Genomic DNA, 288,358 nt, shown 5'->3' on the forward strand with positions numbered 1-288,358 from the left:
TAATAGTTTCACAGCCTTCCATCCTTCCGAGGTCGGTCAAATGAGTTCCCAGCTTGCTGGGGGTAAAGGGAAGATGACTGGGGAAGGCATCGGCAAACCATCCCATAAACAAAAAGTCTGCCTTGGAAACGTCGGGATGTGACGTCACCCCATGGTTCAGGAATGATCCGGTGCTTGCACAGGGGACCTTTACCTTTACCTTTGCTGCTGATATGTACGAATGTATTTTGCTCTGTTGGTGATGGGAATGAATGTTTAAGGATGGGAAAATGGGAGCAACCTGTGGGTGAGGTTAGGGAGCAGAGAAATGGAAATGCATTATCAGTGTAAGGCCCACAAGTCTTCAAATGTGTTTCCACCCCAGTCCTTGGAGGGCAAGGAATGAGACTTGCTTCATGGCTGTCACCAGCGTCTGAACCTCCTCAGATGCACGGCACCGGCCCCTCTGCGGAAAGGCGGCCAGAGCTATTTGACGGGAACGCTCAAAGACTCCGCGCCACCAACAGCTTTCTGTGCGACGCCGACGAATCCTGCTGAGAGCTCCCCTCTGAGGAATAATCCTCCTTAACTAACAGTAGGCTGATAATTAAGTTCTACTTTTTGCAAAAGCGAGCCTTTTCAGAGCAGATAATCTCGTAGGCAAATACGGCCGATAGAGGAACTAGACTGGAAAGGCCTGTTTAGTGCGCAATGGCACCAAATCTTGCTTCTGTGCATGATTCTCTCTCTCTCTCTCTCTCTCTCTGGAGGGAAGGTGCAACATGCCTCAGCCAGATGTTAACTCAGCTGGAGCCAGAGATTGTCCTCTGGTTGAGCTGGGGGATTCTGGGGAGGTGCCAGGGCTCTTTGTGTTTTAAAGCCTATGAAGTGGTTTGGTCGGGACATCAAGGTGGTCCCGGAACTGGTTGGGAGAGGGCGATAAAGCAGTATAACAGCCTCATGTAAAATAACGACTTTGTTAGCTTTGCTCGTGTCCAAATTTGCTGCCTCCTTAGCGCAAGGAAAACCCGGATCAGCCACGTGTGCGTGCGGGACCTGAAACATGGGATGGGACAGGCCGCCATAGAATACCTTTTGTTACATCCAACCCAAGTGACTCAATAGTGCAGCTTTCTCCAGAACTCTTCATCAGGATGGATATTAACACAGAGAGGGGTCTGGAGACCAAGTCCTATGAGGAAAGGTTGAAGGAGCAGGGTATGAGTAGCCTGAAGAGGAGAAGGCTGAGAGGGGGTATGATAACCATCTTCAAGTACGTGAAGGGCTGTCACATGGAGGAGGGTGCCAAGTTGTTTTCTGTTGTCCCAGAAGGTTGGACCAGAACCAGCGGGTTAAAATTAAATCAGAAGAGTTTCCATCTAGGCATTAGGAAGAATTTTCTAACCGTTAGAGCGGTTCCTCAGTGGAACAGGCTTCCTTGGGAGGTGGTAAGTGCTCCTTCCCTGGAGGTTTTTAAGCAGAGGCTAGATGGCCATCTGTCAGCAATGCTGATTCTATGAGCTTAGGCAGATGATGAGAGGGAGGGCACCTTGGCCATCTTCTGGGCGTGGAGTAGGGGTCACTGGGGTGTGTGTGTGGGGGGGAGGTAGTTGTGAGATTCCTGCATTGTGCAGGGGGTTGGACTAGATGACCCTGGTGGTCCCTTCCAACTCTGTGATGCTATGATTCTATGAGAGACCCCCAAAAAGGAGAGAAAAAAAGAAGCCAAGGACTTAAGGCCTTTTCATCAGCATTGTGTATAGCTCTGCTGACTTCGTTGGGCACAGAGTGTGGCTGCAGTATAAGGACGCATCCTCGGCACGCTGGGAAGAAGCAGCGGAAAGCAGCCGCCGCCGCCATCCAGTTGAAAACGACGCTTTTCGATCCACGTGTGAATTAGCCCCGCAAATAGGCTTTTTAAATCCAAGGCTTCTCGAGGCGGTCCTGAAGCTCGGCGAAAGAGGCGTGCTCGATTCTTGCCGGATAGAAAGAGTAAGCGGGCAGATTATAGGGCGGCTTACTGGACGAAACGTGGACAATGGAACGGGGGGCTCCGTGCAAACGCTTCTGCTATTGACATGTGGAGCCTGGCTGGCGGCCTCTATTCAGCTCTAGGAGGGCAACTTTTTAAAAACCTCGGCAGGGAGCTCCCAGAGAGCTTCAGCCTCAAACGCAGACCGGCCACCCGCCGGCCTGGCCCAAACTGCCGACGAGTCTGCATCCTTCCTTTCTCGAGGATTTGCGAGACTTACGTGAAAGCCCCTGTAATGAAGCCCTTCAAAAAGAGGGATTCCTTACCGGCCATGTCTTTTGGTCTTGGGTAACAGATACATTTGCTTTAAACGGGACTTCACAGGCTGTCGTCGCGGCCCCAGTAGAGCAGGGAAGAGCGTACTCCGGCAATCACGCTTAGGCTCTTGTATCTTTCACAAGCTGTGCAAAAGAGGATATTTTTGAGAGAGCCAGCTTTTCATAGATTCATAGAGTTGGAAGGGACCACCAGGGTCATCTAGTCCAGCCCCCTGCACAATACAGGAAACTCACAAGTACGTCCCCCACACACACACACCAAGTGACCAGAAGATGGCCAAGATGCCCTCCCTCTCATCATCTGCTTAAGGTTATAGAATCAGCATTGCTGACAGATGGCCATCTAGCCTCTTCTTAAAAACCTCCAGGGAAGGAGAGCTCGCCACCTCCCGAGGAAGCCTGTTCCACTGAGGAACCGCTCTAACTGTTAGAAAATCCTTCCTAATGTTTAGACAGAAAATCTTTTGATTTAATTTCAACTTGTTGGTTCTGGTCCGACCTTCTGGGACAACAGAAAACAACTTGGCACCCTCCTCTATATGACAGCCCTTCAAGTACTTGAACATGGTTATCATCTCCCCTCTCTTCTCCTCTCCAGGCTAAACATACCCAGCTCCTTTGACCTTTCCTTATAGGACTCGGTCTCCAGACCCCCTCACCATCTTTGTGGCCCTCCTCTAGACACATTCCAGCTTGTCTACATCTTTCTTAAAGTGCGGTGCCCAAAACTGAACACAGTACTCTAGTTGAGGTCTAACCAGAGTAAAGCGATACCATCACTGCACATGATCTGGACACTATACTTCTGTTGATGCAGCCCAAGACCGCATTTGCCTTTTTAGCTACCGCATCACACTGCTGACTCATGTTCAGTGTTTGGTCTACTAAGACCCCAAGATCCTTTTCACACACACTGCTGCTCAGACAAGTCTCCCCCATCCTATAATTATGCCTTTGATTTTTTTCCTATGTATCTTGTATCTTTTGCAAGCTGTGAAGAAGAGATTTTGGGGAGAGGCAGCTTTTCTCACCCATGCAAGAAGAGCCGCAGGAAACAAAAGTTGGCCGGCAGGTGCTTTCCTCTGGGGCAGGACGGCGGGAGAAGCATTTAATGATGTCTTTAAAACGGTTACGACTGGTTGTCTGCCTCTCACGCGTGTCCCTTCTGCTGCACGCTGGCGACGTCTCCCCAGGCTGGTGCCTGGGATGGGACCCTTTTCGCCCGCCGAGCAGGTCAGGGAGATGAAAGCATGCCTCGGCGGCTCTGCCCCCGGTTCCTAGGCGACGGACATCACCTCACACTGGCACGGGACAATAGCCGGCCCTGGTCCCTCCGAGTCGTCTCTAGCTGATGTCACATCTATCATGACCATCATACTTAGGGGAGGGGAGCAAACACTCCCCCCCCCAATGAGGCCGGCTTTGAAGTCCCCCTGAAGGAGTGTGCCTGCCGCCTCCATCCACCACCTACCTCCCACTGTCAGCAGAGGAGGGGGGTAATGTGTGTGAACAGGGCTCAGGGGAGGATGGTAGCGCCAACTGCTCGGCTCGGAAGGGCCAAGGCTGAATTTGAGTCCATGGGTGGAAACGCATGGCCGCTTGACCCTCCTTTATGCCCTGTTTCAGCCAGGATTCAGCCAGGATCGGACGCATGCGTTTCCACCGAACGTGGGTTCGATCCTGGCTGAATCCTGGCTGAAACAGGGAATAAAGGAGGCTAAAGTGGCCGTGCATTTTCGCCCATAGAATCATAGGTCTTTTGCAAGCACAGAAATGCCCCAAATCCACAACATTTATCCTGTAGCTATTTAGTACAGTCCAGACCACAGACCGTAGCCCCTTCTGTTAGGGTTGCCAGGTCCCTCTTCACCATCGGTGGGAGGTTTTGGGGGGTGGAGCCTGAGGAGGGTGGGGTTTGGGGAGGGGAGGGACTTCAATGCCATAGAGTTCAATTGCCCAAGCGGCCCTTTTCTCCAGGGGAACTGATCGTGGTCACCTGGACATCACTTGTAATGGTGGGAGATCTCCAGCCACAACCTGGAGTAGGGTTGCCAGGTCACCCTTCACCATCGGCGGGAGGTTTTTTGGGGGGTGGAGCCTGAGGAGGGTAGGGTTTGGGAGGGGAGGGATTTCAACGCCATAGAGTCCAATTGCCCAAGCGGCCCTTTTCTCCAGGGGAACTGATCGTGGTCACCTAGATATCACTTGTAATGGTGGGATATCTCCCGCCACGACCTGGAGTAGGGTTGCCAGGTCGCCCTTCACCATTGGCGGGAGGTTTTGGGGGGCGGAGCCTGAGGAGGGCGGGATTTGGGGAGGGACTTCAATGCCATAGAGTCCAATGGCCAAAGCGGCCATTTTCTCCAGGGGAACTGGTCTCTATCGGCTGGAGATCAGTTGTAATAGCAGGAGATCTCCAGCTGGTACCTGGAGGTTGGCAACCCTACCTTCTGTATCTGTTTGGTCCTTGGGTTCTCCATATATATGGGGGAAAGTTTTTCTGTTCTGTGTTCTTGGGGCAGCTCACTGAACACCCCCCCTGGTTTCAGCTCCTGAGGGGGAAACATGGGAAGGAAAGCCGCCTTAAAACCCTACGCGAATTTGCAAGCCTCTCGCTGCTAATCCAGGCTGAGGAGCAGGAAAGCCGGGGGGAACAACCTGTCGGCCCGTTTTGTTATTTTTATTTTTGCAAGTGCCTGGGTAAATTTAGTTCCCATAAAAGCGAGGCGTTGTCAGCACCGACTTTAAAGGCAATTGTGGCGCAAGCAGCTGTTGCCCGGAGCCTGAGAAACAAAGGCCCGCTTGATGCCCCCTCAATCCTGCCCTAAACCCCTCCAATATTCCTATTCCACCCCCCCTTTCATTCGCTATAGCCACGATAGTGTCGCACTTCCCCCTAGGGTTGGCAACCTCCAGGTAAAAAGAGCACCTCCGTGCTAATACCGTCAGGTATGGAAACTGGCACGGGAAGAAATCAGTACAATAATACAAAATGTGTATATTGTGTTTCAAAACATTTCAACAAGCACAATGGACTACAACAAGTGACAATAATGAAGATTTTGTGATCATTTATACATGTACCGGATGGACTTTTTAAAATACTGTTCTATATACTAAGAAGATTCCATTATTTATAGACTGTACTATTCTTAGACTACATCAAACACGTTTTGTATATTTTGTATATATCGTTTATTGTCACTTGTTGTAGTCCATTGTACTTGTTGAAATGTTTTGAAACACAATATACACATTTTGTATTATTGTACTGATTTCTTCCCATGCCAGTTTCCAAACCTCCAGGTACTAGCTGGAGATCTCCCGCTATTACAACTGATCTCCAGCCGATAGAGATCGGTTCCCCCGGAGCAAATGGCCGCTTTGGCCATTGGACTCTATGGCATTGAAGTCCCCCCCCTCCCCAAACCCAAGAAACTGACGTACCTCTTCCTGCCTGTCTTCTGCCAGGAGACAGAAAGCCGGTGTGGCGCGGCGGTTAAGAGCGTCGGGGGCGACCCGGGATCGAATCCCCACTCGTGCCGTGGAAGCTTGCTGGGTGACCTTGGGCCAGTCACGCCCTCGCAGCCTAACCTACCTCACAGGGTTGTCGTGAGGATAAAATAGAGGAGAGGAGAATAACGTAAGCTGCCTTGGGTCCTCAGTTGGGGAGAAAGGAGGGGTATAAAAGAATTAAACAAATTAAAACCAACTTCTTTATGAAACATTCCTCTGAACATCAGCGCCCATGCAAGACCGTTAACCCACCTTGTTACTGTCTCTTTTCTAACCTACCTTGTGTCATTCAGAGGCTGACGGATGCCACAAATCCCTTTTATTGCCTGCCAATGATTTCCTTAGAATGGCTCATTCTGTTTGACCTCAGGTGGACTCTTGTTATCCCCCGATTAATCGATTTGGAGTCCTTATCCCAGTTCCTCAAAACCAGAAGCGACTTGAGAAAAATTAGTTTTGGGGAACAAAGGCTAACATTAGAGCAGCAAGGATTCTGCTATGCCGGTATGTCACAGAAATGAAGGCGAATAATGTTAATGATATGAGGAAAGGCTGAAGGAGCTGGGTATGTTTAGCCTGCAGAGGAGAAGACTGAGAGGGGACATGAGAACCATCTGCAAGGACTTGAAGGGCTGTCGTATGGAGGAGGGTGCCGAGTTGTTTTCTGTTGCCCCAGAAGGTCGGACCAGAACCAACGGGTTGAAATTAAATCAAAAGAGTTTCCATCTAGACATTAGGAAGGACTTTCTAACAGTTAGAGCGGTTCCTCGGTGGAAAAGGCTTCCTTGGGAGGTGGTGAGCTCTCCTTCCCTGGAGGTTTTTAAGCAGAGGCTAGATGGCCATCTGTCAGCAGTGCTGATTCTATGACCTTGGGCAGTTCATGGGAGGAAGGGCATCTTGGCCATCTTCTGGGCATGGAGTAGGGGTCACTGTGTGTGTGTGTGTGGGGAGGTAGTTGTGAATTTCCTGCATTGTGCAGGGGGCTGGACTAGATGACCCTGGTGGTCCCTTCCAACTCTACGATTCTATGACCTTCTTAATGAACCTGGAGTTGTGGGAAGCAACAAACCATGTTTACCATTCTCTTTAGATCAAGAGGCTTTAACATTAGATTACCGGCAAAAAGTTACCGGCTGGATATTAGGATTTTTATTTTTTTTATTTTTTTTACAATAAGAGTCGTTCAGCAGTGGAATCGGCCAGCAGCCCGGAAGTGGTATAATCTATTCTCCTATGTCAGGACTCTACCACCTCAGTTCTGCATGTGTAAACCAGGTCTCAGGTCCCATTAGGGAGTTCTCAGTAACAAGTGTTAGTAGGGTTCCCTGGCCACTGGTTCCGGGATGGGGTGTGTGTCAGGTAGCCAGATCCTAGTTGGGAAGCTCCTGGAAATTTGGGGAAAGAGGTCGGCAATAGTCTTCTCCAACCTTTCAGTCCTCCTGCTAGAGCACCACCCTGTGGTAAGTAATATAAAACCACAAGAACTGACGTTACAAAAGGGTGCATTGATTTTTCTACCCTATGAATCAAAGTCCTCCAAAACATCCTATCTTTGACAGCCGTGCTCAGGTCTTGCAAATTGAGGGCCTGGCTTCCTTTATGGAGTCCGTCCATCTCTTGTTGGGTCTTCCTCTTTTCCTGTTGCCCTCAATTTTTTCCTAGCACTATGGCCATAGTGGCTGCGAACTGCGAATAACAACCTGGAGTTTGGCAACCCTACCAGGCAAATGTTCACTGTATATAGCTTACAGTAGCAGAAGCCAGAAGTCAAGCAAGCCTCTAGGAACTCCGCGGAGTGACATATCACATGACACCGAAGCTTCCTTAGAGAAGCTGGTTTTAATACCCTGCAAAGGGGGCTTTTTTTCTTTTTTGGCTGCTGCTATAAATAGAAAAGCTCAGATCTTTCTCATCGAAGCTCATTCGTCAGACTCTTGGGCAGGAAGACGAAGATGCGTCTGGTGAAGTGGGCTCCGGCCCGCCAAAGAGTACGCCGGGATACTTTAATCTCCCAGGTGCCACAAGACTGCGTCAATTTGGTGGCTGTTGCTGCAACAGGCAGACGCAGCCACCCGCCTGGAACGCCCCATCGGCGACACCTCCCCACGCCGAGGGCGAGAATCGAGGGGTAGGGCCCCGGGCCATCTCCCAAAAATTAATTGGAACCATTCCAGCCCAAATCAACTTCCCAGAGACTGTCGCTTTAGCTGGAGCGCTCTGTGGGGAACAGCTGCTGTCTGCTCCCACCCTTCACTGGCTCTTCCTGGCTCTTCCAGTTGAGGAAGTCTTCCCCCCTCCCTGTCTCTCTTAATTAGAAGGGTAGCTTTCATAGGCTATGTTGTTGTCGTCCCAGTTGTAATAGCAGATCTCCAGGTAGTACCTGGAGGTTGGCAACCCTAAGCATGAAGTCTAGCTAGGGTTGCCAGGATCTCTCTTCTCAACTGGCGGGAGATTTTGGGGGCGGAGCCTGAAGAGGGTGGGGTTTGGGGAGGGGAGGGACTTCAGTGCCATAGAGTCCAATTGCCAAAGCGGCCATTTTTCTCCAGGTGATCTGATCTCTATCGGCTGGAGATCAGTTGAATTAGCAGGAGATCTCCTGTTAACCTGGCAGTTAAATCAAAGATCTCCCTGACAGTTGGCAACCCTAAGTCTAGCCCTTTATCAGTTTTAGATTGAGACGTTGCACATCTCTGTCCATGCAGCACATCTCTGGCCTCATCCTTGACTGTGCTGTTGAAATTTTTTCCGATTCTTATAACGTTATATAACGTACCTATAAAGGCACAAGGCCTGAGAAAAAGAAAAACCCATTTCCCAATCATGAAACTCAATCTGTCCCCTGGCGGAGGGATTGCTCTCGTTCTTTTACTGCTGGAGCCACTCGCCTCGGTCCAGAAATACATAACTGAAGAGCCGCGCAACACACTCTCGCCTATAAAAACGGGTACCGCACTGCAAGCGGCAAACGGTGCTATATACTACTTTAGGGGGGGGGGGAAGCCTCCTTCTAGATCTTGTCAATATGGACAAACCTTGACTTGAGCACAATTTCCGTGTGTGCATTAAGAAGAGTTGGTTTTTATATGCCGACTTTCTCTACCACTTAAGGGAGACTCAAACTGGCTTATAATCAATCACCTTCCCTTCCCCTCCCCACAACAGACACCCTGTGAGGTAGGTGGGGCTAAAAGAGCTCAAAGAGAGCTGTGACTAGCCCAAGGTCACCCAGCTGGCTTCGTGTGTAGGAGTGGAGAAACGAATCCAGTTCACCAGATTAGCCTCCGCCGCTTAAAAACCTCCAGGGAAGGAGCGCTTACCACCTCCCGAGGAAGCCTGTTCCACCGAGGAACCGCTCTAACTGCTAGAAAATTCTTCCTAATGTCTAGATGGAAACTCTTTTGATTTAATTTCAACCCGTTGGTTCTGGTCCGACCTTCTGGGGCAACAGAAAACAACTCGGCACCCTCCAACATAAAGCACTTGCCTGGTTTGAGCCCAGCGATCCTCTCTGGACTACAGCCAAAAACTATTCTCATTGGAAGTCTTCCTTTAGGCCTCACGACCACGCCGAAATGATGTTCAAAGCTGTGTGCGTACGTGTGTGGGAAGAACAGAGAAACGATCGGTTTTCAGAGCACGACGTTATATACAAACCGAGCTTTGGCAAGCCCGCTTTGGGCCAGGTGATTGGGCAGGTGACTCGGTGCTGCCCGGTGTTGGTTTAAAAGAAGGATGCCAGAATGCACTGGGGCCACTCCAAAGCCTGGTAAAAAAGACGTTCAAAGGTGGCAGATCTAAAGCAGCCACCCGTTTGCTGGAAGAAAGCTTCGTGTTGATCTGAGAGCCCAACGTTCCTTCAGAACTCAACTGCATCTTGGAGGAACAGAGAGACTCTTTGCGGGGAGCTGGTTCCAATTTACTCACGTCTTGGAGAAGACAATAATCGGGAGGGGGGGGAAAGATAAATAATCTTCAGATGGAACAATTAAATTTAATTGTCTGAAGACTATTTGTCTCCTTCCCTGACTATGGTCTCCGTTGCACGCCTTATAAATTGGATCCAGCTATCAGGAATATTGAGCCTCGCTTCCCTTGGAGATTCGCGTGGCTGCCCGTGCCGAGGAGCTTGGGGTTGGATGATACGATCACTGTTGATCTCGATGCCGTTTGGGGTCATTTTTAATTGTTCGCTCATGGAAATGCTTGCTATGCAGACTTGAAGTCTCTGTTCTAGAGACTCAGAGGCTCTCGTTGCCTGCAGGATGCTGGCATGACTAAGTTGAAGTCACTGAGCCTCTACGTCCGCGCCAAATAAAAGTCTGGCTCCAGAAGTGTTACCAGCGGAGGCAGACGCAGATAGGGTGGTTCGGAAGAAGCCGCTTGTTCCAGTGGATATCATTTTGGGTTTGGCCCCGTTCGTATTCAGGTTTCGTCAAGAGGCTTCCCGGTTGGACTTCAGACAAGTCTTGCAAAACCCCAATTCCCTGCGAGTGAAACGGAATAAAAGTGATCTCACAGTGTGCTTTAAGAACGGCCGGGAAGAAAATAGTAAAGCGTGTTGCATGTGAAATGGTAGGGTGGACGTGAGCAGTACTCTCAAGATTTTTTTTTTAAATCATTCATAAACAGCTTATGGAATCAATCACCACCGAATATTGCGATGGCCGCTAGCCTAGGAAGTTTCTTTTTTAAAGGGGTAGACTAATACATAAAGTATAGGCCTGCTGTTGCGATTAGCCATAATAGCTAAGAACTGGACTTCTGTGTTTAGAGTATACAGATTTCACAAATCAGATTTTGTAATGTGTGTATGCGGCTAGTTTGGTGAGAGAGAGGGCATCTTGGACTTCTTCTGGCCATGGAGTAGGGGTTGCTGGGGGTGTGGGAGGGAGGTCGTTGTGAAATTCCTGCATTGTGCAGGGGGTTGGACTAGATGACCCTGGTGGGTCCCTTCCAACTCTATGATTCTGTGATTCTAAGAATAGCATGGGATATCTGAAGAGAAGGGATGTCTCCCACATGGGGCTTTCAAGGCAAGAGACAGTCAGAGGTGGGTTTGCCATGGGGTTGCCAGGTCCCTCTTCGCCACCGGCGGGAGGTTTTTGGGGCAAAGCCTGAGGAGGGCGGGGTCTGGGGAGGGGAGGGACTTCAATGCCATAGAGTCCAATTGCCAAAGCGGCCATTTTCCCCAGGGAAACTGATCTCTATCAGCTGGAGATCAGTTGTAATAGCAGGAGATCTCCAGCTAGTACCTAGAGGTTGGCAACCCTAGATTGCCATTACCTGCCTCTGCATCCCGACCCTGGTATTCCTCGGCAGTTGCCCATCCAAACGCTAACCAGGGCCGACCCTGGTTAGCTTCTGAGATGCGACGAGATCAGGCTAGCTTGGAGCTGTCCAGGTCAGGGCCATGTTGGGTAGCCTTTAAGATTAATCCCTTCCGTGCATTTTGATCCACGATCACCTGTGGTTCATTAACCATATCCCATGGAAGGGAGTCCCAAAGATTAATCTACACAACTTGTGTTATGCGAGCAATGGTTGCAATGCGATCTTAATTTTCTCTATATGCACAAATTTATGTATACACTCATAGACGAGTCTACACAAACTCAATTTGTTTCTTAATAATTCTGATCCAATTTGTCTCTCTCTCTCTGTACCCCCCCCCCTTAAGACTCCAGGAATTCAGACAGCTCGAGAGACAGTGTGAATTCCTCTTGCAGGTGCTATCAATTAATGACTTCATTAAACCCGAAGATCAAAGCCATCCACAGATGGAAAATGATGGAACGGGAGTCTGTCGAGCCCCATAATGTCAACCCCCCAATGCTCCCGATTTCAAAAGGATCTGGCTGGTGGGGCAGCACCAACATGCAGAAGATGCAGGACTATCTACAGATGGAACCAAGGGAAGGGGGGGAACGAAAGAGGTAGAGAATATTCTTCCAGGGCTTCCCTGTTTTGCACTGAGACCCTTTTAAGTCCTGTTTCCCAAGCTGCTTTTCGCTTTTTTGACTTATGGTGACAGTGTAGGAGGGCTAGACGTTTTGCGAGGATGATCACGTGTGATCCAAGCCACCCTGCTGCCCTCCCTGGGCATTAGTACCCAACACATAAGACACGGTCTTGGGTACTGGGCATTAGTACCCAACACGGTCATCTTACGTTCCAAAGTACGACAGCCTCAGTTTAGCAACTTTGGACATATCGTACTTTGGACATATTATGAGAAGACAAGAGTCACTGGAAAAGACAGTCATGCTAGGAAAAGTTGAGGGCAGCAGGAAAAGAGGAAGACCCAACAAGAGACGGATTGACTCAGTAAAGGAAGCCACGGCCCTCAATTTGCAAGATCTGTCAAAGATAGGACATTTTGGAGGACGTTGATTCATAGGGTCGCCATGAGTTGGAAATGACTTGACGGCACTTAACACACACACCTTACATTCAGCATCACCTTCCTTTTGACTGAATAGTACAGTACCTTCGTTCATTTGGTGGAAAGAGTCAGGTATTAATTCCTACCTCATCTGCTGAGAGTTTACGGCATCCACGTAATCCCAATCGGAGGTTGGGACAGAAGGGCCCTGTCATTGGGGTACAACGGCTGGCTGCCTAGCAAATACGTTACGACATTGTTAAATATATAAACTGAAACGGGACTGAGTCAGCGAGCCAAACGCGTCTCGAGGCAGGAATTAGGCGAGATAAATGTCATCATCACCATCTGGTCTCCTCTAACATATTTGCTTTGGTGTCAAGCTTGAATAAGGGGGAATGACCAGGGTGGTCTATATTCGTCCGCTCCGATTTAAATTATAGGTGTCCCCTCTGCTTATCAAGTTGCTTGCTCATGGCAAATCAATCGAAAAGGGGGCAAAAAGTGTTTCCTTTGAATGTTGCATTTGCTGGCCAAATGAGAGACTATTAAGCAGGTAGTGCGGCGGTAGTACAACCTCCTCCTCATGTTTAGAACTGTTCCTTTTGTTATAAGAAAGTTCAGAGTCCCACATTTTCCATTTTCTGCATGTCCACTCAACAAACAGCATGAGGAACTAAAGCCGCCCACCTTAAAGCAGCTGTAAAGTCAGTTCACACACCTAAAAGGTGTCCTTAGGGCATGTTTCCCCAGTGGCCTGCCAATTATTCTTTGTAATGTGACCTTAGAAATAAAGCTAACTCTGGGCATTGCAGAACCATATCTTTAAACATATGGAGAAAAGGGGCACGATAGCACAAGGCACACAACTCACTCCCGTATCTGGCAGATGTAACAGCAGTGGTAAAGAACAAAAGGCAGGAAGAAGAAGAAGAAGAAGAAGAAGAAGAAGAAGAAGAAGAAGAAGAAGAAGAAGAAGAAGAGTTGGTTTCTACATGCCGACTTTCTCTACCACTTAAGGGACATTCAAACCGGCTTACAATCATCTTTCCTTCCCCTCCCCACAACAGACACCCTGTGAGGTAGGTGGGGCTGAGAGAGCTCTAACAGAGCTGTGACTAGCCCAAGGTCACCCAGCTGGCTTCATGTGTAGGAGCAGGGAAGCAAATCCAGTTCACCAGATTAGCCTCCGCCGCTCATGTGGAGGAGAGGGGAATCCAACCCGGTTCTCCAGATCAGAATCCACCGCTCCAAACCAAACCACCGTTGGTGCAAATGGCTTGGTGCAAATGCCGTTGGTGCAAATGGCTTGAACGCGAAGACAACGAAGGAAAAGATTCCTAGACGGGGTAGGGTGTCTTCACATATGACTGTAAGTTCTGAAGGCTTTTTCAGAAGCAGTCCACAAAGTGAAGAGAAACAACAAAGCTTTTTTTCAGTGAAAAACAGACACCGCTGCCACGCATACCCACAGGAAAGGAGGTGTCAAGCCTGACCTCTTGAGATCCGGAAGATGTTCAATCTGGAACGGCGTCGTGTTCGATTGATGATTTTTTAAAAAGCAATGCATGAAATCAACAAAGCAAGTTTTTCAGGTTGAATTGTTTTTTTCCCCAGACATAGCAGAATGCCCTTGAATGCTTGTGACGCCCCTAGAAATAGAAGGTTTGCAGGAACCACGCCTGGAAAGGGCACATGTGAACATCTGCACCATCTACGACAAAAGATAAGAGGAAGTATTTCTTCACGCAACGCATAGTTCAATTGTGGAACTCCCTGCCCCAGGATGTGCTGATGGCTGCCAACTTGGAAGGCTTGAAGAGGGGAGTGGACGTGTTCACGGAGGAGAGGGCTATCCATGGCTAGTAGTCAAAATGGGTACTATTCACGTAGTTTTTCCAGTCTGAGGTCTGTGTATGGACCAAGCACCTTGCCTATTATATTAGGTGCTGTGGAACACAGGCAGGATGCTGCTGCATTCATCTTGTTTGTCGGTTTGAACACATGAAGCTGCCTTATACTGAACCAGACCCTTGGTCCATCAAAGTCAGTATTGTTTACTCAGACCAGCAGCGGTTCTCCAGGGTCTCAGGCAGGGGTCTTTCACATCACCTACCTGCCTGGTCCCTTTAACTGGAGATGCCGGGGGTTGAACCTGGGACCTTCTGCATGCCAAGCAGATGCTCTACCACTGAGCCACAGCCCCTCCCTTCCTAGAGGCACCTGGTTGGCCGCTGTGTGAACAGACTGCTGGACTTGATGGGCCTTGGTCTGATCCAGCAGGGCTTTTCTTATGGCTTTTCTTAATGTGCCAAGCCCACAGAACACCAGAGCACAGCTCCAACAGGCTTGTACATTTTAAACAATGTGGCTTACAAGCTCACCCCGTGCTCCTCTCCAAGGGAAAGCGAGCACGGACTGCGGCTGTTTAACAGTTGGGAATCTAGCCCCACTTCTCCCGCCGATCCTTGAAGCGTGCTGAGCCTGGGGGACACAGACAAGAGGAAACGAACGAAAACACAAAACTGGTAACAGCTTGGAAGAAAAAGCTCCCACCGCTCAGCTCTTACCGAGGAGGTTTGGAGCGATGTGCAAAATTATGCGCTCTTCCGAAGATGACGCCGGGTGGCCTGGGCACTAGAGAAGGAGTCAGCCACCACAGCCCCATAAACAGTTTAGTCCTGTGTGGCACCTGTCTTGGTCACGTTTTATTTTGATACAATATCAGCTCTCGGTAAAAATCAAAGTTAGGTTAAAATGATAAAATAAAATAATAAAAGTTGATTCTGGAAGGATGATTTGAAGAAGAGGAGGAAAGATCTTCTAGGGGGAAGGGTTTCCAATTAGCCGTTTACGAATCCCACTAGACCAGAGTCAGAATTTGGCTACTTGAGTGGTTATCTCCCGAGAGGTGTCTGCTAAGAGAAGGGAAACTTTCGCTTCTTCCGATCTCCCAGGAAAGGACGACAATATGGGGAGAATGGACTGCAATCTTATGCCGTTGTAGAAGGGACATTGCGGCAGAGCATGTTCTATTGTGCCCACTTTCTCTGTTTTGCACGGACATACTTGTTGGTGAAAGGGAGTACGGAGATACCCGCCTTCCAGGAGAGCTGAAGGTAAGGCGTCGAAACGCGCAAGAGGTAAAGGCCCTTCGATATTTGGATGCTTCCAGGAATCCGAGGTGGTCTGCAGGGTGGAAAGGTTTGATAGATTGCAAGATGGTTGAATATTTATGAATCTGATATACTGCAAGATGGTTGAATATTTATGAATCTGAGCCCTATCTGATTGAAGGGCATGGTTCCTGTCTTGGTAGAAGAAAGAGACGGAAGAGGTATTATCTTTTTCTTTCTTTTTTAAAAGTGTTGCAAATGCTATATCATATAGATGCACACCTGACGGCTTGTTTGGTGCAAATAAGGCCTGTAAGGTTCAAGCAGAATCAACCACCCTCCCTCCCTCCCCTAGGAATGTTTTAAGATCCAGGGGTCTATTATTAGTTAGCCTGTTCCCAGACCCTTTCAGATAAATTTAGTTAATACTAGAATCTGGTTTCAACTTACTGGTTCTCACTACAGGGTAAACAACCCGGGAAGTGAAGCAACTCCGGGTTATGTGAAAAGGGCAGCCCCGCTCTGAGGAGAAGCCTGCCCCGAGGCCCACGGAGCTCTGCCTTTGGGCACACCGGCTCCCTTTTATTCCTTAGGAATGCTGATGCACGGCCAAGAGCCAGAGACAGTGCAAAAAAGGTTCAGCAGCTGCCGTTGCCGTTACCATCTTGACAATATCCCGTGCTGGGACGGGAAAACCAGCAGCACCATTTGCTTTAAGAACATAAGAACAGCCCTGCTGGATCAGACCCAGGCCCATCAAGTCCAGCAGTCTGTTCACACGGTGGCAAACCAGGTGCCTTAAAGAGGTAAAGGTCCCCTGTGCAAGCATCGTGTCATTCCTGACCCATGGGGTGACGTCACACCCTGGCATTTACTAGGCAGACTTTGTTTGCGGGGTGGTTTGCTGTCTTCCCCAGTCATCTTCCCTTTTTACCCCCGGCAAGCTGGGTCCTCATTTGACCGACCTCGGAAGGGTGGAAGGCGGAGTCCACCTTGAGCCGGCGACCTGAAACCGACTTCCGTCGGGACCGAACTCAGGTCGTGAGCAGAGCTTGGACTGCAGGACTGCAGCTTACCCCCTCTGCACCACGGGGCTCCTACGCAGTAACACCTTACAGACCAACAAATTCCAGGGTATAGGCTTCTGAGAGTCAAACCTCCCTTCATCGGATTAAAAATTGTTCTCTCAGGCTAATTTGGGATTTTAAAAAGTAATCCAGAAAAGTCAGCTTTTGTTTACCCAGTATAAGTCTCATGCTCCACAGCTCCTTCATTCCGGGTGTTTCCCTGGGGAACTCCTCCCACCCCAGGAAAGAACTGCGGTTAAGAGCCATTGATTTATCTCAGAGTTTAAGTGTTCACCGGCAGCCGCTGCTGAATGGCCTTTGGGTTAATAACCAAAATGAACTTTTAAGGGGCTGTTACTTCAAGATAAGATCTCACGTAAAAGATGCCCTTGGAGAGAAAGAGGGACTTATGCCAACTGCCCGGTGGTGTCTCCGAACGGCATCCCGGCTCCTCCCTGTACTCGTCTTTTGCTTCTTACCATTGGGGGAATGTATGCTACTCAACCCACGGCCTTCCCAAATTGTCCTCCCACGAAGCACCGTCTTTCTCCATGCGCCTGAATTTTTTGTGTGTGTGCATATCGATAGATGGAGTAGATTACCCGTTTAGTAGGTTACCCATTTAGCGCCCAAGGGGACATTTTCCCTTTGCCAAAGTGCTGTCACCAGCGTTATTAAGCAATGGAGGGTGACGAAATCCAACAGGGTGGGGAGGGTTGTTAATCCTCTTGCTGATGATGGAGCCTGGCCTTCCCTCTCCTGCGGCCCCACTTGGACAACATCACCTGGCAGCTGCCGTAACTGACTTGAAGTTCTGTTGAAGACGAGAGGGTCTTCTGTTGAAGACCTCCCTACAACCCAGGAGATCACAGCCCAAACGTGACATGAAACCATCCAGGTGCGCTGCGATAGAGCGCACAAATTGGGGATGCTCAGATTGCCGGCCACCCTGATGACAAATCAGCAGGCTTCCTTCTGGTTCTCGTTGAGGAGGAGCCGTGGCTCAGTGGTAGAGCATCTGCTTGGTATGCAGAAGGTCCCAGGTTCAATCCCCGGCATCTCCAGTTAATGGAATCAGGCAAGTAGGTGATGTGAAAGACCTCAGCCTGAGACCCTGGAGAGCCCTTGCTGGTCTGAGTAGACAGTACTACTGACTTTGATGGGCCGAGGGTCTGGTTCAGTAGAAGGCAGCTTCATGTGTTCATGTGGCTTAGCTATGCAAACAACCATTGCCAATGTCTATGCGAACGAAGGTGCGAAGGGGCAGGCGAGTGAGGTGGTGGTGGTGGAATGTCTCCTTTTGCATCGGGACCGTCAACAGGCATTTTAAAGGTTGCATTTAAAAGAAGAATTTTGAGCGAGCATCAAAATCGACTGCATAAATGGCCCCTGTGTCCCGTGGAAGGGAATAGATTCCTTCCCACCTGCATCCAATACAGCCGGAGCTGCCATGACTTCCTTTTTTTTTGTGCTAAGGTAGAACTGCATCTACCACAGACCTGCAGTGCTTTTTTTTACAGCCTTGCTTACTCTGGAAGCAGCCGCCTTCGCCTACTAGGGGAGATCAGTTGCTCTGAAGATAAGGCACGACTATTAAACGTCTTGTAGTGAACACCCCTCCCTGCCCCCCCAAGCTATTGCCTGGGTAGGGGCATGTCGGGGCAGGGGGGAGACTCACATGCCTTTTCTGGCCTGTCAGCACACTGGCTTGTAACGAGAGGGCATTCAGATCACGGCAGGGAGAGACTAATGGGTTAGAAGCCCAGAATGTGGAAACTCCCTGATCGTAATCCTGACTCCGCCACTGCCTGGCTCTGTCACTTTAGGCAGCTTGTTTAATGGATCTTTGCCTTAACCTGTTTTCCTTTGAGAGCTGAGAGTGAATTGGCGGATGGTGAGCGCCATTGCGAGATCCCGTACGGCGCAGGGGCTGGAATTTGGATGCGGGCAAGTCACCCTCTCTCTGCACAACCTATCTCACGGGGTTGGTGGGAAGCTACATTGCCAAACTAAGCTCCCTTGATGAAGAACAGGAAGAGAATGTAACGCACAAGCGCCGCACGTATTTCGATACAGCCATTTCAATGTACGGAGTTTTCCTGCAAAGTCCCATCTACTTCCTGTCCATTGTTCGCCCGGGGTTTGTGCCGATTTAAGATTCTGTCCTTCCCGCAGTAAGCCTAGAAAGCAAAGCCATGTTTCATCTGGCCCAAATCTAGAGAGAACTGAGGTTCCCATCAACATAGGAACAAGCAACTTGGCTGTCAAAGTTGATCCTGAAGAAGACGGTGTCGAAACAGGGCCATATCCGGATCCCTGTAGCAGCTTGATCGGAGGGCTCCTCGCTCCCTCGATAAGCCGCTCTTCCGTGGAGCTGTATACTACGTGAATCCAGCTCACGCATCTTGTTCCCACAGTTTGTCCCCAGGGATGCCAGCTCATAGGACGGTGGGAGCTCTATGCAGGTTGTAACATTTGGAAGTCTCATTGAAGACAGAAGGAAAATTACCTTGGTCTAAATCTTATTCTTAAATTTGGAAGACCTAGTGCTTGGACTTTAATTTTTATTAAGCTGATGATAGTAAGATCAAATTGTTGTTATCCTCCCGAAATTCTGAGACTATTGAATCTGTGGCTAAATTTTTTGATGAAATTGTTAAGAGGCGGAGGTTAAATGGTGTTTAGAGGGTTGGTTTTATTTGATCGACTGCTTGATGGTATGCCAGTAAAGGTATTGAAACTGACTTTAATTTTTGACCTACTTTGAGAATGGAATCAGCCAAAAATAGACATTGTGAGAAACTGCAGTAGAAGTAGAGAATTTCATTAGGGCTTTGTTTGTCTTCACAATAGGGGTGTTTTGTATTTTTGTGATTTTTGCATTTCACTTACTACTTGTCAGCACAATTGTATGTTTGAGAACTGAATACATGTGATTGCATATACTGTAGTGGCTTTGATTTTGCTGTTTGATTTTTGCCAAATCCAGGTTACAGCATTTTGGCGACAGGAGCAGGGATATACCAGCTCTTCACAGCTGATGCTCTTCGGTGACCGGGGGCGGGGGGGGGGGAACACTGTTGCGGCACTCTGCTCTTCTTTGCGCCGCAATAAAGTGTTATTGGAGTCAGTCAGCAATGCTATTTAAAAGAACACTTAAAATGCAGATGGCTCCAGGCAACCCTCAAAATGGCAGCGGGTGCAGACATCACGGCACCAATCCTGCAGGGAGTTGTGCACAGAGGAAAACTTCCAGCAGAGAATTTCAGGGTTGTTGCATGAACTACGAATAAACAGAACTCGAGCAATTAAAGGGGATACGATCAATGTTATTTATGTATATATATATATATATATACACAGAGAGACACACACACACACACGCATGAAAAGGGCTCCATTTGTAGGGCTGAGTTCATTTTAATAAAAATGTTCATTCATCTCGCTCGGGGAGGGGAGGGTCCAAAAGTTTCCCTCCACTTTTACGGTCAATTTCATTTCCCCGATCGTTCCGCTTCGAATCCCGAAACGGCAGAAGGCAATTCGGCTCCCTCTCCCTAAACCGTTTTTAGGGATTTAAGTACAGCCAACTAGCGACATTTCTGTAAAGGGTTTTCTTTTGTCCACGAACTGCAAACTTTTTCAAGGGAGTCGACAACGTCATCTGAAACCCAGGATCTAAGCTTGGAACAATCGTCCCTGCGACACGGGGAGGGAAGAGGCGTTAGCCAAAAAGGGCATTGTGGCACGAGAAGGAAAGATGGGTTCATTCTCAGCTGCACGGCCATCTTTACTGCGGACCACAGTTATGATAATAAGTTGCGGCGAACAAAGAGACCCAGCGGCTTTAACAAAACATCATGCTTATTGGATGTACAAGAGCAACTAATCACAATCACGGAAACAAAAAACAACAACCGAGAGAGGAAAGGAAAAAATCAGTAAATTCAAGTGTTGTCCGTAGCACACCTATGACGGCAAAGTCAACATCCGCACTCTTATGGTTTCTTTTTTTTTCTTTTCAAACAAAGAGAAAGGGTTTTTATTTTAAACCTTACCATAAAAACTGTTCTTTGAAGAGGCCGGTCTCTACAGCTATCACCTCCTCCTGATAGGAAGACAGGTTTAACCTCTGAGCTCGCCAGGGGATGGAGCTTCCTGCCTCCCCGATCCAGAACGGCCGGAGTAGGAAACGCTCCCCCCCAGTTAGGAATAAACTAGGAAAAAAGTATAACCCCATCGCTGAAAACTAGCAAGCTACAAACACAAAATAAATGATAACGCACGGTCCCATCTCCCAGCCATGAAGAAGAAGAAGAGTTGGGTTTTATATGCCGACTTCCTCTACCACTTAAGGGACATTCAAACCGGCTTACAATCACCTTCTCTTCCCCTCCCCACAGCAGACGCCTCGTGAGGTAGGTGGGAATGAGACAGCTCTAAGAGAGCTGTGACTAGCCCAAGGTCACCCAGCTGGCTTCGTGTGGAAGAGTGGGGAAACAAATCCAGTTCACCAGATTAGTGTCCGCTGCTCATGTGGAGGAGTGGGGAATCAAACCTGGTTCTCCAGATTAGACTCCACCGCTCCAAAGCACCACTCTTAACCACTACACCACGCTGGCTCTCATGCGCCTATGGTCCGCATTCAGTTCACTAGATTGACCTCTCTGTTTCTAGAGGAATGGGAACTTGTGGTAAGTAGAGCGTCCTTCTTTCTCTCAGAAGTAAAGCCACCAGCTTCTGTATCAGGGATAATCAAAGCATTACTCTCCTCCAGGTGGGCTGCGCTCACTACCGCTGGACGTCCTGAGGTCGTAGTTTCCATTCAGACCGCAGAACTGTTCAGTCGGTCAACTCTTGGCCGAGGCTATTGGCTATCTGCGAGGCAATGCTGATAGAATAAAGGTAAAGGTAGTCCCCTGCGCGAAGCACCGGGTCATTCCTGTCCTATGGGGTGACGTCACATCCTGATGTTTACTAGGCAGACTGTGTTTATGGGGTGGTTTGCCAGTGCCTTCCCCAGTCATCTTCCCTTTACCCCCAGCAAGCTGGGTAATTGTACTGACCCCGGAAGGATGGAAGGCAGAATCAACCTTGAGCTGTCTACCTGAAACCAACTTCCGTTGGGATCGAACTCAGGTCGTGAGCAGAGCTTGGACTGCAGTACTGCAGCTTACCCCCTCTGCGCCATGGGGCTCTTACTGATGGAATACTTGCTTGTTTCTTTGGGGGGGTTGTTTTCAGTGTGTAGAAACACTTGGCATTTCTGTATTTCGAGCGCGAAAGCCTGTAGCACCAGTCTAATCTTCGCAGTTCTACCAGGCTGACGTTCCACAGGCTATGATTTGCCGTATAACCAAGAAGTTTGATGTTTCGTCTGGGCTTCCGAACCTTGAGGACTCTATGAAACAATCCTCGGGGCCTTTTGAGGAACTTGAAAGAACGCCCTTCCATGACTACTCTTAGTACACCGGAATCTGATGCAGGCTTGGCCCACCCTATGTGCTACAATGGAAAGAGGGGATTGGGGCTAAACTGGTGTCAAGCAGAATGAGACTTCTTTGTTCCCCGGAACAAGAAAAGACAGACAAACTAGATGTCAGACTTCCTTTGCAGGTGTGACAGGGGAGCGGGACACGAGTTGCTAGGAGAGCATTATTTTCTACGTTTGTGCTTGGAGTGAACATGAGGATCGGATTTATGGGGGCGCGTACATACATCTAGTCCCATGGTTCCTCCACAAAGTTGTTCTAGTCCCACGGTTCCTCTACAAAGTTTAATCGCTCTTAAGAAACGGGCCTCATGATTTTCTTGGCCAGTAATTATTTTCCCCAACCCCAATAATTCAGGCGCAACCTGACTTACTCTAAGAGACTGGGTACAGCTTACCTCTGTATTCTCCCACAGTGAATCTTACGATCCTCAAGAGTATCTTCTCTACCTTAGAGGTCCTCAGCAGGCTTCCATGGGATTAGGCAGGAGAGTCCGAACTGAGAATCTCTCGGTTATCTAGGGTGCAACCGCCCTCACATCATAGCCAGCAAGATCTGGCAAAAGGAAGATGGGATGGATTAATAGTAGTCCCTTTGGAGAGGTACACCAGGTGAATATGATTATTGCTTTGTTCCTCATTTTCAAATGCCGACTAGGAAAAGGGGAAAAAACGCTTGTGGCTTCCCTACACAGCCTGGGTTCCGGGGAAGCAGATAATCTTCCTGGGGGCACAACTGGTCTTAGGGATGTCCCCAAATACTTTCCCCCCTTTGTCTCTTTTCTGATCCCTGACTAGGATAGGTGGAAGGGGAAGACCAAAGGCTGGAGGAAAAGTGGAAGGAGGAAAAAAAATAGATTTTGAATGCAGAGTCCTTAGGAGCTCTGCCTTCCGACCACAAGGACGTAGCTGACCTGGGAAAGTTAGGGTTAGGATTCCTGCCGACGTGATAGATTGACCTGATTTTCCTACTAGGAGGAGGTTCTGCCCCAGATGTAGAGTATGGCTTCCACATTATGAGGAAAGAAAGGACTTCCTATTCCCATACAATTTCAACATCTCTTACCCTTTTCTGTGGTGTGTATATCTTTGATGCAAGCAAACAAAAATAGTATGCTCAAAAAATTATGTGCAATTTCCCATTTCTCTAGTTACAGCGAAACAAGAACAGATAACAGGACATGAAGGTTTTTTTTTTGTGAGCTCAACCGCCTCCCCAGATTTTTGGGGCCACCCTGGCCACAATCTCAGTAGCTTTTCCTCCAACGACTCGTCCCTTCTCTCCGCCTTTCAGAACGGAAAATATAATTATGTATTGCTTCTTTGATCCCCGCCAGCTCGTCTCCTCGCTAGAAGTCTTCCCGCCATCCAGAAGGCCCCTTGTTCGCCACCGTGCAGTCGTAACGTCCAAGTCTTGTTGTCTCTTTGGTTAAAAATAAACCCACACATACACACACAACCAACGCACCGCTCAGTATGCTCCTATTTTTGCCCGTGGTGTGTGGCACGATAGTGTCTTTTCAAGAAGGAAGCATTGGTGATAAGCTGTCCGCTCGCTGGAAGTTAGATGCTTCTCACTTTCTCTCCCCCCACCCCACTCCCCCCTGCTCCCCTCCTCTCATACAGTTGTTGCCGGCCCATACTGAAACACGAGAGGGGAAGTCTCTCTGATCCGGACGTAGAACCGCCCGTCGGGCCAGGCCTTTTGGAGCGAGAGGGGAAGGAAGTCGCCGGGGAGCCACTGCTCCACTTCATCCGACACGAACACCAGTCCAAAGTGGCCCAGCTGCTCCTCGCCATAGCAAAAAGCGTCGGCGTCGCCCAGGAAACTGCGCGAGACCTCGTTCATCTCCTCCACCACGCGCTTCACCACCTCTTCCGCCGACATCTTGTTGGTGACGTGCAGCTGCGCAAAGACAAAGGTGGGTAACATTACGAGAGGGCTGACGAAATCGGCCGGGCTCTCCAGAGCCTTCTTTCGAGCCAGATCAAACGCTAACCCTTCTATGGTAATGCAAGGCAGAATTTTGAATTTACCATATTCGGAAAGGACTCGTCCCTGTGCTTCTGGCTCTATCGACTCATTAGCTTCAGTGCTCTTGGAATGTCGTTTCTAGGAGGGTCTTAGATCACGACATATTTATCCTCTTTTAATACACAGATCCAATGCCTCTGCGTCTGACATAATGCTTTTTTTAATTAAGTGATAGGGACCCCAAGGCTACATCGTCAGTGGCAAGATTTATCTCGGTCCTTCTATCCCTCAAACATTAGATTTAAAATTACACTGCTCACGATCAATGGATCAAGGAGCTTCTAAGGGATAAAGGAATAAAGGAAAGGAAAATTGGCCGGGAGGGGGGGAATACCCCCTCAAGAACATAACTACCTGCATGGGGGGTCAACAATTGGGAAACCCAGCCTCCCCAACCTCTAACCCCTCTAGGATTCCAGAGGAGGTCAACTTCCTCCATCGCCCAGTCTCCTCCCCTCAACACATGTAGATAGATTCCCAACTTTTAGTGCCTCACATGAAGCTGCCTTTATCTGAATCAGACCACTGATACATCAAGGTCAGTATTGACTACCTTGACTTGCAGCAGCTTTCCCAACCCCTGCTCCCTGATCCTTTTAATTGGAGATGCTGAGGATTGAACCTGGGACCTTCTGCAGGCCAACCATGTGCTCTACCGCCGAGCCACAGCCCCTCCTGCTGCACACACAGCGATCAGACCATTTCGGCTTTTCTTCCCTTCCCTGTTTGTCGCTATACGAAGTCATATTTTTCTGCATACTCAGGTATGCAGTACAGAAAAACCCATACTGTGTGTTTCGTTGCTTTGGTTTCGCAATTAGCACAAATGCTAAATCTTTACTACATGTGTTTGTGTGTTTGTGTGTGCGAAGTGCTGTCAAGTTGCTTCCGATTCATGGCAACCCTATGAATCAATGTCCTCCAAAACGTCCTATCCTTAACAGCTCAGGTCTTGCAAACTGAGGGCCATGGCTTCCTCTATAGAGTCAATCCATCTCATGTTGGGTCTTCCTCTCTTCCTGCTGCCTTCCACTTTTCCTAGAGTAAAATAAAGTGATTATGTGTGAGATAAGACCGCGACCCTTTTGGGCTTTAGGGGGGGAAATCCCCCAATCCACTTGGCCTCCTCGCTGCTCGATCGTTTTGTCTAATTACCCCAAAACCCAGTTTGGAGAAACTCTGTGGAAGGAGGTGGTGGTGTCACATACTCAGATCTGGGGAAAGGCAGCCGTTTTCTTCCTGCAACCCCTGCCTTCACCCTTCCCAGGACAGAGCAATGTCAGATTACACAGGACCAGGATTTCAGCAATACCTTAATGTTTGTCTCTTTGGAGAGTCCCGTTTCGTACTGTGGGCACACGCATAATGCAGCGGCGCCTGGCAGCTTGCCCCGGTTCACTACGTGCCCCGGCTCAGGTACCTCTTGGAAGGTACGAGTCCACTCCACCGAGCGTGCCCGAAAGACAGGCTCAAAGCTCTCCGAGGGCCAGCCGTGCTTGGGGCTGAAGGCCGAGCCTGTCCCGAATCTGACCGGGCTGCATCGGCCCGCAGTCCTGCTTTCCGTCGGGGAGCTGTCGACCGAACCAGGGCAGGACTTCCTGGCCCCGTGGCAAAGGGGCTTGGGGAAATCCAGGCTGCTGGTGCGGACGCAGTACGCCTGCCGCTTCTCCGTGATGCGCAGCAGCTCGATTTGCCGGCTGGGAAGCACGAAGTCACTGTCGTAGAGCTCGGGGGGAGGCCGCGGCTCCTCTGCCAGGATCGGGGCCGTTTTCAGCTCGTGGCTCTGTAGGACGTCGGGGGCGCTGTCCCTCAAAGGGCGGGGGTTTCTTCTGTGGCAGAATTCGGGCCCCGAAGAGGAGTACACAAGGTCCAGCTCCCTGGGGCTTTGAGCCCTGCTGGAGTCGTAGTCGCTGTCCGTGGCCAAAAACACCTCCGACGAGCCCTCCTCATCCGATATCCCATGTGAATCTGCAGGAAGAAGATGATAAGAAGTTACTCTGGTACCTAGGGATGGTCTTAGCACAGGACCAAGAGTACCAAGAAAATTTATTGTATATGGCCGTTGGCTGTCACAAATAACTAAAACACAGTAATACAACAAAGTAGTACGTACATACATACGGTTGGCTAAAACATGGTAATACAGCAATATAAATAAAACAAATCGGCGATTGAAGTAGTATAACAGATACCACAATGTACTCACTCACTGTTTTAAACTTAATTAATAACTCCTTCAGAAACCTTGGATCTTATTTTCTTTGCTGCTAGGGCAAACAAAGAAACCCTGCGCGTTACATGAGCATCGATGTCAGACAGCAGAAATTTGATTTTTATCCTCATCTACCATAATAACTGATGATATTCCTGCTAAAAAAAAAATGGCCCTAGGACCATCTTCCAGGGGGCAAAAAGAAGGTCGTACATACCGAAGGTCGGACCAGAAACAATGGGTTGAAATTAAATCAAAAGAGTTTCCGCATCTTGAGAGGGAGCGCAACTTGGTCATCTTCTGGGCATGTAGTGGGGGTCACTGGGGGGAGGTAGTTGTAAATGTACTGTATTGTGCAGGGGGTTGGACTAGATGACCCTGGTGGTCTCTTCCAACTCTATGATTCTATGATCCGTCTAGACATTAGGAAGAATTTTCTAACAGAGCAGTTCCTCAGTGGAACAGGCTTCCTCGGGAGGTGCTGAGCTCTCCTTCCCTGGAGGTTTTTAAGGTTAGATGGCCATCTGTCAGCAATGCTGATTCTATGACCTTAGGCAGATGATGAGAGGGAGGGCACCTTGGCCATCTCCTGGGGATGGAGTAGGGGGTCACTGGGGGTTTGAGGGGGGAGGTCGTTGTGAATTTCCTGCATTGTGCAGGGGGGTTGGACTAGATGACCCTGATGGTCCCTTCCAACTCTATGATGCTAAAAAGGATATAATGAGGTAAGTCTCACGGTTTTGAGGATCCACAAATGCTCACGCATTGGCACAGAGAAAAGACTTGAAACTGGACAATAACTGTAACAGCAGCAAGGGGAAACTGCAGGATGAACCAAGTAAGCCTACTTCACTCTGTAATACTGACCGGCTCACTGGCCCACATTCAAGAAACAGGGACTCAAAATGACCGAGAGATAGAAACCCCAAGCACCGATGCGCATTAAAGCTTTCCACAGGATACCATTCCTCTTGGCAAAATCTACTGTGCCCATTTCTCTCCAATGCCCTTCCTTCAACTCTATGTGCCTCCGGTGTGGTTTTTTATCCTACATAAATCTGCTGCACCAGACAATGCAAATATCATTTCTGGAGAAGAAAGGGTACGAAGAAAATATTTACGGTCTGCGCAATATTCCTAACAGCATCTGCCAAGAGGTATCTGAGATAATTTTAAAGATTACAGTGTATTAAATCCCAACAGATTCTCCACTTGCGCTGTCAGGATATCTGGGAGGCCTCATTAAGGTTAATGATATAAGTTTTCTTATTAAAATGTTGGTAGCGGCAAAGACAACTTAATCTAGATAATAAATACTGCGACGGCACCTACAGCTTTACGTGAAATGGCTGAGAAAATATGGGATATTCCCTTCACGGGGAGGGGAAAAAAAAAAAACCTCCCGACGTTGATAACATTCAAGGGAAGAGGATGCTCGGTTAGACTGCTTCAAAACAACTACAGTGATATTGAATTATTGCAACGAGGATTCAGAATCGGCCACGAGGGGACTTTTTTTTATTTCCCAGTCAGTAAAAAGAGTAGCAGAGATCAGGAGATGAGGGGGTGAGAAACAGAGCATGCAAAGCAATAAGGAAGACGAGAGGAGTTGGGCGGGGGGACATAACAGAGGGTCCCCAGAGTGTGCCGCGCTCTGTGCCGAGTGTGCCGAGGCACAAATGCAATCCTGCTCTTGGCAGAGCAGCGTGGCCATTCGAATGGATGACTATGGAGTCCAGAGAGCTGCTGGGCTTGCACGAGGGAGAAGGGAGGCCTGCCTCAGAGCAGGGAAGTATATCGTTCAACAGACGTATAGTGTCCAGATCATGTGAAGTGATGGTATCGCTTTACTCTGCTCTGGTTAGACCTCATCTGGAGCACTGCGTTCAGTTTTGGGCACCGCAATTTAAGAAGGATGTAGACGAGCTGGAACGGGTCCAGAGGAGGGCAACAAAGATGGCGAGGGGGTCTGGAGACCAAGTCCTGTGAGGAATGGTTGAAGGAGCTGAGTATGCTTAGCCTGGAGAGAAGACTGAGAGGGGATATGAGAACCATCTTCAAGTACTTGAAGGGCTGTCATAGAGAGGAGGGTGCCGATTTGTTTTCTGTTGCCCTGGAAGGTCGGACCAGAACCAAAGGGTTGAAATTAAATCAATTAAATCTAGACATTAGGAAGGATTTTCTAACAGTCAGTGGAACAAGCTTCCTCGGGAGGTGGTGAGCGCTCCTTCCCTGGAGGTTTTTAAGAAGAGGTTAGATGGCCATCTGTCAGCAATGCTGATTCTATGACCTTAGGCAGTTCATGAGAGGGAGGGCACCTTGGCCATCTTATGGGCATGGAGTAGGGGTCACTGGGGGTTGTGTGGGGGAGGTAGTTGTGAATTTCCTGCATTGTGCAGGGGGTTGGACTAGATGACCCTGGTGGTCCCTTCCAACTCTATGATTCTACGATCCAGAGAGTTGGTGTTGAGGCCCCGGGGCCGCTAGCATCCCTCACCCGAGTTGAGCTTGCGGCTGGTCTCGGGAGATGGGGTCGGCGAGGGAAGGAAGTCCAAGTGAGAAGAGGTCGACTGAGTTTTCTCCTTCAGCGCCATGGCAGACTCCTCGAGGAACCACACGAGCGGGATGCCCCCCGACGGCTGCTTGTACCGGGCATGCTGCAGGGCGTCCATCATCCAGCGCATCTCCCGCCATATCTCCTCCATTTGCTGTCCGGCACAAAGAAACAGAATCATTGTGTTTTATTTACCTTGGGGTGGGGGAGAGAAAGAAACAGAGATATTAAAAAAGCCTCCTCTCCCAATGCCGCTTGTAGCTTCGAGACCCAATTAATGAGAGTCACGACCCACGGTCAGAGAACCACCGGTATGAGCAAATCGAGACCTACTCTGGCACACCATCATGCAAACTTCCCACAAACAAAGCAAGCTGCCTTAGAATGAGTCTCGCCATTGCTCTATCAAGAGCCAGCGTGGTGTAGTGGTTAAGAGCGGTGGTTTGGAGCGGTGGACTCTGAACCGGAGAACCGGGTTCGATCCCCCACTTCTCCACGTGAGCGGCGGAGGCTCATCTGGTGAACTGGATTTGCTTCCCCCACTCCTACACGTGAAGCCAGCTGGGTGACCTCGGGCAAGTCACATTCGCTCAGCCCCACCTACCTCACAGGGTGTCTGTTCTGGGGAAGGGAAGGTGATGGTAAGCCGGGTTGATTCTTCCTTAAGTGGTAGAGAAAGTCGGCATGTAAAAACCAACTCTTCTTCTTCTTCTAGAAGGGCGGTACACCAACAAGGGTGCAAACATATTTGCTTTCTTTGTTTCGAAAGATGCTGCAATTCAGGTTACTTGGCCAAGAGAGCCAGTGTGGTGTAGTGGTTAAAAGAGGTGGTTTGGAGCGGAGGCTAATCTGATCTGGAGTGGCAGAGAAAGTCGACCTATAAAAACCAACTCCTCCTCCTCCTCCTCTTCTTCTCCTCCTTCTTCTTGTCTGTTCTGATCAGTGAGTCTACAAGGTCTCAGGTGGAGGGGCCATTCACCACCTGCTCGTTTTAATTGGAGATGTGGGGGATCGAACCGGGCGCGTAATGCATGCGAAGCAGACACCCTGGCACTAAACCACAGCCCTCCCGCCACCACATACCTGTATATAGTCCTGAACCTGCTGATGCCTCTGCTTGGCGGTGGTCAGCTCTGAGTCGGAGAAAGCCTCCCTGAGGCTCTGCTGGGAGAGAAGGGACTCCAGCTCCAGTAGGGCAGACACCTGGCAGTACTGAGTAATGAACTCGCGGTCGTAAGTGAAAAAATGCACTGGAAAAGAAAGAGTGGGGAGAAGGGCTTAGTGGCACCGCAGAAGGAAAATTTCATCGTCGACAGAAGCGATATGTGGAAAGGAAAGAAGCTTACTAAAGCCGCCCCGCCCCACGGCACACCCTGAGCCTAGGGTTGCCAACTGCCAGGGAGTACAAAATAGACACCGCTGTACAAGTATCAAGGGATTCGGAAATCAGTACAGGAGCGAAACCAATTTAAGCAAAGTGCAAAATTCTTAATAAGCTACCGCATATAGTTCAAAACAATACAAGACAAAATGTACATCAAAGCCCACAAAATTCCATGTATACATATGTACAAAAGTTATTTAACAAAGTTGTCTCAATAGTGAGTACAAAACCTTCTTATTGAAGGCAAATATCAGGTGGTAAGTTAGAGATCATCAGTTTGTGGAGGTTCTTCTGCCTATCCAGAAGGACATACAAATCTAATGCCTCTGTGTCTGACATAATGCCTTTTTTTTACTAAGCGACAGGGATCCCAAGGCTACATTGTCAGTGGCAAGATTTGTCTCAGTCCTTATATCCCTCAAACGTTAGATATATGCTGCTCAAGATCAATGGATCGAGGCGCTTCTAAGGGATAAAGGAAAGGAAAGGTATCCAGAAGGGGCTGATAAACGGTGGCAACACCATGTTGCCACTCTCAGCTTGACATTATGAGAGGGAGAGCATCTTGGCCATCTTCTGGGCATGGAGTAGGGGGTCACTGGGGGTGTAGGGGGGAGGCTGGACAGGCACTTGTCAGGGATGCTCTAGGCTGATCCTGCATTAAGCAGGGGGTTGGACTAGATGGCCTCTATGGCCCCTTCCAAAGCTAAGATTCTACGATTATAAACATATTTTCCCTCCTGATTTTGTTCTTGGAAAACAGTAGCTCTCCTTCTCCCTCTTTCATCCTGGGCAGAGTCACCAGGAGGTAAAATACATTGCGCCCTATGCAAACTCGAGCAGGCCAGACCCTTCACCCTTTCTGGCCCTTTCAAGAAACTCAGGAGGCCCAAGGATGATTCGGCGGGGGGGGGGGAGTATTCCTTGTAGAGGAATCAGAAGTGGAGGACGCAGAAAGCGGTTTACACACCTCACCTGGCACCCACGGCGGCCACGCTTACCTAGCTCAAAGATCTGAAGGGGGAGTGTGAAAAAGCCGGACCGAGGGGTGTAAGGGTTGTTCTGACCAGGAGCGGTGCACACGTCGTCCGAGGGAGGCAGCAGCAAGAGAAAGGAGACCTGCCCTCCAAAGTCCAGCACTTCCTGACTGTACAGACGGAAATCCTTGGCCTAAGAGGAGTCAAACACAACAAAACATTGAATGTGTTGATGCGGGGTGGGGGCCTTCTAGGCAACCCTACATCTTCATCCCAGCAGTGCAGTTTAACACGGAGAGGTAGACTCTTGCCTGTCCGCACAGAACAGAGTCAGGCAACTACCTGATCAGTTTGTGTTGCAAAATTTGCGCTTACTATACGGTAGGAAGGAAAAGCGATAAGACAAGGGTCCGAAAAGCATCATGTACTTCAGGCATTTCTCTTTGGATGAGTTGCCAAGACCTAGGCTGACAACGGATCATATAATAGACTCTTCCAGGCAACCAAATTCCACTGAATTTCCACCCCAAAAGCTAACATTTACAAGGGGACGGCACTCTTTCTGCAACCTTTTAGATACGGCTTCCTTCTAGACAACCCAACTGCTCCGGAGACCTTTTTTGGACCTCTTCGTGAGTTGCATAGAAACCTTACTCCTGGGCTCTAGCACAGAATCACTGAACACAAAGGCTGCTTGCCCTTGACGAATGTTTTTTGCTGGCTTTAATATGCGTCACTGAGTTCGTTATCTTTTATTATTATTATTATTGCTTTTCTTTGTAATGGTATGCAATTTTGATTGATATATTTTGTTTCTATTTCTTTCCCCAATTTTATGCATGTATGTAATTTTTATGTGTGTAATATATCAACCAAAAGGGAGACTGCAGCCAAGAAATCAGAAGGAGATTGAGACTGGGAAGGGCAGCCATGAAGGAGCTAGAAAAGATTCTGAAGTGTAAGGATGTGTCACTGGCCACCAAGATCAAGTTAATTCATGCCATTGTATTCCCTATTACTATGTATGGGTGTGAAAGCTGGACATTGAAGAAAGCTGATAGGAAGAAAGTAGATTCCTTTGAAATGTGGTGTTGGAGGAGAGGGTTACGGATCCCGTGGACGGCCAAAAAAACAAACCAGTGGGTTTTAGATCAAATCAAGCCTGAACTGACCCTAGAAGCTAAAATGACTAAACTGAGGCTCCTGTATTTTGGTCACATTATGAGAAGACAAAGAGTCACTGGAAAAGACAGTCATGCTAGGAAAAGTTGAGGGCAGCAGGAAAAGAGGAAGACCCAACAAGAGATGGACGGACTCAATAAAGGAAGCCACGGCCCTCAGTTTGCAAGACCTGAGCAAGGCTGTTAAGGATAGGACACTTTGGAGGACGTTGATTCATAGGGTCGCCATGAGTCGGAAGCGACTTGACGGCAGTTAACACCCACACACAAAATGAAGTTTATTAAAAACAATACACCGAAATTATTTATTAAAAATAATACACCGAAAACAAAGGCTGCTGGCCCTAGAAGACAGGGTCCCGAAAGCATCATGTCCTTCAGCCCTTTCTCGTTGGCTGAGTTGCCAAGACCTAGGCTGACAATGGATCATACAGTGGACTCTTCCATGTATGGACTCTTCCACCCTGCCTGTGCAGCCCCACCCCCAACCTACCTCATGCAAGGGGATGTTCAGCAGCTGCATCAGCTCTCTGACCGCCCCTCGGAGCTCCTGGAGCAAGAGGTTCTGGGAGGTGGTCTCGAGATCCTGTTCCGGGGGAAGGGGCTCCTCCATCTCGGCCAGGTTCTGCAGCCACTCCCACTCCTCCCTGGAAGAGGAGACAAGAAGGGATGAAACCGTAGAAGAGCAAGAACATGAAAAACCAGACTGACCCCGGTGCGTGCATACGGCCGGCTCTCTTTGACTTTGCTCTCTTTGCTATAGCCGGCTTTAAGCACAGTCATCCTGAGCTCCTGGCAATTCCACAGCAAGCAGTGGGGCACTGAGGTTAAAGAAGTTACCTTGGGCAATTCACAGCTCTCTTAGAGCTCTCTCAGCCCCACCTACCTCACAGGGTGTCTGTTGAGGGGAGGGGAAGGGAAGGTGATTGTAAGCGGGTTGGAGTCTCCCTTAAGTGGTAGAGAAAGTCGGCATATAAAAACCAACTCTTCTTCTTCATCATCCTGATGGCCTACAAGGCCCCAAAGCCCTACCTGGAGATGTTTGGGTTGCTCCGTATCTTCACGTGGCACAGGATGTTAGGTAAGCGTTCGGGCACCAGCACGCGGATCTGGTCCACGGCACTGCAGAGCTTCAGATAACCCAAGTAGAGGCCAGGGGGGAGAGCTTGGCTGCTCTTCTGGTGGTAAGCCAGCTTCTCCTGAGGACAGAAAGGAGACGTCTTTGAACACATGAAGCTGCCTTGTACTGAATCAGACCCTCGGTCCATCAAAGTCTGAACTGTTTAGCCTGAAGAGGAGAAGACTGAGAGGGGATATGAGAACTATCTTAAAGTACATGAAGGGCTGTCATATGGAGGAGGGTGCCGAGTGGTTTTCTGTTGCCCCAGAAGGTCGGACCAGAACCAACAGGTTGAAATTAAATCAAAAGAGTTTCCGTCTAGACGTTAGGAAGAACTTTCTGACAGTTGGAGCTGTTCCTCAGCGGAACAGGCTTCTTCGGGAGGTGGTGAGCTCTCCTTCCCTGGAGGTTTTTAAGAAGAGGCTAGATGGCCATCTGTCAGCAATGCTGATTCTATGACCATAGGCAGATGATGAGAAGGAGGGCACCTTGGCCATCTCCTGGGGATGGACTAGGGGGTCACTGGGTGTGTGTGGGGGAGGTAGTTTGGAATTTCCTGCATTGTGCAGGGGGTTGGACTAGATGACCCTGGTGGGTCCCTTCCCACTCTATGATTCTATGATTCTAAGTCAGTATTGTCTACTCAGACCGGCAGCAGCTCTCCAGGGTCTCAGGTTGAGGTCTTTCACGCCCACTTACTTGCCTAGCCCCTTTAACTGGAGATGCCGGGGATTGAACCCGGGACCTTCTGCATGCCAAGCAGATGCTCTTCCACTGAGCCACAGCCCCTCTTTCTGTAAACCCTGCTGCAAAAACCTCCACCACCACCACCCCTCAAATTCGGAACACAACAGCGAGGCTGTGTGGCTCGAATCGAAAAAGCCCCCGTGTAGCTATTTTATCTCCAGCTTCCAGGTTGAAACCAGGGCCAAAACCCCCCGGAAACAGACTGGCATGGGGCGGGAGGCACCGGAAACCTGACAAAGGAGCCCGTTGTTGTCAGATATCCAGACCGGTGCCGCAATCTCCAGGAACAGAGACAGCCTTGAACTGGCCCTTGAGTGGTCTGGCCTCTCGCTAATCCTGCCAAAGGCTCTGAATGAGCGGCTTCAATAGCCCCCTTGTACAGGTGCTCGAGTGGCTTTTGTTGCCGGAGACACTCGGTCCGAGCGCAAGGAAGTGAAAGGAGAGAGAAAGCAACCGGAGGGGTCACAGCCAGAGAAGGAAAGGGCCGGGGCACTCGGGGAAAGGGAGTCTTCGCTAAGACGGGCTCGCTGGCTGGGAACACGGCGGCGGCGCAAGGAGAAAGGGGAGCGAAGCCCCAGAAAAGAGCAAATGCAGCTTGCAGTGAGAAAAAAAGCATGCCCGTTATATCGGGTACTGTGGAGCCCAGTACAATGCAGGATGGTGCTGCTGCAGTCGTCTTGTTGGTGGCTTCCTAGAGGCACCTGGTTGGCCACTGTGTGAACAGATGGCTGGACTTGATGGGCCTGGGTCTGATCCAGCAGGGCCTTTCTTATGACAGCCAAAGAACCCTATCAAGGCCGGGCACATATTGCTCCGCCACAAATGTGAAGCCACGAAAGCTAGATGGCCATGCTGTCAGCAATGCTGATTCTATGACCTTAAGCAGATGATGAGAGGGAACGCATCTTGGTCATCTTCTGGGCATGGAGTGGGGGTCACTTGGGGTGTGGGGGGGGGGAAAGGTAGTTGTGAATTTCCTGCATTGTGCAGAAGGGTTGGACTAGATGACCCTGGAGGTCCCTTCCCCAACTTTATGATTCTAAGGGGCTCACCACCAGGGCCTGGCTGTAAGAAGCTGGACAAACACTTGTCAGGGATGCTTTAGGCTGATCCTTCAGTAAGCCGGGGGTTGGACTAGATGGCCTTGTCTGGCCCCTTCCAGCTCTGTGATTCTGCGATTCTTCCCTACTCATGCCAGTGAACATAAGGATGTGAGTGTGCCTTGAAATGAGCAGGAACATTGACCTCACAAGCCTTTCTCTGACCGAGATCCCTTTGAACTAGACTTTGAACCTGGGATCTTTCCACATTTCACCGGCGCCCTTTCATTGACCTCACATGAACACATGAAGCTGCCTTCTACTGAATCAGACCCTTGGTCCATCAAAGTCAGTGTTGTCTACTCAGACCGGCAGCGGCTCTCCAGGGTCTCAGGCAGGGGTCTTTCCCATCACCTACTTGCCTAGTCCCTTTAACTGGAGATGCCAGGGATTGAACCTTGGGACCTTCTGCATGCCAAACAGATGCTCTACCACTGAGCCACAGCCCCTCCCCAGAACACATGATGCTGCCCTATACTGAATCAGACCCTTGATCCATCAAAGTCAGTATGGTCTACTCAGACTGGCAGCAGCTCTCCAGAGGCCTTTCACATCACCTACTTGCCTAGTCCCTTTAAGTGGAGATGCCAGGGATTGAACCTGGGACCTTCTGCATGCCAAGCAGATGATCTGCCACGGAGCCACGGCCCCCTCCCCAACGAGGACCCGTCACCTGCATGGTCACCAGCAGCATGTCCAGAGCGGTGGGCTCTTCCGGAGAGGAGACGGACTTGCGGCTCGTCTGCAGCTTGGAAAGGGGGATCCAGCGGACGCTCTCGAAGGTCTGGTTGGACTTCACCTCCTTCAAGGTCACCACCAGAATGTTGCCCTGCTTGTCCTTGATGGGCTCGAAAAAGACCTGCCCCAGGTCCTGGATGCCCAGCAGGCCCTTCGCAGATATCGGAGGGGGGAAAAAGAGACACGTTTAGGACAATGGCAGTCCGGTTAGAGATGGCAGCCCAAGAATAATAGAATCATAGAGTTGGAAGGGACCACCAGGGTCATCTAGTCCAACCCCCTGCACAATGCAGGAAACTCACAACTACCTCCCACACACACACACATGCAGTGACTCCTAATCCATGCCCAGAAGATGGCCTAAGGTCATAGAATCAGCATTGCTGACAGATGGCCATCTTGCCTCTTCTTAAAAACCTCCAGGGAAGGAGCGCTCACCACCTCCCGAGGAAGCCTGGTTCCACTGAGGAACCGCTCTAACTTGTTAGAAAATCATTCCTAATGTCTAGACGGAAAATCTTTTGATTTAATTTCAACCCGTTGGTTCTGGTCCGACCTTCTGGGACAACAGAAAACAACTCGGCACCCTCCTCTATATGACAGCCCTTCAAGTCCTTGAAGATGGTTATCATATCCCCTCTCAGTCTTCTCAGGTAGAGCCGCTAAAGAGGTGTGGGGCATGCAGGCATCTAGGCAGGAGCGCTTCTTTGCTCTGAGGGTCACTTAGAGGAGAAAGCGTATCTACAAGGCACAGCTCTTTCCTTGTAAAAGAGCCAGCGTGGGGTAGTGGTTAAGAGTGGTGGTTTAGAGAGGTGGAGTCTGATCCGGAGAACCGGGTATGGTTCCCCGCTCCTCCACACGAGCGGAGGAAGCTAATCTGGGCGAACTGGATTTGTTTCCGCATTCCTCCACATGAAGCCAGTTGGGTGACCTTGGGCCAGTCACAGCTCTCTTAGAGCTCTCTCAGCCCCACCCACCTCACAGGGTGTCTGTTGTGGGGAGGGGAAGGCGATTGTCAACCACTTTGAGACTCCTTAATGCTAGAGAAAGTCGGCATATAAAAACCAACTCTTCTTCTTCTTAAAGGGCCACCCCCAAAATGGCTACAGATCTTCTAATAACTATTTGTTTAGAAAAATGTATATCCCCAATTCCCTCCCCTCCAGAGACCTGCTTGAGGCAGTCTTCAATTGGATCCTGAATGAATGCAACCATTTTTCTTCAACGTGGTGGCTGATTACCGTGGCCGTCAGGCGCACGGCGGCCGTTCGAAAGTGCCGTTTTGCGCGGCATGTTAACACAAGCGCACGTTTGGGCTCGCGGACAGCTCAACCGCGTGGGAAGGTGGACGCGCAACAGGAGAGAGATCCCACCAGCGCAGGCATTTGAAAGGGGGCTACCAGGATTCACAACACCCAGCCGTGCCAAGCATCCTTTGACAAGGGAAGCGCCGTCCCTCGTGGGCATGCTTTCCCCTCCCCTCCGGGACCCGTAGCTCTTTGGCTCAATCGCGGATACTTTCCGAGCATAAAAGGAGGCTGTTTCTGAAGGCGACTGACTTCCCTGAGTAGCTGGTTCTGCTTCATACGTTTGCAAACTTGACGTTTTAATTAATCGTGCCGGCTAATCAAAGTAACGTTTGCCAGCCCCGCTACTGGAAAAGTCAGGTATTCAGGGGCGGGCGGGAGGGGAGCGTAGGCAATCGAACGTCAAAGATTACACAGAAAACGATTCTGTTCTGAGATCAAGTGAGATCAGTGCTGGCCTCCCTACTCCCCCCCCCCCGAGTCTACAATCAACTTATTGGTGGGGGGGTACCCAACCTGGTTTTAATTATTAATTTATGGTTGGCATCGTCTGTGACAGTGGGCACTTTATATATATGGCGGCCATCGTTTTATAATTAATAGAATGGTTTTATATGTTTGAAAGTTATATTGTAAGATTTTAATGTTGTAACCCGCCCTGTGCCTGGCCTTGGCTTGGGGAGGATGGGCTAGAAGTATGAAAATAAATAAAATTTTAAAAAATATACTAAAAGCTAGATAGAAGAAGAAGAGTTGGTTTTTATATGCCAACTTTCTCTACCACTTAAGGGAGACTCAACCGGCTTACAATCACCGTTCCCTTCCCCTCTCCGCAACAGACACCCTGTGAGGTAGGTGGGGCTGAGAGAGCTGTGGCTAGCCCAAGGTCACCCAGCTGGCTTTGTGTGTAGGAGCAGGGAAACAAATCCAGTTCACCAGATTAGTCTCTGCCGCTCATGTGGAGGAGTGGGGGAATCGAACCCGGTTCTCCAGAGCAGAGTCCACCGCTCCAAACCACCGCTTTTAACCACTACACCATGCTGGCTTCTTCTTCTTCTCTAGGCTGAGGGGGGGGGAAGCAACAAAGGAACGAACATCTAGCCAAGTCCACATCTGGGAAATTTCATCCTCTCATATTTTAGCTATCAATCACTACCAATTCCAGCTGTAACCGTCCTGCTGCTTTCTTTTATGAATACCTCCTCTTACATTTCCAATCCCATGGCAGCCCAATCGACTCAGTGGACGGAGAGCAACTAGCTGTCCCTCCGGGTGAGGTCCTATATCCAATTATCTCTACGACCTCCATCGGCTATGTCCACAGATTCAGGGCACCGATGGAGACGCTCCTGCCCAGATGAACCAGGTGTCCGGGGAAGTCCTTTTCTTCAGAGGCTCTTTCTACGAGGAAGCAAGACTGAAGCTAATTTCCCCTCTCCTTAATCTAACAAAGGACAGCTCTGAGGAAGGGAGGCTGGGGGATCTCCTATGGGAAGGGTCAGCCCAGACGATGAAGCAAGTAGCCAAATTCTGGGCTGCAGTACACAAGATCCGCCGGACAAAGCAGGGGGCTTGGCAATCTAGCCTAAAATGGAAAAAAGTTCTTATTAATTTGAGGTTTTTAGCGAATAGTAACTTGTTCGTTTTATTTAGGAATTATATATCCCATAGTTTTAGATACTGTCTCTTTTAATTCTTACTATGTATGGGAGTGAAAGCTGGACATTGAAGAAAGCTGATAGGAAGAAAGTAGATTCTTTTGAAATGTGGTGTTGGAGGAGAGGGTTACGGATACCCTGGATGGCCAAAAAAACAAATCAGTGGGTTCTAGATTAAATCAAGCCTCAACTGACCCTAGAAGCTAAAATAACTAAACTGAGGCTGTCGTATTTTGGTCACCTTATGAGAAGACAAGAGTCACTGGAAAAGACAATAAGGCTAGGAAAAGTGGAGGGCAGCAGGAAAAGAGGAAGACCCAACAAGAGATGGATGGACTCCCTAAAGGAAGCCACGGCCCTCAATTTGCAAGAGCTGAACAAGTTTGTCAAAGACAGGACATGTTGGAGGACTTTGATTCATAGAGTCGCATTGAGTAGGAAGCAACTTGATGGCACTTCACACACACACACACACACACACACATCTTTTAATTCTGTTTTGTAATTGAGATGAATATTTTAATGGCCTTGCCGTATTAATAAATCTAAATTTTAAAAAAACCAGACGCACAAGTGACTTCGGCTCGTGACCGGCAGCAACTTGAGATCGTCCCCTGTCCTAGGTGGGCTGCGCAGGTCCCTGGAAGAGGCCGGGGCTCCCAAGACGATGACACATCTCCATCTATACAGCCAGTAACTGGAGAAGGTCCCCTATTGCACCACAAAGGCAACTCTAGGGACATTCCCACAAAAGGCCTTTTTTTCCTCCCTTACCTGCATCTGTGAGATGGCCAGCAGCATCTTGAAGCGTGTTTGCAGGATACAGGAGCAGGACGATTGGGAAACGGTGACGCACTGGCGCAGCCAGAGGATTTCGTCCCACATGCAAGAGACCTGCGCCAAACACAGCAGTTGGGCCAGTTAGGTCACTCTAGGACTCCCGTGACTACTAGTTCAGAAGAAGAAGAAGTTGGTTTTTCGATGCCGACTTCCTCTGCCACTTAAGGGAGAATCAAACCGGATTACGATCGCCTTCCCCTCCCCCTCCCCCACAACAGACACCCTGTGAGGGAGGTGGGGCTGAGAGAGCTGTGAATAGCCCAAGGCCACCCAGCTGGCTTCGTATGGAGGAGTGGGGGAAACCAACTTGGTTCACCAGACCAGCCTCCGCCTCTCATGTGGAGGAGTGGGGGAATCAAACCCGGTTCTCCGGATCAGAGTCCACTGCTCCAAACCACCTCTTTTAACCAGAGAGCTGGGTTTTTTTTCCTCTCCCATAATATTAGGATTCAGAATCGCCCAGTGATATCAGTTGGTAATAGATTCAGGACAGACAACAGGAAGTACTTCTTCACACTAACAGAATTCACCAGTTCACAGGATATAGTGATGGCCAATGGCTTTGACGGAGAACGAGACAGATTCATGGAAGATAGACTGGCCATAGTTAATGCAACCACCGGACTCAGAGGCGGTGTGCTTTTGACTAAGCCTGCTGTGGTGGTGGTGTGGGGGGGGAAATAAACAAAACTGTGTGTCGGTGTGTTGCTTGCGGGTTTCCTGGGAGGCATCTGGTTGTCTACATAAGAACATAAGAAATGCCCTGCTGGATCAGACCCGGGCCCATCAAGTCCAGAAGTCTGTTCACACAATGGCCAACCAGGTGCCTCTATGTAGCCCCCAAACAAGACGACAGCAGCAGCACTGCCTGCCTGTGTTCCACAGCACCTAAGATAATAGGGCATGCTCCTCTGATACTAGAGAGAATAGGTATGCAGCATGACTAGTATCCATTTTAACTAGTAGCCATGGATACCCCTTTCCTCCATGAACATGCCCACTCCCCTCTTAAAGCCTTCCAAGTTGGCAGCCATCGCCACATCCTGGGGCAGGGAGTTCCACCATTTAACTAGGCGTTGTGTGAAGAAATACTTCCTTTTATCAGTTTTGAATCTCTCGCCTTCCAGCTTCAACAGATGACCCCGCGTTCTAGTATTATGAGAGGGAGAAAAGCTTCTCCCTGTCCACTCTCTCCAAACCATAACATCATTTTATAGACCTCTCTCATGTCTCCCCTCAGCCGCCTTCTTTCCAAGCTAAACAGTCTAGGATGATGACAGCATGCACCTTGGTCCCAGCAGAAGTCTACTTCTGCTTTTGAAGCCCCCGCTACTTAAGGGGTCACCTTGGTGAACCACAGGTAGTCCTGCATGAGCAGGCAAGAGTAGGAGTCGTCTATCTCCACCACGGGGATCTGGTCCTCATGCGTCACCAGAACGTTGTCATCCTTGTAGAATATGGATGCCAGGTAGAGACCCCTGGGAGGAAAGGGAAGAAAACACAGCTTGGGAAGGGTCCTGTCCACCTGGGACCTGGTGGGAAGTCCAAGGAAACGTAGAGGAGCTTATCTTCCGTAGCAGTGTCTGAGAAACTCTTGAGTGGAAAGGTAGGAAAGGGTTCACCTCCCCCCTGCTACCTGGGACACTCAACAAGTCCGTAGGGTACGTGCGCACAAATTGCATGTGCGCCAATGCAAGTTTGCAATCGTCCTTTATTGGCATAAAATCACTATATATATGGCAGCACGTAAAAATATAAATATTTGAGATATAACCCTACAATATGGTTAAAAGACACTTTAAGTTGTGAGTTAATACATCCATCTACTTAACTGATCTGTGGCGTTCTATAGCAATCTTTGCCCTGACCTGGATGGCCCAGCCTAGCCTGATCTCGCCAGATCTCAGAAGCTAAGCAGGGTCAGCCCTGGTTAGTATTTGGATGGGAGACCACCAAGGAAGTCCAGGGTTGCTGTGCAGAGGAAGGCGCTGGCAAACCACCGCTGTTAGTCTCTTGCCATGAAAACCCCAAAAAGGGGTCGCCATAAGTCGGCTGCGACTTGACGGCACTTGACACACACACACATAGCAATCTTTAAAAAGTGTGCTACCTTCTCCAGAACATGGGGCGAACGATTGTTCAACAGAAAGAAATTACGGGAATCGAAAGTATTCAGCCTATTTGTCTGCAAAGGGATTAGTAGTTCATTACGGATTTCTGTGTAGAAACTACAATAAAATAAAACACGGACAAGTGTTTCAACCCCATTACTGGCACAGGGACAACGTCGGTCTAATGGGGGGGGGGGGATTTGCTAAATCTTCAATTGAGTAACGCGGGTGGCATAACATTAAACCTAGCTAGGGAGATGGCTCTGAGATAGGATGGATCGTACATGTGAGATAAAATATGGGGAAGGCTGGTAGACGTCCAAAGGTATCCGTAAGTTTAGTGGCAACTTTTATTAGCAGCCCAATATAGATCTTGAAGGCCTATGTCTAGAAGTGTGCGTTTCATCATCTGGAAAGCTTCTATGTCAGAAAGCATGAGTAGGGGATCAAAATTAAGGCCAACAGATTTGATTGTACTTTCAATGTGTGGGCCAATGTTTTTCGCTGCCTGCTTACCCCTCAGCCCTCTTACCTTTTCAGTGTCTTTAAGAATTTGCTCCCAGGATGGAAGAGATACTTCAGGCTCTTGGAGACCGAATGCTTCCTGCTCTGTGGCTGATTCTTGCAGGGCTCTGAGAAGCAAAGACAGCTCTCAGAAGCTGTGGGGCATACCGCTTCCACCACCCCCTCCACCCCACCCCATTCATTAAACCACCCTTCCACAAAATGTGCAGGACTTCATAACCCAGATGGATATTGGAGAAGCCTGAAGAAAACGCACGGTCGCTTTAGCCTCCTTTATTCCCTGTTTTAGCCAGGATTCAGCCAGGATCGAACGCATGCATTTTTGCTGAACATGTGCTCTTCAAAGGATGGCATTTTGAGCATGACACTTTTGGGTGATTTATATCCATTTTTTAGCCCTCAAATTATTTGTATGCTAGAATCATAGGGCGAAAACGCATGGTCGCTTTAGCCTCCTTCATTCCCTGTTTTAGCCAGGATTCAGCCAGGATCGAATGCACGTCCGGCGGAAATGCATGCGTTCGATCCTGGCTGAATCCTGGCTGAAACAGGGAACAAAGGAGGCTAAAGCGACCGTGCGTTTTCGCCCATTGTCTCTCTGCCTACTACATGGAGACCCTGCAATTCCTGGGTTTTGTATGCATTCCCTCCCCTTCCTTCTTGACGTTGCTTCGCTTCAATTTCCGGCACTTCAGCTCCTCTTTCCTCTCAAGCCTCTAGTTTCTCCGTACGTTCTTTCCCGAGAGAGCCTGCGATTTCTCTCCCTATGGCCTGGTTTGCTTTCAGTACTGGCCATTTACGCACGGGAGGTTTTGCCTTGGAGTTGCTGCTCCGTAGATGCCCATTTCCCCCATCCGGATCCTCAAAATTCAAAATTCAAAAATAAGAGTTCTGAGAATCCAGATGGGGAAAATGTGCCTCTAGAAAGCAGCAATTGCAAGGCAAAACCTCCCATGAGTAAGTGGCCACTGTTTCAGCCGTGCTACCTTCGCAACTCCTGCAGCTGGTCATTCACAAACTCCTGGAGCTGGTTTCCCATTTGACCCTGTCGATTTGGCAACGAACAGGGCAACAACTAAGCAGAGTCGCGCCCGTTCGCCTGAATTAGAAGGGTGTAACTCCGCTTAGGACCGCGATGTCAACTCGGCCCCCCCCTCCAAAGATAAGGGTTACCAAGGCACCACGTCTAGCAGACGGCAAACAAGCAGCGACGGGTTTTGAACCCATTACGGCGATGTGTTTGTTTCTAAAGATAAGAATGATAAAGCACAATTAAATAGATTGCTTTAATTGTGCTTTACGTTTCTGTAATTACGTTAATCTTAATAACCCTGTGAGGGGCGGCACTCTTATTCTAATTTAGTAGACGGAGAACATCCCAAAAGAGGTGGCAACCTGACCATTTCCCCCCCACCCCCAAGGAGATTCAAACAGAAGTAAAAAAGCTGGGGCTGGACTCGCGCCCTTATCATGTGTAAATCCTCCCTCCCAAATAGGGTTGCCAACCTCCTTTGCATTCTATATTTTGATTCCCATTTTGGGAATATGTTTATATGAGTCAATATTCTGTGCGTCGTTGGGTTGAACTTGTTTGGACACAGAAGTGTCTATTTCGATATAACCTCCGGACAGTCGCAGGAGATCTCCTGCTATTTCAACGGATCTCCAGCCGATAGAGATCGGTTCCCCTGGAGAAAAATGGCCGCTTGGGCCACTGGACTCTATGGCATTGAAGTCAACGGCATTGGTAGCCAACGCTCAGATTTTATTAGACAAGCCAACATTATTATCAGCCAATTTAGGGAGAGGGGTTACTCATCTAAGATCCTAAAACAAGCTTTTCACAAAGCATCACATACTCCCAGATCCTCCCTTCTAAGGCCCAAAGCCAAGAATAATAATAATGAGAGAATGGACATTACTCTGACCTACAACAGCATCTATAACAAACTAAAGAGCATTATACAAAAACACTGGCATGTAATATCTAACATCCCTAGATGCAGCTCTTTTCCCCTCTTTTCATACAAAAGACCCAGAAATCTCCAGGACATTTTAGTGAGTAGCTCATTAAAAGGCCAATCCACTAAAAATAATACCATAGATGGGAAGGGAATGCCACACATGGGAATTTTCCCGGAAGTGACTGCGAAGCCGGCGCATACCTGCTTCGCATTACTTAAGAGCCCCTTCAATGCAAACTTTGGTGTTTGCTCCGGCCCCGCCGCGAAGAATCCCCCTGAAGGAACCGTGCAAAATAACAGCGGAGCGTTAGCGATGCACGTGCCAACGGCTATGCAAACAGGAACGGAGGAGCAGGTGAGTGTGTGGGGGGTGGAATTTCTCCTTTTGCGTCGGGACCGGGGATAGGCATTTTTAAAGTCGCCTTTTCCACAGCGAAACTATTGGGCCACTGCTGGAAGGGTTCCCTGGGAGAGCTAATAAAATTAGCCAAGAATTGTCAACCAACTCGGCTGGTTGCTCGATTTTGTATCCAAGTTTGCAATTTTAGAAAAAGTAAAAAAGGGCCTTTTGACATAAAGAGTGGCAGAGTTTTAAAGTTTCTGGGTAGGATTTAAATTTTTAGCATTTGTCAAGAAGAATTTCAAACTGTAATTTGGTTTGTCGGTTTATCGGTTATTTTTATCCTGCGGTTTGCGTTTGGTATATACCATGTTGGTTGGGAGTTGCTACATGAGTTCGGTTGTATACTGATTTTATTCCTTTTGTTCAGTCCCTGTACCTGTTTTTGTGCAGGTCGTGGACCGTAATAAAGTTTTAACTAACAGTGAAAGTCGCGTTTAAAAAAAAAGAGCTTGGAGCGAGCATCGAAATTGACCGTGCATAAACGGCCCGGGAGAAGAAATGTGCGGGTTTTACGGCTGCCGGACATGGGGCCGATTTCAGAGCCGCTTCCCATTCTGTCGCTCTTGGAACCAGTCAGCCAACGCCACCCATCCTAGCCCACGCCGAGAAAACTGCAGCGCCCAAACACTTCGCGTTTCTCCTTCCCGCGGATTCGATTTTCTCCCTCGGCAGCGCCGTGACGGACCTGACGGCGTCTGGTGCCCCCGCCTGCCTTGGCAGCCGCCGCCGCGACTCACCGTGGCACACACAGTGCTGGTGGGCGGTCTTCACCTGGGTTAGCAGGTGGTCCAACGCTTCGGCCTGTCCCCTCCGCCGCGGCGCCCGCCCGTCGTACTCCCTCCAGTCTGAAACGGGAAGGCGATGAGCAAAGGAAATAAGAGACGCGGTGGCACAACGCCATCAGGAGACCCCCTTTCAATCCATCACGGCACCATCGCGGGGAGGGGGTCATCCTCGTCGGTTCATAGCCCGGCCAAATCTCTGGCGAGTGATCAAGCCGTTCCACATTTCTCAGGCCAAGCCCTTCCTCAAACCCAAGCAACTGATTGGTAATAAAGCTACAGGTCTTCCAAGCTGGTAGGAGGAGGAGGAGGAGGAGGAAGAAGAGGAAGAAGGAGAAGAAGGAGAAGAAGGAGGAGGAGGAGGAGAAGGAGAAGGACAAGGAGAAGAAGGAGGAGGAGGAGGAGGAGAAGAAGAAGGAGAAGGAGAAGAAGGAGAAGGAGGAGGAGAAGGAGAGTTGGTTTTTAAATGCCAACTTTCTCCACCGCTTAAGGGAGAATCAAACCAGCTAACAATCACCTTCCCCTCCCCACCACAGACGCCCTGTGAGGTAGGTGGGGCTGAGAGAGCTGTGACTAGCCCAAGGTCACCCAGCTGGCTTCGTGTGGAGGAGTGGGGGATCAATCCAGTCCACCAGATTAGCCTCCGCTGCTCATGCGGAGGAGCGGGGAATCAAACCCGGTTCTCCAGATCACTGCTGGTGGTGACCGTCCTCCAGGATAATGGAACTGAGCAGCTGCCAACAGCAGGGGATGACAAATCACAACCAACACACAAGGTCCAGTCTGTTGGCGCTCTCTTCAGTCTTTCCACAGCCTCATGGTGTAGTGGTTAAGAGTGGTGGTTTGGAGCGGTGGACTCTGATCTGGAGAACCGGGTTCGATTCCCCACTCCTCCACATGAGCAGCGGACACTAATCTGGTGAACTGGGTTGGTTCCCCCACTCCTACGCACAAAGCCAGCTGGGTGACCTTAGGCTAGTCACACTCTCTCAGCCCCACCTACCTCCCAGGTTGCCTGTTGTGGGGAGGGGAAGGGAGGTGATTGTAAGCTAGTTTGAGTCTCCCTTAAGTGGTAGAGAAAGTTGGCCTATAAAAACCAACTCTTCTTCTCCTTCTCATCCCTTGACTGGGAAGAAGTTGTTTGGGACACCTAGTGAGAATCATACTCACCTTGACAAATAAACAGAACCTCTTCCCCAGGCGCCTTAGTTATGGGGTGGCAGAGCTACTGAACAGCACCGGCGCGCGGGCGTGTATGTGGGAGAGCAGCTCTTTTACATTAACTTTACATTAATTGGTTTGTACGCTCCCCCGTGCTGCTGTTTTCCATGGAAAGATCAGCTCTGTTAACTTTGGCCGAGGCCCGGTGCTATTTTTAGGTGCTTTTTAAAACACCCAGGGAGGCCCTGCACACTTTTACGTGACAAAAGTTGGTAATTTTTAAAAATTTAATTTGGGGGAGAAATATTTTCTTTAATACGTGCAAGCGAGCCACCATGCATGTTCTAATGTGGGCCTAAACGTTAACAGTTTGCATTCGATGCTACGCAGCTCCAAGATTCGGTGTAGTCTGACCTGCACAGCCCCAGGCTAGCCTGATCTCATCAGATCAAAGAAGCTAAGCAGGGTCAGCCCTGGCTAGTATTTGGATGGGAGGGGCTGTGGCTCAGTGGTAGAGCATCTGCTTGGCATGCAGAAAGTCCCAGGTTCAGTCCCTGGCATCTCCAGTTAAAGGGACTAATGTGCAGGTGACAATGTCCTAAATGGACGCAGCCGTAGAGCTACTTTTTAATGTATTCCCCCCCCCCAAATAAAAAGTACATTGGGGGAGAATTTTCACCCCAGAACGTGCTAAAAGTGAATTTTCTCACCATGATACTCAAGCTAAATACCCAAGCTTCTAACTATTCAGATATCCCTGAAGACAGCTCTCTCTTGACCAGGCCATTCTCACAAAAGAAAGTCACAAAAGTTTAGACATTAGGAAGAACTTTCTAACAGTTAAAGCGGTTCCTCAGTGGAACAGGCTTCCTCGGGAGGTGGTGAGCCCTCCTTCCCTGGAGGCTTTTAAAAAGAGGTTAGACGGCCATCTGTCAGCCATGCTGATTCTATGACCTTAGGCAGATGATGAGAGGGAGGGCATCTTGGCCATCTTCTGGGCATGGAGTAGGGGGTCACTGTGTGTGTGTGTGGGGAGGAGGTAGTTGTGGATTTCCTGCATTGTGCAGGGGGTTGGACTAGATGACCCTGGTGGTCACTTCCAACTCTATGATTCATTTTTCATGTATGCGATTGCAATTCTGCCGGATCCAGATGCCACGGATCCAGATGCCACAGAGCTCAAGAAGGCACCCCTGACCTTGAGGCCTGTCAAGTCGCATCCCAGTACGAACACTGAGACACATATAACGCCTCTCAGTATGCACACTTACTTGAGGGAATAGCACAGGGTGGTGTCGACGTCTGAGGAGGTCCCCAGCCCTTCATGTTGTAGGCAGAAACTCGGACATAGTAAGCAGTACCCTGTGTGGAGAAAGGGCAAGGGAGAAACAGTCATCAGGGGGTAGAGGACAACCTGGCAGGCAAAGGGTTGCTTTTCTCTGCTCGCAAAGAGATGGGAGAGCTGTGGAAATGAAGCCAACCTAAGGTCCGCTTGTGTCAAAATGGGTTTTGCTGCCGTTTGTGCTCTCGGGAGCCATCCTCCGCATAATGGGGGAGGGACAGCTGACCGGCAGCGTGGGTCCTGCCGTTCCCAGGGAAATAAAACGGCAGAGGTAGGGGGCGTCCCCCACCCCCACCCCGGCAGCCCGTGACTTCCATACACTTGCGGGCTGCAGCGGAGCCCCCTGGTTCTCATCCCCAATTAGCCATGGAGCTGGTGGAGAGGGTTTGATCTTTGCAGGTGGCGGCAGTGGGGGAGAACCGGCTTCTGATTTATAGGCTGAGGGTGGGGGTGAGAAAGAGCGCCCGATGGGGGGGGGAGATGGTGCAGAGAACAAAACCCATAGGACACATGGCTTAGTGAACCCTTCTCCACTTTCTTCATGGCACGGAGATTTCGGCCTCAAGATACCTCCTCTTTACCATCCAAAGGAGTTCCTATCATACACGGTAGCCACACGGATGTGGAAGACCTCCGCCTGAGACCCTGGAGAGCCGCTGCCGGTCTGAGCAGGCAATACTGACTTGGATGGATCGAGGGTCTGATTCAGTAGAAGGCAGCTTCATGTGTTCGTGTGTATTTGCTTGGGGAGGAGCTGTGGCTCAGTGGTAGAGCATCTGCTTGGCATGCAGAAGGTCCCAGGTTCAATCCCTGGCATCTCCATTTAAAGGGACTAGGCAAATAGGTGATGTGAAAGATCCCTGCCTGAGACCCTGGAGAGCCGCTGCTGGTCTGAGTAGACAATACTGACTTTGAGGGACCAAGGGTCTGGTTCAGTACAAGGCAGCTTCATGTGTATTTGCTTGGGGAGGAGCCGTGGCTCAGTGGAAGAGCCTCTGCTTGGCATGCAGAAGGGTCCCAGGTTCAATCCCCGGCATCTCCAGTTAAAGGGACCAGGCAAGTAGGTGATGTGAAAGACCTCTGCCTGAGACCCTGGAGAGCCATGGAGAGGGGCCGTGGCTCAGTGGTACAGCATCTGCTTGGCATGCAGAAGGGTCCCAGGTTCAATCCCCAGCATCTCCAGTTAAAGGGACCGGGCAGGTAGGTGGTGTGAAAGATCCCTGCCTGAGACCCTGGAGAGCCGCTGCCGGTCTGAGTAGACAACACTGACTTCGATGGACCAAGGGTCTGGTTCAGTAGAAGGCAGCTTCATGGGTTCATGTGAAAGCAAACTGGAAATCGCCTTTGAATGTCTGGCTGTGACCTGACGTGACACGGGCACAATGGGTCATGGCAGCCTGGCGTCACATTTTGGCAACTCAGGACAAGTCCACGGGAGGGGTGTGGAGGGGGGGGGAGCCGCTCACTCACCGAGATGAGGCCCCGGATGGTGACACGGAGGTCTTTCAACTTGTCGGTCACCAGCTCGCCCAGTGGCGGGGAGAAGGCGGGGGAGCAGCTCCACTCGACTGCAAACAAAAGAGAGAAGGCACAGCCACGCTGTCAGTAACCGGGGGTCTTTCATCGGCGAGGGGAAGGAGGTAGCGCTTGGCAGGCGGACAGGGCGAGATTAGGGAGCCTGGGCTGCCAGCGATGGACCAGCTGCTGCGAGGGGATTGACTGTGAAACTGAAGAACCAGCGATGGCCAGGCCAGCTGTGTGGGCTGGGAAAATGTCTGAGAAAAAAAAACAAGGAACGGAAGAGCTGGGTGGGGGGAGGCACATAAACTGCAAGAGGGGGCAACAACGGGGCACGCCTTTCCCATATTCATTGCCCCCCCCAACAAGCAGAACCTAGAAGAATAGAATCATAGAGTTGGAAGGGACCACCAGGGTCATCTAGTCCAACCCCCTGCGCAATGCCGGAAATTCAAAACTACCTCCCCCCCCAGTGACCCCCACTACATGCCCAGAAGGTGGCCAAGGTGCCCTCCCTTCTCATGATCTGCCTAAGGTCATAGAATCATAGAGTTGGAAGGGACCACCAGGGTCATCTAGTCCAACCCCCTGCACAATGCAGGAAACTCACAACTACCTCCCCCCCGCACCCCCAGTGACCCCTACTCCATGCCCAGAAGATGGCCAAGGTGCCCTCCCTCTCATCATCTGCTTAAGGTTATCGAATCAGCGTTGCTGACAGATGGCCATCCAACCTCCAGGGGAAGGAGAGCTCACCACCTCCCGAGGAAGCCTGTTCCACTGAGGAATCACAGAATCAATGATTCTACGCAAAACTTGCAAAGCTATTAGCTATAGCTGCATGTCTCCCGACCGTCTCTAGACAGGGCTGCTTCCGCTGCCCCTTCTCCATCGGCCGCTCGAGGAAGGCGAAAGGCTGCCCAGCGAGATGGATGAACAGACGGGCCGATGAACCCGCAGATAAAAGACGGCACAGAACAGGTGGACCGAACAAAAGCCGTTGAGAGGGGGGGGGGCGGGTCGGTGGGAAATAGACAAAGTAGATTAAGGGGCAGGATTTGGTGGTGACTGGAAAAAGGAACATTCTTCCGAAAGCCAACATTATGACAGGATGCACAGGGTTTAAACGGAGGGGGAATCTATGCTGAGGGGAGCAGGTGATGAAACCAAAAAGGGACATGTTTGTACGGGATCCAAACAGCAACCAGAAGATGTTAAAACAGAATTAAATCAGAAGAGTTTCCATCTCGACACTATTTCCTAACTGTGAGAGCAGTTCCTCAGTAGAACAGGCTTCCTTGGGAGGTGGTGAGCTCTCCTTCCCTGGAGGTTTTGAAGCAGAGGCTAGTAGGCCATCTGTCAGCAATGCTGATTCTATGAACTTAGGCAGTTCTTGGGAGGGGGGCCATCTTGGCCATCTTCTGGGCGTGTGTGTGGGGGGGGGGAGGTAGTTGTGAATTTCCTGCATTGTGCAGGAGGGTGGACTAGATGACCCTGGTGGTCCCTTCCAACTCTATGATTCTATGATGGGACTATGATAAGCTGTCGGCTCTGGGGAGGGGAAGGGAGGACGAAAGGTGACCCCCCCCCAATGTCCAGGACACTGAAAATAAACTGTTCCTGCTTCTTTCCTGACCACGCTACTCAGGGAAGGAAGGTCGAGCACCTTCCTGTGAAAACTCCAGGGCAGCACGTGGCGGCAAAGCAGGGAGAGGGGTTCAGCCAACAGGGCCGGACTAGAAAAGGAGGCGTGTAAACTTTTCTGCAGAAGTGTTCCAGTGCCCATGGCTGGAAATCTCTCGTCAGTCAACTCCATGTCCGGTTTCAGGAAACTGGAGGAAAAAACGCATCAACTCCGTTTTTAAAAGTTACTCTAAATGCAGAAATTAGAAATACGTTGCCAGTGACAAGAGGAAGAGATAGACCGGATTTGGTGCTTGTAGGTCATTGGAGGCGCTGGGATATCATTTTGGAGGTCACTGATTCATAGGGTCGCCGTGAGTCGGAAGCGACTTGACGGCACTTAACACACACACGTCATTGGAAACTTGGGGAAACGCACTGGCATCCAACAGTGGTTGGAGGGGGAAGCTCCTAACGTCTAACCACTGGGGACTCCATGCAGTTTCGTGGTGCTTTCTGAGCTTTTATGCAGAGCAAACACAGAAATCTTCAAACTGTGTCTACAATCATGAGTGCCAGAAGCTTGTTCATCATGAAATCACAACCCGGCGTTTAATAAAGTATGTGACAGCTGGCTGCACCAAATGTTAGATGCTGGTTTTTTACACCCTTCGTGAGCTATGGTGATACAGTTCAGAAGAAGAAGAAGAAGAAGAAGAAGAAGAAGAAGAAGAAGAAGAAGAAGAAGAAGAAGAAGAAGAAGAAGAAGAAGAAGAAGAAGAAGAAGAAGAAGAAGAGTTGGCTTTTATATGCAAACTTTCTCTACCACTTAAGGGAGGCTCAAACCGGCTTACAATCACCTTCCCTTCCCCTCCCCACAACAGACATATACGCTACATGAGTCAGACTATAATATCAAAATATTATAGATGAAAGTGTTGGAAAGAATTCATGTTGGAATGAGATGCAGAAGAAGAAGAAGAGTTGGCTTTTATATGCCGACTTTCTCTACCACTTAAGGGAGACTCAAACCGGCTTACAATCACCTTCCCTCCCCCTCCCCACAACAGACCCCCTGTGAGGGAGGTGGGGCTGACAGAGCTGTTAATAGAACTGTAACTTGCCCAAGGCCACCCAGCTGGCTTCACATGCAGGAGTGGGGAAACCAACCCGGTTCACCAGATTAGCCTCCGCCGCTCATGCGGAGGAGTGGGGAATCAAACCCGGTTCTCCCGATCAGAGTCCAACGCTCCAAACCACCGCTGTCCACACATTAGTAACTTCCATATTCTGCCTTCCTCGTCGAGACTCAAGGCCCGTGACCAAACAAACAAAAGGGGAGCTCTATCTGTGAGCCCTCCAAGAACCAACTGGATAGGATTGCCAGTCAACCAGATGGGCCCTTTAAGTAACATCTTTGGGAAATCTGGCCCTCAGCAACCCACAGCTTTACCTTTGTATTTGGTGACCACAGCCGAGTTGACGCTTAGAGGCTCCTGGAAGACGACTTCCACAGAAGTGCTACTGGCCACTGATAGGTGAACATTCGTGGGTGGATCCGGAACCCCTGAGAACAGAGAACGCAAATGTCACTGGGGACATAGAACCATAGAGTTGGCAGGGACCACCAGGGTCATCTAGTCCAACCCCCTGCACAATGCAGGAAACTCACAACTACCTCCCCCCCTCCCACATCCCTAGTGACCAGAAGATGGCCAAGAGGCCCTCCCTCTCATCATCTGCCTAAGGTCACAGAATTAGCATTGCTGACAGATGGCCATCTAACCTCTTCTTCAAAACCTCCAGGGAAGGAGAGCTTACCACCTCCCGAGGAAGCCTCTTCCACTGAGGAACCACACTAACTGTTAGAAAATTCTTCCTAATGTCTAGATGGCAACTCTCTTGATTTAATTTCAACCCGTTGGTTCTGGTCCGACCTTCTGGCACCCTCCTCCATACGACAGCCCCTCAAGCACTTGAAGATGGTTATCATGTCCCCTCTCAGTCTTCTCCTCTGCAGGCTAAACATACCCAGCTCCTTCAACCTTTCCTCGTAGGACTCCAGACCCCCTCCCCATCTTTGTCCGAGTGTAGAAAGGTCTGTGCTGCAGGGGCGACTCTTCAGTCTGGTTTCTAACCACAGAGTCATAAAGTTGGAAGGGACCCCCAAGGCCATCTAGTCCAACCCCCCTGCACAATGCAGGAAATTATAATCAGAATTATCATACGCACGGAGACGGTCCCAAAAGGCGAGGCAGAAAAGGCCCGCCCCCTTTGCGAAAAGGCTCCTGAGAAGGTGAACGTATTGAATTCTATATGGAGCGTACGTGTAGGGGAGAAGAGGGTGGAATCAAAGACTGCATTTCCCCTGCGGCATTTGACACGGCGTCAAACGGGGGTGTACGTTCAGAAAGAGCAGACCGGCTACGCAGAAACCTTTCTTTCAGCGGCGCTCGGCAGCTGGGCCGGCCGTCACACTCAAGAACTCCCTGTGCCCATTAGAAAGGATTTTTCCCCCTTAAAAAAAAAAATATCACATGGCTTAAAAGGACAGCAGCGTTGCTTTCGCCTCCGATTGCTTGGAGCCATATGGGTTTGATTTTACTGAACACCGAAATGATTACCATGCTCTGACACGGTGAACTGAATAATTTATTACGGTCGAAGGCCAGCACACCTCTGGTTCGGTGTACTGCGACCCCTCTTCTCCTGCATGCGGCCCATCACAGTCTTCCAGGACACCTTCTTCCATTATACGAACTAACATAGACCATTAAGCACATTATTTTTATTCTTATTCTAGCTCTACAGGGCGCAAGAAGACCCTGCCCCGAGGAACTTACAATCTATGATTTGGCATGACCAGGTGGAGCCAGGGAGGCGGAGGCAGGGATAAAGAAGTAGAGGGGTAGCCGTGCCAGTGTGGGGCAGCAAAAACATACAGGCACCTTAAGGACCAACACATTTTTTTGGGAGGGACGGTGGCTCAGTGGTAGAGCATCTGCTCAGTATGCAGAAGGGTCCCAGGTTCAATCCCCGGCATCGCCAGTTAAAGGGACTAGGCAAGTAGGTGATGGGAGAGACCTCAACCTGAGACCCTGGAGAGGAGAAGGCCGAGAGGGGATATGATAACCATCTTCAAGTACTTGAAGGGCTGTCATATAGAGGATGGTGCCGAGTTGTTTTCTGTTGCCCCAGAAGGTCGGACCAGAACCAACGGGTTGAAATTAAATCAAAAGAGTTCCTGTCTAGACATTAGGAAGAATTTCCTAACAGTTAGAGCGGTTCCTCAGTGGACCAGGCTTCCTCGGGAGGTGGTGAGCTCTCCTTCCCTGGAGGTTTTTAAGCAGAGGCTAGATGGCCATCTGTCAGCAATGCTGATTCTATGGCCTTAGGCAGATGATGAGAGGGAGGGCACCTTGGGCATCTTCTGGGCATGAAGTATGGGTCCCTGCGGGTGTGGGGGGGGAGGTAGTTCAGAATTCCCTGCATTGTGCAGGAGGTTGGACTAGATGACCCTGTGGTCCCTTCCAACTCTATGATTCTATGACCCTGGAAAGCCGCTGTCGGTCTGAGTAGACAATACTGACTTTGATGGACCTTGGTTGTCTGATTCAGTATAAGGCAGCTTCATGTGTTCATGTGCTCCCTAGCACAATCTTTCATGGCCTACTTGTCAATCCAGTTATCCATTGCATAGGGTTAGTTTCACTGGGGACCCCCCCTCCCTCGGTGGTGTCAAAAGGTGGGTTTTGAGGAGGGATTTGAAGGAAGGCATTTTGGGAGGCTATTCCAAGCAGAAAGGGCAGCCATTGGAATCACTTTTTAGGGAAGCCAATGAGGGTGAACGCTGCCCCAGTGCTTGAGTGTCGGCTGGGGGAATCTTGAGGCCGCTTGTCTGATCTACTTGGGTAGGGGGGATGTGTCCTGAGCCCCGCCACAGAGACTCACGGGCATGCTCAAAGCCGGCGTTCATGCGCTTGTAAAGCCGATAGCGCCACTCCCAGGACTTCAGCAGCTTCTCCTTCTCCGAGCAGTCCGCGTTGGGCACCTCGTTCACCACCTGCGCGGTGAGATCGTTCACCCGCTGCTCGGCCTCCCGGACCAGCGTCGACAGGTGCAAAGCCCGGCTCTCCAGACTCACAACTTCGGAAAGGGAAGGGGGTGGGGGCCGGGAAGAAGGGGGAAAGAAACAGTTAAAAGCATGCACAAGAAGAGAGGAGAAAGAAGAGTTGGTTTTTATATGACGACTTGTGGCTCAGTGGCAGAGCAACTACTTGGCATGCAGAAGGTCCCAGGTTCAACCCCCGGGATCTCCAGTTGAAGGGACTAGGCTAGAAGGTGATGTGAAAGACCCCTGCCTGAGACCCTGGAGAGCCGCTGCTGGTCTGAGTAGACAACACTGACTTTGATGGACCAAGGGTCTGATTCAGTACAAGGCGTGTTCATGTGTACCACTTGAGGAAGAATCAAACCGGCTTACAATCCCCTCCCCGCAACAGACACCCTGTGAGGGAGGTGGGACTGAGAGAGTTCCAAGAGAGCTGTGACTAGCCCCAGGTCACCCAGCTGGCTTCGTGTGTAGGAGTGGGGAAACCAACCCGGTTCACCAGATTAGCTCCCGCCGCTCATGTGGAGGATCAGGGAATCAAAACCGGTTCTCCAGATCAGACTCCACCGCTCCAAACCACCGCTCTTAACCACTACGCCACGCTGGCTCTCCACCTTGGTGGCAGACTTAGCAACTAGAGTGCCTGAACTTAGTAACTAGAGCGGCGATGTGAAAAACCCCTGCCTGAGACCCTGGAGAGCCGCTGCCGGTCTGAGCAGACAATAATGACTCTGATGGACCGAGGGTCTGATTCAGTTTAAGGCAGCTCCGTGTGCTTCATGTGTTATTGGTAGCTGTTTGAAAAGTCACACGTTCTTTTGCAGCGCACGAGCCGCAGCTGGAGCGCAACCTCTGCAAGTTGCCTGCGTGAGAGGCTTGGGCCCTTCCAGAGTCAACAAGCATTCAGAACAAGACAGTTATACGACCATGAAAGACAGCTCTTTCTTCCACACTCCCCAAAGAATTTGTCCTCCAGGCGCTTTGGGCATTGCTACAACCTATGGCTCTTGCGCCAACTACCTATATAATCTAGCTCTACCATTCCAGAGGAGAGCCTTCACGTTGGTAAGATTAAACACCTTTCCGTCGGCAGTGACTCATGGGAGGTTTCTTGTACACCTCGCAATGCCCGACTATGCGGCTGTGACGCGGGAGTCCCCCGCTCTGTGGAACCTATCCTATTGGACTGCCCATTGCACAGCAGACCTCGCCATATAATGCTCAGCCATCTGCCAGATCCTCGGCGTATAAGATCAAAAAGGGATATGACTCGCTTCCTATTAGCAGATCAGGACAGTAACCTCCCTGCTCTAGCAGCCTCCTTTTTAGCGACAGCCCTCTCTGAGAGAATCCCCAAAGATCATCTGGTTCAAGAGAGCTCAAGTATTATATAAACTGTAATTTCAATCGATAAATCATCATTACTAATGAATCATAAGAACGATTTTAACCCTATCTTCGCCGGCTGTTCGGCGTGTTTTATTACTTCAAGATGCCAATAAAGGTATTGTATTGTATTGTAACAAGAGGAGAGTGGTAAGCTGCAGTACTGCAGTCCAAGCTCTGCTCACGACCTGAGTTCGATCCTGACAGAAGTCGGTTTACGTAGCCGGCTCGAGGTTGACTCAGCCTTCCATCCTTCCGAGGTCGGTAAAACGAGGACCCAGCTTGCTGGGGGTAAAGGGAGGACGACTGGGGAAGGCCCTGGCAAACCACCCCGTCAACAAAGTCTGCCTAGTAAACGTCTGGATGTGACGTCACCCCATGGGTCAGGAATGACCCGGTGCTTGCACAGGGGACCTTTACCTTTTTCATTTTAATCGATAAATTATCATTACTAATGAATCATAAGGATGATTTTAACCTAACTCCGCCGGCTGTTCGGCGTGTTTTATTACTTCAAGATGCCAATAAAGGCATTGCATTGCATTGCACTGTATGGCATTGCATTGCATTGCATTGCATTGCATTGCATTGCAACCAGAGGAGAAGACGAGCGCACACCCCGGCTTGCTTTCTATTCAGTGGAACCTCTGGGCTTGCCTGGCTCCTACAGCCCGGCGGCGAGGACATACGCTCCTCTTTCTGCGCTCACTAGCTCCTTTCACTGCATGCTCTGCCCAGCTATGCCTGTGGCTACTCGCTGCACGGGCCACCCAGCAAGCGAGAGACCCCAGTGGCTGCATCCAGCACAACCTATTTAGAGCGTGTGTGCCTGCAAGCTTGAGGGAGAAAAATCCCCATCTCCCGGGACGAAGCGCTAATAAATACTTATTCAAAGTCACTCCCTTCTTCTGCTCTCCCCGTTCACAGGAATTCCTTCGCCGAAAGAAAGGGGCATTCTGTCCCTGACCCGAAAGCCAGGGCTGCCGTAAAGAAACCCTTCATTTGGTCACGAGACGCGCTATCTTGCAAACGACTAGCAGCCAGACGTTTCCCTGATGCTCTGAGCTGGTAGCCAGAGGTGAGACGGAGTCTCTTCCTGTGTCTTTCCATTTCACTTCACCTGATCGGACAAGTTCGAACATCTCAGGCAGCAAAAGCCAAACCAAGCGGGGCTATTCCAGGCAGACGCTCTTCTGAGATGACCCAGCCGAGAGAATCTACTCAGGTCATCCCCCGCTTTCGCCAACCTGCTTCTCATAATGAGAGAATCTCTTCCTTAGAGCATGCCATTAGGGGCCGCAAAGGCAGAAGAGGATGGAAGGGTCTCTGCACATGTTAAGAGCGTAAGAACATAAGAAAAGCCCTGCTGGATCAGACCCAGGCCCCAGTCGGCCACGCGGAAGCTTGCCGGGCGACCTTGGGAATGGGATGGCCACACTCTCTCAACCTAACCTACCTCACAGGGTTGTTGTGAGGGCAAAACGGAGGAGAGGCCAACGAAACAGGGTCTGCGGTCCCCGTGCCATCAGGGAACCCCGAGGGGTCAGAGTTCCTCCAGTCCCAAAGAGAGAAACGGACAGGGCAAGCGCGGAAGAGGGCGCGGCTTAGTCCTGAGACGGGACTTACAGTGAGGGCTCTCCTTGGCCCCGGCCAGCAGCAGCGTCCTAGCGACGGGGGCGTTGTTGGTCATGATGGCGATGTCCAGGGGCAGGAGCCCCTCGCTGTTGGGGGTGTTCAGGTCTAGCTCCTCCAGGCTGTACTGCTTGAGCAGCTCCTGCACTTTCTCGAGGTCCTGCAGCTCGACGGCCTCGAAGAGGGCGGCATTGCCTTGAAACTGCGGAGAGAAGCAGTCGCGGGATTCTGCGGGAGAGGAGCGGGCGGCTCATTCCGCCGGCTCTTCTCCACTCGGTCTTGGAATCACGGAGTTGGAAGGGACCACCAGGGTCATCTAGTCCAACCCCCCCGCACAATGCAGGGAATTCACAACTACCTCCCCCCCCACACACACCCAGTGACCCCCTACTCCATGCCTAGAAGGAGGCCAAGATGCCCTTCCTCTCATCATCTGCCTAAGGTCATAGAATCATAGAAGGGACCACCAGGGTCATCTAGTCCAACCCCCTGCACAATGCAGGAAACTCAAAACTATCTCCCACACACACCCAGTGACCCCCTACTCCAATCCCAGAAGGTGACCAAGAAGCCCTCCCTCTCATCATCTGCTTAAGGTCATAGAATCATAGAGTTGGAAGGGACCACCAGGGTCATCTAGTCCAACCCCCTGCACAATGCAGGAAACTCACAACTACCTCCCCCACACACCCAGTGACCCCCTACTCCAAGCCCAGAAGATGGCCAAGATGCCCTCCATCTCATCATCTGCCTAAGGTCATGGAATCAGCATTGCTGACAGATGGCCATCTAGCCTCTGCTTACAAACCTCCAGGGAAGGAGAGCCCACCACCTCCCGAGGAAGCCCGTTCCACTGAGGAACCGCTCTAACTGTTAGAAGGTTCTTCCTAATGTCCAGACGGAAACTCTTTTGATTTAATTTCAACCCGTTGGTTCTGGTCCAACCTTCTGTAGCAACAGAAAACATTATTAGGAGAAGACCCTCAGCTTATACTCCAAACTGCCAAGTTCTGCGCTGTTGCTATTAAAATACTCAGAACTTTATTAGAGAATGATCGTTAGGATATTTTACAAATTTTAAGGTGATAATTTTAACCAGGGGTTGCTTTTATTGACCGAACACCTTTATATGTACAGGAAGTCTGTGATTCTGCGGTGCAAAACTATTGGGTCTGGAAACTTTTGATGCGTTGGCCCGTGATCGGTCAGCCGACCGTATTAATAAATTTGAATAACTCAATTTGGAGGGGCGCACTTGCCCGGATGAATTCTAGTGGGCAGGGAGCGGCACTCACGAGGTAGGACTTGCGTAGCTTCTCCTTCTCGCTCCTCCCCGCGAAGGTCCCCTCATCGAAGGACATGTAGTTGACCCGGAATTTCCCAGACAGGTTCCGGTACAGCCTCTTGGCGGCATTGGGAGAGGAGGGCCCCGGCTGCTTCCTCGACTGGGTGAGCTGTAGGTCTCTCATCTGCTGGGTCATTTTAGGCGAGGAAGACCTAATGAAACACAAAGTGAAGGATGGATGAACAGACACAATGAATACCCAAGCTGGGGTTAAGCAGGGAGTGGGAAATCTAAATGCAACTCGGCACCCAACTCGGCACCCTCCTCTATATGACAGCCCTTCAAGTCCTTGAAGGTGGTTCTCATATCCCCTCTCAGTCTTCTCCTCTCCAGGCTAAACATACCCAGCTCCTTCAACCTTTCCTCATAGGACTTGGTCTCCAGACCCCCTCCCCATCTTTGTTGCCCTCCTCTGGACGCGTTCCAGCTTGTCTCCATCCTTCTTAAACTGCGGTGCACAAAACTGAACTCAACTGATCTCCAGCCAATAGAGATCAGTTCACCAGGAGAAAATGGCCGCTTGGGCAATTGGCTTTGATATGCCGACTTTCTCTACCGCTTAAGGGAGACTCAAACCGGCTTACAATCACCTTCCCTCCCCACAACCTGTGAGGCAGGTGGGGCTGAGAGAGCTGTGACTAGCCCAAGGTCACCCAGCTGGCTTTGTGTGGAGGAGCAGGGAAACCAACCCGGTTCACCAGATTAGCCTCCGCCGCTCCTGTGGAGGATCAGGGAATCAAACCCGGTTCTCCAGATCAGAGTCCGCCGCTCCAAACCACCGCTCTTAACCCGCTACACCACGCTGGTGAGGGTGAGAGATCAAAAGCCAAATCCAAACGGTTTAGGAGAAAACAGCCTAATCCACGGTGTCGAAAGCCACCGAGAGATTGAACAAAACTGCAAGAGATGGGCTCGGTTTATCAATCTGAAGAGCTGGAAGTGTTTTTTCACACAAAGCATAGTTAAATGGTGGAACTCCCTGCCCCGGGATGTGGTGATGGCTGCCAACATGGAAGGCTTGAAGAGGGGAGTGGACATATTAATGGAAGAAAGGGGTATTCATGGCTATTAGTTAAAATGGATACTAGTCATGATGCATACCTATTCTCTCCAGGACCAGAGAAGCATGCCTATTATTTTGGGTGCGGTGGAGCACAGGCAGGATGGTGCTGCTCCAGTTGTCTTGTTTGTGGGCTTCCTAGAGGCACATGGTTGGCCACTGTGTGAACAGACTGCTGGACTTGATAGACCTTGGTCTGATCCGGCATGGCTTATCTTATGTTCTTATGTCCCCTGACCACTAAAACTGCCTCCATCCCAAAACTCAGGCCAGAAGCCAGACTGAAAAGGGTCAAGGAAGGATGAGTCATTCAGGAACGCCAGGAGCCGCTCCGCCACGGACCATTTTGCCAGCTTCCCTACAAATAGACAAGTCTAATACCAGTCCATAGCTTCCTTACACAATGGGCCGCTTCTTAAGGAACGGGTGGGACGTCACCTCTTTTACAAGGGGGTGGCACCCGCCCCTCCTTCAGAGAGGCGTTCGCCATCCTCGCCAGGAGCTCACCAAGTCGTCCAGCTGGCTCTCCACCAGCCACGATGGGCAGGGGTCCAGAGTCTATGTGGCAGCCTCCACAACGCCAGGCAACCTGTCAACATCCTCAGGAGGAATCAGAGCAAGCGGGCCCGACCGATTGTGAGAAATGGGTGCTTCATACGCACAACTGCCTGCTTACTATTTCCAATCCCCGGGGGGATAAAAATGCTGCCATCGCTGGAAACTGGATGATGCATGAAGCTCTTGCTTTGTACCCCTCGATTCCAACGGCGAAAACCAGTCTGTTGGCGCTGAAGCTTCTCACAGACCCCTAAAATCCTGGCTAATTCCAGGAACTGTGGAAGACAGGTACATTTCTTGGTGGCAGACTTAAGGCAGAGCGGGAGACCTCTGTTGAGGGTACCAAGACTCTTAGCCAAAACGCCTTGTCTGAGACTGTCAGCATCATATAATGGAGCTGTTTCAATATCCTGTGAAGCAAACCAGCTCTTGCTTCCAACAGCTCAGATCATGGCCTTATACTGAATCAGACCCCACTTGGTCCATCAAAGTCAGTATTGTCTACTCAGACCGGCAGCGGCTCTCCAGGGTCTCAGGCAGAGGTCTTTCCCATCACCTACTGCCAGATCCTGGAGATGCCAGGGATTGAACTCAGGGACCTTCTGCATACCAAGCAGATGCTCTACCACTGAGCCATGGCCCCTCCCCAGAACATAAGTAAAGCCACGAACACATGGAGCTGCCTTATACTGAATCAGACCTCTGGTCCATCCAAGTCAGTATTGTCTACTCAGACCGGCAGCGGCTCTCCAGGGTCTCACATCACCTGCTTGCCTAGTCCCTTTAGCTGGAGATGCCAGGGATTGAACCTGGGACCTTCTGCATGCCAAGCAGAGGCTCTCTACCACTGAGCCACGGCCCCTCCCCAAAACAAGTTTTTGCCTGCGCGCGTCCAGCCCTGCGGCTGCCGCACCATGTTCAAGACCGAGAGCAGGGTTGTGGTTCACATCACTCAGCAGTCCAGTACGCTGGTTCGAAAACTAGGCCCTGTTCCGGGCAGGGCAGCGTATCAGTTCAGTTACGCTTCCCCGACAAAAAACCCCGCAGACCCGCACGACAAACAACACCGAGAAAAGCACCGGCACTGGTGATCGTGTTTAGGGAGACAGCCCTGCGGAGGGTATTAATAGCACCCCCCGCCTAACCCCCTCCATCACCCTGATTGTATCTGAGACATCGTGGGCTGCAGAATTACATTACCTATTTTAATATATATTTTTTAAAAACGCTGTTGCTATTTTTGAGCTTTCAAACACAGCGAGGCTGGCTGCTGCTGCCAGGCGTACTCCTGGGATGGGTCGTGAAGATTAACAAGTCTCTAAGTACTAATGGATGGATGGACTCAATAAAGGAAGCCACAGCCTTCCATTCGCAAGATCTGAGCAAGGCTGTCAAGGATAGGACATTTTGGAGGACTTTCATTCATGGGGTCGCCATGAGTCGGAGGCGACTTGACGGCACTTAACACACACACACACACAAATACTAAGAAGACACATCTGTGATGCAGGGAGAAAGTTAATCCCCCCATACCTATAAAAGGGAGTGGGAACAGGTATGTTTGTGAGGTCTTTCCGCAAGGGTTTGGCCTGGCTCAGAAGCTGGATGCTTCTGGGACACAACCCACGTCCAGCAGCAAGCACACTATGGCCAATTATGCATGGTCAATTTTGATACTACTCAAAGCTCTTTTCTAAGATGCGACTTTAAAAATGCCTATTCACCGTCGCTACACAAGAGGAGAAATTCCACCCCCACTCACCTGCTCCTTTGTTCCTGTTTGCATAGCCATTAGCATGTGCGTAGCTAACCTGCCGCTGTTATTTTGCATTGTGCCTTGAGGGGGGTTCTTCGTGGCAAACACCAAAGGTCGCGTTAAATGGGCTCTTTAGTAACGCGGAGCAGGTATGCGCCAGCTTCGCTGTCACTTCCGGAATGACAGTTCAGCGTGAAAAAATCAAAAAAACATGCGGGGCAATTCAGCCCGGAACGCGCTGCTAATTACCATGCAAAAATGCCCTATATGTTTAAAACGCAGCAGAAACAGATTTGTCCAGATCTGCCTCTGGCATTGTTAAATGCACTTATTTGGCGTGTCTCTTTCCCCCTTGAAAGTTTGTGAGTCTGGACGCAAGCGGTGGGTCTCTGTGCCCGCACACAGGCACATGGAAAGCTGAAACGCCCTGCTGGATCAGATCCAGGTCCATCAAGTCCAGCAGTCTGTTCACACAGTGGCCAACCAGGTGCCTCTAGGAAGCCCACAAGCAAGACGACCGCAGCAGCACCATCCTGCCTGTGTCCCACAGCACCCAAGATAATAGGCATGCTCCTCGGATCCTGGAGAGAATAGGCATACATCATGATCAGTGCCATGAACATGTCCACTCCCCCCTTAAACCTTCCAAGTTGGCAGCCATCAGCACATCCTGGGGCAGGGAGTTCCACAATTTAACTATGCGTTGTTTATCTGATTTTGAATCTCTCCAGCTTCAGCAGATGACCCCGCGTTTTAGTATTATGGGAGAGGGAGAAAAACCTCTCCCTGTCCACTCTCTCCAAACCATGCATACTTTTATAGACCTCTATCATGTCTCCCCTCAGCCGCCTTCTTTCCAAGCGCACTATGGATGTTTTCCTGTTCCATGTTCGTCCTGCGAGCACGTCACGAAAGACAGCTGAAAACAGCCCCCTTAAAATGATATGCGCGCTTGGAGAAGGGCGCAGACATGGTGTTCTCGGATTCAACGAAGTCCCGCAGTCAAGAGCTCCCGAGGCATCAGATAAGGGGACAGGTCACCTTATGGCTTGGGAACGGGCTAAAGGAAACAAAGGGCGGGAATGAATGGACAGCTTTCACAATGGTGTGGCGTAAACAGCGGAGCCCCGTTGGGATCTGTGCGGGGGGCCGGTGCTTGTAAAACTTATTCATGCAACCTGAAGGCCCCCGTTTCGGGAAGGTCCTAAGTGAAAACCCCACAGGCTCCTTAGTACGTTTCATACTGATTCGGCCAACTATGTAAATGTTCTGAAATTACCAACTGATCCCATTGATATTGGTAAATGGATACTTGGTTAAAATGAGAAGAGGCCAAGAAGAAACTGGAGCCCAAATTAGAACAAATTTTCCAGGGTACGTACAAAAATCTATTATCTCGCAAACAAACAAAATTGCCCAAATTGCCCCCAATCCATTCTGCTAATAGCTTCTGGCCACTTTCTTCTGCATCTCTCAAGTCATTAATATTCCCATTGTGCGGCTAGGCGATAGGGTCCAATTGTCCGTACAATGCAGGGTGTCACGTTATAACATAAATCCTTGCCTGAGAACAACAATAATATGGCCAGAATTCAGCTTTCCACAAGCCTGGCTCCCCACAAGATCCATTCCCCATTTACGGTTCCTCCCCCCTTAAGGATGCATTGTGTTAAGGGAATAGGGAGACACTGGGCATATGCAAAGTAAATATTGGGAATAGTATCAGAGATCCACATTTGAAATGTGGTGTTGGAGGAAAGCGTTGTGGATACCGTGGACTGCCCAAAAAAACAATGGGTTATGGTGGGTTATAGATCAAATCACAGTGGGTTATAGATCAACAGTGGGTTATAGATCAAATCAAGCCTCAACTGACCCTAGAAGCTAAAATGACTAAACTGTCAATGGCTAGCGTATTTTGGTCACATTATGAGAAGGCAAGAGTCACTGGAAAAGACAATAACGCTAGGAAAGGTTGAGGGCAGCAGGAAAAGAGGAAGACCCAACAAGAGATGGATGGACTCAATAAAGGAAGCCACAGCCCTCAGTTTGCAAGACCTGAGCAAGGCTGTCAAAGATAGGACATTTTGGAAGAGATTGATTCATAGAGCCGATGTGAGTCGGAAGCGACTGACGGCACTTAACACACACACACACACATCAGAGATCCCAAGCACAAGTTTGCAGCTCAACCTGGGAGACCACAAATGAAAACATGGGTCTGGTACAGAAGGGGTAAAGACTCTGCTCACCAAGCCACTGAGACATCCCATATTCTGAGGGGAGGAAGATGCCTTCGGGCCCGATCCTGCCACGCTTGCTTCTGGCAACGGCAAAGTGAGCGTCGGACGATTCCCCCTCGCTCTAATTACACAACGAGTCTTTCTCGCCAAACACCACCTCTACTACCCCACATAGCGAGAGCTGGCGCGAGCCACAGGATGACAGGCACAAGCTGTTTGCAAACATTGGTGCGCCCAGCTGCCGCCCCACACGAGAGAAACTCGGCGTGTGCAACTGGCAGGCCTGAATCATCTCATGTCATCTCCGTAATGCCAAAAGGGAATGTGGGGCTGGACCGCCAGCATAGCATGGTCAATGACCAGCTTTTCAGTGAGGAGACTCATTCCGCACGCATGCACACAGCACTAAACACCCGGAAAAGCTTTTTTATGGAGAGGCATCCTTTGCTCCACTCCATGCTGTATATTTTTTTGTACCCGGTGTACGGCTGGATGCAAGCCCACCCTTGGACAGAGCCCCATCCCCTCCCCAAGGATCCTTACCTAGTCTGTTGGAGCAAAAACAAGGAGAGAGAGTCTTGTGGCAGAAGAAGAAGAAGAAGAAGAAGAAGAAGAAGAAGAAGAAGAAGAAGAAGAAGAAGAAGAAGAAGAAGAGTTGATTTTTTATATGCCGACTTTCTCTACCACTTAAGGCAGAATCAAACCGGCTTACGATCACCTTCCCTTCCCCTCCCCACAACAGATGCCCTGGGAGGTAGGTGGGGCTGAGAGAGTGTGACTGGCCCAAGGTCACCCAGCTGGCTTTGTGCGTAAGAGCGGGGAAACAAATCCAGTTCACCCGATTAGCCTCCGCCGCTCACGTGGAGGAGCGGGGAATCAAACCCGGTTCTCCCGATCAGACTCCACCGCTCCAAACCACTACACCCCTCTTAACCACTACACCACGCTGGCTCTCACCACACTGCCATGGAGACATATGCAACCCATTGAACAAGTTGTGAAGCGCGGCAGGTTCGCTCTACCACTAAGATGGCCCAGATGTGGGGGTTTCAATGAAGCCCTACAGCATTTATCCAACCTAAAATCTCAATGTGGTCAAAAACATTGGGCGCCGATCATCTCAGCCAAAGCAAAGGATTGCCACATGCCTACTACTGCTCACGTTGGCGCAGCCACTGAAGATAGAATTTGAATAAACTGGGGGGGGGATGAGATGAACTTGGTTTGTTCTCTCCCCGACTTCAATACGTCCAGCGTCATCAAAGGCAGTTTGCTGGTTCAAGAACGCGAGAAAAAGAAAAGAGCATCCAAATCCAGAACCCTCAGAGCGACCAGCGGAGTCGGTGGAGAAAGGCCAAAGCTGCCTTGCAATTCAAGGCAATTGCTGCCTTGCAAACTAGGCGGACAAACTGCCACACACCGAGCAACAGACACCGACGACGGCCAACCCATTTTCACAAGCTAGTACATCGGGCCGTTTCTCCCCCGCTGAATCCACGTGCAAAAATCCACGGCTTAAAGGGGTGAGGGAGCCGACTGGGGAGCAGTCTCGGCCACCCGTCAACTTCCAGAAGAGCACCCGCCAAGCCTTTTGCTCTCGTTCTTGACCCAAAGATCACAACGGGGTACAAAGGAAACAGATTATGAGTCTATAGAAGTATCTGCATGTACCTATGAGAAACCAGGGTTGAAATCGGCTGGAAATATAGCCTGTGCTTCTCGTTCGTCTTCCCTTTACCCCCAGCAAGCTGGGTCCTCATTTTACCCACCTCGGAAGGATGGAAGGCAGAGTCAACCTTGAGCCGGCGACCTAAAACCGACTTCCGTCGGGATCGAACTCAGGCTGTGAGCAGAGCTTGGACTGCAGATCCAGTACTGGGCAGGCGGGGGGGGGGATTATGCTGGTACAAGTACATGTAAAGGATGTGTTCTAGTATTAGATAAGAAGTTTGCAGAAATCAGTCAATAGGATTGGGGGGGGGTGCTACACCTATTTTAATAGGTACGCTCTGGCTACAGCCCACGCTGGCGAGGAGAAGCTGGCTTGGTTGCTGGAGAACCGTCTCCTTCCCTTTCCCCCAAATTAGATACTGGAGAGGCGAGGCGGGTTTTCCCCAAAGCATTCCTCCCCGCCAACCCCTAATTGCTGCTGAACATTAAAAGATCGGAGTGAGGAAATGTCGGGCAAATGTTCTTGCAATGGGAACACACAGTCCCCTTGAATTACATTGTTTTTGTAGGGCTTTTTTTCCTCTTTTTTTTACTATTAGTTGTGCTGCAGGTTCTCCCCCCCGCCACCCCGGTCCCCTCCTCGACAGGCCGGAGAAGCACAAGCTAAATGTGGCTGGTTTTAAAAGTCCGCAGTGAAACCCGAATCTCGGCACCAGGCTGCCTGGGACCGGTGCAACCCCGGGGTGACGTGCATTCCCAACCCTCTCTCCTGCTCTCGCTCAGATCCGGAGCACAATAACAAGCCCTCTCTGCTTTTGCTGGGTCTGCTGGAAACGGTCTCCGGTCTAGCTACGTGCATGCGTCTGCTGCCCAGTCCATTTTACATGCTTACCAGTCTATCCAACCAAAGATCATTTGCCCCCAAGCACTCCCTTACCATAGTTGTGTGTAAAGTGCCGTCAAGTCGCAGCCGACTTATGGCGACCCCTTTCATGGGGTTTTCATGGCAAGAGGCTAACAGAGGTTGCAAGCCAGGGCCTTCCTCTGCACAGCAACCCTGGTATTCCTCGGTGGTCTCCCATTCAAATACTAACCAGGGCTGACCCTGCTTAGCTTCTGAGATCTGGCGAGATCAGGCTAGCCTGGGCCATATCCCCCCCCCAATAATTCTCTAAATCCAGATCCATCAACCTCCCAGTTTTAATCTCAAGTCCAACTCTGCCTACCCCACAAGGATTCGGGTTGCCAACCTCCAGGTAATATCAAAAAACAAGACCTGAGCTGCTAAAGCCAGCGTGGTGTAGTGGTTAAGAGCGGTGGTTTGGAGCGGTGGAGTCCGATCAGGAGAACTGGGTTCGATTCCCCACTCCTCCACATGAGCGGCGGAGGCTCATCTAGTGAACTGGATTTGTTTCCCCACTCCTACACACGAAGGGTGGTCACAGCTAGTCACAGCTCTCTCAGCCCCATCTACCTCCCAGGGTGTCTGTTGTGGGGAAGGGAAGGCGATTGTAAGCCGGTTTGAGTCTCCCTTAAGCGGTGGAGAAAGTCGGCATATAAAAACCAACTCTTCTTATTCTTCTTCTAAAGTCGTAATTGATAAGAAATACGCAGCCGCTACGGCATCAATTAACCCATATACTAGAATATAACCACCCATCTCCACCCATATGCTTTGGACTGCTACTAATTGTAGCACCCAATTGTGCTACCATTTTTGCTTTATTTGAACGAAAAAGGCATTGGGGCCCCTTTTGCATCCTTAAAATGAATGAGGGTGCGCTTGTAATTTGTCTTACATACGTATGATGACTCTTTTGTGAATATAGTCTGTTAGGTTGAAACTGTGTTTTGATTTATTATATTATAGTATAAGGCCGTGGTTCCCAAAGTGGGCAGTACCACCCCCTGGGGGGCAGAGGGATTACCTAGGGGGGCACTAAGAGGCAAGAGGGCAGCAGGGAGGCGCTAGAGGTGGGCTCCTTCAACTGTGTTGTTCGCTCATTTACAATAGATCAAGCTATGGCACCATGCTGGCAAATTTGGTGGAAACTATCCGATTTTTGTTTCCAACTTTGAAGAGCTGGTACCACCGGATCAAGTTCATCAGTTCTGTGGAATCAGTTTCAACGGGAAAGTTTTAATTTGATTTTAAATAGATGTGCAATTAATTGTGACGGTTTTGAAATTTGATTGTTATTATCTTCTTTAGTGAGTCATGCAAAGCCCTATTTTGAATAATGCTTTTATTGGATAGGGTAGGGGGGCGCTGGGGTTGAGTTTGTGGAACCAAGGGGGGCGGTGGCCCAAAACGTTTGGGAACCAAATACTGCGTATTTCTTATCAACCTCCACGTTATAGCAGAGGATCTGCTATTATAACTGATCTCCAGGCGACAGGGACCTGGCAAGTGGCCACCCTAACATGGATGTACAGGTGTATATGAACGAGAGAAAGAGCACTCGCAAGAGCGGTGAGTTTAAAAGCAAGCCGGAGGCAGCTCTTGGGCTTTGGATGCGGCTGGCTTTGGTCGGTTGTTTTCGTACGGGAAGTTTTACGATTGCATTGGGAATCGGTCCTAATTGAGGCTGCCGTCAGCATCACACTACGTGGGTATGCCTTTTATTCTGTTGGAGAAGCTTTAGCTGCACTATAATTAGCCCGCGGCATGTTTGATTTGCTTTTTTTAAGATTTCCAGAGAATCTGGTGCGAACAGAATGGGGGAAACACTCAAAGGGACCCAAGACCACCTGATCATTTAATCAAATTGTGTTTGCCGGGTGTGGGGCAGGGGGTCTTCTGCAGGGCTAGGGAGGAGCTGCTCGGAGGAATTCAAAGAAGCATCATCTCTGGAGTCGGCTAAAGGGAAGGATACAGAGATGCTGATAACAAACCGGCTGGAAACTGCTCAATCAGATGAGCAGGGGACCTTGTAAACGCTTGGTCAACGCGTCCGGTCCTAATTTTAACTTTGTTAGTCGCTCCGAGGCTCAAGAAGAGCCCCGTGGCGCAGAGTGTTAAGCTGCAGTACTGCAATCACAAAGCTCTGCTCACGACCTGAGTTCGATCCCGACGGAAGTCGGTTTCAGGTCGCCGGCTCAAAGTTGGCTCAGCCGTCCATCCTTCCAAGGTCGGTCAAATGAGGACCCAGCTTGCTGGGGGTAAAGGGAAGACGACTGGGAAAGGCACTGGCAAACCACCCCGTAAACATAGTCTGCCTAGTAATTGTGGGGATGTGACATTGCCCCATGGGTCAGGAATGACCCGGTGCTTGCATAGGGGATCTTTACTTTTTTACCAAGGCTCAAAGGCACCTGGCCACCCCAGGCATCTAATCTGGAACTGTTGCCCTGCATACACCTCTCACCGAGCACCTGCTAATGGGTTGGGTCATACGGGTTGTGTCACTGAGCCTGGGCTACAGCGTGTGTGTGTGTGCGCGTGCGCGAACAAGTACATAGATCACAGTCACAAGATCAACTTTCTAAAAAATGGGGGTATGCGATACTCTTCAGATAGAGGAATATCGTTTCAAATAAGGGAAACTGGAGTGCTGTGTATTTATACATCTAGCAGATTTTGCATATAATTCACAGCTTCTAGGGCTTCTGTTCACAGTTTCTAGAAGGTTTTTGCAACCCAATAACTGCGTGAGTTCACAGTCGTGACAATTTCAGCTGGCTCTGATGAGAAAGGAATCGTCGGGGCCTACTGATCCTCTTGAAACTATAACCTGCAACAGAGACTTTGGACATTTATGCATGGGAGGTTTTTGCCTTGGATTTGCCGCTCTCGAAATACACCTTTTCCCCATCCAAATTCTCAAAACTCAACAATAAGCCCCCCATGCAGAGTCCTGAGAATTCGGATGGGGAAAATGTGCACCTAGAGAGCGGCAAATCCAAGGCAAAACCCCCGTGCATAAATGGCCTATATGTCTATTTCACACATTTATATACCACCTATCTGACACATACAGACATGCATACATAACAGTATTCAAGGTGGTTTGCAATGGAAAACAACTCCTGCGATATGATATAGACAACCCAAAAGGTGGGGGCATACAGGGAAGAGTAGGGTTGCCAGGTCCCTCTTCACCATCGGCGGGAGGTTTTGGGGGTGGAGCCTGAGGAGGGCGGGGTTCGGTTCGGGGAGGGACTGCAATGCCATAGAGTCCAATGGCCGAAGAGGCCATTTCCTCCTGGGGAACTGATCTCTATCGGCGGGAGATCAGTCGCAACAGCAGGAGATCTCCAGCTGCTACCTGGAAGTAGCAAAGAAAGATTTATATAAAAAAAAAAAGACTTTCTTATCATAGCGACCTTCTGCACGTTCACTGATTCTGCAAACAAAAAAGACTTTTCTATTATAGAGTTAACATTTATCTTGCAACCTTGCTGCTTTGTAGAAACTTGTAGCGTCATTACAGCTATGGTTGTAGTTTTGCAGTTTTGTACGTTGTAGTATTTCATTGTCATAAGTTTCATTTTGGACACGTTGTATGATTTTTCACTTTGTCACCAATAGGATTTTGATATAGTAAGTTTCAGAGCTTGGTATTATTTCTTTGTATAGCCTGTCTAGTTAATACCCGAGCATCTTTTGCTTAGCTACCTGGAAGTTGGCAACCCTAGGGAAGAGGGAAACAAGAAAGCACGCTGGGGTGGAGGGGCAGCCCGCAGTTGCAAAGCGTTCCTGCCATTTGAGGGGCGCGCATGGTTTCCAAGCATGTGCTGCGGGAAACTCTGACTGCACTCCTCTGAAAGAGCTATTAAAGCAGGTTGTTGCACAAGTTGCTGTGGTTACACAAGCCTGCCTGGAGCCAACAGCTTAATCTGAACATCTTCACAGCTTGAGAAAGGGGGCTGGAAGGAGTGGGGGAAGGACAGCGAGGGGGCAGGCTGTGTGCTGGCAGCAGGCGGCCGGCGTGAGTCTCCGGGGCCGATTGCCATGCGCTAGAACCCGAGCCTTGAGCTAAATTCAGGAGGCATCCCCAAAGATTTTTTTAAAATCGCCTCTCTCTTCTCATTCCTTCCACTCCAAGCCATCTCCAACCATGCAGGCGCGCAAGCTGGGACGCAAGTGCTTGGCTCGGGAGACTCGAGGACTGCCAGGGAAGGAGAGCTCACCACCTCCCGAGGAAGCCTGTTCCACTGAGGAACCGCTCTAACTGTTAGAAAGTTCTTCCTAATGTCTAGACGGAAACTCTTTTGATTTAATTTCAACCCGTTACTTCTGGTCCGACCTTCCGGGGCAACAGGAAAAAAAACTTGGCGCCATCCTCTACCTGACAGCCCTTCAAGTACTTGAAGATGGTTATCGTCGAATACCCTTGGACTCCCAAGGGTGTCGCGAGTGCCATAACCTCCCTTACCTTGGACATCTCCTGAGATGCCTGCAAGCTAATACATTCAAACGACAGGAACAAATAATTCGGTGCTATTTTCCACATCTCCCCAACCCCAAGGGTACGAAGGATCCTGTCAATGTAATCAGACCCAAGTGTGAAATCTTCGGTCAAGTGGTAGGATCCTACGAAAAGGTGAGAGACCGAACAGGGAGGGGTGGGTTCACCCATTACAGTCTAATTTCTCAGAGGCAAGGAGGGACACCATGCCTGTTAACGCCAGCAGTGAAATGTCGCACCTCCAAGAGAGGTGTACCTTTTACACCTAGTGACCTGCAGGAAGCAGGGACCCTAACAAGGAAAGGGGGAATAAAAATACTGCAATTACTTCATGCTGTCCTTGATCGTTCATGCCGTCAGTTGGGTTTAGCACACTCTCTTTGCTGGAACAAAGTCATGAACCTACAGTAAAAGGGCTAGGAGAAGAGGAAGGGCAGTGAAATTGTTGTTTTCTGTTGCCCCAGAAGGTCGGACCAGAGCCAACGGGTTAAAATTAAATCAGATGAGTTTCCATCTAGGCATTAGGAAGAATTTTCCAACAGTTAGAGCAGTTCCTCAGTGGAAGAGGCTTCCTCAGGAGGTGGTGAGCTCTCCTTCCCTGGAGGTTTTGAAGCAGAGGCTAGATGGCCATCTGTCAGCCATGCTGATTCTATGACCTTAGGCAGTTCATGAGAGGGAGGGCACCTTGGCCATCTTCTGGGCATGGAGTGGGGGTCACTGGGGAAGGTAGTTGTGTGGGGGAGGTAGCTGTGAAATTCCTGCATTGTGCAGGGGGTTGGATTAGATGACCCTGGCGGTCCCTTCCAACTCTATGATTCTATTAAATCATTATGAGCCTGACAATTCAAGGGTCCAAAGGCAATCTCTCTGTTTCCAGACACACGCTGGCAGAAGTCCTTGCTCATTATTTTGCACCCAGCGAACATAAGAACATAAGAAAGGCCCTGCTGGATCAGACCAAGGCCCATCAAGTCCAGCAGTCTGTTCACACAGTGGCCAAGAAGCTTGGCCACTTTTCACAGCATCCAGATTGTTCCCCCTCTCTACTCCTTTCAGATTTGGCCTTGACCAAAGCCACCTTGGAAAAAGGCCAGCCTTGCTTAGACTTGAGGGCACTTTTCACGCACAAACCGCCTTTCATGCTTCTCTTGGGTTGACCGTGCGCTCAAAAGTCTATGGAGGCATGGAAGGTATTTGGACACGACCATCAGGAAAGGCAGGTCAGAGGAGGAAGTTTCCTGATGAACAAGAAGAAATCTCTAAGGGGAGAAGGAAAACTCAGAGAGTAGAAGATGCCAATAAAGGTATTGCATTTGTTAACTCGGAGAATAGCAGAGAAGACGATAGATGAGCAGACGTTGCCCATCAGTGTTAGGCCAGAGGGGATTGTAGGGCAAAGAGGACGTTTTGTTACAACAACCCACAGACTTGAGCAAAGCCACAAGCTGGAAGGAAGGAAAGGAGGAAGGGGGAGGAAGGGGAATTCTTGAGCCATCAGCCATTCCAACTGGGAGGAAAATGCCTTTGAGATCTTGCATTCGCCGAGTTGTTGGATCTGAAGTATGAAACTAGTGCCAATGCTCTGGTCCACTCCAAGAGGAGTGAAATATACCTCACAGCAACCATGAAATCATAGAGCACAAAATGAAACGACCTCATCTCAATGCCGGAGCCCATATGGGGCTGCTTCCCCCCCTCTTATGACCCCTTAAACTGCGCCTCAATTTCCTGTATGTGTGTACACAGGCTTTGATGGTGCAAGTTTGCAACTTAGACTACAAAATTCTTAGTGTGGTTTAACAGAAAGAAGAAGAAGTTGGTTTTTATATGCCAACTTTCTCTACCACTTAAAGGAGAACCAAACCAGCTTACAATCGCCTTCCCTTCCCCACAACAGACACCGTGTGAGGTAGGTGGGGCTGAGAGAGCTCTAAGAGAGCGGTGACTGGCCCAAGGTGACCCATCTGGCTTCATGTGGAGGAGTGGGGGAACCAACCCTGTCCACCAGTATAGCGTCCACCGCTCATGTGGAGGAGTGGGGGAATCGAACCCGGATCAGAGTCCACTGCTCCAAACCATCGCCCTTAACCACTATACCACGCTGGCTCTCCTAGAAACAAATCTCAAAGGTCAGTAAGGTTTGTTATGAACACTAGTGGTTTTAGACGTGGCTTTAGGGGGTTTCGTTCCCTTTACCATTTGCTAGAAGAGTTCTGTGAGCCTTCTGGTTTGCTAGACTGAATGCTGACACCTCTGTGGTTATGCAGGGCAGGGTTTTGAATATCCCATACCCAGACAGGACCTGTCCTTGCTCTTCTGGCTCAACTGATTCATCAGCTCACGCCCTCTTGGAACGCCGCTTTTACGAGGAACTTCGATCACGTTATATCTTTCCCCTTTTAACATATAAATCGAATGCCTCTGTCTCTGACATAATGCCTTTTTTATTAAGCGGCAGGGATCCCAAGGCTACGTTGTCGGTGGCAAGATTTATCTCAGTCCTCATCTCCCTCAAACATTAGATTGACGCCGCTCAAGCTCAATGGATCGAGGAGCTTCCAAGGGATAAAGGAAAGGAAAAGAAGAGATCTGTGCCACTCAAAGGTTTGGATAACCCCTCCAGCAACAGAGGGTATCGCAGCAGCAGGATCCTAACAGTGCCATCCTAAGCGGAGCGACCCCCTTCTAAGCCCAAGGAAGCCAAGGGGCTTAGAAAGGTGTGGCTCTGAATTTCGGAAGACAATACACAAAGCGGTTCCAAACATGTTGCAAGTGCAATCTGAACTAGACTCCCAAACCGTGCTATTGGGAATTGTGCAAATAGACCCAATCCAGCAAGATTTTTTTCAATATGCCACCACAGCCGCCAGAATTTTGCACGCCTCCTATTGGAAGGACTCAAGAGATTCCAGCACAGACTGAATGGATCCACAAACTATTTGAATTTTGCTACGGTGTCTAAACGGACCTGTCTGATAAATAAGCAACCGTTAGATGATTTTTGGCGTAAACGGCCATTCTTTTATGATAAATGTGCACAAAGATTAAAACCAGTTAATTGTATTTAGTAGGGCAAGAAGGCTCAATAAGACACTAAAATTCCTATATATCATTAGCGTAAATATATGTGTAGAAATATGTAATGATTTCTAGTTGAGCTATTATTTGACTGGGTGCCTAATAGATCAATTTGCTTTTTGTATACTGTAAACCTTCACGAACTGAATTTGGATGTTGAAACGTAACTATTTTTTTTTTCATTTCCCTTTCCCCAACTTCCCTTTTTATTTCAGAAAGGTGTGCTTAAGACGCCAACGCTAATCACCTATTTCCCCCCCCCCCCCTGTCTTTAGGGAGAAAGTATCAGTCAGGCAAGAGGACAGCAGTCAAAGTGCACTGAAAGTAATAGATGGATTGCATCGAGGGATAACCCCACGGGGGGAATCCCATTGATGTCAGAGTCATCTGGATGGAGCGTAACTTGCCAGGAACAGCAAGATGACATTGTGTAACTTATAACCCTACTGCTTATTTTCACAAATGATGATTACATGTTTCTGTTTCCTTAATGACAAGCGAATCCCGGAACGGACTCCAACATCCAAACACTGTTAACCTGGAAAATATTCGCCTTTCAAAAATAGTCATTATTTCGAGCTGTTATTTCCCCAGGCGGCCCCATTTCTCTCCCGCTTGAGTCAGATGGCAAACAAAAAAGATTATTATTTTGCTTCCGAGCCAAGAAAATGTTTAAGTGCTGGTCTCGCCGCCTATCTGCTGCCGTTTGACAGGTAGAAATTGGCGGCTCGGGTGGCAGGAAGCGACGGAGTGGGCCGCAGCAAAGAGAAACCAGCACGGAAATTGCTTTCGGGGGCGCTTCAAAGCTGCCGGGCATCTTGAACAGTCTTGAAATGATAAAATATGCAGTTTGCCAAGGTGGGGGGGGAAAAAACCCATGTGGCACAATAGAAAATAACAATGAAACCACAGGTGGGTATAATAGGAATTACAAGGCTTTATGCTTTAGCCCTAAGAATGGATGTCATGTCCCACCCCAAGAGAACCACACATTGGAACTCTGTTTTTATTAATGTGGATTAACTAGTGCTCAACTAATTCAGTGCCCTTCCTAATTAGTGGACATCCTAATCCCATAAAACAAGGGAAATATATTTTATTTAAAACCTGGGTCGCCATTTGGTGTCTGAAGGCTGTCAAAGGGATACACAGTAAAATGGAGACGGAAAGGGTGTTAGTTAATTCAGCACTAGGGATTTTGACGGGGTCTCCCTCAACTCCCAACTATTAAACCCATCGCAAGATTGCCTAGTTAATTATATCCTCTACATCAGTGGGTTCCCAAGCTTTCTGGGCTGCCGCCCCCTCAACCCCAGCACCCCCCCCCTACGCGACCCTATAAAAAGCATTATTCAAAATAGGGGCTTTGCATGACTCCCTGAAGAAGATAAGAACAATCAAATTTCAAAACAATTAATTGTGCATCTATTCAAAATCAAATTAAAACTTTTGAGTTGAAATCCATTCAACGAAACTGATGAACTTGATCCGGTGGTGCCAGCTCTTCAAAGTCTGGGGGGAAATTCCACCAAATTTGCCAGCATGGTGGTCATAGTTTGACCGATTGTAAATTAGTGAACAACACAGTTGAAGGAGCCCACCTCTAGCGCCCCCCTGCTGCCCTCTTGCCTCTTACTGCCCCCCTAGGTAACCCCCCCCAGAGGGTGGTATTGCCCACTTTGGGAACCACTGGTGTAGATCAAGCTTTTGGAGAAATGTTTTGGTTCTCCTTTGCTCATCCCATATCATAGAATCATAGAGTTGGAAGGGACCACCAGGGTCATCTAGTCCAACCCCCTGCACAATGCAGGAAACTCACAACTACCTCCCCCCACACCCCCAGTGACCCCTGCTCCATGCCCAGAAGATGGCCAAGATGCCCTCCCTCTCATGAACAGCCCAAGGTTACAGAATCAGCATTGCTGACAGATGGCTATCCAACCTCTTCTTAAAAACCTCCAGGGAAGGACCACCTCCCGAGGAAGCCTGTTCCACTGAGGAACTGCTCTAACTGTTAGGAAATCCTTCCTAATGTCTAGATGGAAACTCGTCTGATTTAATTTCAACCCGTTGGTTCTGGTCCGACCTTCTGAGGCAACAGAAAACAACTTGGCACCCTCCTCTATATGACAGCCCTTCCAGTACTTGAAGATGGTTATCATATCCCCTCTCAGTCTTCTCCTCTCCAGGCTAAACATACCCAGCTCCTGCAACCTTTCCTCGCAGGACTTGGTCTCCAGATCCCTCGCCATCTTTGTTGCCCTTCTCTGGACCCGCCCCAGCTTGTCTACACCCTTCTTAAATTGTAGGTATCAGCGCCAGGTAAACGGGCAGTGGGGCGGGGGGGAGAGAAAGCCCTTTGCAGCAGTGGGCCAGGGGCGGTCATCTGAATCCACTCTTTGAGCATGCCCAAGCTGTTTGCAATTTAGAGAATCAGACGCTCTTTTCGGCACATCTGATCTTCACAGGGCGCTTCATCTTGTGCCAATACTTATTACTGCATGCAGCGAACGGGCCAGCTGCGAGGCAAGAACAAACGCTGCAGCCTATATAGCCAGTTTCCCATGGAGTTTCTGGAATAGCGAGGGGATAGAGACATGCAATATGCAGAAATGCATACATCAGAGCCCCTGACGCTATTCTTTAAACGGATAAAAGAAAACTGGTTCGGCAAGGAGCCGATGCAATTTCAGCAGTTCTAGGGGAAGGGGCGGTGCTTCACTTTTCTATCGGCTGGAGATCAGTTGTAATAGCAGCAGATCCCCAGCTAGAACCTGGAGGTTGGCAACCCTATCTTCAAGTAGCTCCTCCCTCAAACATTGGTCCAAAAGCCAGAGCAGAAGTTGTTCCGACGCAGGCTTTCCTCCTGCAAATGCCTGTAAGCCCAGGAAATATGGTGGGGGTTCCCTTTGTTAATCCCAAATGCTTTCCTTAATGAGAACTGCTTCTGCTTTAGGGGAGGGGCCGTGGCTCAGTGGTAGAGCATCTGCTTGGCATGCAGAAGGTCCCCAGTTCAATCCCTGGCATCTCCAGTTAAAGGGACTAGGCAAGTAGGTGATGTGAAAGACCTCTGCCTGAGAGCCTGAGACCCTGGAGAGCCGCTGCCAGTCAGAGTAGACAATACTGACTTTGATGGACCCAGGGTCTGATTCAGCATAAGGCAGCTTCATGTGTTCATGTGCTTGCAACCTGTATGCTTTCTCCCTCCTGTGTATTACTCCAATACCACCACACAAAAATGCATCTTTCAGTACTGCAGAGCTACGGCTAAGAGAATGTCCCAGTGATAAGCGGGTATATGGAGAAGACAACCCTACATTCACTCATAAATCACACTGAGCTGCGGGACACATCTGTGTATTCATGATCAGGCTCTCCCAAAGGAGACTGACAAAGAAGAGAGCCCTCCCCTTGGACCCCTGGTGCAATATTTTGACTGGGGTACTGTTCTGCTGTCCGTATGCTAACTTTGAAGGCGAGACAAGAATGATACGAAGCAAAAACTGTTTTTTAAAAAATGCAAGCTCTGGATGGTTTGGGTTTCGTTTTCAGAATCGGGGAAGATGAGAAATCTATGCATACGTATGAATCAGGGGCTTTGCCTTCTAGAGTTCTGCTCGCCCCCGTTATTTCTGTGCAATGGAAGCCAAGATTCAGCCTTTTCAATCCCGAACGCGTTACCAAGCTTGCAAGCGTGGCGTCGTGGTTAAGAGCGGTGGTTTGGAGCGATGGGGTCTGATCTGGAGAACCGGGTTCGATTCCCCCACTCCTCCACATGAGCGGCGGAGGCTGATCTGGTGAACTGGATTGGTTTCCCCCACTCCTACACAAGAAGCCACCTGGGCGACCTTGGGCTAGTCACAGCTCTCTTAGAGCTCTCTCCGCCCCACCTACGTCCCAGGGTGACTGTTGTGGGGAGGGGAAGGGAAGGCGATTGTAAGCCGGTTTGAGTCTCCCTTAAGTGGTAGAGAAAGTCGGCATATAAAAACCAACTCTTCTTCTTTCAGGATCAAGCCCCGCTGTTTGTTTAGCATTTTTTGGCCGGCTCTGGCTCCGCGGCACAGCATTGCACGCTTCGGCAGACCACAAGGACAGTGTCAAAGCTCTGTTCCATACAGTTAATTCAATAAGTCACAGATACCATTACTTCATAAGGCAGAGAGACTCCAAAGTTATTAGGGGAATTGTGGAAAAGGGGAAGGGGGGGAGGAAATGGAGAAGGAAGACGGAGCGGGGGGGGGGGTAAGAACAGCAACAAGCGGAAGAACAAAACAACCCATAAATCACGCAAAGCTGCTCAAATACCAGAACAAATGACCCCATATCTTGGCCATTGTTCCCAAGCCATGGCTTAAAGCCCCCTGTCCTCCCCAGTAAAAGTAAAATGCCTTCGGTTTCATTTCAGCCCTCTTCTGGGCTCGGGGAGACAGCACTGAATTTGACTGCTACTTTGAAAGCAGCGCAAGGGATAGTACCAAGGGAGGTGAAGAAGAAGAAGAAGAAGAGTTGATTTTTATATGCCGGCTTTCTCTACCACTTAAATGAGAATCAAACCGGCTTACAATCACCTTCCCTTCCCCTCCCCACAACAGACACCCTGGGAGGTAGGTGGGGCTGAGAGGGCTGTGACTAGCCCAAGGTCTCCCAGCTGGCTTCGTGTGGAGGAGCAGGGAAACCAACCCAGTTCACCAGATGAGCCTCCGCCGCTCATGGGGAGGAGTGGGGAATCGAACCAAGCCACTGCATCTTGCTGGCTCTTTACATTTACACCAGAGGCAGCCTAGATTTGTTCCGCCGCCCAAGAGCTTAGGACTTTCAGTTCCGATTAAGGCAAAATGGGATCCTAGGTGAGCCGACTTCGAAAGCCAGAGCTGATGTCAAACCCTTTACCGTCGTCCGACGTTCAATGCAAACAACATCCCGTCGCCCAGAGGCGCAACAATTTAAGTGTGTCTCCTGCTTGTTCCCCCCCCTTTTCTTTTTTGACCTCTCTCGCAGGCTGAGAGAGACCGTACCTTTCCGCACGATCAAGGTTTAGTCGAACAAGTACAGTTTTCCCCCATTTGTCACACACAGTCTAGACATCTCCCCTGGAGGCTATGCTTCTGCATGGCACGTCTCCAGATCTGGATGTACCACGTCGTGCACGTGGAAAAAATGCAATCTGTCTCCTCATCTACTGCTTCTCTGGGATTTTAGCTCAGTGGCACCAAGGACCTCACGCTCCTATGGGTTACCGTCTGCAGGACCCTCATTATTACGGTAGTTTTAATTTATACCCCACTTTTTTTGACGCCTAGGTTTGCCGAAGCAGCTAACAACATGTTCACAGGTAATATCATTTTTAAAAAACCCAATAAACTTAACAAAGTGACATTTTAAAAGCAAAAGGAAGCCTTTGTTCTTAACCGCCTGGCCAATGCGTGGACTCAAAGAAGAGAAGCCGTGGGTAGAGCATCTGCTCGGCATGCAGAAGGCCCCAGGTTCAATCCCCGGCATCTCCACTTAAAGGGACCAGGCAAGTAGGTGATGTGAAAGACCTCTGCCTGAGACCCTGGAGAGCCGCTGCCGGTCTGAGTAGACAATGCTGACTTCGATGGACCAAGGGTCTGATTCAGTATAAGGCAGCTTCATATGCTCATGGCTTTACTTATGTTCTGGGGAGGGCTGTGGCTCAGAGGTAGAGCATCTGCTGGGCACGCAGAAGTCCCAGGTTCAATCCCCAGCATCTCCACTTAAAGGGACTAGGCGGGTAGGTGATGGGAAAGACCCTTTTCTGCCTGAGACCCTGGAGAGCCGCTGCCTTTAGGAGGGGCCGTGGCTCAGCGGTAGAGCATCTGCTTGGCATGCAGAAGATCCCAGGTTTAGTTTAGCTTCATGTGTTCATGTGTTCAAAGAGGGTTTAGGAGGACATAAAAAAGGAATGAAAAGGGGGAAAAAACAAAAAACTTAGCATCCATCACAACATTTGTAAAAAAACCAAAAACAGACACCTCCTCCCTGTCTGTCTCCCCACACGTCTGTTCAGCAACCAGCTTGGATACCTGGCCCCTGAACATTTTTAAGTATGCACATTTGCCAGAGGCAAGATCCAAGAACACTGGAAGGCCCAAAGGTCTGAGACGGGACAGCACATTCATCGGCCCCTCACAGTAGGGACTTTGTGGCACCAGCTTTGAGAGAGAGAGAGAAAAACACACACCCAAGAAAAGTCTAATAATGAAGCACTTATTTTAGTAAATATCATATGAATGAAATAAGTGTTTTCTCAATACTTCGCCGTCTTCCCTCGCCACTTTCCCCAATTTTATATATTTTTTTAATTTATTTTTTACAAGGGGAATTCAGCAGACTCGGTGTATAGTTAGCGCTAAACTCTGGAGCAAGGGGGGGGGGGAAATGTTGTTGCCCTCGTTTTTCAGAGTACATAAATGTGCGCAGCGCTGGCTAAATAAAACAGTCGCTGCAGCCCGGGAGGAATGCTCCTCTTTGGGCACAGCCTTAAAAATGTGCCGACTTGATGCTCAGATCCTGCCCAGGTCCAAGAACTGGAGGGCCTGTTTTCCTGGGGCTCTTTTTTGGGGACTCTCGATTTTTGGAAAGATGCCACACACAAAACTGAGTTTTCTGGGGGACGTCTCCATGTCAGTACAATCGAAAGAGTTAGTTGGGTTGAGGAAGGCCTGGATTCAAATATGAGGCTTCTAGGTATACACATTTCATTGTGGGGCGTGGGACGGAGCTAGGGTTGCCAGGTCCCTCTTCGCCACTGGTGGGAGGTTTTTGGGGTGGAGCCTGAGGAGGGCAGGGTTTGGGGAGGGGCTTAAATGCCATAGAGTCCAATTGCCAAAGGCGGGCATTTTCTCCAGGGGAACCGATCTCTGTAGGCTGGAGATCAGTTGTAATAGCAGGAGATCTCCAGCCACCACCTGGAGGTTAGCAAATATGAAACACAGCAACAATTGCAAAACTTAAGTAAACGTGATAGAGTTATTCAATTTTCATACACACTATTACCAACACAAAATATATCTAATTCACTTTTCACATCGAACTATCTTGAGCAGAAAGTAACATAAATTCAGAGTCCATCAAGTCACAGGTTCAAAGTCCTTTTGACTGTAAGTCCCGTAGGTTCAAGAGGTTCAAGAGGTATGGTTGATTATATTTCCACTTATACAGAAGTCCTCACCACCTGGAGGTTGGCAACCCTACATCAGATCCTTCCACCTCAATGCCAAGGGTCACTACTACTATTCCTTTTTTTCTAGTTGTAATGGCAGGAGATCTCCAGCTAGCACCTGGAGGTTGGCAACCTTGCGCGCATTGCTGTGCACGTTTTCAGCTTAACAGACGCGGAAGGCGGCGGGTCGTTGGAAACTGAACTCTCCGCGCACGGTTAGCGGCTGGCTGTACGAACGACATTTTGAACCTTATGCAAACCACGCTGAACTCTTTGGAGAAATGCGTGGTGCTGGTGTCATTAATAAGTTAACAAACTAGGGGTTAGTTGTCAAAAACCCCAACTAAACCTTGATGCTGTGCAATGGGAATATTGAAATAGAGTGACCCTCTCCTCTCCCCCTCCCTGCCTCGGCCTCTCTAGGAAAAGTGGGAAGCCTATAAAGGGACTATTCACTCACCACTTCTATTAGTATAGTCCCCACTGGAGTCAAAGGGACTATACCAGCGTAAGTGGTTTGTGACTCACCCCGCCAGCCGTCCGGGCTCCTTCTATAGAGCCCTTCACCGAAACAATCCATGCATTAAATGCTGCTCTGCTCTCTTCGGTGGATTAAGTGTGTCTCTGCTGATTTCCCATGCGGGGGAAACGGAGACATGCGGCGCTCGAAGGGCTGTGAATTTCGCCGTGCCAAAACTGAAACGCCGAAGCCCAGCTTGCATCGGTATTGGGCATTTGCAATGCCTGCAGTCAGAGGAAATGGGGGATTTCAGTAAGTCTGAGGGCCCGAGTAAAGATCACATTTTTCAGAGGCGGGGGAACGTCCAGCACGTTTAGGTAGATCTCCTGTAGTTTGGATGGAATTTCAAGGCTGCTCTTCAAAGGATGACATTTTCAGCATGACACTTTTGGGTGATTTATATTCATTTTTTAGCCCTCAAATTGTTTGTATGCTAGAATCATAGGGTGAAAACACATGGTCACTTTAGCCTCCTTTATTCCCTGTTTTAGCCAGGACTCAGCCAGGATCGAACGCACGTTCGGCGGAAACGCATGCGTTCGATCCAACAAGAGATGGATTGACTCAATAAATGAAGCCACAGCCTTCAATTTGCAAGATCTGAGCAAGGCTGTCAAAGACAGGACATTTTGGAGGACTTTGATTCATAGGGTCGCCCTGAGTCGGAAGCGACTTGACGGCACTTCACACACACACAATTTCGTTTGGGAGACCCTAGGACACAAAGCCGCAAGAAGCCAGAGGCTCATTCGAAAACAAAGCCAAGGAGAATTCCCACAGTTAAAAACACACACACACACACCCAAAAAAAGGTTGCTAACACATCACGCACTATCTTTCCGTTTAGCATTTTGATCTTCATCCATTCACCTATAATCTGGCCGCCTTCAGATTATTTCGGGTGGAAAGAAGCCCGCCGTGAGAATTTTATCACTTTCCGTAAACGCAAGTAAGACTCCAAACGCTTAATCAGTATTTTGAGAACTGCAGCAGGATACGTCTGCCAGGCAGACATTTTTGTGGCTTCGTACTGTAGGTGGGTCTAGCAGACGTTTAGAGAGCGAAAGCTGAAATGCTGGAACGACCCCGGCCGATCCAAAACCTCGTGAGATTTATCCGCACAGCTTCTTTAATGCAACATCGTTCGCTAACGCGGACCGTGTGGTGCAGTGGTTAAGAGCGGTGGTTTGGAGCGGTGGAGTCTGATCTGGAGAACCGGGTTTGATTCCCCCGCTCCTCCACATGAGCGGCGGAGGCTAATCGGGGGAAATGGATTTGCTTCCCCTCTCCTCCGCACGAAGCCAGCTGGGTGACCTTGGGCTAGTCACAGCTCTCTCAGCCCCACCTAGCTCACAGGACGTCTGTTGTGGGGAGTGGAAGGGAAGGCGATTGTAAGCCGGTTTGATTCTCCCTTAGGTGGTGGAGAAAGTCGGCATATGAAAACCAACTCTTCTTCTTATTCTTCTAAGGAAAGCACACATACGCCATCTGACATGCTACGTGTGTCGGGGGGGGGGGTAGCGTTGCCAGCCTCCAGGTCCTAGCTGGAGATCTCCTGCTATTTCAACTGATCTCCAGCCAAGAGAGATCAGTTCATCTGGAGAAAAGGGCCGCTTTGGCCATTGGACTCTATGGCATTGAAGTCCCTCCTCTCTCCAAACCCTGCTCTCCTCAGGCTCTGCCCCAAAAACCTCCCGCCGGTAGCGAAGAGGGACCTGGCAACCCGGGGGGGGGGAACCACTTGTCCTGCAACCAACCTGCAGGGTCCATATTGACCGCAAGGAAGTTCATTAAGGCAGACGGGACTTGTGGCCGAAGCGCAGTCTACCGGACATCCTTTGTCCACAAAGCGGATCCGCCTCTGAACCTGTAGCGCAGACGCCCCGCCGCGCCTGGGCTCAGAGCTCTAACCTAAAGCCGACTGCTTCTTCCCAAGGCCGCCAGCTCCTTTTTATCCAAATTAAGTCTGCATGCTTGTGTCAAGGTGTCAGCTATAATGATGACTTCCCTGGCTGGCAACTGGCAGGGGAGAGAGAAGAGGGCCAGGAGGAGCGTAACCCAAGGTGTGGTTTCAAGAACTGGCATTAACTGCCTGATGTCCTCCAGGTTGCTCTTTTGCCTCCGGCAGGTAAGGGATGTGGCAAGGAGATGTCGAACCTCAGCGGCTCCCCTTCTAAGGAAGACCCAAAGGATGCCCCAATGATGCACCTGGTTAGCCGCTGTGTGAACAGACTGCTGGACTTGATGGGCCTGGGTCTGATCCAGCAGGGCTTTTCTTATGTTCTGGTGTTCAAGCCTGAAGGCCTCTTGCCTTGCGGGCACGCACCGCTGTGGGAAGTCTGGCTCGTTCGCTCAGAAGTCAGGAGTGACTTAACTGAAACCTCTGGCGGATGCTACATCCGTCCCGGGTAGTTAGCACTCATCGCTTGCCACCCACGCGGCCCGAGAGCGTGCCTGCCGCACCGGCCAAGGGGAAAAAAAATTCACGGGCTAGCAGGGCAAATGGGAATAGAGGCGCTGACGGCAGCAAGTCCTCCAAGTTTTCTTGCTCCTCTCTCAACTCCCAGAGAAAACCCTGCATGAGGGTTGCGTGTCTAGGCACTGTGTAGTTCATTCTCCCCACCGACCCAAAGGGAAATTCTCAACCACGGGCGCATTTGAACAATGGTGAAGGTTTGCATGGCTAAGAGGCAAGCTAACCCCCACACACACACAGACCACCCCGCTAATCTCAGAATTAGTCCTGTTTTTCTGAGATTTCATGAAGAATTCTTGTAAGCACTCCTGGTCTTTCAGACTTTCCCCCAAGGAAACGCAAGCCTGAATTCACTTCCGCTTTTGACTTGTGTTAGGAGCCCCGCGGCGCAGAGGGGTAAGCTGCAGTCGTGCAGTCCAAGCTCTGCTCACGGCCTGGGTCTGATCCCGACGGATGTCGGTTTCAGGTCGCCGGCTCGAGGTTGACTCAGCCTTCCATCCTCCCGAGGTCGGTAAAACGAGTCCCCAGCTTGCCGGGGGTAAAGGGAAGACGGCTGGGGAAGGCAGAGGCAAACCCACCCCGTCAACAAAGTCTGCCTAGTAAACGTCGGGATGTGACGTCACCCCACGGGTCAGGAATGACCCGGTGCTTCATCATCATCATCATCATCATCAGGAATGACCCGGTGCTTGCACAGGGGACCTTTACCTTTTTTACTTTGACTGGTGTACGTTTTTAAAAGGGACGCACCAGAGGTTAAAGTGAATTGAAAAGCCAACCGTCTGAGCTTCTGAGTGACTGCTCATTTACATCTGGAGAAGTGTCCATGCAAAAAAACAGCAGGCCTGTTATCTCTGGCGAATCCCGCCTGCCGTTTCCCAGGAGAAACACGGTGGCCTGAAAACCAGCCAAGCCAGCAAGTGAATATGGCTGAAACCACCTGGGATTTCTTGTTAGTGTACATGGGGTCCTATCCCGGCGGTACCTACGAGAGAATAATAATTGTATCTTGATTGTATGCCCAAGCTTTTTGAGTCTGGCCAGCTGCTCTTGTTTTCCACCCTGGACGGAGCCTTCCCAAAAACCAACTGCATCTTCTCAAATAATTCGTCACCAGCGCAAGCTGCAATTTGGCGTGCCGTTGTGAACCTTTCGGTGCAGACGGAGCAGCGCTTGGCCAAACTGCAGTCTGCGCTTGTGATGAATGGTTCAGACGACCCTGCGTACTGGGCGCATGGAGTAACTCAAGCTGAAAAATAAAGCAATTTAGCTGTAGAGGGAGTTGCGTGAATCAGTAATTATTTCGCTTGCTTCTAGGATTTCAACTGGGTGGGGTTGGTTCGTTTTTAAGCTGTGCAACCCCCTAAAAGGCTAGAATAGCAGTTTTACTATTCTAGGGGAGGGGCCGTGGCTCAGTGGTAGAGCGTCTGTTGGCATACAGAAGGTCCCAGGTTCAATCCCCAGCATCTCCAATTAAAGGGACCAGGCAAGAAGGTGATGTGAAAGACCCCTCCCTGAGACCCTGGAGAGCCGCTGCCGGTCTAGTAGACAATACTCACTTTGATGGACCAAGAGTCTGATTCAGTATGAGGCAGCTTCATGTGTTCATGGGTACTGCATTTACCCCAGTATTCCCTGCAGGGCCACCAGAAGAGCCAGCACTTCCCACCAAATACTCCAGGAACATTGCAAGCCATGGTCACCTGGCACAGGTCCATCATGTGTTTGGAGGTGCGGACCGCCTTCTTTTCACACTTTATATGGCCACTGGCATAAACCCAGGCGCTCACATCTCCTGCTGTAACTTGGGACCTTGCCCTCCAGCCACTGAATCCAACTTCTCTATATCTGGCATCTGGACACATTCATAGAATCATGGAATCATAGAGTTGGGAGGGACCACCAGGGTCATCTAGTCCAACCCCCTGCACAATGCAGGAAACTCACAACTACCTCCCCCACCCACACCCCCAATGACCAGAAGATGGCCAAGCTGCCCTCCCTCTTGTGATCTTCCTAAAGGTCATAGAATCAGCATTGCTGACAGGTGGCCATCTAGCCTCTTCTTCAAAACCTCCAGGGAAGGAGAGCCCACCACCTCTCGAGGAAGCCTGTTCCACTGAGGAACCGCTCCCACTGTTAGAAAATCCTTCCTAATGTCTAGACGGAAACCCTTCTGGTTTAATTTCAACCCGTTGGTTCTGGTCCGACCTTCTGGGGCACAGAAAACCACTCGGCCCCCTCTTCTATATGGCAGCCCCTCAAGTACACATTCTTAGTTGGGATCTTGCCAGTGCTGCTAGTGCCAACCAATGAGCTCCCCCTGTTCTGCAAGAAAAGCGTGGACTCTCAAGGGCATGTACAGAGTGGGTGGGAGTTACAACCATTGGTGATCCCTTCCAGCTGATCTTCCCTAGGCTTACAAGGCACATGCTGCTAGAGCCAACCGGGTTTGCGTCGGCTGTGCTGGTTTCTCTCCTTCCAAAGCACTCCCGTGGCCGTGGGAGGACCTCGCGAGGAAAAGCGCGATGGCAGGAGCGTCAAGGGGGCAAGACATGGGTAGGGGGTGACCCCGCTCTGTTGGGCCCGCCCTGCATCTCTTACCATTCAATGCTCAGAGACCTGGTACGGTAGGCAGGCCGCTCAGCCGAGCCATACTCAGCTTTCCTCCTCTTCTCCTGCTTCTGCTTAACTGATAATCGGTGTGTGAACTTAGAGAGGCTGCTCTCAGACCTGGGGAAGGGGGGGAAAGGAGAGGCATTAACTTTACTTGCAGCATCCAAGTAACCAGAGGGGACGGCATAGGGGAGAGGGTCGCTGGCCGAAGCGGGCAGAGGCTCAGTAAAGCGGTGTGTTCGCAGGACCCCCTACAGATGAGTCAACTCAGGCTCATCAAACTTTGATCGATCGATAATGTGTGTAACAGGGTGATTTTGCCTACTGGCAGGAAAGGCCGTACATAAAAGAGCAAAGATGAGAAGGACTGCAGACAGCTCTGTGCGCAAGTGCAGATCCTGTTAGCCATCCTAACAAGTGGAGGAAAAAATTAAAAATTTAAAAAATCACATAAAAACAGCAAATGCTGGGTATGTACGCTTGGGTTATCTATGCACCTAAATTTTGACATTTAAACCAAACACCTCAGAAATGTTTCTCAAAAAAACGCAGCTTTCCACCTCTCCTTCTGTACAACTACGAAGTAAACCGCAAACAGCCAGCCAGTTCTCAGATATGTTTCAAACACAGACATCTTCAATTCATTAACTCTGGTTATCGATTTTATTTTGCAGCTTATAAATCTGCCGTTACTCTGGGAAGGGCAGAGACAGTTTTTGGGAGGGAGACGCTGCCTGCCCAAACATCACCGCGGGGAAAGAGGAGGCTCTAGCATTTCAAGATCATTCTTTACATTTTTTAAATAATTTTTTTTTTGGGAGGGGGGTCCTTTCACGGAAGGAACGGGCGTTTGCCTTTGAAAAAACCATGAAAGGAGACAAAAATGAAACGCGGCGCTAAAGGAACCGCTGAGAGGGGCAGGGAAGAGATTTGATTGGGAACAATTACACATCTCATTAAAGCCCGTAAAACCGAACCTGCAGCTCAAATGAGCTCTCTGTCATTACGTTTCTCCCCTGCAATTCCATGGCAAAGCTCAGGTGGTAGTGAGTCATATTTCCATTCGCTGGGACTCAGTCGAACCGAGCTCTTCCATCTCCGCATTTGGAAGCCGAGCCGGGGAAAGGGGACAGACCCCAGGGGGGAAGATTAAGGAGGTAGTTGAAGAACTGCCCTTCCGACTCCAGACTCTGCATACTGCATGGGTGGGTGAAACTTCACCAGAACATATATTCGTTACCACCATCACAGCGTGCACATGTGCATGCAAACACACACACATGAACACATGAGGTTGCCTTCTACTGAACCAGACCCTTGGTCCATCCAAGTCAGTATTGTCTACTCAGACCGGCAGCGGCTCTCCAGGGGCTCAGGCAGAGGTCCTTCACATCATCTGCTTGCCTAGTCCCTTTAACTGGCGATGACGGGGATTGAACCTGGGACCTTCTGCATGCCAAGCAGAGGCTCTACCACTGAGCCAGGGCCCCTCCCCACTTATTTTCATATATTCTGACATACACTAAGTGAGAAAGCTTTAACGCCACACATCCAGGCCTCCTAAGGTACCATCAGAAAAGGTACTGAGTAACCACAGTCCTGCTGTTTGTCTACTGCCATTTCTAATCCATTTCTAGTCCATTCATTTCACTTCTTCCCACATACCAAGTATTTGCAGACCGCTTTTGAGAGGGAGAATTTTCATCTCCTTCATTTAATACACCCCTAACGCCCTTAAGTCCATATGGGTATTCCTATATTCCTATTGTTAAAGTCTTAATGGAAATTGATTTATGATGTATAAAATGAGAAAACAATAAAAAAATTATTTTTAAAAAAAGTCCATATGGGTATTCCTCAGATATTCTTTAGATGGTCAGACAAACTCCCAAATCTGAAGAAATGATCTCTGACTCATGGAAGATCTCCTTGAAATGAACGTGGTTAAGTCTTTAAGGTCCCACTGGACCCTTATTTTCCCAAAATCTTCGGCCACTCTATCATGATAGGAATGCATTCAAAATTGGTTTTAATGGAGGACGGGGGCGACCCCTTCCAGACCCCATAATTTCGGACCCACTGACCCAATCTTCACCAAACATGGGGGTTCTTGCAAGGAGAGTCCCTTCAAGCTACCCTGAAAATTTGGGACCGCGACCTGCAAAAATGCACCCCCCAGGAGCTGTGGAAAGCCGCAAAATGGGTTTAATGGGTTTAAATGGCCAAATTTTTCAGGAATCCCGAATTTAATGCCGAATTCTCACCTTTACCGGTATAGGGGAGTTCGGCGTTGGGGTTTTCTTGAAAAAAAAGTCCAATTAAACCCGAACCCAAATTTTCCCCTAACAAGCAGGGATGCAAAATGAAGCAATCCAAAGATGGCATAATCGTTCATCTTCAGTGAGCATCAAACCACGCTTAACTCTCGCTTGCGCTCAATTTTCGAAACGTGCTTCTTTGGAAGCAAGGCTCTTTGGCCCCTTGGTACCCCGGCCATGAAGCCATTTGGTCTGCAGTGTGTATTAGTATGCCGGCTCAAATATTCTTTTAAATTCATTGTTTCAGCACCCAGCAATTACCACCCTATGTCTCCTACCGGGAGGGACCCTCCCTGTTTTCGGTTGCTGTGCTGCAAAACCAGCCCCCATCCCAATAAAAACAATGCCTATGCCCCTTCCAGGCCCACAGGAGAGCCTCAAAGAGCATAGCTAATGTTAATTAAGCCCACATCATCAACCTTTAGCGCATCATGCTATCATAATTTCTGTTTCACCCAGATGGCATTTGGAAAGCAGATAAGAAAATTGCCTGCAGCGGCTCAAAGGGCAGTGCTGGGAGACGAAACCTTTTTACTGAACTGACATTTTGTCAGATTTTCCCTTTTTCTCCACAGGCTTCATTGCCCTCAGGACATCAGGCCTTTTCTAGCCTCCCCCCAATACAATATTGTTATGAGCACATGGCGAGAGCGTCTCTGCTCCCATGGAAGACTGTTCTCTTGCCTTCAACGACGGCCCTTCGGGGTGGCCTGAACATTCACCACTTGCTCCCCCCTGCTTGAAAGAGCTAAATAGCCAGCGTGGTGTAGTGGTTAAGAGCGGTAGTTCGGAGCGGTGGATTCTGATCTGGAGAACCGGGTTTGATTCCCCCACTCCTCCACATGAAGCCAGCAGGGTGACCTTGGGCTAGTCACAGCTCTCTTAGAGATCTCTCAGCCCCACCTATCTCACAGGGTGTCTGTTGTGGGGAGAGGCGATTGTAAGCCGGTTTGAGTCTCCCTTAAGTGGTAGAGAAAGTCGGCATATAAAAACCAACTCTTCTTCATTCTTCTTCTTCTTCTTCATTCTTCTTCTTCTTTCCTGCAATGCTATAAGGAGTCATGGCCAATGCCACGTTTTACATTTGTGCAAATGCCCATACAAACTCTTCTTCTTTTACTATTTTTGCCTGCTAGGCCTGCAAGACTTCCGTGTCCTGTTGGATCAAGCTACAGTGGAAAATGAGAACCACTCCCCTTAGAAGGAAAGGATCTCTAAGGAAGAAGTTCGGTCCACCTCCTCCAACATTTGCAGAATGCAAAGGGTCCCCCCCCCCAATGAAGGATACACTTAGTTGCGTCACGCAATCTTAAAATCGGGTCAGTTGTTTCAACTGACATGTAAACCAGGCTTTAACTACATGGGTTGTAGCCGGAAGGAGTCAGGAACAGGCACGGGGTGGGGGGTTTCTCCCAACTAAACACAGCCTTTCACTTTCCCTTGTGACAGTGGTGGTTGTTTGGTTTCAACTTGCACTTGAGAATATCAGAGCGGTACGCGCTTAAGCGAAGATGGGAACACAGAGAAATGCATTTGTCCACACCTAGTAAAATGGGCAGGGGTGACCTTTGCCTGCTCCGTGACTCACAAATGAGCCCTGCAGCAGAACGCAAATCCAGTATATTCTATTACACTTCATACTTCAGGGAGACCTTTTATGGCTTCCCTACAAGCATCTTCCCATGAGGCTTTAAATGGTGCCGCCCAGGATGACTATCATCTTGCCTACCAACCATGCTTGGGGAGGAACTGTGGATACTTGGTTCACCTTAAATATACCCTCTTTGATCTGCTGCTTTGGTAAGATGAAGAGGCGCTCTTAGCGTGTCCTAGAGTAGGAAGGGTTGGGAATCCGGAGATTCATTGTAGTTTGCTTTCAGAATAAATCCAAGGGCAGTTCTAAAACCTTTTATAAAATACACTACCCCGAGGCTGTGATCCAAAGCTTTTTTTACTAGGGAGTTAAGTCCCATTGAACTAACACTGAACTTTCAGAATAAACCCAAGACCTGGCCTAAAACCTTTTATAAAATATGCTACACTAAGGCTGTGATCCAAAGCTTTCTTACTAGGGAGTAAAGTCCCATTGAACTAACATTGAACTTTCAGAATAAACCCAAGAGCAGGCCTAAAACCTTTTATAAAACGCACTGCACTAAGGCTGTGATCCAAAGCTTTCTTACTAGGGAGAAAAGTCTCACTGAACTAACATTGAACTTTCAGAATGAATCCAAGAGCTGGCCTAAAACCTTTTATAAACCGCACTGCACTAAGGCTGTGATCCAAAGCTTTTTTTTACTAGGGAGTAAAGTCCCACTGAACTAACTGGGGATTTACAGCAGAGTATTGCCTGGAAAGGCTGCACTGCTGTGAACCTTTGACAGTCGGACCCAATAGACACAGCAGCACCTGCTTGTGTGTAAATATGTACATGACATGGACTGGTACAATTTCTGGAAGGCCGGTTCTTTGTGCAAGGACATTCCAAGCATCCTTCAAGGCCATGACACAGCGGCTCATGTTCACATACAACTCGCAGAAGGGCGCTGTCCAAAGTAGCCTTGCAAGGACATAACCCGTGTAAGCCTTTAAGTACCGCATCTACGTTATAAACAGATGCTAGCTCTTACTTGATAAATTGGGAGATATTTGGCTGAAAAGGAAGAATAATTCATCCACTGGGAACATTGCGAGTCTCTCCCCCCGTCCCCGCCCCCATCTGATAGGGAATTTATTTACTCGGGATTTTTACGTGTTTATTTTAACGTTAGACTCATGGACTCTTATCCTAATGTCAAGATGTCTTCAAGGACCTGCGATTCGCCACTCAGGCGTATGCACAGGGAGGATCCAACGTTTGTTGGCTTTTGTGGCTCTGCATTTGGGATTGAGAAGCATTAGCTCTTCTGAAGGGCTACATAGCACAATGGACTCTGGAAGCAACCATAATTGAAAAGCTGTGGATATCTAGCTCGCACAGTGAATGCTAGTTGTGGAGGGTATTGTGAACTTGATTACTTAAAAAAAAAATAACCCCTCTTCTTCTACTTCGGCTTCCGACCCTTTACCAGGCATTACAGTTAAAAGCATAACTTCTTGACGATGAAGATTAGAAACTGGCCTTTTAGATGCAAGTCGAAATATTCAGGAAGCTAAATTTTGCCTCCGGTTTCATGTTCAGTGTCTTTTCTGTGCTCCTGAAACCTAATTTGATAATGAGGCGCATCGATTATTCTCCGGGACCAAACCGGCAACCACTTTCTTTTTCCCCAACCTTATTAAACTTCTCTTCACTTCTCTCTCAACTAACCACGGATATTTTACCTAAGTAGGACTCTCCTAGGTAAAGGTAGTCCCCTGTGCAAGCACCGGGTCATTCCTGACCCATGGGGTGACGTCACATCCCGACGTTTGCTAGGCAGACTTTGTTTGCGGGGTGATTTGCCAGTGCCTTCCCCAGTCGTCTTCCCTTTTCCCCCAGCAAGCTGGGTCTCATTTGACCGATCTCGGAAGGATGGAAGGGGTAGTCAACCTCAAGCCAGCGACCTGAAACCGACTTCCGGCAGGATCAAACTCAGGTCGTGAGCAGAGCTTGGACTGCTTACCGCTCTGCGCCACGGGGCTCTTAGGACTCTTCTAGTTCAAGCCAAATTTTGTTTCAGAAGAAAGCTGGGCAGGGCCTTTCAAAACTCAGTGGCAACATCTACCCTGGATACCCAGATGGTGCAATCTTCTTTTATGTCCTACAGATGCCAATGCACACCAAGATCTGCTTCCTCTGAGAACGTTAGCAGCTGGAAACGGCCTCCGTATGATAGATGCTCCGCACGGGGCAAGCCTGTCGTGCGCTGTGGGCCTCCACCGCACAGTTTCCTCCACACTACCGTTAAGACATTCTCCGCTCGCGTCTGGCAGTGGTGTGGAAAAGGCTGCGAGGGCCGATCGGCAGTGAGTCGCTGTTCTACAAATGGCTGGCTGCGGGGAGCCACAGCTAACTCCCAGAGCCTCAACCACTGCTCGCCGCCGGTGTGGAAGTGAAATTGCAGCCCATCTAACGGAAACGCATGCTTATCCTGCATCTCTTGCACCCAGATGTAAACAACTGAACAGATCATACATCTGGACACGGGGCGGTGTTTGTCTGTTCATCTGCTAGCCTCACCAGATTTCAGTTTTGAACACATGAAGCTGCCTTCTACTGAACCAGACCCTGGGTCCATCAAAGTCAGTGTTGTCTACTCTGACCAGCAGCGGCTCTGCAGGGTCTCCAGCGGAGGTCTTTCACATCACCTACTTGTCTGGTCCCTTTAACTGGAGGTGCCAGGGATTGTACCTGGGATCTTCTGCATGCCAAGCAGAGGCTCTACCACTGAGCTACGGCCTCTTCCTTGTATCTCCCTGCTATTTTCTGCAAATCAGTCGTTCTCCACTAAGTACACACGCACACACAAAGCTGCCTTATACTGAATCAGACCCTCGGTCCATCAAAGTCAGTATTGTCTACTCAGACTCGCAGCAGCTCTCCAGGGTCTCAGGCAGAGAGGTCTTTCACATCACCTACCTGCCTAGTCTCATTAACTGGAGATGCCTGGGACTGAACCTGGGACCTTCTGCACGCCAAGCAGATGCTCTACCACTGAGCCATGGCCCCATTAGGGAGGGTGGGGGATTATTTCTCTTGCACCCCAACCTCAATGGTTTCCGTTAGATATGGACGAGAAGAACCCAGCCTCTTAAAGCAATCCTGTGATTTCAAATCAGTGCTAGGAAGCAGCCAGTTCAATACAGTACAATACAATACCTTCATTGGCATCTCGAAGTAATAAAACACACCGAACAGCCAGCGAAGATAGGTTAAAATCATTCTTATGATTCATTAGCAATGATAATTTATCAATTAAAATTACAGTTTTATGTAACACTTGAGCTCTCTTGAACCGGATGATCTTTGGGGATTCTCTCAGAGAGCGCTGTAGCTAAAAAGGAAGATAAGCAGCCAATACCAAACAATACCAAAAATCACAAGCGAATAACCCCATACGCTCAAACCAGGAGGGTGGGTATATACACATTATATTCTAGCAACCCCTCTCCACACCTCCCTTCCAGGTCGCCTAACATATTTTGAAGCAACGGACGGTCGGAAAGCTTCACAGATCAGGAATCGTTATTTATTACAAAAATGCAAGCTAGGATACCCCCCCCCCAAAAAAAAACCCCAGAAAATTCACAACAACCCTGCTACACGCTTTGGCAAAAGGACACACAGCAAATCCCAAAAAGCCCGTAGGCAAACACATTCGAACAGCCGTTCCCAACATAACGGGAATAGGAGTAGGCAGCACCAAAGTTTTTTCATAGCGCCTTCAGGGAGGCTGTGTCTCATGACCCACAGCATACAGCCTATGTGTGCAGCGGTGCCATTATTAGACACATGCTCAAGTCAGCGTAGGAAAGATGCGCAGCCGAAGCAGTCGCCAGATTCTTGCACCTGGACACAGTCTACCAACAAGCCAGTCACTTGGAAGGGAGCACATGGCTGGTAAGGGTCAGGGCGCACAAAAGCAACCTTTACAGCCAACCTAAGAGTTGTACATGTAGAATGATAGAATCATGGAGTTGGAAGGGACCACCAGGGTCATCTAGTCCAACCCCCTGCACAAGGCAGGAAATTCTGAACTAACTTCCCCACACACACCTCCAGTGACCCATACTTCATGCCCAGAAGATGGCGAAGGTGCCCTCCCTCTCATCATCTGTCTAAGGTTATAGAATCAGCATGGCTGACAGATGGCCATCTAACCCCTTCTTGAAAACCTCCAGGCAAGGAGAGCTCACCACCTCCCGAGGAAGCCTGTTCCACTGAGGAACCACTCTGTTAGGAAATTCTTCCTAATGTCTAGACGGAAACTCTTAATTTTAACCCTTCTGAGGCAACAGAAAACAACTCGGCACCCTCCTCTATATGACAGCCCTTCAAGTCCTTGAAGATGGTTCTCATCTCCCCTCTCAGTCTTCTCCTCTCCAGGCTAAACATACCCAGCTCCTTCAACCTTTCCTCATAGGACTTGGTCTCCAGACCCCCTCGCCATCTTGGTTGCCCTCCTCTGGACACGTTCCAGCTTGTCTACATCTTTCTTAAACTGCAGTGCCCAAAACTGAACACAGTACTCCAGGTGAGGCACATGTGTTCTTTGTCACCCAGGAAACAGCCCGGTCACCCCGAAGGAGTTGTTTGGAAGCCCCCTTCCCATCGGAAAGCACGATCCTCTCTAGGCATGAGGATCACGGTCACACACACACACATGTACCTCCGTAGGCAAAGCACTTAGCAACCAGGACAACAGCCACATCCCAGAGTCAAGCCCGTGAGAACAGCGCTGGCCGGACTGGTTACCAGCCCAGTGGGACTGTCTTCTCCAGAGCTTGCAAACGTTCATGGGTGCAGGCAAAAATACTAAGCAGCTCTGGAACACAACCGTACTGGAAGGCTTTTGGGGAGAGGGGAAGAAAGTTTGACCAGGATCGCAACTGAATACAGAGGCAGGCCACCATCCTTCAAACCAATCCATCCTGAAACCCACCCACCCCCAAAAAAGAGGCCAATTCCTTCTTTGCACCTAGATAGCCTGCATCGTGCAAAACGCTTATCTAAGCAGCGAGACAAACTGGAGACAAATCACCATATGCGACCCCCATGCCAACATGCGCAGAGTTTTGCGGGGCGGGTGGGTGGGGGGAAGGAAGGAGACAAAGAATATGGGCCAATCAACGTCCTGGGGAGTCGGGACCCCTTGCCAGCTGGCTGCGCCTCTAGTTGGGCGCGAGTGCCAACATATCTATGACTACAGCCAGTCCTCTCTCCCCAGTGCAGCCGCTGTCTCACTCACCTGCTAATACTTGGGTCTGTTCTTCCTGCTTCGCCTTCCCAGGAGGGTGGGTGCACTTCAGGGGGAAAAAATGTTCCCGACACCTTCTTCCCCCAAATGCATGTTGCACACGCGCTGCATCCGAGGCAAAGACCCAAACGCCTGCCGGTCAAAATGCCCACTCCGACGGTTGGCAGCCACAGCCCCCCCACGCGACACACATCCTATTCAACCCCGTCCCCAAACTAGATCTTCCTCTTCATTTGCCACCCATATTTTCTCACCCATCACCTTAATTCTCTCTCCCTTCCTCTCCGCTTGTCTTCCCCCCCCCCAATCCTGTTTCTATAGAAACTAGATTAGCAAGAGGGGGGAAATAAAACAGCCCCATGTGACTCAGATTCCAACACTAAAGAATCTCCCTCCCTCCTCTTTGTGTCTCTCACTCTCTCGCTGGTGTTTTACATAACAAGTCCTTGCATGGGGCTAAAAAAAATCAAGAGAGAAAAGTAAATGGGTGGGGGAGAGAAAAAGGCCGCAGGGGGGTTGTAGGGTCAATAGCCAACCATGCCTCCCCGTCTCAGCCGCAGGCCGATGGGGGAAAAGCTGCTGCCCCTGGACAACTCAAAACGCTTCCTCCGCGGTCTGTGTGAAGCTATAATCCAGAGTTACCCAAACTGTCAGTCAACTCCACTCCATCCCTGGATCCGTTGTCCGGAGCGGCTGGACCCCTTCCGCTCATTTGCTGCTCCTCATCGAATCATAGAGTTGGAAGGGACCACCAGGGTCATCTACTCCAACACCCCTGCACAATGCAGGACATTCACAACTACCACCCCCCAACACCCCCAGTGACCCCTACTCCATGCCCAGAAGATGCCCCTACTCCATGCCCAGAAGATGGCCAAGGTGCCCTCCCTCTCATGATCTGCCTAAAGTCATCGAATCAGCATTGCTGACAGATGGCCATCTAACCTCTTCTTCAAAACCTCCAGGGAAGGAGAGCTCACCACCTCCCGAGGAAGCCTGTTCCACTGAGGAACAGCTCTGTTAGAAAATTCTTCCTAATGTCTAGACGGAAACTCTTCTGATTTAATTTCAACCCATCGGTTCTGGTCTGACCTTCTGGGGCAACAGAAAAACACTCGGCACCCTCCTCTATATGACAGCCCTTCAAGTACTTAAAGATGGTTCTCATATCCCCTCTCAGTCTTCTCTTCAGGCTAAACATGCCCACCTCCTTCAGCTTTCCTCATAGGACTTGGTCTCCAGACCCCTCACTATCTTTGTTGCCCTCCTCTGGACCCGTTCCAGCTTGTCTACATCCTTCTTAAATTGCAGTGCCCAAAACTGAACACAGTACTCTAGGTGATGGTTCCTTCAGTGGCCGCCTCCGAACATCTGGGTTTCTTTGCAATAAGGTAAACAAAATTGCCAGAACTGGGGCACCGGAGGCAACCAAAAGAGATGGAGTTGCAAGCATAATAAAAAGAGGCAGGTTCCAAGAAGGGAGCAGGTCGAGACAACATAGACCATCCCAAGAGGCTCAGCAGATCTTACACGGCCTGTAGATTATCTGTTGCTTAACATGGCTATAAGCCACAGTGGCCTGGCTCTGAACCAAACTGTCCCTCAAGACCCCTTGGATCAAGACAACTTTTTAAGGGTTCTGTGGCTAGACTCGACAGGCGTCACTAGGTCTAAGACCCCCGAGAGCTTAACTAGACATAAAACAGCCTCACATGAAGCTGCCTTCTACTGAACCAGACCCCCTTGGTCCATCAAAGTCAGCATGGTCTACTCAGTCCGGCAGCGGCTCTCCAAGCTCTCAGTCAGAGAGGTCTTCCACAGCACCTACATGCTGGTCCCTTTAACTGGAGACGCCGTGGATTGAACCTGAGACCTTCTGCATGCCAAGCAGACGCTCTTACCACAGAGCCACGGCCTCACACGGTTAATAGACATATTCAACCCGCTGCGTTATTCACAGCACTCGAGTATCGTTGCAAATATGCCATCCTAACTCGTGAATAGAAAAACCATCAATATCATGAGAGGGAGGGCATCTTGGCCATCTTCCAGGCATGGAGTAGGGGTCACTGGGGGTGTGGGGGGGTAGTGTGAATTTCCAGCATTGTGCAGGGGGGTTGGACTAGATGACCCTGGTGGTCCCTCCCAACTCTACGATTCCGTTCTACAATTCAATGAACATTTTCTGCATCCCTGCCGTACATGCCTCCGCAACCCCACGCATACTTTTAAGTTCTAGAATAATTGTGACAAGAATGCGATTCCTTTTACTCGGAGTGAAGATCATCCAGGACAAAACGGTACAGGGGGGGGGGGAAATACACAGATTAAAGCGAACAGCTTCGTGCATGATGTAGGACGGTCCGTTCGGACATTGCCAACTAGCGATTTGCTCACAGGACCCTCTTGTCACTCCGCCCGGCTCTTCAAGCAGCGAGTGCAAACATTCCCGAACCTCCTCTGCACATTTTTCTGCGAAGGAACCCTGAAGAGAATGCCGCCGCGGGAAGATTTTGTTTCGCTGGCGTCCCACAAATGGAGCAGCCCTGCATACTAACTGAAGAAAGCAGTCAAAGATCACAGTCCTGGCCAAGTGGAATCTCACCAAGTGATGGTCTCCGCTACCGCTACCTAAAATCCGTATGACAGTTATCCAAGAATAAAAAGCCGGCTGCAACCTCATTTTTGCAACCTTGCAACCTTTGCAACCATGCAACCTTGGCATGCCAGGGCCGGATTTAGGAATTCCCTTTGTAAGCTATACTTTGAGGGGATTCTATCTAAGAAAAAAAAATGGTGTTTTTTTAAACCTTGCACCTTTGCCTTTGAATATATGCAAAAGTGAAGTTTTCATATTTATGAATAAGAGGAAGAAGAGTTAGTTTTTATATGCCGACTTGCTCTACAGCTTAAGGGAGACTCAAACCGGCCTTCCCTTCCCCTCCCCACAACAGACACCCGGCAAGGTAGGTGGGGCTGAGAGAGCTGTGACTGGCCCAAGGTCACCCAGATGGCTTCGTGTGGAGGAGCGGGGAAACAAGTCCAGCTCACCAGATTAGCCTCCGCCGCTCATGCGGAGGAGTGGGGAATCAAACCCGGTTCTCCAGATCAGAGTCCACCGCTCCAAACCGCCGCTCGTAACCACTACACCACGCTGGCTCCCTTCACATCACCTAATTGCCTGGTCCCTTTAACTGGAGAGGCCGGGGATTGAACCTGGGACCTTCTGCATGCCAAGCAGATGCTCTACAACCTGAGCCACAGCCCCTCCCCATGTCCTCCAAAATGTCCTATCTTGGACAGCCTTGCTCAGATCTTGCAAACTGAGGGTTGTGGCTTCCTTTATAGAGTCCATCCCTCTCTTGCTGGGTCTTCCTCTTTTCCTCCTGCCTTCAACTTTTCCTAGCATGACGGCTTTTCCGGTGACTCTTGTCATCTTTTATATCCTGTTTTCCTACCACAAAACTCAATATACATAGGCTTCCCATGTCATACGTGCTGTACCAGAAAGGCGCTGCAAAATACGACGCTAGACGAACCCAGCAGATGTGTCGGAACAAGGTGGTGGTGGGGGGAACGGCGGGAGCCAAGTGGACTGGTTGAAACGTTCCAGCCCTGTGCAATTGGTTCTATTTAAAGGATGATAATCAGGTCACGCCAACGTCCGCCAACACAAGAGCTCGGATCAACGGCGCCCGTTGCTGTTCCCATTATGAGGATGCGTTACAATTAGTGAGGCGGCAGAGACGCTGTCCGTTTATGACCCTCGCAGAATCCCGATGCGCCCCCGGGGAAAGAGGTTACTGAGAAAAACCTTTCAGGCGAAGGCAAAGGGGGTTCTGCAGAGGTGCTTGAACGTCACGGGCAAGCCCCATGGACAAGCCCGCTGCAGAGGTAGGAATTTGCCTTACATTGGTCACAGAAGAGATGGCACGGCTTTTATTTTTAGATTTGTCTTTGGCCAAGCAGGGCTACTTGGAACCGATTACCTAGTTCGGTATGTCTACTCTGGGAACAATTCTCCAAGATCTCAAGCACAGGTTCTTAGGATCATAGAATCATAGAGTTGGAAGGGACCGCCAGGGTCATCTAGTCCAACCCCCTGCGCAATGCAGGAAACCCACAACCACCTCCCCCCTACACCCCCAGTGACCCCCCACTCCATGTCCAGAAGATGGCCAAGATGCTCTCCCTCTCCTCATCTGCCTAAGATCATAGAATCAGCATTGCTGACAGATGGCCATCCAACCTCTTCTTAAAGACCTCCAGGGAAGGAGAGCTCACCACCTCCCGAGGAAGCCTGTTCCACTGAGGAACCGTTCTAATGGTTCTTGATACCTGAGAGACATTGGGACTGATCCTGAGACCTTATACATGTAAGATGTGCGCTCTGACAATTAAAAGCAAATAAAATAAAAGGCAAAGGAAATCAATTTTCAGAGAAAGGTGGGATTTTTGGCCATCAGGTCACAGCCAACCTATCGTGACCCCCACAGGGTCTTCAAGGCAAAAGGTGTTCAGAGGTGATTTGCCATTGTAAGAACCCTAGACTTCATTGGTGATCTCCCAGGCAAGTTCTAACCAGTGCAGACCCGGCTTAGCTTCTGATTTAGGATGAGATTGGGCTACCCAAAACAGAGGAAAGGAAGTATTTCTTCACACAACGCATAGTTAAATTGTGGAACTCCTTGCCCCAGGATGTGGTGATGGCTGCCAACTTGGAAGGCTTGAAGAGGGGACGTGTCCATGGAGGAGAGGGGTATTCGTGGCTACTAGTTAAAATGGATACTAGTCATGATGCATACCTATTCTCTCCAGGATCAGAGGAGCATTCCTATTGTCTTAGGTGCTGTGGGACACAGGCAGGATGGTGCTGCTGCAGTCGTCTTGCTTGTGGGCTTCCTAGAGACACCTGGTTGGCCCCTGTGTGAACAGACTGCTGGACCTGATGGGCCTGGGTCCGATCCAGCAGGGCTTTTCTTATGCTCTTACCCAGGCTCCCCCAAAGCTCAATGTAGTTTTGCGAGGCAAACTACCAGATGCCGTTTCCCTCAAGTACTGAAAACCTGTGTCAGTTCCATTCCAAAATCGATTTTACATTTAAAATTCAAAGTGAGCACTCAGAATTTTTTTTTTTATTGCAAACAAAAACCTGTCTTTTTTTTTAAAGCATTCAGTATATACAAAGCTGCAAATAACTAAATAAATTCAATGCGGATCTATCCGAATGGGGATCACGCTGCGTTCCAAAACAAATGTTTTCAGCAAAAATATATATATATTTTTAACGGACATTAAAATTGCCCGGTGAGTGTCCCTGACGGTGCTCGGGGTCTTTCACGTTCTAGATTCTTCGTGCTAAGATCGAGGGGCGATTCGGCCGTGCTGCTGCCTGCTTTCCAGGGCCATCCAGCCCCTGAACCATTCAGGCAGTCAGAATTGTTCTGACATCAACAGAAAGCAAACTCAGTGGTTTCACTGCAGCTCAGTCGCTTTGTTAAAACAACGGGGCAAACAGGAGAACAATCGGTGGAGTGACTATGGGTAAGAACATAAGAAAAGCCCTGCTGGATCAGACCCAGGCCCATCAAGTCCAGCAGTCTGTTCACCCAGGGGCCAACCAGGTGCCTCTAGGAAGCCCCCAAACAAGACGACTGCATTATTATCCTGCCTATGTCTCACAGCACCTAATATGATAGGCGTGCTCCTCTGATCCAGGAGAGAATAGGTATGCATCATGACTAGCCTTGCAAACCCTGCTGGATCAGACCAAGGCCCATCAAGTCCAGCAGTCTGTTCACACAGTGGCCAACCAGGTACCTTTAAGAAGCCCCCAAATAAGACGACTTCAGCAGCAGCATCCTGCCTGTGCTAATATATTCAGCATGCTCTTCTGATCCTGGAGAGAATAGGGATGCCTCATGACTAGTATCCCTTTTAACTAGTATCCCTTTTAACTAGTACCTCCTTATTTCATAGACCACGATGGGTAGCCGTGTTAGCCTGTCAATAGCAGTAGACAAGAGCAAGAGTCCAGTAGCACCTTAAAGACTAACAAAATTTCTGGCAGGGTGTGAGCTTTTGTGAGCCACAGCTCACTTCTTCAGATCCCTGAAGACCCCTGGAGATACCTGATTGTCCTATCAAACCTAAAATAATCTCCCTGTATTAGCAACATAAAACAAATAGTTTATAACATACTGAGCACATACAACTGCAACATTTGGCATACATGCATTTGAAAAGTTATAAAGGCCTTAGTTTTCTATAAGCAACACTGCAAATATATCCAATTAGGAGGAGGAGGAGGAGGAGGAGGAGGAGGAGGAGGAGGAGGAGAAGAAGAAGAAGAAGAAGAAGAAGAAGAAGAAGAAGAAGAGGAGGAGGAGGAGGAGGAGGAGGAGTTGGTCTTTATATGCCGACTTTCTCTACCAGTTAAGGGAGACTCAAACTGGCTTACAATCGCCTTCCCTTCCCCTCCCCACAACACCCTGTGAGGTAGGTGGGGCTGAGAGAGCTCTAACACAGCTGTGACTTGCCCAAGGTCACCCAGCTGGCTTTGTTTGTGTTTAGGAGTGGGGAAACAAATCCAGCTCACCAGATTAGCCTCCGCCGCTCATGTTGAGGAGTGGGGAATCAAACCCAGTTCCCTGGATTAGAGTCCACCACTCCAAACCACCGCTCTTAACCACTACACCACTGCAAGCTGGTACACTCTATGCTAGGGTGGTGTGGTGGTTAAGAGGGGTGGTTTGGAGCGGTGGACCCTGATCTGGAGAACCGGGTTGGATTCCCCACTCCTCCACATGAGCGGCAGAGGCTAATCTGGCGAGCTGCACTTGTTTCCCCACTCCTCCACACGAAGCCAGCTGGGTGACCTGGGGCTAGTCTCAGCTCTCTCAGCCCCACCTACCTCACCGGGGGTCTGTTGTGAGGAGGGGAAGGGGACTGTAAGCCAGTTTGAGTCTCCCTTAAGTGGTAGAGAAAGTCGGCATATAAAAACCAACTCTCCTCTTCCTCCTCCTCCTTCTCCTTCTTCCTTAGTACATGGACCTTAATTCTTGCTGTCTGGTTAGAGAGAGCTCAGTTATCCATGGGACTTTCCAAGTTGTTAAGGCTCAATCCTCAGGAAACATAAGAAGCAATAAGAGGGATGGCGAGGTGGATAGCTGCTGTAGCTCGAAGCCTGGAAACAACTGAATAGCTGGCAGCTCCTAAGCATTTTCATGATCCAGCTCCGTCCTCCATCTCCCCGGAATGAGCAACGTCGGCGGCTTCTATTGTCTACGCCAGAGTTCAAGCAAATGTTAGCCAGGAGTGACTGGGCTGGACATAATTCGATGAACTTTAGAAAGGAGTAACTGTAGTTCAGGTTGTGAGATAAAATGCCACTGATATCCCCCAACCCCCACCCACAAGCTCATCTTCATCTAAGCATACTGCTAACACTGCGGGAAACCGTTCCCCGCATTATTGCTGTTACTATTTGCAAGGAAATATTTCGCTTGCACTAGGGTTTTGACAGAAGGCATTGATCTAGAAGAAGAAGAAGAGTTGGTTTGTATATGCCGACTTTTTCTACCACTTAAGGAAGAATCGAACCGGCTTGCAATCATCTACCCTTCCCCTCCCCACAAGAGACCCCCTGGGAGGTAGCTCCAAATTTGCCTGCAGTGGGCCATTGGTGTGCCTGACTTTACTGAACTTGAAGTCCACCCGTTATACCAAGAAGGCTGTGGCCATAGGAAGGAAGGAAGGAAGGAAGGAAGGAAGGAAGGAAGGAAGGAAGGAAGGAAGGAAGGAAGGAAGGAAGGAAGGAAGGAAGGAAGGAAGGAAGGAAGGAAGGAAGGAGAGTTGAAAATATTGTCAAAGGCTTTCACGGTCAGAGTTCATTGGTTCTTGTAGGTTATCCGTGGTCACACAGCCCGGATAACCTACAAGAACCAACGAAGGAGAGTTGGTTTTTATATGCCGACTTTCTCTACCACTTAAGGCAGAATCAAACCGGCTTACGATCGCTTTCCTTTCCCCTCCCCACAACAGACACCCTGTGAGGTAGGTGGGGCTGAGAGAGCTCCAAGAGAACTGTGGCTAGCCCAAGGTCGCCCAGCTGGCTTCATGTGGAGGAGTGGGGGAAACCAACCCGGTTCTCCAGGTCAGAGTCCACCGCTCCAAACCACCGCTCTTAACCACTACACCACGCTGGCTCTCTAGTCCGTGGTTTGGAGGGGGGAAAAAACCTCTATTCTCACTGGCAGCTGGGTGGAAGTTCAATCTACAGGCAAGGGACTCCTCCAGAGCTAGGGGCTTGGCCACGTCCATGCGCGCCACGTGGGGCGTCACTTCATTTCTTCCATCACACCCATGCAATGCACAAGAGGAGCGCGGAAACTTTCCACAAGCAAAAGGGACAGTGCTGGAGGTCTAACGCTATTGTAAAGCCAGCTAGGCGTAAAAAAATAAAAAATTAGCTAGGGGACCTAGAACTCATCTCTGACAAATTTCCTGTTAGAGGCCACACACACAGCTCCACTGATTCATCTCCGTCCTGGGGGGGGGGGCGTTGCTACCGATCCTGCCCGCGGTGCTTCTTCTGCTTAGTACCGATCACCACGTCGCCGGGTCGGATGCCTTACTCCCTGGTGCCTCGGGATTCGGACCTGCGGCGGGACGCGCGCACCTCGAAACGCTCCCCGGCGCCTTTGGAAGGAGCTCGGCTATTGTTTAGTCTGAACCCGACACTCACCCTGGAGCCTATTCTTGTTCTTCGGAGGCCAAGCCTCCAAAGATCCTGTCAGGGGATGGAAAACTTTGTTATTTTGGGCCGCCACTCAGCCCGAGTTTTCCAAGTTCAGGGAAGGAGTGATGTGGTTAGCCTGAGTTGGCCACAGCGTCCCCATGGTTTTCCTTTTTGGATAGGCATCAAGCTACTTTAGCGGACCACACTGCCTGATATAATCTGTCACTATCTGGAATTCCAGGCAGGTGCCAAGAAACATGAGTTTGCGTATGTGTGTGTGTATAACCAAGAACTGTGGAAAAGACAAGAAAGCTGAAAAAAAGCTGGAAATCCAGGAAGAAGAAGAAGAAGAAGAAGAAGAAGAAGAAGAAGAAGAAGAAGAGGAAGAGGAAGAGGAAGAGGAAGAAGAGGAGGAGGAGAAGGAGGAGAAGAGGAGGAGGAGGAGGAGGAGAAGAAGAAGAAGAGGAGGAGGAGGAGGAGGAGGAGAAGAAGAGGAGGAGGAGGAGAAGAAGAGGAGGAGGAGGAGGAGGAGAGGAGGAGGAGAAGGAGGAGGAGGAGGAGAAGAAGAAGAGGAGGAGGAGGAGGAGGAGGAGGAGAGTTGGTTTTTATATGCCAACTTTCTCTACCACTTAAGGAAGACTCAAACCGGCTTACAGTCCCCTTCCCCTCCTCACAACAGACCCCCGGTGAGGTGGGTGGGGGCTGAGAGAGCTCTAAGAGAGCTGTGACTAGCCCAAGGTCACCCAGCTGGCTTCATGTGTAGGAGCGGGGGAAACCAATCCAGTTCCCCAGATTAGCTTCCGCCGCTCCTGCGGAGGAGTGGGGGAGTCAAACCCGGTTCTCCAGATCAGAGTCCACCGCTCATCTGGTTCTCCAGATCAGAGTCCACCACTCCAAACCACCGCTCTTAACCACTATACCACACTGGCTCTCCCCCCGCCCCTCAAAAATCTACGACTTCAAAAATAACATTAGGCAGAAAAGAAAAATAGTTACCGGTCCCATTCCAAAATAACAAACTGCCATATGCCAGCAACACAGGGAGAAAGCTCATGAATGTGAGAAGCATGTCAGAAAAGTGGCTCTGAGCAATGGCGCTTGTCGTCCAACATATCTGCTTCTTGGGTGTCCGGTGAGTCACACAGAATGGCAGGCAAAGGTCAGCAAACAAACATCACCCTGCCGAGCTCCGGGACGGCATGCCCAGATTCATTTTGCTCTGTGTCAGATGGATTTGATGGCTAAACTACGATCTTGGCTGTTCGGCTCTGCACGGATAGCTCAGCTCGCGCTTCAGGACTAGCGCAGGGCAGCCCCGAGCAATCTTTTACCCCCTCTGATACCCCTAGCTGGATTTCAGTGTTATAATTGCGGCTGGAGGCAGGAACTGGCAAAGAACTAATGCATTTAAACATTGGCCGATAAAATCTAGATTTAGCTGAATTAATTTCAGAATCTCAACCGCTGGCAAACGGAAACTTCATAAGAACATAAGAAAAGTCATTCTGGATCAGATCAGGGTTGGTTTCTATATGCCGGCTTTCTCTACCACTGAAGGCAGAATCAAACCAGTTTACAATCCCCTTCCCTTCCCCTCCCCACCACAGACGCCCTGTGAGGGAGGTGGGGCTGAGAGAGCTGTGACTGGCCCCAGGTCACCCAGCTGGCTTCGTGTGGAGGAGTGGGGACACCAACCCAGTTCGCCCGATTAGCCTCCGCCGCCCATGTGGAGGAGTGGGGAATCCAACCCGGTTCTCCAGATCAGGGTCCACCGCTCCGAACCACCCCTCTTAACCACTACACCACGCTGGCTCTCCATGGGGTGACATCACATCCCGACGCTGACTAGGCAGAATTTGTTCACGGGGTGGTTTGCCAGTGCCTTCCCCAGTCATCCTCCCGTCGGGATCGAACTCAGGTCGTGAGCAGAGGTTGGACTCCTGGACTGCAACTTACCCCTCTGCACCACGGGGAAAAATTCCCCTCAAAATACTGACAATGAAGCAGTCCCTGGCAAAGCAAAATCCCTTTCCCGACTTCCCCCCCACTACAATTTTAAAAAGTCACTGCATTATTTGTAATATTGCAAAAATTGTTAAAATCCATTGCAGAGGCAGCCAAAAGGAAGACACAGCTGGTTAAAATACGGTCCATCCCTCTAGTCTCAACAGCAAGAGGCACATTGGATTTATGAGCTACGGGCTACTCCAATGTCCTTCTGAATGTGAAAGTCCTATTTGGAAAGGCAGCAAGCATGCATCAATGGGGCAGGGAAGCAAGAGGAGAGGGGGGAGAGAAAGTCCTCTGCCCCATATAACGTCAAGAAGGGCTTGTGGGTGGCATTCCGGCAGCGCCCCGTCCCCTCTTCCCCGGTATGCATCGTCTGAACCTCCGCTTTATTTCCACGGCTAAAAAAAACCCACCATCGGGGCAGAGAAGGGGTTTTTTTGTGATGCAATAAAAACATTCCTGCCTGCAAAGCATGAAACCCCAAAAGGTTTATAGGAAACCACTGTCTTCGGATGTCTGCATATCTTCAGGCATCCTGGGAGCTGTCGTTGAAAGAAACCGAGGCAAGCCAAGGGCTTTCTGGACGGACGCGGTGTGACTACTGGCTCCCACATGAAAGCCCGTATTCTGGGATGCTCAGCCGGTTTCTGCAGCCAATGGAGAGATTCCAGAGAGAGAACAGCCTTCAGTCTTCAAGGAAGAGGAAATTGCTAGTCTCTCCCCCCACACCCCACCCCACCCCACCCCCAGCCTTTTCTTCCAAGTCTTTTGGAGCGATGCACGTTGGACCTACGCTACTATGGAAGGGTAGGGGATCCGTGCCGGCGGAACGTGCCTAAACAGGGCGACACGTAGGGTTGCCAACCTCCAGGGGGGTTAAACCAAAATTCACACAGAAAACAAATATTCCAAGCCATTCCAATATAATTCCAATATTGCCATCATAATGCAAAAGTCACATCCAAGCACAGGTCACAAATTACAAAGCCACATGCATTGTTCACACGTAGGTGCATACAAACAGGCAAGTGTATAATCCTGGTTTTAAATATAGGTAAGAAAACACATCACCATGTATATAATAATTCTAACAATATTTTTTCTTCTTCTTCTTTAGCAACAATATATTCATCAGAAGTCAGACAGGGGAGGAAGACGGCCGTTTTGTTCTTCGTGTTCCTCAACCTTAATCTTTTTACTTGGTATGTATTTCTTTTTTTATCTTATAAGCACAAGTTTAAACGCCCCATGGGTAGAAGACTGATCCTTCTGCCTAACCAGGCTAGTACATTCAGTCCGTTTCAGAGGTTCCCAGAAAGGATACCTGAATCTATACCTGATAGACAGAAGTGTCTAGCTTTATATTAACCTCCAGGTGGTAGCTGGAGATCTCCCGCTATTGGCACTGATCTCCAGGTTACAAGAGATCAGTTCACCTGGAGAAAAATAGCCGCTTTGGAAGGTGGACTCTATGTAGGGTTGCCAACCTCCAGGTAATAGCAGGAGATCTCCTGCTATTGCAACGGATCTCCAGCCAACAGAGATTAGTCCCCCTGGAGAAAAATGGTTGCCTTGGCCATTGGACTCTATGGCATTGAAATCCCTCCCGCCGGTGGCAAAGAGGGACCTGGCCACCCTAGTGACACGTACAGTTAACCTGAATATAAACGTCAAAAAACAAGTGATGGGATGGGGGGGGGGGTGTTTCTGAACTGTACTAATTGCCTATGTAGAGAGCCAGTGTAGCATAGTGGTTAAGAGCAGTGGTTTGGAGCGGTGGACTCTGATCTGGAGTTTGATTCCCTGCCCCTCCACATGAGCGGCGGAGGCTCATCTGGTGAACTGGGTTGGTTTCTCCACTCCCACACGTGAAGCCAGCGGGGTGACCTTGGGCTAGTCACACCTCTCTTAGTGCTCTCTCTGCCTCACCTACCTCCCAGGGTGTCTGTTGTGGGGAGGGGAAGGGAAGGCGATTGTAAGCCGGTTGGATTCTTCCTTAAGTGGGAGAGAAAGTCGGCATATAAAAACCAACTCTTCTTCTTCTACGGCGGGAACTAGGAATAAGGAAGTCTCAAGACATTTCTCTCTCAAAAATAGCACTCCCTCAGGCCAGTGTTGGGGCCTCTGGGCATCCGAAAGGAATAGCTCATTATGGGCAGGCAGAAACGATATTAAACTCTCCCAAACAGGCACACGTCCATACTGCTTACCACCATACCCAAGTATCTGGAGTCTCTACTTTGCTTCTCTGTCCTCATTTTCATTAAACAGTTATAGTTGAAGCTATTGGTTCCCCCCCCCCCCCCACTTTCACATCCTTTGGGCAAGATGGGAGGCCGGCCAACAATGACCACTTATCATAATTGGTAGTTTATATAGTTTGCAAAGAGTCCAAAGAACGTTTTTACTATATGTATTAACCTGTGGGTGGAGCATAACACTAAGGGCTTTAATGGTAAATTGTGCTGTGCTGGTCTATGACTGTTTTTAATAGAGATTGATTGATTGATTGATTGATTGATTGATTGATTGATTGACCTCTCCTCTTGGAAGGATTTCACAAAAGGAAAACTAATGTGTCGTTGCGAGTATTCTGTGGCACCACACCGAGCAAAGAGGGCAGGTTCGGTTGCAGCACCCCTACGGCGTTTTAAAAGGGCAGCCGATGCCAAGCAGGCAGAGGGCGGCAAGGGGCAGACCCCCCCCCCCGCCCTTACCAGCAGCCAGGAAGAAGACAGGGAGGCACGCCTGGAAGGCAGCAGGAACATGCAGGGAAAGATGCTCCGGACCATGCGCTTCCGCTGTGACTCCCAAGTCACTCTTGCCTCGGCTGCCACCAAATAATAGCCACAGGTAAGGGCACGGTGTCCCCTGCTGCTCCACTTACTTATGGCCCTCTGCCCCCTTTTCACAGGCCGCTCCAGATTGGAGGGTGTATTCACCCCAGTGGTTTGACCTGGGGAACAGGGGACTCAAGAGCCACCCCAAGAGTTGTTTCCTGTTGCCCCAGAAGGTCGGACCAGAACCAACGGGTTGAAATTAAATCCAAAGAGTTTCCATCTGATATTAGGAAGGATTTTCTAACAGTGAGAGCGGTTCCTCAGTGGAAAAGGCTTTCTCGGGAGGTGGTGAGCTCTCCTTCCCTGGAGGTTTTGAAGCAGAGGCTAGATGGCCATCCGTCAGCAATGCTGATTCTATGAACCTGGGCAGTTCATGAGAGGGAGGGCACCTTGGCCATCTTCTGGGCATGGAGTAGGGGTCATTGGGGATGTGGGGGGGGGAGATAGTTTGGAATTCCCTGCATTGTGCTGGGGGTTGGACTAGATGACCCTGGTGGTCCCTTCCAACTCTATGATTCTATGATTCTACCACCACAGATGGTGCCTGGGTCTGGTAATTCAAGTGCTGCTGCTAAGGCACATATGTAGACTACAATCACATAAGGAACAACACGGGAAACCTCTTGGAGGACCATGTCTTGCCCTGCACACAATTTTGAGGGGCAGAGATGACCTAACCAAGTATCAAGAGCTCACGCTAAGCTTTCTCTGCTTCGGCTACTGCTTATACCAAGCTTCGAAGAAATAAAGGCCGGTTAAGCATGAATTGTATGGGTTCTCTGTAAGTCACATACTTCTTCCCAAAGAGGACATTATAAAATTGGGAGCTGTGCTGCTGAAGGTAAAGGTAAAGGTCCCCTGTGCAAGCACCGGGTCATTCCTGACCCATGGGGTGACATCACATCCCGACGTTTCCTAGGCAGACTTTGTTTGCGGGGTGGTTTGCCAGTGCCTTCCCCAATCGTCTTTCCTTTACCCCCAGCAAGCTGGGTCCTCATTTGACCGACCTCGGAAGGATGAAAGGCGGAGTCGACCTTGAGCCAGCTACCTGGAACCCGACTTCCGTTGGGATTGAACTCAGGTCGTGAGCAGAGCTTGGACTGCAGTACTGTGGCTTACCCCTCTGCGCCACGGGGCTCTTAACTGTGCTGCTACTACCAAAGAAAAAAGGATTTGGCGGGGGAACGGGAGATACATTACCTGAAACTACGCACAGGAACCTACTGAGGGGCAAGTAAGCAGACTTTGCTTTTTGTGCTCCAGAGGAATGAGAAGATCAAAGAAGTCAGGAGAGGGGGAAAAAAGATTTCGACATTAATGTCCTGCAGGGTCTGGGATAAATACTCATGTATATACCCATATCAAGGCCCAAAATCTTGTTGTATGAATCACGGACCATTGGCAATGCAACTGTACGCGACTCAAACCACACAGCCCAACCTCCCAACCAAACTTCTTTCATCAAGGCCACTTCATATTCTTAAAAATGCCCGGTGGGTTCCTATGGAGCCACACGCGCACAACCACTGGGCAATATTTATGCACCCAAGGAAAGCAGAGTGCAGGAACGTGATGACACATATATGACATACGCCACTGCCCGGGTGATTCAGGATTACATAGTATGGGGTTTTGTGGGGGGGGAGGGGGGTTTGCTGCTGCTGTGAGCTTAAGACCTTTGTGGCCGGAGCAAGACTAAAAAAAACCCAGCGTTGGCCATTTATGGATGAATGAAGCAGCTTTTGGAAAGAATTTCAACTACATAGAAAAACCAACAAGACGTGACTGCTTAAATTGGTGACTCCCCCCCCTGCTATCTCTAGAGCTTACATAACAGTACAATGCCCATACTATTGCAGACAATTATACCCTTCCTCTCAAACACAAAGACCTCACCAAAGCAAAAAAAGAAGAAGATCGAAATAACGCCAGCATCTCGCCTTCTACAACCTTGGGTTGGGCACAAAACGATCCAACTCTCTCCAGGCTCACATAGTCCTACAGGACAACCCGGGAGGGCCCTTTTCCTTTTGATCTCTTCAACTGGAAGTCAATTGCGTCAGTGTCATGCCACAACGTGAATTGCAATATGCTTGTTAGAAGAATCATAGAGTTGGAAGAGACCACCAGGGTCATCTAGTCCAACCCCCTGCACAATGCAGGAATTTCACAACTACCTCCCCCCCGCACACACACACCCAGTGCCCAGAAGATGGCCAAGATGCCCTCCCTCTCATGAACTGCCTAAATTCATAGAATCAGCATTGCTGACAGATGGCCATCTAGCCTCTGCTTAAAAACCTCCAGGGAAGGAGAGCTTACATAGGAGCATTTTTGCACTGCTCTCTTTGGGAATCTTCAGACTCCAGCCACTCTGCTACAATGGCTCCTTGCGAGAGGCAGTGCAGTGTAGTGGTTATAGTGCTGGATTAGGATCGGGAAGACCAAGGGCTCTGCTGTGAAAGCTTGCTGGGTGACCTTGGGCCAGCCACACACTCTCAAGCCAAGCCTACATCACAGGTTTGTTGTGAGGCTAGAGGCTAGATCGCTATAAGCCGCGTGGGGCCCCCACTGGGAAGAAAGACGAGGCTTCAGTGAAATAAAGTCTTTTAAAAATTGTTGACAAAATGGGCCTTGCTAGTTACCACTGTGTAAGGATGTGCCACTGGCCACCAAGATTAATTCATGCCATCATATTCCCTATTACTATGTATGGGTGTGAAAGCTGGACATTGAAGAAAGCTGATAGGAAGAAAGTAGACTCCTTTGAAATGTGGTGTTGGAGGAGAGGGTTACGGATACCCTGGACTGCCCCCCAAAAAACAAATCAGTGGGTTCTGGATCATATAAAGCCTGAACTGACCCTAGAAGCTAAAATGACTCAACTGAGGCTATCGTATTTTGGTCACATTATGAGAAGGCAAGAGTCACTGGAAAAGACCATCATGCTGGGAAAAGTTGAGGAAGACCCAACAAGAGATGGATGGACTCAATAAAGGAAGCCACGGCCCTCAATTTGCAAGATCTGAGCAAGGCTGTCAAAGATAGGACATTTTGGAGGACGTTGATTTATAGGGTGGCCATGAGTCGGAAGCGGCTTGATGGCGCTTAACACACACACTGTTACCACTGTCACCTGGTAGCTAGTTCAGGCCAAAGGGTGTCATAATTCATGTCCTGGAGAAGAAAACTTTAGGTGGGGCATCTATCATTCCCAGGTTACTGGGGAGCATTAGAGAAGCGAAGGGGTATGCCTATTCTATATCCTGTCCTAGAATAGGAGGCAGAATGAATAAACAGGGAGGATATGGAGGTAAAGGGGCACATCTCATGCTCCTTTGCACAAAAATGGTATTCCCAGGGCAACCAAGAACATGAAGGAGAACAGAGAGGATGACTTAACGGAAGAAAGAATCGGAGCCAAGGCTGCTCTTTTGTGCAAACCGCTCTAATGAACGTTATTAGGGGGGAAAGTTCAACACGCACCTTCAAATCAATGAAAAAGTGCCGTCACAGCCCAAAGCGAAAGGACAGATGAAATGAAAAATGGTCAGGAACACCCACGGTGAAGGAAAACCTTTATTACTGAAAACGGAACGAGCCGCCTTTCGGGTTTTTTTAACAGGCTGAAAACTATCCCCGTAGGTTCTTGTTGTCAACGGTGCCTCCAGCCTTTCGCATCCAAGCACCAATCTAGGTCATTGCTCGAGATCCCATTTTAGAACAAAGAAGGCCTTTTCCAGATGGTTTTTTTTGGGGTTATTATTATTATTATTATTATTTTGCATTGTCTTTTGTTCATACAGCCCTTCTGTTGAAGGGGCGTCAATCTTTCCAGTACCCCAGCAAGAATACTGTGCTGTCTTGAAACCTTTGCTTCCTCCTTCACAACAAGCTTGTGGGCCAGGGTTTGTGTCTGCTGTCGGGTGGATACGAATGGACAATGCCCGTGACATCCTAGCAATAGGAATATCAGGATCAAGATATTCCAACAGTAAGCGCTGGAGGAAGGGAGGGTTCGAGCAGTCCCCCTCTCCTTCAGCTCCCAGTTGCAGAGCGCCACGGATTCTTTAATTTGAAACAAGTCTGGGGAAACAGACCTGGAAGTCCATGCTGCTTTTAGTTTGGCCCTCAGCTTCGTTGTGGCTTCAGTTTTGTGTGACGGGCACAGCCCCAAAACCTGCATTTTTCCAAGCACAACCGGAGGGAAAAGCACCACAAACATAACCCTAATTTTAAAAGACTGCGAGGAGGAAAGGGGAGCCAAGCCTGGAGACGATCTTTTAAAAAGGCCTTTAACAAATGACAAAATGTGCTTGATGATAGGTAACATTTGCTGTGGGGGACCACTGAGCCCCCTTCCGGTCTCTCCCAGCCCATCTCGGCAGGAGATCGGAGGGCTGGACCCGGCGAAGAAGGGTACTCTAAATTGGGAATCAAAACATTCCACCCAACTCGAGGAGGACAAACTCCAAAATATACTCGAAACTTGTTTTGAATTACTTTGCACTTTAAAATTTCCATCTGGCCCTTCTGCCCAGCAGCCAGGGGATTCCAGGGCTTTGTTGGGAAACCCAAACGAAGGGACGGAGCATGCAGAAGACGCCATCCTGCTACCAGAAAGGGGAAAACCATTCTGCACCGGCTTCTTAACTTTCACTGCAGTGCCACGGGATGGCATGCTCGTGGATGGTGCAATTTACGGCCGTGCTGAAAAAGATCAGACCAATGGGTTTGCCACGAGCCAAGAGCTAAGCACAGGCCAGGCCAAACAGCAGCAGGGGATCAGCTCTCCTCTGCGGCCCTCCTGACTGCAGATATGTCTGGACAGCGCCTGCCGTACGCGTGACAAAAAAGCCTCTGGGCATCCCAGGGGAGGATCTTCAATCCGCACCCTCTAAAGCTGCTTTCCGAAAGCGACCCTATTTTCCTTCTCTGCTTGTGCTGCTTATTAATATTCATGGCCTCCCCTCCCTCCAGGGCTCCCCAGACAGCCGCTTCCTGTGCTCCTGAGCCGGGCACTCCAGCACATAAATTGAGCATGGCACAGGGAAAGGGTGCGCTTTGGGACAGTCCTGGCGATGAACGGGAGAAGTCAGCTTGCGCGAGCCCCACGTGCGGCCCTGGCAGTCCCAGCATGGGCCCAGGGGAGCCGGAGGCACCTGAGCTGCGGGCATCAGGAATGCCGAACCCGTTTCGTTTGGGGGGAGAGACCAGACCACGATCTGGACCAGCCTCCAGGCTGGCTCCTACCATCCGTCTCCTCAAGGCCATTTAATGTTCTGTCTGGGATAACGTCTCTGTGCTGGATCTGGGCCTCTTATTGGAAGGCCAATCAAAAAAGCAGCGCCCAACAAAATTAAACCTGGGGCTGGAGCTATTGTCAATTTTTTTCCATACCAAAGGCGGCACATATATCCCAGGGGCTGTTCAGGTTTTCAACTTAAAAATCATTCCAGTTGTCCTTTTTGGTGTTGCCATTTGGATAACTGTTGTCCATGAATCTATAGATCGTCCACTGCTTCGGTTTATACGAAAACTCCTAAATGCCCCTCGACGTGTTGCCGGTGTTCCCCTTCGCTCCGAGCTTGGCTAAATGTCGCTCGAAGCCAGGGCATGGGTTGGCCGCCTTGAAGTTACAACTGAAGGTGCGCTTTCGCACGGAGGGGCTCCTAGCTTCTCTGAAGGGCAACCCTTTTAAATCCTCGTGGCAAAAAAAATCTTAAGATGAGAAATTGTGGTTGTTGGGCTTCTCGCAGGATGTGTTGTTAGATCTTGGGAAAACTGAGGCTTTCACCAAAAATTGAACAGGAGATTAACCAGCATTCATATACAACACGCACTTATCTAATAGTATGCTTATTATCTGACAACTCCTCGTCTTTCTGGGGCCTTCTGTTTAGCTAGACTGAATGCTGAGCCCTTTATGGTTATGCAGGGCAGGATTTTGAATATCCCATACCCAGACAGGACCTGTCCTTGCCCTTCTGGCTCTGTTGATTCACTAGCTCGCGCTCTCTTGGGAGGCCGCTTTTACGAGGGACTTCGGTCACGGTACATCTCTCCCCTTTAACATATAAACCGAATGCCTCTGTGTCTGACATAATGCCTTTTTTGAATTAAGTGACAGGGATCCCAAGGCTACATTGTCCTGGCATTGTCCTGTCCTTATATCCCTCAAACGTTAGATTTACGCTGCTCAAGATCAATGGATCGAGGCGCTTCTAAGGAAAAAGATTTGGGCCTCTGAAGTTAATACAAAGGGGTACCAAGACTGCAATGTCCCAAGACCATTGTCACCGACTCGCCAACCTTCATGCACGTTTATGGTCTTGTCCCTCCCTGTTTCACCCGCGCAACACCACAGGGAAGACTTTGCAGGAAAGCGTCCGTCCAAAGGCTCTGCACGTGCTGTTCTATGCCTGCGATGGCTCATTTGCACAGCCACGTATGTCATCGCCTGATGTACCTGGCAAATAATGGGCACGCGTGCATGGGACCAGGCAGGCCGCAGAGACATGCCTCAAATCCCTCCAGAGCGCCCAAGAACCTGATGCTGGTGACACACCGGCCCTGCAGGAAAAAAAAAACCTCAGCTGCAAAGCCCTCCAATAGCCCACGCTTACAGCCTGGGAAAGTCCAAATAAATATATTAAAAGGACATAAATAAAGTTGCTTAAAGATGGTTGTTTGCCTCCCCGCGAGATGGGACCCTCTCCTCCCCCCCCCACCCTCACACCCCGACTGTTTAGCTTGGCACGGGGCGGCTGGATAATTTGTTTCCATTGCAATGAAGTCCTAATTAACTGGAATAAACTTTTTACACTAAGTGTGTTTGTTTAATAAACTGGCCCTTTCAGAGCCTTACCGAGAGCTGATTGATGAATTTGAGGGGAGTGGAAACCCGCCGGGCGCTCGGACGCTCAAAGCGGCAGTGTCTGGGCCGGCGAGCCCTGAAAAAGCTCCCTCTGTCTTGGCGAAATCCAAAATGACACATCAGATGTCTGGCTGGGGACACAAACTTCAGCCTCACTGTTATGTACAAATATTTAGCATTTCAGGGGTTTTTCCCCCCCTCTCTCCCTCCCACCAGATATTGCCTACCCCCTCAAGGCTTCTAGGGTTTATTTAGTACAATTTGATGCGGGTGCTGCCGTGTGGCCCTTTCGGCTTCCTGCAGCCCTTCTTCTCCTCTGGTGCGCTACCTTGCCCGAAGAGGGCATTTGCTCGTTGCCGCTAGGAAAAGCTGCGGGATGCCCTGGAGGACTGATAACCTTCTGGGTTTATAAGGGTTGCTTTCCTGCCTTTAGAGGGGAGCTTTGACCTTGCTTGTCAAGACACATCACAAGAAGCAGGTCAATAAGAAGAGGTTAGATGGCCATCTGTCAGCAATGCTGATTCTGTGAACTTAGGGAGGGCACCTTGGCCATCTTCTGGGCATGGAGTAGGGGTCACTGGGGGTGTGAGGGAGGAGGTAGTTGTGAGTTTCCTGCATTGTGCAGGGGGTTGGACTAGATGACCCTGGTGGTCCCTTCCAACTCTAGGATTCCCCGATTCTATGAATTCCGATGTCTAATTAATTGCTTACATACTTCTTGTCCAGCTGAGCTTCTTGGTGTGCCCTTATGTTTTAACACAGCCCAGTGCAATACAAATTCTCATGAAGGCAAAAGCAACGATTCAACTGAAGGACTGCAGAAACGCAAATGCTTCGAGCATCTCGGGTGAACCAAGACGAACCGCAAACAAACAAGAGGCAACCACAATGGTAGCCAGTGCGACTAAGAGACCAAACGCATTTAGTAACATGCGAGTTCCTAAAAAGGCCAGAGAGCGCCTTCCCAGCAATAAACAAACTGCGTTGCTTTGGCTCTTCACAGCTATCAAGAGATGGTAGCTACCAAGAAGAAATGGGAAACACCGAGGCACAAAACAAGCTATTACAACTGATCTCCAGCCGACAGAGATCAGTTCCCCTGGAGAAAATGGCCACTGTGGCAATTGGACTCTATGGCCCTTGAAGTCCCTCCCCTCCCCAAACCCCGCCCTCCTCAGGCTCCGCCCCCCAAACCTCCCGCCGGTGGCGGAGAGTACCCAATGTAGGTACCTAATGTGGAATACCCAATGTGGGTACCTAACTGAGTACCCAATGTGGAGGTTGCCTACAGCAGATTCTGCCACTCGCGATGGCTTAAAAACCAACATGGAAAACTGCACAAAAAAACAGGCCTGGGTGGGGGGGAAGAATCATTTTACATATTTCAGGGAGGTTGTGCATGCAAACCTCTTTCTAAAAAGACAGAGCATTGCTCAGAAGAAAGGAAACAAAAACACAGTTTGCTTCGCGTGACCGTTGTGTTTGCAACCACGTGCGCCTTTCTGATTCCTTAGCTAGCCACGTAGCTCCTGATGAGACAATTGGACTGATTTAAATGGTAAATTGATCAATGTTTGACTAGTCAAGTAACCTGCACCGTGGCATTCTTGGTTCAACGGAAGATTTTATCCTCTTTTGTGGCAGTAGAAGGATCAGGCAGACAACTGGCAATACCTGGCCGAGATGTCATCCCATAACGGACCCTTTTAAATTGTACCGCCGCTCTCCCCCCCTGAACTAGAATTAGATTTACCTGGGAAGAAATGATAAATTTTTACCAGATACTGTGCATATTTCCTGATAATGTCCGCACACAGACTCCAAAAATAGCTGGCATGGGGTCTGGAGAGGCTAATAATCACGGGCAGCGGCAGACAGTCAAAAGGGATCTTGGCGAGAGACACTACGTGATTCAACGAGCTAATTTTTCATTCATTCATTCATTCATTCATCCATTCATTGCCTTATTTATTGGCATAGTAGCTAAGACAACAAGTAACGACCTAATTTGACAAGGGAATTTTAAAGGAACTTTTGTCTGAATGCAGGGACGGCAGCGACTTTAGGTGGTTTGTAGTGAAATGTTTAAAATTTTCGGGATGAGCGTTCACACTGTATTCGACATCAGCCTTGCAGAGTTTGAGACGAACTCCTGAAACTTTGCAAAAAAGGTTCAGCCGCATGGATCGCTATTACCATGGGAACCTAGTGCAAGGTAACTCACTTCCAAATGGTAGAAACGCCGTAAGGAAAACTCCTGACTTTGAAGCAAAGACTGGAGGGAAGTTCTTTGCTGACCATTGATACTTATAATTCATAAAGGACTTTCAGTGTTCAAAGAGCTTTGCATAGGGTTGCCAGGTCCCTCTTCGCTACTGGCGGAAGTCTTTTGGGGCGGAGCCTGAGAAGGGTGAGGTTTGGGAGGGACTTAAATGCCATAGAGTCCAATGGCCAAAGTGGCCATTTTTCTCCAGGGGAACTGATCTCTATCGGATGGAGATCAGTTGTAATAGCAGGAGATCTTCTGCTATTACCTGGAGGCTGGAAACCCTAGCTCCGCAGATATAACCCGAGTCATCCATGCAACAACCTTGCAAGGCAGACTAGCATTATTGCCCCATATTCCAAACGGGGTGGAGGTGGGGGCACAGACCCAGAGCCAGTGTGACTCGGCTTGGGCCATCAAATGAATCTGTGAGAGGGAAACCTCCCCAATCGCAGCTCATGCGCTTTGCCAGCTTCCGCGGAGCTGTATTTTCTGTTTTTGTTTTGGAATATCGGATAACCCACTCCAAAAAAAAATGATCTTCAAACACTCTCCCCCCTCTTTTCCATTACCTGGCTGGGCGAAGCGTAGGTGTTATTCTCAGTGGGGGTTCTGCGTGTAGAAAACCCGCCCCCCTGTGCCAAAAAAGCATCTCGGTGCTGACTCATCGTATCAAACTCTGCTTTATGGAGAATGCACGATCTTCCATGGCCAAAATGCCTGTCTTCCTATGATCATCTTCATTTTAAAAGAAAGCAATCCCACCTGAACCTTGCTGCTGAGAAGAAGGAGGAGGAGTTGGTTTTTATAGGCCGACTTTCTCTACCACTTAAGGCAGAATCAAACCGGTTTACAATCCCCTTCCCCTTTCCACAACAGACACTCTGGGAGGGAGTTGGGGCTGAGAGATCTGTGACTAGCCCAAGGTCGCCCAGCTGGCTTTGCATGTCAGTGTGGCGAAACAAACCCAGTTCACCGGATTAGCCTCCGCCGCTCAAGTGGAGGAGTGGGGAATCGGACCTGGTTGTCCAGATCAAACACCACCGCTCCAAGCTGCCGGGCCTGATAAATCCAGCTTACCTAACAACTCTGAATTCACCCCCAACTTAAGCAGAGAATCTACATTCTCCAGTGAATCTCATAAACTGCACTTCAGCTCCCACCACTCCTTATTCAGTCCCCATAGGCAACAGCTGGTTTAATTTCTCTCGGACCCTCCTGGACCCACAATAGTACAGTCTTTGTCCACTCAGCCCCATCTCTACCCCATATGAAAAAAACAACAACCAGAACTGCCGACTCCCAGACTAAGGGCTCCTGAGCCCTTTTGAGTTGTGTGGTCTATTCTCCATTCACAGAGAACCACATTGTTGTGACCTTTTTGCAGAGCCACCCCTTTGCACGCAGGAGACGACAGCCTGCATGTTTCAAAAACCCCACGCGCAAGCCACTTCCCCCAGCGCTAAAATGAGTCCGGCACGGGCCAGGTACGTTCTAACAGGCAGCTTCTCGTTTCCTGCGCTGGTGGGGGGGGGGAACGCCACTGTTACCTCGAAGGGCGGCTTCAAAACCCTCCAGTCCCTCCACGTTCAACTGTCAAGAGTCCTAGCCTAGCAATCTGTTGGCCCGATGACTTTGGCCATTTATTCATGGAAGGTTTTGCATTGGGTTTGCCACTCTTTAGATGCACTTTTTCCCCATCTATATTCTCAAAACTCAACAATAAGCCGCCACACAGAGTTTTGAGAATTCAGATGGGGAAAATGTGCATCTATAGAGTGGCAAATCCAATGCAAAACCTTTGGGAACAAAGAAATGCAAAACCTTTGGGAACAAAGAAAATTATTCAGGGGGGACTAGAGCAACTCCCCTCCGAGGAGCGGTCAAAACGCTGAGGGCTGTTTAGCTTGGAAAGAAGGCAGTTATAGGGGAGACATGAGAGAGGTCTATAAAATTACGCATGGTTTGGAGAGAGGGGACAGGGAGAAGCTTTTCTCCCTCTCCCATAATACTAGAACGCGGGGGTCATCTGCTGAAGCTGGAGGGCGAGAGATTCAAAACTGATAAGCGGAAGTCTTTCTTCACACAACGCGTAGTTAAATGGTGGAACTCCCTGCCCCAGGATGGGCGATGGCCGCCAACTTGGAAGGCTTGAAGAGGGGAGTGGACCTGTTCATGGAGGAGAGGGCTATCCATGGCTACTTGTTAAAATGGATACTGGTCATGATGCATGCCTATCCTCTCCAGGATCAGAGGAGCACGCCTGATATATTAGGTGCTGTGGGACACAGGCAGGACGGTGCTGCTGCAGTCGTCTTGTTTGGGGGCTTCCTAGAGGTGCCTGGTTGGCCACGGTGTGAGCAGACTGCTGGACTTGATGGGCCTGGGTCTGATCCAGCAGGGCTTTTCTGATGGTCTTATGCAAAGATGTGAGAACGCTAATCAGCAATATGCCGCCATGAAAACCCACCCTTGTCTGGGCAGTGGGTGTCCCGTTTGACATACGGATGCACACGTTCCTGCCCAGCTCCCCTTGCAGAGGCTTTAACACAGTTCATGATCACCTCCTTGACCTCCCCTCTCAGAATTCAAGTCCTTGGGGCTTTGTACCCAGACACGGTTCTCAGCTTCGGCATTCGATGGATTTGGCTCGGGGAGGCACAAGGAGCAAAATCCAGTGGAGGACGCCAAGGCCTTTTTTGCGTCGCCCGTCCATTACGGGGGTCCGGTTTCGTTTTGTTCCCCCTCGACCGCTCATTAAACAGGCGGGGGCTGCTCATTAACCACCGCCCCCAACGAGTCTGACCCCTGGCTCGAGGAGAGGCCAAAACCTGAATGGCCACAGAGAATGACTTCTCTGTTGTTCTTCTTCGGGGTGGTCCCTTTAGGACTGCTATAGGGCAGTGCGGCAGGAAAAAGTTACCCTTATGGTCTGATGAACACCCCCCCCCCAATCCAGCATTCAATTCTCCCTCTTTATATGCACATGCCTTTTAAAGTGGGGGGGGCGAGGCCGTTGAGTCGTGACATCCACTTGGGGCGGCGACGGCCTCCGCCAAACGGGCTTTAAATTGGACTGAAACTAAAACTGCAGAAAAGGCCATATTTGTTGAAAAGTGGGGGAAAGACTCGTGTTTCTATAGCAACCGAAGCAATAAAAAGTCTCCTGGCACAATCTCGACATGATAAAAGCTGCAGAAAATCGCGGGGTGGTGGTGGTGGTGTCAGCCTTCGTGCAATCAAACCCGTATATTTCATAAATGGGAATCGAAATGTGCTCGAGTATGAAGTGTGGCCTTGCCTTCAGGGTACAATACAACGGTATAATAATAATCAAATTATCAGATTAATAGCCTGCTGTACCCTAGGGGCTCAGAGGTATGGGCTAATGTCGGCACATGACAGATGTAAACACTGCAAGGGAGAAAATCCCTCAACTGGAAAGTTTCATGTCAGACCTTCCACAGAATGGGACACAATTTCTTCTTCCCTACTAAAAACTGTAAAATAAAATAAAAAATAAGTGCAAATTAAGCGCCATCGCCCTCCCTATTCCAGCTGGACTTAAAATATTTCCCTACAAGCATGCATCTAGCTAATGTCAAAGATCAGGGCCAAGCCTTTCACACCGTGAGCAGAATGCCATAAGGAAGCGTGGCTCAATGCGGCAGGTGTGCCAAAATTCAGACAGGTTTAACTCAGCTGTCAGTAGGCGGCTGGAAAAAAACAACAACCACTAAGGTTAAACCCCCATGTGACAGAGCTCCCCACTTATTTGCCTAACTCTCGCTCTCCTTCTGATCAGAGGCAATGGAGGATTTGCCAGCTGTCGTCAGGAAGGCCTTGCTGCTTTTCCAAGAAGAAATCAGAAGAGAAGGTATAAAGCAATCGGCTTTTTTAACATACTGCTGACATCCATGGGGATGCTCTGGAAAACTGACTTCCCCACCTGCCTTCCCCACTGTGCCTTGCTGAAAGAGGGCTGAAATCCTCGTGTGTCCCAAATAAACCTCTTGGCTTAAGCAACACGTTGGCAATGTACTGAAATGTCCATAAATTGTAAATGTCCCCTATCTAGAGGATCAAGACCGCTCACCCCGTTGACACAGAAGGTTGATTTAGCTCAGGGGTGGGGAACATCAGGCCCAGGGGCCATATAAGGCCCGCGAAATCGTTTGGTCTGGCCCTCCGTGGGTCCTGGCAGATCTCTAGCTCAGAAGGATCTAAGACTGGCGATCCGCCCCCTCCAGCAGACAGGAATAGCCTCTGTTCAAGGCGGATGTGAGTTTGTTTTGCCGAGAAAAGGAACCTTCTTTCCCCCTTGCAGAAGAGTCGTTAGCTATGGAGCTGCTAGGACTGCCCAAGACTATAGCAGGCTAATTTTTAAGTTGATAATTTTGTATGGCCTGCGAATGATGTTATAAATATCCAAATGGCCCTTGGCAGAAAAAAGGTTCCCCACCCCTGATTTAGCGTGTCTTGCCTCTAATGATGCTACATTCCAACGAACAGTGTACCCTATACCCAGATTTGTTTCTTCTTCCGATATTATCTCCAGACACTACATCATGTGAGTAAGTTCTTATGTTCTTAAGTATTACCAAGACTGTCAAGGGAACCACAGAAAAAATTACAGCAATGCAGATCCCAAAGTAGTTTAAGCAGAGTTTCCCCCTAGCAAAGGCGGCTGACGTCAATAGGACGCTATAACTCCGTTTAGGATTGCGCTGTAAGCGGCAAAGAAAAGCGCAAAACGTTTTTTTAACCATCTTTGAAGCACGCGTTCAAGACCCATCCAACTTATTTGTACGCGTGCCTCACACACACAACATTTTTGCAGGCGTTAGATGAAGATCTGCCGGTATAGCGCAACAGTAGACAGGAATGCAGGGATATGTACATATACCCGTAAAAGTGGATTTACTGGAAAGTACACGGTGTATACAACTACCACCAGTGGGGGGAAAAGCCCAGTTCCGCCAAGAGTTGAGCCACTCAGAAGAAGCGCAGCCTTAATTTATACGGATCTCATAAGAGTCAGCCCTTAATCTGCAATGAACTGTCTTACAGGCAGCACACAACAAAGCAAACACCAAGTGTCGAACGTCGTGCAGATCATTCAAGACAGTGTATCTCAGCCTCCTGATAGAGCCGTGGTGCCAATCTGCGTGGGTGGGTGTGGGCGTGTGTTTAAAAACTGCTGAGTGCGGCACCAGCTCTCGTTGCGGTTTCCAAAATCCAGCAATTACAAAGTGCCCTGAAGCAAGCAAACTATTAGTGCTAAATTTAAAAACCTCCGTGCCGATTTAGAAGTCGAACCTAAGCACGTCGCATTTCAGAACACAGTGACAGCTTGCTAGCAAAACCATCCAGGGGGGAGGTGGAGCGGGAGCGCATTTGGTGACATCGGCACTGTTTGCTCCCTGTGCCGGGGGCATATCGCAGTAGTGCTCACAGCTGATGTGCCTACATTCGCCATGATACCCTCTCATATCTCCCTGCCTTTCCTCCTCTTCTTCAAACCATCCCTCCCAGAATCATCAACTTTTATTATTTTATTTTATTGTTTTAACCTAACTTTGATTTTTATTCAGAGCTGCTATTGTATCGAAATAAAACTTGATTATATCCCGTTGGATTCTCTTTTGATGCTTGGGAAAGAGCAAGCATTTAGATGGCTACGTCAGCGCCTACTAGATATAGAAATGCAGACCCTAACCTCCCTAGCTAATAGACACTGTTCCCCCATGTTTCATGGTATTACTCCGGCTTATGGAGCTGCAGTTTCCTACTTGTCTTATTTGGAGTCACTGGACATTCGCAGAGCTTTCATGCTCGCAAGACTTAACCTTCTTCCCTCAGTTATCCTACAAGGAAGATACAAAGGAATCCCTTTTATTGATAGGTATTGTCCATGTAAGACTGGGGACCCTGAACACTTAACCCACGTGCTGTTGTACTGCCAGCTTTACATGAGGCCGAGGAATACTTATATTAAACCCCTACTGCCTAGTGATCAGAGTCTTTCAGATCAGCAGTCGGTGATGTACCTTTTATCTGATAGAAACCCTACCGTTACCCAACAAGTAGCTAGTTTTCTCCTGTCTGCACAAAGGATTCGCGAGCAGTTTGTACGTACTTCTAAGCAATGTCCTTTTAATGTAATCTGTTTAACCGATTTTGTAATTCTGTTTATGGTTACTGATGTAAATGCCTAATAAAGGTGATGATGATGATGATGATGATAAAACTTGATTGATTGATCTTCCTGTCATGAGTTCGCATTTCCCACATGGCAAAGGCACGTGGCAAAAAGCAGTGACCAGAAGGTGGATTATAAATGGGACTAGATGAGAATTTCCTGCCAAACACTGAACTGACATCTCCTCCTTTCTCTGCAATAAGAACCGACTGATACAAACCAACGGCGTATTTAACAATATAAAAAAGCTCTCTGTGGTTAAAAAAAAAAAATTGCTATGGTGTGTGTGTGTGTGTGTGTTTCAAAAAAGAGATCACAAAAACATCCCATGTCCTCACAAATATGTAATCATGGGATTTGGGGCAGCACATAGGTCAATACCTGCCCCAAGAATCAAAAAAACAGTATGAAAATGCAAGATTTGTGTGGACTGCTTTACACAATACCGTCCTGATAAATATTATTCAGTCTTGTTCTTAAATCCCTATTTTATCTTAAGAACTGAAGAACGTAAGAAAAGCCCTGCTGGATCGGACCCAAGCCCATCAAGTCCAGCAGTCTGTTCACACAGTGGTCAACCAGGCGCCTCTAGGAAGCCCCCAAACAAGACGGCTGCAGCAGCACCGTCCTGCCTGTGTCCCACAGCACCTAAGATAATAGGCATGCTCCTCTGATCCTGGAGAGAACAGGCATGCATCATGACTAGTATCCATTTTAACTAGTAGCCATGAATACCCCTTTCCTCCATGAACATGTCCACTCCCCTCTTCAAGCCTTCCAAGTTGGCAGCCATCACCACCTCCTGGGGCAGGGAGTTCCACTTCCACAATTTAACTATGCGTTGTGTGAAAAAAATACTTCCTTTTATCTGCTTTGAATCTCTCACCCTCCAGCTTCAGCAGATGACCCCCGCGGTCTAGTATTATGGGAGAGGGAGAAAAACCTTTCCCTGTCCACTCTCTCTCTTATTCCCAAAGCATTGAGGCAGATATTGTTCTAGAAAGAAGTCTAGCCATACAAAAGCACTGAATTAAAATACCCCTTCCAATGAAGTTAACCACCTGTTCCTTCATCATTACCAATCAATCAGTCAATCAAGTTTTATTTCGATACAATATCAGCTCTGAATAAAAATCAAAGTTGGGTTTAAAATAATAAAATAGTAAAAGTTGATGATTCTGGGAAGGATGATTTGAAGAGGAAAGAACTTCTATGGGGAAGGGTTTTCAATTAGCCGTTTACGAATCCCACTAGACCGGAGGCAAAATTTGGCTACTTGAGTGGTTATCTCCCGAGAGGAGTCTGCTAAGAGAAGGGAAACTTTCGCTTCTTCCGATCTCCCAGGAAAGGATGACAATATGGGGAGAATGGACTGCAATCCTATGCCGTTGTAGAAGGGACATTGCGGCAGAACATCACTAGCAAATATTACTACGAACAGAACGGTTTCTTTCAAAAATGCTCAGTCTTATGGGACGCATAAGGGGAAGGGAGCGCCATAATTTTGGAAGAGCAGCTATCCAAATATGACATCCGTGAGGCACCTCAAACTGAGGCAAACATCTTGCGCCATCAATAATAATGCTATCCTCGCATTACAATTTCTGAAACTGCTATTCATCGTCTTTGCAAGCCAGTTTCTATTTCCCTGTGAGAAACGCTACCTGACCCCATCCTGTGATGCAAAGATGGAAGAAGGGCCCAATGCAGAAACAGTTTCATCTTGGGATACGTATATTCTTAGGCTGTGGTTGTTAAGGCATTTCCTTGTTAATGTAGCTCACTGAATCGCTCAAGGGAAGAGAAAAAAGGGGGGGAAAGGCTTACTTTGATGGGTACAAGTCCTTCTTGTCTGCTGATCCAAGGCTCTGGAATACAGAAAGATACATATTATTACCGTAAATTCCATATTTAGTCTAGACACATGCAACAAAGAAAGTAATAACCACAAAACATTACACAGGTGCAAATATAGGGCTGGTACATTTTATCTTACACATTTTAGCTTACAAGCTATCTCATTTTGGTCACATTAGGAGAAGACAAGAGTCACTAGCAAAGACAGTCCTGCTAGGAAAAGTTGAGGGCAGCAGGAAAAGAGGAAGACCCACCAAGAGATGGATTGACACAATAAAGGAATTGGATTCCATATTTAGTCTAGACACATGCAACAAAGAAAGTAATAATCACAAAGCATTACACAGGTGCAAATATAGGGCTGGTAAATTTTAACTTACAAATTTTAACTTACAAGATATCGTATTTTGGTCACATTATGAAAAGGCAGGAGTCACTAGAAAAGACTGTCCTGCTAGGAAAGGTTGAGGGCAGCAGGAAAAGAGGAAGACCCAACAAGAGATGGATGGACTCAATAAAGGAAGCCGCGGCCCTCAATTTGCAAGATCTGAGCAAGGCTGTCAAAGACAGGACATTTTGGAGGACCCTGATTCATAGGGTCGCCATGGGTCGGAAGCGACTTGACGGCACTTCACACACACACAAGTTTTAACAGTTTGCCTTTAATTCTAGGACACCATATCAGAAATTAATGACAGGCCAATTGGGGTAGCTTCAAACGAAGCATTTTTTCCCCTTATGTCCAGCGCCATTCAGCATACTTGATGGAAAACAGCCAGGCGTGGGGAATGTGCCTGTCCGTGCGGTGATACCACCTAGTACAAAACACCGACTGGAGACCAGCAGGCTCGGCGTGAAAGAGCATTCGCTGCACTCAATGCTTGCACACGCAAACGCCTGTTCTTTGAGGTATGGCTGGTCCCACCTCTGGATCAGTGTTGTGGCCTGAACTCGGCCGTAAGTGAAGCTTTCTCCCGGAAAACCTTTCCTCTCATTCCTCAACGCAGCCATCGTGAGCTGAACCTGGTCTTGGTGGCAGAACCTATTGGTCGGTGGCAAGCTCTACTTCCCTGGAGGTTTTTAAGAAGAAGCTAGATGGCCATCTGTCAGCAATGCCGATTCTATGACTTTAGGCAGATCACAAGAGGGAGGGCATCTTGGCCATCTTCTGGGCATGGAGTAGGGGTCACTGGGGGTGTGGGGGGAGGGTAGTTGCAAATTTCCTGCATTGTGCAGGGGGTTGGACTAGATGACCCTGGTGGTCCCTTCCGACTCAATGATTCTATGATCTACGATCTATGATGCCTACGCCAGGCAAGCCATCGCCTTTCACAGATACCACCCCAAGCATTTCTGAACGCCCCGAAAAAACAAGATGGGTGGAGAGGCAGAAGAGGAGTATTTGTTCTTTAAAAGCAAACAGGGTTGCCAGGATCAAACCACGATGATACCCTCAATTCCTGGCTAATTAATTCATATGATTTAAGCTGCAAAATGTGTCAGAGGCCTCCAACATGAACAGCCTAGCCTGCCTGTGGGGTTCGGGGAGGTTTTCCCATGAGCTAATCAACACAGAGAGCAATTCATCCATCATCTTAACCGACAGACATTACAGGTCTTGAGTAACTTAAGCTTTTGAAAAGATGCCTTAACTGCCAGTCAAAGAACGCAGCATTTCCAAAAGCAAAGCTCCGCTGGAGTCTAGAAAGAGGACATTTATATGCTGAACTCCTCCAGAGACGAACCACCTGTGAGCCTGTTAAATGTTCATTTGGAAAGAAATAGTACTTTTTTGTGCGTCAATTCAGCACACTGTGTCTCCCAGTTTGAGTGCGAGGATACACTGGGTGCGTGAGCACACCCACCAGAGGCATTCAGTTGTGCCTGTGTGGCAAAGCTCTCTCCTAGCTGCACAAAAAAGACCATGCCCCAGTAGAACTCGAGAGAAGGCACGTGCTAGGAACTGCCCTAAAACACACGCGGAATAGGATGAAAAAGCCAGGAACGGGAGACGATCCCTTGCTGTGCCTGGCACCCATACTTAAAGAAGCATACAGACCCAACTACGCACGGACACAGACATACTAAGCCTCTACCAGGTGGGAAGAGCCAGAGAGACAATATCATAGAATCATAGAGTTGGAAGGGACCACCAGGGTCATCTAGTCCAACCCCCTGCACAATGCAGGAAATTCACAACTACCTCCCCCCCACACACACACATACACACACAGTGACCCCTACTCCATGCCCAGAAGATGGCCAAGATGCCCTCCCTCTCATGAACTGCCTAAGATCATAGAATCACAGAGTTGGAAGGGACCCACCAGGGTCATCTAGTCCAACCCCCTGCACAATGCAGGAAATTCACAACTACCTCCCCCCCCACCCCCAGTGACCCCTAAAAGATGGCCAAGATGCCCTCCCTCTCATCATCTGCCTAGCGTCCTAGAATCATAGAGTTGGGAGGGACCACCAGGGTCATCAAGTCCAACCCCCTGCACAATGCAGGACATTCACAACTACCTCCCACCCACACACATCCAGAGACCCCCTACTCCAAGCCCAGAAGATGCCCTCCTTCTCATGAACTGCCTAAGGTCATTGAATCAGCCTAAGGTCATCGAATATAAAACAGACAAGCCAAACCTTCGCTCTGGAAGCCCAAGAGGTCCACCACCGGAGACCCTTCTTGTGCCTTCACCTGTTCCACTCCGCCTCCCCGCTCGCTTCCCCCGTCCTCCTTCCTCCCTCTCACACCTTGCCTCCCTTTTTGCAGGAGGAAGGCGAGGACGGCCGTTGTTCGCCTGCCGGCAGCATGCTTGCACGCCCGAGCCGATGTTGTACTTTTAGATTGTGGTTGCCAGGCAATGGCTACAAGCTGACTCAAAAGCGGTGGGAAGCAAGGAGGCAGAATACTAATCAAGGGAGCAATAAACTTGCCCTCCCCGGGCAGGCCAGCGACCGGGCCTGATCCCTAAAAAATCAGCCGCCGGGGCATAAATCATTTGTTTGCAAAAGCGAACTGAGCAGTAAAACCTCTGGTTCCTGCAGTACAGGAAGTTTAGGTATTATTAGATGTGGGTGTTTAACACCACCTCATTTTCCTGTAGGCGATTAATAGGCATTACTACCACCGCCAATGCAAAGAATCCCAGCATAACGCCAGGGTCGCAGCACGATCGCTCACCTTTTTACTTGCTCACGAGGCAAGTGGGAGGGGCTGTGGCTCAGTGGTAGAGCATCTGCTCGGCATGCGGAAGATCCCAGGTCCAATCCCCAAGGTCTTGGTGCCGGGGATTGAACGCGGGACCTTCTGCATGCCAAAAAGATGCTCTGCCACTGAGACACAGTCTCTCCCATGGTAACCTTAGGGCTTGGTCCAGATCCACCTAAATTAGGTCTCTTCCTTAGTAATCCTCTTATCGAAGAAGTGAACTGATGACTCTGGATTAAGCCTCGTTTCGAACGGGCCTCTCTTGGTATCACCCTCCCCCTTTCCGTTGTATTCGTAAATCAGCCTGAAGATTTACACGCCCATGTATCCAGTGAAGGGATTTCTCTTATAAGACCTTTACGCTGTAATAAGTTGTAATCTTTAAGCTGCCGCTGGACTCATGTTTTATTCTGTATTTCCCATTTAAATTCCACTGAAACACACCCAAGGGCTCTTGAATCTCCAAGGGCTCTTTCCTTTGATATTCCAGGATGAATTTCAAGCAAGTTGGTTGAGGACTGTTGGTAAAAGAATCAATGCCTTGGGACTGTCCCCGCAGGCACTGTTGAAAAGTGGGTATGAACGTGGGAAAGATATTATTCGACAGAGGGTGGAAGACATCGAGCGGCAGGAAGACCTCTCTAGACCCCAAATTTTAAATGTCAGCCGAGCATTAAATATGTGGTTGCCCCGGGGGCCTATTTAACCAAACTAGAATTTAACAGCAGCAGAAGGGCATTTACCTTGGCAAGGGTGTGCGGCACTTCCTTCTGCCATGCTGGTAGGGAGATTCAAAAAGATCCCTTACTCAGAAAGATTATGTTTATGCTCGATGGGGGAGGTGGAAACTACAGAGCACATGCTTCTGAGATGTCCACATTACAAGGAGGTCAGATCAAAATATCTCCAACCAGGGTTCGTTGGGCTTCTATATCAGGGGTCGGCAAACTCATTAGTCAAAAGAGCCAAATATCAACAATACAACGATTGAGATTTCTTTCGAGAGCCAAATTTCTTAAACTTAAACTATATAGGTAGGTACACTGTTTATTAACTTAATAAACTTTAATTAAAGTTTTAAGTCTTAATTAAACTATAGGTACACTGAATAAAATTTGATATCATACTTAATAGTGATCTTATTTATTGGTAAAAATTAAATTGTAAGTCCCTGCCATTTCCCCCTCCCCGTCCGGAGTCCTCGTCTGGAGGCCTGGTCTACCGCCATAAAAGCCTATTGGTAGACCTGGCCTTCGGCTGAGTCCCATTGGGAGGCCAGGTCTACCCATTGGCTTTCTTGGCAGTAGACCTGGCCTCCGGAGGCCCATAGAAGCCAATTGGTAGACCTGGCCTCTGAAGGAGGACTTTTTCCCCTCCTGGGAGTCCCGGTCTACCGCCAAGAAAGCCAGTGGGTAGACATGGCCTCCCAATGGGACTCAGCCGGAGGCCAGGTCTACCAAAGGAAGCCCGCCCCACCCAACAGCTGATAGGCAGGCGGGGGGGCAGGAACCACCGAGCCGCCCGCCCAGCAATCGCGCGGCTGGAGGGGAGGCTTTATCCTCCCAACCATTGAGGGCAAGGGAAAGGGGGACCTGGCCATTCTCCACGGCGGGGGGGGGAGACAGCGCGCCTGCTTGCCTGCTCTGTCGTGCGCTCTCTCTCTCTCTCTCAGATGCGCCGGCTCCACAGCCCGGCTGCCGGCACGAGCGGGTGCGAGAGCAGGGGCTCCGAACCAAGTTCGGAGCGCCGCACTCAACAGGCCAAAGAGTCGCATGCGGCTCGGGAGCCGCAGTTTGCAGACCCCTGTTCTAGATGAATCTGATGCGGCCAAACTGGAATATCTCTTGTCTGATAGCAACCACTGGGTATCCAGACAAGTAGCCAAATTCTGTCCAGGGATATGCAAGACACGGGGAAACGATATTAAAGCTGACGCAGAGTTTTAAACCCATTTGACGAGCTCAAATGTTCATGCCGCTATTTTTGTTGTTGTCTTGAACTATTGTTGGTTTAATGATGTTTTAACTTTGTAATACTGGTCAAGGACCGCAATAAATAATAATAATAATTACTCAAGCTCACTGGACGTTAGGCACATTTACCTGGGTTTCATGATAGGCTGGATTTTGCGTGATGTGAACGACATGCTGCCAATGAACAGGGCTCAACTGGACGAGCATTCGATTTTCTAAATTTACCTTATGCTCACACGCCGTTAAAATCCCACTCCTGTTTAGCCAATGCGTTCACCATCTCTTCCCCCCCCCCTTGCAATTTTCCCCTTGCCCTTTAAAATTTATTTATATGGCTTTTAAGGCTTTTAAAAGGGGGCATCTGTTTAATTTTGTGAAGTGCTATGTGTATTACGGTATGGGTAAAGATTTATAATCCAGCAAGGCTAGATTATAAATCAACACGAGCACAGTTTGAGGCATGAATTCCTAATTCTTTCAATACAAATGTGACCCTTCTAAGGAAAACGGTTTGCTTACCACCCTCTGACAAGGACGTCATCTCAGAGTTGACAAGAAAAGGGCTGGTTGCTGCAGGTCCCCCGTATACATTTCAAAAACACAGAACCAAGCTCAGGGCTAAATATATGCGCCACAGTCAGCAAAATGCCAACCACATGTTGAAATCCCTCTTCCCAACATTTTATCCACTTGTGATATTAACGGCATTTGTAAATTTCCCCCATGCAAACCTCACAGCGTTAGGTGCATTTGGCAAGGGGGGGGGAATATATGTGTGTGTGCGTGTGTGTGTGTGCGAAGTGCCGTCAAGTCGCTTCCAATTCATGGTGACCCTATGAGTGACCCTATGACCCTATGACCGTCCTCCAAAGTGTCCTATCTTTGACAGCCTTGCTCAGATCTTGCAAATTGAGGGACGCGGCTTCCTCTATTGAGTCCACCTCTTGTTGGGTCTTCCTCTTTTCCTGCTGCCTTCAATTTTCCCTAGCGTAATTGTCTTTTCCAGTGACTCTTCTGGAGCAACAGAAAGCAACTCTGCTCCATCCTCTATATAGCAGTCCTTCAAATACTTGAAGGGGCCCCGTGGCGCAGAGTGTTAAGCTGCAGTACTGCAGTCGAAAGCTCTGCTCACGACCTGAGTTCGATCCCGACAGAAGTCGGTTTCAGGTCGCTGGCTCAAGGTGGACTCAGCCTTTCATCCTTCCGAGGTCGGTCAAATGAGGACCCAGCTTGCTGGGGGTAAAGGGAAGGCGACTGGGGAAGGCAATGGCAAACCACCCCGCAAACAAAGTCTGCCTTGGAAACGTCAGGATGTGACGTCACCCCATGGGTCAGGAATGACCCAGTGCTTGCACAGGGGGACCTTTACCTTTACCTTTACCAAATACTTGAAGACGGATATCAGTTTTCTCCTCTACAGGCTAAACATCCCCAGCTCCTTCAACCTTTCCTCCTAGGATTTGGTCTCCAGACCCCCTCCCCATCTTTGTTGCCCTCCTCTGGACACAGCAACCCTAGCAGAACACCGGTGACCTATACATGCGGAAAAGGTCCAGGGTTCAGCCTTTTTACGACTACTGGACTTCAGATGGCATGTTTGATGCCGCCCCATGAACAACTGCCCCCCGAAACCCAGAAGATAAAGTCTACTAATGTCATGAAGAAGGGTTCTAATCTAGCGTTTCCCCAATTATACAAGGTCTATATGGGAAGAGTAAACGGGTGCAAGCACTCAAGCACATTTAGGGCGCCGTTTATTTTTCTAGGTCTGTAAATCAGAACCACAACCCGGTGTCGTCACAAAGCGCATGAGGGGCTTGGTGCCTCTGGGCCTTCCACTTTACACGAACGGAAGGTCCTGGGACCCACCCACGACTGAGAAACACATCCAAAAGCACCCTTCTTTTGGACATCGAAGCGCCACCTTTGTGATCCCTCGGGAGGGGGTGAGCATTCCTTCCCTGGAGGTTTTTAAGCAGAGGCTAGATGGCCATCTGTCAGCAATGCTGATTCTATGACCTTAGGCAGATGATGAGAGGTGAGGGCAACTTGGCCATCTTCTGGGCACTGGGGGTGTATGTGGGGGAGGTAGTTGTGAGTTTCCTGCATTGTGCAGGGGGTTGGACTAGATGACCCTGGTGGTCCCTTCCAACTCTGTGATTCCATGAGTCTACGCAAATGACTCAGTACTAAGCCAGGCCTTGCACGTTGCTCTCGGATTACTCACCCCACTGATGACTCAGGAGTTAGGAACTACATTATTAAATCCTTTAACAAAATAATGAGAGAGGGAGTCGTTTGCACTGCGCTGTGGGTATTTTTACATGAGGTGTATTTTGAGACGATGCGTTACATAAAAACGCGTCTCCCCTGTTTGGGGAGCGACGGGAAAGGGCTCTTTTCTTAAAGTGGTGTGTCAAGAGAACATTGGCTGGCTAAACAGCACTGGCTTGGTTGGTGAAACAGAGAGAGACAAACATACCAGGTGCTGCTACAGCAGGCAGTAGATTGTACAGGTCTATCCAGACTTAGAATCATAGAGTTGGAAGGGACCACCAGGGTCATCTAGTCCAACCCCCTGCACAATGCAGGAAACCCACAACTACCTCCCACACACACACACACAGTGAGCCCTACTCCGTGCCCAGAAGATGGCCAAGGTGCCCTCCCTCTCATGAACTGCCTATGGTCATAGAATCAGCATTGCTGACAGATGGCCATCTAGCCTCTGCTTTAAAACCTCCAGGGAAAGAGGGCTCACCACCTCCCGAGGAAGACTGGTCCACTGAGGAACCGATCTAACTGTTAGAATTTCTTCCTAATGTCTTGATGGAAACTCTTTTGAATTAATTTCAACCCGTTGGTTGTGGTCCGACCTTCTGGAGCAACAGAAAACAACTCGGCACCCTCCTCTCTATGACAGCCCTCAAGTCCTTGAAGATGGCTATCACGTCCCCTCTCAGTCTTCTCCTCTTCAGGCTAAACATACCCAGCTCCTTCAACCTTTCCTCATAGGACTTGGTCTCCAGACTTGGACAAGCTCAGGGTGTGCCGTCAAGTCGCAGCTGACTTACGGCAACCCCGTAGGGTCTTCAAGGCAAGAGATATTCAGAAGTGGTTTGCTGTTGCCTGCCTCCGCATGGGCTGAGAGAGTTCGGAGAGACCTGTGACTGGCCCAAGGTCACCCAGCAGGCTTCATGTGGCGGGGTGGGGAACTGAACCCAGTTCTCCAGATTAGAGTCCGCCACGCTTAGCCACGCTGGCCCTCAGGACAAGCTACATCTCCCACATTTGGAAACATGCTGGTGTCTCTCCCCATTAAGGTATGCCCATCATATAATAGTCCATTCCTTCCTAAAGGCATTGTTTATGACAGCAGATGCATTTTGGGAGAGGAGAGGAAGCCGTAAGAGTTACCACTGGAAATCTGCGTCCCATATTTGAATTGTGAGCAGGGAAGGGTTTTGGTAATCCTATGTGTTACAGACCCCCTGCAGAGCTTAGCCCAGTAGGAATCGGCATCACAACGCACTAACATTTTTACTGCATATATATATATATATATATATATATATATATATATATATATATATATATATATATATATATATATATATATATATATATATATATATATATATATATATATATATATTAAAGAAAAAAACTCTTATGGCTCTGACTTTGCTCTTCCCATCCACAGCAAAACCACAAGAAGACACAGACACGGCACTCATCAAAAAATCTGACACTCGCGATATTCCACAAAAGGGTGAAGGAGAGAGACAGAAGGAGAAACCAGTCAAAACAGCGTTCCCGTTACCATATGCAACCCAGAAGGGTTGTACGTTGAGCTGAACTTTAAAGCAACCCTTCACGTGCAACTTTGAGCGGAGCCGTCTTTGAAACAGCCCGAGACAGATGGGACACAAATCCTACATGGGTCTTTTGAACTGGTGCACCCGCCGTCAAGACACCACCGAAAGCAGCCAAACATAAATAAAGCGAAGGCAAAAAAGGGAACGCGTGCGACTCAAACCGCACACTTTATGAATGCTCGCTCTAAATCTACTCTGCAAAGTTATTTCGAAACGCTTTAGAAAAAAGAAAAGAAAAAGGAAGCCCAGGTAGTGGGCCAGCTAATCGGATCCATACCCCAAAGTGCAACATACAAGCATTGGCATGCAGAAGGTCCCAGGTTTGATCCCTGGCATCTCCAGTTAAAGGGACCGGGCAAGTAGGTGATGTGAGAGACCTCCGCCTGAGACCCTGGAGAGCTTAGGGGAGGGGCTGTGGCTCAGTGGCAGAGCCTCTGCTTGGCATGCAGAAGGCCCCAGGTTCGATCCCCAGCATCGCCAGTTAAAGGGACTAGGCAAGTAGGTGATGGGAAAGACCTCTGCCTGGCTGGCGACTAAAATAAGATGAAATGCACTTAAGGCTCCAAAATAACCAATCTATAATTAGAATCTCTACTGTTTTATGCATACTTTGGAGGACTTTATCCCTTCATTTCAGTTTTTAATCTCCACTACATCTTTATCTTTTGTATTACCAGTTCATAACTATTTATGTATATATTTAATTACAATTTTTGGGATATTTGATGGTCTATGACTACAAATAAAGTCTGATTCTGATTCTGAAAGGCCTCTGCCGGAGACCCCGGAGAGCCGCTGCCGGTCTGAGTAGACAATACTGACTCTGATGGACCAAGGGTCTGATTCAGTAGAAGGCAGCTTCATGCGTTCATGTGGGCCTTCCCCTGATTTGCCTCTTAGAACCAGGTTTCAGAGGCTGGCTCTGACTATGGGAGTCTCCTTTAGTCGCCATGGCTAGTAGCCATTGACGGACCTCTCTTCCATCGGTCCAGCCCCCTTTCAAACCTTCCAGGCTCATGGGCCTTTCCCCCATGCTCATCTGTCCAGCTCTTTTCAAACATTTCATGCTCAATACAGCCCCATGCACTGAATTCCTCATTTTAATTACTCATTGAGTAAATAAGGGTTTCCTTCTGTCTGTCCTGAATATTTTGCCGTCAACTCCATTGGGCGTGCCTGAGTGCTAGTATTATGGGAAGTGAAGGTAAAGGTAGTCCCAAGTGCAAGCACCGGTAGAGGTAGTCCCAAGTGCAAGCACTGGGTCATTCCTGTCCCATGGGGTGACGTCACATCCCAACATTTACTAGGCAGAATATGTTTAGAGGGTGGTTTGCCAGTGCCTTCCCTAGTCGTCTTCCCTTTACCCCCAGCAGCAAGCCGGGTGCTCATGTTACCGACCTCGGAAGGATGGAAGGCCGAGTCAGCCTCGAGCCGGCTACTTGAAACCCACTTACGTCAGGATCGAACTCAGGTCGTGAGCAGAGCTTGGACTGCAGTACTGCAGCTTTCCACTCTGCGCCATGGGGCACATATTCTGGGGAGAGGGAGAGGAAACCTTATGCAATTCTTACGTCCTCCAAGAAATTTCCATATTCAGATTGGAGGTGCGAGACCGCGGGTATTTATTCGGGTGGAGGTTTGTATCCCTTTTAAATCTATCAAGGCTCTCAAACGTTGGGAAGCAGGCAGAATATTTCAAGATCAGGTCTGTTAGATTGGGGGGGGGGGGATGGACCCTTGAGAGAGGCATCTTTGCCTGAGTTGGCCGAAAGATACACACGGAAAATTATTGGTTATCGGCTCCAGAGCGGCGCAATATGTTCAGCAGATGAAAGACCAGAGCTGTCCAAGATAGCACTGCATTAAAAAATCAAATGCAGCTGGAAAGATGGCTCTAATAATACTTTAAAGATGAACAGTGTCTTTGGGGATCTTCTGCTTTCTTTTCCTGAATTCCAGCTTTAAGGAAACAACGAAGTATCTCCTGGCACCTGAAAGGCTCATGCGCTTGACTGTGCATAAAGCTTGCATCTGACAAAATGTGCTCTGGTTCACAAAGAAAGGCCAAGTACTTGAAGGGCTGTCATAGAGAGGAGGGTGCCGAGTTGTTTTCTGTCGCCCCAGAAGGTCGGACCAGAACCAACGGGTTGAAATTAAATCGAAAAAGTTTCCGTCCAGACATTAGGAAGAACTTTCTAACAGTTAGAGCGGTTCCTCAGTGGAACAGGCTTCCTCGGGAGGTGGTGAGCTCTCCTTCCCTGGAGGTTTTTACGCAGAGGCTAGATGGCCATCTGTCAGCCATGCTGATTGTATGACCTTAGGCAGATCATGAGAGGGAGGGCACCTTGGCCATCTTCTGGGCATAAAGTAGGGGTCACTGGGGGTGTGGGGGGAGGGGCATAAGAACGTAAGAAAGACCCTGCTGGATCAGACCCAGGCCCATCAAGTCCAGCAGTCTGTTCACACAGCGGCCAACCAGGTGCCTCTAGGAAGCCCCCAAACAAGATGACTGCAGCAGCACCATCCTGCCTGTGCTCCACCGCACCCAAAATAATAGGCCTGCTCCTCTGATACTAGAGAGAATAGGTATGCAGCATGACTAGTATCCATTTTAACTAATAGCCATGAATACCTCTTTCCTCCATGAATATGTCCACTCCCCTCTTAAAGCCCTCCAAGCTGGCAGCCATCACCACATCCTGGGGCAGGGAGTTCCACCATTTAACTATCCGTTGTGTGAAAAAATACTTCCTTCTATCTGTTTTGATTCTCTCACCCTCCAGCTTTAGCAGATGACCCCATGTTCTAGTATTATGGAAGAAAAACTTCTCCCTGTCCCCTCTCTCCAAACCATGCATAATTTTATAGACCTCTCTCATGTCTCCCCTTAGCCGCCTTCTTTCCAAGATAAACAGCCCTCTTAACCGCTCCCCATAGGACAGTTGCTCTAGTCCCCTAATCATTTTGGTTGCTCTTTTCTGCAACTTCTCAAGCTCTGTAATATCCTTTTTTCGGTGTGGTGACCAGAACTGTACACAGTATTCCAAGTGTGGTCTCACCATAGATTTGTACAAAGGCAGTATGATATCAGCAGTTTTATTCTCCATTCCTCGTCTAATTATGGCCAGCATGGAATTTGCTTTTTTTACAGCAGCCGCACACTGGGTTGACATCTTCATTGAGCTAGCCACTACCACCCCAAGATCTCTTTCTTGGTCTGTCGCTGCCAGCACAGATCCCATCAGTGTATATGTGAAGTTGGGATTTTTTGTCCCAATATGCATCCCTTACTCACATTGAATCTCATTTGCCATTTTAATGCCCATTCTTCCAGTATGTAGAAATCCTTCTGGAGCTCTTCACAGTCCGATTTTGTTTTACCCACCCTAAACAATTTGGTGTCATCTGCAAACTTGGCTACTTCACTGTTTAACCCCAACTCCAGGTCAATGAACAGGTTGAAAAGCACCGGCCCCAACACAGATCCCTGAGGCACCCCAGGGTCCACCAGGGTCATCTAGTCCAACCCCTTGCATACTGCAGGAAATTCCAAACTTTACCCCCCATGCCCCCAGTGACCCCTATTCCATGCCCAGAAGATGGCCAAGGTGCCCTCCCTCTCATGAACTGCCCATGTTCATAGAATCAGCATGGCTGACAGATGGCCATCTAGCCTCTTCTTAAAAACCTCCAGGCAAGGAGAGCTCACCACCTCCCGAGGAAGCCTGTTCCGCTGAGGAACCGCTCCTAACTGTTAGAAAATTCTTCCTAATGTCTGGACGGAAGCCTTTGTGATTTAATTTCAGCCCGTTGGTTCTGGTCCGATCTTCTGGGGCAGCCGGAAACAACTCGGCACCCTCCTCTCTATGACAGCCCTTCCGTAAAGCATATGCAATCTGTAATGCTTATGCATTACAGAATGACCGAATTGAGAAATGCAGTTTGCTTGGTAGACACGCCGCTTGCATACAAGAGCTCCATTTAAACAAAATTAAGTTAAAGTTGCTGATAGCCTTAGAGTGGAAGGTTTTCTCCAAGGTGGTCTCTCGTGGAACAACACAGCACAGAGTCCTAGCGCTAACTCGGAGAGGGCCATGACTCAGAAGGGAGTCTGCGAAAAAAAGAAAAATGACCTGGTTTGGGTTTCATAATTCTCTCAATTTCCACATTAAATTCACCCCATTAACAAGTCCTGTTACGGTTTTTTCTAACGGCTCGAAATTCAGGTTGGCAGCAAGGAAAAAAAATCAAAACTTTGGGAGAAGGTGCTTTTTCTTTTTCTTCTTTCTTTTTGGGCCACTTTTAGCACAAGCCAGAAATAAAGATTATGTAATATGAGTTTCAGCTGACTCCGCTGTCGAAGGAGCGTGAGGAAAATCGCTGCATGGGCCCTTGCGGAGATCGGAGGGGGAGAAAAGAGAAAAAAACGAGTTTGTTTTGGTCAGTAAAGTGAGCAGATGTGACTCAGAGGGAGCAGAAAGACTGAGTAAGAAGGGCGCTATTTATACCAAAGGCCCTTGATGGATCTTAACCGCCACATTATACAAAGAAATCTGGTCGTGACTCCACAGGAAAAGGGTGAAATTTAAGCACTGTTTTGCTCATAGGTGCACCACACACATGCACGCCCGCTCACACCCGCACAAAGAGGCCCAGCAAAGAAGCCCCTTTTCAGTCCTAAGGATCACTGGGCTTTTCAAAACAGAGCCAGCCACGCATTTTGGAGTCAGAAGGGGGTTTTATTTTATTTTTTAGAAACGGTCTACGATTTTCGACGCTTCTTGAACTATTCAGATGCCAGCAGCCAATTGCCCCAGCTCGCTAGGTCAAACCCGCTGCCAGCACCCTAAGCGGTGGGCTCTGATCTGGAGAACCGGGTCCGATTCCCCGCTCCTCCGCATGAGCGGCGGAGGCTAAACTGGATTTTGTTTCCCCACACCTCCACACAAAGCCAGCTGGGTGACTAGGGTTGCCAACTGCCAACTGCTATGAAGATTTGCTGCAGTTCATTGTTGGATACTTGTACCTTATGGGACTGTTTATACCAAATTCCCTCGCCATTCTTCTATGAAGATTACTCATAGTGGAACTTTTGAGACTTTTGAGACCTTTAGGACTTTTGAGACTTTTAGGACTGTTAACATAGGATTGCAAATAGATTTGTGTGTTGTATGTCATTCACTGCACTTAATACACCTTGTTTTTGCAAACTTGTGATTGATTGATTGAATATCATCAGCCTTTCCTGTACTTACTTCCTTACCTGCCGTAGTAGTACAGAGGTGTTTATTTGGGTTGCTTAGCTGCCAGGTAGTAGCAGGAGATCTGGAGACCTGCTAATTCAACTTATCTCCAGCCGATAGAGATCAGATCACCTGGAGAAAAATGGCCGCTTTGGCAATTGGACTCTATGGCATTGAAGCCCCTCCCCAAACCCCGCCCTCCTCAGGCTCCGCCCCAAAAATATCTCACCGGTGGCGAAGAGGGACCTGGCAACCCTACAGATGACCTTGGGCTAGTTACAGCTCTCTCAGCCCCGCCTACCTCACAGGGTGTCTGTCGTGGGGAGGTAAAGGGACGGTGACTGTAAGCCAGTTTGATTCTCCCTTAAGTGGTAGAGAAAGTCGTCCAATTAAAAACCAACTCTTCTTCTTCTTCCTTCTTCTTCTTCCTTCTTCGTCTTCTTCTGATTCTATAACCTTAAGCGGATGATGAGACGGAGGGCATCTTCATCAACTTCTGGGCATGTAGTGGGGGTCACTGGGGATGTGGGGTGAGGGTAGTTGTGAATTTCCTGCATTGTGCAGGGGGTTGGACTAGATGACCCTGGTGGTCCCTGCCAACTCTATGATTCTCTGATTCTATTCTAAGGGCCAGACTCAAGGTTGCTCGTAAACATGGGGAGCAAATCTTCGATCAGCTGGGCTCAGGAAGAGACCTGCCTTTCCCCTGACAGGGAAATTTCCTGATGGGCTGACTGCCCTGCAAAGCCAGTGGCCGAGAGAGGCAAGCGGAGCCAAGCCCCTGCTGATACCTCAGAGGCTTCTTTGCTCAGCCTCAAACCCTTCACTGGCAATGTCGACTGGTGCCAGCTCAACAATTGTCTTCTCTTGCATTGCTGTCAGTTTGCAGGGGGCCACGATGCTCTACCACTGAGCCACGGCCCCTCCCTCACTTCCCAGTCTACCTTGGCCAGGCTTGCTTTCCTTGCAAGAAAAAATAATTTGTGGGAGAGTGATCTGTAACCCCATATAGGGGAAGCAACGTCGGTGGGATGTGGACCAGAAAAGTGGCAGGCAAGGAAGGGATTAAGCAGCGTGGTGCAGTGGTTAAGAGTGGTGGTTTGGAGCGGCGGACTCTGATCTGGAGAACCGGGTTCGATTCCCCCACTCCTCCACATGAGCAGCGGAGGCTGATCGGGTGAGCTGGATTGGTTTCCCCACTCCTCCACACGAAGCCAGCTGGGCGACCTTGGGCAAGTCACAGCTCTCTTAGATCTCTCTCAGCCCCACCCACCTCACCGGGTGTCTGTTGTGGGGAAAGGGAAGGGGAGGCGATTGTAAGCCGGTTTGAGTCTCCCTTAAGTGGTAGAGAAAGTCGGCATATAAAAACCAACTCCTCTTCTTCTTCAGACCCACCGCAGGCAGCGACTTTGAACTTCAATGCGGAGGAGGAGAGCAGCGGGTGAGGAAATGATTGTGTCTCTCTCAAACACCATTGCTTCATATGCCTCTGTCAACACTTCAGGAAGGGCCACTGGGATTTTTTACACATCTGCGTATAACTTCTAGGGGTACCAGCAGAGAAGTATTTCAAATGGGGCGTCATCCCCTCTTTGATTAAGAGTGTGCAAGCTCTCTACGGAGGCATGCTCTTGAGTTGAAGAGAATATTTACTTACTTCATTTATGTTTGTGTGCGTGTGCTAAGTGCAGTCAAGTCGCTTCTGACTCATGGCGACCCTATGAATCAATGTCCTCCAGAATGTCCTATCTTTGACAGCCTTGCTCAGGTCTTGCAAATTGAGGGCTGTGGCTTCCTTTATTGAGTCCCTCCATTTCTTGTTGGGTCTTCCTCTTTTCCTGCTGCCCTCCACTTTCCCTTGCATGACTGTCTTTTCCAGTGACTCTTGTCGTCTCACAATGTGACCAAAACACGACAGCCTCATTTTAGTCATTTTAGCTTCTAGGGTCAGTTCAGGCTTGATTTGATCTAGAACCCACTGATTTGTTTTTTGGGCGGTCCATGGTATCCGTAACCCTCTCCTCCAACACCACATTGCAAAGGAGTCTTTCTTCCTGTCAGCTTTCTTCGTGGTCCAGCTTTCACACCCATACACAGTAACAGGGAATACGATGGCATGAATTAACCTGATCTTGGTGGCCAGTGACACATCCTGACACTTCAGGATCTTCTCTAGCTCCTTCATGGCTAAATTCCAATGGGGACTCAAAGCAGCCTGCAACCCTCCTCTCCTCCGTTTTTTCCTCCCGACTGTGAGTTAGGTTAGGCTGAGAGTGTGCGGCTGGCCCAAGATGATCCAGCATGCTTCCATGGCCCAGCGAGGATTCAAACCTTGACACTAACCACTACACTCTAACTTGACTCTAACCACTACACAACGCTAACTCAAGCGGGGGGGTGGAGTTTATGCTTTGCTTCTACTCTGGATTGCTTTTCCAATCCCGGATTATGCAGCGGCAGCAAGACGCCAAATGGTTCTTAAAGGCCCACAGAAGGCTATCCAATACTTTCAATTCGCTAATGACAGAAAAACCTTCACTGTCATGATTTTTGGAAAGGGAGACCAAAGTAGACGTTTACCACTGACCAGTGGCGCCAAACGCAAATGATGAGCTCTGCTATTTATATGGGCTCCAACCGCCATTAAATATTTAGGCATCCAACTGTATAAAGGAAGCACAAGACATACTCGTGAATAATTTGAGTGCATTATAAAAACCCTGGAGGGGAAAAAAGATTTTTTTGGGACATGTTCCCAATCTCATTAATTGGGAAGACAGCCTTGAAAATATATATATATATATATATATATATATATATATATATATACATATTCTCTTTCTCCCCGAGTCATTATCCACTCTTCAGAGTGTATCATATGAAAACAGTTATATAAAAGAATAAATTATATTTGTAATGGCAAGAGCCCCAGAATAAAACTAGAAACTGTGATGTTCCCATATAAAGATAGGAGACAGCTATCTGTTCCAAATTTTAAAGTTTACTACTGGGCCAAATCAAATTCACAACATACCAGCATGGCCATATAAAGGGGGCTCCACCCAGGCAATTTTGGAACGGCTAATAATCCCCCAAACTATCAGTTTAATGTATGGGGCAACTAAATCGGTTAGGAATGCAAGAACAGTTCTAGTGACGCTTTAAATGCATGGCAGAAAAACAACATGGGAATTGCCAATGGAATCTCTATTTAAAGTGAAAGGATCATATTTTCCAAAAGGCACAGAAGACGCAGAAATTATTCTGATCTATGAAATGACACAGTATTTCCAAGATTCGAATACACCTTTTTTTATTTGTTTAGTTTAGTTCTGAACTGGGATTCGGAGCACGTTTCCAGTTAATTTCACATTCGGGCTCAGTAGAGTGATGAATTTGTGAAAAAGCACAAACGTAATTCTTTTAGTGTGTTGCATTAAATACATACTTAAAATTGTATTGTTTGCAATCTGGTTATGATTAAACCCTTAGATCCTATTTTTCAGTAAAAAAAAAAACCTAGCAAAGTTAGAACCATTTAAAAACAATAAAAACCACATTAAAACTATCAGCCTCAAAAGACAACCAACACCACCACTAAAAACTGAGCTATCCAACAACGGTAACCAGGACCCAGCATCAATAAACCGCTTAATACAAGAGTAAAAACGAAAGCAGCCAAATACCACCCCCCGAATAGGTTCTTACAAAGGCTTCAAAAACTCTGATGAGAATGGCCCAACCATACATCCCTGAAGATTTTATTTTAATTTCTTTATGAATAGTAGTCCAGATGGGACTGGCAAAAAAACAAATCAGTGGGTTATAGATCAAATCAAGCCTGAACTGACCCTAGAAGCTAAAATGACTAAACTGAGACTATTGTATTTTGGTCACATTATGAGAAGGCAAGAGTCACTGGAAAAGACAGTCATGCTACGAAAAGTTGAGGGCAGCGGGAAAAGAGGAAGACCCAACAAGAGATGGATGGACTCCATAAAGGAAGCCACAGCCCTCAATTTGCAAGATCTGAGCAAGGCTGTCAAAGACAGGACATTTTGGAGGACTTTGATTCATAGGGTCGCCATGGGTCAGAAGCGACTTGATGGCACTTAACACACACACACACACACACACACACACACACACAGAGTCCAGATGGGGGAATCTCCTGGTGGGTTAAATCCTTTTAAAAAACCAGACTGTAAAGCAGAGATCACAAGGTGGCATGTTAATGAATGCATTTAGAAGAAGAACAAGAGCCAGGAGTTCCTTGAGGAAAGGTCTATAAAGATGACCCCCATGATGCAAATGTTCCCACAACTCATTCCTGCTAGTCGAAAATGGTAATGTAGAAAGAGTTTAAACATGCATACACCAGAGGTATGCTGAGCATCCAAAGTGGCTTGGCAAACCCCCTTGTCTTCCTTGGAATTCAACATGCGAACAAGCTCTTTCCTGACTTACACTTAGAACCACGCCATTATCAAAACACTCCGGCGACTTTAAAAATGTAATATGGGACGCAGCCCTGCCACATATGTGGACAGAGTAATCAAATCTACCTCCGGCTACGGACTCATACGGTTCTCCGACCTTTCCCAAATCTGGGATAAGGGGCTCCTTAAAATAAAAAAAAGAAAGCAAGCAAACGGGTCATGCAACGCTTCTTCTCTTAACTCATGCACAAACTATCAAATAAGCTGACGTTCCAACGGTGGCAAGCCCGCTCCTGCTCCATCCCCTCCCTGCTCCACAGAATCGACATGAGTGCTTGGGGGGGGGGTATGTCTTCCCACCCCAGTATACATCCAAGCAGAACAGACACAACTCATGCCTTCCCTTGCTTCCCACCACTTCCCCATCACTTTCCTTTTGGACTTCTACTGCAGCGAGTGAAGGCAAGGAGGAGAAATCCTCGCCGAAATAAAACTATCGATATCATTCCCTCTCAATCCTCAGATCCTTGAGAAAGGCTCTCTTTGGTCTCACTGGTTATGGGTGGCACAGGACAGCCAAAAGGTTTGAAAGAAGTGTTTCAGAGGTTTGAGAAACAGTCTGTTAAGGGTAGAATTGTCAAGTTGGTCTTACAGAATGGCGCGAGGTTTGGAAACGCTATTTTTAAAAACAAAGGCGTTTACGCATTGGCATGGGCATCTCTTCCTTGTAACCCAAATCCAATAAAATGGATACTGTAATGCTGCAGATTCATTCTCTTTGAAATAAAGGCAACTCAACTCAAGAATCTGGGTCAGGCCTTTGGAGGTAATGTTGTGGGCCCATGTTACTACATAAGAACGTAAGAAAAGACATGCTGGATCAGACCAAGGCCCATCAAGTCCAGCAGTCTGTTCACACGGGGGCCAACCAGGTGCCTCCAGGAAGCCCCCAAACAAGACAACTGCAGCAGCACCATCCTGCCTGTCTTCCACAGCACCTAAGATAATAGGAATGCTCCTCTGAACCTGGAGAGAAGGAAAGAAGGAAGGCAGGAAGGCGGGAAGGCGGGATGGAGGGATGGAGGGATGGAAGGAAGGAAGGAAGATAAGAAAAGCCATGCTGGATCAGCCCAAGGCCCATCTACTCCAGCAGTCTGTTCACACAGCGGCCAACCAGGTGCCTCCAGGAAGCCCCCAAACAAGACGACTGCAGCAGCACCATCCTGCCTGTGTCCCACAGTACTCATGAGTTGGGTTTTCCTCCACCTAAATCCAGTTCCCTTTAAGGTGCAGAAAACGTCTTGGAAATTTTCTGGGAAGATTTAAGCCCAATGAAAGAGCTGTTAATTCCATCCACGACGTCAAATCAAAGATGCTACCGTATCGATGCAGCTAGCGTACACTGGTGGAAAGTGTTTTCAGATGGCTTCCGGTCATAACCATCAGAGTGCCGGGAAATTAACGGGGAAATGCTTTAAAACTCAAAATGAGGTGGCTGTTGAGGTCTACAGCTGAGGTTTCTCTGCTACACAGTACTCCAAGGCTTCCACCAGACAATATTCATCAGCACAATGAATGCTCTCTGTATTTCTTCCTGATTAGATTTACATTTTACATCAGGGTTAGGGTTAGGGTTTGCACTCGCCATTTCCTGCATGTCATGATCCTCCCCCAGCCTTTTGTTTTCTCCCTCCGAAACCTCCAACAGAAAATGAATGCAAAGTGGGGGAGCCATTCATAGAGTTTTGAAGGAACTGGGCTCCGGTCCATGAAAGCTTATGCTGCAATACAACTTGGTTAGTCTTCAAGGAGCCACAAGTCCCCTGCTTGGCTTTTAAAATGGCATACTTAATGCTATCCACAAGGTCGGGGGGGGGGGGAAACAGCGGTAAGAATGCAAGCAGTAAACAACCAAGGGGAGGAAATGGGCAGAAGAGCCCCGTCAAGGACACGTCAAGAAGAAAGCTGGTACCCTCCCGCGTGTGTTTTTTGCCTGATTATTTCTGAAAAGTGTGAAATCGGTCGATAAACCTCCCGGATACGTCGCCGTTGCGCGGCTTGGCTCTGAACAAAAACCCCAAGGCTGTTGTGACATACGTGCCACATGCTGATTTTTTTAGGTGGAGGAGGAATCATGAGGAATATGGTTTGCATGTAAAAGGAAGAAGAATCATACTTTGGGGCAAATGAACTTCTTTTGGCGCTCCTCATATGTTTTGGGTATTTAGAAGGGGCAGGAGTTCGTCCTTCACCAGAACCACCTCCTTTTTATCTCTGTCCGTTCTTAAGCGTAGCATTACGTTGTTGGTTTTCAAATGCTTTCAAGTCTGTGAAAGTGTTCAACCACAGCTCCTAGAAAGGGACGTGCAAAGAAGTTGTATTTTGTTCATTTGGGGGTCATTTTGTTCTTTATTTATATTTGTTGTCTTTCGTGAATTTTAACGCAATTCTTTATTCATCTCCCTTGGTTTAAATAGAAAGCACATTTCTGTCTGTAACTGTACCAGGAGAGTGGGCCACTTTTGGATGTGCCATATAAATTCTAACTTGCACATCAGGCAGAGGGAAGCATGACAACATTTGTCCAAGGGGTGAGTTTTTCCAACTTTCTCAGGATCCTGTACTGGAGGTGAATGCCTGTTTTTTTAATGAGTGTACTGGGAAGGGAGCTCATCGACCCTTTCTCGCCTGGCACCTCACCTTGCCAAGCAAAATGATTGCCCCGGATAACCGGGGTGGCACCAAAAGGAACAGCCCAGAACAGCAACCAAACAGGGCCCTATGACTTACATCAAGAGGAATGGGTGTGGGGCCACTCATCTTCGGGAAACGTCCCAACTGGCTCTTCCGGATCTCAGATATCGTCTAAGTCGCTCTCCACTCCGGTCTCCCAGGGTGGGGAGGAAGGGGGAGAGAAACGGAGAGAAAGAACAAGAACACAAACACATGCCAACTTGATTTTTTTACTGGCATTCACGGATGGCTGAATACAAGATAAAAGAGTCTGGACGAGGAAGCGTTCAGCACCTAAATAGTTTTGAATTAAACTGCAAGGTCGTATGCTTTAACCAAAGGGGGTCTACCAAAAAAAAAAAAAAAGAATAAATATGCAAACGTTATTTGGGGCTTGGCAAGTCGGTCGGCATTCCTTCGCGCCCAGCAACATCGATCAAGTACCTGAGACCTTAACGCCAAGTTTCCACTGCCACAACACAGCCAAGGAGACGTTTACTGCGGTCCCTGGAGTGCTTCGGCCCCACTGCACAATGTGGGAAGAGGAGCCATGGACAAACACTTGCATATTTCCTAGGTATTATACAGAAGGCCTCCAACTGACAGGGGCACAGAGAGCGCCAATGCGGCTCAGGGGGTACGGGTTCAAAACCGTTACAGTAAACTGGGGAAGGCGCTGGCAAACCACCCCGTAAACAAAGTCTGCCTAGGAAACGATAGGATGTGACGTCACCCCCTGGGTCAGGAATGACCCGGTGTTTGCACAGGGGACCTTTACCTTTTTAATATTTTAAGGGTGTCTTAAAATGGTATGTGGTTAGTGCCGCAGCAAAATACCTTTCAGTACAAATTCTCTCAGGGCGTGGAAAGTGAATGGTGCATTATTTTTTCAATTAGGTTTTCTATTTTCCCTCTGATGCAGCTCCCCTCAGTACATCAACCGATCCACAAATAATTTATATCTCATAATGGGGAAAGTAGCTGTTTTAATTAAACTTTAACTTCCAAGCCGGGATACACAACAGACATTTCTATTTATCGTGTAAATGCGAATGGGAAATCTGGCTGGTTTTGTTCATTTTATGCATCTCTTCTCGGATGCTGAACATCCTACCGTGTCAACAAGCAGGATTAAACAAACACAGAAATTATGTCCGGGGGGAAATACCTTGTAATATTCAGCTTTTCTTCTCCTGATCACACTTTCCAATTAAGATTAAGACTCTGTGTTAATATTGTGCTAATTATTTAGCTATACAGAACATAATCCATAAACTTCACAATGAATGATATACTAAATGGTTAACAAAAAGGTAAAGCACCGGGTCATTTCTGACCCATGGGGTGACGTCACATCCCGACGTTTCCTAGGCAGACTTTGTTGACGGGGTGGTTTGACAGTGCCTTCCCCAGTCGTCTTCCCTTTACCCCCAGCAAGCTGGGTCCTCATTTTACCGACCTCGGAAGGATGGAAGGCTGAGCCAACTTTGAGCCGGCTACCTGAAACCGACTTCCATCAGGATCGAACTCAGGTCGTGAGCAGAGCTTTTGACTGCAGCACTGCAGCTTACCCCTCTGCGCCACGGGGCTCCAGGTCTTAAATTCTGTTTGTTGTATTATTTTTATCTGCATTTCCTCTCAGGATTTCACAGCAGAGTACATGGATCTCCTCTCGTCCCATTTTATTCTCACAACAACCCTGAGCGGTAGGTTAGGCTGCGAGAGAATGACTGGGCCGTGGTGACTCAAGTAAGTTTAACAGTGTGTGGCTTTGAACCTAGACTGTAGTTTGTTGCATAGTAATAGTAAGATTTAAATACAGGCAATGGGTTGGATCCAGCCAACTCTTCCCCACCCAATTCCCCTCCTTATTACAGAAGAAGAAGAAGAAGAAGAAGAAGAAGAAGAAGAAGAAGAAGAAGAAGAAGAAGAAGAAGAAGAAGAAGAAGGAGAAGGAGAAGGAGAAGGAGAAGGAGAAGGAGAAGGAGAAGGAGAAGGAGAAGGAGAAGGAGAAGGAGAAGAGAAGAGAAGGAGGAGGAGGAGAAGGAGAAGCAGAAGCAGCAGAAGCAGAAGAAGAAGAAGAGGAGGAGGAGGAGGAGGAAGAGGAAGAGGAAGGAGGAGGAGGAGGTTGGTTTTTATATGCTGACTAACATCACTAACATCTAGCCACTGAAATGGTTATGGGGAAAATCAATCAAGACCTGAGACTGCTCTGCTGCCACAGAATGGCAAGAAGAGTCTACAGCTGGATTGAGCCTCCTAGGTATAGAAATCTTATCTGCTCATTTGGAGGTTCACGTGGTTTTTAAGGTGTCACTGAGACTCTATACGAACCACACTCCTCCACAACAACAGGTGGGGGAAAGAAGAGCAGGCCAGAGCAACAGAGATGGGGGTCACAAATGGTATGGGGAGTTTGTCTTGAAGATACAGGGGCATCCGAGGTTCAAAGCCTCTCTTTGACTTATAGGACCCGGAACGTCGTCCTACTGGGGCCAGCACCGGATTCCAGGAAGAAGTCACTGTTCCTCGCAAGGTCTTCGGCATCTGGGGACTGTCAACAGCAGCCTGTGAAGACGTCGTAATGAGACCAGCCTAACACCACGGTCAAGTTGAACGAATGTCAGCAACGTTCCACCACACCTCAAGCAGGAGTTACTGCAGAAACACAACATGGCCTTTTAATTATAACTAATTATAACCATTTGAGGACGGCTTACTGGCCTACATTAAAACTGGCTCAAAAGTGGCCTCAGGCAAGCTCCTAGAAGCCACATCAGAGGAAAGAACAGAATGGGAGACCAACACCAACGGGCTTTCTGGAGCCACTGAGAACTGGCACTTTGTTAGAGAGAGTAGCCACCAGCGTCTTTTACAAGCCAATCCCCAAAGGCCTGTGGTCAGGCAGAGAAGGGAAATAAAATAATAAAGGAAGGTGTTTGTGGCTGATGTGCTTCCAGAAACAGCCCGCCGCTTTCCTAGTTAATAAGTCGAATTCAGCAAGGGATTTAGCAGAGTTTTGATTTGTTTGTGTAGAGCTGATTTCTATCGCATCTCCATGATCTGGTCAAGATCATGCTTATCTGACTTTTAAATTCAGTAGTCGACGTAAGGGAGACTGCAGCCAAGAAATCAGGAGGAGGTTGAGACTGGGAAGGGCGGCCATGAAGGAGCTAGAAAAGATTTTGAAGTGTCAGGATGTGTCACTGGCCACCAAGATTAGGTTAATTCATGCCATCGTATTCCCTATTACTATGTATAGGTGTGAAAGCTGGACATTGAAGAAAGCTGATAGGAAGAAAATAGATTCCTTTGAAATGTGGTGTTGGAGGAGAGGGTTACAGATACCCTGGACCGCCAAAAAAACCAAATCCGTGGGTTCTAGATCAAGTCAAGCCTGAACTGACCCTAGAAGCTAAAATGACTAAAATGAGGCTGTCGTATTTTGGTCACGTTATGAGAAGAAGACCAAGAGTCACTGGAAAAGACAGTCATGCTAGGAAAAGTTAAGGGCCACAGGAAAAGAGGAAGACCCGACAAGAGATGGACGGACTCAATAAAGGAAGCCACGGCCCTCAATTTGCAAGATCTGAGCAAGGCCGTCAAAGACAGGACATTTTGGAGGACTTTCATTCATAGGGTCACCATGAGTCGGAAGTAGCATTATTTATTACAAACTGATAGGTTTCTCCTATTTGTAGTCTTTTCCCTTCTGATCTATCTTGTTATTTATTTATTTTTTCAATCGGCTTGCAGCCTGAAGATTGCAACTGGATAGGAAGATTACAACAGCCCGAGAACGAAAATCAGGCCCAGATGCTTACAGCATATCTGAATTATAAAACCTCTTCGCGGAAGGAAGGTTCCCTTTGCATTTTTGATGTCGAGAAAGAGGTGGGCCCCGAGAATGAAAACAGACATGGGTGGGGAGGGAAAAATACGATGAATAAGAACTAGGGCGGGGAGGGGGGCGGCGGTGGTGGGAAGTCAGCAGAGTTGGAAAAGAAATCCCAGCGGAGTTGCGGAGAAAGGGGAAGAGCCGAGACAGGGGCGTCAAGAGGCAGAGAGACAGAAGACAGGAAGAGCCTAACTAGGATGGAGACAGAGATACTACAAAATCACGTTGACGTCATGCTGGCCTTAAGAGTGGTTTCCAAAACAGCCCCAAACGGTGGGAGACGGAGGGGAGCTTAAGAAATAATAACGGGATGAGTCTTTATTCTTGGAACCAGAGCCTGTCAAGATTTGAAGAGCTGACTAACTCTGCTCCAGTTTTTTTTTCCCCTTCTGCTTGGTTTTAATTGGCAGAACGTGAATTTGGGAAGTCAGAAAGATGGGAAGGGAAAAAGGATCTGCTGCAGATTTTTTAGGCAATCTGAGAAAGAGGAAATGTGTTTTTTTTTTTTTTCAAATGGTGTTTTCTTAGTCGGTGAAGAGAAGGGGGTTTTAACCCCACGGACAGAGACAATTTGCACCCGCGCCCCACCCCATGAATACAGTCTGGACTAAGTGCATAAGTGAAACCCGAGAAAGCAAATAAAAAATAGATAAAAACCATAACCGGCTGAATGCTTGCAGTGTCTGTCATGCTTATTTCTCAGACTGTTCCCATTAGCAGGTTTACTGTTCAGTTTTGGAAGAGAGTGAAAAGACTGAGAATGAAGACAGTTTTTAAACTAAAACAGGAGACAAAGGCAGCATCAAAAATAAATCTATTTACTGGTCTCATTCTGCCTTGTGAATATTTATTAGTTTCATGGGTGGGGTCGCGGCTCAGAGGTACAGCATCTGCTTGGGATGCAGAAGGTCCCAGGTTCAATCTAGCTGGAGATCTCCTGCTATTACAACTGATCTCCAGCCGATAGAGATCAGTTCCCCTGGAGAAAAGGGCCACTTTGGCCATTGGACTCTATGGCATCGAAGTCCCTCCCCTCCTCAAACCCCACCCTTCTCAGGCTCCACCCCAAAAACCTCCCGCCGGTGGCGAAGAGGGATTGCCCATACAAATAACCACAGCATTCAGAAAATCAGAAGGAGCAGCAATAATAACCAAGTATCATAGAATCATAGAGTTGGAAGGGACCACCAGGGTCATCTAGTCCAACCCCCCTGCACAATGCAGGAAATTCACAACTACCTCCACCCCCAGTGACCCCCCACTACATGCCCAGAAGATGACCAAGATGTGTTCCCTCTCCTCCTCATCAAGTAAACTGAACTGAATGGAAGAGGGAATGGTGCCAATAGTATCACTCAACGCTCAAGCTCGAGAACAGCCATCTTTTAGTTCCTAAACCCACAATCCAACTATTGACCTCCATGAAAGGAGACGGTATGCTAGCAAACGGCAAAAGGCTCCATCAGCTCCCCGCCCTGCTGATATAAAGGAAACAGGGACCGTGTTGAGCGCAAAGGCCGCCCTCTCCAGACAGAACGGGTCAGCTCCGTTGCGTGCGACGCGACGTTCGCTGAACGCGAGACGTGTAGACAGCTTGCTGACAGCAAAATATATATATATATTCGCCTGGAACAGTTTATAGGTCAATATGGAAGAAGACTCAGTAAATACAACCCATGCGAGGGACTCAAGTCAGCATGTCGATGTGAGGAAATTATTGTACCGTGGTTACAGAGGCAAAAATAACCATGTTTGAGATAAAAATACCAGAGAGCTCACAGAGACCAACCCTTCAGTCATGCAGAACTGAGTTTACAAGCAGAGATAGCATCCTGCTCAAACCATATTTTATGCCTTATGGTGCTTGCGGAAAAGGAAAATATTTAACATTCTAAAGGTAAAAGGTAAAGGTCCCCTGTGCAAGCACCGGGTCATTCCTGACCCATGGGGTGACGTCACATCCCGACATTTACTTTCCCACTTACATATAAATTAAATTTGATGCCATTGTGATCACTACTGCCAACTGGCTCAACTACATCCACATCCCGCACTAAGTCACTGGCAGCACCACAGAGTATTAAATCCAGGATCGCCTCCCCTCTGGTTGGGTCTATGACCAACTGTTTGAGGGCACAGTCATTTAGGATGTCTAAAATTTTTTATCTCTTTGGCTTGACTGGAGCATACATTTATCCAATCAATATGAGGGAAGTTGAAGTCTCCCATTATTACTACTTTATTACCTTTGCATGCTTCCCTAATTTCATTCTCCATCTCAAGATCACCCTGAGCCATTTGGTCAGGGGGCCGATAGAACGTCCCCAGTACTAAATCTCCTTTGGGGACCGGAAATGTCACCGATAAGGATTCGGTGGACGAGTCTGCCCTTTTGATGGTCTCTAGCTTATAAGACACTATGCCTTCCTTGATATACATAGCAACACCCCCTCCAATACGCCCTTCCCTGTCATTTCTATACAGTTTGTAACCAGGGATGACTGTATCCCACTGCTTCTCTCCTCTCCACCAGGTTTCTGTAATGCTCACTATATCTATGTTTTCTCTTAAAACCATGCACTCTAATTCCCCCATTTTTGCTTGGAGGCTTCTAGCATTAGCATAGAAACACCTCCACCTCCACACTGTTTCTCTCTTTCGACTTGCCAAAATTATGTATTTGCTAGGGGGGGAATGGGCTACCTTTTCAGTCAAATGTTTCTGAGGCAGGTTCCACTGAAATAAAACCAACAGTTAAAAACAATTGAACAACTGAGCCAGAGCAAACACTCTTAAAGCCAGGACAAAGCACACAACTGGATTGCGTGAGTGATCGGTACCTCCCTGAGTAAGGAGATTCTTGCAATCCTACTAGAGGGACCTTGCGTTGTCTTTGAAGATTGTAGCAGCTGAATATGAGAAGAAGTGGGAAGCCAGAGAGAAATATTGATAAGCCCTTTACGGAGCCAGCGTGGTGTAGTGGTTAAGAGTGGTGATTTGGAGCAGTGGACTCAGATCTGGAGAACCCGGTTTGATTCCCCATTCCTCCACATGAATGGCGGAGGCTGATCTGATGAAAGGGATTTGTTTCCCCACCCCTACACACGAAGCCAGCTGGGTGACCCTGGGCAAGTTACAGCTCACTTAGAGCTCTCTCAGCCTCACCTACCTCACAGGGTGTCTGTTGTGGGGAGGGGAAGGGAAGGTGACTGTAAGCTGGTTTGAGTCTTCCTTAAGTGGTAGAGAGAGTTGGCATATAAAAACCAACTCCTCCTCCTCCTTCTCTTCCTCCTCCTCCTCCTCACCAAAGCAGTGAGGAAACTGCGTTGGAGTCTAATTGGCACCCAATGAGACCAAATACTGGGCAGTCGTCTCAACTTCATCCCACCTCCCACCCTTGCCAAAAAAAAAACAAAAAAAACCCAACCAGGATTATAGGAAGCAGACCAACAAAAGCAAGCATATTGCGTATGTGTTTAAATCATAGTACACTGGCAAGGGAATCCCTCCTGGGAAAAAAACACCAAAGACACCAGGACAACTCTGTAAATGAGAGCCTTCCAGATCTTAGGAAACATCTCCTTCCACCACATTTACCACGGCTTCATCTCATCCATCTATACAAACCCACCACACGGAGGCCTATTTTAAAATGGACCCCCTTAGACCTCCCCCCCCCTTTTTTTTTTTTTTTTTGGAGTGCCATGGTGGTAATTTGGGGTGACCTAGAATTGATCTTGCAGAATTTAATGACAGTGAACTGGGGGACAGAAGTGTTATTTGATGGCTGGTACCCAGTTGGCCTCTTGGCCTTGAGGGAATGAAATAGTCAACCAAAACCCCGCAGCAGCTTCGGTGGTTCTGGGTACATGCATTCAGACTGAAGTGGCTGGTACACAGAATTATCAGTGGGGTTTTAGCTGTTTTAATCATTTTAATGGGGAGCAAAGACTTAAATCGTTTAATGGGACATTTTTGAACACCTTGGCAGAGAATGCATTTTCTGCCATAAAATGTGGAATACACAGCCCCAAAGCCTTTCGTGCAAGCCTCTCCCCTCTACCGTCTGCTTTAGCTTTCCCATCTATAGCAGTGGTTCCCAAACGTTTCGGGCCACCGCCCTCTTGGTTCCCCAAACTCAACCCCAGCACCCCCTAACCTACCCCATAAAAAGCATTATTCAAAACAGGGGTTGGCACGACGCACTAAAGAAGATAAGAACAATAAAATTTCAAAACAGTAACAATTAATTGCACATCTATTCAAAATCAAATTAAAACTTTTTAGTTGACATTTATTCAACAAAAACGGATGAACTTGATCCGGCGGTACCAGCCCTTCAAAGTCTGGGAAAAAATTCTGATTGTTTCCACCAAATTGCCTGCATGGTGCCATAGCTTGATCTATTGCAAATTAGTGAACAATATAGTTGAAGGGGCCCACCTCTAGCGCCCCCCTGCTGCCCCTTTGCCTCTTAGTGCCCCCCTAGGTAATCCCAACGCTCCCCAGGGGGTGGTACTGCCCACTTTAGGAACCACTGGCCTATAGGATGGAAACAACTATGAATCAAGCAACCTCACAGGAACCAGTCCGCATTTGATTCATTAGTGACTATAAACCGTATTGCAATCCTCTGTTATTATAATCCTGCTGAGATGAGGAGAACGGGCACTCGACCCCACCACGGACTTGGCCCTATAAAGGGGAGCAGATGGATCAGCTGAGAAACAGACAACGTCCTGCTCGCTCCTCCGACAGGCACCCGCCTTCCTTTATTGCTCGAGCCAGTCGGGGTTTCAGGCTGGAATGCCTATTGCACTTTGTGGCCAGCCCTTTAGGAGACAACCTCCCGCTTGAGGTCGGTTGAGTATGCCATGTGTAAAACCACTGGCGGGGCTGTTTGTTTTGATTCCGCTCCTTCATCCAGCCATTCAAAGTTCTCCGGGAGATCAAGACGTTTCACTAAGGACGGGATTTTGCAGCAGGAAAATAAATATCCCGGCCAATGCAATGAGGACCAGTTCGGAAACTGGCCAATCAAAAGGTTAAAATCCCTTGGTTGAGCTCTCTTTACCTCCCCTCAGCACTTCGGCGGCTCAGGAAGGAAGCAGAGGCAGAAAGCTGCTGAGCTCATCCCTCGGTCACACATGCCAAGAGATTGGAGGGGGTCTTGAACCCCAAGGGGAATCCCCTCAATTCCCCTCCACTTCCCGGTGCTTGGCATGGTCCATGAATGACCCTCTGGTTCCCCACTCCATCACTTTTCGGGGTGGTCCGGCAAGGAGGGATAGAATTAAGCTACAGCTTCTTAGAAAGTAGACTCCTTTGAACTGTGGGGTTGGAGGAGAGGGTTACGGATACCGTGGGCGGCCCAAAAAAAAAAAACCCAAATCAGTGGGTTATCGATCAAATCAAGCCTGAACTGACCCTAGAAGCTAAAATGACTCAACTGAGGCTATCGTATTTTGGTCACTTTATGAGAAGACAAGAGTCACTGGAAAAGACCGTCGTGCTAGGAAAGGTGGAGGGCAGCAGGAGAAGAGGAAGACCCAACAAGAGATGGACTGACTCAGTAAAGGAAGCCACAGCCCTCAGTTTGCAAGACCTGAGCAAGGCTGTCCAAGACAGGACATTTTGGAGGACTTTCATTCATAGGGTCGCCATGAGTCGGAAGCGACTTGACAGCACTTAACACACACACACACACACACACACACACACAGCTTCTTAGCACTGCGGTGCTGGATGTGATGAATAGACTGTCATGAATACATTGCATCAAAGGAGATTTCAGAATCCAGTCATCATTTCACTCCTTGTAATGACAGTGAAAAGCTTGAAAATCTGTAGTCAATAGGGTTGCCAGGTCCCTCTTTGTCACCGGCGGGAGGTTTCTGGGGCGGAGCCTGAGGAGGGCGGGGTTTGGGGAGGGGAGGGACTTCAAGGCCATAGAGTCCAATTGCCAAAGCGGCCATTTTCTCCAGGTGAACTGATCTTTTTTGGCTGGAGATCAGTTGTAATAGCAGGAGATCTCCAGCTAGGGCCTGGAGGTTGGCAAGGCTAGTAGGGGTCAGGCGATCCCAGAGAAACAACTCCATACTGCCGCCTGCCATAAGGCTGTCATATCTGCTATACTGCTTCACAGAGCCAGCGTGGTGTAGTGGTTAAGAGCGGTGGTTTGGAGCGGCGGACTCTGATCTGGAGACTGGGTTGATTCCCCACTCCTCCACATGAGTGGCGGAGGCTAATCTGGGCGACTGGATGTGTTTCCCTGCTCCTCCACACGAAGCCAGCTGGGTGGGCTAGTCACAGCTCTCTCAGCCCCAACTACTTCACAGGGTGCCTGTTGTGGGGAGGGGAAGGTGGTTGTAAGCCGGTTTGAGTCTCCCTTAAGTGGCAGAGGAAGTCGGCATATAAAAACTAACTCTTCTTCTTCAGTCCTGGTAACTCAGGGCCCAGGAGAGCCCTGGGTGTTGTGTTGCCATGCCGCCTAAAAGTAGGGTTGCCAACCTCCAGGTACTAGCTGGAGATCTCCAGCTATTACAACTGATCTCCGGCCAATAGAGATCAGCTCCCCTGGAGAAAATGGCCGCTTCACCCATTGGACTCTATGGCATTGAAGTCCTTCCCCTCCCCAAACCCCGCCCTCCTCAGGCTCCGCCCAAAAAAAACCCCGCCGGTGGCAAGGAGGGACCTGGCAACCATACCTAAAAGCCCACTTGCTCTTCTGCCTGGCCTTCCCCATGGTTTGTAGTCCCTGGGCCCTGCTTGTCCTATCCTTCTCTGAGGCTTGCATCTCCCCTCCTTCATAGTACTTTACCCACCCCAGATGGTAGAATTAGCATCCCAAATCGTCTCAGTTTTGTACAATTACCATTGCTGCAAATAGAATGATGCAAATTGATTTATGCCTAATGCATAACCCGCTTCATTTATTTTGAGCGCAGACTTTTGATAAGGTTCCCCCCACCCCCCCGCCGCCTTCTGCTTTTCGATGCATAGTACACACGGCCCTAAATAGAACAGGAGCGTGCAGCTAGTTTATAATTAATTTCTTGAATGCAAACATTACTGAGCAATGGACACAAGCCCCAGCTGTGACCTTTCTGGCCAGCCTCCCCGCACAGAAGAAAAAAAAAGCACGAACACTCTGTACCCACATGCCAATGTGTGCACATTTGCACATGGACCCTAGCTGAAACCCAAATTCGATACTGATGGGGAATGTAGGAAATTAGCTGCAAATCGTGATTTAATCCCCTCCTAGTGGTGGCATCCATGGAAACACTAGAAGATGTATGCATGCTCGCACTTCCCCTTTTACTCTGCTTTGCATCAGGAACCCTGTTATGAAAACTTCAGAAGAGAGAGTAACTGAAAACCCTGCTGCCCTAGAAATTACAAGAATTACCATTTAATAAACATGAGGAGAGCTGAGAGCCCCTACAACAAGCGCCAATATGCCTTTGGAAAAGCCAAGGATTGTATAGTCTAAAGGTAAAGGTCCCCTGTGCAAGCACCGGGTCATTCCTGACCCATAGGGTGACGTCACATCCCGACATTTCCTAGGCAGAATGGATACTAATCAAGCTGCATACTGTCGGGAGCGAACCCATGGCGCAGAGCGGTCAGCTGCAGCACTGCAGTCCAAGCTCTGCTCACGACCTGAGTTCGATCCTGACGGTAGTCGGTTTCAGGCAGCCGGCTCAAGGTCGACTCAGCCTACCATCCTTCCAAGGTTGGTGAAAGGAGGACCTGGCTTGCTGGGGGTCAAGGGAAGATGACTGGGGAAGGCACTGGCAAACCACCCCGAAAAAGAAGTCTGCCTAGTAAACATCGGGATGTGACGTCACCCCATGGGTCAGGAATGACCTGGTGCTTGCACAAGGGACCTTTACCTTTATCTTATTAGCTAGCATGACACAGGACCTCTGCACCGTTCATCCCCAAAGACTTGACGTGGCTATCCTGTGGACAGGCACACAGTCCAAAATCCCTCCTCTTTTGTAGCAAAGTTGAGCAGAAGTATCTTTCACTGAAGTGAATCCGGACTCATGCCAGTTAACACCGGAGGGGAAAACCTGGCTTCCGTTTTCTATTCCTCGCAGCTAGGGTTGCCAACCTCCAGGTACTATTTACGAGTGCAAGAAGCCAACAATGATAGAGAGACGTGCAACAAACTGCATACAAAGATACAATGTAGCGAAAAAGCTACCAATACAGATGGTCAGTTTCAACCTTCCAGGTTGAAACTGACCATCTGTATTGGTAGCTTTTTCGCTACATTGTATCTTTGTATGCAATTTGTTGCATGTCTCTCTATCATTGTTGGCTTCTTACACTTGTAAATAACAACATCGCACTTTTGCACAATTAGGGTGAGCTGAATACTATTTTTTCACTTAGCTATTTCTATTTAGCATTTGGTGCTCATTTTTGCTCAACCTCCAGGTCCTAGCTGGAGATCTCCTCCTTATTACAACCGACCTCCAGCCGATAGAGATCAGTTCCCCTGGAGAAAATGGCCGCGTTGGCCATTGGCCTCTACGGCGTTTCTCTGGCGGTCACTCCTAAACTCCACCCCCACACACAAAAAGGGGAGGGCGTGCATTGTTCAAAGTGCCCTACGTCAATAATTTCCTTAAAATGGAAAATTGGCACAGTACGCGAAGCGCTAGGTTAAAACATTTCTTTTTCTCGTTCTCTTTTTCTTTCTTTCTTTTTTTCCTTTCCAGGAAGTTTTTACACAGGGGAGACACTGAAAAGGGGGCTCTCTTCACACTTCATTTTGCTGCATTGTGCCGGCCGAGCCTCAGACGCCCTTCATTCAAGCTAGTTATCACTCGGCAGAGATGTCAATAGAGATCTGGCCTTCGGGAGACCGTGGAATGTCAATGGGACGCTTGCGCTATTTAGAAGAAACTCGGCATAGTGTTTTTAACTGCAACAAACGGGCGACCGAACAAAAACCACGAGACAAGAGCATTCCAGTGCCAGGTTACAGGTCACCAGATTAGGTCAACAAACCAAGGCATGATTGTGCATTTCTTGTAGCCCAGTTCCACGTATTGTTGCTTTGGCAGCCAGCCATATCGACATAACCCCTTAACACGGCATTCCTCACTTACAGCCGCTACAGAATACGGGTCTGCTCTAATCTTCCCAGCCAAATGTGCCAACTCCGCGGCATTACAGGTGCTAATGCAGTCTCTCTTGTCAAGCAACGCTTCCTCGTTGAAGGGCAAAAAGCCGGCCGCTCCTAATGATCTGACGAAATGAGCAGCTTAGTAAAACGATGACGCTAACGTCTCCGCTACCTTTTCATTGCAAGACTCAATCCCTCCCCGTTGGGTATTCTGCAAACAGTGACCTTCAAAACCACTTCGGTGCCCCAATGTGCAACGCTGGCAATCGCAGAACTTTTAAGAGGGCCACAAGAACACATGAAGCTGCCTTGTACTGAATCAGACCCTTGGTCCAGTATTGTCTACTCTGACCGGCAGCGGCTCTCCAGGGTCTCAGGCAGAGGTCCTTCACATCACCTACTTGCCTGGTCCTTTTAACTGGAGATGCCGGGGATTGAACCTGGTTGGCCACTGTGTGAACAGACTGCTGGACTTGATGGGTCTGATCCAGCAGGGCCTTTCTTATGTTCTTATGAACCTGGGACCTTCTGCATGCCAAGCAGGTGCTCTACCACTCAGCCACGGCCCTGAACAATTTTGGGGGGGAGTTCCCTGCATCTCAATTTGGCCCAAAATCCAAATTACAGTGTCAACATTGTTAATGTTAGATGCATTCTGTTTCCTCCTCTTGTTCTTGCAAACCTCAATACGGCGCGTGTAGGCCCCTTGTATATAAGGAGCCACATGGCGCAGAGTAGTAAGCTGCTGTACTGCAGTCCAAGCTCTGCCCACGACCTGAGTTCGATCCCAACGGAAGCTGGTTTCAGGTAGCCGGCTCAAGGTTGACTCAGCCTTCCATTCTTTCGAGGTCGCTAAAATGAAAACATCCCTAGGCAGACTTTGTTTAAGGGGTGGTTTGCCAGTGCCTTCTCCAGTTGTCTTCCCTTTACCCCCAGCAAGCTGGGTCCTCATTTTACCGACCTTGGGAGGATGGAAGGCTGAGTCAACCTGGAGCAGGCTACCTGAAACTGACTTCCGCCGGGATCGAACAGGTCGTGGGCAGAGCTTGGACTGCAGTACTGCAGCTTACCAGTCTGCGCCACGGGGTTCTAGGGTAATATTGCTCCGCTTTTATTACAGCTGTTTTAGATGGTATTTTTTGTTCTGCCTGTGTAAAATTATTTCATAGTTTAGTTTTTAATTGTTAGGTGCTCTGATCTATGGGAATAGGGCGGGACAGAAACGTAAACCACGTGACCAAGACCGGCAGAACAGTTGACCTTATAAGATGACATGTGAGCTACAGCGACTAACCCAGGAACATTTTAATTAGGATGGAATAAAGGTAAATTGCAACCTCGATCAAAGAGAAAGGAGTCGCTCCGAGGCAGCAGCAACCATAAATATAGGGGGAGAAAACCCCAAAAAGAATCGTGTGGTAGGGGCAGAAGGCCAAGAATCCATCTATGTGAGCCCAGGAACTGAGCACCCCAAACATTACATAAATAATCTGTCCTCGGGTTTTTCAGAGAGGGAGTTTCTCTGTCTGGAAAGGAAAGGGAGCTTAAATTAAAAAGAAAAAAAACACATCGTCGAGCCAAACGCAAAGCTACAATTTTATCCAAGGGCCGTCAATGTGTTTCTTGCTCACAGACATACAGCTTCAGGTGTCAGCCAGAGCATGGGCACAGCATCAGAAAAGCACCCCTCTCATTTTCTGGTTCGGGAAGGGAGATGGTAGACTGTGCCCAGACATAACCTGAAATTGGGAAATAAGAGGAGCTGCTGGCACGCTGCAGGAGTACACATGTGCTCACTGAAAACTAGGGCTGCCAGGTCCCTCTTCGCCACCGGCGGGAGGTTTTTGAGGGCGAAGCCTGAGGAGGGCAGGGCTTGGGGAGGGACTTCAATGCCGTAGAGTCCAATGGCCAAAGCGGCCATTTCCCCCAGGGGAACTGACCTCTATCGGCTGGAGATCCGTTGTAATAGCAGGAGATCTCCAGCTAGTACCTGGAGGTTGGCAGCCCTACTGAAAAACCTATGGGAAACGTTAAGCGGCGTTCCATTCCCTGAGTCGCGTTAAAAGCTGCACTTGGATAAAGGTTGAATCAGCAGAACGGATTTTCTTTGTGAAGGAGAAACGGGCAACCTGGCGCTTGCTTGGTGCTGCAGTCTGACTAAACTGCAAGCATAATGTCCTGGGGAAGGGGAGCAAAAAAAAAAAAATAGCCACTTAAGAGCGGCGGTGGAGTCTGATCTGGAGAACTGGGGTTTGATTTCCCTCTCCTCCACATGAGTGGCGGAGGCTAATCTGGTGAACCAGGTTGGTTTCCCCACTCCTACATATGAAGCCAGCTGAGTGAACTTGGGCTAGTCACAGCTCTCTCAGCCCCACCTACCTCACAGGGTGTCTGTGGTGGGGAGGGGGGAAGGGAAGGTGATTGTAAGCTGGCTTGAGTCTCCCTTTAGTGGTAGAGAAAGTCGGCATGTAAAAACCAACTCTTCTTCTTCTACCTGACCGGCAGTGGCTCTCCAGGGTCTCAGGCAGAGGTCTTTCACATCACCTCCTTGCCTGGTCCCTTTAACTGGAGATGCCTGGGATTGAACCTGGGACCTTCTGCATGCCAAGCAGAGGCTCCACCACTGAGCCACAGCCCCTCTCCATAGCTCTCCAGGGTCTCAGGCAGGGGTCTTTCACATCACCTCCTTGCCTAGTCCCTTTAACTGGAGATGCCAGAGATTGAACCTGGGACCTTCTGCATGCCAAGCAGATGCTCTACCACTGAGCCACAGCCCCTCTCCATAGCTCTCCAGGGTCTCAGGCAGGGGTCTTTCACATCACCTCCTTGCCTAGTCCCTTTAACTGGCGATGCGAGGGATTGAACCTGGGGCCCTTCCGCATGCCAAGCAGATGCTCTACCACTGAGCCACAGCCCCTCCCCGTGGCAACCTGGTAGGGTTTTCAAAGCAAGAGACTCAAAGAGGTGGTTTGCCATTGCCTTCCTCTTCATAGCGAACTTGGATTTCTCTGGTGGACTCCCATTCCCATGCCAACCAGGGCCGACGAGAGGGACTGCACAAAGAGTTTATTAAAAAGACCCCTGGACTATATCGGCCAGAACGGTGACAGAAGGAACGGAGCTGCCGAAGCCACTGTTTGAATTGGAAGCAATCCCCTTCCAAGGGGAGCAGCTCTGTGGTGAAGGAGGACAGCAGCGGAGGGCTGCACAGAGACTGCTGAGGTGCCAGCAACAGCTAACATTGACAGCTGACATTTCTGAAACGGAATCGCTCCTCTATGGACGTTCTTGTTGGAGACATGATGGGCTTTTACCTGGAACAACACAGGCTGGCTTTTAAAAGGCAACCACAGGAGCCTAATGAAGGTTCAGGCGTTTATTTCCAAACAAGCGCCGGACATTAGTCCTATTTATAACACTTCTGAAAATATTTGAGGCGTCAGTGCTGCAGCCTTTCAGTTTGTGCGAAACAGAGAATAGCACAAATATGGTGTAGCCTCCCCTACTTGGTAAATTCCCTGAAGAGTCAGTTGAGCTTCTGACAAGGAAGCTCCTATTAGGAGAAGACCCTCCGCTTATGCTCCAAACTGCCAAGTTCTGCGCCGTTGCTATTAAAATACGCAGAGCTTTGTTCGAGAACGATTGTTAGAATATATTTTTTTACAATTTTATCAGTTTGAAGATGATAGTTTTAACCAGGGGTTGCTGTTATTGACCTTACACCTTAATTTGTATGGGCAGTCTGTGATTCTGCGGTGCAAAACTATTGAGTCTGGAAATTTTGATGGGTTGGCACGTGATTCAGATGATGAGAGGGAAGGCATCTTGGCCATCTTCTGGGCACTGGGTGTGTGTGTGGGGGGGGAGGTAGTTGTGAATGTCCTGCATTGTGCAGGGGGTTAGACTAGATGACCCTGGTGGTCCCTTCCAACTCTATAATTCTATGATTGGTCAGTCGACCATATTAATAAATTTGAATTTGGTATAGGTAGCATTTGGTTTATATGGCATGCAATGGGTGGTTGGTAACGACCAAGAGCCCATCTACTTCTACAGCAAGAGTCCTCTTGGAAGCTCATACCTGGAAAGTTGTGTTGTGTTGGTCTCTAAAGCCCTTATCCGGCTAAACTGAAATGGTAGTGAGATTAGCCTGTCCTAGGCAAAGACAGAGAAAAGCAACGAGATGTCCGAAAGCTGAAACTAAAAACAGTCCGACTCTTGTCAGATGCATGAAGCTGTACTGTATCACTTCAGAGTATAGGTAAGTGATTCCATTTGAGTTTTCCTTAAAAAAAACAAGCTTCCCACACAAGCATCCTAGAATTGGGGAGCACAATATTTACCCACCAGCCCACTAGTGGTAGATACATAAGAACCCATTCAAACTAAGCCCCCCAAACACCAAGGAAATGGAACGGCAAGAAATACGCTTGCTTTTCTCCCTCTCGTTTTCAGCCTGCGGTTCCCAAAGCCGGCCTTTCCACAATCTGTCCGATACTATCGGTTTGAACTGCTGCGGCCAGGAGGAGCAACCTGTAACCGCAGGCTCGAAAGGGAAAGAAAAAGTACGGGGACGGGTCCAGCACTGCACCGCTCCGATCCCCATGGGAACGCGTTCGGCCATAAAACACACTCTTTAATTAATGCAAGCATGCACGGCGAGGATGCTTTCCAGCGCTGATCTCCATGGCTCCAGCGAAGGCTTGTATGGCAGCTGTTTCCATGACTCCCCGAGCTGCAGAGATGCTTTGAACATAACAGCGGCCTCCCTCCCTCTGCCTCCAGCACATACCTCGGCCCCTGATTCGTGGCGCAAGCACCAAAATGGCGCCTCTCCGGGGAACTTGAAGCCCGGGGTGGAAAATACACCCGCCGAAGAGAGCGGAGAGGCCGGCGGTTCCCAAGCAAGGGCCTAATCCCCACAAAGCCATGGCCCGAGGATGGAAATCCCATGACATTACTGCGCCGGGGCCGGCCGCAAAGCGCGTCTCTCTCTTCAAAGTCTCCCCAGAAAATGGAAGGCTTTGCAAGTTATCCGCAGCGGCAGATGTCAGCTGCGGAGGAATCTCCAGATCGCCACCCGCCTATTCTTGACAGCTTTACTGTTGCCGCTCGGCAGGCCAAAGTCACTCGGGGCCGGCTCGCCCAAGTGAAACGGCTACCGGCCTTGCAAGGCCGTGGCCTGAAGCTGCTACGTTAGCCCAGAAATCCCAAGACAAACTCAGTTGGGAGCTCTGCAACCCAGCGGGACCTGTTTGGCTGTCCCGGATTTGAACCGGGAGACGCGTGAGGCTGGCTACAAGCGTCTGGGGGCCAGACGGCAAGGAGAAAACGTCAGTCCCAGAATGACAATGGCAGGTGTCCGTTGACGGACGGAGACTGCTGCTGCTCTACTAAGAAGCAAGGTGCAGCGAAGGGAGGCTGGAGAATTGGGCTAAAACCAATAAAATCCATTTCAAGAGAGATAAGTGTACAGTTCTGCATCTAGGGAGGAAAAATCAAAGGCATAATTATAGGATGGGGGAGACTTGTCTGTGCAGTAGTGTGTGTGAAAAGGATCTTGGGGTCTTAGTAGACCAAACACCAAACATGAGTCAGCAGTGTGATGCGGTAGCTAAAAAGGCTAATGCGGTCTTGGGCTGCATCAACAGAAGTATAGTTGTCCAGATCACGTGAAGTGATGGTATCGCTTTACTCTGCTCTGGTTAGACCTCGCCTAGAGTACTGGGTTCAGTTTTGGGGCACCGCGATTTAAGAAAGATGTAGACAAGCTGGAATGTGTCCAGAGGAGGGCAACAAAGATGGTGAGGGGGTCTGGAGACCAAGTCCTATGAGGAAAGGTTAAAGGAGCTGGGTATGTTTAGCCTGGAGAGGAGAAGACTGAGGGGGGACATGATAACCATTTTTAAGGACTTGAAGGGCTGTAATATGGAGGAGGGTGCTGAGTTGTTTTCTGTGGCCCCAGAAGGTCGGACCAGAATCAACGGGTTGAAATTAAATCAGAAGAGTTTCCGTCTAGACATTAGGAAGAATTTCCTAACAGTTGTAGCGGTTCCTCAGTGGAACAGGCTTCCTCGGGAGGTGGCGAGCTCTCCTTCCCTGGAGGTTTTGAAGCAGAGGCTAGATGGCCATCTGTCAGCAATGCTGATTCTGTGACCTTAGGCAGATGATGAGAGGGAGGGCACCTTGGCCATCTTCTGGGCATGGAGTAGGGGTCACTGGGGGTGTTGGGGGGGAGGTAGTTGTGAGTTTCCTGCATTGTGCAGGGGGTTGGACTAGATGGCCCTGTTGGTCTCTTCCAACTCTATGATTCTACGGAGGGCCAGTCAGGGCGGGGTTCAGCCGCCCCCAGCTTCAGAGGAGACCGGCGCCCAGCATTCATGCCCAGATGAGGCAATACAATGAGTCTCACCTGCAAAATCCAATCCAAGGCCGGGGTGGGGGAAAATGTTCTCCAGCACTGAACTTCATCCGATGTATAAAATGTGTCCTTAATTTACGGCATGAAAAAGAGAGAGTGGTATTCTCACATCAGCAATGACGACAGCTCGCAAGATCCTCTCAAAAGCAGGCGCCACACATACTACAAGATGCCTTGTTCGAATTAGAAACGTCTTTTCCAGTTAACTGGAGACGGTGAAAAGCAAGTGGGGGGGGGGAGAGAGAAGAATGGGTTGGGACACAGGATAAGGCTCCCGAGCGCCCCCATCCCACCGAGAGGCATTCTTTCCAGGATCCCTCACCCCTCCCATGACATAGTATCTCAATCCCCAGTCCCACCCTTCGTTTGTATGTGCCCGCAAGTGCCAAGGCGAAGGATGTGAGCACCAAAGTCACAGCGGAGACGTTTCCAGACAACCGTCCCCCCGGGAGGGCTGTTCTGACCCAATCAGGCATTTAGGGAAAGCCAGGTTCATCTGTTTCTAATCTCGTCCCTCGTGGTAACTGTCACAATCGGTTTGCAGTCGGGGTAAAGGATGCCTTTATGGGGCCGCTGGTCGACACTCTTAGCACCGTTTAAAGGCCCGCCGGAGCAAAGTGCAGAGGGGGCTGCCGCACCTCTGTCTGGCCTTGCTGCTCGGCATCCTATAACTGAAAATGCAGTACGTGGCAATTTCAGACGATCCTTGAGAAAACTCGAAGCTTCGCCCACACACCCCCAGTGCCCGGAAGATGGCCAAGATGCCCTCCCTCCCATGAACTGCCCAAGGTCATAGGCTCAGCATTGCTGACAGATGGCCCTCTAGCCTCTGCTTCAAAACCTCCAGGGAAGGAGAGCTCACCACCTCCCGAGGAAGCCTGTTCCACTGAGGAACCTCTCTGACTGTTAGAAAATCCTTCCTAATGCCTAGACGGAAACTTATTTGATTTAATTTTAACCTGTTGGTTCTGGTCCGACCTTCTCGGGCAACAGAAAACAACTCGGCACCATCCTCTAAATGACAGCCCTTTAAGGACTTGAAGATGGTTATCATATCCCCTCTCCGTCTTCTCCTCTCCAGGCTACACATACCCAACGCCTTCAACCTTTCCTTGTAGGACTTGGTCTCCAGACCCCCTCACCATCTTGGTTGCCCTCCTCTGGACCCGTCCCAGCTTGTCTACATCTTTCCTAAATCGCGGTGCCCCAAAACTGAAGACGGTACTCTAGGTGAGGTCCAACCAGAGCAGAGAAAAGCGATACCAGCACTTCGCATGATCTGGTCGCTCTACTTCTCTGGCTGTCTCCCCGTGTGAAGCTCGCAGGCCTGGCTCTCCCATTCCCTTAATACAGATCGCCACTCTCACCGCACCTGCTCTCTTTGGCTCCGCCGGTGACGTACGCTCGGCGGATGCAAAAAAAAATTAACCCGTACCCCAAGCATGACAACATGAACTGGCACCAACGTCCCCCCCCTTCCATCTCCGCTTCCATCCCAAGCTCCCACCTCCTGGTCTCATGCGCTTACGGAGCGGCCGGCCCACCTGTTCCAGCTGACAGGGAGAGAATAACATCTTCCAGCTGCTGCCCCGGACTCCCCACCCCACCCCGGTCGCCCTTAAGCACACAGCAGCCGCAGCGCGCTGGAGAAAATGACCCCAGCGTGCGGGTTTATGGTTGAGAAGAAAGAAAAGCCGCCGCAGCTAGACCTCCCCGAGACAAGAGCTGCTTGCGCCTATGTTCTTTGTTACACACTCTATATGGCCATTTATTCATGGAAGGTTGTGCATTGGATTTGCCACTCTTTAGATGCATTTTCCCCCCATCCATATTCTCAAAACTCAACAATAAGCCTCCTGCAGAGTGTTGAGAATTCAGATGGGGGAAATGTGCATCTATCGAGTGACAAATCCAATGCAAAACCTGCCATGAATAAATGCCCATTGGCATTTGACTACTGCAAACAGTGGGTGTGTCTGTGCTAATGGTTTGCAAGGAGCCAGTGCCAAATTGAGGCATCTGCCCAGTTATGCATGAGGATCTCAGTTTCGTCTGCTCTACCATCATCGAGGGAGTTTGTGTTTGCAAGACGCTGCCACGCTACGGTTGCCAGGTCCCTCTTTGCCACCGGCGGGAGGTTTTGGGGGCGGAACCTGAGGATGGCGGGGTTTGGGGACTTCAATGCCGTAGAGTCCAATTGCCGAAGTGGCCATTTTCCTCCAGGGGCATTGATCCCTATTGGCTGGAGATCAGGTGCAATAGCAGGAGATCTCCAGCTACTACCTTGGGGTTGGCAACCCTACGCCACGCTGGAAACTGTACCAGCTGAAGAGGTATTTCATGGCCTTTGGTTTTGTGATTATTATTTTTAAGAGGGATTTTGCTTTGGGCCGATGTGGCTGCCTCCAGCCTCTGCCTAATTTTTCCAGGTCAAGAAATGAAATGATCTGGTGACAGAATGAATCATGGTAGGCAACAGCGCGCATCCAGCATGCTTTATTTCTGAGTAGGGATTAAAACTTGGGTCTCCAAGATGCTATCTAGACAACTACAGCACTCCAACAACTGAAGAAACCTTTGGTCCGATGGATCAAACGAGAACTAATCTTCAGGATCTATGGGTTCTTAAAAACACACCTAGGCCCGTTTTTCTGTTTAGCTGGCAACCCTATTCCTGACACACAATTAGGCTTCTCCGTATCTATGAGGAGAAAATATATGGCTGATCTCATGTTTTACTTTCCATGCTCCCCTCCCCACAAAGATAAAATACAAAAAAGAATAATAATTTCCCAATCAGAAAAATAATGCGAGAACTGTATTTTCAAGCAGGGTAAGCACTTTAATATTAATTATTATCAACATTATTATTATTAATAATATTAATTATTATTAATATTAAAATATTAGGGTTAGGGACTGTGGCTCAGTGGTAGAGCATCTGCTGGGAATGCAGAAAGTCCCAGGTTCAATCCCCAGCATCTCCAGTTAAAAAGGACCTGGCAAGTAGGTGATGTGAAAGACTTCCGCCTGAGACCCTGGACAGCTGCTGCCGGTCTGAGTAGACTTTGATGGACCAAGGGTTTAATTCAGTATAAGGCAGCTTCATGTGTTCATGGATTACTTATGTTCTGGGGAGGGGCCGTGGCTCACTGGTAGAGCATCTGCTTGGTATGCAGAAGATCCTGAGTTCAATCCCCAGCATCTCCAGTTAAAGGATCTGGAAGTAGGTGATGGGAAAGACCTCTGCCTGAGACCCTGGAGAGCCGCTGCCCTGGAGAGCCGCTGCAGACTTTGATGGACCAAGGGTCCGATTCAGTATAAGGCAGCTTGATGTGTTCATGTGTAAACCACAATTTTCATTATATTTAATCTTAAAGATAAGTAATGCTTCGGCAGTTCCACTCTGCACAAAGTTTCCATTCTGTTGAAATCTTAATGTTATTTTAATTCCTTTGCCTTTTATATATATATGTAGCTGATTCAGTATCGAAACAAAGACTGACTGGCTATGGGCGAAAACGCATGGTCGCTTTAGCCTCCTTTATTCCCTGTTTCAGCCAGGATCGAACGCGTGTGTTTCCGCCGGACGTGCGTTCGATCCTGGCTGAATCCTGGCTGAAACAGGGAATAAAGGAGGCTAAAGCGACCGTGAGTTTTCGCCCTATAATTCCACATAGCTCCCTATCTGCAGAGCTAGAATCATCATCAGTAAGGGTGAACCTGCTATCTCCCTCGGCTTACAAAATTTAGACGAAACAGCTGTGGGCAAAAACGCTCCATGCCGAGCCATGGGATACACGGATGTAATCTCTACGAGACAAGCCCATGGGTCCTCGTACATTGCGCGGAGGTGAATACACATCGTGGCGCCAAACCAGTTCCTAGGTGACTTCTTGGCCATTGTGCTGAACTCTCTGAATCATTGCGTTATTCGGAGGATAATTTGAAGCTTGCAACCTATATCCCTGCAAATCACAATCCGGCAATGAAAGACAGAGGGCATTAATGCCTGAAGACGGCAATCCCACCGCTGGGCGGTTTACTGTTTATCTGAATGCCATTCAGAAGGGCTCCGCGGAACGAAAACCACGGCTGCGATCGCACAGACGTCTCTGGGTCGTTTGCTCCATTCGGGGCCAATGGCACGATTACAGATTGGCATTTTTTTTAAAGGAGCTGCTTTGTCCGATGCGACTCAGAGGCTACATTAGTAATGCTCGTGGAATATGTGCTGCCTGAAAGCATAGAGTAACACGGGCAGATTAAATAATAATAATGGCCCCTTGCGAAGAGAGGCTCTGTGTTTGCACAAAGAGGCAACCCAAATCGGTAGCCCACGTCTTACTACACTGCGATCGTCATGCCCTCCAACGGGAAAAATTCCTGTTACCATCATTTAAGGATAGTCCAGCCCAAACAGATATGGGCCTAGTGCGCTACCTATTAAGAATCATCATCATCATCATCATCATCACCACCACCACCTCCACCTCCTCCTTCTTCTTGACTCATGTGAACTTTATTCCTAAAAACAGCCTCTCCCTTCTCTTGAGCAAACCAGGTCTGTAGCTCCGTGGTAGAGCATCTGCTTGGCTTGCAGAAGGTCCCAGGTTCAATCCCCGGCATCTCCAGTCAAAGGGACTAGGCAAGTAGGTGATGTGAAAGACCTCAGCCTGAGACCCTGGAGAGCCGCTGCCGGTCTGAGTAGACAACACTGACTTTGATGGACCAAGAGTCTGATTCAGTATAAGGCAGTTTCATGTGTTCACATGTGTTAGATTAGGCCTGCTGGTCAACTCATACGTCAAATATTACTAAACGATTGGACAACGGGTTGCCTGCTATTGGACTGCAGTCCAATTTTGTCAAACTCTTCCAGGGAGCAATGGCGCTGGTGGATTACCTGTTTATTAATCCACTTATTATGTAGCTGGTGGATTGCCTTCTTATTTCATTACGGTGTCATTCGTTAGCAAGATGGGACTGCGGCTTGTTTGCCCCCTAGGCCTGCAGTGGCCAGCCAAAACACAGCAACATAGCAAAGCTCCTCCCTACTAGCCACCCGTAGTAACTACAGGCATTTCTCCAAACACAAACCCTCGATGGTAACGTCCCTGCCTAGAGCTACCTATGATTCCTCCTTGCTTGCAGCAGAACTCAGAACTCCCCCAACCAACCTTTGGAGAGCCAGCATGGTGTAGTGGTTAAGAGCGGTGGTTTGGAGCGGTGGACTCCGATCTTGAGCATCGGGTTCGATTTCCGACTCTTCCACCTGAGCAGCGGCCGCTAACCTGGGGAACCGGGTAGGTTTCCCCACTCCTGCACACGAAGCCAGCTGGGTGACCTTGGGCAAGTCACAGTTCTATTAAGAGCTCTCTCAGCCCCACCTACCTCACAGGGTGTCTGTTGTGGGGAGGGGAAGGGAAGATGACTGTAAGCCCGTTTGAGTCTCCCTTAAGTGGCAAAGAAAGTCGGCATATAAAAAACCAACTCTTCTTCTTCTTCCTGTTTGGCCTGAATTGGCCTGCTGCCTTTAATTTGAGAAGAATTAGCACAACTTGTGTAAAAAAAAAAAAAAAAGCCTTCTGTTTAAACTGCTGTTTAATTTTTGTTTGGGCTCTTTTAACCCAGTTCATGCTTTTACAAAACGCTCAGCCGTAATTTGAACAAATCTTTTCGGAGGGGTCAAATGCCCTACCCGAGAGTATACAGGTCCTTGAAATAGACCAGAATGTTAGCAGGATGTCAGCTGCCTAAAAATGGAAAAGCTTGGATCCACCGAGCTTTTCCATTTTGAAGGATTAAACAATATGAGTGCTCAGTACCGCTGGAGGCAATAACATGATAACTGACATTTGGAGTCATTACTCACAGTGGAACTATTTAAATGGCCCAGCTTAGAAAACCGATGAGGGTACTTGCATTAAAGTTTTGCCCTGTCAAGAAGAGGGGAACGCATTCTCTCCCACCCCCCAAAGATCACCAACTAGACAAAACAGAACAGAAAAATTATAGGACTTCCATGTATGCTCCGGCGGCAAAGAAAATAAGGTCCAATGTGATTGCTAAGAGAGCTGATCCTTCGAGTTGATTTTAATGGTTGCTGGGTCCCATTGGCCGATTGGGAGACCACTGCAATTTTTAGTTATTATTTCTCTTTATGCATCAATTTAGCATAGTTTTATTATGTATATTTATTATCAATTTATTATCAATAATAAATGTATATTTATTATCATGCTAGGAAAGGTTGAGGGCAGCAGGAAACGAGGAAGACCCAACAAGAGATGGACTGACTCAATAAAGGAAGCCACGACCCTCAATTTGCAAGATCTGAGCAAGGCTGTCCAAGACAGGACATTTTGGAGGACCTTCATTCATAGGGTCGCCATGAGTCAGAAGCAACTTGACGGCACTTAACACACACACATTATCAATCCAGCATTTTATTAACCTCATATTTCCTTTTATTACATATCTGTGGTATTGTTGACATGTTTGTAATGGCCTATGGCTGAATGCAAATAAAACCATTCATTCATTCATTCATTCATTCATTCATTCATTCATACAGTCATAGGATCATAGAGTTGGAAGGGACTGCCAGGGTCGTCTAGTCCAAGCCCCTGCACAATGCAGGAAATTCAAAACTCCCCCACACACACACACACAGGAACCCCTACTCCATGCCCAGAAGATGGCCAAGATGCCCTTCCCTCTCACCATCTGCCTAAGATCATAGACTCAGCATTGCTGACAGATGGCCATCTAGCCTCTGCTTCATTCATTCATACGCTGCCTTGAGTTCCGCAAGGGAGAAAGTTATTTATTTGTTACCGTCTGGCTGATTCTGTCATACAGTATGAATCTGAGGGGGGGGGACGTGTATTTATTTATTTATTATTTCCATTTGTTACCCCGCTCTTCCCGGCCAAAGCCAGGCCCAGAGCAGCTTACAGAATATAAAAGCCATATCAATCAATAAAAGCATCAAAACATTTTAAAACAGCCCTATGAAATCATAATCATTATACTAATTTACCTAGGCGCCTCTACGAGTCACAATACAACAACCCAGCTAGGCGAGCAGATGGGAGGCACCAGGTGGAATAAAAGGTGTTAACCACAATGGGAAGGTTAGGGAGGCCAGTCTCCTTATATAGGAACAGTAGCTGGCCTCAACCATAAGCATGGTGGGATAGTTCTGCTTTACAGGCCCTGCTTAACTCTTTGAGGTTCCACAGGGCCCTGGTTTTGCTAGTCCATCAGGTAGGGGCCAGGGCAGAGAAAGCCCTGGCCCTGGTCAAGGCCAGCCTGACACTCCCCGGGCCGGGGACCACCAAAAGATGGTTATTAGCTGAACGAAGAGTCCTCCAGAGAACATACCAGGAGAGCTTGGGAATTGTCTGTTTCTAGGAATCAGAATCTTCTTGGGGGCCAAGAATCAAGTTGACCATGGCCAACTTTTCACAATCAGGAAGCAAGATGGTTATTTCGTGCATGCTGTGAAGTGGTTGTTAGCTCATGGGCACTCCGTTTGGTACTGAGCTGATCAAGACTTGATCAAGATCAAGCTGATCATATGTCAGAGAGATGAGTGATCTCAGATGTCTCTATGACTCTATATTCTCCTGCAAGATCATGGATATTTCTGAGCTGGGAGAGGAAGGTTTTGTGCCTCTAATTCTGACACTCGCAAGTGAGGAAATTGGCTCAGAGCTGGCCCGTAGGCAGCCTCCGAACCAACGTTACTGATTTCAATCCCCTTTTTAACATGACTAACGGTAACCCAAATGCTTGCTCTACTAACATGAAAATATAGGAATGTGCAATCCCCAGGATACTCTAAAACAATATCCCTATCGCTGCTGTAATTTGAAAAGGGGCAGCAAAAAATATATATATATATCCTGCGAACATGCCGAAAACAAAGGGGGTGAACAAACATACATAAAATGAGGTGAGCAAAAGGGTTTCGGAGGACGCTTAAGTCGTTTTGCCAGAACGGTTCCCTTGGCTGGCTCGGTGGGGTTGTGAAAGCAGAAACCCGATCGCCCGTTAACAGAGGAATGCGTGGAAATGACAACTGTGCATAACTACTAGGGAATCTACAACCGGTGTTCGGCAATCAGCTAGAATCGCACAAATAATCGGAATGATTCCTGCATGAGCTCATTCGCAGGATAATACCCTTGCGTGATCCTACCCTGGAGGAATTCGTTGCATGTTCAATAAATGCAAGAAGAAACCTTCCTTCCCCCCTTCCCCGCACCCCCACCCCAAGCTTCTTCCCTCTCTGTTCCTTCACAAGCCCAAAACCGCTTCACATTAGCTATGAAGTGTGCATTATGAGCCAGGAGCATTCATGAATGGGGCTCCAGAAACATAGCTGGTCGAGGGACAAATCCGAGAGGAATTTCCTGCTGCAGCCAACTCAGAGACTGAAAAGACAGTGAGTCCTAGCTCCAAAACAACATCATTATTTGCCCCCGAGGCTCCTTTCAGGTATGTCAGCACAAACTGGATTTTTTTTTCATGCAGTAGGCTCTAGAAGATTAAGGCAAACAGCTGGTGCAGCTCATGCCTTTCTCCCAAGACCTACCCCAGGTTGTCCTTGATAGCTCTATTTCTGAAAAAAAGGAGGTAGTAAACTTCCCCATGATGCCCCTTGCGATACATGAGCGGAGCCAGAGTTGTTGAACACATGAAGCTGCCTTCTACTGAATCAGACCCTCGGGCCATCCAAGTCAATATTGTCTACTCAGACCAGCAGCGGCTCTACGGGGTCTCAGGCAGGGGTCTTTCACATCACCTACTTGCCTGGTCCCTTGAAACCGGGGGTTGGACCTGGGACCTTCTCAATGCCAAGCAGATGCTCTGCCACTGAGCCACGGCCCCTCCAGTAGCACAACTTGCGACACCCACATCAAGGACACATGCCGATGGCACAGCTTTGCATGCTGCGCTGCCTCCCCTCCCCACAGTTGCGGGCAGAAGCCACCGCAATGTGCCATTTCAAGGATTGTGCTGCCTGCCTGCTCACAGGTAAGCTTATTTCTACATAGGGACAATATGCTTCCTCAAAACAATTGTTTCCTGCCCTACTTCAGTATTTTCCAGCTTGAAGTTCCTGAATCTGAACTCCCTGTCCCAGCCCGACGAGCCCCCATGGCGGCTCCAGCCACCACCACCCCTCCAGCACAGGCCTGCAAAATGGGGCTCTTTCAGTGAGTCGGAGCCCACGCTTCCTGGCTACAGCCCTGAGCAAACCATTTACCACAATGGTCTGCTCTTTCTGGCCTTCGTTCTACTTCTCAGCTATCAGAGAAACACCCGGAAAAAAGGCTCAGGCGTCTCCTAAACCTTTGAACCGAACGAGTTGCTCACGCCGCAATCAAATTAAAGAATCTGCTCCCATTATAATCAGATCCTCCTTTCTCCAGGGGTTTTCCTGGAGCTGGTCCTGGTGATACTCACTAAGTGTGCTTAGAAACGCCACGGCTGGAACAAAATGAGCCAGCCAGCCCTAACTCACATATGAGCTGTTTTCGAAGTCGGTACCTACGGCCAAGGTACACGGAGGGAATGTTAAGCCAGTAGTAATGGGGGGCGGGGGAAGTGGCAGAAAACAGGGATGCCGTCCTTCACAGCAAATAGGAATTGAGCATGGCTGTTGCCAGACGCAAGGTTTAACAAGCGTTTTCACTATGAGATAACTATCCTAGAATCATAGAGTTGGAAGGGACCACCAGGGTCATCTAGTCCAACCCCCTGCACAATGCAGGAACCTCACAACTACCTCCCCACACACACCCAGCGACCCCTACTCCGTGCCCAGAAGATGGCCAAGATGCCCTCCCTCTCATGATCTGCCCAAGGTCATAGAATCAGCAGTGCTGACAGATGGCCATCTAGCCTCTTCTTAAAAACCTCCAAAGAAGGAGAGCTCACCACCTCCCGAGGAAGCCTGTTACTTTATGTTATTTTAATGCTTTGTATGGTGGATTGCAATGGCCTTCGGCCGCAGACAATAAACTTTATCACTATCACTACTGTTTGTAGATAGCACTGTGGAATTCCTCTCCTCGAAACGTCACTACCGTTTTGCTCCCTGCTACCGGCTGTCAAGGGAAGGGAGAAACACATACCATAGTGTCAGGACAGGAGGCTTAGGCCATGGGGCGGGGGGGATACATTAATAAGAGAGAAAATAGCAAAGTACCAAAAAGTGGCAGATCCAAGAAAGACAGGGGCTCAACAAGGGTTGAGAACCCTAAAATGTTCTTTTGTGGGGAAACCAAACCTTGCAGTTGGGGATGGGAGCTGAACTCCTGAGGTCAATTGTTAAATCAGGGGCAATTCTGGGAAGAGCTGCACACATTAAATAATTGTGCTACACGCAAAGCGCAAACATGCCTTTCTCGTGCAGGTATTTTGCTCCCGATGCAGGCTGCCTTGTAAAGTATAGAGCACAAAACTCATGAAATGTTTCTCCAAACACTTGGGGGCTTTCTACCAAGGAACAAAGATGGCCTGCTTCTATTTGGGAGAGCTGGAAGGATACAAAAAGCAGTGCAAGCAAGTATTGCAAGTTCTTCCTCATAGCGATCCCAGACTAGAACCCTGAAGGAAAGAAGGATCATGTGCTGGCAATTAGTACCCGTCACAAATCTGTGGGTAAATTGAATGGTTTGAAAACTGCAGCACCGGGTTTTTACATGAACACATGAAGCTGCCTTCTACTGAATCAGACCCTCCACCCATCAAAGTCAGTACTGTCTACTCAGACCAGCAGCGGCTCTCCAGGGTCTCAGGCGGAGGTCGTTCACATCACCTACTTGCCTGGTCCCTTGAACTGGAGATGCCGGGGATTGAGCCTGGGACCCTTCTGCATGCCAAGCAGAGGCTCTACCTGGGACCCTTCTGCATGCCAAGCAGATGCTCTACCTGGGACCCTTCTGCATGCCAAGCAGATGCTCCAACTGGGACCCTTCTGCATGCCAAGCAGATGCTCTACCTGGGACCCTTCTGCATGCCAAGCAGATACTCTACCTGGGACCCTTCTGCATGCCAAGCAGATGCTCTACCTGGGACCCTTCTGCATGCCAAGCAGATGCTCCAACTGGGACCCTTCTGCATGCCAAGCAGATGCTCTACCACTGAGCCACGGTCCCTCCCCTTTTCCACTTGTATGTACTCAACGATGCCTGTCTATCACATTTAGCTAGCTTTTGTCTATGCTATATTTCTGAGAATATGCCAATAAAGGTCGATTGATTAATTGATTGATTGAGCTAGTTTTTGGAGTGACCCTATCACTCAATCAATACCCAAGCCAAGCAGTATCACTACTAGAAGGGTATGCAGGCAAGAACAAAAAAAAACCAACAGAAACCTGACTTCCTAAGTAAAGAGAAAGGAATGATGTGACAGGGACAGCAGGAACAAGGAGAAAGGCCGAAGCTCCTGGGAAAAAACACGCAGAAACAAACGAGGCACCACCTTTGGAAAGGGGAGAAGGTAAGCTCTCCGAATCTCGCAGGCTGTTTTCAACCCAACACATGCCCCTTTAACTAAAATCAGTGCCAGCTTTTTCCTTAACATGCCATTGCTAGGATTCCATCCGCATGCCAGGAGATGCTGCAGGCACGGCTTTTCGTGGCTTCCCCAAAGCCAGACGCAGCGAGACACAGTTACCGAAGCCTCCAGAGGGCCAGACGGGGAGGGGGTGCGGAGGGGATGACACACGCCGATCCCGGCCGCTGGACTTTCTGTGGCAGTGCGACACCTAAAGGACTCTTTGCATGCCTGCGCCAAAGAAGTATTGCTAAAGCATTCTGCTTATTCACCATTCGACCCTGGCGAACAGAAAAAAAGAGGTGAGATGTCAAAACCTGAGGGCGTAAAATATAATCACATGAACAGTGCTCATCAGGATCCTATTCTTGCATTTTCTGAACTGTAGACTGGGAAGGGCGGCCATGAAGGAGCTAGAGAAGATCCTGAAGTGTCCCTGGCCACCAAGATCAGGTTAATTCATGCCATCCTATTCCCTATTACTATGTATGGGTGTGAAAGCTGGACACTGAAGAAAACCCATAGGAAGAAAGTAGATTCCTTTGAAATGTGGTGTTGGAGGAGAGAGTTACGGATACCGTGGACGGCGAAAAAACAATTCAGTGGGTTATAGATCAAATCTGACCCTAGAAGCTAAAATGACTAAAGTGAGGCTGTTGTATTTTGGTCACATTGTGAGAAGACAAGAGTCACTGGAAAAGACAGTCATGCTAGGGAAAGTTGAGGGCAGCAGGAAAAGAGGAAGACCCAACAAGAGATGGACGGACTCAATAAAGGAAGCCGCAGCCCTCAATTTGCAAGATCTGAACAAGGCTGTCAAAGATAGGACATTTTGGAGGACATTGATTCATAGGGTCACCATGAGTCAGGAGCGACTTGACGGCACTTAGCACACATACACAGTACCAGATATCATCCAGAAGAGTCAATGGTCCCTGCTTAAAGAGAAAATAAAGGTTTCCGATCCCAGCGGTACAGAAAGAGCTGCAATCGTACTTTTCTGCCACTCATACACACACCTAGCTGAGCTCAGAAGCACATCCAGCCAATCCATTCATCTTACTGGGATATACTTCCACGCAAGTGTGTGGCATCCACCAAATTCTACAAGCACCCGGCACTGACGCATGTATGTTTCCCTTCTTGTACAGAAAATCTCTGCCGAAAATCAATTTTTGTCCAGGATTATGTGCATATTGTATAAAAAGTAGCCTTATTTATTGCAAAGCGATTAATTTCTGAAGGAATTAACAGCTGCCAATACCATACATGCTTAATGAATACACTATCACAAAGGGTATGGAAAAGACATGCAAAGGCCAGCCTTCAAAATCCCTGTTAGGCAAAGTAAGGGGTGGGGAGTCAATAAGCAAGAAAGTTCCCTTAGACAGCAAAAGTTCTTGGATATCCCCCTTTCTGTTTAAGATAAATCTGAACAAGCAAGGGCACCTTTGGGGATGTATGGAAACATGTCCCAAGATGCACACAGTGAGCATTTAAAGTTGCATAGTACATAGCTAGCGTTGTTTCCACAGGGATTCCCAGGAACAAAACTATCCAGTTGAATGTCGTTTATGTTAAGATGCACATAGGGGGAGATTTCAACAGTTTTATAACCAAGAGAGTGTGTTGACATATTTAAATGGGATGCAAATAGCACAGAGCCCCACAGTGTTTATTTAAGAGTCCGCGTTCCCTAAGCCAGCCCATGAGGAACCAATACATTTAATGCTTCCCACAGTGACCTTGAAATAACCCAGACACTGCCTCCACCTTTCCGAAACGGGAGCCGGGAAACGAGTATTGGTTACCGTCAAGGAAGGGGCAGAATGCTCTTCGATATGCAATTCGAAAGAGACTGGACAGGCACCCGCCAGGGATAGTTTCAGACTAGCTAATCTTGCCATGATACAGTGAGTAGGGGAATTTGGGAGTATCATCAGGGATGATGAGCTACTCCAATGTCCCAGCAAAACTACTCCTCCTAGCCACAAATACCGTAACGCTTCTTTACTACGCTTCTCGCAATCCTGCCATGAAAAGTGGAGTAAATATACACATTTTTTCCCAAAGGTTCACACGTATAAGGGGAGCAGAGACATGTCCTGCCCTGCTGCCTGGGGCTTTAGATGCTTGTCCTTTTGAAAGGATCAAGGAGGAAGACAACAAGCAAATCCTAAGGAAGACAACAAGAAAGGGAAGGCAACGGGCAAATCCCAACGCCCACATTATTTCCCTTGGCCGACAATTAGATTAGAAGGCGTGAAGATGGTACTTCCTAAAGGGAAAGGGGGAAGAGACCAAAAATAACCCATGCATGCGCACACCGCCTTCTCACTAACCTCACTGCTCAATAAAGCTCTCCGTTCCTTCCACCCAATGCTGTGTGAACACACAATATGCGTGCGTGCTACCTCGCTGCTGTCTGCCACCACATGCGCGAACGGGTTTTTTGGCGCGAGATTGTTGGAAACCAGTTTCAGATACAAGGAAAGTACTGGCAGCAATTTGCGGGCGGGGGGAAGGAGCCCACTGCACCAGTAGGTATAGGGCCAAACAGCTTACACCCCTTTGCGGCCTTAATGTGAAGACTTATCTTTGGTTTCTTCAGGCTGAAGGAATGAATGGTCTCTGTGTGTATTCGTAGCAAGAAAAAAGCTTTGCTAAGCCACAGGTCACAATATGTTCCCTGCTGTACAACGCTACAAAATCCAGAAACGGCCAAAGTCTTTTTTTTTTTAACCTAAGACTCCTTTTCGTTCACACCTTACTTCCAAACATTAATTTTTTTTCTGTCTAAGAACTTCATGCATTAAAGGAAAATAATAATAAGCAGTTATCAAGTATTTGGCTGTTGTATCCAGCCAGTCCGAAGAAGACCAGACAACATTGGTTCGTTGCAACTAAGTGCTGCATCATCTCACCTAGAGTATTGTGTCTCCCCTAGAGTATTGTGTTCAGTTTTGGGCACCACAATTTAAGAAAGTTGTAGACAAGCTGGAGCGGGTCCAGAGGAGGGCTACAAAGATGGCGAGGGGGTCTGGAGACCAAGTCCTATGAGGAAAGGTTGAAGGAACTGGGTATGTTTAGCCTGAAGAGGAGAAGACTGAGAGGGGACATGATAACCATCTTCAAGTACCTGGAGGGCTGTCATAGAGAGGAGGGTGCCGAGTTGTTTTCTATTGCCCAAGAAGATCAGACCAGAAACAATGGGTTGAAATTAAATCAGAAGAGTTTCCATCTAGACATTATGAAGGATTTCCTAACAGTTAGAGCGGTTCCTCAATGGAACGGGCTTCCTCGGGAGGTGGTAAGCTCTCCTTCCCTGGAGGTTTTGAAGCAGAGGCTAGATGGCCATCTGTCAGCCACGCTGATTCTATGAACTTAGTAGAAAAGGGCAAGAGTCCAGTAGCACCTTAAAGACTAACAAAAATATTTTCTGGTAGGGTATGAGCTTTCTATGAACTTAGGCAGTGCATGAGAGGGCGGGCATCTTGGCCATCTTCTGGGCACCGGGTGTGTGTGGGGGAGGTAGTTGTGAATTTCCTGCATTGTGCAGGGGGGTTGGACTAGATGACCCTGGTGGTCCCTTCCAACTCTATGATTCTATGATTATTTTGAACGCCTAAATTATACCTAAAGCACAAACCACAGTTTACCTTAACTATTCTGTGTGCATTAGTACCCACGCACACATACCAAGTGTATCTGAGATAAGCGTGAGATGTTAATATTCCCAACCAGTGAAAGACAATAGGTGGAATTCAACAAGCATAACCCATTCACTAAAATCCAAAACAATTGAATATACTTGTGGTTCGGGCCGACAGTCTTCTCTCTCCTACTTTTACTATAGACACGAGGACTAGCGAAAACGGACTGGCCTCCTGCTTATTGTGGGGGGTTATTTCTGGAATCAAAGCGGACGATGTATTTTTACGCCCTGTGTAACTGCGGATAAGCTGCAGACCTGGGCAACGGGAGGGGCGAGGACAGGCCGTGGAGGGGGACGGGGTGAATCTCAGCCTCCCGGCTCCGCGGCTCCTGTGCTCAAACGCCTCCCTTGCAGCGGCCGAGGTTGCATCAGCTCCCGAGGTCGTATTTATAACTGTTTTCAAAACCTGATCTTCCATTTCCAGTCGCTCTTGTGGGGGTGAACTGAAGCTGCAGGGCCCCCGGCCAAGCAGCTGCTGCCGGCATGATCCCTCTTCCCTCCACATCCGGCTCAGAAAAGCCGCCCTACCGTCAACCTGGTGCCACGGCTTACTGGCATGGCCTCTTTAATTAGCTGGCCAGGGCAGGAGGGGGACCCCCATGAAAGAGAGAGCGGACTGGCGTCTGGACCAGGAAGGGGGCAGAGGGGAAGGAATCCACCTGGGCGATCCATGGGGTTGCCAACCTCCAGGTACTTACAGGACACAAAAGGTTGCATCACCCGCTCAAGTAAATATTCTATATTTTAGGTTGCATCACCTATATATGAGATAAAGCTCCAAACAAATAATAATAAATAAGCAACGGGTTACATCACCATCACAAATGCAATATGAACGGAAAAGTCCATTGGAGGCTTTTAGCCCTTATGGACTTTTCCGTTCATATTGCATTTGTGATGGTGATGTAACCCGTTGCTTATTTATTATTATTTGTTTGGAGCTTTATCTCATATATAGGTGATGCAACCTAAAATATAGAATATTTACTTGAGTGGGTGATGCAACCTTTTGTTCTAGCTTCCTGTATGCAACTTCGTGGTTTGTCATTATCATTTTTCTTTTCGTATTGAGCCACTGGGCTGGTGTTCTCTGCACTTAGTATATTTCAGCATAGATAGTTTGTTCTCTTAACCTCCAGGTACTAGCTGGAGATCTCCTGCTAGTACAACTGATCTCCAGCCGACAGAGATCAGTTCACCTGGAGAAAAGGGCCGCTTTGGCCATTGGTTAGATGGCCATCTGTCAGCAATGCTGATTCTGTGACCTTCAGCAGATGATGAGCGGGAGGGCATCTTGGCCATCTTCTGGGCATGGAGTAGGGGGTCACTGGGTGTGTGTAGGGGGGAGGTATTTGTGAATTTCCTGCATTGTGCAGGGGGTTGGACAAGATGACCCTAGAATCATAAAGTTGGAAGGGACCACCAGGGTCATCTAGTCCACCCCCTGCACAACGCAGGAAACTACGAACTACCTCCCCCACACACCCTGGTGGTCCCTTCCGACTCTATGACCCTACGATTCTAAGCCAAAGGACGTTTCCCCGTCTGCAGCTTAATTTCCGATTATATTCATTTATATATCAGCTCAAACCGGGTTGGTCTCCAACACACCCTTCTCAAATAACCCAGAGTCAGGAGGTGCTCCAGGAGTTGCGCAGCCAATGCCCAAGGAACGTGGGCCCAATGGGCATCGTTGTGCATAGAGGGCCGCTCTGCGGACTGGTGTGCCATAACCACCCCCTACTGGGAGGTTTCTGCTTTGGCTCCTGCCATGGGGGGGGGGGGAATTCCCATCACTCTGCGTTATAAATAATAAAATGACCTGATGAAAAGGGAGAACCTTCCGGGCAAGAGCATCAATCACACACCTATTAAATCTACCAAGCAATCTGTCAAAATAACAGCAATTCATAAAGCCTGACACCGCGGGCAGTTCAGAAGCAAGACACTGGAGCCTTTACTGGGATGTAAATCCTCCTGACAGCAGCCTGAGGACCAGGAAACTAGCTGCCACCCACCTGCTTCCCCCCCCCAAATTCGATACCTCGGTGGGCTTCGAACTTATCCAAATGACTCCATACCTCTCTCAAGTAAGAGCCTCTCCCTGCATTTACTGCAAATTGGCATTATACTGTTTCGGGGAGACATGGCTTCAATTGCTGATAGTCCCTCGGGACTGGCTGTATGTACCCACGGGAGGGACAGTGGCTCAGTGGTAGAGCCTCTGCTTGGCATGCAGAAGGTCCCAGGTTCAATTTCCGGCATCTCCAGTTAAAAGGGACTAGGCAAGGAGGTGACGTGAAAGACCTCCACCTGAGACCCTGGAGAGCCGCTGCCGGTCTAAGTAGACAATACTGACTTTGATGGACCAAGGGTCTGATTCATAGGGTTGCACTTGCCAGGTCCCTCTTCGCTATCGGCAGATTTGGGGGGCGGAGCCTGAGGAGGGTGGGGTTTGGGAGGGGAGGGACTTCAATGCCATAGAGTCCAATTGCCCAAGCGGCCCTTTTCTCCAGGAGAACTGATCTCTTATCGGCTGGAGATCAGTTGTAATAGCAGGAGATCTTCTGCTATTACCTGGAGGTTGGCAACCCTACTTATTCAGTAGAAGGCAGCTTCATGTGTTCATGTGTACATGCGGGTGCTGTCTGCAAAATTGCCTTGCTACTACCCCCACATAGAGGCCTCAACCCCACCAGTGTATAGCCTGGAGTACAGCTCACAGGTTCTGAAGTGTGTACATCTGTTCCAGGTCCTCTCAGCAAGAGATCTTTCGTTTTTGCCAGGCCCTGTGGCACGTAACTTATCTTTTTTTAAGTCCTTTCCGAAGCATTTGTTATGCAGGTCTTTTGGGTAGGGTGGGGGGGAGGTAGTTGTGAACTTCCTGCATTGTGCAGGGGGTTGGACTAGATGACCTTGGTGGTCCCTTCCAACTCTATGATACTACGCTCCGCGTGTTTGCGTCTGCCCTCCGGATTCTGCAGACCAGTCTACATACGGAAGCATACGGAGTTTAGCTACCGTTCCTTCTTACCCGTATCATTTTATTAAAGGTAAAGATCCCCTGTGCAAGCACCGGGTCATTCCTGACCCATGGGGCGACGTCACATCCCGACGTTTCCAAGGCAGACTTTTGTTTTGCGGGGTGGTTTGCCAGGGCCTTCCCCAGTCATCTCCCCTTTACTCTTTTTAAATAAACCAGCCTGCGTATTTCCAGGTCTCCACGGGAAAGGAAAAGATTTAAAGCAACAGTAGATGCTGCAGATAAACCGTCTGGGGCGCTGCGGGAGGCAGAATCGTTGATCTCTTCTCCCTAGTAGCTGGGGGGCAGCGTTTCCTCCTGCCTGTGTTCTGGGAAGCCCGGGCGAATTGTCCCACATTGGTGCCTCCAGAGCGTTGAAAGCTCTCTTGCTCCTTGGGCCGTTTCTCTCCGTAACCCTATGGCATGCAAATGTCTAAGCTGTCATCGCCTGCAGGCGATCACCACGCGGCTGGAGAGTGGCGCGGCGCAGAAGCAGCCTTGGCAGCATCGGAGGTTTGTAGAAACAGACTTCTGCCCTCCCTTTTCTTCCCCCTTTAAAACAGGCAGTCAAAATTTATAAGGTTGCAAGAACGTTTCTTCGAGGAGGGAAGTCGTTTTCCGATTTTGCCGCCCTTGCCCTCTTCCAAATCCGGAAGAATGGAAGTTTAATTTCGAATCGTTGTTGGTTCCAGGTTGGCTACAGTGTGTGTGTGTGTGTGTGTGAAGTGCCGTCAAGTCGCTTCCGACTCATGGCGACCCTATGAATCAACGTCCTCCAAAATGTCCTATCTTTGACAGCCTTGCTCAGGTCTTGCAAATTGAGGGCCGTGGCTTCCTTTATTGAGTCCGTCCATCTCTCGTTGGGTCTTCCTCTTTTCCTGCTGCCCTCAACTTTTCCTACCATGACAGTCTTTTCTAGTGACTCTTGTCGTCTCATGATGTGACCAAAATACAATAGCCTCAGTTGAGTCATTTTAGCTTCTAGGGTCAGTTCAGGCTTGATTTGATCTACAACCCACAGATTTGTTTTTTTGGCCGTCCACAGTATCCGTAACCCTCTCCTCCAACACCACATTTCAAAGGAATCTACTTCCTTCCTATCAGCTTTCTTCAATGTCCAGCTTTCACACCCATATAGAGTAATAGGGAATACAATGGCATGAATTAATCTTGGTGGCCGGTGACACATCCTTACACTTAAGGATCTTTTCTAGCGCCTTCATGGCCGCCCTTCCCAGTCTCAACCGCCTTCTGATTTCTTGGCTGCAGTCTCCCTTTTGGGTTGATGATGGAGCCAAGGAATAGAAAGTCTTCAACAATTTCAATTTCCTCATTGTCAAAGTTGGCTACAGTATGAGGGGCAATTCTAGAAGTTTTGTTGCTGCTCTTGCTTTTCCCAGGCGTTTTGTTCCATTTCCGTCATATTTTGTTCCGGATTCCACTACCTTTCTTGTAAGTCTACTAGCATCTGGAGCGCAGGGGTGTCACATTTCCAACGATGATTGAATTGACTTAAATGTGGCCTTGTTTTCCTTCTAGCTTCTTGGTCATATCGCATAATCTTATTGCTTTTTTTTCCTTTTTGGACTATAGTACTTTTATTTTCTGTAGAGCCTAATTTAAGTGGCATATCACCATTTGTATGGAGTATGTCAAAGAAACATGCAGCCAATTTTATATTTAAAATGGGTCGTATGCTGCATTACACAGAATGGACAGAGCCTGGTTTTGATTTGGACAAATCCAGCCGCTTCTCATTCAATAGCAACTTGATCGTAAATAGAAATCCCATGAAGAGAATTGGCATCCAGTATTGTCGGGCTCAAGCCATGTGGCCTTCTCTTCTGCGACTGGACTCCCAACAGCTTCCGCCTTGGCTGCAGCGATACCATATCCGGTGTGAATGTGGGCTGGTTAAGTGCAGATTTCCTATCACTGAAATTCAAGACATCTCCTCTAATTCCAGCTCGAGGACCTTTCGACTTGTCATCCTCCTCCTCCTCCTCCTCTGCCCTTAGGTGCGACTCCAGGCTCGGGGAAAGATAAGAGAAATTCAAACCCACTTTTTTCTGCCCAAAATATTCTACCGAGCTATTTGAACGAATGCCAGGGAGGCCTCAGGAGAGGAAGTACTCCTGCCATAAAAACCCCACTGCAAAGTCCCTAAGTGAAATGTATCTGTATCTTTTTCCCATCCTTGAACAGATAACTGCTCCCAGAATGACAACTCTCTTAATTCTGTAAAAAGGCTATGCATTAAATGCCATCATGTCTTCTATTTCTGAAGGCTCAGGGTTCGCTTTCTATCATCATGTACCATGGGATTGCTCAGATACTGACAGTCAAATACCTTAGCAAAAAGGAATAGATGTAGAGGCCCCACGTAAAACACAAGTAGTATGACAATACTAAGGTCATTCATTTCTTCCCATCCATGTGCAATTCCTCAGAGTCTTTAAGGCGCTACTGGACTCCTGTGCTATCCTCTTGCGCAGTTAGCGGTAGGTTAAACTACGTTTCTTGTTTGACTCCACTGCTTCTTTTTTGTGTTGGCTGCGTTTGGTCATATTTGAGATTTGTCACTTGGTTTTGTATGATGTGTTAAGCACCCCGTGGTTTTGTATGATGTGTTAAGAGCCCCGTGGCGCAGAGAGGTAAGCCGCAGTACTGCGAGCTCTGCTCACGACCTGAGTTCGATCCCGACGGAAGTCGGTTTCAGGTAGCCGGCACAAGGTCGATTCAGCCGTCCATCCTTCATGAGTACCCAGCTTGCTGGGGGTAAAGGGAAGATGACTGGGGAAGGCACTGGCAAACCGCCCCGTAAAACAAAGTCTGCCTAATAAACATCGGGACATGACATCACCCCATAGGTCAGGAATGACCTGGTGCTTGCACAGGGGACCTTTACCTTTCTTTTTTTTTTAAGCTGCCTCCAAAACCTTGGTTGATAGAGAGAATGAAATATTGTAAATCTATTTATTTTTTATATAAAAAAAGAACAAGCCCAGACTGGGAGCTTGAAGAAAACACTAAACGTTTTGCGGCGGCAAGCTAATTCGAAGCAGTGTCGATAAAGGGGAAAACATACAGCATGCGCCGGGACATAATTTCCTAGAAACTGCACTGCACCACAGTGTTCAATGAAGGCAGGTGAAGACGGTACGCGGGGTCGCCTTTCCAACGGTGTCCGCTTCTCTCCAGTGGAAAGAGACAGCAACGACTCCGGCACCCCAACCGCAGGGACTATGTGCATGCCGCAGCTATAGAGCCATGGGTGTGATTACATGTAGATAGAATTTCACGCAAGAAGGCACAGGTGCCGACGGGAACCGAACCCTGGTCAAACATCTCGCTGCGAACAAGGAAACACACTCAGTAGACGCATGCCAAATCCTAGCCGAGAACATTTCTCTAAAGCCGTTGGCGTGCTTTATGCAAGATACAAATCCGTCGAGAGGATGTAGAGGACCAGGCATGACGACTGGGAATGGGAGGGGGGGAAGCAGCTGGGAAAAGGGGGGGCGAAAGCGTGAATATGCTTGCCGGGGTTGTCGTTTGAGGCTTGTCTTGTTGATTCAGATTTTGAGCTTGTGGTCTCCCCAACAAACCACAAAACTCATTCCTCCCCGAAGGTTTCAATTTTCAGCAAACCCTGCTCTCGCTCTCTCTCTCTCTCTTTTTTAAAGCTTTCGAGAGCAATGACACATGTCGGCTCGGAGCAGAACCGTCTGCCCGGCTTTCCAGGAGACCGCAGTGAACTGAAGCAACATGTTCACCAAGAGCACCACGGACCGCCACCTGTCCCTCCCCATGCTCCAACAACACAGAGGCGCTTAGCAAAAATGACACGTGGCTGTGTGGATCCACAGCTGAACCTTCCATCCAACCAACAGGCAAAGAAGTACTTAGGATTTAGAGACCTACACTGACCGATGAACTGCTGAAGGAAAGACAAGTTAGAAATCTCCAATAAAATGAACACTGTTAACTTGCATGTGTGTGTGTATGGGTTAAGTGCCGTCAAGTCGCTTCCGACTCATGGCGACCCTATGCATCAATGTCCTCCAAAACGACCTATCTTTGACAGCCTTGCTCAGGGTCTTCCAAATCGAGGGCCGTGGCTGGCTTCCTTTATTGAATCAGTCCATCTCTTGTTGGGTCTTCCTCTTTTCCTGCTGCCCCCTACTTTTCCTGGCATTATTGTCTTTTCCAGTGACTCTTTTCGTCTCATGATGTGACCAAAATACGACAGCCTCGTTTTAGTCATTTTAGCTTCTAGGGTCAGTTCAGGCTTGATTTGTTCTAGAACCCACTGATTTGTTTTTTTGGCCGTCCACCGTATCCGTAACACTCTCCCCCAACACCACATTTCAAAGGAATCTATTTTCTTCCTATCCGCTTTCTTCATTGTCCAGCTCTCACACCCATACATAGTAATAGGGAATACGATGGCTTGAATTAACCTGATCTTGGTGGCCAGTGACACATCCTTACACTTCAGGATCTTTTCTAGAGCCTTCATGGCCGCCCTTCCCAGTCTCAACCGCCTTCTGATTTCTTGGCTGCAGTCTCCCTTTTGGTTGATGATGGAGCCAAGGAATAGAAAGCCTTCAACCGTTTCAATTTCCTCATTGTCAACCTTAAAGTTGTGTAATTCTCCTGTAGTCATTACTTTTGTCTTCTTAATGTTCAGCTGTAGTCCTGCTTTGGCACTTTCTCTTTTAACTTTCAGCAGTAGTCGTTTCAAATCTTCGCTATTTTCTGCCATTAATGTAGTATCATCGGCATATCTCATCTGCATAACTTGCAGATGGATAGATGGATGGATGGATGGATGGATGGATGGATAGATGGATAGATAGGGAGATAGGGAGGGAGGGAGATAGGGAGGAAGAGAGAGAGAGAGAGAGAGAGAGAGAGAGGGAGATTAATCCTTTCCCTGTAGATGGGAGTTTCTCCTGTGTCAGTGTGAAAATCCTGACGGCTCCGCGCCTATGCTACAAGAGCATTACAGTTACCCATGCCTGCAAGGGTAGTTTTCAGCAGTATATGAATGGTTTTATTTGCATTTAGCCACAGGCCATTACAAACATGTCAAGGATACCACAGATACATAATAAAAAGAAATATTAGGTTAATAAAATTCTGGATTAATAATAAATATACATAATAAAACTATGCTAAATCGATGCATACAAAAACAACAACAAATAATAACTAAAAAATGTGGTGGTGTCCCAATCGACCAATGGGACCAAGCGACCATTAAAATCAACTTGAAGGATCAGCTCCCTTAGCAGCCCGATTGGCCCTTATTTTCTTTGCTGCCAGAGCATATAGGGATTTCAGCAGCATATGCATCCACGTCAAGGAGCAAGATGCTCTACTCTGATATCTCCATACGAAATATTTCATCTGCTTGCACGCCGACGTGTGCACACACTTCCCAACGACCTCCGAAAAGCTTTCAAAGACCACAGGATAAGGAGGCAGAAACAAGGGGAGGCCTGCGAAGATGTCCGAGGAACTCTTTTCCCACCGTGCAAACTAAGTACCGAACGGAAACGGCCATCTCCACGTCAGCCAGGCATAAGCAGATACGGAACGAAAAGTGGATACCAAACAAGGAAGATGTCGCTCAAGAGGCATTTGGGAATCCTTCTACAACTGAGACATGGATAGGGTAAAGGCAGCCTCACTAACCAGGAAGACAATGGGCGAAAACGCATGGTCGCCTTATCCTTCTTTAATCCCCATTTTAGCAAGGATCGGACGCACATTAGGCGAAACGCACGCGTCCGATCCTGGCTGAAACAGGGATTAAAGGAGGATAAAGTGACCGTGCGTCTTCGCCCAATAACACCCTTCAATCTTAGCACTGCATTCAACAACGGCAACTATTTCAAAGCAAGCAAGGTGGGAGGAAAATGCCAGGTTTTTTTTAAATCACCTTCCTTTTAAAATAAAGGGTTCCTCTCCGGCACATCCTCTTCGGAAAAAGACGCCGCCCCACCCGAAAACAGGGGGCACGCTGTGGGTTGCGTGTCATTTTTAAGCCAATAACGCGATATTGCAGCAAGCTGCCTGTAATAACAGGCTGGAAGCCGAGCGTGCAAGCGAGCAGCCCAGCCAGGGCCCCGAAAGCCGTGCCATGGGGGCGGGGGGGGGAGAAGACCCCCACAGCTCACACGTTTCTATTTTCTCAGAAAACTTTGGAGTTGAAAGGTGGTCTCAAAGGTTGGCATGTTTAGAATAACAGCTCGGAGGAGCTGGGAGGAGGGAAGGGGGGGTGTCGAGGAATAGGACACGGCTCTTACGTGTCAATGAGGGTCTGTATTCCTTCTAACCGTGCAGGCGGCGTGGGGGACTCTACGGCAAGGCTGGACGGGGGGGGGGAGTCTTTGTTGACATCTCCCTCCCCCTTTTCTCTTCCCTTTCTCCCCGCCGGACCCCCACCCTGAAAGCTTCTGGGTGGGCCGGTGGTTTCCAATGAGCCCCTGTGTTTCAGACACCGTTCGGTCCCGTGCCGGGCGAGGGCAAAGGAGATGTCCATAATTGACCGAAACGGCAGCAGGCACTGAGAAGAGAAGGCTTGGCAGATGAAATTTGGGGGTGTTTCCAAGACTGAAATATTGGGGAGAGGGATTGGGGAAGTGGAGGTGGGGGGGAAATCGCCAGCATGGACACGGTGTTTGGAGAAGCCAGCCTGCATCAGAATACATCCATCCTTTTCTCCCGATGGCTCGTGTACAGTAATGCCTAAATATATACTTTACGGAAAGTGTGGAGTGATTTATTTCTGTTATTGTTGGTCTAAAATTATACCCAGCTGAAACGTCACGGCTGAGTTATGGGGCCCCAAGGGTCACCCATAACCATATCAAAGATATGTCATAAAATCAACATTAAAAGGGCCAGAGGCAGAGGTGAACGCTGGGGAGCCAACAGCCAGCAGTAGCCAGCTTGTCAAGTGACTTCATCGGACTTTACAGCAGGCAGCTTCTCTTCATCGGCCCGGCTGGACCATCACCAACCAAGGCCAGGGATCTCTCTGAAAAAAGAGGTGATATGATAACCATCTTTAACCTAACTTTGCTTTTATTTGGAGCTGATATTGCATTAAAATAAAACTTGATTGATGATAACCATCTTCATAGGATCATAGAGTTGGAAGGGACCACCAGGGTCATCTAGTCCAACCCCCTGCACAATGCAGGAAATTCACAACTACCTCCCCCCCACACCCCCAGTGACCCCTACTCCATGCCCAGAAGATGGCCAAGGTGCCCTCCCTCTCATGATGTGCCCAAGGTCATAGAATCAGCATTGCTGACAGATGGCCATCTACCCTCTGCTTAAAAACCTCCAGGGAAGGAGAGCTCACCACCTCCTGAGGAAGCCTGTTCCACCGAGGAACCGCTTCAAGTCCTTGAAGGGCTGTCATATAGAGGAGGGTGCCGAGTGGTTTTCTGTTGCCCCAGAAGGTCGGACCAGAAACAACGGGTTGAAATTAAGTCAAAAGAGTTTCCGTTTAGACATCCGGAAGAATTTTCTAACAGCTCGAGCGGTTCCTCGGTGGAACAGGCTTCCTCGGGAGGTGGTGAGCTCTCCTTCCCTGGAGGTTTTTAAGCAAAGGCTAGATGGCCATCTGTCAGCAATGCTGATTCTGTGACCTTAGGCAGATCATGAGAGGGAGGGCATCTTGGCCGTCTTCTGGGCATGGAGTAGGGGGTCGCTGGGTGTGTGTATGGGGGAGGTAGTTGTGAAATTCCTGCATTGTGCAGGGGGTTGGACTAGATGACTCGGGTGGTCCCTTCCAACTCTGTGATTCTATTATTCTAAATTAAAGTGTTTGCACCAACATGTAGGCCCAATCGTAAAAGTCAAGCATATAACTCAACCGGTACAGTGTTTTATAGTACCACCTATACACATAAACACTTACAGAGATGTGTCAGATAAGCCGTTTCAAACCAGGCGTGTGTTTGTGCGCAAGAGATTATGAGAATGAACTTCCTCAACCTGCCCTTTATTCGGCTCCAAGGTTTTTGTTTCTTTTGCTCTGACTAATGAAATATCACTTTGCACTGCCGCCGCTGCCTGCTGGGCCGCAGAGTGACTTATCGCTGCTGCCGTGACTCAGAGATTGGCGTATCGTTCGGTTTTCCACTTTAAATCAACACATTTGACGGCACCGAAACCCTGTCTGGAAGCAGCTATTATGAGCCATCCGCTCCCTGCGCTCTTTATCAGGAAAGCGGCAAACCTCCTGAGATCCTGATATCGTAGCCAAGAATCATAGCCCCCACCCCACCCTCAAATGACACCCACTGAGTCACACTGCCACCCCAAACCTTTCGCTGAAAAGGGACACAGCATGTAACTACAAGTTCATCGACAGCAGCATGTCTCCTAGTCTTTGACTTGGGAGAGAAGGAGAAGGAGAAGGAGAAGGAGAAGAAGAAGGAGGAGGAGGAGGAGGAGGAGGAGGAAGGAGAAAGGAGGAGAAAGGAGTAAGAAGAAAAAGGAAAAGGAGAAGGAGAAGAAGAAGGAGGAGGAGGAAGAGGTGGAGGAAGAAGGAGGAAGAAGGAGAAAGGAGGAGAAAGGAGGAAGAAGAAGAAAAAGGAAAAGAAGGAGAAGGAGAAGGAGAAGAAGAAGAAGAGTTGGTTTTTATATACCGACTTTCTCCACCACTTAAGGGAGACTCGAACCGGCTTACAATCCCCTTCCCTTCCCCTACCTACAATAGACACCCTGGGAGCTAGGTGGGGCTGAGAGAGCTCTTGGACAGCTGTGACTAGCCCAAGGTCACCCAGCTGGCTTCATGGGGAGAAGCGGGGAAACAAACCCAGCTCACCAGATGAGCCTCCTCCGCTCATGTGGAGGAGTCGGGAGTCAAACCCGGGTCTCCAGAGCAGAGTCCACCGCTCTTAACCACCGCTCTTAACCACTGCACCGGTTCCAGGTCATTTAAATTATTGATTTTGGCCGCATTGCTTGACATATTCTACCCGCTGCATTGCAAGTTCTCAGGGACGCCAAAAACTAGGTTTAGGGAAAACATACTATAACACCAGTTGCTTTTGCACTGTACGGTCACTCAAGAGGAAAAAGGGGGTTCAATATAGTGCTCGTCTCCTGCATTCACACCTTGAGAAATCACTGTTTCCAAAACTAGATTTTCACCCCGCCTCCGTCGCCCACATATATGCAGACAACGGGAGTCTCGTCTGCGGAAGGAAAATTAAGATGACTTTTTTTTTTAAACCCACAGATATCTTTTTTTATTAAAGTAATTCTTTAAACTGCCCTTCTTCATTGGTCCCAGATGGAAAAACTCCCTTTAGAAAACAAAGATCTATAACAGTTTTCAAAGCCGTGTCACGTAATTAATGTCACATTTATCTCTTCAGCAGTGGAGATAAAAAGAAGCCATTTATCCATGTCCTCATTATTTTTATGCTCCTTTTAAATCCAGTATTATTATTATTTTTAAAAGAGGGGGCTCTGAAAGGGAGGGGGGATGTTTGATTTTTCCTTCACCTTACACCACGATAGAATGAGAAGATCCCCACCACCACCTATTATCCACAGCTTAATCCAGCGGTGGAGTACAGATGGTTAAGTCTAGTTAAGACTTAAGAGTTAAGAGTACAGATGGTTAAGTCTTCATCGCCATCCTCTCAACGTGTAGCCCCTCCCCACCCAAAAATGCAATAAATACCCGGTTCAAAGGAAAAGTTAAACACCCAGAAATTATTTCGCTGTGCGTTTCCCCTGGTTTTGACGCACGCCTAGTCTTAAAAGAGTCGGCCGTGAAGAAAGGGTACACCATACAACTTTGAAAGTGATATATGCCAAATGCAACGCACATTTTTCAGTCTCTCCGTGTGGAGCCGTGCTGCATACACATCAGCGAAGGCTGACAGCGTAACCATACTCAATTCTAATATTCTCTTGCAGTCCAGTTTAATAGCTGCATTATGGGCGGCGGCAGTACAAGAAACAGATTTCTGAAGTCTGCGTCCCAGGAACACATGAAGCTGCTTTATACTGAACCAGACCCTCGGTCCATCCAAGTCAGTATTGTCTACTCAGACCGGCAGCGGCTCTCCAGGGTCCCAGGTAGAGGTCCTTCACATCACCTACTTGCCTAGTCCCTTTAACTGGAGATGCCGGGGATTGAACCCGGGACCTTCTGCATGCCAAGCGGACGTCATACCCCTGAGCCACGGCCCCTTTCCATGGCGTCCCAGGGTCTCACGTGGAGGTCCTGCACATCACCTACTTGCCAAGGCCCTTTAACTGGAGATGTGTGTGTGTGTGCGTGTATGTGTGTGTGTGCTGTCAAGTCGCACTTAAAACCATAATCATTAAAACCCTAGGTGCCACAGCGACAAATGTCAGCAGATCAGCCCCCCAGATTTCAAGATGGGGGCAGGATGGGGCGGCCAGTAAAGATGGATCTTCTTGCGGCTGTCATCAATTATAGGCCTGGATTATAGGTCCTCGGTTATAGTCCTGGTCCCACATTGAACCTGGGACCTTCTACCCCTGAGCCACGGCCCCTTTCCATGGCGCTCCAGGATCTCAGGCGGAGGTCCTTCACATCACCTACTTGCCTGGTTCCTTTAACTGGAGATGCTGGGGATTGAACCTGGGACCCTTCTTCATGCCAAGGAGGTTGCAAGCCGGTTTGATTCTGCCTTAAGTGGTAGAGAAAGTCGGCATACAAAAAAGACCAACTCTTCTTCCCCCTCTCTCTCTCTTCCTGAATGTCCCAAACTTCCTTTCAAGACTTGTCTGGGGGAGGACCTCTACTCCAAAAACAGAATGAGAGTTGACGGTAGACTGAAAGCCCCCCCCCCCCCTCGCCAAGGTAAAGAGTTATTTATTCAACCTTTTAGATGCAAATAAAAGTACTCTCAAAGTTGCCAATTTTCACATTTGGTCTTGAGACTCACAACTCTGGGTTATTAAATCAAGACCAGCTGCTGAGACTAGAAGAGCCTCACTATGTATTCAATTCTTGTTGCTTTTGTGTTTTGTTCTGTTCTCTTAAACTGTTTCCAACCAACCGACCTGGCTTCACATAATAGCAAGGACGTCCGATTGCAATGGAACTAAAAGGCTGTGTTATGTGTGTGTGTGTGTGTGTGTGTTAAATGCAGTTCAAGTCGCTTCGGACTCACGGCGACCCTATGAATCAGCGTCCTCCAAAATGTCCTATCTTTGACAGCCTTGCTCAGATCTTGCAAATTGAAGGCTGTGGCTTCCTTTATAGAGTCAATCCATCACTTGTTGGGTCTTCCTCTTTTCCTGCTGCCCTCAAATTTTCCTAGCATGATTGTCTTTTCCAGTGACTCTTCTCTTCTCATAATATGTCCAAAGTACGACAGCCTCAGTTGAGTCATTTTAGCTTCTAGGGTCAGTTCAGGCTTGATTTGATCTAAAACCCACTGATTTGTTCTTTGGCGGTCCAGGGTATCCGCAACACTCTCCTCCAACACATTTCAAAGGCATCTACTTTCTTCCTATCAGCTTTCTCCATTGTCCAGCTCTCACACCCATACATAGTAATAGGGAATACAATGGCATGAATTAACCTGATCTTGGTGGCGAGTGACACATCCTTACACTTCAGAGTCTTTTCTAGCTCCTTCATGGCTGCCCTTCTGTAAAAGGCTGTAACAACCACAATATGTCAAAGGCTCAAAGGTTTTATTTTAATGGATTGTTTAAAAACAATCATGATTTTAAAGGCGAACTTAATTGGGTCTTGACACTGGCCATTTTTGCATGGTAATTAGCAGCGCGTTCAAGGCTGAATTGCCCCACATATTTTTTTTAATTTTTCACACCGAACTGTCATTCTGGAAGTAGACTGCGAAGCCAGCGCGTACCTGCTTTGAATTGTTAAAGAGCCCATTTAACACGAACTTTGGTGTTTGCCACGAAGAACCCCTCTGAAGGAACCATGCAAAACAACAGCAGCAGGTTAGCTATGCACATGCTAATGGCTATGCAAACAGGAACAAAGGAGCAGGAGAGTGGGGGTAGAATTTCTCCTTTTGCGTCGGGACCGTGAATAGGCATTTTTAAAGACGCATTTTTAAAAAGAGCTTTGAGCATCAAAACTGACCTTGCAAAAATGGCCGAAGTGACTAGCAACCGTGCATCTTTTTTTAAAATAAAAAACCCTAGGCTGTATTCTTGCTCTGCTTGACTATCAGTGATACTCTTCGCCTTCACCAGACAGTTTGGCCCTGCTTTAAACATTCTGGTGCAGACCCCAGTGAATATCCCTTTATGATTTTTTTTGTGTGTGTGCCATCAAGTCACAGCTGACTTACGGCGACCCGTAGGGTTTTCAAGGCAAGAGACAAACAGAGGTGGTTGGCCATTGCCTCCCTCCGCGTCACGACCCTGGTATTCCTTGGAGGACTCCCATCCAAATACTAGCCAGGGTCAGGGCTGAGAGTGTGTGACTGGCCCAAGGTCACCCAGCAAGCTTCCGTGGCCCGGGTGGGGATTTCAACCCAGCCTCCCGTTTTATCTTTTGGAGGTCAGCCACTTTCTACCACACAAGAGCCGGAGGAGAAGGAGGAGGAGGAGGAGAAGAAGGTGAAGAAGAAGAAGATGGAGAAGAAGAAGGAGAAGAAGAAGAGGAGGAGGAGGAGGAGGAAAAAGAAGAGGAGGAGGAGGAAAAAGAAGAAGAGGAGGAGGAGGAGGAAGAAGAAGAGGAGGAGGAGGAGGAGGAGGAGGAAGAGTTGGTTTTTATACCCCCTTTTCTCTCCCTTAAGGAGTCTCAAAGCACCTTACAATCACAATCCCTTCCCCTCCCACAACAGCCACCTTGTTAGGTAGGTGGGGCTGAGAGGGCTCGGAGAGAACTGTGACCGGCCCAAGGTCTCCCAGCAGGTTTCATGTGGAGGAGCGCAGAATCGAACCCGGATCTCCAGATTAGAGCCTGCCGCTCTTAACCGCTGCACCACACTGGCTCTGAGAACAGATCCCTTTGGAGTCTCGCTGGGCGAGAGCTGCTTCCGACTATGGGATCTGCGCAGCCCCTGCCTTTAGTCTCCCAAACGCCACCGCTGGCACGCCTTGAAAGGAACGGCCCACGGAAATCCCAGCAGTGAGCCCGGCGAAATATCCCCTTATCTAGGAAAAACACCACATGAAAAGTCTGGCCACCCGGCAGTGGCGCTACGGCAAATCGGCTGTCATCTGACCGAGCTGTCTCTCTGCAAAGAGCCAGTCGGTCCCGTCTAAAGCCGAGACGGGGGCTGTGGGGCCACGAGCCCTCTGAGACGTTTACCCTGCTCCCATCGCTGGTATGCGGATAAACAGGGAGATTCATCTCGATTCCTAATGCCCCGGCAAGAACTGCCAGCAACTCCCCCATAGAAAAAAAAAGCAGTCCTTTACATTCAGAGGCACAAGGCGACTAATCCCCAGACAGCCCACTTATCCATTTGTTGAATGAAGTTATTTATACGAGGGCCCAAAGAGATACAGAGGAGCCGTCGGCAGGCGCATCCCTGTGGCAACGGTCCTTTTATCTCTTTATTTATAGGCAGACGTTTTGGGCAAGACGGCAAAAGCATCCCTAGCTGAGACGCAACAGCGCTGCTACTTATACGCTTATCCCACTGACAGGAGCAACCGTGCACGGTACCTTTTGGCAATGCGCAAGCCCCGTGCACGTACAGGTAACCGAACACCTTTGCCACCTTTCTTACATTCTTTCTTTTGAACCTAGGGATTATGCTTCTTCCTCTTTCCTACATGCCCAATAATTTTCACCATCCCACCAACACGTGAACTTGAACCAAGCAGCGATTCAGATTGACTTTAGGGATTGTTAATCTATCGAATCCGTCTAAAGTAGAGCATTCTTCCTGACTGGTGTTAATGGCCATGGGTCATGCAAAGTTGCAAAGGAACTACCTTTTCCCCAGGCAACTGAATGCGATGGTTGAAGAGGGCCGTTCTACCTGGCTTCATGATTCAGGCCAACTCCGCCGGGGGTCTTTTCATTTTCATTCACCAGGAGAAACTGAGCCAGGAAGGCTCTTCCATCGGCTTATCTAGAATCAGTTGCCATTTGGCTCTTTCATTTCCAGAACCATCTCTTTTAATTCCACTATATAGCATTCTGAAAAAGTTGGTGCCACCTGTCCTTCTCCTCTTGCATTATATCTCTTAGGCACTATCCTAAATTGTAAAGCACTTTGAATACTGTGGCATATAAATATACTGAATAATAAATAAGGGGATGGTCAAAGCTTAGAGCGGCAAGGCACACCCCCCCCCCCCCAGCAATCTGTACTGGACCAGAATGAACTCTCCCGAAAGTCACAACCACCCACAAAGGTTGGGAATCACCACCCCGCCTCTCAGAAGGATGATGGGCAAAACATCCCAGGTAACAGGCACGTGGACCCAGATCCAACCCAAAACTTCTCATTTTGGACTGAACACCTTTAAAAGATACAAAAAGAAGTAACTGGCCTCCCCTCTGGTCCGAATATTGTACTTTTCCCTCCTTAACAATGCAGGGCTTTTGATTGCTTTTGTCCCTCACCCCCCCACCCCGCTCCCCACAACATACTCCAACATTATGACATCTCAACACCAAGGACGGGGCCAATTTTCAAGTCGACGTTGTTCAAACAGATAATGGAGCGAAGAAGAAGGAGGAGGAGGAGGAGAAGAAGAAGAAGAAGAAGAAGAGGAAGAGGAGGAGAAGGAGAAGGAGAAAAAGAGGAGGAGGAGGAAGAGGAGGAGAAGAAGGAGAAGGAGAAGAAGAAGGAGGAGGAGGAGAAGAAGAAGGAGAAGGAGAAGAAGAAGGAGAAGGAGAAGAAGAAGAGGCGGCGGATGAGGATGATTCTTCTTAAGGAAGAATCAAACCGGCTTACAAGCACCTTCCCTTCCCCTCCCCCCGAACAGACACCCTGTGAGGTGGGTGGGGCTGAGAGAGCTGTGACTATCCCAAGGTCACCCAGCTGGCTTCATGTGTAGGAGACGGGAAACAAATCCAGTTCACCAGATTAGCCTCCGCCGCTCATGTGGCTCTCCGGATCAGAGTCCACCGCTCATCTGGTTCTCCCGATCAGAGCCCACCGCTCCAAACCGCCGCTCTTCACCACGACACCACTACAGAAGCCCAGAATAAAGCTTATTGGGTTCTGGGCACTCTCTTTTTTTCACAAACCCACCATGATAGCTAGGAACACTGCGGTGGGCAGGAACAGCCAGGCGCAAACACTCGGCGGCCTCCCACCTCTCGTCTCAGCGCCAACCGCAGCCAGAAAAGGGGACGGCTACTATCTCGCTTCCTTATTAAAACTCTCTTAAAAACGCATGGGCAAGCAGCTGTAAAATGGACTCCCCTCCAAGGTGACAGGCATTAGCAAAGTAACAACCCTGGGCTATTTCAGACCCGCGAGGCTCCAAAGTTTTTAAATAGACCAGGCTTTTCCTCAATGCTCATTAAAAGGACAGAGGAAGCGGCACAGTTACTGTCCGAGCGCTCATGGAGAAGCCGGGGGACGAAAGCGGGCGACGACAGCCACGATACAAATCTATGGGGAGACCACCCTTGGAATACTGTGTACAGTTCTGGTCCCCACACCTTCAAAAAGGATATTGCCGAGCTTGAGAAGGTGCAGAAAAGAGCAACCCAAAATGATCAGGGGACTAGAGCAACTGTCCCATGGGGAGCGGTTAAGACGCTTAGGGCTGCTTAGCTTGGAAAGAAGGCGGCTAAGGGGAAATCTAGCACACAGCAGGGGAAATCACATTTCTCCCTGCTGTGTGCTAGATTTCCCCCAGCCACCCCCTCCCTTCCTGCCGGGAGGGAGCTTCATCCACCTGCTTTACCATATATTAACAGCTGTCTCGCTCCTGGTGCCCAGGCCCTAACCCCGAAACCCATTCAAACATCTCAGGGATGCAGAGGGCTAGCCGACTGACCTCTGGAAAGCTGTCTACATGTTTCCCTCAACAGCACCTTCCCACTCCGCCAGCCTGGAGCCTTCTTAAGCAGCTCCGTCAAGGCTAGCGAAGGGACATCCAGCTAAATTAATTCTCCTTATCGGCCTCATTCTCCACTCCAGAAGAGCCAAACTCTGTTTAAGGCAACCTTTCCTTTCCTTGATGATGAAGATGACGATGAAGAAGAGGAGTTGGTTTTATATGTGTGTGTGTGTGTGTGTGAAGTGCCGTCAAGTCGCTTCCGACTCAGGGCGACCCTATGAATGAAAGTCCTCCAAAATGTCCTATCTTTGACAGCCTTGCTCAGATCTTGCAAACTGAGGGCTCTGGCTTCCTTTATTGAGTCCGTCCATCTCTTGTTGGGTCTTCCTCTTTTCCTGCTGCCTTCAACTTTTCCTAGCATGACTGTCTTTTCTAGTGACTCTTGCCTTCTCATAATGAGACCAAAATACGATAGCCTCAGTTGAGTCATTTTAGCTTCTAGGGTCAGTTCAGGCTTGATTTGATCTAGAACCCACTGATTTGTTTTTTTTGGCCGTCCACCGTATCCGTAACCCTCTCCTCCAACACCAGTTTTATATACCAGTTTACAATCACCTTTCCCTTCCCCTCCCCGCAACAGACACCCTGTGATCCAGCAGGGCCTTTCTTAGGTCCTTATGGAGGATGGGGCTATCCATGGCTACAAGTCAAAATGGGTACTAGTCAGGATGCGCACCTATTCTCTCCAGGATCAGAGGAGCATGCCTATTATTTTGGGTGTGGTGGAGCACAGCAGGACAATGCTGCTGCAGTCGTCTTGTTTGTGGGCTTCCTAGAGGCACCTGGTTGGCCGCTGTGTGAACAGACTGCTGGACTTGATGGGCCTGGGTCTGATCCGGCAGGGCTTTCCTTATGTCCTTATGTCCTTATGATTTTTGCTCTCCTCCTTGTCCTACTCTTTCCATACCTGTGGCTCTCTGTCGATGCTTTTTGCGAGCAAGAAGTATGGAAAAAAATTTTTTGCAAGGTCCAGAGCCACACATGGCTGGCAGGAACGGATTTACTGTCCTATCAATCCCTCATCTCCTTCCACACAAGCTCCGCACAGCTCTGCATCTCCGCTTCCCGAGCTTGCCTCGATAAAGACTCTTTTCTTCAGCCTTGCAATTCCGCAACCCAATATTTGCGTACAGAGGACAACAGGGTTTTTTTTTTTTTGCAAAGCTAGGATTTGTTTTCTGGCATCTTGAACCAAAAGGTCCTTCGGAAAGAGGAGGCGGGGTGTGTTAGCCAAATAAATGCCAAGGGAGAGAGGGAGAGATGAGAAGAGAGGGGGGGAGACTAGCATAGATTGACCTTTCGGGTCTGGTTTATATGGATACAGAGAGTAAAAAGGTGCTGCATTTGAGGGCGCTGGTAAGAAAAGGGGTGCATTTTTTAAAAGTAAGTCGCAGGGAAGGAAACGTGAGATGGGTGACTACATTTGACCAGCCAAGAATGGGTGCTTTTTTTTCCTGCCACATGCTTGGAACTGGGTGCTGCAGAGCATGCGATCTTTCGAGAAGTTCTGAGTTTAACACCAGTTTAAAATGCTGAATGAACGGTTATATTATTCGCCCAAAAGAGCTGGGCGCCTGCCAGCCGGCTCACGCCTGTATCATTTTTTTTTCTCTCCCTCTTCTAAAAGGAAGACAAAAAGAGGGCCCATGAATGAAGGAGAGTGATGGGGCTGGAGGAGGGAGGGGGAAATCTCCAAAAGGTTGAAAAGAACCCCTCTTTAAACTAAAAAAAAAAAAAAAAAGGAGAGGAAGGGAGACTTAACCGTTTGGAAACCAGCACAATTGGGAGAAGGGTGACTGGCCCGCTTCGTGTAGTGATCGGGAGAACCACTGTGGGTTTGAAATAAAACGAAGCCAAGAGCCTGCTGAATTATTAATCCATGTAGAAAAGTACCCAATACTGACTTTATGATACTTTATGCTCCACATAAAGTTATAAACCCAACATCACGTATTCACGAGAATTACAACAAATTAACAGCTACCGTGATAATGCTATTTTAAAATAGCTCGCCCCTCCCAGCCCCATGCAAGGAAACTACCGGGACTGCCCCTGCCCTCCACGTACATCGGCAGCTTCAATGCCCCCTTGTCTCCAAACGTGATCTTCGGCCTGCGCGGAGGATCTCGCTTTCCACATGGATCGTGCAAAAATCGAAATGCACTCTGAAATGCAGCACATCCCCCGCCCCCATCTTATACAGCTAATCTCTCGGTTGCATCGCAAGCAGAATATTAATCGCTGCAATGGTGAAACAAGGGGAAAGAAGGGGTTCCAAGTTTGGGGCGCTTGGTTTTGAGAGCCAGCGAGGTGTCATGGTTAAGAGCGTTGGTTTGGAGCGGTGGACTCTGATCTGGAGAACCGGGTTGGAGTCCCCGCTCCTCCCCATGAGCGGCGGAGGCTGATCTGGGGAACTGGGTTGGTTTCCCCACTCCTGCACACGAAGCCAGCTGGGTGACTAGCGTTAGAGAAAGTTCTGTAAATTTCGCCACCCCGTTTCCGGTCCAGATGCTAGATTAAGTTTTACAACAGGGTTAGAACAGAAGAACAGAAGAAAAGCCCTGCTGGATCAGACCCAGGCCCATCAAGTCCAGCAGTCTGTTCACACAATGGCCAACCAGGTGCCTCTAGGAAGCCCCCAAACAAGATGACTGCAGCAGCATCGCCCTGCCTGTGTCCCACAGCACCTAATATAATGGGCATGCTCCACTGATCCTGGAGAGAATAGGAGTGCATCATGACTAGTATCCATTTTAACTAGTAGCCATGAATACCCCTCTCCTCCATGAACATGTCCACTCCCCTCTTAAAGCCCTCCAAGCTGGCAGCCATCACCACATCCTGGGGCAGGGAGTTCCACCATTTAACTATGCGTTGTGTGAAAAAATACTTCCTTTTATCTGTTTTGAATCTCTCACCCTCCAGCTTCAGCAGATGACCCCGCGTTCTAGTATTATGGGAGAGGGAGAAAAACCTCTCCCTGTCCCCTCTCTCCAAACCATGCGTAATTTCATAGACCTCTCTCATGTCTCCCCTCAGCCGCCTTCTTTCCAAACTAAACAGCCCCAAGCGTTTTAACCACCCCTCATAGGGCAGTTGCTCTAGTCCCCTAATCATGTTGGTTGCTCTTTTCTGCACCTTCTCAAGCTCTGCAATATCCTTTTTTTAGGCGTGGTGACCAGAACTGTACACAGTATTCCAAGTGTGGTCCCACCATAGATTTGTACAAGATTTATGCCATTAAAGGTTTATGATGGTGATGATGATGATGATGATTTGTACAAGGGCAGTAGGATACCGGCAATTGTATTCTCAATTCGTTCTAATTATGGCCAGCATGGAATTTGCCTTTTTTACGGCAGTCGCACACTGGGTTGACGTCGCCATCATTCAGAAAAATTATGCATTTTAGGAGCTGCCAAAGGATGACTCCGGTCCCGCCGCGCACGACCCGACCAGGAAAACGTCCACGCGCCGGCGGTAAATGGAACCATGTGGATGTGGCTGGGGACGGCCGTGCATGTGGTTTCACAAGTCTGAGGGTGGTGTGAGCAACATGCAGTAGAATAACTCACGGGTCCCAGAAGTTGTGTCACAGCGGCCAAGCCAAGAAGAGAACTAGGCGATGACATCAGGATCTTAAATAGCCCTTGAAGGCTTACTCCACTGGCGAAGCTATGCAGGAATAAATAGCGCACGGCGAAGTAAACACAGCAGGTGTGTCCTAGAGCTGTGCAAGTGACTGAGCAAAAACCCCTTGCAAACAAGGTGGTTACAGCCCCGGTACGTATTGTAAAAGCTGGGGACGACATATGGCAGGGTTCCCCAATGTGGGGCCGGGGGGCCCACCAGCCCTTCCCCAGGACCTGCCAAGCTGTTCAAAAAAGGGGCACGGATTTAGCCCCGTGGCGCAGAGCGGTAAGTTGCAGTAAGCACGAGTCTTTGGTGCTTACTGCAACTTACCACTCTCCATTCATTCATTGTCAACTTACCACTCTGCGCCACGGGGCTAAATCCGCGCCCTTGAAAACGCCTTACGCTGAAAGGGTCTGCGGATGTGGTGCAGGATGTCCTGACTCCCTGTCTCATATTCTTTTGGGCTGCCATCTTTATGATTCCCCAAGAGGAAACCTAATGAAACCTATAGTTTTGAACTTCTCATCAAATAATACGACAACACTTTACAAACTGTTAGCTGATAAGGATCCTGAGATAACCCAAAACGTGGCAAAGTTTTTGACGATAGTAGTCAACCGATGGGAATCTAGTCGGAAGTAGAATCACAACGTTAAGGAATGATTCATTTTAATTTTATTTTGCTCTAACTTTTATCCTTTTACATACTGCAGATTGCACTGTGCCAATAAAGGTATTTGAAATTTGAAGTTGAAGTTGCAGTACTGAAATTTGAAGTTGAAGTTGCAGTACTGCAGTCCAAGCTCTGCTCACGACCTGAGTTCGATCCCGGCGGAAGTTGGTTTCAGGTAGCCGGCTCGAGGTCGACTCCACCTTCCATCCTTCTGAGGTCCATAAAAGGAGGACCCAGCTTGCTGGGGGTAAAGGGGAGACGGCTGGGGAAGGCACGGGCAAACCACCCCGTAAACAAAGTCTGCCTAGGAAACGTCGGGATGTGACGTCACCCCATGGGTCAGGAATGACCCGGTGCTTGCACAGGGGACCTTTACCTTTACCTAGTGACTGCCCTCATTCAAATGAAAGAGTTTCCCATAGATGCAATAGCAGCAGCGGCCACTGAAGGATCACAAGGACAGGAAAGAATCAAGGCTTGCGGTGCCACCCCCCCCCCCCTTCGGGCCTTCCTTCTTTTTATTCTGCCCTACAAAGCAGCCGTTTCCTGCAAGGGTTCTACGGATGCCAACCTCCAGGTAGGAGCTGGAGATCACTTGGAATGACAACTAGATCTCCACATGGCAGAGATTAGTTCTCCTGGATAAAATGGCAGCTTTGGAAGGTGGACTCTATGGCTTATAGGTCTCTCCCCTCCCCAAACCTCGCCTCCTAAGGATTCCCCCCCCCCCCAAAAAAAATATTCAGGAATTTCCCAACCTAAAGCTGTCAATCCTAAAAAGGAAGCAGGAAAGGGGGAGCGAGGCTATGAGGGCTTTCAAGAAAGGGAAATGGGAAATACTGAAGGAGGGGGAAATGAGAAGACAGAGGGGACATGATAACCATCTTCAAGAACTTGAAGGGCTGTCATATGGAAGAGGGTGCCGAGTTGTTTTTTGTTGCCCCAGAAGGTCGGACCAGAACCAACGGGTTGAAATTAAATCAAAAGGGTTTCTGACTAAACATTTTTGACAGTCAGAGTGGTTCCTCAGTGGAACAGGCTTCCTCGGGAGGTGGTGGGCGCTCCTTCCCTGGAGATTTTCAAGCAGAGGCTAGATGGCCATCTGTCAGCAATGCTGATTCTATGACCTTTGGCAGATCATGGGAGGGAGGGCACCTTGGCCATCTTCTGGGCATGGAGTAGGGGTCACTGGGGGTGTGGGGGGAGGTAGTTTGGAATTTCCTGCATTGTGCAGAGGGTTGGACTAGATGACCTTGGTGGTCCCTTCCAACTCTATGATTCTATGAGATGTCTCCCGCAACCCTTTGCAGTTTGCCATTCGTTTTTCTTCTGTTTTATATGGCACAGAATTAGCAATTAACCAGTTCTATGTTGACATGTGATGTCTTTCTCTTTCTCAGCAGAATCCTGGTTGCTTCCAAACGTAACCTACTGCAGGTTCTGTAAATTTTATAATTACTAGCCCCTTCAATCCTTCAAAACTTAATAATTACGCCGATGGCAAAAAGAAAAAAGAAAAAGCCTCAGGTGCAGAATTATCCAGCTGCATTTCCTGCAGTTTATGGCGCTCTCGAATAATGTAGAAAATGTCAAATGAGCCCAACTTTGCCTGTCAAAATGCACGTTCTGAATTTAATGATAAGAACTCAGTCTGCTTACGAAGCTCAGCTCCAGCTTAGCTAATATTTCCACTGAGCTATGTTTAGATTTTAAAACTCCTTTAAATTGCCCAGAAATATGCACAGACATTTTCTGGCTTCTCAAGCTCCCACCCAAATTGGTTTAAGGTGGTAGGTTCCTCTGGCTCCGCTTTCAAGCTTGGTAATTCTAACAGATTGATGCATATTCTTTATGCGCTGCTATGGGAGAGACTGCAACCCATGTTCTGTTAGACCTGGTGTCGCTGGCCACCATTTTAAAACTAAGATTGACCTAATTAGATAAGATCCGTTTACAACCTTCCTTTCTGGTGGCTAATGACCATAAAATGATGGATAAAAGGTATTTAGCCAATTATGTGGATCTAAAAGGTGAAGGTAAAGGTAGTCCCCCCCTATGCAAGCATTGGGTCATTACTGACCCATGGAGTGACGTCACGTCACAATGTACACTGGGCAGACTGTGTTTACAGGGTGGTTGGCCATTGCCTTCCCCAGTCGTCTACACTTTACCCCCAGCAAGCTGGGTACTCGTTTTACCGACCTCGGAAGGATGGAGTCAACCTCGAGCCGGCTACCTGAAACTGACTTCCGTCGGGATCGAACTCAGGTCGTGAGCAGAGCTTGGACTGCAGTACCGCAGCTTCCCACTCTGCCCCATGGGCCTCTATCTATTTGGATCTAAGAGGAAGATTATTCCTGAAATGGGGTACAATGACCATAAAAGCCCCTGTTCCCTACTTGAGGCCAAAAGGAATGCTACTCATATGGGAAAGGATATTCCATTCAGGTATCTTGGTCCCAAGCAATTTAGACCTCTGAAGAGGAGGAGGAGGAGGAGGCAATAATTACAAGTAGGAGGAGGAGGAGGAGGAGAAGAGTTGGTTTTTATATGCCAACTTTCTCTACCACTTACAGGAGACTCAACCCGACTTACAAACACCTTCCCTTCCCTTCCCCACAACAGACACCCTGTGAGGTGGGTGGGGGTGAGAGAGGAGGGCTGGCCCAAGGTCTCGGAAAATTTTGGGGTGTTGGCACGTGATTGGTCAGTCGACCATATTAATAAACTTGACTTGACTCTCCCAAGGGCAACCAGCTGGCTTTGCGTGGAGGAGTGGGGAAACCAACCCAGTCCACCCGATTAGCCTCCGCCGCTCATGTGGAGGAGCGGGGGAATCCAACCCGGTTCTCCAGATCAGAGTCCACCGCTCCAAACCACCGCTCTTAACCTTTACACCATGCTGGCTCCCAACCCAGAAACATATAGTCAAATTCTTCTTTGAGGCAGAATCCGTCCAGAATTAGGTTCAGAGTATATTAAAGCAAATGCCACAGAGAAGTTATGAAATCCCACCTATTTAAAAAAGCAACCTCTTCCACGCCGGTACTGAATTTTATACTTAACTCAGAAAGTGGGCTACCAATAAACCACCAGAGGTTCCCTCCAAGTATCCAACAGGTTTCTCCCCCTGCTACAACATACTACCGCCAAATATGTTTGACATAGTCCAGACCCAAACATATATCACTTTGTGTGTCCAGAATGCCATTTATTATGAAGCACTCCAGAGCAACAATTACGCTTAATCCAGCAACCTCTTAAGAGAAGTGGAATTTGCTTTAAAGCCTTCATTGAAATCATTCAGCACTCACGGATGGAAAGTAAAGTATCTCAGCCAATTGGCTTTGCAAAGGGGAATTTAGGGAGGCAGTCCAAATGCAATCTTTCAGGTACTATCCCAGCACTGGCACCCAGCACATAGCCTGCATTAAGCCCGGGTTAAGATGCAGCCGAATAACCAGCAGTGGTCAGTGCTGCAGTCAAAGCGCCGCACACAACCTAAGTTCGGTCCCGACGGAAGTCGGCTTTACGTAGCTGGCTCCAGGTTGATTCGGCCTTCCATCCTTCCGAGGTTGGTAAAATGTTGACCCAGCTTGCTGGGCGGTAAAGTGTAGATGACTGGGGAAGGCACTGGCAAACCACCCCGTTAACACAGTCTGCCTAGTGAACGTTGTGATGTGACGTCACTCCATGGAGGAGGCAAGAATGCGGTGAGCCATTTGGGGTCCCAGCTAGGGAGAAACGTGAAGTAGAAATGACGTAAAGGAAACAAATTACTACTCCTGCTTTTCACAAAATGCTTTTTCTCCATGCATATGTATAGCTATGTGGGTATATAGATATATTTATATATGCATGTACACAGACACATATACACACTGAGACATGTGCATATATTGCTGTTAGAATTGCAGTTCTCAGTTTCAGACATACCCATGTCTAGCACCAAGGGAGAAAAGTGTGCTAGATATTACACCCTACCCCTACCCCGAGTTTCAGCACCAGAGTTACTAAGAGGTCAGAGTGTTCTGGACCCAAAGATTTCTCATCCATCCTGCTACCATCATTAGTTACAGCGTGTCGCCAGCACCTCTCGATCTATTAGGGACTATATCTTAGCTGAGGCTATTGTATTTTGGTCACATTACAAGAAGGCAAGAGTCACTAGAAAAGACAGTCAGGCTAGGAAAAGTGGAGGGCAGCAGGAAAAGAGGGAGACCCAACAAGAGGTGGATCGACTCAATAAAGGACGCCACGGCCCTCCGTTTACAAGACCTGAGCACGGCTGTCAAAGACAGGACATTTTGGAGGACTTCGATTCATAGGGTCGCCATGAGTCGGAAGCGACTTGACGGCGCTTAACACACACACACACACACTTAACAATCAATATGCACACCAGTGTGCAGTCAGAAGTTAAAATCACTTATATGGGGAGTTTTTTCCTCCGTAGAAAAGTGAGAGGAAAGTTACTGATAATATTGCTAATATCAGTAAAAAATAAAATTAAAACCCAAGTCTGGAGGGAGCTCGTAATTATTGAACTGTGTGGTTTTTTTAAAAAGATTATCTATAAAGCCAAATACTTTGGAGAACTTGACTGATAGAGCCACACAGTCAGCTAATGAGGTGCGCACTGTGGGTGCATTTTTCACAGCTGGGTTTTAAAAAATAATTTGACTGGCTTTTATTGTACTCCCAAATTAACAGTATTAATTTCTTTTTTTTTAAGGGGGGAAAAAGCCCTCATACGGTTGGCTTTGAGCCTCCCAAAGTGGGCCGGGGTAGGTTTTGAATTCGACACCGGCTCCCGAACTCTCCCCCTCTCTGGTGTCAGGCCGCATGCTGAGAATGCCTTCGCTTAACCGAGGACATATCATCTTCGGAGGGACACAGCCTGGATAACTAGTCTCTCGGCAGCCTGGGAGACGGAAGTCTGCAACCCGTGCCAAGCGGTCCTGCAACCCATCCAAGGATCCTAACGCCTCTGAAGAAACAGCCCCTCATAAGGTTTCAAAATCGAAACGCTCTCCACGTTAAGGGGGAAAGTTCATCCGATTTCCCCCTCGGTCATCCTGGGAGGGACCGTTTCCATCTCTGAAACTGCTCACGTTCCTAACGCTAAGGAGACGTGCTTCGAGCCTGATCTAATCCATTCAATACTAGGCTACATCTGTATTTTAAAGTAAGGGCTCTTGTTATTGTCGAAGGCTTTTACGGTCAGAGTTCATTGGTTCTTGTAGGTTATCCGGGCTGTGTAACCGTGGTCTTGGAATTTTCTTTCCTGACGTTTCGCCAGCAACTGTGGCAGGCATCTTCAGAGTAGTAACACTGTCCTTCAGTGTTACTACTCTGAAGATGCCTGCCACAGTTGCTGGCGAAACGTCAGGAAAGAAAATTCCAAGACCACGGTTACACAGCCCGGATAACCTACAAGAACCAAGGGCTCTTGTCATTAGCAAACCTCCCTCCCCTCTTGGGAGAAGATACGGGGGTAGAAGAAGGATTATCGAAAGAAGAGAGACAAATTAAACACCATATTCTAAAGCAATTGCCCAGTTGTTAAGATGAAGCATGGTGAGAGACTTAAGGCCACACTGTAAAATGCTCAATGTTTTTCAGAGTCAAGATATTTCATCGAATCATAGAGTTGGAAGGGACCACCAGGCTCATCTAGTCCAACCCCCTCATCCAGGAAACCCACAACCACCTCCCCCCCCACATCCCCAGTGACCCCCACTCCATGTCCAGAAGATGGCCAAGATGTCCTCCCGCTCATCATCTGCCTAAGATCATAGAGTCAGCATTGCTGACAGATGGCCATCCAACCTCTTCTTAGAAACCTCCAGAGAAGGAGCGTCCACCACCTCCCGAGGAAGCCTATTCCACTGAGGAACCGCTCTAATGGTTAGAAAATTCTTCCTAATGTCTACATGGAAACTCTTTGGATTTAATTTCAACCCGTTGGTTCTGGTCCGACCTTCTGGGCCAACAGAAAGCAACTCAGCACCCTCCTCTATTTCTCACTACAACAAAACTCTCACCTAATTATGCCATGGATAGAAATTTCCCAACAACTTCTTGTAACAAATTAACTTGGGTGACATTTTATGGACTTCACCAATATCAGGATAACGTACAGCAGGACTTGGGTATTCAATTGGGGGGGGGATTAGATTACTTCACCTTCTGTGCAAAAATTCAGTCTCTGATGCACAAATTCTACGTCATACATTATCAGGGATGGGAAGGGATCATCAGACCCAGATCTGTGGGGTGTGAAACAGACACGAAGGAGGTCTGCTACAGGGATTGTGGTTGCCAAGCCCCCTTACTGCTCAGACCTAGGAACTCATTTAGAATCTTTTATGGGGGTCAAGAAGCATCACGCTACAGACTACTGCTCATCAGAGGTTTCTTTGTAGGCCATGCTCCAGTACCCTCCTCTAACCAGGATTTGAGGGTGACATTGCCACTGGAGAACAGGATACTTCAGGTCCGGGGATCCAAGCCTCGGCGGAAATCTAGATGAAACAGAGGAAAATTAACGTCCAGTCCGAGATCTAAACTGAATTTTCCTTCCTTGTTCTGCAGAATGAGCAGAGCTGGGGCTTGAACCCATTAACGCATGAAGCTGCCTTCTACTGAATCAGACCCTCAGTCCATCAAAGTCAGTATTGTCTTTGGTTCTTGTGGGTTATCCGGGCTGTGTAACCGTGGTCTTGGTATTTTCTTTCCTGACGTTTCGCCAGCAGCTGTGGCAGACATCTTCAGAGGAATAACACTGAAGGACAGTGTCTCTCAGTGTCAAGTGTGTAGGAAGAGTAATATATAGTCAGAAAGGGGTTGGGTTGAGCTGAATCATTGTCCTGCAAAAAGTATCAAAGGTAATGTGCTAATCATTGTCCTGTAAGTATCAAGATAATGTGCTAATGATCAGTATTGTCTACTCAGATGGGCAGCGGCTCTCCAGGGTCTCAGGCAGGGGTCTTTCGCATCGCCTACTTGCCTAGTCCCTTTAACTGGAGGTGCTGGGGATTGAACCTGGGACCTTCTGCGTGCCAGGCAGAGGCTCTACCACTGAGCCCAAATCGTTTTACTGTTCTGTCTAGACTGCTGTCAGTTATAATTTCTCTGAATTCTTGAACACACGTTTCCTTAGGAAAAAACCACTAGCTCTTAATTACCGACTGTCAGAGAGAGAAGCCAGCAAGGATCCCACAAAACAAGAAACTGAACCCATCAAATATCTGATAATCTTTGTAATTTTTTTCTAGCCTCCCAAACAGTATTATTACTTTGGGAAGTCTTTTTCGTGAACACATGAAGCTGCCTTCTACTGAATCAGACCCTTGGTCCATCAAAGTCAGTATTGTCTACTCAGACTGGCAGCAGCTGTCCAGGGTCTCAGGCTGAGGACTTTCACATCACCTACTTGCCTGGTCCCTTTAACTGGAGATGGTGGGGCTTGAACCTGGGACCCTTCTGCATGCCAAGCAGATGCTCTACAACTGAGCCAGAGCCCCTCACCATGGCTCTCCAGGGTCTCAGGCTGAGGTCTTTCACATCACCTACCTGCCTAGTCCCTTTAACTGGAAATGCCGGGGATTGAACCTGGGACCTTTCATGGTACACAGATCATAAGTTCACAGGGGATGACGACGACATCAACAATGTGTATCACCATCAAAAGAAATATCAGTGGTTTCTCTGCCTTCTTTTCCTCTTGAGCTCTGCCTCAAGCAATTGTGTGTGTGTGTGGGTTCAGTGCCGTCAAGTCGCTTCTGACTCATGGCGACCCTATGAATCAAGGTCCTCCAAAATGTCCTATCTTTGACGGCCTTGCTCAGGTCTTGCAAATTGAGGGCCGTGGCTTCCTTTATAGAGTCCCTCCACCTCTTGTTGGGTCTTCCTCTTTTCCTGCTGCCTTCCACTTTTCCTAGCATGACTGTCTTTTCCAGTGGCTCTTGCCTTCTCATAATGTCGTCCAAAGTACGACAGCCTCAGTTGAGTCAAGCAATTACACGGTGTGTGTGTGTGTGTTTTTTTCCCTTTAATAAAAACTGCCTTAAAAAAATCTTGAAACAAAATTGTAGCCAAATCCCAGAGAAAGCTACAAAGAGTCCCTCACGGATCTAGAGGAAGGGGAGTGGGGGAAACCCATTCAGTGGCTAAATAAATTCAATGGGCTAATTAAGGGGGGTTTGGGGTGGAGGAAGGTTATAAGGAGGGCGGACTTTGTCATTCACTTCCCTCCAATTAACATTCCACTGGCTTTTCCAAGGGGGTTATACCCAGGGGAGCATTAAGGGGCGAGATGAGCCATAAAAGAGCCATGTCCAACGCCGTTCCACAGCCAGAGATTATGCATTACGGAAACCACTGAACAAAACTAAGAAAGAGTTTGCAGAAGCTTGCAACAGAAACACCCAGTCAGTCTTGAACCAAATTGGACCCCACAATCGGTCTAAATATTTTCTAAACAAGCCTTTGTGGGGGTGGGGGGAAGAGGGGAAAGGTGTTCTTCATATATAGATATATAGATATAGATATATATACATGTGTGTGTATGTATGTGTGTATGTATAATATATATATATGTGTATGTATGTATGTGTGTGTGTGTATATATGTATGTATGTATGTGTGTGTGTATATATATGTATGTATGTGTGTGTGTATATATATATTTGTATGTGTGTGTGTATATATATGTATGTATGTGTGTGTGTATATATATATTTGTATGTGTGTGTGTATATATATGTATGTGTGTGTATGTATATATATGTGTGTGTGTATATTTATATATCTATCTATCTATATCTATCTATCTATCTATCTATCTATCTATCTCTCTATATCTATCTATCTATCTATCTATCTATCTATCTATCCCCTATCTATCCATCCGTCTATCTATCCATCCGTCTATCTATCCATCCGTCTATCTATCCATCCGTCTATCCATCCATCCGTCTATCCATCCATCCGTCTATCCATCCATCCGTCTATCCATCCATCCGTCTATCCATCCATCCGTCTATCCATCCATCCATCCATCTATCCATCCCCACAAAGGCTTGTTAGGAAAATATTTAGATCGATTGTGGGGTCCGATTTGGTTCAAGACTGACTGGGTGTTTCTGTTGCAAGCGTCTGCAAATATATATATGTATTTAAACAAAAAATGTCTTTGTCGAGGTATGATTCAAGATATTTAGGCTAGATTTGCCGCTGACTTAAGGTAGCAGCCCAACGGTGCAAGTGAGTTCACTCCCTGCAGTGAGTTTTGTGCACAATTCCAGGAACGGCAGGTGCTCAAATGCAATTCGATAAAGCCGGGTGACCGACACAAGGGGAAGACGTGGTTTGAAAAAAGGCCGCCTCTCGGATAATTCCAATTTATTGAGAGGGAAGTCGTTCTGGGATCTGTTAGAGGGGAAAATGTGGCAGAAGGGCACCGTTTGGTTTTCTCATTCAGGACGGTCTAGGAAATCCCTCAGACCTTTGGGGTGAAGTGGCTGGCCACTCAAAGGCAGAGACTCTCTCGTTCATTCCTCTTCCGCAAAGAAATCCCTTTATTCCTGTTGTTCACTTTGTGCTTCAACAATATTAGTAGCACTTTCAAAAAAAAATCTCTTATATTCTCACAGCTGGCAAAACGGAAGTTTTCCCCTCTTACTAGGCACATTAGAAGATTCTCTCTTGGACTAACCTGAAATGAATTTCTCCGCTCGGGGCAAGTAACGGGAAGTTTTTAACAACAGCAGCAGCAACCAAGTCACATATGAAACAATTGCAGTATGCCTGAAATTATAAATGAATTATGGACAAGCAAAAAGCATTTAAAGCCACGGCGGGCTGTATTTGCTGGCAAATTACTTTTGAACACACACATGAAGCTGCCTTCTACTGAACCAGACCCCCTTGGTCCATCAAAGTCAGTATTGTCTACTCAGACCGGCAGCGGCTCTCCAGGGTCTCAGGCAGAGGTCCTTCACAACACCTACTTCCCTAGTCCCTTTTAACTGGAGATGCCGGGGGTTGAACCCGGACCCTTCTGCATGCCAAGCAGATGCCCTACCACTGAGCCACAGCTCTTCCCCAGCGTGTCATCACACGCTGGATCTATACCCTTACAAGCCAGCTTGCACACACCCAATGTGGACTACACGGAGGCCTCAAAGCACAATTGCTATCTCGTGCATTTTATAAATGTGCACCCTCTACGTTTTGTGCCACGACAAGCAGCTGATGTTTGAAAAACAAAATTAATCTTGCTGCACCGTGTGTGTGTGTGTGTGTGTGTGTGTTAAGTCATAAAGATGAGCAGAGCATCGGCAAGGGACAGGGAGACGGGAGGAGAGCGAAAAGGAGGCCAGAGGTCTGTTTATTTCTTCGCCTCTTTTCTGCATTAGGCACGGTACTAGAGAGACCTCTTCCAGCACTCAGCCGGCACTGCAGCCAGAAACTGAGAATTGAGAGGAGGGATGGAAATCAATACTAGAGGAGGGATGGAAATAATAATAATAATAAGCATAAGCATAAGCATAAGCAGAAGAAGAAGAAGAAGAAGAAGAAGAAGAGTTGGTTTTTATATGCAGACTTTCTCTACCACTTAAGGGAGACTCAAACCAGATTACAATCCCCTTCCCTTCCTCTCCCCACAACAGACACCCTGTGAGGTAGGTGGGGCTGAGAGAGCTCTAACAGAGCTGTGACTTGCCCAAGGTCACCCAGCTGGCTTTGTGTGAAGGAGTGGGGAAACCAACCCAGCTCACCAGATCAGCCTCCGCCGCTCACGTGGAGGAGTGGGGAATCGAACCCGGTTCTCCAGATCAGAGTCCACCGCTCCAAACCACCGCTCTTAACCACTACGCCACGCCGGCATGGGTTACTACAGCTCAAGGCAGAGAGAGATTGCATCACTCTCCCTAGCTTTTTAGCTTAGTCTCCAGTAGCGATTCCGTAATGCCACAAAAACCCTTCAGTACGCTACGTCAATGCCATCTCCCCTCTGCATGTCATCCTTCGTGCATCAATGCCTCAACATTGAGAATGCCACCGCCACGCAACGGGGGGGAGGGGGTAGCACATAACCCCTGCTCTAAACATAAACCTGATCCTACCGGTACCGTGCGGAGATAGAACAGTACACACAGAATTATCGTTCTGCTCAGGGCATGAACACATGAAGTACATGCCTTGTACTGAACCAGACCCTCGGTCCATCAAAGTCAGTATTGTCTACTCAGACCAGCAGCGGCTCTCCAGGGTCTCAGGCAGAGGTCTTTCACATCACCTACCTGCCTAGTCCCTTTAACTGGAGATGCCGGGGATTGAACCTGGGACCTTCTGCATGCCAAGCAGATGCTCTGCCACTGAGCCACAGCCTCTCCTAAAGGCAGCGGCTCTCCAGGGTCTCAGGCAGAGGTCTTTCCCATCACCTACTTGCCCAGTCCCTTCAACCGGAGATGCCTTCTGCATGCCAAGCGGATGCTCTACCATCCCTCCCCAGGCATCCATCTCCATCTAAAGAAGCAGCCATTGTAGGTATTGACGTCCCAAAGGTCCCCCCACCCCACAAAAAAAAAAACCCAGCTTTGCAGTTAAACGCACACAGCCCTTTTTCTTCACCCTATTCACATAAAACTCCCTGATGGAAGGAAAATATATGGGCAAGGTACCGTTCTCCCTGAAAGGAAAACAAATTCCTCCGCCGGCCTGCTCTCGGCATGCTGTGAAATATCACAGTGGTCCGAAGTATTGCTCGGGCCGGTGTGCCCTCTTGCTCCCCTAGGGAGTTATAAATTGGCCCACCATTCCTGATATTTATCTTTGTCATTCCCACCAGCAAGCATGACACGGCCTGTCGTTCCCCGCTTTGATCTGGAGATAGACGGGCGGTCTCTGAGTCCAACCCGACCCCTCCTTGGCAATTCTCTCTCAGCTGCCGTCTCAGCCAGACTGTCTCCTCTCTTCTTATCTTCCTACCCTTGTCACACAGCCGCCCTGACGTCTGAAAACCGCTGTCCAGCTCTTCCCCCAATCCGGCGGCTGTCAAAGCGCCGCTCAAGTCTTAGTCCCGAGAGAAGCAGCGCCGGGGATAAGACCAAGAAAACCCACACAACTGGCACCAAAGGCAAACAAACAGGATCCAGAGCCAAATCCAGTTCCAGGGAGTTCCTTCTCCAACTCTGTGTAAGAGTTAAGAGCCCTTGACCAGTTGTGGGAATTGCCTTTAAGATGCCAAGGTATGCATCATGACTAGTATCCATTTTAAGGAGTAGCCATGAATACCCCTCTCCTCCATGAACATGTCCACTCCATTCTTCAAGCCTTCCAAGTTGTCAGCCATCACCCCATCCTGGGGCAGGGAGTTCCACAATTTCACTATGCATTGTGTGAAGAAATACTTCCTTTTATCTGTTTTGAATCTCTAGCCCTCCAGCTTCAGCAGATGACCCCCCGCGGTCTAGTATTATGGGAGAGGGAGAAAAGCTTCTCCCTGTCCACTCTCTCCAAACCATGCATAATTTGATAGACCGCCATCATGTCTCCCCTTGTGTTAAGTGCCGTCAAGTCGCTTCATGGCGACCCTATGAATCAAAGTCCTCCAAAATGTCCTATCTTTAACAGCCCTGATCAGGTCTTGCAAATGGAGGGCTGTGGCTTCCTTTATAGAGTGAATCCATCTCTTGTTGGGTCTTCCTCTTTTCCTGCTGCCCTCCACTTTTCCTAGCACGACTGTCTTTTCCAGTGACCCTTGCTCACTCATAATGAGACCAAAATACGACAGCCTCAGTTGAGTCATTTTAGCTTTTAGGATTAGTTCAGGCTTGATTTGATCTAGAACACACTGATATGGGGGTTTTTTTTGGCCGCCCACGGTATCCATAACACTCTCCTCCAACACCACATTTCAAAGGAGTCTACTTTCTTCCTACACGCTTTCTTCATTGTCCAGCTTTCACACCCATATGTAGTAATAGGGAATACGATGGCATGAATTAACCTGATCTTGGTGGCCAGTGACACATCTTTACACTTCAGAGTCTTTTCTAGCTCCTTCATGGCAGCCCTTTCCAGTCTCAACCTCCTTCTGATTTCTTGGCTGCAGTCTCCCTTTTGGGTTGATGATGGAGCCAAGGAATAGAAAGTCTTCAGCTATTTCAATGTCTCCCCTAAGCCGGCTTCTTTCCAAGCTGAACAGCCCTAAAGCATTTTAATCGCGCCTCATAGGGCAATTGCTCTAGTCCCCAGTACATCCCCCCAGAACCTTCTATTTGCACTCGGGAGACAAAATAAAGATGCTGCTGAAAATAGCCCATTCTCAGTATGATGGCTGGCATCATACTGTTTTGTTTATCCCATAAGCCAGTTACACCTGAACATATTTCAATGGCACTGAAGCTCTATTAGCCAAAAGGGCCGAGAGGTTTAGGCTGCAAAGGCATGCATGCTGAGAAAGTACCTTCACGCCAAGCCCAAAGGATGGCTGGAAGCTTACGAAGGGAACACAGGATTATCCACCATAGCAAAACATACAATTGCTGCAACCTGTTGTATACTTTGCACATGGTGAGAGCCAGGCAGCTGGATGCCTTTTGTTCTTTTTTCTCCTGCCATTCTCAACAAATACCTCACAGGAGAACAATAATTATTTCAATATTTCCTAGAAGAAGAAGAGTTGGTTTTTATATGCCGACTTTCTCTACCACTTAAGGGAGAATCAAACTGGCTTACAATCACCTTCCCTTCCCCATAACAGACACCCTGGGAGGTAGGTGGGGCTAACAGAGCTGTGACTTGCCCAAGGTCACCCAGCTGGCTAGGGTTGCCAACTGCCAGGTAGTGGCAGGAGATCTCCTGCTAATTCAACTGATCTCCAGCCGATAGAGATCGGATCACCTGGAGAAAAGTGGCCACTTTGGCAATTGGACTCTATGGCATTGAAGTCCCTCCCCAAACACCGCCCTCTTCAGGCTCCGCCCCAAAAATCTCCCACCAGTTGAGAAGAGGGACCTGGCAACCCTACAGCTGGCTTCGTGTGGAGGAGCGGGGAATCGAACCCGGTTCTCCAGATCAGAGTCCACCGCTCCAAACCACCGCTCTTAACCACTACACCAATCCTCTCTCGTTTTCTTAGACCCAAGGCAGCAACAAAGGGTGAAAACGCACGGCCGCTTTAGCCTCCTTTAGTCCCTGTTTCAGCCAGGATTCAGCCAGGATCGAACGCACGTCCGGCGGAAACGCACGCGTTCGATCCTGGCTGAATCCTGGCTGAAACAAGGAATAAAGGAGGCTCAAGCAGCCATGCATTTTCGCCCTTTGTTACCAGAAGGTGTGTGTTCGGTCATTCCAGCGTGAGGTCAGAAAACAGCCCTCCGAAACCACAAATCACTCCTGGAAGCAAAATGGCAAACGGCCCCTGCAGACATTACCATAATGACCCAAGTCACCATCTCCCCCTCCTCGTAAAACAGCCTGAGTTGCGACAGGTGACCTCCCAACCCGTCTCCTCTGCATGAGCCAACGCTGATCTAATTCCCATGGATCAGGTGGGTCATAAAATTAACTTCCTTATGAGCGGCAATGCAATTAATATGCTAATGTCAGGAAAACAGGGCCCGGCGGCTTCATTTCCGACACAAGATTAGTCCTCGGGAGGAGACTCGGTTCACACATGAAAAGCAGGTCTCACACCCCGAGGACGGTAAATCAAGTCCCCGAGACCACATGCAGCTATCAAAGGGAAACTATCCGGTAAATCCTTGAGCTGTGTTTGGGTTGTCCAAGAAAAACAGCACTATTAGCCCTTTTAACTAGGACACATGTCCGGAAAGGAAGACTCCAGACCCATATTCTCACATGGAGGAGTGGGGAGTCAAACCTGGTTCTCCAGATCAGATACCACTGCTCTTAACCACTATACCACGTTGGATGAAGAGGAACAGACGGGAGCAAGAGTGTTCCTTACCCCAACGCAAAACTGCTTCACTGTAAACACTGGAAATCCTCCTGGATGCTTCCTCCTTTGCACAACGGATGCCGGCACACCAGGTAGCTGCTTCAACTCCCACTGCCTCTCAATTTCATCTGTTTTGCTTTAGCGGCTTGCAAGCGCAAAGTCGGGGTCAAGCGCCATCCGCAGAAACATCACACCCAAGCTTCCAGCCGTCCTCTTGCTATGGTCAACCAAGATCCTCATTCTATTCGATGAGAGCAAAGTCATACTTTCCTGACCTGCCCCGACTTCAAGATCACTTGCACGATTCAAGAGGTTTTAAAACAACAACAACAATAGAGAATCCACGGCTTTAAAAGGCACCTTCCTCATTCAGGACTCTCCCCAGCAGCCCGAAAGACAGAAACGGAGATATCAAGCCAAGGAAAGCATGGAAATCCAACTGATACCAGAATTAGATGCACGGCAGAACGCTACTCCTAATACTGAGAAGAGGAGAAGGGAAGCGAAAAGGCTTTAACCTTTAAAAATAAAGAAGTGGAATACCTGCAGTCTTATTACAGGATGTCTTCTCCCTTCCCTCCAGGCGCACAAAGCTTGCCGCAAACCCCTTCCTCCTTCCACCACCCCCCACTCCTCGTCGTTTTTGTGCCCAGGTATGCACAAAAATGTCACCTCTCCTTAAAGCATCAGCGTGGCCCCGCAGCGGAGGGACACCTGATCCCTTCATTACAATCCCGGGGCTGGTAATGAGGCTCGGAAACAAAGGTATCGCTCTTCCAAAATCTGGTATTATTTTCAAGTGGAAAATAAACCCATTAAACTTTAAAGCAGAAAGAGCGCTCGGCCTTCCAGGCCTCCCGTCTGTCGTTGCAGCTCCTGTGCTCCCCCACTCCCCATATTCACCGCAGAAGGACAATAAATTATTCTGCTCTACTTCCACAATAGGCCTAGGTGTAGGGTATTGGATTCAGGAGTTCAGCTGCTATCTGTAAGTCAGTTCCCGCCTGCTCCCTGTAGCTTTGCCAGCACATTTAGCCCCTTTGCCCATTCTAGACTCTTTGTTTGATATGCAGGTTTGCCCAGCTATTTATATTTCGTAGGTGTTACTTACTTTTAAATACATAAAGGTAGGTAAAGGTTCCCTGTGCAAGCACCGGGTCATTCCTGACCCATGGGGTGACGTCACATCCCGACGTTTACTAGGCAGACTTTGTTGACGCTGTGGTTTGCCAGTGCCTGCCCCAGTCGTCTTCCCTTTACCCCCAGCAAGTTGGGTACTCGTTTTACCGACCTCGGAAAGATGGACAGCTGAGTCAACCTTGAGCCGGCGACCTGAAACCGACTTCTGAACTGAACTTCATGTTGATTCCTTACCTTTTGGGTACCTTAATCTAGTTTTTTAGTGTTAAGGTTTCCCCCCCTATTTTGTTGTTCAGAGCCCCGTGGTGCAGAGTGGTAAGCTGCAGTTCTGCAGTCCAAGCTCTGCTCACGACCTGAGTTCGATCCCAACGGGAGTCGGTTTCAGGTAGCCGGCTCGAGGCTGACTCTGCCTTCCATCCTTCCGAGGTCGGTAAAACGAGGACCCGGCTTGCTGGGATAAAGGGAAGATGACTGGGGAAGGAACTGACAAACCACCCAGTAAACAAAATCTACCTAGTAAACGTTGGGATGTGACGTCACCCCATGGGTCAGGAATGACCCGGTGCTTGCACAGGGGAGTACCTTTACCTTTTATCCCTAATACCAGCACACATTACCCAGCATGCGATATTTAAGATTTTTTTCAAAAGGATGTTGGCTTTAACAAGACAGACACCAGAGACTATTTGAGGAATTTAAGCATCTGCTGGAAACTTTTTTCCACCAATGGTGGACGTGTAAAAAAGCACAAAAATACTGGAAGCGGATACACAGAGAAATACAGGGTGTACTGGGCATTGACTTTGAGGCTAAGCACATGTGGCTGGGGATGACCCCCCTTCAGCTACAATCTATTCATAAAGAATTTTTCCAATATGCAAGTACGGCAGCGAGAATTGTGCATGCTACTCACTGAAAAGCTAAGAAAATTCCCGAACTTTCTGAGTGGATTACAAAAAAGTGTGAATTTGCAACAATAGCGAACCTTACAAACCTGCTTTGGAAAATGCCAATTGAGGATTACAAACGGAGATGGCAATCGTTTTTTCGGCAGATACGACTGAAAGGAGATATAGTTGAAAGAAGTAATATTGTAAAGCCATTAATATGTTGAGACCAATCTAGATCAACAATCAGCGGGGTTGAGTTAAAATTACTTAGACAGAGCTAGAATTTGTTTAGATCTATATGTCACGGATAGTATTTAGATTTGGATTTTTGATGTTCTGTAATTCAATAAAATAACAGGTGGGGCAAAGATAAGATAGCTTATTTTAGCATTTAGGGGCATGGGACAAGAATGTAATGCAATGGTTTTTCCCCCTTATATTTACCCCTTCCCCCTTTTGTTTCTGTACCCTTTAAAAAAGAAAGTAAAGGGGGGGAAGAGAATTTAAGCATCTGCCAGGTTCAATACTTTTGTTCCGTCATTTTGTCATTAAGAAGATGAGGGCATCCTTAGTGTCAGAAGGTAAATTATTCGCGCTGTCCAGCAATATGGGGTGGTGGAAGAATTAGCAGCGGTGCTAGCTTTGAAGACACACTATATCAGTGATGGCGAACCTTTTAGAGATCGAGTGCCCAAACTGCAACCCAAAACCCACTTATTTATCGCAAAGTGCCAACCCAGCAATTTAACCTGAATACTGAGGTTTCCTCCCAGCTGGGCGGCGGGGAGTCCAGGGAAGGGGTGGGTTACTCCCAGCTGGACGGCGGGGAGTCCAGGGAAGGCAGACGCCATGGCTGCTCAACTTACCCGCGCGTGCCCACAGAGAGGGCTCGGCGTGCCAAGTCCGGCACGCGTGCCATAGGTTCGCCACCACGGCGCTATATGCTCGAAGCCTCGCGTTTACAAAAGGAAGACCACCAGAGGTCCTGGTGGCGAAGCAACAGCTTTCGTTACTCACAAACTGCCTCCGAAGTTTCATTTTGACCGGCTCCGTCTTGGTTTCAGCGGGATGGATAGAGTAGCCGAGGGAGCCCAGGTGGTTGTCTACTGAAAGGCTTTTCCTCATGTAGAGGGACCGGCTTCGGAAGGACCTGAACGGCGCGTCGTCCATCGCGGTGCAGAACCTGGGCTGAAGGGCGGGATCTCGGGCAGGGGCGCTGCCGTCGTCTTCCAGCTGCCACGCCTCTCCTGACAGGGAGATGAAAACGAGACACAGTCAAGAAACAGCGAGCCTTGCATCTTCTTCCAATACATTTGCAGCTTTGGACAAGTCCACCAGACATTGGACAAGTCCACCAGACATCTGTTCTCACGACATTTCCAGCTCGCCCCTTTTTCCCCCCTCTGAGCGGGCCACCTGAGAAATCGCGTTAGGCGTCGTGTACCATCTATAGGACGTCTTGTACCGATTTTCTTTTACACAAAATAAACCTAGACCCAAGATACTTTTTTATTAAGCACGACGCCATCCGATCTGCCTGTGAGATTTAAAGACCTGTTCAAATAATGCTGCACCGGCAGCGAGAGTTGCTCTGGCAAGAAGTTGGAAACAAACTGGCATAGAAGAATGGAAAGATAAGATGCTTGAATATGCAAACGCGGCCAAAATTACCTTTATGACGAACTTAAGTCTGTGGAGCAGTTTAATGAGAAATGGCAGCCATTACTTCCTTATATTTCAGCCAACATAAAGATAAACGTAGTATAAGAAATTAGATAACATAACCAGCTATGTCAAAATATAAAATGTTTTTGAATACATTAATGACCAATAAGAATGCCCGTCTATCGCAGATGGATTGCCCTTATCCCTCCCTTTTTTTCCTTTTCTGTACCCTATTATCTATAATTAAAAAAATTGGGGGGGGGGGGAGAGAAAGAAACAACAAGCCAGCCACGAGATATCGATGCCAACATTTCCCCAAAGAAATGAAGAAAAGACCCATCACTTTCAGCCACTGTTTTCACTTGCAGGAGTAAGATGCAAAGCCTGCGGGCTGGACACACGATTTCCTCGTAATTTATTCATGTTCATTATAGCCCAGCCTAAAAGCCCCTCGGGAGGTGGTGGGCTCTCTTTCCCTGGAGGTTTTGAAGCAGAGGCTAGATGGCCATCTGTCAGCAATGCTGATTCTATGTCCTTAGGCAGATCACGAGAGGGAGGGCATCTTGGCCATCTTCTGGGCACTGGGGGTATGTGGGGGAGGTAGTTGTGAATTTCCTGCATTGTGCAGGGGGTTGGACTAGATGACCCTGGGGGGTCCCTTCCAACTCTATGATGCTGTGATTCTATTCTATTATTCTATGAAAGCCATCAATCAAATATTTCAACATGAAAAAAAGCAGGAATTTTTGTGTGAATTCACCGAGAGCCCCAAGATCAAGAATGGACTCTTCCCCACCAAACCTTACCGTTAAGTCTCACAGACACACGGTTTTCTTGCCTACAAGAAAAGAAACACGACTTAACATTTATTTAAACTTACCGGTAGAGGGCACTGTGCAACCTTTTTGACAATCGGGAGCCGTGTGGTTCCTGAACTGCTTCTGCTCTGCTGGCATATCTTCCGCATAAAATTTCGAATCCAGAACAGAAACCCGGCTTATGACAGGGGACTGTGGGATGCTTGGAAGAGTTCGAGATTTTCCTAACAAAGGTCTCTGAGGCTTTCTGTCCAGTGACCTTTAAAAGAAAGGAAGAGAAGGGGGGGGAATCATAACATAAGCTTGATAGAATCATAGAATAACAGAGTTGGAAGGGACCACCAGGGTCATCTAGTCCAACCCCTTGCACAATGCAGGACATTCACAACTACCTCACCCCCACACACCCCCAGTGACCCCCCTACTCCACGCCCAGAAGATATAATCATATAATCATATTTATGTGGGAAATGTATGGATTGAGGATTCTTGTGTACCGTCTAAGCTATATTTCTGGAAATATGCCAATAAAGGTCAACCGATTGATTGATTTTATTGTAAACGCCATTGCATGATTTCCCTTTTAATGCCTATAAAGGCTTTTGTATTCACTCCCTAAGAGCCAGCGTGGTGTAGTGGTTAAGAGCGGTGGACTCTGATCTGGAGGACCGGGTTCGATCCCCCGCTCCTCCGCACGAAGCCAGCTGGGTGACCTCAGGCAAGTCACAGGTCTGTTAGAGCTCTCTCAGCCCCACCTACCTCACAGGGTGTCTATTCTGGGGAGGGAAAGGGAAGGGGATTGTAAGCCGGTCTGAGTCTCCCTTAAGTGGTAGAGAAAGTCGGCATATAAAAACCAACTCTTCTTCTTCTTCTAAAGCACAGCAAGCTGCCCTCCTGAGCATGGCCACATCCCACTAGCAAAGACCCTCAATGAGAAAAGGTCAGTCATAATCAACTATCTTGGAGCCTATAAATAGCTGGTGTTTGGCTTTGGGGTGTGTGTGAAGAGGTCATAATCAAGGCTTGAGAGGGATTTTTTTTCTTTTAAACTTCCACCTGAAGCAATTAGCCCACCCTTATCAAGACTACCTGCTGCGCAACCAAATGAGCATAAGATTGCCATTAATCATCACCCAGAGATCTCTGCTGCCTGGAGTCAAAGAGGGAGGCGCAAGAAGCACACCAAGGCTATGGGGGGAAACACAAAACGGTGGAATTGGTTAATGCTGCTAGGATGTTCAGAGCACGCATCAAAAAGCATGTGGCACTTGGAAGAAACCAAACTCTTCAAAAATGTGAAGAAGAAGAAGAAGAAGAAGAAGAAGAAGAAGAAGAAGAAGAAGAAGAAGAAGAAGAAGAAGAAGGAGGAGGAGGAGGAGGAGGAGGAGGAGGAGGAGGAGGAGGAGGAGGAGGAGGAGGAGGAGGAGGAGGAGGAGGAGGAGGTGGAGAAGGAGAAGGAGAAGGAGAAGGTCATTTTAGCTTCTAGGGTCAGTGCAGGCTTGATTTGATCTACCAAATCCATGCTACTCAAGATTTAAACATGTTTCCGTCTAGACATTAGGAAGAATTTCCTAACAGTTAGAGCGGTTCCACAGTGGAACAGGCTTCCTCGGGAGGTGGTGAGCCCTCCTTCCCTGGAGGTTTTTAAGAAGAGGCTAGATGGCCATCTGTCAGCAATGCTGATTCCATGACCTTGGGCAGATCATGAGAGGGAGGGCATCTTGGCCATCTTCTGGGCATGGAGTAGGGGTCGCTGGGTGTGTGTGGGGAGGTAGTTGTGAGTTTCCTGCATTGTGCAGGGGGTTGGACTAGATGACCTTGGTGGTCCCTTCCAACTCTATGATTCTAACCTAAGTAGAGTTGTCACTTTCTTGGTCCTGTTTGTAAAACCACACTTTCTGAAAGGCTCGGCTGAATTCCTGGCAGGCTTCAAGGAACAACAAGGCAAACAGGAGCTAAACCAATTATTTAATTTAATGCTCTGACAGGCCCAATTGAAATTATTGTTTATCAGGCACCAACAGACCTAGTAAGTGTTATGCAACGCACCACCGGCTCCATTCTGCGCAGTCTGAAAACAACAGATCCACTACAAGGCGGGAGCACAGCAAGATGCATTTCTCCCCCTCCGCTAACAGGAATTGGAGACCCACATTCCAAAAGTGGCGTCGGAGAGCTGGTTTGCTGGATTTAATTCTCAAGATGACCTGCAACATCCCTGGGTTGCAAACCTGGGCAATAGGAACAGGATGCGACTGTCACAAAGCTGCAGATTTATAACCTGAAGGCTGTTTCTAACAACCACACCGAAATGAGCACACCATAAAAGTTTACATTCAGTAATGCCTCTACGCTTCGGGTCAATTTTAAAAGTCACCCATCCAACACAGGAGAGCACTGTGTAGAGAAGCTCCCTTTCAGACACTGTAATAATCCATAGAATTACACAACTTTAAAGCTGACAATGAGGAAATTGAAATTGTTGAAGACTTTCTATTCCTTGGCTCCATCATCAACCCAAAAGGGAGTCTGCAGCCAAGAAATCAGAAGGAGGTGGAGACTGGGAAGGGCGGCCATGAAGGAGCTAAAAAAGTTCCTTAATTGTAAGGATGTGTCACTGGCCACCAAGATCAAGTTAATTCATGCCATTGTATTCCCTATTACTATGTATGGGTGTGAAAGCTGGACATTGAAGAAAGCTGATAGGAAGAAAGTAGACTCCTTTGAAATGTGGTGTTGGAGGAGAGGGTTACGGATACCGTGGACCGCCAAAAAAACAAATCAGTGCGTTCTAGATCAAATCAAGCCTGAACTGACCCTAGAAGCTAAAATGACTAAACGGAGGCTGTCGTATTTTGGTCACATTATGAGAAGGCAAGAGTCACTAGAAAAGACATTCATGCTAGGAAAAGTTGAGGGCAACAGGAAAAGAGGAAGACCCAACAAGAGATGGATTGACTCAATCAAGGAAGCCACGGCCCTCAATTTGCAAGATCTAAGCAAGGCTGTCAAAGATAGGACGTTTTGTAGGACATTGATTCATAGGGTCGCCATGAGTCGGAAGCGACTTGACAGCCCTTAACACATACGCGCGCGCCTCTACACTTCGGATAAATTTAAAAAGTCACCCGTTCAACACAGGAGAGCAATGTGTAGAGAAGGTCCCTTTCAGACACTTTAACAATCCATAATTGGGAAAAGTTTACAGTGACAGCCAGAAATGCATCTAAGCTTTCATTCAATAAACTGAATTTACAAGAGCAGAGCCAGAATAGCATAGTGGTTAACACTATGGGTCAACACTAGTCTCTGGGAGGCCCAGGTTCAAATCCCGTTTTTTTATAACGTTTTCAAACTCTTAATACATCAGTGGGAATACGTAGAAAGTGCGAACAGTCTTTTTTATAACATTTTCAAACTCTTAATACATCTCTGGGAATACCTAGTGCGGTAACAGCCAGTGTTTGAACATCTTCGCAATGGCAGATAAGCCCTTCAAAACATCTCTGCAAATTGGCCTTTGGAAATTTTTTTTTTTTTTACCTAAATGCTTGGCTTAAGCTTGTTTAGAAAATCATCTTTCATCCAAAAGAAAATTAAAAAAAAGTTAGCTGTAAAAACATCTTCCTGAAGTTCCAGTGGGAAATGAAATATCATGAGTTCAACAGATGGTCTGAGGCTTTTTTTTATATAGCTTCCTGCTATTCCTCTTCAATGCAACTGTGGGGATCTAGCAATGGCCTCTCGTCTTGATGCACAAAACCAGCTAGGGGCAAACCAAGACGCTCCTTGTGAACTGGCCAACCGTAACCTCGCTAGGAAACATTCAGCTTGGCAAAGACTTAGTCAAGTTACCACGAATCCATGGAGCCTATTGCCAAAGACCACCAGATGTTACATGCAAAGCTGAATTCCAAATTAAGCAAAATTATACATCAAAAGGACAAAGACTGGAGAAACAAACTAGCAGATGAGAAGGAGTTAACAGGTCAGCCTTCATTACGACAATCTGTGCAGCCCAGATGGTTCTCCTTTTCAAGGGTACCCCCTTTCTGTTTCAGGTCTCTGAGCCCCAGAGCGGAGCAACAGAATCTGAGCAACGTTGCACCCATCTTGGGTCTCTCTGGCTTCCCTCGGAGGGACCGGACAGGGGCGAGATAAAACTGGATCAGTAGCACGGATCCAACTCTAGACTGGAGGAAGTTCCTCCGGGCTAAGCGGCTCTTCCTTTGAAGGAAGGCTCCTTAGGTTGGAGGAAGGCTTCAAACTAGGGTTGCCAAGTCCCTCTTGGCCACCAGCGGGAGGTTTTTGGGACGGAGCCTGAGGAGGGCAGGGTTTGAGGAGGGAAGGGTCTTAAATGCCATAGAGTACCATTGCCAAAGTGGCCATTTTCTCCAGGGGAACTGATCTCTCTCGGCTGGAGATCAGTTGTAATAGCAGGAGATCTCCAGCTAATACCTGGAGGTTAAAGTAATAAACAGCACCAGCTCTAAGTTTAGATAGGTCAAGAAACACAAATTATCCCCACTCTCCAGGTTATAATGCAAAGTATGCAAACTCTATAACATATAAAACATGGAACAATCAATCAAACGATGAATGGTTACATCACCAACTTCATTTCATTTCACTGTAATAGACTAGGTTAACTGCACCCAGGTCTAATTCCAACCTAAATAATAAAGACAATGGTCTAGAATACCAATCCAAAAGTCCAAAAGTGAAATAGCAGTCCAAACACCAAGTCCAAGGTCCAAAGTCCAAATACCAATGGTCCAATAATCCGATAATCCAATAGTCCACGATAGTAATTTCTATCCTTTAGAAATAATTAATTCATTCAATCAAAACGCCACCTCCGGATTTGTGCACGTTTCGCCAGCTAGGAGAGGAGCATGGCTACTAGTTAAAATGGATACAAGTCATGATGCATACCTATTCTCTCTAGGATCAGAGGAGTATGCCCTATTATGTTAGGTGCCGTGGATCACAGGCAGGATAAATGCTGCTGCAGCCGTCTTGCTTGGGGGCTTCCTAGAGGCACCTGGTTGGCCACTGTGGGAACAGACTGCTGGACTTGATGGGCCTGGGTCTGATCCAGCAGGGTTTTTCTTATGGTCTTATGAGGCTGACCACTCCTTTTCCACAAAGTTTTCTGGGAAAGGTAGGCTAGAAATATAAAACAGGGTCTTGACAGTTCTGACTCAAATCTCTCCTCAGAGATGGGGCTTCCTCTTTTCAGGGATCCCCTTATGGAAAAGGGGATACCCCCAAGGTCAGGTCCATAGTCTTCATTTGCTTAATTATTTGCTTATTTATTTGCTTATTTATTTGCTTATTTATTTTCAAAAGTAGGCTTCGCGAAATGTTTTTCTGAAGCATCACCATATGCGCACGTGGAAAAGTTAATTGGTCGTAGTGATCCTTCTTTCCATCCATCTTCACCTCTCTAAAAACCACCTTTCCTTTTAATCGCCAGCTTTAACTTTTCGATCTTCTCACCTCTAGGTTTTTAGCTTTAATTGGTAATAAGCCAGAAATTTATTCCGACCAGTAGGGATCGACACAATTGATCACTCGTTGCCCAAGGCTTTGAAACGCATGAGAAACCTGAGCACAATGCTCCAGCTCTTGTCAAAAGCAGGCGATCCCTGTTTCTTTCTTCTCTGGGTTGTCAGAAACTAGAAACAGTTCATTATGTCTTAATCTCACCTTGTTCCTCTGTCCATCAGTTACCATCCTCACCGCTCCACGGTCTTCACGGTCCCTTCAAATATTAGCTCCATCAATCATTTCCCCCGTTTCCCACAGCCATGCGCTGCCTCCGACCAAACCAAAGCTTCCCACATTGTTCATCTGCGAAAACTGCCATTGCCTACTACAAATCATGTCCAAACTGGCTGACATCCATTGATGTTTCCCAAAGTAAACATGGCATGCTTCACTACATCAAGCTCACTCATGCCAATAATGCAAAAGCAAAAAATAACACACACACAAAGCTCTTTCCCACATAGCTGGTGTTCAAAATATGGGGACAATCAAATACACTCCACTTATTAAAAAAATCTATTCATCACAACCACTTGCCAATAAAGGGATTTAAATTCCGGTTCAGCCGTCACATCGGGGGTTCTTCAAGCCATGGACTAGAGAATCAAGAACAGGCTACAAGCTCACTCACTCTCTTCCCCCTTTTCCTGGTTTTCCTATTCACAATTCGCTGTGGCACCCAAATTGGGCAAACTATTGTTAGCACTAACCGGCACTGTCTCCAAAGCCTAGTTTCAAAGCATAGTTTGGAGGCAAACCAGGAAAAGGAGAATCATAGAATTGGAAGGGACCACCAGGGTCATCTAGCCCAACCCCCTGCACAATGCAGGACATTCACAACTACCTCCACCCCCAAACCCCCAGTGCCCCCCACTGCATGCCCAGAAGATGCCCTCCCTCTCATCATCTGCCTAAGGTCCCAGAATCAGCATAGCTGACAGATGGCCATCTAACCTCTTCTCAAAAACCTCCAGGGAAGGAGAGCTCACCACCTCCTGAGGAAGCCTGTTCCACCGAGGAACCGCTCTCACGGTTAGAAAATTCTTCCTAATGTCTAGATGGAAACTCTTCTGATTTAATTTCGACCCGTTGGTTCTGGTCCGACCTTCTGGGGCAACAGAAAACAACTCGGCACCCTCCTCTCTATGACAGCCCTTCAAGTACTTGAAGATGGTTGTCGTATCCCCTCCCAGTCTTCTCCTTTTCAGGCTAAGTATCCCCAGCTCCTTCAGCCTTTCCTCATAGGACTTTCAAATGGTTTATTCAGATATCTCCAAGTGGTATCCATGGCACCAGCATCTAACTATAGGAAGGGTAGGTTTGCTAGCTCTGGTCTGGGAAATGCCTGAAGATTTTGGGCGTGGGGCATGGAGCCTGGGCAGGGCAGGATTTGAGGAGGGGAAGCACCTTGGCAGGTTTTAATGCCATAAAGTCCAGCCTCCAAAGCAGCCATTGCCTCCAGGGGGACTGGTCTTGGTCGCCTGGAGATCAGCTGTAATAGCAGGAGATCTCCAGGTGCCACCTGGAGGTTGGCAGCCCGAAGGGTGGGGCGGATTAATAGGTTTGCCACAAGACGAATTGCCCTTTTCTCACTGTCAAACAGTTGAAAACACCAGCTTTTTCAAAAGAGTGCCGCCCAGACGCGCAACTCATTCTAGTTCCCAAAAGCAATCTTATAAGAGCCGTTGGACCTCTAATTTCACATGCTTTCTGAAAGAGGCAAATAATAATTTAAAATAATTTAACTGTTGTCTGGAAAAGTCACAGTTCCTCCTGCGCATGGAAGGCAGAGGATTCTTGCAAATCATTTCCATAAGCAAGTCAGTGAAAGAGTGCACGAGAATAAGGATCTTCAATTAGTGCTCTCTTCTTTAATCTATTGGGGAGGGACACAAGTTCTGCTACTTATAAAATGCTTCCCAGTAGGAAGACATCCCAAAATCTTTACCTACGGTGACTGAATAAGAAAACAGGTACAATCTGTCCTCTAGCTAGGGACAGAATATGATAATTGATAAAAGCCAAGGTTATGTCGCTCCCTGGAAAACGTCTCTCTTACCAGCAAGGCTTTGCAAAACTGAGCCAGTGTGGTGTCGTGGTTAAGAGCAGTGGTTTGGAGAGGTGGAGACTGATCTGGAGAACCAGGTTTGATGGTGGAGGCTGCACCATGAGTGGTGGAGGCTTATCTGGTGAACTGGATTTGTTTCCCTCCTCCTACACACAAAGCCAACTGGGTGACCTTGGGCAAGTCACAGCTCTGTTAGAGCTCTCTCAGCCCCACCTCCCTCCCAGGGTGTCTGTTGTGGGGAGGGGGAGGGAAGGTGACTGTAAGCCGGTTTGATTCTCCCTTAAGTGGCAGAGAAAGTCTATATCATCAAGTATCAAGACATGGACTATATCCCAAATCTTACCCTACAGCTGCCCAAATAACCAGACACAGTCTGTGAACAGGTGCAAGGGAGAGTTTACATGATGCTTGACTCCTTAATAGGGTTGCCAACCTCCAGGTAATAGCAGAAGATCTCCTGCTATTACAACTGATCTCCGGCCAACAGAGATCAGTTCACCTGGAGAAAATGGCTGCTTTGGCAATTGGACTCTATGGCATTGAAGTCCCTCCCCTCCCCAAACCCCGCCCTCCTCAGGCTCCTCCCCAAAAACCTCCCACCGATAGCGAAGAGGGACCTGGCAACCCTACTCCCTAAAGTCCCTGCCATGTCTGAATATGCCTGAAAAAGCAGCAGAAATCAATACACGAATCCAAGCCAGATACAGCAAGTGGGAAGCTGATAGGGAGACAATTTCACATGAATGTCCTTCTCATACCAGTTTTTTTAAACCATTTTTTGGTAGAGTTAAATGTTCTGAAAGTTAACTGAAATCATCAACTCACCAAAGGAATTTACGATCATTATATTTTTAAATATGTGTGTGTGTGAAGTGCCCTGAAGTCGCTTCCAACTCATGGCGACCCTATGAACCAGTGTCCTCCAAATGTCCTATCTGTCAAAGATAGGACATTTTGGAGGACACTGATTCATAGGGTCGCCGCGAGTCTGTCAAAGATAGGACATTTTGGAGGACACTGACTCATAGGGTCACCATGAGTCGGAAGCGACCTGACGGCACTTCACACTCACACATATTTTTAAAAATATATACAGCAAAGAATAAGAACTTTTGGCAGGCCAAGAAAGCAGGTGTACAGCTCTGAGGCACCTAAGACATGCAATAGAGCTTATGCTCTTGGAAGATTAGTGAGCATGGGAATTGGAAGAGGGACCCATAAAGAAGATGGTCCAGAAATAATTGCAAACTGAAAGGGGGAGATATTACTAATTCGCTCAACTTAAAGAGGGACCCGCCATGTCCAAGCTTCACTGGTTTCTCCTCCGGTTTAACCAAATGTGATTTTTAAATAACGTCTCCCAGCAAAATCTGCCTGCAGGGAAGCTCTTTGCTACTTTCTCCTCCTAAAATATCACACCGTAAGACATTGAAATATAATCCACATAGCTAATATTTGCCTATTAGTTCAGGGCCAGTTCGCATGACCCCTGAGTGTTGAGGTTGAAGAAGAGGCATTTTCTGGGCAAAGGATGAGCTATCAATCTGCAGGAAAAATGGTCGTCTCTGGCTGCTCTACTCTGTGTACGAATCCCCAGAGAGTTCATAGTGACAAAGAAGTCACACGCTCGTCTTGCTGGGAATCTGTGCACTGCAGGCTGAAACTCACTGCCACAACTCAGTGGCCCACACACTACTGGTGTGCCTTGGTCTGATCCAGCAGGGCTTTTCTTATGTTCTTGTATGGTGATGGCTACTATCTTGGAAGGTTTTAAGAGGGGAGTGGACATGTTCATGGAGGAGAGGGCTATCCGTGGCTACTAGTAAAAATGGATATTAGCCATGATGCGTACCTATTCCCTTCAGGATCAGAGGAGCAGGCCTATTATCTTAGGTGCTGTGGAGCTCAGGCAGGATGGTGCTGCTGCAGTCAAGTCTTGTTTGGGGGCTTCCTGGAGGCACCCGGTCGGCCCCTGTCTGAACAGACTGCTGGACTTGATGGGCCTGGGTCTGACCAGCAGGGCCTTTCTTATGTTCTTATGTACCCAGAAGAATAAAGGGAACTAGGTGGAGAGAGGAAGATTTTCTTATCAGTGCAATGGTAAGCAGATGTCAGACTCCAGTGTCGGGCTGGAGTCTGGGGCCATCTCCACCTCCAGGGTTCCTTTAGTACGGTTTACCACAGGAGAAGAACCTCAAAAGAAAGCGAGGAGGATTGGGTTTTTTTTTACAGCATCCTCTCCCACCAGCCACCACTCCCATGCTGCCTTCCTCACTTCCAGTATCAATTTCCACTAAGTATATGAGACTGCTTTTTTCTTTCTCCTGCCATCAGTTGGAGCTGCAGTGGGCAACAGGTCTGGGGGCAGGTGATCCCCCATCCTTCAACCCCAGCTATCTTATCTCCTTTCCCTGCCTTCTTTCCAAAGTTCGGCGAATGTGGGCTTTCTCCCTGTGATCGTAACGTAATTTGGGGAAAGCGACCCTACAAAATGCGTTTTGCACACCAAGAGCAAACATTATGAATCTGGGTGTAACAGAACGTTGTGCAGAACCGCCGGACCCGTTTCAAACGACAAATAATTAAAGCCTCAGTGCTTGGATATACCATTAGGAATAGTTCTAGGCCATATCTGTTTAATATTACTAACCCTGAATATTCACAGAGCTTTTATGCTTCTTCGGCATAATAACCTGCCTTCCACATTTTGGGATCGGTTATATAATAAACGACCATTAGACGCACGTAAATGCATATGTAAACAGAATGCGCTTGAAACCATGAAGACGTGCTATTTGAGTGTAATCTTTATCATCACATTCGTACAGGCTCATTGGTCCCATTATTAGTGGACTGCCCCAGACCTTTAAGAAAGCGACGTTTAGAGCTCCTCCTATCGGATACTATGGCTAACCTATCTGCAAGCAGGGCCAGGTTTGCTTGGCTAGCAATTAAAATCAGGCAGAGTGTGCTTAAGAACCTACAATAGCTAAGGAAATAGAGAATGAATACTGTTTGATCCTGAAGTTTGAAGAGAAGGAGAAGGAGAAAGGAGGAGGAGGAGGAGGAGGAGGAGAAGAAGAAGGAGAAGAAGGAGGAGGAGGAGGAGGAGGAGGAGAAGAAGAAGAAGAAAAAGAAATGGCTTTTATATGCCGACTTTCTCTACCACTTAAGGGAGACTCAAACCGGCTTACAATCACCTTCCCCTCCCCACAACAGACACCCTGGGAGGTAGGTGGGGCTGAGAGAGCTCCAAGAGAGCTGTGACTAGCCCAAGGTCACCCAGCTGGCTTTGTGTGGAGGAGTGGGGGAACAAATCCAGTTCACCAGATTAGCGTCCGCCCCTCACGTGGAAGAGTGGGGAATCAAACCCGGTTCTCCAGCTCAGAGTCCACCGCTCCAAGCCACCGCTCTTAACCACTACACTACACCACGCTGGAATACATGCTTGTGTGTTTATTTTTCCTTCTAGTTTTAGCCTCTGTAATTTTAGGATATTATCAAGCATTCTAACTGTACCCACATTTAGTATTTGCTCAGATATTAATTAGTTATGCACTCTGATAATCTTGCCATATTTAACCATTTTAACCGTATAACCATTTTTAATAGCAAATCTATTTTGCATTTGTTTTTATCCTATGCTATTGAACTATGCAAATCTGTCTTATTTGATGGTCTATGCCTAGGGTTGCCAACTGCCAGGTAGTTGGAGCAACCCAAAACAGCACTATGACAATATAATGCAAATAAGTGAATTTTATAAAGTGCTAAAGTGAATAAATATATACAACAATATTTATTCACTTTAGTACTTTATAAAATTCACTTATTTGCATTATATTGTCATAGTGCTGTTTTGGGTTGCTCCAGTTATCCTTACAGCACTGAGCCTTTATTTCTTGTGGTTGTGAACTGCCAGGTAGTAGCAGGAGATCTCCTGCTATTACAACTGATCTCCAATCGATAGAGATCAGATTACCTGGAGAAAAATGGCCACTTTGGCAATTGAACTCTATGGCATTGAAGTCCCTCCCCAAACCCTGCCCTCCTCTGGCTCTGCCCCAAAAATCTCCCGCTGGTGGTGAAGAGGGACCTGGCAACCCTATCTATGAGTGAAAATAAATGATTGATTGATTGATTGATTGATTGGATATACCATTAAGCGAAACCGTCCCAGCACCCTTGTTTATCAAGATCCCTTGTCGAGATTCCTACCTTTACCTAGTCCAGGTGTAAGACAGCAGTCCCCTACAACACCCCAACTACCAACACACACGAGGTTAAAGGAGGAAGACGGTCCCACTACCTGCATTCGGTGATGCTACAGCAATAGCTGCCGCTCCGCCTGCTACTCCGCCGTTCTGATCGGAATTCGTTCCTCGACTTCCTTAGGCTGAAGTACTCTGTAAGCTTCCCAAAAGACGCCATGGCCCTGCTGCGGCGCGGCCTTCGGCGCGCATGCATGCGCGTGCGCCGGCCTACACGCGCATTCACATGCTAGAGTTAGTACGTTTGATTTACTCAAGGTATGCCGCCAACGTTGGCTGGGCTGGGCGGAAGTGCTAAGAGAATTAGAGAAAGAGAGAAAGAGAGAGGGGAAAAAAGCAAGAAGCGGTTTAGATAGGGCCAGAAAACCACGCTCTAATATTTTTTTGCACATTCACAGAAGGAAAACATAGCGTGGGAAAAAAATGTTAACAAGAAAAGAAGCGAGGCCAGTAGTAGGATTGCTGCTTCCGCTTTTTATTACAGTTGCTGCAGAGAAAAGGCAAATGATCTCCTCTAGGAAAATAAATTCGGACAGGATGTGTTTCACCGTCCCTGCTGGGAAGGACAGATTTCACAAAGGCATGCCCCTACACCAGAAATTGAGGGAAACTGGCCTCCAAAGCTGCCTGTCATTAACTGGGAGGTGTCCAAATTCGAACTGTTTTTTTTCATCGCGGTCAAAAGAGAATAGGGGGGAAAAATCAGGGACACCGTAAACAACTGGTCTGGCTCCGATCTTGGCGCTGGCAGAAACACAGACCGATAACACAGATCATGGATAACACAGTTCAATGTTTATAAGCCTTCCCCCCACCCTATCACCATGCCTCCCTTAGGACCCACATACGACCCATCATCTGTCCTGAAAATTAAAAAAAAAAAACCTAATTAATTTGGACATTGCTCACAATAATCTGCCATCTGACCCTCTGCTCCAAAACTAAGGAAAGGCACCGGCTCCGATCGATGGGAGATTCTGCACAGCCGAAAATCCTTCTCGTAAGCCTCAAATCAGGCATGCAGGCTGGTCCTCTCTCTGGCTGCCGTGCCCAAACTGCAGCCACGGAGGGGGTGGCCTTAACCGGAGGGGGACGGGACTTTCATAAACTCACTTGAGCCCCTAAGGAGCATCTAGACGTCGCCATGCGGACGAGAGGAAGCGCATTTGGACCCCAGAACGCCCGAGCAAAAACGACACATCTAATGCGTTTCGACACAGAGACAGAAGCAAACCAACTGAAACAACAGATTAGCCGACTGCCCTGGCATCTTCGCAGCCTTCTGCTGGGGATATCCTATTAAAAACAAGACCGCAGTTGCTCTGTTTCTGCCCAAAGCCGCTTCCCTGGGGAGCCGTCAATACGGCGCGCCTGACATGTTTCCTCGCCAGCCAAATCATTTTCTGTACCTACATTTCCTTCTCAGTTTCATTCATCCCATTATTCGGATGCTCATATCTCAACAGGCGTCAATGGGGGGGGGGGAACAAACCGCTTCCAAATTCGGTACGAGGGATGCAAAGAGAAAAGGGGCAGATTGTTTGCAATTTGCCTCAAAATCTCCCTGCGGTGCTGCGGTGTACTCATCAGTGAGATTTCGGAAATTTTGAGAGGGACCGTCCCTGCTTGCTGCATCTCCATTTCCACGATGAAGGGTCTTCCGAGCAGCCACAAACCCCAGGACCTGTTTGCATCCCGGCCAAAATCGGCACCAAAATCTGCACCCCGGGCTCACAATTGCCCCTTTTTGCACAAGCCGGCACAGGCTGATCGGGGCAGATGCCGGGACATAGAAGCACCACGGAACAGAAAGGCACGAGAGAGGAGCAAGAAGGGCAAAAGGCACACACACAAAAAGGGTGAAGGGTGACAACAGAGACACAAAACGACAATCCGACCAATTTATGTGCGCAAGGCACCTGCTGGCTTGTTCCAGCCGAACGGCTTTAGGAGGTTCTCCTGTGGCGGCGGCGGCTGCAGCAGCTCCCTGCAGTCTCTGAATGAATCAATCTCTCTCCTTCCCTTTCCCCTTCGGCTGCCTGGCAGCAGGTAGGAAACCTTGCACGACACCTTCTCGTTCCCATCAACGTTTCAGGAGAAGAGAGCGCAGCCTGGAGATGACACCCCCCCTCCCCGATTCACCTGTCTGGCTTACGTCCGGACAGCCGTCTCTCCATCCCCTCCCCAGAATCCAAACGGCTCCACCTCTGTCTTGAGGGCACAGGAATTTTTCTCTTCCTTTAGGAGGGGGGAAAAAAATCAATTCACTTGCTGAGAGATAGATTAAGGGCAGCCGCCGCTGGCGTTCCCGGTCCTCCCGCATGCACGCTCCATCTCGAGCTCTGTGCCACCCCTTGTGTCGGGGTTGCCATCCGGAGAAATCTAATAATCCAAAGGAATCGGGGGACGTCAGCATGCATAACAGGGAAAGAAGCAGTTAAAGGGGTGGCACAGAGGACATGCAGAGAATTGCGGGGTGGGTGGGGACGGGATGACACTTTTCTCCGCACTAAGCCCTGTAATGTAGCTCTTCCCGGCGCGGGCAGCACTGCCAGGGACCGCAGACGCCTCGAGAGGGCTAACACAACCACTACCTGATACAGGAGAAATTGTGGCTACGAAGCAATGCGAAGAGGGAGGAGAGAGTTAATGCAGACTCACAGAGGGGTAGGGAGATAACGGCGAAAGGAAAAAATAGCTACCAGGCCAAATTGAGGATAAATCTCTCCTCTTGGCACCTTCTGCCAACCTCTACCCTATCGGGTAAATATGAACAGCGGAAGCTTCTCAGGATTTGCCTGTCTGGCTGCCTGCACAGTCCTACCTATGTACACATGAAGCTGCCTTATACTGAATCAGACCCTCGGTCCATCAAAGTCAGTATTGTCTACTCAGACTGGCAGCGGCTCTCCAGGGTCTCAGGCGGAGGTCTTTCACATCACCTGCTTGCCTGGTCCCTTTAACTGGAGATGCCGAGGATTGAACCTGGGACCTCCTGCATGCCACGCGGATGCTCTACCACTGAGCAGGGACCTCCTGCATGCCACGCAGATGCTCTACCACTGAGCCATGGCCCTTCCCCAAAATTTCTTGAAGCCACATGAACACATAAAGCTGCCTTCTACTGACCCAGACCCTTGGTCCATTAAGGTCAGTATTGTCTACTCTGATGTAGGGGGGACTGTTACTGCAGCTGAGGTGAGGAACTGTAATGTATCTTGAGACGTGTCGTGGGGCATACGGAGACAGCGATCCTTCTTCCCACATATACGTGATCTAATGCAGTAAGGCTTCTCGCCAAAGCATTAAAATGGCTCCCCGTCATCTCAAACACCTTACACCAGATGAGCTTCAGCAGAACACAATTGCCGAACGCACCCAGAAGCAGCTACAAACAAAGTTTTCAAGTGTAAATAAGAGTAATCTCTGCAGGTTTCCTCGAGGGTTACCAGACCCTTGGCCCTGGGGCCGGCCAGGCTTGGAGAACTGGAGCTGGTAACACTAGGCCTCTCTTCCCCCTACTGTGTTTGTGTGTTAAGTGCCGTCAAGTCGCTTCTGACTCATGGCGACCCTATGAATCAATGTCCTCCAAAATGTCCTATCTTTGACAGCCTTGATCAGATCTTGCAAATTGAGGGCTGTGAGTCCATCCATCTCTTATTGGGTCTTCCTCTTTTCCTGCTGTCCTCAACTTTCCCTAGCATGACTGTCTTTTCCAGTGTCTCTTGTCTTCTCATAATGTGACCAAAATACGACAGCCTCAGTTGAGTCATTTTAACTTCTAGGGTCAGTTCGGGCTTGATTTAATCTATAACCCACTGATCTGATTATTTTTGGTCGTCCAGGGTATCCGTAACCCTCTCCTCCAACACATTTCCAAGGAATCTACTTTCTTCCTATAGGCTTTCTTCATTGTCCAGCTTTCACACCCATACATAGGGGCTGAGAGAGCTCTAACCGAGCTGTGACTAGGCCAAGGTCACCCAGCTGGCTTCGTGGGTAGGAGTGGGGAAACAAATCCAGTTCACCAGATGAGCCTCCACCGCTCATGGGGAGGAGAGGGGAATCGAACCCGGTTCTCCAGATCAGACTCCACCGCTCCAAACCACCGCCCTTAACCACTACACCATGCTGGCAAAGACAGAAAGGAGGATATACATGATAAATTGTGACGTTCTAGAGGTATCTGAAGATGCCAGGACTACACACTAAGCAGACAGCAAAAAGAAGAAAAAGCATTTTCAACTATGTTTTCATGCAACTTGAACTTGGGTGGACTGGACAGATTCTTTCTCTACCTGGGGAAAGAAGGCGATCATTAAGGAAGGCTCACACTGCTTATAAAACTTCTGCCAAGTAGTCTCTGCTCTCCTCTCCCACTCCCAACGTTTCTGGAAGGCTAACAAACACCACGTTGCGATGCAAGCCCTTCCCTTCCATCCTCAACCGAAACAGAGACACCGCGGGCTTACCCGTGGCTTTCCAAACCCGCATCACCTCTGCTGTGCACAGGCGGCTTTTGACAAATGCTTTCTGACAGCCTCTGGGTGGTGGAAGCAGACAGTTACAGGACAGGATGCCTAATAAGAAAATGGGCTTAAAATGAAGCTTCTCTCTCCTCTGACTCCCAAGCGGTGCAGACACATATATCTCAGACACATGGTACCAAGCAGGATAGCAATAATGTTTAGCCTGAAGAGGAGAAGGCTGAGAGGGGATATGATAACCATCTTCAAGGACTTGAAGGGCTGTCATATAGAGGAGGGTGCCCAGTTGTTTTCTGTGGCCCCAGAAGGTCGGACCAGAACCAACGGGTCGAAATTAAATCAGAAGGGTTTCCATCTAGACATTAGGAAGAATTTCCTAACAGTTAGAGCGGTTCCTCAGTGGAACAGGCTTCCTCGGGAGGTGGTGAGCCAGTCGGATTTAAAAGGCAGAGGAAGCCAGCATATACAAACCAACTCTTCCTCTTCAGGTATCCCAAGAAAAGGAGGCCTGCTCTTGTTTTTGATCAAATGTAAGAAAATGTCACCTACACTATCAAAAACACATACTCATGACCTCCCCGGATATTGCACAGGAGCAAATGTGAAGTCAGAGGGCAAGTTTAAGGACAGCATATAGGAGAGGCTGAAACAAAGACCAAGGCCAAGATTGAAAGCAAAGCTGAAGAAATGTGAAGCATAAGACGTGGGAATCAACAGCCTGTCTCAGCGCTCCATGCAGTAGAGAAGACATACACCGTCAATGAAGGACAGCAGGTTCCCGTTTTACCCCGCGGCTCATTAAAATGGAGCCGGCGACCTGTCGCTTTGTAAGCTTTGCACGGGCAAAGGGATGCATGCATGCAGAGGAATTAAATCGCAGCTCCAAAACTCCGCGACGCACTGCCGCTGCAAGATCTCGGCGCAGCAGTCCAGCCAATCCATCCTACGAGAGCGCTACGGAAGAAACCATTCAGAACTTGTTGCCAAAGGAAGAAGACCGTATGGAATAAAGGTTGGGAAAGAAAAAAGCAAGAGCCCAAAGCTAGGAAAGCCATTGGGGCTATCTGAAAAGACTAGGAATAAAGTGTCCTATCATCATCCAAAATAAAAAGAGAGAGAAAGGACGAAAACGCATGGTTGCTTTTAGCCTCCTTTATTCCCTGTTTCAGCCAGGATCGAATGCACGTTCTGCGTAAACTCATGCGTTTGATCCTGGCATGAATCCTGGCTGAAACAGGGAATAAAGGGGGCTAAAGCGACCGTGTGTTTTCGCCCGAAGTGTTCAATATCTACCTTAACTCCCGTTCAGGTCACCCTAGTTTCTTTTCCACTTCACTGTAGCCTTGTTCGGGCATGACGTTTCTCTTGTTCTTACCTCGTGTACCAGGAGACCAGGCAACATGCGATCCTTCAATTAAGCGGAGTCCCCCTTTTGTGCGAAATGCACATATTTGCCAGCTTCAATACGTACAAAAACCTACCTGCAACACCCTTGGACTTCCAGTCGTGCACAGTGAAGTTGGAAAACATTGCCCTATCCACCAAATGGTGACTGCATATCAAAAAGCTAGGAAATGGACAAAGCCAGCATGGTGCAGTGGTTAAGAGCGGTGGTTTGGAGCGGTGGACTCCGATTGGGAGAACCGGGTTTGATTCCCCGCTCCAACACACGAAGCCGGCTGGGTGACCTTGGGCTAGTCACAGCTCTCTCAGCCCCACCTCCCTCACAGGGTGTCTGTTGCGGGGAGGAGAAGGGAAGGTGATTCGCAAGCCGGTTTGATTCTCCCTTAAGTGGTAGAAAAAGTCGGCATTCACGGAGAAGCACACTGCTCACCAGGAGTTTTAGAAATGCAGAACAAGAGGCAATGGTGTTTAAAACCGCATACAAGAATTACTTAGGAGCACATCCAATACATTTGGATACCAACGGCGCTCTCTCTGGAGTTATTCCATTCTGAAGTCGGAAGGGAAATTTCAGTTTACCTTTTTAATTCGCAAGGTCTGAAAAGGCGAAACCAACTGACCAAATCGTAGAATCGTAGAGTGGGAAGGGACCACCAGGGTCATCGAGTCCGACCCCCCTGCACAATGCAGGAAACTCACAACTGCCTCCTCCACACACCCCAGTGACACCCCCCCTACTCCATGCCCAGAAGATGGCCAAGATGCCCTCCCTCCCATGAACTGGCCAAGGCCATTTTGACCAGTCAAATGCCCAACCCTAAACACAGATGTGTGTGTGTTAAGTGCCGCCAAGTTGCTTCCGACTCATGGTGACCCTGCGAATCAATGCCCTCCAAAGTGTCCCATCCTTAACAGCCTTGCTCAGATCTTGCAAACTGAGGGCCGCGGCTTCCTTTATAGAGTCAATCTATCTCTTGTTGGGTCTTCCTCTTTTCCTGCTGCCCTCAACTTCTCCTAGCATGATTGTCTTTTCCAGTGATTCTTGTCTTCTCATAACATGTCCAAAGTACGACAGCCTCAGTTTAGTCATTTTAGCTTCTAGGATCAATTCAGGCTTGATTTGATCTAAAACCCACTGATTTGTTTTGGCGGTCCATGGCATCCGTAACCCTCTCCTCCAACACCTCATTTCAAAGGCGTCTACTTTCTTCCTATCCGCTTTCTTCATTATCCAACACAGATACACACCGCCAACTATATAAGCCCTACTTGCTTTTATTTTTTACAACTGTCGTCTTCTTTTTTTGACAAGCGAGATCAGCTCTGTACCGCAACAATACAGGCATGTAATATCTTTGCCAGTGGAGCTATTCAGATGCTGCTGAATCATTGTTTTCAACCCCGACCGTCAGAAGAGTGGGAGTTCAGCACCAAACCAGAACACACAAGCCGTGCAAACACTCGGAAGGAGAAAAGTGGGGATCTTAACAATTAACAGCCAGCCAATTAATCTTCCCTAATGGAGCCAGTGTTGCCAGAGAGATCATTTAAGAAGGAAGATCCCCAGATACCAAAGGGACGGTTTATTATTCCTTAGTACTCCAAGGTGACCGGCATTCTGAACTGCCGCCAAAATCAATAATATTTGAACAGGCAAGGCAGAGAGAGGCCTTCGCTACCAGATTTCCTAGCTTTCTTGACAAGGGGAAACTCTACGCAAGTTCTTTATTATTGATGGAGCAAGCTGTTGTGAGAAGCCTTGACAGTCCCAGTTTGGGCCATTACAAGCTTGGTTTCATCCATATCAGAAGAATACAAAAGAAGAATATGAAGAAGAAGAATACGAAGAAGAAGAAGAATACAAAGAATACGAAGAATACGAAGAAGAAGAATACGAAGAAGAAGAAGAAGAAGAAGACGACAAAGGTGAAGGCGAAGAAGATGAAGAAGATGGAGAAGATGGAGAAGATGGAGAAGAAGTTGGTTTTTATATGCCGGCTTTCTCTACCACTTAAAGGAGACTCAAACCAGCTTACAATCACCTTTCCTTCCCCTCCTTACAACAGACACCTTGTGAGGTAGGTGAGGCTGAGAGAGCTGTGACTGGCCCAAGGTCCCCCAGCTGGCTTTGTGTGTCGGAGTGGGGAGGCAAATCAAGTTTACCAGATCAGCCTCCGCCGCTCATGCTTTCTTCAATGTCCGGCTTTCGCACCCATACATAGTAATAGGGAATACACAAATCACAGTGTATCCTACTGTATTGTCCCCTTCATATAACTTCCCATACATAGTAATAGGGAATACACAAATCCCATACATAGTAATAGGGAATACACAAATCACAGTGTATCCAACTGTATTGTCCCCTTAATATAACTTCCATCTATCCTGTGCTTGTTTCCATTCACTTTTAAACTACTACAACATAAAAATGCCACAGAATATTTTCAAGACTCGTTTTCTAATTTAGCCTTTATCATCATCATTCTGTTAATCATAATAATCTCAGCAAATGCCACTTAAGCATCTCAGCCTCTCTAATTTTCCACGTAATTCTAGTTGATCCTTCCTCCATGTTCGTCTTTATCTGGGCTGCATACAATCTTTTCTTCCGCACTTTCCCCATTAGTCAATCCTTGCATCCCTTTTAATTGCTACTCATGCAACACTGGCGGACCTGGGGAGAGGGGATTTAACTCTTTAACCTCCATTCAGGTTTTGCTAATCAAAACTAGGACCTCCATTCTATGATTAGCATTTAAAGGTGGGAGGAGAAACAAGGACACTTTTGAAGCGGAGGCTACCGCTTCAAGGCTAAAGATTTTTAACAGCTAAGTTTATTATATGAGCCCCGTGGCACAGAGGGGTAAGCGGCAGTACTGCAGTCCAAGCTCGGCTCATGACCTGAGTTCGATCCCAACGGAAGTCGGTTTCAGGTAGCTGCTTGACTCAGCTGTCCATCCTTCCAAGGTCGGTAAAATGAGGACCCAGCTTGCTGGGGGTAAAGGGAAGATGACTGGGGAAGGCACTGGCAAACCACCCCGTAAACAAAGTCTGCCTAGTCAACGCAACGTCACCCCATGGGTCAGGAATGACCCGGTGCTTGCACAGGAGACCTTTACCTTTTTTTTTACCTTTACGTTTATTGTAGCTACCTTAGTAATTTAGTGGTTAAGAGCCATATGGATAACTACAGCTCTTCTTTAATGGCATGCCCTTTGTGATAACACGAAAAGGAACAACTGTAGTCAGAAGAAAACCCCAAGACATCTAAAGTTTTGAAAATGAGGTGATCTCCGCTTGTATTTTTGGAAATTTTGAAGAAAAAAAATCAGATTAAAAAACACTACAGATCACACCTCTACGGTTCATTACTGGATGGTAAATTTAAAAAAAACCATATCTAGAGAGACTGCCCATGTTCCATGGGAGAGGTGGAGACAATGAAGCATGTCTTTTTCGATGCCCATATTAGAGTGGTCTGAGGGTTAAGTTTGCCCATCCTATAATATTTAAATTCACAGGAAGTCCAGAGCAGGTGTGGCTGGATAAATTATTAATTGACGAAAACCCTATGGTCTCAAAACAAGAGGCCAATTTTTGTGCTGGTGTAATTGAAGCCCGGAACAAGAAAAGGACCGATGGAAAGGTTAAGGAGATGTAATAAGTATAGAAACTCTGCTCCAAGTTTTATACTGCGAATAGTATTTTCTCCGTTTTTTATTTGTCTTGTTACCGGTTTTTTTTAAATGTAAGATTTTGGATTTGTAGCCCAGCAATGCAATATTATATTTACTGGTCTATGACTGCAATGAATTATTATATCATACCTCTACGGTTTATAAAATTACGTTAGCAAATGCATCCTCTGGAAGGGACATCACAAGAAGGCCCAGGGGCTTTTAATATATATATATATATATATATATATATATATATATATATATATATATATATATATATATATATATATATATATATATATATATATATATATATATATATATATATATATATATATAGTTAAAAGCAAGCATTGAGACTAATTATCCAGGATAGTCTCTGAACTGTCAGATTCCTTTGATTCATTAGGTTCCTTAGTCAGATCCTCACAATGTAATTACTGGTGCAAGAGCTTTAATTACAGAAGCGCTTAAGAGACCAGTATTAGCCCTTCAAAAGCTGGAACTTTGATAATGTCTGTACTCTCGTATTCCCAAGCGAAACTGGCAGCTGTGTGCATCCCTGCTGGTTAATTTTTTAACTTTATGAAACTTATATAAATTCAAAGGATGCCAGCGTTTGGGAACATAAGAGAAGGTTTGCCAGGGCTCCCGTATCCAGGCCTTATGTGCTGAATTCCAGAATTCAACGCGCACTCTGAAAACATTCCAACTTGCCGTTCTGCGATCTGGGGACATGAAGAAAGCTGATAGGAAGAAAGTAGATGCCTTTGAAATGTGGTGTTGGGGAGAGGGTTACGGATACCCTGGACCGCCCCCCAAAAAAACCAAATCTGTGGGTTCTAGATCAAATCAAGCCTGAACTGGCCCTAGAAGCTAAAATGACTCAACTGAGGCTGTCGTACTTTGGACACATTATGAGAAGACAAGAGTCACTGGAGAAGACAATCATGCTTGGAAAAGTGGAAGACAGCAGGAAAAGAGGAAGACGCAACAAGAAAAGAGGAAGACGCAACAAGAAGACTCAAGAAAGGAAGCCACAGCCCTCAATTTGCAAGATCTGAGCAAGCCTGTTAAGGATACGACACTTTGGAGGACATTGATTCATAGGGTCGCCATGAGTCAGAAGCGACTTGACGGCACTTAACACACAACAATCTAGGAGGAGAAGAAGAAGAAGAAAAATGGTTTTTATATGCCAACTTTCTCTACCACTTAAGGGAGACTCAAACCAGCTTACAATCCCATTCCCCTCCCCACAACAGACACCCTGGGAGGGAGGTGAGGCTGAGAGAATGTGACTTGCTCAAGGTCCCCCATCTGGCTTCATGTGTAGGAGTGGGGAAACAAATCCAGTTCACCAGATCAGCCTCCGCCGCTCATGTGGAGGAGTGGGGAATCGAACCCGGTTCTCCAGATCAGACTCCACCGCTCCATGCAGCCTTCAATCATCGTGCTAGGACTGCAACCACTAATCTCAACCTCCCTTCCCAAAGGACTTTCCTCGCCCATCCTTTAAAGCAAGTGACTCTTCTGAACTCATTTTCAAGGCTCCTCTAAAAATAAAATTATTAGTGAGTGAGGCATGAATGGGTCACACGCGGGAATGAGCGAAGCTCCGCGCTTTGTTCCAAGGAAAGTCGTCAAAATGGACCCCTTACTGGGACAAAGTGCTATGTCTGTATAGGAAGGGCAAGTTTTAAAAATGTAGTAGAAAAGGGAAGAAACTGTAATGCTTGACAAAGCTACAAGAAGCTTTAATTCTGTGGCAGGGGTCTGGGAAGGACAGGCAGAGAAAGGAAGCACCACTAGTCTTAAGCTCTCCAAATTTCCCCTTTAACAGCTCTCTGTCTTTGTAAAATTATATCAAGGGAACTGCCGGCACAGTCAACAGCTGCACTTGCTAGCTGAACATGAAAAATGAATGATGCCTTTCGACCAAATCACTTGCAGAGCGAGAAAAGAAAAGCTGGGAGGGTGACAAGAGAAGGAGCGAAGTCATAAATCCATATTTTGGGCACCTCTGTTCCCCCACTGCTGTCAAGAGCTGAAAAGATCAAGGCAAAAAAAAAATGTGGATTAAGCCAATGGAGATTGACATTTACGGATGAAGATCTTTCTCAACCCGCTCCTTATTCATGCACACGATCAAGCTGTGGTCTGGATACAAGAGCATCATTGCTCTTTGTAAAACAATCATATGGGCCCGAGAGACGGCGTTCAGGATGATGCACACTAAACGTCTGGTTATAAACCGACTGGCCCAAGAGACTGGACTCCCCCATTAAGCCACAGGGCCACCAGTTCGGGCACACTTCAAAGCGCTTCACAAATCAGCCTTTGAAGCCATTGCAAATCAGTGAGGGGTGCTAAAAGTCACAGGTAGATGGGGCAGCCTTAGGGTTACCAACTGCCAAGCAGTAGCAGGAGATCTGCTAGTTCAACTAGCAGATAGAGATCAGATCACCTGGAGAAAAATGGCCGGGTTGGCAATTGGACTCTATGGCATTGAAGTCCCTCCCCAAACCCCACCCTCCTCAGGCTCCACCCCAAAAACCTCCCGCCGGTGGCGAAGAGGGACCTGGCACCCCTATTAATAATGTTTGCTCTTGGTGTGCCTGGTAGGGAAAGGTGATTGTAAGCTGGTTTGAGTCTCCCTTAAGTGGAGAAAGTCGGCATATAAAAACCTCTTCTTCTCCTCCTCTTTCTTCTTCTCCTTCTTCTCCTCCTCCTTCTTCTTCTGCAGGATGAATGCGCTTCAGGATCAAGTACCGCTGCAAATGTTCTTTGCAAAGAAGAAACAGGAGTTTGGGTATGCTGGGGCTGACACGGTGAAAGTCTCGATGTACCAGGGGAACAGGCTTTACCTCTCATCAGACACGTTCCTTGAGTGCTCCTGCTATTTTTAATCACCCGTCACTTCAAGCAGGAAGCGAGAGCAAGGCACGCAACGCAAATCATATTGGGCACTTTCCATCAAGGGACGCGGAGAGGCCAGCGCCTTCTCTCTTCCACGCGACGTGCAACGGGGAACACAAACTGTGCCAAACCCCTTGCCGGCTCTACGATCCCCACACTTTGACCCCCACTAACAGGCTCCATCGTCCAAACCGGCGTTGATGGAGCCAAGGCTCCAGCGAACCCTTAAAGCAACCCATTGTACAATTTTCAGTCTACTCCTCGAAGCTCGATTCAGAGAACCCGAAGAAGCTCACACGCTAAATAGAGAGCTCCGTGAATTCGAGGTCTCGTTTTTACAGTCGACGTCCTTTTCTCCTAAAAATATGTAAAGCACCATGAGGGCCAAGAACGATCAAGCCAGAGTAAGTTCTCGGTTTGTCGCTAGGAATTTACACGACCAGCCGTGTCTCTGACTTCGATTTCACCAAACGCATTAAGTCCCCATTTATAGCTGGGCAGTCTACCCGGAGGGGCCATCTGTTGTAAATTCAAGACAGACACAATGAAAATATGAATTAAATTCGTTTGAATTAATGGTGGAATGGGACATTGCGCTTCAACCGAAATTGTATCTGCATGTGATGAAGAGAGCTCTGATTCTTGGAAGCTTATGCTGGCATACATCATGTTGGGAAGAAGAAGGAGGAGGAGGAAGAGAAGGTGGTGGGGGATTAGGAGAAGAGTTGGTTTTTATATGCCAGCTTTCTCTACCACTTAAGGGAGACTCAAACCAGCTTACAATCCCCTCCCCCTCCCCACAACAGACACCCTGTGAGGTAGGTGGGGCTGAGAGAGTGTGACTAGTCCAAGGTCACCCAGCTGGCTTCGTGTGGAGGAGTGGGGAAACCAACCTGGTTCACCAGATTAGCCTCTGGGGAAGGCACTGGCAAACCACCCCGTAAGCAAAGTCTACCTAGTAAATGTTGGGATGTGACCCCATGGGTCAGGAATGTCACCCCATGGGTCAGGAATGACCCAGTGCTTGCACAGGGGACCTTTGCCTTTACTTTTAAAGATTGGTAATAGACATATTTCCTTTCTCCTATATGCGGACGATCTGGCCCTATTTTCTAGGGCACCGGTGGGTATGAGGAGGGCCCTGAGAGCTTTAAACCTATACTGCAGAGGAAATCAGCTTGAAATCAATGTGGGTAAGACAAAAGTCATATTTGTTTTCCAGTATAAATAAGGGTAACAGACAACTCCACATACCTGCTGATCCTGGCATAATCCAATGCGTGGCACAACGGGGAAGATAAAATGTACGTTTTTGAACAAAACTGCACGAAATACAGCAGGGATATCCCCCTGTAGTGTGAACACAGCTCAAATGCTATTAGCACTGTTGCGAAACTAAGTACTCCTGGGGGAAAGGGAAATACTTCCAACAGTGGCCAATACTATCCCCGCCTGGGTATAGACAGTTTAAAAGGGGGGGGGGACTTGCCTTAATGACTGCTTTACTTGGGAAAAAAATCAATTTCTTTTTTCCCCCAAAGCAGGGAAGGGAGAAAGCCAGATAACATTTTGTATTCGCCTCTATGTCCCAGGTTGGCTTCTTTAATTTCTTGCCGTTTTTTTTTTTTTAATTCTCTTTCATTTCCAATTCTGCAACCCTAAGAGACCGACGCTGCGGGAGACTGTACGGTATTATTGCCCTTCGGAGCTTGCAAGGAGCTCATTCACCTTGCTCTCTAACTGCAAAGCCTTTCCGCGCTGAATGCCAATAACCCAGGGCTCATGCTCACAATGGCTGTAGTGGAGCAGCGCAAACTGAACGCGCCCGACCTCTTACCTGTGAAGGCGGTGAGATTACAAATTCCTTTCCCCTAGCCACTGCCTCTTTCATCTGCCAATCTTTCCCCCACCCTTTCCGCACCAGTTTTAACTATGGTTATGGATTGCAATAAGCACTGGCCAAGCCAGGGTTTGGTTACCGAGATGCAAGCCCTGGCAAACCGTCGTGTGACACCGCTTATGCACAGTAAAAGGGAAGGGAATTTGAACTGGGAAATTGAAGCGCTGAGGCATGGTGCTTGTGACTTTTCTCCCAATCTTTTAAAGGTAAAGGTCCCCTGCGCAAGCACCGGGTCATTCCTGACCCATGGGGTGACGTCACATCCCGACATTTACTAGGAAGACTTTGTTTTACGGGGTGGTTTGCCCAGTGCCTTCCCCAGTCATCTTCCCTTTACCCCCAGCAAGCTGGGTACTCATTTGACCGACCTCGGAAGGATGGAAACCGACTGATTCAGTAGAGGGTCTGATTCAGTAGAAGGCAGCTTCATGTGTTCATGTGTTGACAACCCAATCCATCAGAATGTGCTTCTGTTAACAATTACAACTAAAGAGATCTGTCAATCTAAACCCTGACCGCCAGAAAAAATTGTACAAGCCATATTGGACTACGCAAAATCCCCCAAACAACAACAAAATCCAGGCAATACCTTTTCCTGGACCCACCAGATTAGCACAAAATACTGAGCACGCTTTCAAGCCCACCAGGACTCTTCATCCGGCTAGATGTTGCAAGATTCGAAAAGACAGAAGCATGGAAAACATGCTTTGTAGCATTCCTTGTAGAAGCATGGAAAACACGCTTTGTAGCATTCCTTGTAGCAGCCAGCCATATTCAGCATCCTCTCCATCTGAGGTCTAGCTTCAGTCACTTTCCAGAGGTAATATTTGGTTAAGCAAGTATAAAGGTTAAATCAGTCTTATCAAGTGCGGCTTAAACCACACTCCTCACGGCACAGGGAAGATATGAACACTAGGGTAGCTATTATTAAGAATCTGTACAGTTCTCAACACTGACAGAGGGGCTTTTCCCAAGGTCAGACCCCGAGAGAAAATCCTGTGGTTTGAACCTTTCCGAAGCTGAATCAAAGTCCTCCAAAATGTCTTATGTTTGACAGCCTTGCTCAGGTCTTGCAAATTGAGGGCTGTGGCTTCCTTGATTGAGTCCATCCATCTCTCGTTGGGTCTTCCTCTTTTCCTGCTGCCCTCAACCTTTCCTAGCATGACTGTCTTTTCCAGTGACTCTTGTCTTCTCATAATGTGACCAAAATACAATATCCTCGGTTGAGTCATGTTAGCTTCTAGGGTCAGTTCAGGCTTGATTTGACCTAGAACCCACTGATTTGTTTTTTTGGCGGTCCACGGTATCCGTAACCCTCTCCTCCAACACCACATTTCAAAAGAAATTCTGACCTCCGGCATCTCAGAAGAAAGAAGTGATCCAGAAATGTTTATACAATACAGTTTGCTTGGGTTGATCAAAGGCACTTGTGTAACAAAGCAAAAACACTGGAGCGTTCAAGGATTTTTTTTTTTAATGTCATATTTTTGCGGTTAATTATTTTCTTAGATGTTAATGCATTCTGTGTTAGTTGCCTGGGGTAGCGTACCGGCAGCATGTGAGAGATATACATCTTTGAAATGATAAATAAGTTATATAAAAAATTAAACAGAACAAGGATAAAAACACTAGCTTCAAAGACCTACAAAAGACTTTCCCAGATTTCAGTAAAGACGTAAAAACACATGAACACGTGAAGCTGCCTTGTACTGCATCAGACCCTTGGTCCATCTAAGTCTGCTCAGACGGGTAGCAGCTCTCCAGGGTCTCAGGTAGACCCTGTGGGAAGCACAGAGACAAATAGTTTATATCTCCAATCTATAAACCATAACCATAGCCACAGGAGTCTCTTTGCTACAGATCACATCCCCTGCCAAGCTCTGCATACTCTAGCCAACGTGTCTAAGATGGATAAAACTGCCAGGGAGATTTTATTTATCATCTCACTAATGGGGCTCGTTCTTACTGGACACCCCTTTCAAACCATTAGTCCAAGAAATAAATGTCCATGGACAAATACCACAAGGAAAACAGGAGTCTGAAAAATAGCCGCTCTTGCTTCATATTCTCTATATAAACTTAGCTAAGGGTCTGGAGACCAAGTCCTATGAGGAAAGGCTGAAGGAGCTGGGTATGTTTAGCCTGAAGAGGAGAAGACTGAGAGGGGACATGAGAACCATCTTCAAGGACTTGAAGGGCTGTCATATGGAGGAGGGTGCCGAGTTGTTTTCTGTTGCTCAAGACGGTCGGACCAGAACCAACGGGTTGAAATTAAATCAAAAGAGTTTCCATCTAGACATTAGGAAGAATTTTCTAACAGAGGAGTTCCTCAGTGGAACAGGCTTCCTCGGGAGGTGGTGAGCTCTCCTTCCCTGGAGGTTTTGAAGAAGAGGATAGATGGCCATCTGTCAGCAATGCTGACTCTATGCCCTTAGGCAGTTGATGAGAGGGAGGGCATCTTGGCCATCTCCTGGGGATGGAGTAGGGGGTCACTGGGTGTGTGAGGGGGAGGTAGTTGTGAATTCCCTGCATTGTGCAGGAGGGTTGGACTAGATGACCCTGGTGGTCCCTTCCAACTCTATGATTCCATTATTCTAGTTCCCAATATTCTTGCTCTCTGCTTCAGTCTCAGAGTGAAACCCCCCAAGGGAGCCGCTCAGCCAGGGTACAAGCCTAGCTTCCGCCCCCCCATCACAGCTGAAATGACAGAAAATGAAACCGCCAGCAAATCAAACCACAGGTTTAGCTGTCCGTATTTTCATCTCCCTGCTGTCCCAGCCCCAGCCCAGCCCCAATGTTTTCGGGCAGGCTGCCTGGTTTTTAGAGTGCTGCGTATTCAACAATATAAATCAGACGACAGCTACTGCAATTTGCAAATGACTCTAATGCATACCACTTGCCAGCTAAAAACTGCTTACATATCAGTCATTCCGGGCACCTGAAATGACCCACCGTTCAGGGTCAACTCTGTAAAGTTGTTCTCGAGCATGGCCAGCTGGTCAGATGTCCCTTACTAGAAAGGGCAATACCTGCCTGCCAGGACCACAATTGCCAGGGCAAGACCAAAAAAACTCTGAATAGGAACTGTTATCAGCCCAAGATGTTCTAAATACACAAGGCTGAGCCATGACTCGGGGACCCCAATGCCTTAAGAACATAAGAAAAGCCATGCTGGATCAGACCGAGGCCCATCAAGTCCAGCAGTCTGTCCACACGGTGGCCAACCCGGTGCCTCTAGGAAGCCCACAAGCAAGACAACTGCAGCAGCATTTATCCTGTCTATGTTCCACAGCACCTAATATATTCAGCATGCTCCTCTGATCCTGGAGAGAATAGGCGTGCATCATGACTAGTATCCATTTTAACTAGCAGCCATGGATACCCCTCTCCTCCATGAACGTGTCCACTCCCCTCTTCAAGCCTTCCCAGTTGGCAGCCACCACCACATCCTGGGGCAGGGAGTTCCACCATTTAACTATGCCTTGGGTGAAGAAATGCTTCCTTTTATCTGCTTTGAATCTCCAACCCTCCAGCTTCAGCAGATGACCCCGAGTTCTGGTATTAGGAGAGAGGGAGAAAAACCTCTCCCTGTCCCCTCTCTCCAAACCATGCATACATTTATAGACCTCTCTCATGTCTCCCCTCAACCGCCTTCTTTCCAAGCTAAACAGCCCTAAGCGTTTTAACCGCTCCTCATAGGGCAGTTGCTCTTGCCCCCTGACCATGTTGGTTGCTCTTTTCTGCACCTCCTCAAGCTCTGTAATATCCTTTTTTAGGTGTGGTGGTCTTTTTTTAGGCGTGGTAGGCTTCTTCCAGATCAGGCTGATGCCAGTATGCAAAGTCCACAGACCAAACCAGACAAAAAGCTGGCCTGAATTTCTTGACCAGCCGAAGCTAACGTACCACGTCAACTGCTGCTTGCGTTCAGATCTTATTTGCTACACAATAATTGATAAAGAGATGAAAAGAAAAGAGCCGCAGGGAATCACCATTGGCACACCGCTATTGCTGTTTTTTTAAATAAAATAGATGATTTTCTGTTCTATGAACCCATGAAGCTGCTTGATAGTGAATCAGACTGTTGGTCTATAAAAGTCAGTCTTGTCTACTCAGGCTGGCAGCCGCTGTACAGGGTTTCAGGTAAGAGATCTTGCACATACACCCCTACTACCTAATCGTTTCAACTGGAGATGCCGGGGATTGAGCCTGGGACCTTCTGCGTGCCAAGCAGATGCTCTGTCACTGAGCCACAGCTCCTCCCCACTGCATATGCTTCCCAGCTTCTTAAAAATAAAATATACATCCAAAACTACATACATGGGAATCTACGTATTCCATTGACACAAGCAATTAATTCTCCGGCTCCGGGAAAGACGAGCGGGCGCATTCATTTCAGGCTGGAGCTTCTGTGTCCTGCCAACCCGGAGAGAGGGGGAAAAAAGCCTTTGCCAGCTTCCAGCTTCCAGCGTGTCAGCGAGTATTAGTTCACTTTGCCCACAGGCAAAGGATTAAAAAGGAAAAAGGATCAAGAAACTCTTTGTCTACAAATGTGTCAGCAAGCAAAGCATGAGTTTCCTGAGGAGTGCAAAGGGGGGGTTGGAGGCCTGGACTTCAGAGATGCAATTTCCTCTCATAGCATGACGCCTGCTCTCTGCCCTCATCTTCTAAAAATAAGAGCGGATTTCTTTCTGCTGCCGCGCGAGGAAATTCCCAATGCAATGGATCTGCCGGTTTTGCCTGCAACTTGAACATCTCGCCCTGGATCGGGACGGTCTCCGTCAGATGGCCGTTGCCCAAAGCAGCTGCGCATCCAGAAGACGGCCACACTTGTTCGTAGCTCTGTTGCTGATGGCACTGGCGCAAAAGTACATGCCGTTTCATAGACTCACAGAGTTGGAAGGGACCACCAGGGTCATCTAGTCCAACCCCCCACGCAATGCAGGAAACTCACAACTACCTCCCCACACACACACCCAATGACCCCCATTCCACGTCCAGAAGATGGCCAAGATGCCCTCCCTCTCATCATCTGCCTAAGGTCACAGAATCAGCATTGCTGACAGATGGCCATCCAACCTCTTCTTAAAAACCTCCAGAGAAGAGGCTCTCACCACCTCCCGAGGAAGCCTGTTCCATGGAGGAACCGCTCGAACGGTTTGAAAATGCTTCCGAATGTCTAATTACTCCTGACCAAACTTCATTTTCTGTTTTTATCCTTTATGGAAAGGGCCAGAGCAACTGGAATACAGAGGCAGAGGGGTAGAAAGAAATAAAGACCGTGGCAAACGAAGAGTGATCATTAGATGGAAGCCATTGCTCCCAGCTTTGCTGAGACATACAAACCTCCTCACCACGTTAAGGTGTGCATCCAAAAGAGAGAATTAAATGTTACATAATTATAAGATGGAAACTGAGAAGATTTAAGACAGGAGTCAGAAGAATGACCTCCATGCATGCAAGGGGACCTTGGGAGTTTCTCGCCAGCTGTAGAAGATCAGTGTTGAACTTGTGGCAAGACTCAAAGGGCTGTGGGCTTCTGTTTTGTAGCTCGTGGCCCTACGGAGGGTTGCCAACTGATAGAGATCAGTTCCCCTGGAGAAAAATGGCCGCTTCGGCAATTGGACTCTATGGCATTGAAGCCCCTCCCCTCTCCAAACCCCACCCTCCGCAGGCTTCGCCCCAAAAACCTCCCGCCGGTCGCGAAGAGGGACCGGGCGACCCTAGCCCTACGTGAGCAGGCCACTGATAAAGAAGGATTTGAGCTGTCACATCAATCCTCGTGGTCGAAAACATAGCGCCAAGTGCCAACCAGAACACGTACCGTCACCGTGCACGTATACACCCAGATTCAACAGGTTTGATATCACCTGCACCTCGAGTCACATTTCAAAAGGGCAAACGTTGGAAGACATCAGCGATAACTAGCAGCCATGGAAACCTGGATAAGTTACTGCATTCAAATTTCCACTCTGAATCTGTATAAGAGGTGTACTGCTTTCCAAATTCGTGGAGATGAGTGTGCAGATGTAATAACCATGGGCAGGTGGGGGAGATGGAAGAGTAAACAGGAAGGGCTTTCCAACAGGTGAATGAAGACACTCCCTTTTTTCCCCAGTAGTAAAGACTGCCCGCACACTATAATGAAGCTTCGCTGTTGTCCATTGAAGGCAGAAAGGGAGCACTCTCGGTGAAGCCCAGGACCGCCCGATTGCAAAGACAGCTCCCCTTGGTTTTCTCCCCTGTGCATGGGGGCAAGCATTTTTCAGACCACTTTGCTGTGTGCGCCCAGGAAATAATGGAAAATAAATTAAAACATAACCTGTGCTGAAAAAATAAGAATGCCCGTCCTGATAATCTCTCTCCTTTTCATCAGGGGCCTTTTGTCAGCCATTGAAATAAGGAATCGGCTGCCTAGATGACCTGGAAAAATAGTGCTTCTCTGTTCTGCTCCGTTTTGTTGACATTTGGAGGAGGATAGAAAACATCTGGTTTTGCCCGTCCCGGCGATTTCGCAGCGCCTTCCATCCGCAGAGATGTAACCATAGTGAAATCCGCTCCCTGGTTCCCCGAACTATTCCCCACCTCATCGTCAACTTTCTGGATTAAGCAGATTTAACTACCCGTTTTGGTCATGGGTGGTCGATAGAGGGCAGGGATCGAAGCAAACACATGCTCGAAAGTTCCTGCGAGAGAAGCAGGGGGTGGCTCACATCCCAGCAACAAAACAACTGGCTCTATTGTTCGGAAAACACATAGAGAGATCGTTGTTAAAGACTTCGAGGCTCTTGGTTTGCATACAAACACATAAGAACATAAGAAAAGCCCTGATGGATCAGACCCAGGCCCATCAAGTCCAGCAGTCTGTTCACGCAGAGGCCAACCAGGTGCCTCTAGGAAGCCCACAAGCAAGACGACTCCAGCAGCATCCTCCTGCCTGTGTCCCACAGCACCTCATATATTCAGCATGCTCCTTTGATCCTGGAGAGAATAGGGATGCATCATGACTAGTATCCATTTGGACTAGCAGCCATGAATACCCCTCTCCTCCATGAACCTGTCCACTCCCCTCTTCAAGCCTTCCAAGATAGTAGCCATCGCCAGCTCCTGGGGCAGGGAGTTCCACAATTTAACTATGCGTTGTGTAAAAAAATACTTCCTTGTATCTGTTTTGAATCTCTCGCCCTCCAGCTTCAGCAGGTGACCCCCGCGTTCTAGTATTACGGGAGAGGGAGAAAACACAAACTGCCCTGTAGGGTTTTTCAAGGCAAGAGGTGTTCAGAGAAGTGGTTTGCCATGGCCTGCCTCCGCATGGGCTGAAAATAGGGTTGCCAGGTCCTTCGCCACTGGCGGGAGGGTTTTGGGGGGGCGGAGCCTGAGGAGGGAAGGGAGGGACTTCAGTGCCATAGAGTCCAATTGCCAACGCAGCCATTTTCTCCAGGTGAACTGATCTCTATTGGCTGGAGATCAGTTGTAATAGCAGGAGGTCTCCAGCTAATACCTGGAGGTTGGCAACCCTAGCTGAGAGTTCGGACTCAGGTCGTGAGCAGAGCTTGGACTGCAGTGCTGCAGCTTACCACTCTGCGCCACGGGGCTCTCCAGCACCTCCTGCCCCACCCCAAACAAGGTGGTAACAAGGTCCCCCAGCAACTACATGGGGATCCCAATTAAGGATCCAAATAGGGTTGCCAACCTCCAGGTACTATCTGGAGATCTCCTGCTATCGCAACTGATCTCCAGCCGATAGAGATCAGTTCACCTGGAGAAACAATGGCCGCTTTGGCCATTGGACTCTACGGCATTGAAGCCCCTCCCCGCCTCAAACCCCGCCCTCCTTAGGCTCCACCCCAAAAACCTCCCGCCGGTAGCGAAGAGGGACCTGGCAACCCTAGCCCTACGTGATCAGGTCACTTATAAAGAAGAATTTGAGCAATGCTCCCCACACACACACACACTCACGCCAGTAAAAGACGGCTTGAAAGAATTATTGCTGTTTGCGATGGATGTGCACATTTATCCCACTTCACCTCCACTAAACAGATTTTCTATATTGTTTGTCAAACCTCTCTGACCAGAGGCAACCAAAGATATGCAGACACCAAGGGAAACCAAAGCTCTCTGATTTACTTTGCAACTCATAAAAATTACTGTCTCCGCGAGAGCTCACGCCGCGGCCAATATTGCTCCCGCGCTAAGCTTATAGCGCAGAGAGCTGATCCTTCGAGCTCTTTCATGCGCTTACGCGCGTTGGCTCGCGTGTCTTCCTCGGAGGCGGCCGTCGGACTGTGAAAGGGCACAGCCGCTGAATCGAGTCCTTAGATGAAAGATACGCTTGCGAGGAAACCACAACGCTTATGCCGCGGGTTATCCCCCAAACCGAACACCCTATTGCCTTGAGTTGCGCTGGTCGAATTCCCAGTTGCACACGACATGTGAATTTCAAGATAAAGCCAGGCTACCAATAGGTATCCTGTTTTCTTTTAAATGCCTCCTATGTTTGCATCCGACGGGCAGGCATGTTTTAATTCGGGGAATAAAAACAGCATTTTACAGAGATCGGTTGCTTCCAAACGCGGCGCCAAGAACCGAACAGACAGATTAAGGATTCAAGCCACATACACAGTGACAATTTCCTTCAAAGTGATTTTAAGGAACCTCTTAACACCGCACGGTAAGCTAATCGCGCATCCCATTCATTTGCAATAGGGTGCGGAGGTTAACTCGCACTTAATTAGAATTAATTTTAATTTCACAGGAATAAGGAGAGCCCATTATAAAGTGTCCCTCTTGACATTACACATCTTTCAGGCTCTGCACGGCGGTCCTTCCCGCAGCTTTCCGTCCCTGTCGCCCGCTTCGCATCCCCTCCCCTTCCCCCCCCCCAAACCCTCAAGCAGGAAGCATCTGCAAGAGGGAATGTATTCTGGGAAAGATGAGGCGACGGAGGATGTAAAAATAAAAACAGGAAAGGATATTAGGCTAGGGTTTAAAAGTCTACTGTTTCTCGGGTAAAGGGCAGCGAGAAAGTAAAGAGGCGGGGAGGGCGACTGTGAAAGGAACCCAACGGGCAAGCAAAAGAGGGGACACCTTTCATCCAACCGAGCCCGAAAAATGAATGAGCTCCCTTGTCAGGAGCAACTGGGTCGCCAGCCATAATGCCCGGTCCTTGGCACACAACTGCAGCCACCCTAAAGGCACCGAAGTCAGAACACAAGCAAGCAAAAAACAGCCCCGGCATTCAAAGCCTTTTAAGGAACTTCTTGCTCTTTCCAAGCCTTTCATGAAAAGTGGGGACGGAGGGACTGTAGGGCACATGATGTCAAAGGCCCTTCCAACCAACACACACCCGCTTCAGATGCCCCTCACCACAATGATCTGCAGCCTTGAACAACGGACAGAGCGCCTGGCAATCTGTAGTCATAAGGACATAAGAAAAGAACATGAGAACATAAGAAAAGCCCTGCTGGGTAGTTGTGAATTTCCTGCATTGTGCAGGAGGGTTGGACTAGATGACCCTGGTGGTCCCTTTCCAACTCTGTGATTCTGTGATCCCGAGGAATTCTGGTCACTGGTAACATCCGTGCCGAGGACTAAAATAATAACTTCCCTCTGTATTCCTGCCAGTGAATGGGGACTCCTCGCCTCTAAACTTTATTTTTCACCTGTGGTCCCTAGCAATTTGGAAGAAAGTATTGTGCGATTGCCCCCTTGGCCTAAGATGCCACCGGAGGGAATTAAAATGAAAATGAAAACTAGGAAAGCTCCTGGCCCAGACATGATTCCCATTAAATTGCACCAGTCTAATTGCAACCAGTCTGGAGGGTTGCCAACCTCCAGGTACAACTGATCTCTGGCCGACGGAGACCAGTTCCCCTGGAGGAAAATGGCTGCTTTGGTCATTGGACTCTATGGCATTGAAGTCCCTCCCCTCCCCAAACCCCGCCCTCCTCAGGCTCCGCCCCAAAAACCTCCCACCGGTAGCAAAGAGGGACCTGGCAACCCTATAGACTGGTGGAGTGCTATTCTAGCTCCAATTTTTTCAGTGATAAATGAAACTGGTGCAATCCCAAGCGTGTGGAGACAAGTGATTACAGTACCTATCGATAAAAAAGAAGAAGATAGGATAAATCCATCTAATTTTCACCCAATTCGTCCCTTTTCTTCATTAGGAAAACTCTGTGCCTCTCTGTAGTTACAGATGTTATTGGACTGGATGATTTCTGAAAAGATTCTAGGTCCTGAACAAGCAGGCTTTGTCTCTGGAGAGTCTACAATAGATCATTGTTTAGTTTTATGTCTTTAAGCCAGGAAATGCACATCAATTCTAAAAAAACAATTTAAATTATCTATTTTTATTCTCATTTTTATGGTATCTAGCGTGGTATTAAGAGCCCCGTGGTGCAGTCAAAAGCTCTGCTCACGACCGGAGTTCGATCCCGGCAGAAGTCGGTTTCAGGCAGCCGGCTCAAGGTTGACTCAGCCCTCCATCCTTTCGACGTTGGTCAAATGAGTACCTAGCTTGCTGCTGGGGGTAAAGGGAAGACGACTGGGGAAGGCCCTGGCAAACCACCCCGCAAACAAAGTCTGCCTTGGAAACGTCGGGATGTGACGTCACCCCATGGGTCAGGAATGACCCGGTGCTTGCACAGGGGACCTTAACCTTTACCTTTAGCGTGACATTGCTCAAGGCCTGGAGGCTAAATGAGCATATAAAAAAATTAAATTATTCTGGCTCTTTCCTGATCTTTTGCTCTGAATTTTGACGTAGTTTGGGTCTTTAATTAGGGAAGGATGCTGACCCCTGCTCCACAACCTCTAGTTAGGTGCCTCTACTTGGCCCAGCAGAGTGGACTGAAGACTCTCTTCAGGGAGGGCATCTTGGCCATCTTCTGGGCATGGAGTAGGGGGTCACTGGGTGTGTGTGGGGGGGAGGCAGTTGTGAATTTCCTGCATTGTGCAGGGGGGTTGGACTAGATGACCCTGGTGGTCCCTTCTAACTCTATGATTCTGGGATTCAGAGTATGACAACTAGAATGCAAGAACGCATGTTCACAGCCACATTTAGACCATTTGTTCCTTATAGAAATATTCAGTATTTCTTAAAAGGGCGCTCAGATTCACAAAACCAGCAAACGAATCCAGCTACGTTCCCTGCTCAGAGGCCGTTTCAAGCACGCCTCTAGAATATCTCCCCGAGACGGCTGCTACTGTTCCTCCGTCTCTCTCTGCCCGTCTTCCACAGAGATTTCCTGACATAAATGCAGCATTAAATGGATCATGTTCAAGCAGACTAAAAGCCCCATGGTTGCATGTGTGTGTGTCTTGGAACCGACGAAACACCGGCCACGCTGCAAATGTTTATTTTATGGCTGCCTGCTGATATTTTGCTGTTTGCCATGTTTGTTTTGAAGGGAAACAGCCCCTGCTTCCGGTAGATACCCCGCAACGATGTGGTCAGCCATACGTTTGGAAAGCTGGGGGGGGGGATTACATACCCGGTACATAGAGGCAAGCATCTGCTACGCTCACATCCCGAAGGCATGGGCTTCGTGCAACGCGATCGCTGGAACACATCCCGTTTGGAGACGATACAACATGTGTAGTCTGATAAAGGCATAATGAAAAAAGGAGCAACCGGCCACCCAGAGTGTACAGCCAAGGATGCAGGGAAGAAGATAAGGGTACAAACAATCTATGCACGTACACATTTATTTTTCCTGCCGGACATTTCTCTCTTCCCTTCTCGCAAGTGCGATTCAGCTGTCCAGGAGGGGATACTGCTTCGCTATTGACCTTCTTTACAACCCAGGGCAATTTCGATCAGCTCATTCAATTCATAGCCTTAACTTGCCTCTAGCCCACATTTCTGCCGCTTCTTAACCACTGTTTGGCTACCGTTTTATTAAGTCATAAAACAATTGCAAAAACCTTTTTGAAACGTCTGCGGCCGTTATTTCTCTGCAAAGCGATGCCATGACCCACAATGGATGATACAATCAATATGTTTAGTATAAAAAATAGTATATAAAAGGAAAATATATACTCCAGATGCAGGGTTGCCAGGTCCCTCTTCACCACCGGCAGGAGATTTTTGGGGCGAAGACAGAGGAGAGCGGGGTTTGGGGAGGGGAGGGGCTTCAATGCCATAGAGTTCAATGGCCAAAGTGGCCATTTTTCTCCAGGTGATCTTATCTCTATTGGCTGGAGATCAGTTGAATTAGCTGGAGATCTCCTGCTACTACCTGGCAGTTGGCAACCCTGTCCAGATGGTTACATGTGCAATGCAACGAAGGGCCCTTTTTGGCCCTACTTCCCTCTCAGGATTCTCCTGGAGTTGACAGAGAGATTGGAAGAAGGCTATGAGTATATGTGGTCCTTCACCTGCTCCGCTCAGCATAGGAGGAGAAGAGCAACCGGACTTGACTCTGGGGAGATTAAACTTCTTTCAAGAGGGTCTGGGGAATTTCCATGTTCCAGGAGGATGGGGTTTGGGGAGGGGAGGGACTTCAAGGCCATAGAGTCCAATGGCCAAAGCGGCCATTTCCTCCAGGGGAACTGATCTCTATAGGCTGGAGATCAGCTGTAATAGCTGGAGATCTCCAGCAGGTTGGCAACCCTATCTCCTGGTTCAATCCTTTTCTCCTCTAGAGAAGGGAACAGCCCAAAGCCTAATCCCAAAAGCTGAAGGAGAAGGAGGAGGAGTAAACAGATCCCAAGACGGGGCACAAAAGAGACCAATCGCAGCAGAAAATAATGTCAATTTTATTTTGATTTCCTTAACCTTCCTACAGGTATGGAAACCGACACTCTGTCCAAGAAGCCTCTGTTGCTAGAACTGGAAAGGGATTACGACGTGAAATAAATACTGTTGGATGTAGAACCTAGGCTAGGACAGCACCTATGCCAGTGCATACCCCATGCTATACAAGCCTGCAGGCCATCGTCCCACATAGCCTAAATTAAGGATGCCAGCCTCCAGGTGAGGAAGAAGAACACGCAACCGCAAGAAATAGGGTTGCCAGGTCCCTCCCAGTGGGAGGTTTTTGGGGCGGAGCCTGAGACGGGAGGGGTTTGGGGAGGGGAGGGACTTCAACGCCATAGAGTCCAATGGCCAAAGCCATTGAGTCCAATGGCCAAACCCATTTTTCTCCAGGCATTAATCTCTATCGGCTGGAGATCAGTTGTAATAGCAGGAGTCGCTACACTTTGTACCCTTACCTTCAGTGGGACGTGGACTTGTCTTTTACCCCTTGTGGGACATCTGATGTAACCGACACTGTAGAAATATAGGAAGGACTTTGTATGAAGGACTGAAGAACTGCTTAAAAGTGAAGAATTTGAAACGGCCGTATCCTCCATAAAACTGATGGCCTCTATCCTACTACATGATATCTACCTTCAATAAGAAGAATTTGTACTCATAGTGGCCTCTATCTTACTACATGATATCTACCTTCAATAAGAAGAATTTGTACTCATAACTGAGACAACTTTGAAAAACAATTTTGTACCTATGAACTTGTATATATGGTCTTTTGTAGGTCTTTGGTGTACAGTACCGGGAGGCTGGCAACCCTAGCAAGGAAGCGGTGGCGGAAGGAGCGTTTCCTCTTCTTCTCCCCGATGCATCTCCCGCACCCCACCCCGGTCTGCCACAGATCCCTTAAAGCCATATACAACTCAGAAGCTTTAATTCAGCGGCCAACAGCCCATGGGAGGTCTGTTACTAGGCAACAACTCCAAATCCCTACAGCTCCTTTCAATTGCCTCCCCCCCCCCAACCTTTCCTGGAAACATGTGGTGTTAGACATCTAAGGGAAGGAGCCGTGGATCAGAGGGAGCAATGAGCCTTTGAGAGCAAGCCTCTCCAGCAGGTTGGCAACCCTATCTGCTGGTTCAACTCTAACCGTGGCTTGCCACTCCCTTCCCACAACCTGCTTCGCAATGGCCCTCCGGCCAAAGTCATTCCCACCTCCGGATTTTAAAATGAGGTCAGTTTTCCCCCAACTGCGAGCTGTAGTTGCTGATTATGCAACTGAACCTTGTAGTAGCAACCAGAAACCTCACATGTAGTCTGAATCCCCTTCCACTCCTCTGAACTTTAAACAAGGTGACTGCTGCTTCTAGAATAATAGCAGTCGAGAGGGTTTTTTTTTACTATTAAAGGTAAAAGTCTCCTGTGCAAGCACCGGGTCATTCCTGACCCATGGGGTGACGTCCCATCCCGACGTTTCCTAGGCAGACTTTGTTTACGGGGTGGTTTTTCCAGTGCCTTCCCCAGTCGTCTCCCCTTTACCCCCAGCAGCAAGCCGGGTCCTCATCTGACCGACCTGGGAAGGATGGACGGCGGAGTCGACCCTGAGCCGGCAACGTGAAACCGACTCCCGTCGGGATCGAACTCGGGTCGTGAGCAGAGCTTGGACTGCAGCACTGATCCTATGAACTTAGGCAGATGATGAGAGAGAGGGCACCTTGGCCATCTTCTGGGCATGGAGCAGGGGTCACTAGGAATGTGGGAGGGGAGGCAGTTGTGAATTTCCTGCATTGTGCAGGGGGGTTGGACTAGATGACCCCGTGTGGGTCCCCTTCCAACTCTATGATTCTATGACAAGAAGCAGATCATGGTAGGGAGGGCACCTTGGCCATCTTCTGGGCATGGAGTAGGGGTCAGTGGGGGTGTAGGGGGGGAGGTATTTGTGAATTTCCTGCACTGTGCAGGGGGTTGGACTAGATGACCCTGGTGGGTCCCTTCCAACTCTAAGATTCTGTGTGCTCTAACCACTGATCCCTGTCTCCCTTCTGTCAGACCTCCTTAAAAAGTAGCTATAGCAGGAACCGCAGTAAGGATATGAGTTACGGCACTGGGCAGTTCCCTGATTTTAAAAAGTGCCCTTAGAGAAGTGCAGGCATGGGGAGTGACCACCACAATTCCTGGCTGCTTTCAGTGTAAAATAAGTCAGGAGAGCCAATCCTAGATCTGCCGGGTTAACATATAGTCAGGCCCTTCGAAACATACTCCACAGCAACTTAAAGCAAAGCAAGAAACCACTTTGGAAGATCTTACAACTTACAGGGGGTTGTCTTTTCTTTAAAGAAAGAGCAGCTGAGTAGATTTTTCCCCCCGGCCCCTTCTGATGCTCTCTATTAAATCCCACGTCGGTCGAAGCTACAATTTCATTCTACCAGGAAACCATTCGGGGCCACCCGAAGATATAGCCAGGTGCGACCTGCAAAGAAAAAGAAAAATACTGTTTTATATACCAATCCCTGGCTACTGAGTATGTATGCACTGCTTGGAGTCTTACAGATGCTTTACATAGATAACTCAGCAGCCTCTGTCAACCAAACATGAGACCTGCATTTTTATCCCAGTGTCACAGAGGGAGGGATGCTGAGGACAAGAGACAGGGGCTTGCCCATGGACTTCGATCCTCAGCTCACGTTTCTACATACGTTACACCAGCTCTCCCTGAATTTAGCGGCAGAAGCAGTTGGATTTACCCAGCAGGGCGATGCAGACAACTCACATTGAACCGGAGGCAAAGAGAGCACGGGAGCAGCCCCTTATAATTGCTAAGAATTGGAAGCAAATAAATAAACCTTCAATTAAAGAGCGGAGAGAAAAGTTATGGACGTATATGCGGATGGGCAAAATTACAGATTCTTTACATGGTAAAGATATGGATGAATTTAAACAAATGTGGTCAAAAGCCGCTGCATATTGGGATAAATTGGCAAAAACGGATTTTATAGGTATAGTTAATGAATTATAGATTAATGTGTTTTTAATCAATGATTATAATAATAAGTTTTTATATACTGTCATAACACCGCTCCGGAAGTCCAAGGGTGGAGGGCACAAAGGTGGGTGGTAGAGGTTTGGGCACTATGTATCTTTCAAAAGATAGTAAACAATGTATTAGCAATGGATGTAATAGTGCTCTATGTGTTTTTGTATATTTTATGTTCTTTTTTTGTATTGGATTCTGATTTTATTTTTGTTTAATGTTTTGTTTTTTTGTGTTTAATTATAAAAGCAATAAAAAATTTATATATATATTAAAAAAAAAGAACACGGGAGCAGCCCGACCTAATGAGCCTTCCCAAAATGCCCACAAAATCTCTGACCTCTTCTTCCCACCACCCTCAGATGTCTAATCTAAGGACTGTCCTGAAGCAATTCTGGTCCCACGCCGCGTCACGGCAAAGCCCGCTTGACAAGTTGCAGTTGGCCAAAAAGACTACTCTTCCTGAGTTTCCAGATGGCTCTTCTGATCTGACATTTGCCCAACAAGAAAGTCGATTCGGTTTTCAAAAACAGAAGCAGCGCTGGTAAGAAGTGACATTGAAAAGGCATAAGAGGAACAGTGGAATGTATAAATGTATAATGGCTGCTTCATGTTCTCCAGAAAGGAAAGTCCTCATGGTGCATCCTTGGAAACGAGGCATTTTCTTCTATTTTCATATCAGCCTCGTGTAGCTACTTATCATAGAATCACAGAGTTGGAAGGGACCACCAGGGTCATCTAGTCCAACCCCCTGCACAATGCAGGAAACTCACAACTACCACCCCCACCCCACACACCCAGTGACCAGAAGATGGCCAAGATGCCCCCCCATGAACTGCCCAAGTTCATAGAATCAGCATTGCTGACAGTTGTTAACTTCTGAAAGGCATGTGCCAGGGCTCATCCCTGCTTGAACATCACTAGAGGTGTCAGTCATCACTAAGTAGTAAAAGAAAGGAATTTTTTATATATTCTGTATGCTTAGCTCATACTTCAGGACTGAACCCTGGTGACCAGATGAATAAATTTGCTACCACCTCTCCACAGAGTTGCTGCTTCGCAAACCCTTGTCAAAGAAAACCAAATAGTGACAGCTATGGCATGACAATCACACTCAGACATACATGCGGCAACTCCAAAATTACTTGCTGCGGTGAGCTCCTAAAAACTATTTACCACCACCACCCCAGTCTAAAAGCTGAATGTCTGGGAATATTTTGGAAGATGCTAACTTTGTACCTAGGGATAGATCACGATGGGCAGCCGTGTTAGTCTATCTGTAGCAGTAGAAAAGAGCAAGAGTCCGGTAGCACCTTAAAGACTAACAAAATTTCTGGCAGCCATGTAATGACTACAGGAGAATTACACAACTTCAAGGTTGACAATGAGGAAATTGAAATTGTTGAAGACTTTCTATTCCTTGGCTTCATCATCAACCAAAAGGGAGGCTGCAGCCAAGAAATCAGAAGGAGACTGAGACTGGGAAGGGCGGCCATGAAGGAGCTAGAAAAGATCCTTAGGTGTAAGGATGTGTCACTGGCCACCAAGATCAAGTTAATTCATGCCATCGTATTCCCTATTACTATGTATGGGTGTGAAAGCTGGACAGGAAGAAAGCTGATAGGAAGAAAGTAGATTCCTTAGAAATGTGGTGTTGGAGGAGAACTGACCCTAGAAGCTAAAATGACTAAACTGAGGCTGTCGCATTTTGGTCACATTATGAGAAGACCAGAGTCACGGGAAAAGACAGTCATGCTAGGAAAAGTTGAAGGCAGCAGGAAAAGAGGAAGACCCAGCAAGAGATGGATGGACTCCATAAAGGAAGCCGCGGCCCTCAGTTTGCAAGACCTGAGCAAGGCTGTCAAAGATAGGACATTTTGGAGGACGTTGATTCATAGGGTCGCCATGAGTCGGAAACGACTTGATGGCACTTAACACACACACACATGACAGCCATATGTCAATTAACTGGGTTTTTTTTTTTTTAAGCTTGAAAAACATGAATCTACCCTGTGGGTACTCTATTGCCACTGTGAATGCAACAGAAGATATGCAGGGTTGTCACTGTGAATACAGCCAAATAGCCCCCTTCCTTTTAAACCTCAGCCCCTCTGATGGAGTACTAAGAAAGAGCTAGGAAATATTGTCATAGAACTCACCCTTACATCCTAAAACTGAAGTCCATTCTCCCTTCCATCATAACATTTCAAACACAACTAAGAAAATATCTTAATTCCCCCCCCTTTGCTTAAAGCCTCATAAATACTCGAGACATCAGTTGTGCCCATAATCTCTTAGAAGCTCTACTTTAGCAAGCCAAGATGGTTGAGGTACATGTCTATTTTTATTTGCAGCTTAGCTCTCTGTTACAGAATATTCAGTTTAGGACCCAAGAAGTAAAAATAACCATCTATAATGATGTTTACAAGCCCATCATGTTATCTTTTTCCCCCCGAAAAGCACCACAATCTGTTTTCACACTGCATATTTTTTTTTAAGTCGCATCGCGCTGATTCCTAATTTTGTTTGCTTCCTTGTTGAGGATTCATCCTTCCATTCCACCTCTGTGTCAGTCATCCATTAACTCTTCGCATCGCATGGTCTTCCACACTTAGAGCTGGCTAAGCTCTTGTGGCCTGCCATTGCAAATCACAATGGCACTACAGCTACAGTGGGGAGGGGCCGTGGCTCAGTGGTAGAGCATCTGCTTGGCATGCAGAAGGTCCCAGGGTCAATCCCCGGCCTCTCCAGTTAAAGGGACTAGGCAAGGAGGTGATGTGAAAGACCCCTGCCTGAGACCCTGGAGAGCCACTGCCGTTCTGAGTAGACAATACTGACTTTGATGGACCAAGGGGTCCGATTCAGTATAAGGCAGCTTCATGTGTACATTCTTGAGGGAGGGGCTGTGGCTCAGTGGTAGAGCATCTGCTTGGCATGCAGAAGGATCAGACCAAGGGTCTGATTCAGTAGAAGGCGGCTTCATGTGCTCATGCGCTCCTGAGTAGTACTAGTGTCTCCTCCATTCATAAAGCTGACCACAAATTTTATTTACAAGACATAACATGAAAAGACTATTGAAGTTTTAATTAAAAATGCAAGTGAAGCTTTTCACAGTATGCGATAAGCATCACATACTAATGGCGACATCAAATTGCTGCAGAGGAACACAGGCCAGTTTAAAAAAAAACACAACCCTTGTCAACCCTTCCAACCCTATGCACAGGAGTCCCATGGTCAATGCTCAGAGGTGTCTTTGCAAAACAGTCAGTATGGAAGAAGCTCTTTGAAGGTAAAATATATATTTTTAAACCTGCTCCAGTTATCCTTCCATTTTACAACCTGCACATGTAGGTTTGCATCTTAAAAGAACAGTTGACTGCCTAATTCTGCCCTATCCACTGCCCCCAAATTCACGATCCTCATCTAAATCTTTCATCTTTTTTTTATAATTTATCCTAGCACGTTCTTCACGTACACAAGAAACATCTCCAGTACCACCAAAAGTATACAGCATTCGGGTTTCCAGATTCTGGGAAATGTCTAGCTGACATTTAATAAAAGAAAGACCATGTTTCTTTGCTCTTTGCAGAAGCAAGGGAAAGTGTCAGGTCATAGTAACTCAGTTAGGTACCGTCTTCTTTCTTGAGCACGTTCTTTCCAAGTACATTATTTATACTAGTTTTGCAGCAACAGCTGGAAACAAGCCTGAAGCCTTGCTCAAATATCCCAGTCTATGGTTAGTAGTCTATTAAGCCGGTGTGGCACAGAGGTTAGAGAAGCAAGATCTGAGCCCAGTGGCACCTTAAAAACCAACGAGATTTCCAGGGTAAAGCTTTCGAGAGTCAAAGCATCCTTAAGAACATAAGAACGTAAGAAAGGCCCTGCTGGATCAGACCCAGGCCCATCAAGTCCAGCAGTCTGTTCACACAGTGGCCAACCAGGTGCCTCTACAAAGCCCCCAAACAAGACGGCTGCAGCAGCACCATCCTGCCTGTGCTCCACGGCACCTAATAGGCATGCTCCTCTGATCCTAGAGAGAATAGGCATGCAGCATGACTAGTATCCATTTTGACTAACAGCCACGAATACCCCTTTCCTCCATGAATATGTCCACTCCCTTCGTCAGAGCTGGACTCACATTTTGCTCTTCTATTGCAGGCCATCTCATCATAGGGTTTTCAAGGTAAAGGTAGGTCAGAAGTGGTTTACCAGTGCCTTCCTCTGCGCAGTACTAACCAGGGTTAGCTGCAGCGGCACTGCCGTTCTCTACGAAAGATCCTCCGCCGGTGTCACCTTCCCCTACTGCTGCTGCCCAGTAGCTAACCTTCAAGGATTCCTCTGCCCCCCATCACCATTGGAACTGCCTGTTCTCTTCTGCGGATGGGGCCCTTGATCCCTTAAGGGGGTGGACGCATCTTCGTCTGGTGTCTCAGCTGTGTCTTGGGTGACTCTGCTAGGAGTTTAGTCTCTTGAGAGAGTCTAGACTCCTGACGGTTTTGCTCTCAGCTTCCCTGACACACACACACAAAACCCCTCACCGCGTTAAGGTGTACGTCCAAAAGGGGGAAAGACACTGGAAAAGACAGTCATGCTAGGAAAAGTTGAGGGCAGCAGGAAAGGAGGAAGACCCAACAAGAGATGGGTTGACTCAATACAGGAAGCCACAGCCCTCAAGTTGCAATATCTGAGCAAGGCTGTCAAAGATAGGACATTTTGGAGGTCTTTGATTCATAGGGTCACCATGAGTTGGAAGCGACTTGACGGCACTTCACACACACACACACACACACACACACTGCAGGCCAACACAGCTTCCCACCTGAAACTATCTTGTTGGATGGGGATCTGGGAGACCCAAGTTTGAACACCGGTTCAACACCGGTTCTGCCATGGAAGCTTGCTCAATGAAGTTGGACAAGTCACACACTCTTAAAAAGGTAAAGGTCCCCTGAGCAAGCACCGGGTCATTCCTGACCCATGGGGTGATGTCACATGCCCACGTTTCCTAGGCAGACTTTGTTTACGGGGTGGTTTGCCAGTGCCTTCCCCAGTCGTCTTCTCTTTACCACCAGCAAGTTGGGTCCTCATTTTACCGACCTCGGAAGGACGGAAGGCGGAGTGGACCTTGAGCCGGCTACCTGAAACCGACTTCTGTCGGGATCGAACTCAGGTCCTGAGCACAGCTTTTGACTGCAGTACTGCAGCTTACCACTCTGCGCCACGGGGCTCTTGCACACACACTCTTAGCCTAACCTAGGATAACGTGGAGGACAGGGGAACAATGTTTGAGTCCCCACTTTTGAGTCCCCATTAGGGAGGAAGGTGGGCATAAATGAAGTCAAGAACAATTTCAGAACTATAACCAAACTATGTTCTCAACTCTAGTACCAAAACCCAGATACACATTGAAAAATGGCAACTGAACTAAAACCATTCCCCTTTAGTATTCTCACAAAGAGCTACCACAGTATAATTTCTTAACAAATCATATGGTTTTCTTTCCCAAAAGTAATACAAGTATAAAAAGCATAGACACATAATTGTATCATGGAATCAGGCTGAGGTATCATAGAATCCTAGAATTGGAAGGGACCACCAGGGTCACCTAGTCCAACCCCCTGCACAATGCATGAAATTCACAACTACCTCCCCCCCCCCTCACATACCCCCAGTGACCCCTACTCCACACCCAGAAGATGGCCAAGATGCCCTCCCTCTCATCATCTGCTTAAGGTCATAGAATCAGCATTGCTGACAGATGGCCATCTAGCCTCTGATTCAAAAACTCCAGGGAAGGAGGGCTCACCACCTCCCGAGGAAGCCTCTTCCACTGAGGAACCGCTCTAACTTGTTAGAAAATTCTTCCTAATGTCTAGATGGGAACTCTTCGGATTTAATTTCAACCCGTTGGTTCTGGTCCGACCTTCTGGTGCAACAGAAAACAACTCGGCACCTCCTCTATATGACAGCAACTCCTCTATATGACAGCCCTTCAGGTACTTGAAGATGGTTATCATGTCCCCTCCAGGTCTTCTCCTCTCCAGGCTAAACACACCCAGCTCCTTCAACCTTTCCTCATAGGACTTGGCCTCCGGACCCCTCACCATCTTTGTTGCCTGACCCCCCCAGACCCCTCACCATCTTTGATCTCACATATCCTAGTCCAACACCTTACCATTGCCTAGGCACTTAACCGAGCCAGCAAGGGTCAGCTGAACCCTACAGAAAGCTGAACCCCCACAAGGTGCACCATGCTCTTAAATTAGGCTCTCAGCAACCTCCTATCAAGAGTGCTGATCGAGTCTACAAGCGCCTAACTTCAGCAATGCCATAGTCTCCTGCTGGGTAATTACAAGAGCATGTCAAAAATTTAACATGTGAAGCAATCCTGAGAGCAGCTTCCCAAAGGCAACTCGCCCTATGTCAATTTTTTTTAACCCAAGACATGTGAAACCCAACGCTCTAACTTCACCACTGCATTAAACACCAAAAGCAGAGAAAGAGCTGTCTACCTAATTATAGTAATAGTCACTTTATAAAGTGGAAATCTATACAGAGATTGATCAAGGACAGAGGAGACACTTTAAAAATTTCTTTTTTTAGACTAGGGCAATATTTCACATTTACAGTACAACTGCAGAGATACCACTTCAAAGTATACCATTTATGTCCCTGCTTTTTAAATTATTATTAAAGCAGAGACCCACTAGGACCAAAAAGCTCCAGAAGCGTACGTTAGCTCAAAGAGCCTACGTCCGAGTGAAGTAAACTCCTAAAAATGAACAAATTTAAATTCAGGCAAGGAAATATAACTTGTCACCCCACAACTACAAAACAGTCCCTTCTGTTCTTGCCTGAGAGCCTCATGCAACCAGGCTGAACAGATCGACCCAGCAAAAGCCAACATTACAGAATCTTCTCTTATAGGGAAGATTATTTTTAAAGCGCATCCACAGAACTAACCTGACACATAAGAAGCACGAGCTGCAGACGCTAGTTAACCCCGTTGCCTAGGACAGCCGAATGTGCCTTTGTCCCAATGGACAAGTAAAACCTTTCTTAAAGGGAGTTTGTAAAATATATATATATATATATATAGCTTTCAAGGGAGATGACTTACAGCACAGCGTATCAACTCATTGCGGAGAGAAGTCAATTTGAAATTCTTGGCTATGCTTCTCCCCCAAAGCTGTCACACGTATACAATGCCCGGTTAGAGCGCTACAGAGCACACTACCGCGCTGGCTCAAATAACAGCACAAGCATTATCCAAACATGTCAGCCGCAGAAGAGCATTACCAGAGCATTAAGTCATCCCACTCCGCCGCCGTTTTCGCTACCCGGTTAGCCGTTCCAAACGCAAGAGGGAAAGATCTACCTTGCAGCCTGCAGATGTTTTGCAAGGGATGAACTGCAACCATTTAAAAAAAAGAAGAAGAACAGTTGAAAAAGCACGTAAACGACAAAGAAGAAAGGAAGTGCCGTATCCACCGAAATCTGCTTCTGGATAAGAAACCCGGGAATCCACATTCCATCCGAAGTGCAACAGTGGCGTTAGGAAATGCCTGCTATTCTAGAGCTTTCCAGTTCTCCCTTCCAAGCATGTGCATATACTCACTCTCCAGTTTAAAAAATAAATAAATAGCTTGTATAATTCTGCCCATGTCTGCCCTGTTCCTCATTAAACCAGCGAGTCTCGCTCACTTGTTCCACAGGCACCGGACGAGAAGTTCCCCACTGACTACTTGGAGAAGAAAGCAGTAAGCTTGCCTTCTCTTCCTATTCCCATTTCCTAGTTCCTGGATGATATTGAGGACAATTTAAAAGCTCTGCACCCCAAAACAAGGATTGGACCACTACATATCATACAGCCCCACATTCAGGGGACTGTGCCCTCCGAGAGGGCACAGGCCAGGTCCTGGTCCAAAGTCCGGTTCTTGTCCCAGCTGCTCCCAAGTGGGGTGCCCCCAGGACAAATGCACATACAGACACAGGGGCCCAGCTGCACCCCAAACAATCTTTGGGCCACCCCACATGGTGTGTGTGTGAAGTGCCGTCAAGTCGCTTCCGACTCACGGCGACCCTATGAATGAAAGTCCTCCAAAATGTCCTAACTTTGACAGCCTTGCTCAGATCTTGCAAATTGCACCCCAAAAGTCCCCTGAACGTGGGGGTCTATGATATGTGGGGGTCCAACCCTTATCTTGGGGCGCAGAGCTTTTATATTGTCCTCAATATCGTTCAGGAACGAGGAAATGCGAATAAGGAACTGGGAATAGGGAACAAACGGGGAACCAACTTCAGCCTCCTGAATCCAACCACAAAGGAAAGAAGAGGTTCCCGACAGATCGAGAGAACTGTTTGTCGGCCATCCCATCCCTCCGTAGGGACAGCGCCCGCAAAGCAAACTAGAGCACACCCGCCATGGAAGTAGAAGAAACTGCAAAGGAAATACACGTACTGTACGCCATGCCAAATCGCTGGGGCCAGAGTCCAAGGAAGCAGGGTACAATAAACATAGCCAGGTACACTGTGGAGGATGAAGGGCGGCGGTACTGGGAAAGAGGAAGCCGACTCCGGATCTTCTTTAAGCAGAAAAATGATTCAGAACTGCAAAAAAAATTAAAAAGGACATTTTAGTTGGGAAATCTCATTGCCATTTCACAGACCTTGGCTCAGCCGGCTACATACCTCTCACTTGCCATGATTTTTCCTCTCTGTTAAAAACAGGAGGGAGCAGACATCTTCTGCAGGAAAGAGGGATTTTTTTTTTACACTGTTTGTTATATTTTAACAAAGCAGTAAGCGGAGGCAGAGAGGGAAATGGCTTAGCTTTGACAAAAGGCAGCAGCATGGGGTAATGGGACATACTGTAGTTATCTTGACTGCTTGTCTGCATTTGAAGCACCAGAGACAACCAATACGGAGTATAGGGCCTCCAAGCAAAAGACACCAATTAGGCATCTTTAGCCTTCCAGCACTTCTCCAGACTTACTTGAGAGAACAATCCTAAAGTGCTTCTATTTAATGGGGCTGACTCCAAGAAAAAAAGGTTCTCAGGAATGCAGTCAGCCTTTGACACTAACTCCCCCACCCCCTACCCCATTATTTTAACCCTGCATACAGGTGTTAAATAGCTTCGCATAACTACTCTTAGGATCACCATCTTCAAGTACTTGAAGGGCTGTCATATGGAGGAGGGTGCCGAGTTGTTTTCTGTTGCCCCAGAGGATCGGACCAGAACCAACGGGTGGAAATTAAATCAAAAGAGTTCCCGTCTAGACATTAGGAAGGATTTCCTAACAGTTCCTCAGTGGGACAGGCTTCCTTGGGAGGTGGAGAGCTCTCCTACCCTGGAGGTTTTTAAGAGGAGGCTAGATGGCCATCTGTCAGCACTGCTGATTCTGTGACCTTAGGCAGAACTGGAGAGGGAGAGCATCTTGGCCATCTGGGGGTGTGGGGGGGAGGTAGTTGTGAGTTTCCTGCATTGTGCAGGGGGCTGGACTAGATGACCCCTGGTGGTCCCTTCCAACTCTATGATTCTATGATTTTACTGAGCCTTCTTTGTGTTGCTCCTGATGACATTTGAAATTAACATTTCATTCGGCATTTCCTGCGTTTCACGGCCACTCGATCCTGCTGCTTGCTGGTGAGTTTTCCAATCTCCAGCACAGAACGGCAATAGTGAGGATGTGCTCACAGCAGCTGAAGAAGTGGGTTCCAGTCCATAATAGTTCACGTTGGGGGGGGGAAGCGTGGAGTTTTGTTTATTTAAAATATGAAAGACTCAAGGCAGGTAGAAATAAAAACATAAAGCGGTTTTAAAAAATACGAACCCGCTCTAAGGCCGCTCTAAAGCAAACAAGAATCCATAAAAGCAAACAAGAATCCATAAAAACACATTGGTTGATCTAGCTAGATCAAACATTTACGCTGGAGGAAAATTTTGTTGCAGTGTTTTCCAAACCACCACCACAAAACAACTGCGCAGTGACTCACAACATCCCAAGAAGTGAGCTCTGGTCTAGAATTAAAAAAAACACCTTGTTCATATTTCAAATGTCTCAAGCCTCCCGGTCATTTTTGCTCCAACCACCATCTCTTTGGACCCAGAAGAGTGCCTCTGAGCATGCCAAGACCACCCCTAAGCAACAAGGCCCAGCCTTTCACAACCAAGAAAAATCAGCATAAAGATGACCGTGACTTTGTGCATGTGCAGAGATCCTCCGCTACACACTGGCGATAAGGCTACCAAGACGGCCCTGCCTTTGGGCATGTGCAGCGTGTCCCCATGCTATGAATGAGGCCAAAGACAACCATACCTTCAAGCATATGCAGAGTTCCTGCCCTCCCCTCGCCACTGATAAGACCAAAGGCTGCCATGCATCTGAGCATGTCAAAGGTTACCTTTCTTCCCCCTTGCCATTTATGTCTTTGAGCATATTCTTGAGAATAGGTCTTTGAGCATATTCCCTCACTTGCTGCTGATCAGGCCATCATGCCTCTGAGCATGTGCGGAGTTCCTCTGGCCACACGCAGTTGATAAGGCTAAAGACTGCCCTGCCCTTGAACATGCGCAGAACGCCTTCCTCCCCCTTGCCACTGATCAGACTAAAGACGATCATGCCTCTGAGCTTGGGCAGAGTTCCTTCACTAAGGCTAAACTGCCGCTCGGGCTTGAGCATATGCGGAGTGCCCTTCCCCCACTTGGCGCTGACCAGACTGAAGACCATGGAGGGACCAGACAGATCGTGCCTGCGAGCATGTGCAGAGTGCCATCCATAGACGGATGGGTGAATGGACAGACAGACAAATCGTGCCTGCAAGCATGTGCAGAGTGCCATCCATAGACGGATGGGTGGATGGACGGACAGACAGATCGTGTCTGTGAGCATGTGCTGAGTGCCATCCATAGTTGAATGAATGGACAGGCAGACCATAACTGCGAACACGTGCAAAGTGCTACCCGTGGATGGATGGTTGGACGGACACAGACAGACCCCGCCTGCGAGCATGCGCAGAGTGCCTTCCCACTCCACAAACACCACGGCAGTGCGAAAGACAACCGGGCCTTCGAGCATAAGCAGACTGCCCCCCACCCGCTGCAGATGAGGCCGACGAGCAGAAACGCCCCCCAGGCCCCGCTCCACTGCCCTCTCCGGTCTCCTCCTGGCCACGGTCCGCCTCATGGGCAGCACAGTGGGCGGTTTGGGCAGGAAACTGAGGCAGCAGCAGCCCCTGAGGGGGTTTGGGTCGGACAGAGGAGACAGGGCGGGGGGAAACCCCCCTGCGGTCATCATGAAGACAACCGTGCCTCTGTGCAAGTGCAGAGTTCCTCCACGGCACGCTTGGCAGCAGTTTGGGGAGCGCCGTTGCGCAGAGGATGGGGAGGAGAACAGTGAAAGGAAAAGGGGAGGGGGCGTAGGGTCGCCAGGTCCCTCTTTGCCACCGGCGGGAGGTTTTGGGGGGAGGGGTTTGGGGAGGGGAGGGGCTTCAATGCCATAGAGTCCAATTGGCCAAAGCGTTCTCCAGGGGAACGGATCTCTATTGGCTGGAGATCAGGTCATAGCAGGCGATCCCCAGCCACCACCTGGAGGTTGGCAACCTACGGCTACCTAAATCTCCATCACAGTCGGTTGTGAGAAAAACAGAAGCGGGGGGTGACCGGTTGCCAACCTCCAGGTCGCAAATCAAAAAAGAGGTGCCTCCGCGCCCGTACCGTATAGGTTAGAAAATCAGCACAGTAGAAAATTGCAGAAACCTTATTAATGCTACATTATATACATTATATCCATTGCAAAAACCTTATTAATGCTACATTATACTGTTGTATAACAACGCAACGTTGTATACAACAGTACTAAGTCGCTATCCCAGAGCTTTAATCGCTTATATTTATCGCCATGCCAGGAGAAAATAATTCAAAATTGCAAAAACCTTATTAATGCTACACATATATAACAACGCAACGTTGTATACACATCACAAACAACAGTACTAAGTCACTATCCTAGAGCTTTAATGGGTTATATTTAAACTTCCCTGGGTGTTCTTGGGACAGGCATTCTCGGCTCAGCCTAGCCTACCTCGCAGGGTGGTTGCGAAGAAAATGGACACGAGGCGGCATACGGACCTTAACAGGTCACTCAGTGGCGATCCTTTCCTCTCACATGCTTGCTGTGAGGGTACGAGGGAGGGAGGGAGGGTTGCCAACCTCCAGGTAGGAGCCGGAGATCTCCTGCCATTACAACTGGCCTCCCGCCGATAGAGCTCAGTTCCCCCGGAGAAAATGGCCATTTCGTCTTTGGGCTCTATGGCATTGAAGTCCCTCCCCTCCCCAAACCCCGCCCTCCTCAGGCTCCGCCCCAGAAACCTGGTTGCAAAGAGGGACCTGGCAACCTTAATTGGAAAGCCCTTTCCTTTGAAGGAGAGCAGCCTCTTTTCCTGCTGCCTTCCACATTTCCTTGCATTATTGTCCTTTTTTTATAGGCTCTCCTGGAACATATTACAGCTTCAAACTACGCACCAAATGGTGGAAGGCACCCTTAGAAACACCAGGCTATTGAGAGCTCCACGTCCGAGAACACCCCAAGCTCCTCACATATTGCCAAAGAATGGCTATAACCTTCTGCAGTTTTGCAGCCCCGCCCTCCACCTCGTTCCCCCGTAATTATATCACCTGGCCAGAGCATCCAAGCTCCCTCCCAAAGCAGCTTCGACTGGGTTGGTTAATTCCATACCGCCACCATTGGCTGTATTGGTTAACTCAACAAAGGTGGTTAATTCAGTACAATTGGTTAACCAGCAATGCTGATTCCATAACCTTAACCATAACCAGAACCATCTTCTGGGCATGTAGTGGGGGTCACTGGGGTGTGGGGGGGGGAAGTAGTTGTGGATTTCCTGCATTGTGCAGTGGGTTGGACTAGATGACCCTGGGGGTCCCTTCCAACTCTATGGTTCTAATTCCACACAGGTGATTGTATTAAACAATTTGTCATTAGTGCTAACATCTGTGAGGTTATTGCTGCAGCAAGGAGCTTTTGCATGGGGAGCGGAATCCAACTAAGACCCCCTTTCCCAGTAGGGTCGCCAGGTCCCTCTTTGCCACCGGCGGGAGTTTTTTGGAGCGGGGCCTGGGGAAGGACTTCATTGCCACAGAGTCCTATTGCCAAAGTGGCCATTTTCCTCCAGGGGAACTGATCTCTGTCGGCTGGAGAGCAGTTGTAAGAGCAGGAGGTCTCCAGCTAGTACCTGGAGGTTGGCAACCCTATTTCCCAGGCAGCAGACAAATCTGAAGCCCCCCCCCACTCTTTTTTTCACACCCATTCGACCCTGTCAAGCAACAACAAAGGTTAATATCCATCAACATTTGTCAAGATAAAAATTATTTTAAAAAATAGTTAAAACAGCACAATGCCATTTCCTAAGGTCGATGTACTGTAAATACAGGCCAGACGCATTTCGTCCTCTTTGGCCTTCCTCGGTGGTCAATTGAAACGCATGTAAAACATACACACATATTTACAGATATATAAACCTATGCGGACAATTATATATTAGACCAGGCATGTATACAGGTGGTATAGTATATCCCAGGGAAGCCATTTGTCTTTAAGTTCACCAGGATCAGGATCTTCCAGCCATCTGCAAGTTGTCCATCAAAGCAACTGAATGCCACTTCTATCCCAAAACTAGGGATACAACAACGTTTTTTTTGTTAAGCATCACAAAAGAGGAGCGCGTAACCTCCTTCGCCCCGTAAGGCAATGGGGTGAGCCTTCCTGCAGACGCGGCGTAGGATGAGGATTGGGGAATGGCGACTGAATTGCTTCCCTCCCTCCCACGGATATTTTCCTAGCCGGATTAGTTCACGGAGCATGGCTTTCGTGTTCGCCGACTACGGATGAGAGAGAAGGGTGTTTCCCGGGTGGATAATGGTCTGGGTTCAGTAATAACTGTTTGCAGGATCAAAATACAGGCTAGGTTAGTTGAGTCCTAACCAAAGGTGGGTCAGGAGAGCATCGGGTGCAGGAGGCCTGAAGACAGAGAGGGTAGAATTGAACTGTTGGTAAACAACAGACAGATTTGGGAATACTGTAGATCACTGGTTCCCAACCAGGGGTCCGTGGACCCCCAGGGGTCCGCGAGAACTAAATTAAGGTCTGCGAAACAAAGTTATAAACCCATAATAAATTAATATTTTCAATTAAAAGTTATCTATTATAAAAATATATATTCAAATATTATTCTAAGTTTAATGTTTAACAGTTATGATTAAAGTTTATTTTCAAATTCTCGGCATTTTTATTTTGAACCTTGGGGTCCCTGCACCGAACAAAAAAGTCCTAGTGGTCCCTGATCAAAAAAAGGTTTGAATCACTGCTGTAGATGGATAAATAGTGACCTGTTTGGAGTACAGAACTGAAAAAAACATGGGACAAACATGTTTTCCCCTTTCCATCCCTCTTTTTGTTAAGTAATCGCAAACACCTTCTAAAATTTTTGGTATTAGAGAAATCCGGCCCGTGTGTATATGCCTTAATATTAGGGTCAGGAGAAGGGAAGGTGATTGTAAGCCGGTCTGAGTCTAGGTAGGGGCAAGTTTGAGGTAGGTGGGGCTGAGAGAGCGTGACTTGCCCAAGGTCACCCAGCTGCCTTCGTGCGTAGGAGTGGGGAAACCAACCTGGTTCACCAGATTAGCCGCCGCCGCTCATGTGGAGGAGCGGGGAATCAAACCCGAGACTCCACCGCTCCAAACCACCGCTCTTAACCACTACACCACGCTGGCTTTAGAATAGTTAACTGTGATTTGGTTGCAAATGCAGCATATTTATTGGTGAGATGTGATAAATAAAGTTAAACTTGCACTGTCTAGCACCCTCATTTAGTAAGGCTGTGATTATGGGCCTCATTACTCTGACGTAAGCCAGGATGCAGGCAGTAGGACTGACTCATGTATAACTGTGACTACGGGACTCCACCCTAAGTCATAAAAACCCATTATGTCCCAATGGCATCGTGCATTTATGTGTGACTGCAGCTCAGGGATTAATTTAATCCACTGCTGACATAGCAAAGCTTGGATTGGCCCCGAAAGGGAGGTTGCTACTGTGGATCATGACCTGTCCAGCGAGGATAAAGCCAAGACCTCCCTTAGTCAAGGGAACGTTCAAAAGGCGTTGAGTAGTTAACTGCGAATTGGCACATTTTGCAAGAGAAAGAGTCTCTACTTCTGGGCACCTATGCCTGAGAAAGCACCGTACCACTTCATCCTTGGTTGAAAATGGTTGTCTGAGCCTTGTCACTCTGCACCCCCCCCCCCCAGGCAATTAACCGTGCAATCCTAAACAGAGTTACATCCTACTAAACCCTTCGAAGTAGGGTTGCCAACCTCCAGGTACTAGCTGGAGATCTCCTGCTATTACAACTGATCTCCAGCCGATATAGATCAGTTCACCTGGAGAAAATGGCCCCTTTGGCATTAGGACTCTATAGGGTCATCATCCTTGGGTTGGAAAATCCGTGGAGATTTGGGGGGCAGAACCTGGGGAAGGGAGGGGCCTCAGCAGGGTATAATGTAGGGTTGCCAGGTCCCTCTTTGCCACCGGCGGGAGGTTTTTGGCCCGAAGCCTGAGGAGGCTGGGGTTTGGGGAGGGGAAGGACTTCAAGGCCGTAGAGTCCAATGGCCCGAGTGGCCATTTTCTCCAGGGGAACTGATCTCTATCGGCTGGAGATCAGTTGTAATAGCAGGAGATCTCCATCTAGTACCTGGAGGTTGTATAATGCCATAGTCCACCAAATCAGCCATTTTCTCCAGGGGAACTGATCTCTATAGTCTAAAGAGCAGCTGTCACTCTAGGAAATCTCCAGGCCCCACCTGGAGGATGGTAACCCGAGATACAACAGTTAAAGGATCACACAGCAGGTGATGTGAAAGACCTTGAGTTGTGGGCCTGGACAGCCGCTACCTGTCAGGGTAGTCAGTCCTGACCTCGATCGACCGGTGGTCTTACTTACCATGAGGCACCTCTGACAGGCCCTAGCAAAAGGTGATGGGTACACTTGCCCCAGGCATACCTGGCTACACAGGTACATACTTTCCGTACCAGCGCTTCTCCCCCACCACTTCCCACGGCGCCTGCTTTCCGGAAGCGCCTTCTATCACAGAGAAATTTATCAATTCTGAATCCGGAACAATTCCCCCCAGCAAGGTCGAAATTGTCAATGCCATCCAAGAAAATTTTTCTTTTGTTTTTTGGGGCTCGAGCTATTTATATCCCTTGAATCTTAAAGAGTGTTTATCGCACTTTCTTTGGGGCACGGGCTGCCCTCGATTTTTTAAAAGGATGGTCTGATTCGTCTGGCACAAATCAGAGGTTAAGGAAGGAGACGGCTTTGAGCCGGGCGCAATTTGCAAGGAAAGCTTGTCAGATACCAGTGCATGTGCGGATGTAATTTGAGAGGAAAAGAGAACTATTTTAAGAAAAGCCAGCGCATGCATAGATAACAATTTGAGTGCCACGCACCTTAAACACCGCTTCCCCGCATCTCAAAATAAAATTGCAGGGCTGTGTTCAGCCCAAAGGATCACAATCGCTCGTCTCATGACATATTCCCTCCCCATTTTCCACTAGCAAGCTCGGAGCTATCTCAGTTTCCCATACAAACTGCTTCTTTCATTATAGATGCATGCGCCACCCTGGATCTGGAAGCAACGTTCAGCTCCGTCACGGCCCCTTTGATTCCCAACTGGGGAGGAAAGCGGGATGTGCATGAATAAATGCAAACGCTCCCGTAGATCATACCACAACCAACCAGGCGTTTCCAGCGAGTATACCCACGGGGCGCAGAGAAGGAGGTTTCCGGTTGCCCCCAAGAAACTGAGATTCAGAGTCACGTTGCTATTATGCCATTTAGTTGTGTAGCCATGATGACTGTATTACTCAAGCAGGTCAAGCTAGATTTTCCTGACCTTGGGCAAGTCACAGCTCTGTTAGAACTCTCTCAGCCCCACCTACCTCAAAGGGTGTCTGTTGTGGGGAGGGGAAGGGAAGGTGACTGTAAGCCGGTTTGAGCTCTGCCCCAAAAACCTCCTGCCGGTTGCGAAGGAGGACCTGGCAATCCTAGCTAGGATGGATACTGGACCAACAAATCAGTGATCCGCGATGGGTTGCCAGCTTTGGGTTGGGAAATACCTGGAGATTTTTGGGGCGGAGCCTGAGGAGGGCGGGGTTTGGGGAGGGGGGGACTTCAATGCCATAGAGTCCAATTGCCAAAGCGGCCATTTTCTCCAGGGGGACTGATCTCTACCGGCTGGAGATCAGTCGTAATAGCAGGAGATCTCCAGCTACTACCTGGAGGCTGGCAACCCTAGATCCGCGCCATATGTTCTGCTAAAGCGTGTCACGCCCCACCTCCCAACTCAGCTTGCTGTTTGTCAGAGCCGGGGCTGGAAGGAAGCACAAATCTCTGTCTGTTTAGACATCTGATGATATATAAATCCCCAACACGAGGCTTTGCTAACACAACAAGCACATAAATACACAATTCAGATGGGATTCCTGATAGGCTAGAACAGCTGACAGGCATTACGCGCTCATCTGCTCGGAGATGCCAGGCTCTGAGCAGCGCTCCTTCCAGATGTGCCACTGGATCTTGGCTTTTGGAGTCAGGGGTCATGTCAATCTGCTCGTGCGTACGGTCCCCTGGATGCATTTGCCCCTTCCTGCGTCACAGAAGCCACGCAAAGACGGGCCGTTCCGGTTTCGCGGCTGCCCGCCTGAGCGAGGCATCGCTGCGACCTGACTGATACAGCTGGGAAAGGTTCTGCTGCGCCGTTGCCAGTCTGATTCTGTGGGAATTTGAGTTTTTTTTTAGAGTCAGTTGAAAAGTCAGCGAATCTTGTGAGACCCCAGTAGAGCCGCCAACCCATCATCTGCTTGTGAATCGTAACAGATGTTTAAAAAAAAACCCACGATGCATTAATGGAGAATTCTCCAGAGATTTCCAGTTTTCGTTGCCTCTGGGTCTGAGACTCATTTTCTGCATTTCCCTTGATCTGTCTGCTAATCTGCTCTCTCCTCCTCCTCCGACAAGCATAATTCTTCACTTCCTCCCACCCACACGCACAGGAATCGAGCCCCACAGGGAATTCTGCAGAAAGTGTTCTCACGGGCTGCTCAGAACTGACTGGAGGGAGACCACCAGTTACTGGGTCTGAACATCTCTGTTAGAGCGGTTCCTCAGTGGGACAGGTTTCCTCGGGAGGTGGTAAGCTATCCTTCCCTGGAAGTTTTTAAGAGGTTAGATGGCCATCTGTCAGCAATGCTGATTCTGTGACCTTAGGCAGATGATGAGAGGGCGGGCATCTTGGCCATCTTCTGGTCACTAGGGGTGTGGAGGGGGGAGGTAGTTGTGAATTTCCTGCATTGTGCAGGGGGTTGGACTAGATGACCCCTGGTGATCCCCTCCAACTCTACGATTCTATCTGCTTTATTAAATTTTATTTAATTCATGCCCTGCTTTCCTCCCCGCTGGGGACTCAAAAGCGTTTCACGTTGTTCTCCTCTCCTCCGTCTTATCGTCACAACAACCCTGTGAGGTAGGTTAGGCTGACAGCGTGCGATCGATTGGCCCAGTGAGCTCCCACGTAGCAAAGTTGGGATTTGATCCTGGGTCTCCTCAATCCTAGCCTGACGCTGGCTGTAGAGACTTACGCTTCAGCATTGGGAAGCGACATCTTTGCCAGGGGACCCGTCTCCTTCCCGGCAGATTCGCCCTGAGACCTCACCCCAGCCTCCAAGCGATTCTCCCACCGCCCAGTAGGTTTTTGAACGGACAGACGGACAGAACACCAGCCTCGAATGAACAAAACTTTCATTTCCCCAAAGCCGTCTTCCTGGTGTCTCGCGCACGGCGTGCTTGTGACGGTCAAAGGCATTCTGATTTGTGCGCATTGTCTTGTAACATTTCAAGGCACG

The 288,358-nt window shown here is 48.4% G+C and overlaps 1 protein-coding gene across 1 annotated transcript; it reads right to left on the reverse strand.

The window, feature by feature from the left end:
- Positions 1-25,280: 25,280 nt before the first annotated feature.
- LOC130492784 (ankyrin repeat and fibronectin type-III domain-containing protein 1-like) lies at positions 25,281-225,969 on the reverse strand (the record flags this gene model as incomplete). Its single annotated transcript, XM_056866570.1, has 20 exons — positions 225,840-225,969; positions 128,169-128,209; positions 88,178-88,306; positions 59,568-59,769; positions 58,267-58,474; positions 55,095-55,289; positions 52,597-52,710; positions 49,473-49,570; positions 47,932-48,022; positions 45,455-45,562; positions 42,358-42,457; positions 41,060-41,192; positions 39,649-39,768; positions 35,845-36,060; positions 33,237-33,403; positions 32,698-32,851; positions 31,048-31,216; positions 29,746-29,912; positions 28,606-28,816; positions 25,281-25,864 (listed from the first exon to the last, which is right to left on the reverse strand). Coding segments are annotated over exons 1-20 (3,315 nt in total), but the record flags the coding sequence as incomplete, so codon positions are not given.
- Between the last annotated feature and the right edge of the window lie 62,389 nt (positions 225,970-288,358).

This window comes from Euleptes europaea, chromosome 21 (assembly GCF_029931775.1).
Source record: "Euleptes europaea isolate rEulEur1 chromosome 21, rEulEur1.hap1, whole genome shotgun sequence".
In the NCBI taxonomy this organism is placed as follows: domain Eukaryota; kingdom Metazoa; phylum Chordata; class Lepidosauria; order Squamata; family Sphaerodactylidae; genus Euleptes; species Euleptes europaea.